Below are 243793 nucleotides of genomic sequence, written 5' to 3' on the forward strand. Positions count from 1 at the left end.
GATCGCTCTGCGATGGGGAGGGAAAGGTCTGCTGCTGGGCCTGGACAGCATTCCCAGGTTTTCTGCATTTTGGATGTGGATTCGGACCATAGACTCTTTGTTTCACTCTTATAGTTTTTTATATTGTGTTTTTTTTGCCTGATCTTTCTTGTTTTTTTTTTGTGCACAGAGAGGGATTTGGGGGTCAATGTACCTGTTGTGTTTTGTTCAGTTTTTTTGTGTGGAGAGGGAGATTTGGGGGTTAATATGCCTGTTCTGTTTTGTTCAGTTTTTTTGTGCAGGGAGGGGGATTTGGGGGTCAATGTGCATGTTCCATTTTGTTCATTAGTTTTGTGTGGGGAGGGGTATTTGGGGCTGGATATGCCTGTTCTATTTTGTTTGTATTTTTGTGCAGGAGGAGGGACTTGGGGGTTGATGTACTAGTTTCATTTTTGTTTATTTTTTGTGCTGGAAGGGGGATTTTGAGGGTTGATGATGGTGCTGCCTTTCTTTTCTTTCTTGGTTTCATGGCTACCCGGATATGAAGAATTTCAAGTTGTATACATTGATAATAAATGGACCTTTGAACCTTTTAGAAGGTTGTCATATAGTAGGTTACAAAAGCTGTTTGATAGGATGTATAGCTGGGCTGAGAAGTGGTAGAGGGATTTCAATCTGGAAAGGTGTGAAGGGAAAGCCGAATCTGAAGGCAGAATACAGGGCTAATGGCAGGATTCTTGGCAGTGTGGGGGAACAGCGGGATCTTGGGGTGGACATCCATCGATCCCTCAAAGTGGCCACGAAAGGGTAATGTAGCACTATAAAATCTTTATTAGATCGCAGTTGGAATATTGTATTGAGTTCTTGTCATCTCATTACAGGGAAGACATGGAAGTTATTCCCTTTGGAGTGAAGAAGGATGAGAGGTGATTTGATAGAGGTGTAGAAGATAATAAGAAGCACAGTTGATTGGACAGCTAGAAATTTTTCCCAGGGTGGAACTGTCTAACTATCATGGTCCGGTCTGTGAAGTCCGCATTCCGGTTCACTGTCCGGTCCATCGATCCTTATTCCAGGTTTTCCCTTGTCCTGTGTGTGCCTCAATTGAAGCACATGATTTTCATCTTGGGCTGGCTACATAAACAGCTCCTGGGTTCAGCTTCAGTTGCTGGACTGTTCCCTATCCTTCCCCTTCCTTCTGTAGCCTTTGCCTGCAACCTCTGCCTGAAATCTCGCCTGTGTCCTCAGCTGTATCGCTGTCAAGTTCTTCTGCCAGAGCAAGGCCGGAGCCTTGCTGTGTCTTTCGTTGTTTGGAACTGTCTCTTTGTGTCCTTGCCTTCGCTAGGAAGGTCCGGCCATTTGCCGCTACCTTGTGTTGGGATCTGTCTCGTTGTGTTCAGAATTCTGTATTTGAGTCCAGGCCCTGCGCCCTGCTCCTTAGGAGGGGTCTGACTCTGTGTTGAGCCTTGGCCCCAAGTCCTGTTCCCAAGGAGGGGTCCTGGCTCTGTGTTCCATGTTCCTGTTCTCCCTCGACCAAGGCTCTGCGTTCCTGTTCTCCTTTGACCAAGGCTCTGTGTTCCTGTCTGTGTTCTCGTCCTGTCCATGTGCCTCGCCCAGCCCAGGAGTATCTTGTCCTGTCCAAGCCTTGTCCAAGAACCTCGTCCTGTCCATGCCTCATCCAAGAACCTCGTCCTGTCCAAGTCAAGGATTTGTGTTCTCGTCCTGTCCATGTGCCTCGTCTTGTTCTGTAGCCACATCCTGTCCTTGCCAAGATCCTAGTCCCGAGTCCTAGCCTAGACCCGGGTTCCATGCTTCTTGTCCATGTCCTACCCTAGGCCCTGCATCCTAGTCTCATCCAGGGCCTGTGACAATGTCCAGCATCCTTTCTTCCCCACTTCCCTTGTTTTCTTGACAATCCTAGTCCTGTTCCTAGTACTTCAGTGTCTGGGTCTTGTACTTGGGTCCGCTCCTATTGCCCTCCCCCCCCCCCCATGACACTAATATGAGGGAGCCAAATTTTAAGGTGATTGAAAGAAAACACAGGTGGAGGGGATGTCAGAGGTTGTTTCCTTTTATGCAGAGAGTGGTGGGTGTGTGGAATGCTCTACCAGGGGTGGAGGTAAAGCAGATACATTAGGAAGGCTCTTAAATAGGCACATGGAGGATGAAAAATCTGGAGGGCTATGTGGGAGGGAAGAGTTAGATTTATCTTAGAGTAGGTTAAAAGGTCTGTACAATGCAGGTCAAAGTGCCTGCACTGTGGAGTCATGTTCTTTGTTCCATGTAACTAGTTTGGCAAGAGCAAAACATTTCCACTCTTGAGCACCCTAGTCAATATGTGGATATTAAAAGGCAGCGCAATTAGTTATCTGAAGGTTGACTGCACACGTAGAATTATTTGAGACTTCAAGAGAGGAAGGAAAAAGAGACTTCTAAAAGGTTTAGGAAACTCTGAGACACTTTGCCATCAATTTGGCAACATTCTTGCTTCCTAGTCACAAATGTACAGTATATGGTCCCACTCACTGCAGAACTTGAGCATGGGCACTACAAGATGATCAGAAAGAAGTTCTAAGATTAGATTGTTCTTAAGTATTTTACAAACCATGGGGTCTCAGTTACAAATTTTTCTAAAGAAACAATGTAGCAAGTATCAACTTCCACTGGTGGTGCCACAAGATTTTTGTTATTATTTTCCCAAACAGATTACAATGTAGCAAGTATCAACCTTCACTGGTGGTGCCACAAGATTTTTGTTATTATTTTCCCAAACAGATTAAGTTTAATATATAAGAGACCTCTGCCAATGTAACAATCCCCCTGTACAATCAGCTATGATTATGAGCAGTCATGTCAGAGTGAAAATAAAATCAATTAGACTTGGAGCGGGAAGTCACTCTGTTTTCGTACTGTACCTAATGGCAAGAACAGAACATCTTAGAGGATCCTGGATAACTCATTTAAAGTTAATTGCTTATGCTTGCCTGAAATAAATCTTTCAAAATGGACTTTTCATCCATACTCAGAATCAGAATCCTGTTTATTATCACAGTGTCATCCAGCACGTTGGATAATCAGTATCTCAGCACTGTGTATATTTGCATGTGACTCCTGTGTATTAGGTCATAGCAAATGCATTATATGGATACCAAAGGAACAACTAGAAATACTGGAAAGGATATATTGGGCCGATAAAAAATTTTTAAAAAGTAGTGGGTAACATGCTGAATCTGAAAGAGAAAAATTGCATAAATATTTTAACTGTGGAACGTTAAAGCTCTACAAGACCTTAGTTAGACCCCAATTGGAGTACTGTGTTCAATTCTGGTCACCTCACTTCAGGAAGGATGTGGATACTATGGAGAGAGTGCAGAGGAGATTTAAAAGTATGTTGCTTGGATTGGAGCACATGCCTTACGAGAAGAGGTTGAGTGAACTTGGCCTTTTCTCCTTGGAATGATGGAGGATGAAAGGTGACCTGATAGAGGTGTATAAGATGATGAGAGGCATTGATTTTGTGGATAGGCAGAAGCTTTTTCCCAGGGCTGAAATGGCTAACATGAGGGGGCATAGTTTTAGGGTACAAGGGGATGTCAGAGACAAATTTTCACACAGAGTGGTGGGTATGTGGAACGCACTGCCAGCAACAGTGGTAGAGGTGGATACAATAGGGTCTTTTAAGAAACTCTTAGAAAAATAGAGGGGTATGCGGTAGGGAAATTCTAGGCAGTCTCTAGAGTAGGTTACATGGTCAGCACAACATTGTGGGCCGAAGGGCCTGTAATGTGTTGTAGAGTTCTATGTTCAGATTAAAGGAATCTACGCCATATACTCTGTGGCCAGTTTATTAGGTACACCTTCTCATTAATGCAAATATCTAACCAGCCAATTGCGTGGCAGCAACTTAATGCAGAAAACTATGCATACATGGTTAAGAGGTTGAGTTGTTTTCAGACCAGACATCAGAATGGGGAAGAAATGTGATCTAAGTGATGACAGGGTCGTTTGAGTATCTCAGAAACTGATCTTTTGGGATTTTCATGCACAACCATTTTTAGAACTTACAGAGAATAACGCAAAGAACAAAAAACATCCAGAGAGCACCAGTTCTGTGGGTGAGAGGTCAGAGGAGAATGGCCAGACCATTTAAGCTGACAGGAAGGCAACAGTAACTCAAATAACTATGTGTTATAACAGTGGTACGTCAAACAGCATCTCTGAATTTAATTTAACAATGTGTTAAACCTTGAAGTGGATGGACTACAACAGCAGAAGACCACAAACATACGCTATTAGGTACATCCAGTGTATTTAACTGTAGATCTTTTATCAACTCCAAGAGAGCTATATCAAACATATATGTAGCAGAGTTACTTTTAAAACTGGGAAATTAAAATGGGGTCGTCCCTTAGTTGGTAAATTTGTCCATCTATCACTGTTATATCAGTGCCTCTGTTGTTAATATCTGGTTAAATTAACTTATTGAGCCAATTTGATAACAATTTTATTTTGCTTGATTCTAAGACTTAATATATCCTTACCTAAGAGAAATAATTAGCTTGTTGACTCCAATGGCTTCCAATCTCACAATCTCTTAAAATTATTCAGACACTGAACTACTCAAATGTGCTGATTGTATCTGGTACAGAATACAGTAGAAAGTACATTTTTTGTTCAGATAGTAGCTAAGGAAGGCACTGACTACTCATCTATCATTTGTCTACGTTATAACTGCCTTTCTTCATAAAATGCTAATGCTTACTGGTGCCTTGTCCATGTGCATTTTGCAACAAAAATCAATGTTTATGCATAAATCTGGTGGCTAGTTGTTCTTGAGAGCATGAGAGCTGATATTGTACACTTTCAAAGTCAATATGTACACATTTTCCAGCGGGATTACAAACTGGAACTTGGTTCATTTTTCTTTGCCCTAATGCAGTGGAGCTGAAATCAATTGCAGGGTCTAAGCTACTCCAGCTGAGATCAGCTCTTTCACCAAAGAATAGGCCAGGTTATTTTGCTGGTTAGTTCAATGTGACATTGGGTCATAACCTTACAAACTAGATCATCTGATGAACAATCGGTCTCCTGTATTATATTGATATGGTTGCCCTTGCTCCTCTTTTTCTAAGTTGTGTGTAGGATGTCCTATGGGTTCACAGTCCTGTTCACATCCCACTGGATTGCAACAGCATTTGACAAGTTTCCTCATTTTCCTGGAATGCAAAACTATGTGCTTCTTTTGTCTTCCCTCACCTTATAATCTTCACTAGTTTCTACCTCTTTCAGTTTTCAAAGACCTAATGACTACTCTGACCTAGAACACACAATCAAAGGAGAAGTTTTGGCCCTAGGCATTCGTTCTGTTGACAGCTGCCCACAGAGTTTTTGTTATCCTTTTGAGGTTTGCTGTCATTGGGTGTTTGATTTGGCCCTATGCCCTCTACAGGGAATTTGTGAATAGAACAAGCAATCAGAATGAATTATTCTGATTGCACAGAGACACCGAATATGAACTAGCCAATAAATTAGATTTAAAACCTATCAGATTATAAAAGTAAAAAAGAACTAAGAATGTATAACTAAAAGTAATTTTTACAAATTTTGTATTTGTGTTTGACAGTCATCATCATCACAGCAGTCACAGCAGACAGCCAGCCACTCTAGTGTTGTTTGGTTGATGTTGAGCAGGTCAGTGTCAGCTAAATCAGGTGAGAGTGAGTAGTTGCGCTGAACGTGTTCAATGTTCTGCACCCTTTCGCCACACTCACCGGATTCGCTGATCTTCAAACCCCGTTTCACCATATTGTCTCCCGTCCTTCAAGCTCTCTCTCTGTTGAGAGTGCACCACTCCCGTCTGTCAAGCAGTGCCCCGTCTGGCAACATTTCTGTGGGATCCTGCACTGTATTGTTTGATGGGGTTCTGGCTTGTTTGTTGCCAGAGGTCAATCCTGTATGTTCAGTGCAGTAGTTCTTCCACTGTGGCAAGGCTTTTCCTCGATTTTAAGCGGTTGGAAACTGGCACATGATGACATACTGGGTGCCGTGGATCCGAGTTCTGTTTGCCTTTTTCAGTTTTTGTTGAGTGTTCGTCCATCGTCGACGTCGATGAGGACCTCGACACCATTATGACGGTGTCGAAGTGAGGGAGAGTTGCGCAGCGTCAGCCTCACTCTCTCTTCCCAATTCCCATCTGGATCCAGCGGCAAGACAAGAGTCGAGACGGCTGGAGATGGGACTAGGCTCAGTGGATGACCAGGACGTCTTCTGTGTCTTGTCCTGCTGTACCACGTTCCACGACCCTTGCCGAGACCGCCTTCTTCTAGACCATTGGACCTTCCATAGGTCTCGTCCGCTCAATCCGCCGGAGTCTGCCTTCACACGCTGGGATAGACAACTCCCTATCTCACCGAGGGTTTGAGACCCGTCGGCTACCCTCACCTGGCTTAGCCAGCTTGTCGAAGCCGTTGCCGGTTTTTTTTTGCTGTAGTGTGTCTTCGGATCTCTGGGGGAGCAATGCCTGCAAGTCTGTAAATGATGTTAGTAGGTATGGGGCGCAGTGTGCCCGTGATTATTCGGCAGGCTTCGTTAAGGACCGGGTCTATTTTCTTCGCATGGGCTGATCTGCCCCACACAGGCCCACAGTAGATGCATAGCAGAGTGCTAGGGCAGTTCATCTAAGGGTGTGAGCATTAGCTCCCCATTTCGTGCCTGCTATTTTTTTCCAAGAGAGAGTAGCGAGAGTCAACTTCCCCTCGGAGATTTTGGATGTGGGTGGCAAATGATAATGTGACAGTGATAATACTTTATCATGTTAAACGTTCATTTACACCTAAAACACCAAGTCTAAAGGTTTCTGGCGTGTTTACCAATGGGTAAATAATGGAATTTTACCTGGATGTCAATGCTGAAGTACCGCTCGCACGCCACCTGGAAACGGGCAATCGGACAACTTTGCAGCTCCCACTCGGCGCATGTGCGAACTCCAGAAGTTGTCCTATTTACTCTGAAAGTGACGGAGCATTGATTAGAACTACACATCACTTAATGCAAAATTAACCCGTACGGTATTCTTTTCTATGAACATCGATCCTTTTAAATTAGGGGTAATCAAATCTGAAAAAAATACCAAGAACGCTCTACAACTTGTTCCAAGGATAACCATTATTCTTAAAGCTCCTAAACTTCTGCGAATGAGAATTTATCAAGGAGTGGAGTGGGTTGGGGGTGGGGGGTGAGGATTTATCACGCAGACACAGGAGCGTAACACGTACACTACTTTTTGAAATAAAAGTTTGAAATAAAAATACTGATGATTATTTTGAGCAGTAGTGAAACGGTGTCCGAATTATTTTCAGCCGCATGCCAACATATGTTCCAGATCTTCTACTCACGGGATAATCGAATCAAGCGTTTGTGTTTCATTTTAATGGAAATTACTTTGCGAATAAATTTGCCATTGTACTAGACATAGATTTCTTCACGCTTATTAAAACCGCGGAATTTGATGGCGGTTTTTGCTTGAGTGCTTGTAGTCACCCCGGGTTACGAACCTGCGGAGAATTAGGCTTGCATTTAGTTTCTTTCAAAAAAATTGTAATTATAATGTCGAGTTGGGGATGCGGGGCATCTCTCTGATATACTTGTCCTATGTAGCATCCGGCGTGCCACGAAACACAATTCATTCATAAATAATAGCCGAGAGGAACAAAGCGCAATACCCAACCACGCTTATGTGGGGCGCCCGCATCAGCCCGTGGTGGCAGTGACAGGCAGCGTTCGTCCGCCTGGGGAACGCTGCGCAAACTCCATTGTCCACATTGCACCCTCCCCCACCACCCAACATCTACAACCCTCCCACTCTGAGTGCGTTTGAGGGTAGTTAATGATAATCTCGCCTGGCCACCGGTCGAAGCTCTCCTGCATAGTGCACAGACGATGGAGCCGGCGACAGCTCAGCAGCCCGGCAGCTCCGGCCACCCGCTGCGGTACCGGTGAGAAGAAAGCAGCCAGTGCCGGTCCGCCATGAGCAGCCAGTCGGTCCGCCTGCCCGCACCGCGCCGCCAGTTGTCACTCAGTGCCCCGGCGCCGGGCACACACCGGCTCCAACCTCCAAACCGCTGCTCGCTGCTCCCCGCTGTCCCGACTCGCGTGGCGATCCAGGAGCCTTGATTCTTCCCTGTCGACGGGGAGGAGTGTAGACAGAGCGAGAATCGTCGCCGGCAGCAGCGGGGAGCGAGGATGGCTTCGGCTGGCTCGCTGCGGGAAGATGCCGCTCAGCTCCGCGGGCAGGAACCGGCGCCCAGTCAGTCCAGAAGTTTGCCGGCGCTGAACGGCCCTTATGATTGGTCCCTGGGAGTCGGCCAGCCCGGGTCGCCGACTGCCAGGGGCGCTAACTTGGCCGCGGTTACAGCCCGCACCCCGGGCAGCGGCAGCTGTGCAACGACGCCGGGGCGGAAGGACAGCCGGTGCCGGGTGCTCAGCGACTCCCGTTGTTTCCTGGCGTGTATGTGTTGCCTGACCTTCATCCAGTCGCTCATGGTGTCCGGCTACCTCAGCAGCGTCATCACCACCATCGAGAAGCGCTACAACCTGAAGAGCTCCGAGTCCGGTCTCCTAGTAAGCTGCTTCGATATCGGCAGCCTGCTGGTGGTGGTCTTCATCAGCTACTTCGGGGGTCGGGGTCGGAGACCCCGCTGGCTGGCCGTGGGCGGCTTCCTCATCGCCGTCGGAGCCGCTCTCTTCACTCTCCCTCACTTCATCTCTCCCGCTTACGAAATCCAGGAGCTGAACACGACCTCGTCCGGGCAGGGTTTATGCAGCGCCAGCAATGGTACCGGCGCCAGAGACTCGGGGTCCGGCTGCGCGGGCAGACACTCCTCCGGCCGACAGCACTCACTCTATGTGGCTCTTTTTGTCGGCGCCCAGCTGCTCATCGGCGTGGGCTCAACCCCCATTTACACACTGGGGCCCACATATTTGGACGACAACGTCAAATCTGAGAACGCATCCCTCTACTTGGGTAAGTGAGAATTTACAGCAGTCACCTGCCAACTTCAGCAGTAAGAGTAAACCTTTAACTTGTATTGAGGCGGATAACGTACTGGATTTTAAATGCGAACTAAACCGAAACCCAATTTCATCGCTATTCAATATCATTGAATTCTCTCTTCGTATTTTAATAGTCCAAAACTGATTTGTAATTCTCTACGACTGTAGTACAAGTTCTTTTTTGTTGTGTAAATAGCACAAGATTATTACTTTGTGGTATCTTTCTGACTGCTCTTATCAGATGTACAAAAGGGTGTATAAATAAACACTGTAATTTCATTGAATAATTTGGAAGGAATGATGTTTAAGGAATCTATTGATCATTTCACATTTGATTCAAAGATTGTTGCGTAAGACTGAATTATTTACTCAACAGCAAGCTATTGGCACTGATCTGTTAATTAACATAAATTCTGTAAGAATTCACACATAATCATGATAGCTTAGAATATAGACTGAACATAGCTTAGATTCCGATGTTTGATATTTTAACAGTATCATGAATGCCAAAACAAATTTATAGAAAAGATACTACACTGAAAATACCACCAGTCCTGTTCAATACTGTACCAGGAATATATTAAATAATTAAATAGTTGAACATTCTTCTGTTATTTAATGCTGATCATAATTGTAGTTTGAGGTACTCATTCAGCTGACAGATTCTGGTGCAAACTTGTGCTAGGAGTCTTGAATAAAAAAGAATGGTCTTGGTTATTAATTTGATATTTTGATTATCAAAAGTTACATGGTATCTGATATGTTGCAGAAATAACCTTGATAATGTTCAAAGAATAATATTGCTTCACTCATTCTTGGTAAATTCTGAAACACTGACAGAAATTTGTTTGTGAATTTGTGAAGGCTAAAATTAACCGGGTAATACAGGCCATTTGTTTAGCAGAAGTACATTTCATTAATGAGTCCTTGTTCATCTTTCAGCAGTCAAGTAATATTGAGGGGTTCCTTGGAGGAAGTTGCTTGTGAGCAGAGAAATGGTATCTCACTTCAGGAGGGAAAATTAAAGGACTATAAGATGATTTTTAATAAAATATAGAGATTGATCATTTGTAATATTAGTGTACAGACTGCAAACTATCATTTTCTCTCAATTTTAAGTCTGAAAATGTTTCATAAATCTAGATTTCAAACTCTAGAGTACTTAAAGGAATTTATGACACTGGTGAAGTGTTGCCCTTTATACCTGCTCTTAGAACTAGTGTTTCAGTAGTGATTCACCTATTGAAGCTGATAATCACACTATTTTAATACTAGTGTCTCAGGGACAGGAATGGTTACTTCAAGTGCTGGGTTTTAGATGTTTCAGAAAGGACAGGGAGGGAGGAAAAAGAGGCTGCAGAAAAGGTGGACGTCATGGAGGGATTGTCTACGGAGTCTCTGTCGGTGGAGGTTAGGAACAGGAAGGGGTCAATAACTTTACTGGGTGTTTTTTATAGGCCGCCCAATAGTAACAGGGATATCGAGGAGCAGATAGGGAAACAGATCCTGGAATGGTGTAATAATAACAGAGTTGCCGTGATGGGAGATTTTAATTTCCCAAATATCGATTGGCATCTCCCTAGAGCAAGGGGCTTAGGTGGGGTGGAGTTTGTTAGGTGTGTTCAGGAAGTTTCCTGACACAATATGTAGATAAGCCGACAAGAGGAGAGGCTGGGCTTGATTTGGTATTGGGAAATGAACCTGGTCAGGTGTCAGATCTCTCAGTGGGAGAGCATTTTGGAGATAGTGATCATAATTCTATCTCCTTTACAATAGCATTGGAGAGAGATAGGAACAGACAAGTTAGAAAAGCATTTAATTGGACTAAGGGGAATTATGAGGCTATCAGGCAGGAACTTGGAAGCACAAATTGGAAACAGATGTTCTCAGGGAAAAGTACAGAAGAAATGTGGCAAATGTTCAGGGGATATTTGTGTGGAGTTCTGCATAGGTACGTTCCAATGAGACAGGGAAGTTATGGTAGGGTACAGGAACCGTGGTGTACAAAGGCTGTAGTAAATCTAGACAAGAAGAAAAGCCTACAAAAGGTTCAGAGAGCTAGGTAATGTTAGAGATCTAGAAGATTATAAGGCTAATCAGGAAGCAGCTTAAGAAGGAAATTAGGAGAGCCAGTAGGGACCATAAGAAGGCCTTGGCAGGCAGGATTAAGGAAAACCCGAAGGCATTCTACAAGTATGTGGAGAGCAAGAGGATAAGATGTGAGAGAATAGGACCTATCAAGTGTGACAGTGGGAAAGTGTGTTTGGAACCAGAGGAAATAGCAGAGGTACTTAATGAATACTTTTACTTCAGTATTCACTGTGGAAAAGGATCTTGGTAATTGTAGTGATGACTTGCAGCAGACTGAAAGCTCAAGCATGTAGATATTAAGAAATAGGATGTGCTGGAGCTTTCGGAAAGCATCAAGTTGGATAAGTCACCGGGACTGGATGAGATGTACCCCAGGCTACTGTGGGAGGCAAGGGAGGAGATTGCTGAGCCTCTGGCAATGATCATTGCTTCAACAATGGGGCCAGGAGAGGTTCCGGAAGATTGGAGGGTTGCGGATGTTGTTCTGTTATTCAAGAAAGGGAGTAGAGATAGCCCAGGAAATGATAGACCCGTGAGTCTCACTTCAGTGGTTGGTAAGTTGATGGAGAAGATCCTGAGAGGCAGGATTTATGAACATTTAGAGAGGCAAAATATGATTAGGAATAGTCAGCATGGCTTTGTGAAAGGCAGGTCATGCCTTACGAGCCTGATTGAATTTTTTGAGGATGTGACTAAACACATTGATGAAGATAGAGCCGTTGATGTAGTGTATATGGATTTCAGCAAAGCATTTGACAAGATACCACATGCAAGGCTTATTGAGAAGTTAGGGGGTATGGGATCCAAGGGGACATTGCTTTGTGAATCCAGAACTGGCTTGCCCACAGAAGGCAAAGAGTGGTTGTGGATGGGTCATATTCTACGTGGAGGTTGATCACCAGTGGAGTGCCTCAGGGATCTGTTCTGGGACCCTTACTCTTCGTGATTTTTATAAATGACCTGGATGAGGAAGTGGAGGGATGGGTTAGTAAGTTTGCTGATGACACAAAGGTTGGAGGTGTTGCGGATAGTGTGGAGGGCTGTCAGAGGTTACAGCGGGACATTGATAGGATGCAAAATTGGGCTGAGAAGTGGCAGATGGAGTTCAACCCAGATAAGTGTGAAGTGGTTCATTTTGGTCAGTCAAATATGATGGCAGAATATAGTATTAATGGTAGGACTCTTGGCAGTGTGGAGGATCAGAGGGATCTTGGGGTCCGAGTCCACAGGACGCTCAAAGCAGCTGCGCAGGTTGACTCTGTGGTTAAGAAGGCATACAGTGTATTGGCCTTCATCAATTGTGGAATTGAATTTAGGAACCGAGAGGTAATGTTGCAGCTACATAGGACCCTGGTCAGATCCCACTTGGAGTACTGCGCTGAGTTTTGGTTGCCTCACTACAGGAAGGATGTGGAAGCCATAGAAAAAGTGCAGAGGAGATTTACAAGGACGTTGCCTGGATTGGGGAGCATGCGTTAAGAAAACAGGTTGAGTGAACTTGGCCTTTTCTCCTTGGAGTGACGGAGGATGAGAGGTGACCTGATAGAGGTGTAATATATGATGAGAAGCATTAATCGTGTGGGTAGTCAGAGGCTTTTTCCCAGGGCTGAAATGGTTGCCACAAGAGGACACAGGTTTAAGGTGCTGGGGAGTAGGTACAGAAGAGATGTCAGGGGTAAGTTTTTTTTTTACGCAGAGGGTGGTGAGTGCGTGGAATGGGCTGCTGGCAACGGTGGTGGAGGCGGATATGATAGGGTCTTTTAAGAGACTTTTGGATAGGTACATGGAGCTCAGAAAAATAGAGGGCTATAGGTAAGCCTAGTAATTTCTAAGGTAGGGATATGTTTGGCACAACTTTGTGGGCCGAAGGGCCTGTATTGTGCTGTAGGTTTTCTATGTTTCTAAATGTTATGTGTTGAAACTGCATTGGTTTTGTATTTGGGAAGGTAGATTTTACATGCTGATTGTTGTACAGTATGAAAGATTAAGTCATTGAACTGTACTTGCACTTGATGAAAAAATAGATGACATCCTCTTCTGCAGGTCAGGGAATTCCAACTGGTAGGACTTTATAATATCACAGGAAGAACATATGTTGCACTGAATTCAGTACAGAAGTTAGTATGTCTAAGATCCAATGCTATTCTGTTTGTATTTAATTTATCTAAACATTTGTGCCCACAAAACCAGGCGAGTCAACCACTGTTAATAATTGTGATATAAATCAGCGATTGTCAGTAAAGCCACAGAGAAATGACTTACTAGATAATGCAATATTTTCCTCTGTCTAAACTAGTTATTTTCTGTATTATATACAACCTGCTATGGATTTTTCTTCCTGTGACAGAAAAGGTGCCATTCCCCTTTAAACTATTAAAAAAAAATCATTATTTTCTTTCTCGTTTGTGAGGGACAGAACAGCTGTAGGTGTAAGTCTTTGTGGGACATAGATGCTTATAACAGCTGAGAAATTTCTCTAGCCTGAGCAGGCAAAGCAATACAGATGAAAAATCAGGGCTCGGAGTCCTATACTGTTGTTGGTACAAATCATACAGAACAGAGACCATCTTTTGTTTCTTGGAAAAGACTGGTTATCACTAGCACTGTACTAGTGTATAATCTGACCAACAAAAAACAATTATCAACAGTAGAATAGTTGGACAAGATGTATATGAAGAAGCAGGCATTAATGAAAATGGCTTGGATTTACATATATTTTCTTTGTAATTATAAGTAATTATGTTAGCAGCAAAACTAGGTTAATTGCCTAGATATGTATTAAATACACATTTGCTGTTACTACAAATAAATTTGCATTCCTTTTAGGGATTGCCCATATCTTTGTTTGGTTTAAAGGGAATGATTGTTTCATTACTTGATTGCTTTGAATAATTCTTTGATTTTATTGATATTTGTAAGGAAGTAGTAATTGGTGAACAGAACAGTATTCGATATTTTCTCCCGTCCTAGTTTAATAAGCTACTTTGTCTTTTGATGCATTCATTATAGCGTATGCAATATTCAGTGTATTATCAGGAACGCAGCTTCCCAGCTCTCAAAGATGGTGAAAGTAAAAAATGGGTTTTTAGCAGATTCTATCCAGTTAAATAGATCAAAATTACAATTTGTAATGATTAGTTAACATAGAAACATAGAAACATAGAAAACCTGCAGCACAATACAGGCCCTTTGGCCCACAAAGCTGTGCCAAACATGCCCTTACCTAAGAAATTACCTAGAGTTACCCATAGCTCTCTATTTTTCTGAGCTCCATATACCTGTCCAGGAGTGTCTTAAAAGACCCTATCGTATCTGCCTCCACCACCATCGCTGGCAGCCCATTCCATACACTCACCATTCTCTATGTTAAAAAAAAACTTACCCCTGACATCTCCTCTGTACCTACTTCCAAGCACCTTAAAACCGTCCCCTCTCGTGCTAGCCGTTTCAGCCCTGGGGAAAAAAAGCCTCTGACTATCCACAGGATCAATGCCTCTCATCTTCTTATGCACCTGTATCAGGTAACTGAATATAAAAATAATGTACAGTTACACATGATACCTATGGTACATGGGTCAGAATGTTGCTTACCAGAATATAAACTGTTCTGTGCTGATTTGATATATTTTCAGGGGAAAGTGTTAGCATGGACAGATTTGCAGGGGCCAGGACTTTCATTAGTTAGTAAACACTTACAAATATAAGGCATTGTAAGATATATTTCTAAATACAAGGGATGGTAAAGGTTCTGAAATCCTACAGTTGGCAATTGATGAAATGCCAAAGTTTTTATTTGATTTGATGCAAAACAATGCAATTTTCTGTATCTTTCAATGTACCTGTGACAAATAAAGGTAATCTCTGTCTTTAATCTCTCTCTAATTTTAAATCTCAGACTGATAGACCAAATGCTGTTGATGATCAAATGCTATTAAGGCATCGTGGAACAGAGCAGTATACTGGAATTAAATCATTAATCAACCATAATCATATTGAATGACTGATCAGGTTGTTCGTGTGCTCCATTGAAAATATTGGAAGCACTCCAGCAATCAAAAGTGATACTAACTTTTACTTCTTTTAAAAACTTATGAGGTGGTGAGGAAATATGTTTTGAGAATATTTCCCATGTTTTCAGGTTAAGTTCTGTTCAAACAATTATTGGAACAGAGAAGACAGGTGTGCTATTTGATATCCAGAAAGGGACTGGTGGGAAAGCAGTCTGCAAATCCTCTTTGTCTATATCCAAAACTATAGTTGGTGCTTCAATGTTCTTCAGGAATGCTAATTTAACAGCAGAAGTGCAACAATGTAAAGTTAAATGATTATTTCACAACCATCATAATGTAGAACTAAAGGAGAAAGTGGGATCTTTGTTAACGTTAATAGCCTAGAGACAGTAAAGACATAAATAACTTTCATATTTTGACTTTATCATGTTTCAGATTATATAACATGCCTCAATGGAATGTAGTTTGTAAAATCAAAAAGAAAACTAGTGACCTAGCAATTCTATCACATAATGCAGTGCTATATGACTGAACTTCATTCAGTACAAGACTGGTCACTTGTCTTTCATTAAGTTTGTGGTTTTGCTTTAGAGTCCTCAGGACATATGACTTGGCAATGAATGGAGGCACCTGCGTGTGTGGAATATCTTAACATGCAGCACATATCAGGACATCACTTGCGTGGACTCTAGGAACGAGAAGAGGTTGCATCTAATTCCACTTTAAATTTAAAAGAAGTTACTCATTCTGGCTTTCCCGTGGGAGCAGATTAAAATGGCAAAGAATGTGAAGTCACATGGTACAGAATCTCAGGAGGACAGGAAGGAAGCAATAATAGTTGTACGTATTAAGGACCCGTCTTGGTGAGATTTTTTTTATTGTATGGGTGGGCAGCTGAGAAGCAAGGATTTTAGAATGGTGTAATAAGGTCAGAGGAAGAGTAGGGCAAATAGGAGCAGGTAGCCACTGCAACGGTATGGACCGGACAAATGTTCGAAGGTGCAGCCAGGCAGGGAAGCATCCATTAGGAGTAAAGCATTACCATTAATCTCCAGGATTTCCTGGCAAGATCACCATGTCAAAGCAGCCATTCACAGTTTACAACTGAATGAGCATTCTGCAGAGAATTGTGGCAAGAGATAGAATTGTTAGATCTGTTGGATGTCATCTCCTCAATAGCTACACGTACATAGGATCACATAATACAATGCGCAGAGAAATGAGCCACTCATCCCTACCATTTTATTCCAGTATATTTGCTATATATGAGCCTCCTCCCACCTCCCTTCACCTACGTTGCTCAGCATACCCTCTACCCTTCCTTTGTTTGACATCGTTTACTGTCTTAAGGGGACGCCTTGTACTTATACTTTCTTACAAATTCAACTAGTCTCTGCATTCTCTCTACCAAAACCCTTCATAATTTCAAAGCCCTCATGTTTACCCATTGTTTCTGAAGAGAAAGATGATTGTCTGTTCACACATTTTGATATTTATACCCACATATTTCAAATGTTGTTTGCATAAACCTGTTCTGCCATCCTTCCAGTATCTCTATGTCCTTTTTATAAAAGGGCAACCAGAAGTACCTAAAAGCTCTGTCACAGGTAGAGATCACAAACTGGACAGAGGAAAGGATTGAAGGATAATCCTTAAAGGCTTTTTACAAAAAACAAAAAACATAACATTCCCATTGACTCTTGGGCCTGTCTGGCTAAATGAAGAAGAAACATCTGTGATTGTACAAGAACCTTCTGTCCTTACGTTGGGAATGTAAGTGACAGAAGGAGCTCACCACCTTATCAACTACCCTTCAGTCAGCCCAAGCAGGGAGCTTTGCAAACCTGTGGAAAAGTCTAGTGTTACAACTTTGGCCTCTTCAGAGCCAAAGAGCAGACAGGTTTTCCGAAATCTTAAGGGACTGGGCAAAAGGAAGAAGCAGTATTCCAAGGCTGCATGCAAATTTTGTGCAGCTTACCTACTTTACAATTCCATTTCTCTAAAAATAAACTTCAATGCTTTGTTTACTTTCTTTATGGCTTGCTGATCTCTGGCACATTTTAATAACCGATGCCTTTGTGCTACAGTCTTCCTGTGTTCCTCTGCACCAACTCGATTCGCATCCAGTAATGTGATCTACCCATTCTTCTTTCTAAAATGTACTGTTATCTGTACTGAACTTCGTTTGGCCATTCTGCAAGTTTATTAATGCCATTTTTTTTTTGCAGTCCTCTTCACTAGTGACTGTCTGACAGTTAACCCAAACTTGTAATTGATCTCATTTACAAATTTAGTTGATATTTTGATTTTATGTTTAAAAATTATATAATGTAAGTTCTGAACGGCAGCAGTTCCAACACTGATCCTTGAAGAGCATTACCAATCTTTATTCCTTTTAGTGCTCTTTTTTTTCTTCTTGTTTTATTTTAAGGAATATTTCTAAACTCTTAAGAAGGTAAGGTAAGAGGCCAGAGTGGGGAACAAGAGGGAAGGGGGAAGGAAAAAAAAAACAGAAGAAGAAATCAATGTTCATGCTGTTAGACTGGAGGTTATCTAGATGGAATATGAGGTGCTGCTTCTCTACCCTGAGAGTGGCCTTGTCCTGGCAGAAGAGGAGGCCATGTAACGACATGTCAGAATGGGAATAGGAATTAAAATGGTTTGTCACTGAGAAATTCCACTTTCGGCAGATGGAGCAGAGATGCTCAACAAAGCCCTCCCCCCAATTTCTGTCTGGTCTCACCAATGTAGAGAAGGCTGCATTGGGAACACTGGATACAATAGACGACCCCAAGAGATTTGTAGCTGAATTGTTGCCTCACTTGGAACTACTTTTTGGGGCCCTTAATGGAGGTGAGGGAGGAGGTGAATGAACAAGTGTAGTATTTTTGTCTCCTTCCCTTTTCATCTATTCCCAATTCTGGCCTCTTAAATCTTTTCCTCACCTCCCCTGGTGCTCCTCCTCCTTCCTGTTCTCCCATGGTCCACTCTCCAATTCTATCAGATTCCCTCTTTTCCAGCTCTTTACCTTTCCCATCCACCTGGATTCACCTATCACCTTCTAGTTTGTCCCCCTTCACCTCCCCTGACCTTTTTATTCTGGTGTTTTCTGCCTACTTTTCCAGTCTGATGAAGTGTCTCAACTGAAACGTCAATGATTTATTAATTTCTATAGATGTTGCCTAATCTCCTCCAGCATTTTTTTTTCTCTGTTGCTCTGGATTTCTGGCATCTGCAGAATCTCTTGTGTTTACACGATTTCTGTGACTAGTTGATCTGGCTTGCCTTCTAAGGAATCATCTTTTATACTTAAAATTGGAAATACAAAGTGGTTGGGAACAATACTTTTGAAAGATTGAGGATAATACTTGGTGGGTGCCTAATAAGTTATGCCAATTATGTACAGTGCACTGCAGCAAAGTATTGTAGCACCTCTTGAACATCAATAAATGTGAAGTGAATTTCGAGATCACTGATCAATAGAAGGGGCATTTGGCCAAACAGCGTTCCTTATTGGATACTGAAAATTCTCCAATATAACATCTCAATCCAAGTATCATGACTTACTGCTTTTTCCCTTCAACCAAGTTGTCGATATGTTATTACTGCCTCCACATTATGCAGAGAAATCTTGTGTGCAATACCTCTTTGAAAGCTTTTTTGAAAATTCATTGATATTTTAGTGTCTTTTTCAAAGGAAACAATCGGAATTCCAAGGCATGACTTATTTTAATATGATGACCCTGACAGAGAACTCTTGTCATAGATAGGTACATGGGACAGATATATGAAAGCTTTTAAAGAAACATGGTTAAGGGATGTGCAGGGTTGGTAGCTTAATGTTCTGGAGCCCAGATGCTACCAGTGTGATAAGGGTGGAGGTAAGAGAGAAGTGGGACTGCATTTTTGAGTAAGGTGAGCGTAATGAGAATACTTGGGATGTTCCTGAAATTGACGCTATATGGGTGAAACTTAGGGAGTGATCACTTTGAGGTTGTACTTTAGGCCCCTCAACAATCAGTGTGAATTAGAGGAATAAATATGTAGGGAGATTGCAGAAAGCTGAAATAATAATAGGGCTGTAATAGATTTAGATTATGAAGACACGCAGTCCTCTTTTATTGTCATTTAGTAATGTATGTATTAAGAAATGATACAATATTTCCTCCGGTGTGATATCACAAAACACAGGACAGACCAAGACTGAAAAAACTAACAAAACTACATAATTATAACATATAGTTACAACAGAGCAACAATACCATAACTTGATGAAGAAGTCCATGAACACTGTAAAATGTTCAAAGTCTCTCAAATGTCCCACATCTCACGCAGACGAGAGAAGGAAGAAAAACTCTCCCTGCCATACCCGACCACAGTCTGACTCTGAGTCATCTGAAAACTTCGAGCCTCCGATCAGCTCTCCGACACCAAGTACTGAGCACCATCTGTCTGAACGATTCGAACTCAGCCTCGGTCACCAAGCAGCAGGCAAAGCTGGGGATTTTGAGGCCTTCCCTCTGGAAGATTCCCAACCGCACAGTAACAACAGCAGCGAACTGGCGTTTCAGAAATTTCTCCAGATGTTCCTCTGTGCTTTCACGTCTATCTCCATCGAATCAGAATTGTCCACGGCCCCTATTTAACGGATGCGATAACATTTTTCACCGGAAGGCTGCGCACGCGTGGCGTGCTGCTCTCTCTCCTTCTGCCGTTTTAACTTCCCAGATGTCGACTGTGGGTGGCTAGGTGGAGGTACATCTCTACCAAAGCAGGTGTAAAGCGCTCCTTCCCTCCGCTAGTCTGCCGGTTACCCTTGGGCAAGGTGTACCACCTACTTAGCCAACCTGATCAAGGTCACGTGAAGGGATGGGAGCAAGTGGAAGGGCATTCAGGACATCAGCAACCACAGGACATCACCTGCCTGTGCTGGTGATGCTTCCCTCCCAGATGCGTTGAACAGCTTCTACGCTCGTTTTGAGGTGGAAAATGACGTGGTGGTGAGGAAGACCACTCCTCCTCCTCAGGTGCTGTGTCTTACTGTGGCCAGTGTGAGGAAAACTCGATGCAGGGCCAACCCATGGAAGGCTGCTGGACCAGACAATATTCCTAGCAGAGTGCTCAGAGGATGTGCAGACCAGCTGGCAGATATTCTCACTGACATCTTCAACACCTCCCTGAGCAGCGCCGTCGTTCCAACGTGCTTCAAGGCCGCCACCATCGTCCCTGTGCCGAAGAAGTCTTCAGTGTCCTGCCTCAACGGCTACTGTCCCGTTGCTCTCACATCCATAAGTGTTTCGAGAGGCTCGTCATGAGGCACATCAAGACCCTGCTGCCCCCCTCACTGGACCCCCTGCAGTCCGCGTACCGTCTCAACCCTTCAACAGACGACGCCATTGCCATCACCTTCCACCTAGCCCTAACCCACCTGAACAAAAAAGACACGGACCTTCGAATGCTGTTCATAGACTTCAGTTCAGCATTCAACACAATCATTCCTCAGCACCTGATTGGAAAGCTGAAACTGCTGGGCCTGAACACTTCCCTCTGCAACTGAATCCTAGACTTCCTGACTTGGAGACCTCAGTCAGTCCGGATTGGAAGCAGCATCTCCAACACCATCACACTGAGCACGGGAGCTCCCCAGGGCTGTATGCTCAGTCCACTGCTGTTCACTCTGCTGACCCACGACTGTGCAGCAATACACAGCTCAAACCACATCATCAAGTTCGCCGATGACATGACTGTGGTGGGTCTCATCAGCAAGAACGACGAGTCAGCGTACAGAGAGGAGGTGCAGCGGCTAACGAACTGGTGCAGAGCCAACAACCTGTCTCTGAATATGAACAAAACAAGAGACGGTTGTTGACTTCAGGAGAGCACGGAGCGACCACTCTCCGCTGAACATTGATGGCTCCTCCGTTGAGATCGTTAAGAGCACCAAATTTCTTGGTGTTCACCTGGCGGAGAATCTCACCTGGTCCCTCAGCACCAGCTCCATAGCCAAGAAAGCTCAGCAGCGTCTCTACTTTCTGCGAAGGCTGAGAAAAGTCTATCTCCCACCCCACCATCCTCACCGCATTCTACAGAGGATGTATCGAGAGCATCCTGAGCAGCTGCATCACTGCCTGGTTCGGGAATTGCACCGTCTCGGATCGCAAGACCCTGCAGCGGATATTGAGGTCAGCTGAGAAGATCATCGGGGTCTCTCTTACTGCTATTACAGACATTTACACCACACGCTGCACCTTCAAAGCTAACAGTATTGTGAAGGACCCCATGCACCCCTCACACAAACTCTTCCTCCTGCCATTCGGGCTCTCACGACCAGACTGTGCAACAGTTTCTTCCCCCAAGTCATCAGACTCCTCAATACTCAGAGTCTAGACTGACATCTACATCATTTATTATTATATTGTAATTTGTCCTCTACTGTGCCTATTGTTTTTACTGTGTACTGTACCAGCAGCTTATGGTTGAAATGACAATAAACTTGACTTGACTTGAAGTGGTGGATGGTCGTATGAGCAGCTGGTGCATATCACAAGTCCTGACACCAGGCGGACAATCTCTGACGAGTATTGATAATGGCTGGGGTCACCCATCTTGGAAAGACACTGCCCAGAAGAAGGCAATGGCAAACCACTTCTGTAGAAAAATTTGCCAAGAACAGTCATGGTTATGAGACCAAACTGGTCCATGTCATACGACATGGCACATGATAATAATGATGAATATTGAACTTGGACTGCCAGAGTTTGGATGGGATAGGATTTGTTAAATATGTCCAGGACCATTTCGTCATGTATTAGGTAGATGACTATAGTAGAGAGGGGGTAACATAACCATCTTCTTGGGAAATGAGGCAGGACAAGTGTCTGAAGTTCAGTGAGAGAGTACTTTGCTGGTAGCAGGTAAAGGGTTGTCAGTGGTATAGTGGAGAGTGAAGAAGGTTAGCTAAGATTAAAACAGGATCTAGATCAACCTGGAAAATGGGCCAAACATGGCAGATGGAATTTAATTTGGACAAGTGCAATGTGTTGCATTTTGGTAAGTTAAACCAGGGCAGGACATGCACAGTAAGTGACAGGTTCATGGAGAATGTTGTAGAACGGAGTAAACTGGAGGTAAAAGTATTTATTTCCGAAAAGTGGCAACGTGGGTAGATAGGCTGGTGAGAAAAGCGTTTGGAATGATTACCTTCATTGATCAGAGAATTGAGTATAAGATGTTACAGCTGTACAAGACATTGGTGAGATCACACTTGGAATGTTGCATATACTTCTGATTACTTAGTGATAGGAAGGATATCATTATGCTAGAAGGGGTGAAATCTATACCAGGGACTGAAGGTTGAAGGCTCAATGTCTACAAAGCCGAGTGTCCGGGGCCAAGAACTTGGTCGGAAGCCCAGAGGCAGCCTGTCCAGGGACTGAAGGCCTGCTTGTGGGTGGGTGGGTGTGAGGGTGGCAAAGGGTCTGGTATTGCTGTTGTTATTTTGTTTTATTGCTGGTATTTTTGGTGTTGTGTTTACTTGTGTTGTTCTGCTGAGGATTGTGGGCATGCTATGTTGTTACCAGGATGTGTGGCAACACTTACCGGCTGCCCCCTGTATATCCTTGGGTTGTATTGGTTGTTAAACCAAATGATGCATTTCACTGCATGTTTTGATATACATGTGATAAATAAATGAACCTGAATCTGAAAAAAGATACTCATGTTACTGGGACTTGAGTCAGAAGCAGAGACTGGGTAAGTTAGGTCATAGGTTGAAAGTTTGAGGCGAAAGATTTATAGGGGAGTGCTTTTATGGAGTAGTCTTCCAGAGGAAGCAGTAGAGCTGTGTACAGCTGCAGTGTTTTTTTAAAAAAATGTTTAATCAGGATGGGATAACTTAGAGGAACATAGGCCAAATGTAGGCAAATGGGACTAGTCAAGTAGGCAACTTGGTTTTCATGGATGAGTTGTTTCGAAGGGTCTGCATCTATGGCGTATAACTTCATGATTCCTGGACACCATCATCACTATGTGCTGTGTCATATGACGTAGACGATCATGGTCTCGTGACTACGATTGTTCTTGGCAAATTTTCCTGCAGAAGTTATTTGTCATTGCCTTCTGGCATGGTCTTTACAAGACTGGTGACCCCAGCCATTATCAATATTCTTCAGAGATTGTCTCCCTGCTGTCAGTGGTCACATAACCAGGACTTGTCATATGCACCGGCTGCTCGTACGACCATCCATCACCTGCTCCCATGGCTTCATGTGACCCTAATCAGGGGGCTCAGCAGGTGCTACACCTTGCCCAAGGGTAACCTGCAGACTAGCAGAGGGAAGCAGCGCCTTACACCTCCTTTGGCAGAGGCAGATCTCCACCCTGTCACCCCACAACTTCATGACTCCTGGACATCATTAGTTAAGGAACCATTTTGAGGAATACTGAGGTGACCATTTCCATCCAAGCAATTGTACTGCATATTGCACCATTGATAATTCCTTCAAGCCTTGTTGTTATTATTGATGTCAGCTATTGGGCTAATCATACTCCAGATTTGAACTATTAAAATATGGTAAGAAAGGGTGCAGAGGAGATTTACAAGGATATTGCCTGGATTGGAGAGCATGCCTTATGAGAATAAGTTGAATGAACTTGGCCTTTTCTCATTGGAGCGATGGAGGATGAGAGGTGACCAGATAGAGGTGTATAAGATGACGCTTCTCCATGGATTGTCACCTTGTCATGGTGGAGAAGCTTGTGTGGTCCTGTGATCCCAAGAGCAATGCCGTCGGGAGCTATGCTCCTGGTGGGGTCACCCATGGTGGTAAGGTCAAGGGTGAGATCCCTGACAAAGAACAATCCAACCAAGACCTCAACGGTGGAACAGGCGGATGAAGTTACTTCGAACTCAACGGCTGTGAAGGCGGATGAAGGCTGCAACAAATCCATCAGCTCCAATCGTCGTGGTTTCCATGCAATTGGAAGCAGTTGGTTGATTTGTGAAGTATCGTGTGCTTCTTGGAGTGCAACATCAAGTACACGTTAAACAAATACACGCACAGGCGTCTTCGCTCCTTCAGAATGAAGACCATCATCCTTGTCCTCGAGGGACAGCCATGACGACGATAAGATGATGAGAGGCATTGATCATCCCAGTGGCTTTCTCCCAGAGCTGAAGTAGCTAACAAGAGGGACATAGTTTTCAGGTGCATAGAAGTAGGTACAGGTGGGATGTCAGAAGTACGTTTTTGACACAGAGAGTGGTGGGTGTGTGGAATGCTCTGTCAGCGACAGTGGTAGGGGCAGGTACAATAAGGTCTTTTAAGAGACTCTTAGATAGGTACATGGAGCTTAGAAAAATGGAGGGGTATTCTGTAGGGAGATTCTAGGCAGTTTCTAGAGTAGGTTACATGGTCGGCACAACATTGTGGGCTGAAGAGCCTGTAATGTGCTGTAGATTTCTATGTTGTATGTAAGTATGGACAAAATGCATCCTACTTGTTTTTGGAGATAGCACACAGTTAGAGGCCCTTCCAGCCCATTGAGCCTACACTGCCCAATTACACCCATGTGACCAATCAACATACTCACCCATCCATCTTTGGGGTGTTGGTGGAAACGAGAGCACACAAAGGAAGCCCATGTGGTCACAGGGAGAATGCACATACTCCTTCTTTACAGCGGTGAGAATTGAACCCGGGACACTGGCGCTGTGTGCCACCCTTGTGTGAGGTATATCATCCAGGTTGCTTCACCTACTTTTAAGACCGTATTTTCCTGAAGTAATAATTAAATAAACATTTATTATTTGATGTTAAATATGTAAATGAATTGGTCAAGTTTTTGAACTCAGGAGTAGAGAAAAATTGAAAGTTCTGGCGTTTCTTTCTCCCTCCCCCCCCCCCCACCTTTCAAATCTACTCCTCATCTTTTTTTCTCCAGTCCTGCCGAAGGGTCTCAGCCCGAAACGTAGATTGTACTTTTTATCGTAGATCCTGCCTGGCCTGCTGAGTTCCTCCAGCAATTTGTGTGTGTTGCTCGGATTTCCAGCATCTGCAGATTTTCTCTTGTTTGTGATAGAAAATGCTCTTTCAGTTTTTTTTTGTCAAAGCTGTTCAGTTCCTTGTGATCTGTTCTTGAACATCTTTAATGGTCTGATATACTCCCCAACTCTTCTCAAAACTGCAAGATGTTTCTTGTTACGGCTATAATTGTCTATTTCAACATTTTCATTAACATTTTAGTACTCTTAACAGCAGTCATCATCTTCTCAAGCGGAGGAAAATTACAGCTTATAAAATTATAGATGTTCATTACAAGGTCAAAGATGCTTCTGTAAAGTGTACAGCTTGTGAGAGCAGGTTTAGAAGTTTTCACAGTTGGTACAGATTAATACAATGCTTGCATGCTAATTTCTGCAGGCAAATGTTTAATAATGGTCTTAAAGTGAAAAAACAATTAAAGCTACGTTCTGGCAGTTTCTAAGGAAAGGAATACGCAGTCCATGTTTCGGGCTGAGACTCTTACATAGGTGCTGCCTGACCTGCTGTGCTTCTTTTAGCATTTTGTGTGTGTTACTCTGCAGTTCCAACATCTGCAGAATCTCCTGTGTTTATGAAAAGCTAATTGAAAACTTGTGGTCTTTTCTACCCCTTTAAAAATTTATGCATAAATTTTGTAGTCAATTCCTGACTCCCAAATAAATGAACTTGGTATTAAGCGGTGATTACATGTACAGTGTGCTGGAACCTGGAATCTTTGGATTCAGCTGCGCATTCTGTGATGGCCATGTGAAAAATGTCACACTGTTTTAGACTTTTCATTAGTCCTCTAGATTGCCAGGGCCAATTTATTAGTCCTTCTCTTGCTTTTCATTTTGAACAATTTTAGTGGACTGTTCTCATTTCTATAATAGATCTGAAAATCATCCCTGTGAACAGATACCACAGAACAGTACAGCTTCGTCCCACAATGTTCGTGACATGATGCAGAATTAAACTAATTCTCTTAGGCCTGAATATGATTCATATCTCTCCATTCCTTACATGTTTATGTATCTAACAGCTTCTTAGACATCCCTACTGTATCCGCTTCCACCACTCCCCACAGCAGCCTGTTCCAGGCACCTACTATCTCTGTGCTTTTTTTAAAAAAACAAACTTGCCTCACACATTTCCTTTAAACTTTCCTCCTCTCACCTTAGACCATGATCTTCAGTTCTTGACATCTCTACCCTGGGAGGAATAATGATTCTCTCTGTCTCTTTCAAACTCAAAGACAAGCTTGTTAAATTACGCACAAACACACGTGCACAGGTGCAATGAAAAACTTGCACAACTTTGCAGCTACATTGCATTATATAAGCAGCATTCATAAGGCTGTTCTATGCCTCTCATAGTCTTATGAACCTCTATTAGATCTCCTCTCAGCCTTTGAAGCCCCAGAGAAAACAACCCAAGTTTTTTCCAGCCATTCCTTATTGCTCAGAAACTCTAATCCAGGCATTATCCAGTTAAAACACACAATCTGCTGGAGGAACTCAGTGGGTCGAGCTGCATTTGTGGGAGGAAAGGAACTGTTGATTTTTGAGTCATAAAACCAGCATCAGGACTGAGAGTGGAGCGGCAAGGTGGCCAACATAGAGAGGTGAAGGGGAGTGGCGAGAAAGGATTATGAGGTGATTGGTGGACTGAGGAGGAGTGTAAGATGACAGGCAGGTAGGGGAGGTGAATGGGGCTGGTGATGTGAGGCTGTGGCAGGTGAATGAGGGATAGGAAAGAAAAACAGCATGCTGGTGAATGTCTTCTGCACCATTTCCAAAACCCCAACATCCTTCCTGAAATTGGGGGACCAGAATTGCACGTAATACTCCCAAGTGTAGCCAAGCAAAGTTTTATATAGCCATAGTTTCCTGACTCTTATACTCAGTACCCTGACTAGTATAGCATCTGCATTCTTTACCACACCATCTACTTGTGTAGCCACTTTCAATGAGCTGAAGATTTAGACCCAATGATCCCTCTTTACATCAATGCTGTTAAGGGCCCTACCATGAAAAGTATACTTTCCCCTTTCATTAGACCTCTCAAAGTGTAACTTCTCATGCTTACTCAGATTAAACTCCATTTACTATTTCTCTGATCATACTTGTAACTTTTCAACATTCTGTTGTATCCTTTGACAGTCCTGTAAACTGTCCATGACTCGTGCAGTCTTTGTGTCAGAGCCAGAGTGATGCAACATGGAAGCAAACTCTTCAGCCCAACTCGTGTGTGCATTCTTGGTTCCACACTCGTATCACATTCTCAAGGATTTTTTTTACTCCTGGTTGTTAAGACACTTCAAGACAAAGTCAATCTTTAGTTCCACAATTCTGAAGAGTGCCTTGAAACAGAATCTCTAGGGAGATACGTAGAGTGGCATTTTTTTTTACAACCCCTACCCCCCCCCCCGACAAAGGTGGTTTGATGCAGTTCCTCAATGGTCACTTAAGTTCCACTCTGAAAAAACATACATCAATATCTGCAGTACAGTATATCCTACCAACCGATATGATTTGCGTCGGCTCCTGGATTCTGGATGATACTCCGAAATGGCCAATGGAAAGAATACAGCTCTTTAGTTTAATAAAGGCTTGTGCTCATTTTCAGAACCTGTGTGTGCCTTGTGATTGAAAGAGTGGAAGTCAGCACATTTAGTTCTTTAAATCATCAAAGTGTATTAGCAGAAAAGGCCCTCATTTGCCCAGGAAATCTACGCTACTCCTGAATAGAACAATCCCATTGGACTCATTCCCCTACTGGAGCAGAAAGGTGTGGAGTGGCACCACATTGTGGAAAACACTGCATTTCTACCAACAAATTAACATTATACACAAAGGCTTGAGCTCGCTCTCTCCTTAAGAGTCTTGCAAAGCCTGAAAGAAGATGTTCTTTCAAATCACTATAATCATTCTGAATATGAATGCTTTATTAAGATGCATTAGGTTTGTTTAGTTTACACTGATGTTGAATTGTTTAGAGCTGGGGACACTTCATGAAGTGCTGAATGCTTACACAGTTCCTTAAGCAAACATCTGTTAAATGAAATATGCAAGGTAGTAAGGCTCCTGTTAACATTTTTTTACTAGATGGCAGGGAGATTCAAGTTAATTAAAAGCAAGTAAATCAAAGTCTCCATCTTTAATTACCTTCACTAATGCTTTGGCATCTGCTGTCTGTGACACACTGTAAGTTTACTAACCTGCCAATCTACATTTTAAATCTAAGTCATCAGACAACAGAGGCTTCTGCACCCATCCCTGCTTCTGGACCTCCAGTCAGAATAACAGCCTTACAGCAGCACCCTCTGCCTGCTACGTGCAAGCCAGTTCTGAATCCCAATGATTAAGTCACCATGAACCCCATGTGCCTTAACCATCTGGATCAGCCTATCATGAGGGACCTGCCTAAATCCATGTAGACTACGTCCTCTGCCCTAGCCTCAGCAATCAGCTCTGTTACTTCCTCAAAAAAAATCAGTTAAGTTTTAAGGTGCAACCTGTCATGCACAAAGCCATGCTGACCGTCCCTTATCAGGTTATGTTTTCCAAATGTGTGTAAGTTCTACCCATGAGATTCCTCTCCAATAGCTTCTTTGCCAATATATGAACTTACTGAGCTGTAATTTTCTTGATCACCCCTACTTCCCTTCTTGAACATAGAAACGACATTGCATTATCTTATCTAAACCCCTCATAATTTTGTATACCTCTATCAAATCTCCCTCATTCTCCTATGCCCCAGGCAGTAAAGTCCCAACTTGTACAACCTTCCTCTATGACTCGGGTCCTTGAATCCTGGCAAAATCCCGGTATCTGAGAAAAGTTATTTGTCATTTGTTTGACCACCACCTCGCCACCAAATTTAGCAAATGAATATATAGCATATGCCAGAAGAATGTTAAATTGATATTAATTAAATGACACTTTTTATTGTGCACTGGACCAAACCAATTCCATGACAAGAAAATTGAGTGCAATGAATGCTCATGTCCTTTTTGGTGACATTATTCCAACAGACTTGTGTTCTCTGCTCAGTACCTATCCAGACCTGACTCATGGCTTCACCTGGTGCATTTTTATCTTCCCTTAGTATAGGGATTCCCAACCTGGGGTCCATGGACTCCGCGGTTAATGATAAGACTCCATGACATAAAAAGAGATTCGGAACACCTGCCTTAACATTATTGAGGCCCTCCGTTCGCTGGGGTTGACCATGGAGATTGCATCCTAGCTGTCTACATGATACACAAGCCAGAGCAGTGTGATATGCAGAGCAAGCTGGTGCCCATGCAGCAGACTGTCCCTCTCCAAGCAGCTGGTGAGTCCAAAGGAACAGTAGAGACCGATAACGGTTTGGCACTAGCTGTGTCGCAGGAGCTGCCAGTCAGCATTGAGCTCAATCTAAGACTGCCTTAGGGTCTCCAGCTCCAGGTTTTTCCTTGGGGAAATCTTCCTCCTGAAGCCTTCTGCACGGGTGTGCAAGGCAGCGGAAGTTTGAGATCAGAGTTTCTCTTCTAGATGAGCTGCCAACCACGGCTGACGAGTCCCATTCGCCCAAAGTGATTGTTTTTAAGGCACCCCTAACCCGCCTTTGTCCCTTATCCTGTTAGAGGAGGGGTTCTGCTGGACTTGGTAGCAAAGCCACATGTGAAGGCAAGGAACTGGACTAGGTTGTCAGAGGCTATTTGATATGCACACCATTGGAAGCATTTAATAGGAAGTGTGAGCTTATCACCACTATCTTTCTTGGCCAAGGCAACCTTAAAGGATCATCCCTTTCTCAGACTGAGGAAATCTTGCTTCCAGTCCAGAACTGTGACTGCTGAGATGGCAGATGAGATGATTATAGGACTTGTGGACTCCTCTGCAGGTGGAGCAAGAAGGCCTTGATATGTATGTGGCTGGGTGATTTGAGAAGTGGTGATCTATTATCATTGTTTTCACTGGGTTTCACATGTTCCCAATGAAGAGGTTTGACAAATGAGAATCAGATAATGAAATGGGGAGGGAAATTGACATCACATTCATCACAGTCATCAAATGCTTCTGCCGAGTATTGATAAGGCTTGAGGAATGAGTACAAGCGAAAGCCTAATTAGCTTTTTTGCGAACACATGGACTATCATTGACCTGAAGTATCAACTCTGTTTCTTTCTCTTCTGATGACTTAGACACTGGTATATTATTACATCTTGCCATCTGTTTGAGAGCAAATACTGTACATGTTTTGAGGAGAGCTGAATAACTTTGAAGGTTTTTTTAACTGGTAAAAGGAAGCAGCCTTCGTTCTTGAATAGGCCAGTAGGTATATCAGTATCAAAGGAATAGTTTTGTCCCTTGATGTGCAATAGCCTGAATGAATCTAATCAAGGAAAGAACATGAGCACGATGAGGCATTAAACTTCCTATCCTGACAATTTATGAGATGCACTGATGTGTCTGAAGCATATTGAAAGCATATTTCCCTTGGGTTTTTGACTTCTCAGGACTGGGAGTGCAGAGCTGCCAAAGTACTTATAAGTTTAAGGCAGGACTTTCATTCTGTACAAGCTCTTGTATCGCTTTGTGCAGTGAAAATTCAGTGGCTTTAAGACTGTCCTTGTTCTAGGTGCTTCTTCAAACATTTGGTCCTCAAGTTGCTCACTTGTTTTACTGGATAATTGTTGAGAAATTTGTAATCAAACCTGTCCTGTCTGACATTGAGGAGATTGGACACATTACTTGATTTACCTCATACTGACTTCAGTTTTCAGTGAAGTTATGTGTAAAGACAAAGATTTATCCGAGGCTTCAGGTTCCAGGTTAAAAGAATCTAGTTCTTGCAGTCTAAGGGAGGTAGATGATAATGAAGAAATCTCCCAAGAAAGAAACTTTTAAGTTCTTTTTTGAGCATCCATGAAGATAAGGATTCTTGCTGCCAGGACAGGCAGTCTGTCAGTGAGTCTGCTAATCAGCCACCCAACAGCTGGAATTGACCCTCTACTCGCTGTTACAACTGGAGGATCTTCAGTGAATGTCTGCCTCAACAAGGGTCCTTGTTGCATGACTGCGGGAATCCTTCTCGGGTTTTTTAAACTGTTAAGCTTTCTCACCGACACAAGAAGAGGGTCTGCTGCATTAGATAGTGTGATAATTTTGGTCCAAAAGCCACAATCATCAGGAATGGAATTTTACTCCCTTTGCTTCAGGCTGTAGACAGAAGCTACCATGAACCGGATGAAAGAAGTTTCCCTTTTCTAAATTTAGATTGAGAAACCAAAAACTATCATACTTAAAGGTGAAGAAATTTCTTCTCATCCATGACCTGAATGAGTGGCCCCATGTTTTGAGATTCTGACCCCTAGTTTTACGGACTTCCACCAGAGGAAACATGGAGAGTCGCAGAGTGATACAGCAGGGAGACAGGTTCTTGGGCCCACTGAGTTTGTGCCAACCATCAACAACCCATTTACCCTAACCTCGCATTAACCCAGAATTCCTCCCTCTCTTCTATCACCCATCTGTAGCCTATCAGCAATTTACAATGGCCAATTAACCTGAACTAATTTTTGATGTGTGAAGAATATGAAGCACCCAGAAGTAGCTCACAAGGTCATTGAGAGAACGTGTAAACTACACATAGATAGCTTCCAGGGTCAAGATTGAACCCAGGTCTCTAGTGTTGCTAGGTAGTGGAGGTACTATCTGTACCACTGCCCCACCTCTGCATCAAACCAGTCAAGCAAATAAGATTTCTGAATGATTCAGCAAGATCACCTCACAATCTTCTAACCTCATATATAACTATGTCATCCTGGAGTCAACCTGGGGAACCTTTGCTGCAAGTCCTTTATTACTGCATAACTCAAGTGTATCTGTATCACAATGGAATAAAGGGAATTACAGAGGCACGAGAGAGAAGCTCGCCTAGGTGGATTGGAGGAGGATACTGGTGGGGATGATGGCAGAGCAGAGATGGCTGAAGTTTCTGGAACTAGTTCACAAGGCGTAGGATAAATATGTCCCACAGAGGAAGGAGTTCTGAAATGACAGGGGTAGGCAACTGTGGCCAACAAAGGAAGTTAAGGACTGTATAAAAGCCAAGGAAAGGGCATATAAGGTAGCAAAAGTGAGTGGGAAGTTGGATGATTGGGAAGCTTTTAAAATCCAACAAAAGGCAACTAAAAAAGCTATAGGGAGGGAAAAGGTGAACTATGAGGGCAAATAAAATAAAGTAAGGTACCAAATTTTTTTTCAGTTATATAAGGAGTAAAAGGAAGGTGAGAGTTGATATTGGATCTCTGGAAAATGATGCTGGTGAGGTACTAATAGGGGACAAAGAAATGGCAAATGAGTTTAATAAGTACTTTGCATCTGTCTTCACTGTGGAAGACACTAGCAGTGTGCCAGAGGTCCGTGAGTGTCAGGGAACGGGAGTGAGTGCCATTGCTATTACAAAGGAAAAAGTGCTAGGCAAGCTCGAAGGTCTTAAGGTGCATAAGTCACCTGCTCCAGATGGACTACATCCTAAAGTCCTGAGAGAGGTTGTTGAAGAGATTACGGATGCATTGATCATGATCTTTCAATAATAACTTGATTCTGGCATGGTCCCGGAGGACTGGAAGATTGCAAAATGACACTCCACTCTTTAAGAAGGGAGGAAAGCAAAAGAGAGGAAATTATAGGCCAGTTAGCCTAACTGTAGCGGTTGGGAAAGTGTTGGAGTCTATAGATGAGTTTTGGAAATCTTACCTGACAAATCTGTTAGAATTCTTCAAGAAAGTGACAAGCAGGGTGGATAAATGAGAGGCAGTGGATGTCATTCATTTGGATTTTCAGAAGACCTTTGATAAGATGACAGTCATGAGGCTGCTTAACAAGATAAAATCGTATGGCGTTACAGGAAAGATACTGGCATTGTTAGTGGGTTGGCTGCCGGTGAACAGTGGTGTTTTTCAGGGGTTAGTATTGGGACCACTGCTTTTCACATTTTTTGTCAATGATTTAGATAATGGATTAAAGACTTTGTGGCATGGTTTGCGGATGATACGAGGATAGGTGGAGGGGTAGGCAGTGCTGAGAAAGCAATGCGATTGCAGCAGGACTTAGACAAACTGGAAGAATGGGCAAAAAAATGCCAGATGAAATACAGTGTTGGGAAATGCATGATAATGCATTTCGGGAACAGGAACAATAGTGCAGACTCTTATCTAAATGGGGAGAAAATTCGAACATCAGAGGTGCAGAGGGACTTGGGAGTCCTCATGCAAGACTCCCAGAAGGTTAATTTACTGCTTGAGCCTGTGATAAAGGAGGCAAATACAATGTTGGCATTTATTTCAAAGGGAATAGAATATAAAAGAAAGGAGATAATGCTAAGCCTTTAAAATACATCAATTGGGCCACACTTGGAGTATTGTAAACAGTTTTGGGCCCCATATCTCAGAAAGGATATGTTGTCATTAGAGAGAGTTCAGAGCAGGTTCACAAGGATGATTTCGTGAAATATTGACAGCTCTGGGACTATACTCACTGGAATTTAGAAGAATGAATGGGGATCATATTGAAACCTAGCGAATGTTGAACGGTCTAGATAGGGTGGATGTGGAGAGGATGTTTCCTATGGCAGAGATATCCAGAATTAGAGGGCACAGCCTCAAAATTGTGGGAGCAACCCTTTAGAGCAGAGGTAAGGAATTATTATTATTATTATTATGTGCCGTGTCGTATAACGTGGGTGATCATAGTTTCATGACCACGATTGCTTTTGGCAAATTTTTCTACAGAAGTGGTTTGCCATTGCCTTTTTCTGGGCAGTGTCTTTACAAGATGGGTGACCCCAGCCATTATCAGTACTCTTCAGGGATTGTTTGCCTGGCGTCTAATAGGACAGTGGAGCATTAAAGAATGGGAAGGAAGAGAGGAACCAGAGGGAGGTGATGGGTGGGTGAGGAGGAAAAAAGGGATGAGAGGGTAACCAGAATGAGAAATGGAAAAAGAAAGAATGAGGGAGGGGACAGAAATTACTGGAAGTCAGAGAAATCGACATTCCTGCCAGTTGAACACTTGGAGGAATCCAATTGGTCATTGGGGAAACGCATAACCTCTTTATAGACAGTAGCAGAGCTGTAGAGTCATAAAGAAGTACAGCACAGAAATAGGCCCTTTGGCCCTTCTTGTCTGTGCCAAAAGCATTTAAACTGTCTACTCTCATGAACCTGCACCAGGACCATAGCCCTCCATATCCCTACCGTCCATGTACTTCTCTTAAACATTGAAAATGAGCTTGCATGCACCACGTGCTGGCAGCTTGTTCTGAGTGAAGAGGTTTCGCCTCATTTTTCCCCTAAACTTTTGACCTTTCACCCTTAACCCATCACTCTGATTGTAGTCCCACCCAACCTCAGTGGAAAAAGTCTTCTTGCATTTGGCTTTTTATACCCCTCATAATTTTGTATACCTCTATCGAATCTCCTCACAATCTTCTACAAATATAGTCCTAACCTATTCAATTGTTCCATATAACTCAGATCCTGCAGACCCAGTAACCTCCTTGTAAATTTTATCTGTACTCTTTCTGTCTTATTTACGTCTTTCCTGTAGGTAGGTGACTAAAACTTGCATGCAATACTCCAAATTAGGTCTCACCAACTTGTACAACTTCAACATAACATCCCAACTCCTGTACTCAATACATTGATTTATGAAGGCCGAAGTGCGAGAAGCTTTATTTATGACCCTATCTACCTATGACTCCATTTTCAATGAATTATGGACCTGTATTTCCAGATCCCTTTGTTCTACCACGCTCCTTCACTGTGTAAGACCTACCTGGTTGGTCCTACTGAAATGCAACACCTCACACTGGTCTGCATTAAATTCCACCTGCTATTTTTCAACCCACTTTTCCAGCTGTTGCAGATCCCTATGCAAGCCAAGATAGCCTTCCTCACTGTCTACTGTACCTCCAATCTTGTCATCCAAAATTTGCAGATCTAGTTAACCACATTATCATCCAGATCATTGGTGTTAATGACAAGCAGCAATGAATCAATCACTGATCCCTGCGGTACACCACTAGTCACAGGTTTCCAGTCAGAGGCAACCATCTACTATCACTTTTGGGCTTTTCCCACAAAGCGAATGTCCAATCCAATTTAATAACAAATATCAAAACCAATGCCTAATCCAATTTAATAACAAATAACAAAACCAATGTCTAATCCAACTTAACAACTGTAATTACGTTATGCTAACCGCTACATTACTGTGCTGCCTTTACATTCCTCATATTGGTTGAATATTGAAGAGCAGGTGGATTGCAGGATCCTGTGAACCAGAATTCTGTGGCTCACATCATTGTGTGGTTGGAAGTTTAATGAAACGTGGACAGGAGGGTGGATCCAGGAGTGAGATAGATCAAATGGCTGAGTGGTGTTGTAGCAACAACTTTCTATTCAATGTCAGTAAGAGCAAGGAACTGATGGTGAGAGTACGACAATGTGTCTCAGTGTGGACAGGACAATGTGGAAAGATGTCTGTGGACTTTAGGAAGGTGTAGGCTGACCACACCTCACTGCGCATATACAGCTCCTCCGTGGAGAAAAGTAGGAGCGCCAAGTTTCTGAGTGTTCACAGAATGGATGATCTCACTAGGTCCCTCAGCACCACCTCCTTAGACAGAGTCAACACTTCCTGAGGAGGCTGAGGCTTCCATTCTAACCAATTTTTACAGGAGCATCATTGAGAGTGTACTGACCAGCCACATCTTGGTGTGGTATGGGAATTGCAAGGCATCTGACCTCAAGCCCCTACAAAGGATGGTGAGGACTGCTAAGAAGATCATTTGGGCCTGTCTTCCACCCACCTGAGATAGATCCTTACCAGGAACAATGCGTATGCAGGCCCTTAGCATTGTTAATGATCCCTACCATCTCTTTGACCTCCTACCAATAGGCAGGAGGTACCATAGCATTAGGACAAAGATTGTTAGGATGGGATCCAGCTTCTTCTCCTAGACTGTGAGACTTCTGAACTCCCTGCCACCACCCAGGTATCACTATGTATGAAGCTCCAGTAGTGTTATACACTTTGGTATTTAACTTGTGATGTAAGTGCATCTTATTATTTGTTAATTTATTGGTGGTAATATTACTCTTCTTGTTGTGTGAATGTTCTGAAGAGTATTGTGCACCTTGGTCCAGAGTTTTTCATGTATACAGTGGAAATGACAATAAACTTGAACTTTAACTTATCATAATTTGGATAATAGAATTGTTCTAGAGGTATGACAGTCAGCAAACATGATAGAAAGTGTAAACACGAGAAAGTTGGAAATCCAAAGTAATACAGGCAAAATGCTGGAGGAACTCAGCAGGCCAGGCAGTATTTATAGAAGTGAATAGATAGTCAAAGTTTCAGTCTGAGACCCTACTTATGGAAAGTGTAATGGAATAAATTGATGGAGCTGAAATTGGTTTAAATGCATGAAGGGAAAAGAATATTTAATCAAATAAAATGGAACTATAATAAAAAAGTTGGCATCTATCCAAAAAGGGATGGTCAGTATTGAACAGCCTTATTAAATTCTTTGAAGGGATCTCTGAAAGAGTAACTGTGGGTCGTGTTACAAGGATGTTGCCTGGACTGGAGGACCTGAGTTATAAGGAGAGATTGACTAGGTTAGGACTTCATTTCTTGGAACATAGAAGACTGAGGATAGACTTCACAAAACTATACAAAATTATGAGGATTAATGCAAGCAGGCTTTTCCACTGAGGTTGGGGTGGAATTTCAACCAGAGGTCATGGGTTAAGGATGAAAGGTGAGAAGTTTAAGGGGAACATGAGGAAAAACTTAGAGGACTGTGAGCTGCCACCACATGGTGCATTCAATCTTTAAGAGAAATCTAGATAAGTGCATAGATGGGAGGTATACGGATGGATATGGTCGATGGGATAAGGCAGTTTAAATGGTTTGGCATGGATTGAATGAGCCGAAGGGCCTGTTTTGGTGCTGTACTTTTCTATGACTCTGTGACTTTAAGTGAATTACATAATGGACATAACATACTTGAATTTCTATATTGTCTTCACTGAAGTACCATATTATAAACTGAGGAAATCAGGGCTTGAGTAGTTTGGGCAAAGCAGCTAATAGATATCAAACAGAATCTAAGCAGAAAATTTAGTTTGGATTTGGATTTCTAAATACCAGAGATTCTGCAGATACTGGAAATCTTGCTAGAGGAACTCAGCAAGTCCGAGTTCGAAGTTCAAAGTAAATTTATTATCAAAGTACATGTATGTCACCATATATAACCCTGAGATTCACTTTAATGTGGGCATACTCGATAAATATATAATAATAATAATAACCATAATAGGATCAATGAAGGACTTCACCAGCTTGTTCGTTCAACCAGTGTACAAAAGACCACAAACTGTGCAAGTACAAAAAGAAATAATAATAAATTACTGAACAATAAATATTGAGAACATAAGATGAGGAGTCTTTGCCAGTGAGTCCATGTGAGAACATTTCAGTGATGGGGCAAGTGAGTTTGAGTAAAGTTATCCCCTTTAGTTCAAGAGGGATGATAACTGTTCCCGAACCTGGTGGTGTGGGTCCTGAGGCTCCTGCACCACCTTCCTGATGACAGCAGTGAGAAGAGAGCATGGTGCTGGGTGGTGGGGCTCCCTGATGATGGGTGCTGCTTTCCTGCGGCAATGCTTCGTGAAGATGTGCTCAATGGCAGGGAGAGTTTTACCTGTGATGGAAAGGGCCATATCCATTACTTTTTGTAGAGATTTCCATTCAAGGGCAATGTCCTCTCCATTGCACGTATATAGAAGTTTGTCAAAGTATTAGATATTATGTCGAATCTTCGCAAACCCGTAAGGAAGTAGAGGCACTGTCATGCTTTCCTTGTTATTTCATTTACCTTCTGGGCCCAGGACAGGTCCTCCAAAATAATAACACTGAGGAATGTTAAGTTGCTGACCCTTTCCACCTCTATTCCTCTGATGAGGGACTGGCTCATGGACCTCTGGCTTCCTTCTCTTGAAGTCAATAATCAGCTCCATGATCTTGCTGACATTGAGTGAGGTGGTTGTTGGGGCACCAGTCAGATTTTCAATCTCCCTTCTATATGCTGATTTGTCACCACCTTTGACTCAATCTATGACAGTGGTGTCAATAGCAAGCTTAAATATGCCATTAGAGCTATGCTTAGTCACACATTCATAAGTATAAAGTGGATAGAGCGGTGGGGGGGGGTGCTAAGCACAGAGCCTTGTTATGCAGCTGTGCTGATGGAGATTGTGGAGAAGATGTTGTTGCCAATCTGAACTGACTGGGATCTGCAAGTGAGGAAATCAAGGAACCAATTGCACAAGGAGATATTGAGGCCTGGGTCTTGAAGCTTAATGATTAGTTTAGAGGGGACGATGGTATCGAATGCTGAGCAGTCGTTGATAAAGAACACCCTGATGTATGTACCTTTGCTGTCCAGATGTTTCAGGGTCGAGTGAGGAGCCAGTGACATGGCATCTGCTGTGGAGTGGATCCTCTTCTCAAGCAGGAGTTGATATATTTCATCACCACTTCTTTTTAAAAAAAACCTTCATCACTGTGGATGTAAGTGCTACTGGATGATAGGCACTGGTATAATTGAAGCCTGTTTGAAGCAGGTGAGTAAGGCAGACTGCCAAAGCAAAAGGTTAAGGATTGCCGTGAACACTCCAGCCTGTTGATGACCACATTTCTTTAGTATTTGGCTGGGTACCCCATCTGGGCCAGATGCTTTTCAAGGGTTCACCCTCCTGAAGACTGCTCACACATCGGCCTCAGAGACTGAAATCACAGGATCTCTGGGGGCTGTGGGAATTTGTGATGGTTCCTCCAAGTTCTGGTGGTCAAAGTGAGCATTTATGGAGTTGACATTTTGGGCTGAGACCCTTCATCAGTCCTGATGAAGGGTCTTGGCCTGAAACATTGACTTTATTTTAGATGCTACTTGACTTGCTGAATTCCTCCAGCACTTGTGTGAACTTGGGACTGGGGAGAAGAAAAAACATGATGTAGCAATTGCATCTGAAACGGAACAGATTATTTTGACCCAGAAAGGGTAAGGCGAAGTGTTTAATTCAACGCAGAAAAGATGATTTCAGCAGTGGGATGTCTGCCAGCTTCTTGGGATAATTCTGTTTTGTTGCTTTTGTATAACATGAGAAGCAAGGCAGAAGGAGGTTTGGAAATGCTGCTCTTTTTTCAGTCATGTATGTTCTGAGAAAAATCCACCCCCATCCCCCTCTCCACTGGTATCATGTTTATTTAATCTCTTGAGAGTTTCTTATTTCCACCAAATGGAAAAGGGCACCTGAGGGCAAATTAGAAAGGCACTGTTTGGATGATGGGGGATGGAATCTTTCAAACCCTGATGTCATAATTTAGACTGAACAGTGAACAATGAATTTGATTTTGGAAGTGTAGAGACGTGGGATCCTCTTTACTAAAGTGACCTAAGTCAGTGCATCTGGGCATGGATGAGAGGGGCATAGAGGGCTATGGTCTAGGTGCAGGTTGATGGGACTAGGCAGCTCAATGGTCTGGCACAGACTAGATAGGCTGAAGGGCCTGTTTCTGTGCCGTAGTGTTCTGTCACTCTATTCTGTCGACTGTAAAATTTGCATTATCTGGTATGTAAAGAGACACTGTTGGAGTGTTGCCAGCAATCTCTTGCAAATTTGAAACCTTTTGTTATAAATAATACACTAAAATAGAAAAGTAGATTTAACTAATGCATGCAATTCACAATGTAACCCAAATGAAGACATTTTAAAAATGCTATTGATCACAGGAGTAAATACTTATCATCAGTGTAACAGATGGTCCATTGAAAGTGTAGGGCAAAAAGCAACTTGTCTGGGGGAGGGAACTAAAACATCTTCTGGGAGCCAATGGCCAAGGCATACTGGAGGAAACTACTTAAGAGAAATAGGAATGGATTTTTTAATGAACTTTTATAAATTATTTTCTATTTTGCTATCTCCACAGTAAAGAATGTACATTAAGAGTGTCTGGATACAGGGAGAAATTCCTGATTTATTATGTATGGAGAGAAGGGTGTTTGTGGGGAGGCAGAAAGTGAGTAAGGAATCTGGCGAGATAAGGCTGAAGCTGCAGAGATCCTGTCGAACAAGCGGCAGCTCATTATCTATCATTTACCTTCCAGTTTCTTGCCCTGCAGCTGGCCGGCTGGGTGGCCTGTGACAGGCTGCAGAGTGAGCAGGAGCCACAGCCAGGGATCCTTGTGAGTGGCTCCTGAATTCTAAGAGAGTTCAAGGCTTGGATTAGGAGGTGGGGTTGTGGGAAGAATGTGGTTGTGATCACAGCATAATAAGATCTTACTGAAGAGATGTAGAGAGACAGTATAGAGAGGAGGTAGGTTGGTGATCAGTTTGGGGGTTGGATACTGACAGGAAGTCAGTAGAGTCATAGGCTCTTTTTGGAGAAGTCTCTATTATCTTTGCACAGCGTAGTGGAGCAAAATTTACCTATTCCTCTTTGCAAAATTGCTCAAGTTGCACCAGGTTAGTTGGGGAGCAGCGGTGGACAAGGATGTTCGATTGGGTTAAGCTCAGGACTCTGACTGGACCACTCAAGGACATAAGTTTTCTTCATGTGAAGCCACTTCATGGTTACTCTGGCAGCGTGCTTTGGGTTGTTGTCCTGCTGAACGATGAACTTCCCAGTTTAAGCTTTCCGGCAGAGGCTATCAGGTTTTATTTTCCAGATCTCTCCGTGTTTATCATCTTCCTATGAATCCTGACCAGATTTCCAGACCCTGTTGCTGAAAAGCATCCCCATAGTATTATGCTACCTCCACCATACTTTACAGTAGAGATGGTGTTACCTGGCTGATGCGCAGTATTAGATTTGCATCACACGTATCGCTTAGTGTTGAGGCCAAAAAGTTTCTCTTTAGTCTCATTCGACCACAAAATCTTTTTCAACATCTTTACAGTATTTTCTAAGCAAAGTCTTCATGGGCTGCAAGGATATGCCCTTTTTTTAGCCAGGGCTTCTTCCTTGCCACTCTTCCATAAATACCCTGTTTGTGCAAGGCCTTAAAGACTGTGGAGTCATGAACTTCATCTCCAGTTGCAGTCAATAACTTCTGCAAGTGCTACACCTGTCCCTACACCTCCTCTCTTGCCACCATTCAGGGCCCCTAACAGTCCTTCCAAGTGAGGCAACACTTCACTTGTGAGTCTGTTGGGATCATCTATTGCATCCGGTGCTCCCAGTGCAGCCTCCTCTACATCGGTGAAACCCGACGGAGATTGGGGGACCGCTTCGTCAAGCACCTCCACTCTGTCCGCCACAACAGACAGGATCTCCCAGTAGCCATCCACTTCAACTCTGCTTCCCACTCCCATTCAGATATGTCCATACATGGCCTCCTCTACTGCCATGATGAGGCTAAACTCAGGTTGGAGGAGCAACGCCTCATATACCATCTAGGTAGTCTCCAGCCCCTTGGTATGAACATAGAATTCTCCAACTTCCGGTAATTCCCTCCCCCTCCCTTCCTCTATCCCTATGTCATTCTGCCCCCTCCCCCAGCTGCCTACCACCTCCCTCTTGGTTCCGCCTCCTTCCACTACCCACTGTGTTTTCCCCTATTCCTTCTTCACCTTTCCTACCTATCACCTCCCTGCCTCCCTTCCCCCACCCCTTTATCTTTCCCCTTACTGGTTCTTCACCTGGAACCTACCAGCCTTCTCCTTCCCACCCTCCCCCACCTTCTTTATAGGGCCTCTGCCCCTTCCCTCTACAGTCCTGATGAAGGGTTCTGGCCCAAAACATTGACTCATCGTTTCCACAGATGCTGCCCTATCTGCTGAGTTCCTCCAGTGTGTTGTGAGTGTTGCTTTGACCCCAGCATCTGCAGAGTATTTTGTGTTTACGAATAACTTCTGCAGCTCACTCAGAGTGAGCTGACTGAGTGATGTTGGTGTCACAGTAGCAGGGTCCAGACGTCAATAATAGTCTGCTTGGGATAGGTGACGAGGTCCTGCAAAGTAAATTCAGAGAGTTAGGAGCTAACTAAAAGGACAGGAAACCCAGAGCTGTGATCTCAGAATAGCTACCCATGCCACGTACTAGAGAGGAATTTCATACAGTTTAACATGTGGGTAAGGAGTTGGTGCAGGCAGGTGGGTTTCAGACTCTCTTCCAGGGGAGGTGGGGCCTGTACAAAAGGGACGGTTTGCACTTGAACTGGATGGGGATGAATATCCTAGTGGGAAGGTTTGCTAGTGCTGCCTGGAGTGGTTTAAACTAGAGTTGTGGGGGGGGGGCAGTGGGAACCAGAGAGCCAGAACAGATAGTGGAGTGGTTGTGGAGCAAGATGTTAAGCCTAGATATGAGGTCAGCAATCAAATGGTCAAACATGGTGGGACTAATGTTCTGAACTGTGTATATTTCAAAGCAAGGAGTATGATGGGAAAAGCAGATGAGTTTAGGGCATGGATCAGCATGTGGAATTATGACATTGTAGCCATTAGTGGTTGCAGGAGGGGCATGACTGGCAGCTCAGTGTTCTGGGGTTCCGTTATTCTATTGGTATGATAGAGCAAGAGAGATTAAAGGGAGAGGGGTAACATGACCGGCCAGGGAAAATGCCACAGCAGTGCTCAGTCTGGACAGACTGGAGAGCTTGTTTAGTGAGGCTTTATAAGTCAAACTGAAGAATAAGAAAGGTATGACCATGTTAATGGGATTATACTATAGACCACCCGACAGTCTGCAGCATTTAGGCGAGCAAATTTGTGGAGAAATCGCAGACTGTTGCAAGAAACATAAGGTTGTGATAGTAGGTGATTTTAACCTTCCACATACAGTATTGACTGGGACTCCCAAAATGCAAGGCTGGATGGTAAAGACTGTGTCAAATCTGTTCATGAAAGTTTCCTTAATCAGTCCCAACTAGAGAGAGTGCAATACTAGATTTCCTATTAGGGAATGAGACAGAAGTTTGTGCAGGGGAGCAATTAGCATCTAGTGATCATAAAGCCATTAGTTTCAAGATAGTAATGGAAAAGGTTAGGACTGGTCTGCAAGTTGAGATTCTCAAGTAGAGAAAGGCCAATTTTGATGGCATCAGAAAGGATCTGGAAAGTGTGGATTAGGACAGGTTGTTTTCTGGCAAAAGGGTATTTGGTAAGTAGGAGACCTTCAAAAGTGAAATTTTGTGAGTGCAAAGTTTGTATCTCCCTGTCAGAATAAAAGGTAAGGATAACAGATTTATGGAACCTTGGTTTTTGAGTGATATTGAAGCCATGGTTGAGAAAAAGAAGGAGGTGCATTGCAAGTATGAGCAGACAGGAACAAATGAGGAACTTGAGTATAAGAAATGCAAGAGAACAGAAAAAGGAAATCAGAATGGCTAAAAGAAGACACGAGGTTGTGCAGCAGACAAGCTGAAGGAGAGTCCTAAGGGCTTATACAGATACAATGTCTTGAAAATGTATTCAGCCTCCAGAACTATTTTCACATTTTAAGGTGTCATTTTCTAAATTTAAGATGTATTGAAGTAGGATTTTTTGAGCTAATCTACATGTGCATTTCAAATCAAAAGAAAAATTACAAATCCTGTCAACAATTTACTAAAAATTAAAAAACAAAACTGTGAGGCTGAAAAACTACTCATTTCCTTAGCTGCGTGTTAAACTGTATGATGTTCCTATTTCTGACTTCATTAGCAGGTGGTGTGGCTAACAGTCCTGAGATCACAACCCTGGAGTTCTTGTCCTTTAAATTAGCACCTAACTCCCCGAGTTCACTTTGCAGGAGCTTGTCACCCACCCTATCCATGTCATTGGTACCAATGTGGGCCACAACGCCTGGCTACTCACCCTCCCTTCTAAAAATGCTGAGGACTTGATGTCCCTCAACCTGGCACTTGGGAGGCAACAAACCTTCTGGGAATCTAGTTCTTGTTCAGAGAACCTCTTTCTATTATCATAACTAATAATTTCCCCATCACTACAGCTTGCCTTTTCTTCCCCCCCCCCCCCCCCTTTCTGAGCCACAGATCCAGACTCAGTGTGAGAGATCTATTCGCTGTGGCTTCTCCCGGTAGATAGTTCTCCCCCAGTGGTATCCAAAGTGGTAGACATTATTGAGGGGAACAGCCACAGGGGTAGTCTGCACTGGCAGCCTATTCCCTTTCCTATTCCATGAGACCATAAGATATAGGAGTAGAATTAGGCTATTGGCCCATTGAGTCTGCTCCACCATGATATCATGGCTGACCCAATTTTCCTCTCAGCCCCAGTCTCCTGCCTTCTCATCATATCCCTTCGTGCCCTAACAAATAAAGAATCTATCAACCTCTGCCTTAAATATACGTAAAGACTTGGTCTCCACAGCTGCCTGTGGCAAAGAATTCCACAGATTCACACTGTCTGGCTAAAGAAAGTCTCCTGACAGTCACCCAGATATCTGCCTTCTGCAACATAGGGGTGAACACCTCCCTGCAGCTTCTATCTTTTACCTCTTCATGCTCCCATATGTGCTGAAGGTCATCCAGCCACTGCTCCAGTCCCTTAACACAGTCTCCAAGGATCTGCAGCTTGGTGCATTTCATGCAGATGTGGTTTTGAGGGAGACTGGAGATCTCTCAAGTTCCCACAACTCACACAAGGAACATGCCATTAACTAATATGTTGGAACTATGTTACCAAGGTGCCTCAGTTCTCCAGGACACCATGAAATCTGCTGCTATAAACACAACAAAATTATGTACAGTACATGATTTATTTATCTCTATGTTACTACCCAAATCATTGGGGATTTTAACAAAACCAATTTCTCCAGAATGGGAACAACATCAAATCTTGTTAACTAATGGGACTCTGCCATTTTGTGGTTCCCGGGTCACAATAAAAATTATTCCTCATCTGTTTTTATAAGTTCTGTTCATGATCGTAAAGTATCACTGAAAACTCTGCCAATAAAGCCTCTCGCAAGTTTCTGCAGTTCTTCTGTGGAGAGCATTCCGACTGGTTGCATCTCTGTCTGGTATCGAGGGGCAAATGCACAAGATCCGAAAAAGCTGTTGTAAATTCAGTGAGCTTTAACATGGGCACTAACCTCCCCACTATCAAGGACATCTTCGAAAGGCGATCCTCTTCTGATTACTATCATCAGGGAGGAGGACAGGAGCCTAAAGACACATACTCAAAGTTTAAAGGACAGTATCTTCCCCTCCATCAGATTTTGGAACGGTGAACACAGCCTCACTATTTTTACTCCCTTTTTCCACTATTTAATATTATTTTTCTTATTGTGACTTAGAGCAAATTTCATGACATGTCTCTGCTAATGAACATTATTCTGATTCTGCCTTAGTAGGGTAATTTGTTGAAGGTAGATCTTGCCCAAAGGACCATGGAAGGCACATGCCTCTTTACAGGGTGCATGTATAAAATAACAATTGCAAATCAAAACTGAGCTGCAAGCCTCCAAATTTTGATATTCTAATTTTTTACATTAGAATTACCACCCTAAGGATAAAATATCTATTTTTGATATTTCTTTTTTCAAGAGCTCTTCCAGCTTTATTGGAACTTGCTGGGGGGATCTTGTCTGAATTCAAGGCAGATTCTTGTTGGTGAAAGACAGTGTTAGTTTATTTAGTGCACATTAATCACTTCCTGGAAAGATGACATTTTGCTATTGAGTGAAATTGGCAATAATTGCAAGGATATTTTGCTAGGTTCTGCGCCCTGTTTATGTACACCTAGAGGCAGCTAATTCAATAGTTCAAGTTTTTAATAACCTGTTGTGGTCAACCTTAGCCAGCTGGTGGTGTAGTGGCATCAGCATCCTCCTTCGAGGCAAGTAGTCCTGGGTTCAAATCCGGCTAGGCTTTTGCGTGCTTTTCATCTATGCTGGGTTGAGCGTTGAGCTTGCAACTTGGCCTTGTGATAAAACAGACAAATGCTAAGGAGACAGCAAAAAGATGCCGCCTGATGCATCACAAGGCATGCTAAGGAACAAGGAGTTATGATGGTCCAACCATGTTGAAGCCGCAGCCAAATATTACGTTGCCTACTTTTCCGACTTACAATTCTTCTGGCATTCTTGATAAAATTTTAGGTTTTGATCCTTTGCAGAAGGGATTAATAGCGATAATTTATGATATAATTATGAAATTACAGCCAGATATATCTGATAAAATTAAAAATGAATGGGAAAGGGAACTTCAACTTTCCCTACCTACAGAGAAATGGGATAAAATTTTTCAATTAGTTAGTACTTCTTCTATATGTGCTAAACATACTTTAATACAATTTAAAGTAGTACACAGAGCTCATATGTCCAAAGGTAAACTAGCTCGTTTTTATTCCCATGTAAACCCTACTTGTGATAGATGTCACTCTGAAGTGGCTTCTTTAACTCATATGTTTTGGTCCTGTCCTCTTTTGGAAAAATATTGGAAAGACATTTTTGATATTATTTCAACAGTTCTATGTTTCGATTTAAAACCCCATCCTATTACGGCAATCTTTGGATTGCCAATGGTAGAACATAGATCTTTGTCTTCTTCAGCCTGTCGAATGATAGCTTTTGTTACTTTAATGGCGAGAAGATCTATTTTGTTGAACTGGAAGGAAACTAATCCTCCAACTACATTCCAATGATTTTCTCAAACCACATTAAGTTTAAATTTAGAAAAAATCAGAAGTGATATTTTTGACCCTTCAGTTAAATTTGAAGAAACTTGGAAACCTTCTATGCAACATTTTCATATGATGTAATCTGACCTTTCTGAATCTTTTTTCTAAACTTAAATTATATGATGAGAGGAGCGGAGTTAACGACGTTATTGAACGTGTCCGATACAAGCTGTTGGTCTAGCCCTGTTTTGTTTTTTTTTCTTGGGGTTTTTTTTCCTCTCTTTTTCTTTTGGGGTTTTTTTTTGTTTATATATTTTTTTCTTATTATTTCTTTTTTAATGTTTATTTTCATTATGAGTTTGGAAATCTTTTATATCTATGTTACTTAAAATTCATTTTATATATGCTGATGAGCATTTTTCCAATCTCTTTGTACTAACTTTGTTATTGAGTTTATAATTTTGAAAAATTAATAAAAAGCTTTAAAAAGAAAGAAAGAAGCCGCAGCCAAGAAAGTTAACCAACTTCCCCAGGAGGCTAAAGAAATTTGGCATGTTCCCATCAACCCCTAGTAATTTTTATCAATGCGCCATAGAAAGGATTCTTTCTGGATGCACAATGGCTTGGTAACGCATCTGCTCTGCACATGACTACAAGAAACTGCAATGAGCTGTGGGCACAACTACCACGTGGGTTTCATCCGGGTGCCCCAATTTCCTCCCACAGTTCAAAGACGTACCAGTTGGGAGGTTAATTGGTCATTGTAAATTGTCTCGTGATTAGGCTAGGATAAAATTGGGGGATTGTGGGTGGTGTAGCTGGAAGGGCCATACCTTAATAAAAATAAATAAACACGGGGACCAGTTTCCCATTTAAGGACTAAGTCTATGCTGTCTCAGTAAAGTAGCTAGCATAATCATAGACCCCAACCACCCCAGGATTCCTTTCTCCCTTTTCTCATTGGGCAAAAGATTAAAAAAAACTTGAATGCTTGTCCCACCAGGCTCAGGGACAGCTTCTATCTCATTGTTATCAGACTCTTAAATGGACCTCCTTTATGATAAGATAGATTCTTGGTCTTTGAATGTGCAGGTTATGATCTTGCACTTTATCATTTACCTTCACTACTTTTTTTTCCCCAGTAGATTTTAGTATTTATTCTCACTTAATGCATTGTACAATGATTTGATCTGTATCAGCAGTATGCAAGACAAGCTTTTCATTGTATTTTGGTTCATGGTGACAATAATATACCAATGCCATCGAATCTTAAGTTGTATTTGAACATTTTAGAACTTGTCTGGTAAGGATCCAGGCTGTAAAAATAGGGACAAGCTCTCCTCTACAATCACTCTGAGCACTGGTGCCCCACAAGGCTGTGTACTCAGCCCCCTGCTGTACTCAACATTACACCCATGATTGTGTAGCCAAGTTTCCATTGAACTCAATATATAAGTTTGCTGATGACACCACAATTGTAGGCCGTATCTCGGGTAATGATGAGTTTGAGTCCAGAGAGGAAATTAAGAACCTGGTGGCATGGTGCGAAGACAATAACCTATCCCTCAACGTCAGCAAGACGAAGGAATTGGTTGTTGGCTTCAGAAGGAGTAGCGGACTGCACAAACCCATTTACATTGGTGGTGCGCAATTGGAACAGGTCAAAAGCTTTAAGTTCCTCAGGGTCAATATCATAAATGATCTGACTTGGTCCAACCAAGCAGAGTCCACTGCCAAGAAGGCCCACCAGCGCCTTTACTTCCTGAGAAAACTAAAGAAGTTTGGCCTCTCCCCTAAAACCCTCACTAATTTTTATAGATGCACTGTAGAAAGCATTCTTCTAGGGTGCATCACAACCTGGTACGGAAGTTGTCTGTCCAAGACCGGAATAAGCTGCAGAAGATCTTGAACACAGCCCAGCACATCACACAAAACAATCTTCCGTCCTTGGACTCACTTTACACCACACGCTGTCGGAGCAGTGCTGCCAGGATAATCAAGGACACAACCCACCCAGCCAACACACTTTTCGTCCCTCTTCCCTCCAGGAGAAGGCTCAGGAGCTTGAAGACTCGTACGACCAGATTTGGGAACAGCTTCTTTCCAACTGTGATAAAACTGCTGAACGGATCCTGACCCAGATCTGGGCCGTACCCTCCAAATACCCGGAACTGCCTCTCATTTTTTTTTTTTTTTGCACTACCTTACTTGCCCTTTTCTATTTTTCATTTATGATTTATAATTTAAGTTTTTAATACTTACTATCGCTTTGTACTCCAGGGAGCGGGAAGCACAGAATCAAATATCGCTGTGATGATTGTACGTTCTAGTATCAATTGTTTGGTGACAATAAAGTATAAAGTAAGCTATAAATTTATGTCAACAGTTTAATTACTGGGCTCTTTCAAACTGTACAGATTTATCTGTCCAGTGACTTATAGTTTTAAAAGGTGCATTCAGTATTCAAGAATTGTTCAGCATTTTAGGATTTTTAGTAGATTCAATTTACAAATAGCTATATGTGTCTATATCCATTTGTCATCATACTATGATATATAATTAATCTGGATCATGGCAGCAGTCCCCAAGTTATTTCATGGATTGAAAATTGGATCTGTGTGTATGTCTATTCTCTCAGAGAAGATCATTACTGACAAATAGTTATTAGCTTAAAAAGCCTTAAATGATAGTAGCGTTCACATTACAAACGTAAGATTCTACTGATGGTAAACACAACAGATTCTGCAGATGCTGTAAGTCCAGAGCAACACACACAAAGTGCTGGAGGAACTCAGCTGGTCAGGCAGCATCAATAGAAATGAATAAATAATCAACATTTCATGCTGAGACCCTTCGTCAGGACTGGAAAGGAAAGGAGGAAGATACCAGATTTTAAAAAGTGGGCTGGGATGGGGAGGGGAAGAAACACTAGCTACAAGGTGATAGGTGAACCCAGGTGGGTGGGAAATGTAAAGGTCTGGAGAAGAAGGGAATTTAGGTTAGGGTAGGTGAGAGGACTGTGAGAGAAGGGGAAGAAGGAGAGGCATTGGGGGGGAGATGATAGGAAGATGAGGAGAAGAGATAAGAGGCCAGAGTGGGGAATAGAAGAGGAAAGGGGGAGGGAAAAAGTACTTGAAGGAGAAATCGATGTTCATGCCACCAGATTGGCGTCTCTGTGATGGAACATGAAGTGTTGCTTCTCCTTGCTGATCATGGCAAAAGAGGAGGCCATGGACTGATCTCAGAATAGGAATGGGGAATGGGGATAGGAATTTAAATGGTTAATTCCACTTTTGGCGGATGGAGTGGAGGTGCTTGACAAAGTGGTCCCCCAATTACCAGTTTTAGAATAAACAAGTCTATCTGAGAAATACAAATGAAGCCTAATTGAATGTTTGATGGCGAGTGGCTGTGCTGCTAGGTTCCCAGGGGGATTGCTGTCTGTGCCTAGCCTGCAGCTGTGGATTCCCATGTTTTTGACATTCGGATCCTGTTTGGCAGCAGCAAGAGGGGCATTGACTGATGTGATAACATCATGATTGTTTTAGTCAGTGCAACTGACCCAGCGGGATTGGGCCAGCTGTTTCTGATTTTTCTAATGCAATTCTATATATAATAAAAAGAAAGAAAATATATCAAAAGTAACCTGAGAGAAATTATATGAATTAGTGACATAATTTCTCATATATAAAAACATAGTGCTCTTTCAACTGAAAATGTGCCTACTAGCATTATAATTACTACAAAATGTATATTGAATATTACAGTGTATGATATATAAAATATGTGAACTGTAATAACTAATATTGTTTTCCTGTGAATAAAATTATGATATTTGTGCTTAATGGATGAATAAGTGGACAACTAAGTTATTTATGGGGGAAAAAAAACAGTAATTCCTAATATATTCAGTGATCCAGGAATAATATGGATTTATAACACGTAATGTGCTTGTGTACATAATGTCAACATGACTGTTGTGGAATGTTTGGATTTCAGAATTGTATGAAGTTTTAAATTGTGATCTTGTCTACTTGACCAGGTTTCTGTAAGTGATACTGAGTTCAGGTGAACTGCACTTTCTCCCGGTATCCTGGCAGCATTTTGCCTCTGCTATGCCATTAAAAGTAGATTAACTGCACACTTTGCTCAGTTTGTTGAATTAGTGTTTTATTAGTTTATCTGACAATATAAAATATGAATCTCCTGACTGTGTGAAGCCATAAATAAATGCATGTTCTAGGATGGTTAGGTCAAAAGTCTCTCAATGTGCCTGTTTTTTGTTCATTTTTTTTGTCAGAGGAGGGATTTTGGGGTTGATGTGCCTTTCCCATTTTGTTCATTTTTTTGTGCTGGAGGAGGGATTTGAGGGTTGATGTCCCTGTTCTGTTTTTGTTCATTTTTTTTGTGCAGAGAGGGGGGATTTGGGGGATGATGACTGTGCTGCCTTCCTTTTCTTTCTTGGTTTCATGTTTACCCAGAGAAGAAGGATTTCAATTAGTATACTTTAATAATAAATGAATCTTTGAACCTTTGAATCCATCAAGGGTAACTGTCACTTTTAGTGGTTGTGGGAAACTCTCAGCTAAGCGCACAAAATACTAGTGGAACATAGCAGGTCAGGCAGCATCTATGGAGAGGAATAAACTATCGACGTTTCGGGCCAAGATCCTTTTTCAGGATGTGGGAAGATGACAGAATAAAAAAGTGTGGAGAAGGGAGGGAGGATAGCTAGAAAGTGATAGCTGAAGCCAAGAGGAATGAAACTGATAGGAGATTTGAGTGGACCATAGGAGAAAGGGAAGGAGGAGGGCACACAGGGGGAGGTGAAAGGCAGGTGAGAAGAGCTAAGGGGCCAGTTTTTCCTTTAGTCCACTCTTCTCACCAATCAGATTTCTTCCTCTCCAGCCTTTTACTTTTCCTACCCCTTGGCTTCACCTATCAATATTCTTTCCCTTCTCCCTGCCCCCCACCTTTTATTCTGTCATCTTCCCTCTTCCCTCCCAGTGTTGCTTTTTGGACTTCAAGCATCTGCAGAATTTCTCCTGTCTATCAAATACTAGAGCATCAATGAAGATGAATCAACAGTTGACATTTCAGCCAAGGTTCTTCATCAAGACTGGTGGCCATTCATTTTAACTCTACTTCCCATTCCCATTCCAATATGTTGGTCCATGTCATCCTTTACTGCTGTGGTGAGTCCACTCCCAGGTTGAGGAAGCGACACTTCATATTCCATTTGGGTAGCCTCCAACCTAACAGTAAGAATATCAATTTCTCTAACTTCTGGTAATTTTGCCCCCCTTCCCATTTTCTCTTTTTATTTCATTTACCTTTCTGACTCCTGGATACTTCTGTTGACTGTAGTTGGATTTAATTAGGACATAATTTGTGGAAGATTTTGCAATTCTGTAGGAAGTTGATGGTTTGGCACTATGATAGTAATCAGATGAGAGTTATGAAAAAGGAAAGCGTAAAGGGAGCCCGTCTGCATTTGTAACAAGGAAAGCCAGAATAGAACACATTATGGTGTGCACTCTTCATTGTTCAGGCATGGTAACCTGCAGTTTGTTCCTTACAGATATTGATCTGCTGTGCACTTTTAGATTTCATTTTTGTGTTTCAGATTTCCTGCATTTGAGGCTTTTCCCCTATTTACATGACAGATGCAAGATATCACAACTCCTGAAACTGAATACCTGAGGCTGCATTTTCCTGCTTTCGTCCCTTGAGGGTAGAGTTATTTGAATCACTGGTTTTTTTAATTTTTAAAAATAATTTAAAATTTGGCCTGGTACTCTTGACAAGCACAGGCAGGAAAACTAGATAGAAATGGGATGGAACCAAAAGATAGAAAGTGAGCTTTGCTCTGTAGAAGCCCAGGATATGGTCAGACATTCAAATGCTCCTCTAAATGGAGAACAGTTTATCCAGGACTTACCAAATGTTGCCTCACTTGAGGCTCATCCAGAACTGATGCAGTCACTGTGAATTCTCACAATATGGTTTCTGTTTTTGGAAAAACAAAATTACAAGTGGTACCCATTTCTCACTACCCACTGAAGACAGCATCCTGTTTATTCTAAGCACAAACCCAGCAAACATTAACTCATTTTGCATTCAGAGATATTGGTAATGGTTTTTAGATAGCCGGTACAAGTAACTTTATCCACAGGAATATTAAGTCGATTCAAAATGCAAGTGTAAATTACATATTATCGTGCTTCAGTAGTCAAGGTATTAAGCTTATCAGCAAGATGCCTTCAAATGCCTTGCAGGATTGCATAAGATCCTGGGATTTGAGTGGCTCAGTAGGTAAGAGAATGTTCATTTCCCTTCCTATATCCAGGCTCAGATTCAATCTGGATAAGAAGATGCTAGCTCCTCTTTGATATAAGGACCCTTAATGATTTAGTGAGGGCAACATGAGCTACAGCACTGAATTATTCTTAACAATGCCACCTGCCAGTCTCATTTAAACAAGATATTAACATACCAGAGCTGAGAAAGGATGAAGCTGAGCATTACAGGCCAAGCTTTCAAAATACTACATCCATTACATTATTAGTGAGATGAAAACATGAGCATATATATAATCTGTTGTTTAATTTCCAGGAAAAGCATAACTGGAAATAAACATTTTTAAAAACACTTTTAATGACCAATATGGAGATGCACGAGACTGCAGATGCTGGAATCTAGAGGAACAAATCATCTCCAGAGGAACTTAGTGTGTTAAGCAGGATTAGTGAAAAGAATTGTCAACATTTTGTGTCAGAACCAAAGTCGCAGTTGAATTGATTGTCATATGTACAAGTTCATGCATGCAGCGAAAAGCTTAGCTGAAGGAGCAACATGGGCACAGAGCATAGGGTGACAACCTGATGCAAAGATTTGACCCAGCTGTTCCTAACCCACCCACAGATGGTGCTCAACTTGTTGATCTCCTCCAGCAGATGATTTTTTTTTGCAGTTTTGCAAGTGTATTTTGTTTAGCATGTTCAATATAGAATGACTGAAATTTGTGGTTTTCATTACTTGAAAAACATTGAGTGGAAATTGAACTAGTTTCTATCTGGAGACAGTGGAAAGTTTGTTTCTTAACCGGGTAAAATATTCAATAGAGCAACACACAGCCACTATTCCCACATACTGTACTTCAGATGCTTTTTACTTCACGCTTAACTGTAAATTTCATGTCTCTTTACACTGACCTGGGCTGTGAGAACTCTCCCAGTCCAGGAACTGAGATCATTAACCTGTAAACGTGAGGAATGTCAGGAAAAATATTTGCAGTTTTCTCTTCAGCTTGATTTGGATTTCCTATTTCGATGTCAGTTGTGTCAAATTAGTGGGACTGTTCAAGTTCAAGTTCAGTTTATTGTCATTGAGCCATAAGCATTTATACCGTCAAACGAAGCAATGTTCCTCTAGCACTGTACATATAACTCACATACAACACATATTGTAATATTACCACAACTAATTTAACAAATAATAAGGTGCATCTGTGACACAAGTTAAAAAGCAAGCAGAATTACACAACAGGTATTTAATATATAATGAGTCTAGGGTGATGGCAGGGAATTCATTAGTCTTACAGCCTGGGCGATGAAGCTGTTTCCCATCCTAACAGTATTGGCCTAACGCCATGGTACGTCCTGCCTAATAGTAGGGGGGAGGGGGTGTCAAAGTGATTGTCGGACGGATGTGAGGGATCAGTGATAATGCCATACGCCCTGCATATACAGCGCTCTGGAAAAATATCTCTAATGGGTGGAACAGTGACCCCGATAATCCTCTCAGCAGTCCTCATAATCCTTTGTAGGGTCTTGTGGTCAGGTGCCTTGTTATTTCCATACCAGATGGTGATGCAGCAGCTGCTCTGGGCACTCTCGATGTTACTCCTATAAAATGGATTAGAATGGGTTGGGGGGGGTTGGGGGAGGGTGGGAGCCCTGCTCGCCTCAGTCTTCTCAGGAAGTGAAGATGCTGCTCTGCTTTCTTGTGCAAAGAGATGGTGTTTGAGATCGTCCATCATGTGCAGTCCCAGAAACTTGGTGCTCCTAACCATTGGAGCCATTTATGTTCAGTGAGGAGTGCAGTCTGCACCGTCCTAAAGTCCGCCATCATCTCTTTGGTCTTGTCCGTATGGAGACTCGGGTTGTAGGCTCTCACCATTCTACCTCTACCTCCTCTCTGTATGCTGTCTCATCGTTGTTGCTGATGGGAACCAAACGTTGTTGCGTCATCAGCAAACTTGATGATTCAGTTCAAACTGGATCTAGCAGTGCAGTCATACTGTTAGCATCGCGAACAGCAGCAGGCCGAGCATGCAGCCCTGTGGACGGCGGCGCTGAGCATGCTAAAGCAAAGGGTGTTTCTGCTAACACTGGCTGTCAGGAAGCCCAGATCCAGTTGCAGAAGGAGGTGTTGAGGTCCAACGAGGACAGTTTACCCACCTGCTTCTGTGCGATGATCACATTAAATGTTAAGCTGAGGCATACGAGGCACCGTTTTCCAGGTGGGGCAGGATGGAGTGGAATGCAAGGCTATGGCATCGTCAGTGGACAATTCGAGTAATAAGCGAACTGGAAAGGCTCCAATGTGGCAGAAAGATAGGACTTAATGCAATCTATAACCAGCTGCTCAAAACACTTCATTGCTGTTGAGGTCAGTGCCCTTGCCAGTAGTCATTGAGGCAGGTTATTTCTTGGATGCTGGTAGCCACTATGAAGCCTGCAGGGACAGTGGATTGTTCCAGAGAAATGTTGAAGATGTTTGCACCTCAGATAACTGGACTGCACAGTCCTTCAGTGGGTATGTTATCAGCTGCTACAGCTTTACATGGTTATATCTATTCCTATGCCAATGCCCCTGGAGGCCATTCCCGTAGATTTCGACCAGGTAGATAATGTTCATTTTCTCTCTTTTACCATAGCACCAGCATTTTCTCTCTCCCCATGCTTTATTATCCCGAAATCTTTTACAATTTAAACAATTTCCATTTCAACTTGCATGGATGTTTAACGTAGGAAAACATCCTAAAGTACTTTACAGAAATATTATCAATCAAAATTTGATACCTCATGAACTGATTATGGGGCAAATGACTAAAAGCTTGGTTAAAGAGTGCCTTAAAGGAGGGGAGAGTGATTCACAGGTAGACAGATTTAGGGAAGGAATTAAAAAGCTTAAAATTCAGACAGTCGATTGCGCGGCTGCTGGTTTGTGTTTGATCAAGAGGCAGACTAGGCTCATGGGATTATAGAATTGGATCAGATAACAAAAGGAGGTGAAATCATAGAGGACACTGGGAGTAAATAAGTGTCAAAGTTTTATAGACAATGCATTGCTTAATTGGATTTGAGGAAACACAAGAGAACTAGGAAATAGCCAATCTACTTTTGAGGGAACTCAAGTAGACAGAGAGCAGAATGAGAAAGGTTGATCAGGAAGATACTGACGTGGTTAAGTCAAGATTTGGTGAAGTATTGGATGCTGATTATAACAGCAGATGAGCTGAGTCTGTGGTGGAATCTGGCAATGATATGAAAGTGGAAATAGTTGGTGTTATGATGGTAGGAATCTGGCTTTGAAGCTTATTTTTGGGTCAAGTATGTCACTTAAGGCTGTAAATAATTTGATTCAGTTCCTAGGGTAATGCCAGAAGAGTAAATTACTCGATTAGCAGCTGGATTCCCCGACCTTCGATCCAGATACGTTAAGTTTGAATCCCCCATTGGGGAATTTAAATAAAAAATGCTAATTTAATATAGAACATAGAATAGTACAGCACATTACAGGCCCTTTGGCCCACAATGTTGTGCTGACCCTCAAACCCTGCCTCCCATATAACCCCCCAACTTAAATTCCTCCATTTCACTAATATTAAACATGAAATCGTAAGATTGCCTTGAAAACACAGATTTGCTGGCATTCTTAGTGGACGTTGGGGGAAATTTGTCATCCTGACTGTTTCATAGAACACTACAACACAATACAGGCCCTTCGGCCCATGATAATGTGCTGACATTATAACCTACTCTAAGATCAATCTAACCCTTCCCTCTTACATAGCCCGTCATTTTTCTATCATCCATGTGACTGATCACGGTGACAGTAGACCCAGGAGTATGGTTGAATCTTGGCTGCCTCCTGACATTAAGAGTAATTATTGGACAGAGAATAAATGCCGGTATTGCCAGAAACTTCCACATCCTATGAAAGAATAAGTAAAGCAATAATATCAGGGAAGGAAATAGATTAATTGGCTAAGAAGCAGAGTTTGTTGTGAGGATTGAAGACAATGGCTTTAGTTCACTCATATTCAAATTGAAAAATCTTCAACTCATCTGGGAGTAAATGGTGCAATGTCTTCAGAAAAAATATATGTATCATGTTTAGTCATACATCATCTGTTATTCTCTGCTTCCTGCAGTAGCAGAAGTTCTCTTGTGTCTTTAGCCATTGTCTCACATTGAATTTATCACAATCTATTCAGTTAGTGCAATTTCCCGTTTCCTTCCAGTCTACAGTAATTGTTAAAGCTGTAAAATTATAATGATAAAATAGACACCATACACTATTTTCTCTACATAATAAGCAGTCCCTCATTTTCTTTTCAGAAGCTTTGTAGAAAATGAAATACTGGGATGATGTCTGTTCTATCAGGATCCTCTGGAAAGGAGGTAGAAAACAAGTGATGTGGCGAGTTTAGATGATCTTCCAGATGTCTTTAAACTTGTCATTAAACATTCTTTACTTGACATTAATTTTTTATTCCTGAGGCATAAGCTGAAAATACTCAGATGAGCAATGAAATATGATACCAATGTCAAAATGACAGTAAAATCCAGCTCTTGCTTGAAGAAATTCTTTGCATCAGCATCTACTGCATGGCCCTGCAACCTGATTTGTAAATCCACTAATTGTGCAGAGCATCATGCTGCTCTGCCATAACTATCATAAAATTGTGACTGTTGTGCTTGCCAGTCTGTCACATTGTACTAATAACACTATTGCTCTCTGTGCCCTGGTGCACCTTGACCAGATTATTCCAATCTCTGCCCAGTTTATTGAGACCATCCTGTTAGAAAACATACTTTATATTGGAATCGTCCACTGCGGTCTTTCCAAAGTGAGGAGACTTGAGCTAGATTTTGATGTTCAATATGAGACTTATCTAAGGTCTTAGACAAGAACTAAATGCTATCCATTGTTTTACAGTGCATAGTTCTATAAAAATAACCCAGCACTATATGCACTTCCGGATCGCAGCATTGTTCAGGAATCTTAAGAAACTTGGACACCACAGCACACATTCCCTGCTTTGCTCTTAACCCAGCACCGGTATAGGGGAAGACATACTTCAGCGGTCATTCCAGTGTGTTCATCCAGTGTGTGACTTGACGTTTCATTCTCTCTCTCAATGGCAGATCACACCATTTGTCTTGGGAATATTGTAAAGCTTACTGTACAGTTATCAATGTTATCTCATAACACAATGCAGAATGTTTTCTTGCTTGTAGAGTCCAAATGGCATTGCCCAATAGTTCTCTGTGCTATTTGTTAAAATATTTGCAAGTGCTGGCAAACTTGCACCGTCCTGATGCCAAGTTCACTTGTAGCACCTGTATGTCTGCCTTTGCATTGTTATCTACCGTGATTTGCTTGTTAGTTTATCGCTGCTCATTTGACAAGACCGTTAATAAGAACACGAATCAACCCATATAACCATTGTTGGTAGAATCTCAGATGAAGGCAAGAGGGCATACAGAGAGTGAGATATACCAACTAGTGGAGTGGTGTTGCACTCAACGTCAGTAAGATGAAAGAGCTGATTGTAGACTTCAGGAAGGGTAAGACGAAGGAACACATACCAATCCTCATAGAGCAATCAGAAGTGGAGGGACTGAGCAGCTTCAAGTTCCTGGGTATCAAGATCTCTGAGGACCTAACCTGGTCCCAACGTATCGATGCAGCTATAAAGAAGGCAAGACAGTGACTATACTTCATTAGGAGTTTGAAGAGATTTGGTATGTCAACAAAAACACTCAAGAACTTCTATAGATGTACTGTGGAGAGCATGCTGACAGGCTGCATCACTGTCTGGTATGGGAGGACTGCTGCAGAGGGTCATAAATTTAGTCAGCTCCATGTTGGGTAGGGCCTACAAAGTACCCAGGACATCTTGGGTGTGTGGTGTCTCAGAAAGGCAGTTGTCCATTATTAAGGACCTCCAGCATCCAGGACATGCCCTTTTCTCATTGTTACTATCAGGTAGGAAATACAGAAGCCTGAAGGCACACACTCGGTGATTCAGGAACAGCTTCTTCCCCTCTGCTATCCGATTCCTAAATGGACATTGAACCTGTGAACACTACCTCACTTTTAAAATATATATTATTTCTGCTTTTGCACTATTTTTAATCTATTCAATATATGTATACTATAATTGATTTTTATTTATTTTTCTTCTATATTATGTATTGTATTGAACTGCTGCTACTAAGTTAACAAATTTCAAGACACATGCCGGTGATAATGAACCTGATTCTGATTCTGATATGGTGCGATGGCCTTCATCAATGATGGGATTGAGTTCAAGAGCCACGAGATAATATTAAAGCTATATAAGACCTTAGTTAGACCCTATTTGGAGTACTGTCTTCAGTTCTGGTCACCTCACTGCAGGAAGGATGTAGAAACTATAGAGAGAGTGCTGAGGAGATCTACAAGGATGTTGCCTGGATTGGGGAGCATGCCTTAGGAGAATAGTTTGAGTGAACTTGGCCTTTTCTTCTTGGAGTGATGGAGGGTGAGAGGTGACCTGATAGAGGTGTATAAGATGATGAGAGGCAATGATACTGTGGATAGCCAGAGACTTTTTCCTGGTGTTGCAATGGCTAACACCAGGGGCATAGTTTTAAGGTGCTTGGAAGTAGGTACAGGGGGATGTCAAAGATAAGTTTTTCAGACAGAGTGGTGGGTGTGTGGAATGCACTGCTGGCAACGGTGGTAGAGACGGATACTATAGGGTCTTTTAAGAGACTCTCGGATAGGTACATGGAGCTTAGAAAAATAAAGGGATATGTGATTGGGAAATTCTAGGCAGTTTCTAGAGTAGGTCACATGGTCATCAAAACATTGTGGACCGAAAGGCCTGTAATATGCTGTCGATTTCTATGTTCTATCACACACAAACTGCTGGAGGATCTCAGCAGGTCAGGCAGCATCTATGGAAAAGTGTAAACATTCAACGTTTTGGGCTGAGACCCTTAATCAGGACCTGCGGGCATACTCATCAAATCTATAGAATAGTAACTCTACCAGGATCAATGAAAAAGCAAGAGCATAGAAGCCAACAAACTGTGCAAATACAAATATAAATAAACAGCAATAAATATCAAGAGCATAAAATAACAAAATAAAGAGCCCTTAAAGTAAGATCGTTGGTTGTGGAAGCATCTCAATAGATGAGTGTAGTGTTATCCCATTTTGTTCAAGAGCCTGATGGTTGAGGGCTAGGAACTGTTCTTGAACCTGGTGGTGCAAATGGCTGTCAGTAATTACTCTATTGGCAAGGGGGTTACTTATTCATGTCAGGATCACCGGTAACAGTTCATATTCTATGCCATGACTGAAGATTGTTGGAATTATCACCAGTCTCCCAGTCTCTTTGGTGTATTTTCAGGAGGGTTTGGGGTGGCCTACACACCTTATTCCTATGGCATGCCCTCCTGGTGTGTACTTTCTCTAGCTGCTCTACCACTGAAAGGTCCAGCTTACTTGTGTTCACTCCCATCTGTGCTGGAGAGACTGCCTTAAGATGCTGCAAGTATCTTATCTGTCTCTGTCTCTCAACTGGCCATTGTAGTTGTGGAACTTGCTGCCTTTCCCATTTACTCAGACCCCTTCCTATCTATTTCCCAATATCTTTCTACTTTGATTTATTTTGCTAAACTCCTATCTCCCAGAACCAGCATTCATTACAAAGTACAATTACTTTTACACTTTAAAACATTTATCACAACTACTGACCTATGCTGTTCCCATTTCCTTTCATTCATATGTCTGGTCCCAACAGGAGAGGTCAGATGTGAAGCAACAGGCTGCTGTTCATCATTTAAATTCCCTGTAATGACGTTGTTACCAGATGAACTTGGTTTCTTGGTCTGTCTGTGAGCGTGAGAAGAAGATGAGTTACACTCTTTCACCAACTGTGGTCTATCCACTTGGGAGCAAACCCTATCTTTTTAGGAAGCTCCCTTACCTTGGTCACCAGTTGTGGGAGGATTACTTTCTCCTCCTCTGGCTGTCTCTCATCAGTGGTAGGTTGCTGTTTTGCTTGGCCCCTGCACACTTTAACCTAGTTACAATGGTCCTGTATATCTCCACATGGCACATTAAATTGACTTCAGTAGTTTTTTTTTTCAGTCCAGTTTCTCTGATCTCCTGAAGTGCTGCCCTTTTTACCCTGAGTTCTTCCTGTTCCTTCCCTTTCAGCTCCCTATTTTCCCCTGTCTGGTGTATCTTTAATTACAGCTTCCTCTGCTTCTGACACCTCTTCTCTGTGTTTAGTCCCTATGCTGGGACCTCCTGATGTGATTCACACACGTTGTCTCATCTCCTGTTCCTGCTAAGAACTGCTGTCTCTGTGGATCATACACGTTCACTGCCCCTGCCTCATCCATATAAACTGTCCCTTTCGTGATTCTGTGATAGTACTCTCCTTGCTTTGCCTGTCTGTCCCCAGGACAGCGTTCTCATTGTTTGGACATACCCACAACTCCACCGGGAGTTGCACTTCCTCTATCTGGAGTACCTGAGGCTCACTTCTTTTCTGCTCTCATTTGTTTTGCTCCTACAACGTGTGGTAATGTGAATCACCTCTCCAGTTGTGGTGAAGGGTATGTCTGCTATTGACACTGATGATCATCTGGCCACTCGCATTTCACATTGCTGGCCCCCTAATAAAATTCTTCTGTACCTCTGTGGGTGACCAGTAATGGCATTTGTCTGACCTGGCTGCTGTCCTCATTAGCTCTATGTCCAGGTCAGCAATTAAATTGGACAGCAAGGATACTACTATGGTTTTTCGATGCAACACACAAAGCATCCTACATGGAAGGTGACTGCTCTGCACGTGACTGCAAGAAACTGCAGAAAGTTATGGCCATAGCTCAGCACATCCTGGAAATCAGCATCCCCTTGGTCTACTTAACACTGTAGCAGTAAAGCAGCCAGCATTATCAAAGAACCCACCCATCCCAAGCATTATGTATTGCATTGTACTGCTGCTGTTAAGTTAACAAATTTCACGACACATGCTGGTGTTAATAAACCTGATTCTGATTTGTCTTCCTACCTTTCATATCTAGCTTTGATTTATAAAGAAACTTATAAATCAAATCTGGAAGTATTCATAAAAGGAGGGGGTGGAGGGAGTAGGGGCTGGTGTGCGCCACTGGGTTGTTGTGGTTGGCTGAAGTTTTCAGTGGGTGTGGAGGGGTTCAGACTATATAAAAACAGAAGTTAGCAAAAATAAAGAGAAGGTTTTTGGGAAACTAAAAGGTCTGAAGGTCGTTAAGTCACCTGGACCAGAAGGTGGACAAACCAGGGTTCTGAAAGAGGGTCTGAAGGTATATAAATCACCAAGACCAGATTGTGTACATACCAGGGTTCTGAGCTGGCTGAAGAGATTATGGAGGTATTAGTAATGATCTTTCAAGAACCACTAGATTCTGGAATGGTTCCAGAAGACTATAAAATTACAAATGTCACTCTACTCTTCAAGAAGAGAGAGAGGCAGAAAAAAGGAAACTAAAGGCCAGTGGAGTTAGTCTGATCTCAGTGGTTGGGAAGATGTTGGAGTCGATTACTAAGGGTGAGGTGTCAGAGTACTTGGAGGCACATGATAAAATAGGCTGTAGTCTAGCAAGGTTTCGTCAACAGAATATCTTGCCTGACACATCTTTTAGAATTATTTGAAGAAATAGCAAGCAGGATAGAGAAAGGAGAATCGGTTGATATAGTGTACTTGGATTTACTGAAGGCCTTTGATAAGGAGCCACACATGAGGCTGCTTAACAAGCTACGAACCCATGATATTACAGGAGGAAAAGAGTGGGAATGAATGGAGCCTTTTCCCGTTGGCTGCCGGCGACTAGTGGTGTTCCAAAGGGGTCTGTGTTGGGATTGATTCTTTTTATGTTATATGTCAATGATTTAGATGATAGAATTGATGGCTTTGTTGCAAAGTTTGCAGATGATATGAAGACAGGTGGTGGGGCAGGTAGCTTTGAGGAAGTAGAGAGGCTACTCTCTACTTAGGCAGATTAGGAGAATGGGCAAAGAAATGGCAGATGAAGTACAGTTATGGGAAGTGTATGGCCATGCACTTTGGTAGAACAAATGAAAGGGTCGACTATTTTCTAAATGAAGAGAAAATACAAAAAACTGAGGTGCAAAAGGACTTGGGAATCCTTGTGCAGGATTCCCTAATGGTTAATTCGCTGGTTGAGTCTGCGATGTTAGCATTCATTTCAAGAGGACTACAATATAAAGGCAAGAATGTAATATTGAGACTTCATAAAGCACTGTTAAGACCTCACCTGGAGTATTGTGAGAAGTTTTGGGCTCCTTATCTCAGAAAGGATTTGCTGAAACTGGAAAGGTTTCAAAGGAGGTTCACAAAAATGATTCCAGGATTGCATGACATGTCATATGAAGAGCGCTTCATGGCTCTGGGCCTCTATTCACTAGAATTCAGAAGAATGAGGGGTGATCTCATTGAAACTTATCAAATGGTGAAAGGCCTTGATAGAGTGGATGTGGAGAGGATGTTTCCTGTGGTGGGAGAGTCTAAGACCAGAGGACACAGCCTCAGGATAGAGAGGTGTCCTTTTCAGATGGAGATGAGGAGGAATTTCTTTAGCCAGAGAGTGGTAAATCTGTGGAATTCTTTGCCACAGGCTGCTGTGGAGGCCAACCCTGCTGATTAACCATACAATATATTTATCCAGTTATGTTATATGGCTCAGAATGTTGGACAATATCTAGTAACATGAGGAAACGAATTGAAGCAGCAGAGATGTGGTTTTTGAGGAGGATGCAAAGAATATCATGGACAAAATGAATATCTAATGAGGATGTCATGAACAGAGCAAACACAAAAAGACAAATAATGTATGAGATCATGAAAAGGCAATGTAACTTCATTGGACATGTGATTAGGAAAGAGGAGTTAGAATGCACGGTAATTATGGGAAAGATTGAAGGGAAGAAAGCAAGAGGAAGGCAAAGACAAATGATGGTGGAGACAGCAGCCAGAGGACTGGAAATGAACACCAATGAATTGATCCACTTGACCCGAAACAGGAGTATGTGGGCCATGGCAGTCAAAGCTCAAACTGGGCATGGCACCTGATGATGATGATGATGATGATGATGATATTTATTCCTTAAGTTTGTTATAGCCTGTGGTGGTAATGGGGACAAGCTCCCACTACCCATTAAATGCCCACAAATAGTGTGCACCTCAAATAGCCTCTGATAACCAAGTCCAACTCCTGGCCTTCATGTGTGGCTTAGCTCCTAAGCCCAGTGGAACTGTTTCTACAGACAGCGGAAGGGGCAAAGACGGGTTACTGGCGCCTTAAAACTAGTCGCCTTCGGGCAGATCGGTCTTGTCAGCCATGGTTGTCAGCTCATCAAGGAGAAGGAAAACTCTGATCTCAAATCTCCACTGCCTTGCAGCTATACCCACTCATGAGGAAGGCTTCGGGAGTGAACCCCAAGTGAAGTATCCAAAGCTGGAGTCCTTAAGGCAGTCTTACACTGAGTTCAATGTTGAGTGGCAACTCCTGTGATGCTGCTGGTACCAAACTGTATCCGTCTTTGCCATTCCTTTGGGTTCATCAGATGTGCGGAGAGGGGAGCTTGCTACATGGGTAACAGCTTGCTCTTCATATCGTTCTGCCCAGGCTTGTGTATCTAGACAGCTAGGATGCAATGTCCATGGTCAAATCTGACCGACAGAGGCCTCAGATAGTCATATTTATTCAGAAAGGTTTCAGATTTAGTCACCAGTCCATGCTGACTTTTGCCACCTTCTGTTAGATTGACAGTGAGGTATTTGCTGTTCATCTGGATAGAATTAATAAATGAAAGAGCATCAACTACATCTTCTCTTGATCACTGTTAAGATCATAAGACATTGGAGCAGAACTAGGCCATTCAGCCCATTGAGTCTGCTCCATCATTCCCAGATCCCACTCAACCCTATACACTTGCCTTCTTGCCATAACCTTTGATGCCCTGACCAGTCAGTAAACTATCAATTGTTGCTTTAAATATACCCACGGTCTTGGCCTCCACAGCTATCTGTGGCAGAGCATTTCATAGATTCACTACTCTCTGGCTAAAAAAAAATTCCTCCTTACCTCTAAAGGGGCATCCCTCAATTTTGAGGCTGTGCCCTACAGTTCCGGACACCCCAACACAGGAAGCATCCTTTCCGCATCCACTTTATCTAGTCCTTTCTACGTTCGTTAGTTTTCAATGCAATCCCCCTGTATTCTTCTAAATTCCAGTAAATACAGGCTCAAAGCTGCCAAACGCTCCTCATATGTTAATCTCTTCATTCCCGAATCATCCTCGTGAACCTCCTCTGCAGTCTATCCAATGACTATACATCCTTTCTGAGATATGAGGTCCAAAACTGTGGACAATACTCCAAGTATGGCCCCACTACTGTCTCTTATAAAGTTTCAGCATCATCTCCTTGTTTTATATTCTATTCCCCTTTAAATAAATGTCACCATTGCATTTGTCTTCTTTACCACAGACTTGACCTATAAATTAACCTTCTGGGAGTCTTGCACAAGGACTACTAAGTCCCTCTGAACCTCTGATGTTGGAATTTTCTCCCCATTTAGATAATAGTCTGCACTATTGTCCCGTTTACCAGAATGCATTATCATACATTTCCCAACAATGTATTCTATCTGCCACTTTTTTGCCCATTCTTCCAATTTGTCTAAGTTCTTCTGCAATCGCATTGTTTCCTCTGCACTACCTACCCCTCCACCTATCTTCATATCATCTGCAAACTTTGCCACAAAGCCATCAATTCCATTATCAAAATCATTGACAAACAATGTGAAAGGTAGTGGTCCCAATACTGACTCGTGAGGAACACCACTATTCACCGACAGCCAACCTGAAAAGGCCCACTTGCTCCCTCCTGCCTGTCAGCTGTTCCTCTATCCATGCCAGTATCTTTCTTGTAATGCCATAGGATTTTATCTTGTTAAGCAGCACCTTATCAAATGCCTTCTGAAAATCCAAGTAAGTAACACTCACTGCCTCTCCTTTGTCCACCGTGCTTGTTATTTCCTTGAAGAACTCTAACAGATTTGTGAGGCAAGATTTCCCTTTACAGAAACATGCTGACTTTGATTTACTTTATCATTAGTCTCCAAGTACAGTCAGCCCTCCTTATCTGCGAGGGATTGGTTCCGGGACCCCTCGTGGATACCAAACAACGCAGATGCTCAAGTCCCTTATTCAACCTGTCTCAATGCGGTTTACCTTAGGACCCAGTGGAATCCCGGACCTTATTTAACCTGTCGGAGTGCGGTGGGCATTAGGACCCGGCAGTGGAGCTCTGAATCCGCAGTGTTTCTGTTCATGAAAATAATCACGATCGCGGTTTAAAATAAAGTGGAAATAATAAAGCGATCAGAAAGAGGTGAACTGCCATCGGTCATTGGAAAAGCGTTAGGCTATGGTCGGTCAACAATTTACGGTCGGAACAATTTTAAAGGATAAAATGAGAAAGGCCCTGCCTGACTAAAGCTACAATTATTACTAAGCAATGCAGTGGTTTAATTATTGGGTTTTGGGGTTTTGTGTTTTTGATCCTCCACATCAACCAGGCAGGGATAGACAGCGCGCTCGAGAGCGATCTGTCACTGGATCAAACTCGGGAATGATCTGTCACTGGATTGAACTCAGGAACTTCCGTTCCCGAGCCCGGCACTGAAACATACATTTCTTAAGTATTTTATATGCACAGAAAGGTAAAATATATACTATATACTGAGACAAACGTTTGACTAACTGACGCTAAGTAATACTGGATGTACCTGTTCTGACTTACTTAGTAAGAGAACTTCCGTTTTTTTCGATTCCCGATCCATGATAACCCACGCACATCCCCCCGTATACTTTAAATCATCTCTAGATTACTTATAATACCTAATACAATGTAAATGCTATGTAAAATAGTTGTTATATTGCATTATTTAGGGACACTGAGGCTGTCTACAAGAAGGGTCAGAGCCGTCTCTATTTCCTGAGGAGACTGAGGTCCTTTAACATCTGCCAGACGATGCTGAGGATGTTCTATGAGTCTGTGGTGGCCAGTGCGATCATGTTTGTTGTGAGCTGGGGCAGCAGGCTGAGGGTAGCAGACACCAACAGAGTCAACAAACTCATTCATAAGGCCAGTGATGTTGTGGGGATGGAACTGGACCCTCTGACAGTGGTGTCTGAAAAGAGGATGCTGTCCAAGTTGCATGCCATCTTGGACAATGTCTCCCATCCACTACATAATGTACTGGTTGGACACAGGAGTACATTCAGCTAGAGACTCATTCCACCGAGATGCAACACAGAGGGTCATAGGAAGTCATTCCTGCCTGTGGCCATCAAACTTTACAACTTCTCCCTTGGCGGGTCAGACACCCTGAGCCAATAGGCTGGTCCTGGACTTATTTCCTGGCATAATTTACATATTGCTATTTAACTATTTATGGTTTTATTACTATTTAATTATTTATGTTGCAACTGTAACGAAAACCAATTTCCCCCGGGATCAATAAAGTATGACTATGAATAATGACAAGAAAAAAAAGTCTGTATATGCTTGAACAGCAAGTGCTGGAAGAGCACTTCTGGGTTTTCTCGATTCGCGGTTGGTTGAATTCGCGCATGCGGAACTTGCGGATAAGGAGGGCCGACTGTACCCTGAAACCTCATCCTTAATAATAGACTCCAATACTTCCCTAACCAATGAGATTAGGCTAACTGGCCTGTAATTTCTTTTCTTTTGCCTTCTTAAAGAGTAGAGTGACATTTGCAATTTTCCAGTCCTCCAGAACCATGCCAGAATCAAGTGATTCTTGAAAGATCAAAGCCAATGCATCTGCAATCTCCTCAGCAACCTCTCTCAAGACTCTGGGATATAGTCCTTCTGGTCCAGACGATTTAAGACCTTTCAGTTTGCATAGGCCTTTTTCTTTTGTAATAGCAATGTCCTGCTCTCTGATACTCACGGACCTCTGACATACTGCTGGTGTCCTCCACAGTAAAGACAGATGGAAAATACCCATTAAGTTCATCTGCTGTTTCCTTGTCCCCCATTACTACTTCACCAGCATCATTTTCCAGTGGTCCAATATCAACTCTCACCTCCCTTTTACTCTTTATATAACTGAAAGAGCTTTCAGTATCCTGCTTTATATTATCGGCTTGTTTTCCCTCATATTTCATCTTTATAGCTTTTTTAGTTGCCTCTTGTTGGATTTTAAAAACTTCCCAATCATCCAACATCCCACTACTTTTACGACCTTAAATGCCCTTTGCTTGGCTTTTATGCAGTCCTTAACTTCCTTTGTCAGTCATGGTTGCCTACAGTTGCCATTTGAGAACTACTTCTTCTGTGGGACATATCTATCCTTCGCCTTGTGAACTATTCCTGAAACGTCAGTCACCTCTTCTCTGCCGTCTTCCCTGCCAGTATCCTCCTTCAACCCCCCTGGGCAAGCTCCTCTCTCATGCCTCTAACCTTGTGGGATTGTGCACATGCAAACCTTGAATGAAACATTGGGCTTAGTTTCCAAGCCTTTATATATATTTAAGGCAGAGGTTGATAGATTCTTGATGGGTCAGGGCATGAAAGGATACGAGGAAAAGGCAGTAGATTGGGGCTGAGAGGAAAATTGGATGAGCCATAATGAAATGGTGAGGAGACTCGATGGGCTAAATGGCCTAATTCTGCTCCTATATCTTATGGTCTTATGGTTTATATTTTTTCTGATATTCTATATGGGCTTGTAGTCATGTATGTGTGTGGACTAGGCATCAAGCCGTGGTGTTTCTGGGATGGGAGGTTGTCGGGCGCAGTTGAGTGGGCACCCATGCTGGAGGACACGAGTTCTAATGTAGTTGACTGTGGATTAATGGTGCGAGTTTTGACTCTTTTACTGCGTGATATTTGTGATACTCTTTGTGCTTTCTATCTTTTGTGTGCTTTGTGCTGTACGTGACTGTTCGTACTGTGTTTTGCACCTTGACCCTGTAGAAATGCTGATTTGTTTGGCTCTATTCATGAGTGTTCTTGTATGATTGAATGACAATTAAACTTGAATTGAATTGAAATTTGATTGTGTTAGACTCTAGTTCTTCATCTCAGCTACAAATATTTAATACAGACAGTAGAGACCTTAAGTCTGATCCTTGTAGTATACTAGTGAAAAGCTTTTCCACCCGAAAAGGACTCACTTAAAGGATCATCAGCTAATTTCCTACCCATGCTTATATATTATCACCAACTTCATAAACATCTATCTCAAATAAAACCTTTTGTGCAGTACTTTATCAAATATATTTTGAAAATCTAGCACTTTCTGTGCTTGTGTCCTGTAATCAACCCTGCCAATCACATCTGCAAAGATTTGTGAACTAGTGTTTTACTTAATAAAGATATATTGGCACCTAATCATCTTATGAAATTCCAAGTGCTCCATTAAGACGTTCTTAATACATGTTGAGTACCCCTTTTCCAAAATGCTCGGGGCTGGAGTGTTTCAGATTTTGGATTGATTTTTTTTTGGATTTTGGAATACAGTTTGGGATTGCCATAATTTCCAGCTCTGAATTTATGTGCTGGTTCATCACACATACATACTGATGCAGCTATTCAGTGTGTTAGATTTATATCAGCAATGATCTTCCAAGTTAAAGTAAAATTTATTATCAGAGTACATAAAACTCGTGTGGCACATGGCCAAGTGGTTAGGGCGTTGGACTAGTGATCTGAAGGTCGTGGGTTCGAGCCTCGGTTGAGGCAGCGTGTGTGTCCTTGAGCAAGCCACTTAACTACACAATGCTCCAGTCTACCCAGCTGAGAATGGGTACCGGCAAAAAATGCTGGGGGTTAACCTCACGATAGACTGGCGTCCTATCCGGGGGGGGGAGAGCCTCGTACTCTCAGTTGCTTCACGCCACGGAAACTGGCACCGGCCTGATGGGCCGCAAGGCTCGTCACAGACTAAAGGCTCGTGAGATTTTTCCTGCGGGCATACTCAGAAAATCTATATAGAGTAGTAAATAAACAGGAAAGAACAAAAACAAATCAGCCATAATTAAATAGCAATAACGAGAGCATGAAGTAACAAGATGAAGAGTCCGTGAAGTGATTTAATTGGTTGTAGGAACATCTCAATAGATGAGTGTAGTTATTGCCTTTTGTTCGAGAGCCTGATGGTTGAGGGGTAGTAACTGTTGTTGAACCTGGTGGTGAGTGTCTGGAGGCTCCTGTACCTTCTACCGGATGGCAGCAGCGAGGAAAGACCATGGCCTGGGTGGTCAGGATCTTCGATGATGGATGCTACTTTCTTATGACAGTGTTTCATGTAGAGGTGCTCAATGGTTGGGAGGGCTTTATCTGATCTTGGCAAACTCATCAATGAATTTTTTTTATGCTGCTTCGTGATCAGCAGACGCTTTATTGCCACGAATCTTTAAAAAAATTAAAATTAAAAAATGCCTTTTCTTAAATTTCTGCAACTAATCTGATGAATACTCACAATTACCTTCAATTTTCAGTTCATTGTGATAGATCTTTCCTTGTTTCATGATCAGCATTTTAAGTAGCATGTGATCACTCTCCGATGCTGATTGCTCTTTCAATATATGACCAAGATCTTCATTTTTCGCTTTATGCAATGTTTTTGTTTTTCATTATCTTCTGTTCATTACATATATGCGATTACTTCTCAGAACTGTCCGTGTTGCACAGACACCTGTGCATCATCTGGGAACCTTCCCACCCCCTTGTGGAATTTTCCTTTCGTGGTGTTTTGTCAGCGCTAAAAAAATTTGGGATTTCGGTTCTTGGAATTTCAGTTAAGGGCTACTCAACCTGTAATATATTCTGGCAGTTGGTGGCAGCCTAATTGGTCTTTCGTTCCCTATTTTTTCTATACCTGCTGCTGAGATTGAGTAATAAAATGATCTATGTTTTAGAATATTTGCTATACCCAGAGGAATAATTTGTATACTGTATTTAATTTAACATTTAAATATTAATTAAAGTATCTAATTTGCATATTTCATGATTGGAATAGCCAAGGCCAAATTTATCTTTTGCTGCAATCTTATCTCAGAATATTAAGCCTATTTTCTTTGTTTTATATCAAGGCTGCCTAATTCAGTTTATAGTAGATGTGTTCTTAAAGGAGAATGGCATTTTTATTGAAGAGTTATTTTAATGAAGTATTAATTTTTATTTTAGCTTCTCTTGCATCATTGAATAGCCATGGCTTCCAATGCATTCAGCAATTACTGCGTGAGTGATCAAGGGAGGCTGGCAGATGGTACTTATTTAAAGTAGACTGAATCCTCTGTTTGAAATTGTATTGTGCCTGTGTAGTCACAGAGCTGCCTGTTGTGCTGTAGTTGAAACAAGCAGTCCCAACACTAGCTCAACAATGGAGATCCAGATGAATCAAGCTGTTGATTCTCATGAGTTCTATAAGCCTAATGCATAGCTTTTTGAGGCTCCAAATTAAGACACTGGCTGTTCATGCTGAGACACTCAGTTAGTAGCTCAGGTATTTATTTAAGTCTGACATGGCAATCAATTACAAATTGGAAACTTTTAAGGCGTTATCTTTAATGACCACAAAATATGCAAATTATTGTCTTCAATATTAAATGCAAAGCATTTAATTTAATGTGAAGTTTTATTGTATTGCTTTTATATGTTCTTGAATGCAGTTTAATTATTTTTCTTTTTTATTCAGATTCCTTTCTGTGTATAATTGCCATTTAAAGGATAAACTTCAGGCTAATCGATTCTGCAATCCTTAGCGGATTAATTCCTGAGGCTGCAATTTTCTGTCTGAGAAACACAACCACCTAAGTATTTTGAAAGTGACAGTGATATCTGAAGATGAAAATTTATGCAAAAGCCCTCCAGTAAAATTAAAAGGCTTAATTTTTATTAATTCTTGGTGATTTCGGTCAAACCCATAGCTGATAACAGAATGTGATACAAACCTTACAATCGAGACTCCAGATTAGCTATTTTAAGTTTGGTGTCAATTATGATATTCAAAGGTTCAAAGTGTCATTTATTATCTAAATATACAACTCTGAAATTCTTCTTCTCCAGTTAGTCATGAAACCAAGAAAGAAAACAACAACGTTATCATCAACCCCCAAATCCACCTCTCCCACAAAAAAAAAACAAGCAAAATGGAACAGGCACATTGACCCCCAAATCCACCTCCCCCACACAAAAAAAGCACAAAGTTCAGGTGAAAAGCACAGAAAATAAAAAAACTATAAGATTGAGGAAAGAGTTCATAGTCCAAGTCCATATTCATATCCATGACCAAAATGCAGAGAAGCCAGGGTAACATTCTCCAAGCATAGTGGCAGGCCACGCAGCAGAGCGATCCCACCAGCGATCAGAAGGCGGTCTCCCCTCCCTGGCACAGAGCGATCCCACCAACGTTCAGAAGGCAGTCTCCCCTCTCTGGTAGCAGAGCGATCCCACCAGCGATCAGAAAGCAGTCTCCCCTCTCTGGTAGCAGAGCGATCCCACCAATGATCAGAAGGCAGTCTCCCCTCTCTGGTAGCAGAGCAATCCCACCAGTGATCAGAAGGCAGTCTCCCCTCTCTGGCACAGAGCGATCCCACCAGCGATCAAAAGACAGGCAGCCAGCATTCAACCTCTGCATTCACCTTGCTGTTTCAATCTCCCTCATCACTTTAATCAACGCACAATGAAAGCTTTAATCAGTAAAATGGTGTCAAGCATCAGCTTGCGCCCTGTCCTGCAGTCTCCTCACCACAAGGCTCACTGCCTCGGCCTCCTGGAATCCTCTCAGAGACTGCAGAGCACTGGAGAACAATCTCCAAACTGCAGATCACAGGCTCCAGCAATATTGGATCAAATATGGTCACAGTGATTTGTCTATAAATATTAACAACAGAACAATAATGGACAGGAAATGTAGGCCATTGAGAAGACAACACTTCCATTTTAAAATACTATGATGAGGCAGGAGACTTGCTATAAAAATGGAGCCATTTGTAATAGTGAATTTATGTGGTCTGCACATCTGGTGTAACAATTTTATGTCCTCCATCAGATCTGAACTTTTTGATGGCTCACTTCACACGGCAGAGAAAAACTTTGTGATTGTGGATTAGACACCTGTTGTAGCAACAGCAGATTTTTTCGTTTTCAATGACTGTAAATTCCTAATTACTCTGATACATTCCTGTCGGACAGTAAGGGTTCACTACTAAGCAATTTGAAGCTTTTGATTCTCTCCTTTAAAAATTATAAAATTGATTTGGAGGAATCTTTTCACAAATTGGAGTTATATTTTGAGGTATGTACACGAGGCTCAGTAAGTAAAAATATCTATTTCTGCAAAGTCAGCTGGAAGAAGATGACTTAACCTTGTGATATCATCCTTTCCTGCCTGGTGTTACAGGATGATGCCTATAATTTTACACCTCATTATGTTAGAGCTTCTTAGAGAAGGTATTAGCTTACAGTCAATGCTCAAGGGCTTAGGGACATCGGGAATGATGCCAGCCATTGAAAGATGAAATGGCATTGCTGGGGATATAAATGAATGAAGGAAAGGAATGGGTAGAAACATCAAATTACCAACATAGGAGATGGAGTGGGCTGTGGAGCACCTTAAAACCATTTTCTACTTTATTAGTTCATGGAAAAAAAGATTGCAATTGCTGGAAGCCTGAGCTGAAAACAGAAAATGCTGTAATCACACAGCAGATCAGGTAGCATCTATAGAAAGAGAAACAGATTCAATCATTCAGCTTGAAGTACCTTCGTGCAAAGCATTCTTTGACTTGAAGTATTAACTCTGTTTCTCTTTCACAGATGTTGCCTGATCTGCTGAGTCTTATCTTTATTTTCAGATTTTACAAGATTGGAATTAATCTATGTGTTAACAGCATCAACTTTGATTAAAATTCATTTAGAGGATGTGGAAATTATGATTGCAGCATCAAGATTCAGATTTATTGATCACATTGACATTGAAACATTAAGTGAAATGTATCATTTGTGTTAAAAACCAGTACATCGAAGGCTGTGCTGGGGGCAGCCCGCAAGTGTTGCTGCCCATCATTGTCAGCAGAACATCAGCCAGGCAGCAACAGCAAAGTAAGCTCCTTTCCTCACTTCCGTCCACCCACTCACAGAGACAGTTAGTCCTTCAACCCCAGTATAGACCGAGCCTCCAGCATTCATTGGATTCACAAACTCACAGACGTGAGCCTCAGTAGACTCACAGACTTTCATTTATTGCCCATCTCTTGAACAGGACAGATGTTACCTTCTTGAACTATCACTGTCAGGGGTGGCGAACCTTTTTGAGGAGGTGTGTCCAAATAGTCGACAATCTTCTAAAAATACTCCTGCATGCCAGGATAATTCACAGCAGGTGCTGAATTAGTAACAACAATTACAGGCATTTTTAAGGAAAAAGGGTGAGCCCTGTTGCTTATGTATGTTTATTCATTGTTTTAATATTAATAAAATATAGCAGAGACATATTGAAATAAATGAAGCATCTTAGAAAACTTGTTAAATGATTAATATTAATCTATTAAAAAGACAACTAATAATAACATCATTTCTAAATAGTATTGTTAGAAATGAGGGGTGACTCTGCATGATGTGAGTCAACACAATTTTGCACGTGCTACTGGTTTGCCACTCCTGATTACCGTCCTTAAGAGCAGGAATTTGGTAGTGAGATCTAGGTTTTGAAAACGAACAGTGATTTCCTAGTTAGTGTGATAAGTAGTTTTGAATGTGATGTATAGGTGACGTTGTCTTCATTTACCATTTTCTACATCTTCTGGTGGTAGAGTTGGTAAATTTGGGTAGTTTGAGCAAGTCTTACGAGTTTCAGCAATGTATTTTGCAAATGGTATATCCTGCAGTCCTGTTCACTGGTGGAGCCGAGTGAATATTTGGGGTTGTGAATGGGGAGTCATTCAAGTGGGATACTTTTCCTGGGACAGTGTACAAATTGTTGAGTGTTTCTGGAGACCATTCTTTGATGTAATTGGAAGGTAATCCATCACATCCTTAATTATTGCCTTGGTTGTAGGTCTTTAAGAGTTAAATTAGTCTCTGCGGAACTTCTCATTGATTCAGAATCAGGTTCATTATCACTGGCATGTGACATGAAATTTGTTAACTTTGTAGCAGCAGTTCAATGCAATACCATATACCCATATAACAACTGGGATATGGTCCGTGTGCAGGTCAGTGGGACTAGGCAGAAAATGATTCGGCACAGCCAAGAAGGGCCAAAAGGCCTGTTTCTGTGCTGTAGTTTTTCTATGGTTTCTAATTACAGCACCGAAACAGGCCATCTCAGCCCTTCTAGTTCGTGCCGGACTTTTACTCTCACCTAGTCCCACCGATCTGCACTCAGCCCATAACCCTCCATTCCTTTCCTGTCCATATAGCTATCCAATTTAACTATAAATGACAACATCGAACCCGCCTCAACCACTTCTGCTGGAAGCCCGTTCCACACAGCTACCACTCTCTGAGATTATGATACATAATCTAGCAGAGAAAAAACAATAATAATAAATAACATTAAAAAAATTAATAATAAAGAAGCAAGTGTTGATTGTCAGTCAATCCAGTCCTATGGAGGAATCTTCACTATAATCACTGCCACAGCTCAAGCGAGAATGCCATCAATGTGAGTTTCTCTGCTGGACTTCCCTCTTGACAACATTAGGGAATATCAGTGGAAAGTGGACTCACAGTGTTATAAGCATCCGGTGACATCTTAGTTTCCTTCCTGCCCAGCCTTCCTGAGGTTGCTGATTTTCCTGGGGTTTCATGGATCATATCACTGACAGAATCACAGAATTGGTACAGCACGAAAGGAGGCCATTGGCCTGTGAGTATATGTAAGAATGATATAGATCGCCCCACACCCAGCCTGCAAGTTCTTTCCTTTCACATATTTAACCACACTGATGAAGTGGACACAAACCAAATCATCATTCCAAACATTTGAAATGAAAGTCCTCACCTGAGTGCTTTGAAGATGTTGTGAATTATCTTATCTTTCAGCTCACTGGAATCATGTACTCCTCTACATTTGCCCTTTATATACTTATAGATATAAGCTGCAGTTCACAAAGTGTCAAAGTATCAGTCGGCTTGTGATTGTGAGTGGCAAATCAAATGATAAGTCCCATCTTCATTGTTTTCTTGATGCACACAATGAGGCCTTTTCTGAAAGACACCCACTGAGGATCTTTATCACCCTCCCTTCTATTGCCAAGTTCTCCAAGTGTTGTGATATCTGGTTTCTCAGTACCAAATTTAAAAAGATCGGAAACAAAAGCCCATCTACTCACCCTAACCCTAACCCTGCCGGACAAGTGGGCTCTTAGAGATTCTTAAATTGGTCATATTTAAAATGTTCTACTCAATTTAGTTCTACTCAAAGCAGATTTACATATTTTATAATTAATCCAATAGATGCAGCACATGTTGTGAAGATTAAAATTTCCCACACAGCAATATTAATAAAGACCTGAATTCTTACTTTTTCTTCAGTTTGACCTGAACATTTTATGTTCTATCTCTAATTAATGTTCTTTGATTGCTACTTCCAATAACACCAGAGCAAACAGCTAGTTTAATAGCAATAAATGATCTGCTGGAGGAATTTAACAGATCGAGCAGCGTCTGTGAAAGGTAAGGAGTTGTCAGCATTTTGGGCTGAAACCTCGCATACCATTAATACTGATCAAATCATTGCAGATGGTACATACTTTAAGTTTCTTTTTAACTTTCTGATCAATGGAAGAGAGAATGTATGGGGTGAGTTGGGTCTTCGATTATGCTGGCTTCTTAACCGAGGCAGTGAGAAGTACAGACATGAATCCAAAGAGAGGAGGCTGGTTCCCTTGACGTGCTGAGCTGGTTAACAGTGTTGCCTGATTCAGAGAACAAAGACAAATTCATGTTTGGTCTCCCCCGTTGTAATTTTTGCAGAATTCACAAGATCCCCTTTAAGCCATGTTAGAGGAGATTCATCTCAAAAGGGGAATTTACCAGTTAAGAGCTCCGTTTGGGTTAATAAAACAGCTATTCCAGCCTTTTGTCATTGTTATTAGTTTGGCATCCCAACATCAGATTAGTTGAAATAAGTCACTTGTGAACTTGAACTGAATACTTTCCAAGTGTGGGATACAAATTTGTTACTGTCTTTTGTACTTGCGCATTCTTTATCAGCTCTGAATGCAGTCACACTTAAAGCAATGGTGCCAGAAGCGTGAGGACATTCCTCCTGGTTTTTCTGGTTACCCCAACTTTATCTAGTGTAATGCAAGGTCAGAGCAGTTTGTAATCCAGAGTCACTGCTCTTTTCCATGTTGTCTTTGAATATTATCTTACATAAGAGATTACTTCAAAGAAGTGAAAAGCACACTTCTGAAATAGAACACAAGTACCAAATGTACTCGGAGAAGAGAACAAAGCCTATTTGTAAATTGAGACAATAAGTAGTTTGTTTCAGACACATAAATCAATTATTGAGTGGACTTGCTAAGCAATGTGCCCGGGATTGTTGTTGTTCAGTTGGTGAAGATTATGCTTGTGAAGAGAGTGGTGATACTCTGCCAGCCTGTCCTTAACCTTGCATAGTTATCTCAACATAACTAGATAACATGAGTATTAACTGTACCTACTACAGAAACAGTAAATACTAGGTACACTTAGTTATAGAGTTGCTATTTTGTGTTGAGCTCTTAATCAGAAATTTTAAAAGTGGATAAGCTACCATGTGTTAAATTGAATAGAAGGGACGGCAGAGCGAGTAAATGGAATATCTATTATGAGAGGACATCAGAAACCAGTTGTGTAGAATGCCTTATCATCAGATTGGGTAGCTGAATTACAGAACACCTTCATTCAATTGGCAAGGGCAATACTGGGTTTCTAGTCGTTATCACATTAAATGCTAAACATTTTCATTCCGATTCCCATTCCCATTCCCATTCTGACTTCTTGTTCGTGGTCTCCTCTTGTGCCAAGATGGGGCCACCCTCAGGGTGGAGGAGCAGCACCTTATATTCCGCCTGGGTAGCCTTCAAACTGATGGTCTGAATATCGATTTCTTATTCTGATAAACAATTAAACTCCCCCCCCCCCCATCTTTCTCTATGTCCTATTCTGACGTTTTACCTCTCTCCCTTGCCTATGACGTTTTACCTTTCTCCCCTACCTATTTCCTACTCTGATGTTTTACCTCTCTCACCTGCCTATAACCTCCTCCGGGTCCCTCCCTCCTTCCCTTCCTCCTATGGTCCACTCTTCTCTCCTATCAGATTCCTTTTTCTCCAGCCATTGACCTTTCCCATCCACCTGACTTCACCTATCACCTTCCAGTTAGCCTCCTTCCCCTTCCCCCAACTTTTTATTCTGCCATCTTCCCTATTCCTGCTCAGACCTGAAGAAGGGCCTCGGCTCGAAATGTCAACTCCTTATTCATTTCCATAGATGCAGCCTGACCTGCTGAGTTCCTCCAGCATTTTGCATGTGTTACATTAATTCCCTTACTGCTCTCCCTCTGGGAACTCTGTCTCCAGCATCTTGCATTGCTCCAGAGATGCCCAATGTAAACTTGAGACAAAGCACCTCATCTTTCATTGCAGACCTGGAGGTCTTAATGTTAACGGTTTCAGGTAAGTTTTTCCCCTTTCCCTCTCCATGGATGTGGTTGTACCTTTGTGCTTCAATTAGTTTTTTATTCTTTTCTGGCACCAACTGCTGGTTTTAAAAATAATTGTTGTCTTGCTAGCCTTGGTTTGTGCTCTGTCACAGATATTCCCTACATTTTTGCCTGGTCTGCAACTTGAAAGTCTTGTTCGTTCAGTTTTTTAGTTCTTGTGGAGGGTTCTTGACATCTGTCCTCACAGATACTGCCTGACCTGCTAATTGCTGCCAGTATTTTCTCCTTCCACTTTGATTTTCCAGAAGTTGCAGTCTTTTGGTCCAACTATAAGGACAAATTGATAAGAGTCGATGTTATCAATGTTCCATGTTGAAAGAAGTCTGAGATTGAGCAATTATTATCCCAGATCATTATTCAAAGAAGAGCAGTGAAATGAACTCTAATCTCCTGGCCATCATTTATCTCATGACCAACATCTCTAAAATAGACTCTTAAGTCATCATCTCATTGTCATTTCAGGAGCATGCTCAGAGTAAGTTAGCTGATGTGAAGACTGTGAAAAATGGTTTATAAATTTAATTTTTTTCTTATGATTACTCGTACATTAATTAGAATTTGCTCTACGCTTTTCTGGAAAGAAGAAAGATGGATTTTACGTCATGGTATTTAGGTTATGCTGGAATCTTGGCCAAAGTACTGATATAATTCTCAGCTGGGTTTTGTTCTGAACAGCTTCATTGTGTCCTCTTCCACTTGAGATACAGATGTTGCTGATGCTTCTGCTACAGCTGGGCTGTTTGGTGAAAAATACTTGAGAATCAACTACAAACCTTTTTCCAAATTGGTTCTAACCACTGATGTCAAGGCGGTGTTTAATTTTTAATTTGATGGATTTAATTTTGTCCTCTGTGCTTCTACATCAAACCATCGTTGGTTACCTTTGTCATTTGCCGCTTCGCACTTGTTCCCTTGTGCTTGATGTGGCTTTGCAGCTGTTTATATTTCCTGAAGTCTGGGTAAATTATTGAATTTATCTTTCCTGTGATTTTTCAAAGATAGTCCTCGGCTTATGTTTATAGGATGTGTGAAAATTTGAGAAGAACATGTTAGGTGGTTTCAAAAATACATAAAGCATTTCTGTTAGTTGGATTTATTTCTTCTCTACCATTATTGTTAAGAGAATGTAAATTGGAAGAAGTAGAACATTATTCACATAAACAGAAACAAAAATTTTTGCAAAGCGGGTCTGATTAATTGAAAATCGTGTCTTAGCGTTTTATGCATTTTTGATGGAAAATGTTGGAATGCTTCTTATTTCAAACCCATTTCAGCATAAAAAATGAATCAGATTCAGCTTTATTGATACTGACATAAATCATGAAATTTGTTACTTTTTGACAGCACTACAGTGCAGGCATGACAAGTTAAAATAAAAATTACAATAAATTACATAAGTTACAATAAAAATAACGAGTGCAGAAGTGGTGTAGTGAGGTAGGGTTCATGGACCATGGCAGAAGAGAAGAAGCTGTTCCTAAATCGTTGAGATTGAGTCTTCAGGCTCCGTCACCTCCTCCCTAATGAGAAGAGGGCATGACCTAGGTGGTGAGGGTACTTAGTGATGGATGCCACTTTCTTGAGACACCGCCTTTGGAAGGTGTTGTTGATAGTGGGGAGGCCTGTGCTGATGATGGAGCTGACTGAATCTACAATCCTCTGAAGCCTCTTATGATCCAGTGCGTTGGTGCCTCCCTGTCAGACAATGATGCAACCAGTCCGAGTGCTCTTTAGATTTGAAATTTGTAGAAATTTGCTCAAGTCTTTCATGACATACCAAATCTTCCCAAACTCCAAGTGAAGTATAGCTGCTGGCATGCCTTCATCAAGGTAGCATCAATATGAAGGGCCTAGGATACGTCCTCTGAGATGTTGACACCAAGGAAATTGAAGCTGCTAACTTCCCCTTCCTAAAGTCCACAACTGATTCCATGGTCTTGCTGATGTTGAGTGTGAGGTTATTGTTGCAACACCACTTGACCAGCTGATCTATCTCACTGCTATACGCCTCCTCTGAGGTTCTCCAAACAGCAGTGGTGTTATCGGTCAATTTATAGATGCGTTTGGGTGGTGTCTAGCCACACGGTCATGAGTGTAGAGGAGGTAGAGCAGTGGGCTTAAGGCATGGCTGTGTTGCTTCTTTCAGGAGGAAGAGATTTTAATACTAATCTGTACTGACTCCGATCTCCTGATGAGGAAGTCGAGGATTCAGTTGCAGAGGGAGGTATAAAGGTCCAGGTTTTTATGCTTGTTGATTGGTTCTGAGGGGATGTTGCTGTTGAATGCCAAGCTGTAATTGATAAACAACAGCATGACATGATGTATTGCTGTTGTTCAGGTGGTCCAAAGCCCAGAGGAGAGTCTGTGAGATGGCATCTGCTGTAGACCTATTTTCCTAGTAGGCAAAATGCAGTGGATTCAGGTCCTTGCTGAGGCAATAGTTAAGTCTGCCTATCACCAACCTCTCAAAGCAATTCATCATAGTAAATCTGAGTGTGATTGGGTGATAGTCATTGAAGTAGCTCACCCTCCTCTTCTTGGGCACCGGTAAGACTGATGCCCTTTTGAAGCTATTTGAGAGGGAGAAGGGAAACTCGGAAGTGTCAGTATTACAGTTGAACAAAGGGGACTATGGTGCTATGAGGGAGGAGCTGGCCAAAGTTCAATGGAACAATACCCTAGCAGGGATGACAGTGGAACAGCAATGGCAAGTGTTTCTGGGAATAATGCGGAAGGTGCAGGATCAGTTCGTTCCAAAGAGGAAGAAAGATCCTAAGGGGAGTAAGAGGAGGCCGGGGCTGACAAGGGAAGTAATGGACAGTATAAAAATAAAAGAGAAGTATAACATAGAAAAGACGAATGGGAAGCCGGAGGATTGGGAAATTTTTTAGAGAGCAACAGAAGGTAACTAAGAAGGCAATACACAGAGAAAAAATGAGGTACGAAGGTAAACCAGCCAAGAATATAAAGGAGGATAGTAAAAGCTTCTTTAGGTATGTGAAAAGGAAAAAAAAAGTTAAGACCAAAATTGGGCCCTTGAAGACAGAAAGGGGTGAATTTATTATGGGAAACAAGGAAATGGCAGACGAGTTGAGCAGGTACTGTGGATCTGTCTTCACTAGGGAAGACACAAACAATCTTCCAGATGTAATAGTGGCCAAAGGACCTAGGGTAATGGATGAACTGGTGTTGGATAGACTGTTGGGTCTGAAGGCTGATAAGTCCCCGGGACCTGATGGTCTGCATCCCAGTGTACTTAAGGAGGTGACTTTAGAAATCGTGGACGCATTGGTAATCATTTTCCAATGTTCTATAGATTCAGGATCAGTTCCTGTGGATTGGAGGGTGGCTAATGTTGTCCCTCTCTTCAAGAAGGGAGGAAGAGAGAAAACAGGGAATTATAGACCGGTTAGCCTGACGTCGGTGCTGGGAAAGATGCTGGAGTCAATTATAAAAGATGAAATTACGACACACCTGGATAGCAGTAACAGGATCGGTCCAAGTCAGCATGGATTTAGGAAGGGGAAATCGTGCTTGACTAATCTTCTGGAATTTTTTGAGGATGTAACTATGAAAATGGACAAGGGAGAGCCAGTGGATGTAGTGTACCTGGACTTTCAGAAAGCCTTTGCTAAAGTCCCACATAGGAGATTAGTGGGCAAAATTAGGGCACAATGGTATTGGGGGCAGAGTACTGACATGGATTGAAAATTGGCTGGCTGACAGAAAACAAAGAGTAGCGATTAACGGGTCCCTTTCAGAATGGCAGGCGGTGACCAGTGGGGTACCACAGGGTTCGGTGCTGGGACTGCAGCTGTTTACAATATATATTAATGATTTAGATGAGGGAATTAAAAGTAACATTAGCAAATTTGCCGATGACACAAAGCTGGGTGGCAGTGTGAAATGTGAGGAGGATGTTATGAGAATGCAGGGTGACTTGGACAGGCTGGGTGAGTGGGCAGATGCATGGCAGATGCAGTTTAATGTGGATAAGTGTGAGGTTATCCACTTTGGTGGTAAGAACAGGAAGGCAGATTATTATCTAAATGGAGTCAAGTTAGGAAAAGGGGAAGTACAATGAGATCTAGGTGTTCTTGTACATCAGTCACTGAAACCAAGCATGCAAGTACAGCAGGCAGTGAAGAAAGCTAATGGCATGCTGGCCTTCGTAACAAGGGGAATTGAGTATAAGAGCAGAGAGGTCCTTCTGCAGCTGTACAGGGCCCTGGTGAGACCACACCTGGAGTACTGTGTGCAGTTTTGGTCCCCAAATTTGAGGAAGGACATTCTTGCTATTGAGGGAGTGCAGCGTAGGTTCACGAGGTTAATTCCCGGGATGGCGGGACTGTCATATGTCGAAAGATTGGAGCGACTGGGCTTGTATACTCTGGAATTTAGAAGGCTGAGTGGGGATCGTATTGAAACATATAAGATTATTAAGGGATTGGACACGCTGCAGGCAGGAAGCATGTTCCTGCTGATGGGTGGGTCCAGAACCAGAGGCCACAGTTTAAGAATAAGGAGTAGGCCATTTAGAATGGAGTTGAGGAAAAACTTTTTCACCCAGAGAGTGGTGGATATATAGAATGCTCTGCCCCAGAAGGCTGTGGAGGCCAAGTCTCTGGATGCTTTCAAGAAAGAGATGGATAGAGCTCTTAAAGATAGCGGAATCAAAGGTTATGGGGATAAGGCTGGATACTGATTGTGGATGATCAGCCATGATCACAGTGAATGGCAGTGCTGGCTCGAAGGGCCGAATGGCCTACTTTTGCACCTATTGTCTGTTGTCTATTGCTAGTGGGAACTTCCGACTGCAGGAATGAAAGGTTGAAGATGTCCTTGAGTATTCCAGCCAGCTGGTTGGCACAGGTTTTCAGTACCCTGCCAGTGGGTGTGATTAAATGCAACTTAAGGTTAGCTATGGTTGTTACAACAAATAATCTTTAATCAGATCTTGACCAATTAGAAAAATGGGCTGCAAAATGGCAGATGGAATTTAATGCAGACAAGTATGAGTGTTGCACTTTGCAAGATAAACCAGGGTAATACTTACACAGTGAATGGTAGGTCTCTGAGGTCTGTCATAGAACAAAGGGACTTGGAAATACAGATCCATAAGTCCTTGAAAGTGGAATCACAGGAGACAGGGTCATAAAGAGAGCTTTTGGCACTTTGGCCATCATAAGTCAGGACACAGAGTACAGGAGTTGGAATGTTATATCAAAGTTTTATAAGACATGTATGAGGTCAAATTTAAAGTATTGTGTGCAATTCTGGCTGTCTACCCACAGGAAAAGTACTAACAAATTTTAAAGAGTGCAGAGAAAATTTACGAGGAGGTTGCCATGACTTAAAGACCTGAGTTATAGGGAAAGATTGAATAGGCTTGTCCATTGCTCCCCGGAGGGCATGAAAATGAGGGGAGATTTTATAGAGAGATACAAATTTATGAGAGGTAAGGTCAATGCATGCAGGCTTTTTCCCTTCAGGTAAAATAGAATAGTATAGAACTTTCTTGCCATTGCTCAAGACAATAGTCCCAGCAAGTCAGGTATTTCAGATATTTATAATGCATGCTGTACAACAATTAAAAAAAAATTCCTATATTTACATGCAATAAGTGACTTTGATAGTCCATAACACTCAAAGGCCATTGGCCGGGAACTAGCGTTATTCAGCTGCATAACAGCCCTCCGGAAGAAGCTGTTTTTCAGTTTTACTTCTTGGCTAAGATGTTTCTGTATCTCCTACCAGATGGCAGAAGATTGAACAGACAGTGTGCGGGATGGGTGGGTCATTAATGAAGTTACAAGCATGCCGTAGGCATTCAAGAGTTATAGATCGTCTCCAGGTCTGGTAGTTGAATCCCAGTGATGTGCTGAGCCATTCTAATCATCCGTTGGAGTGCTTTGCGTCTTGCTGCAGCTACAGTTCTACACTGTCATTCCGTATGTCAGTATGCTCTCCATCGCATATTGATACAAGTTGGCCATCAAATTTTGAGGCAGATTAGCTCTCCTTAAACACCTCAGGTGATATAGTCTCAGAAAGGCAGTGTCCATTATTAAGGACCTCCAGCACCCAGGGCATGCCCTTTTCTCACTATTACCATCAGGTAGGAGATACAGAAGCCTGAAGGCACAGACTCAGCAATTCAGGAACAGCTTCTTCCCCTCTGGCATCTGATTCCAAGGACATTGAAGCTTTGGACACCACCTCACTTTTTAAAAAATTTTGCACATTTTAAAAAATATATTCAATATCTCTGATTGATTTACTTGTTTATTTATTATTATGTTTTATTTTTATTATTATTAGTTCTCTCTCTCTGCAAGATTATGTATTGCATTGAACTGCTGCTGTTAAGTTAACAAATTTCACGTCACATGCCAGTGATAGTAAACCTGATTCTGACTCTGATTCTCTTGTGCTTTCCCGACTAGTGAGGTTGTGTTGAAAGACTAAGAGAGCTGGTGATGTTCATCCCCAAAAACTTGACACTGGAGACTCTTTCCATTACCCCACCACTTATAGTGGGGCTTCTTCAGGACCTCTGCCTTCCTGAAGTCGACTGTCATTTATTTTGTTGTCTTGATGTTGAGTGATAGGTTGTGGTTCCTGCACCAATTGGACAGTTTCTGCACCTCCCTTCTATGTGCAGATTCATTATAGTTTGTGATTAGGCCAATCACAGTTATGTGTTTTGGAAATTTGATGATTGAGTTTGTAGCATGAGCAGGAGTGCAGTCATATGTGAAGAGAGAATAGAGAAGTGGAGAGTGGAGAGAGAACTTCTCTCAGAGGGTGATGTGAGTGTGGACTGAACCAACTGTGGAAGTGGTCAATTGTAACATTTAAGAGAAGTTTTGATAGGTTTATGGATGGGAGCAATTTGAAGTGATATGGTCTGGGTGCAGGTAGATGGGACTAGGAGGCAAATCAGGTTGGCATGGACTAGATGGGTCAAAGGGCCTGTTTCTTTGCTGTAGATGGAACTCTTATGATTCAAAGAAGTACTTGCTACCATGCTAAAGTGAAATTTTCAGTTTCTTTATATTCATTGAATATTCAAATCTAAATCAAATATCACCCCAATTTCAAACTACGCTGAACCCACAGAACCCCTGTATATGACATCAACATTGTTGTACATTTTTTTGTGCAACTGCACAAGAAAATTAGAACAGTAAAGGGTTCATGAGCTCATAATCTAGTTCATTCAAAGTTCAGTTTATTAATCTGACATGAGCTTCTCTTCCATATTAACTGATGATAATCTCCTTTGCTGAAAGTTATGTTGCTTTCTTTTCAGTCTAAAGTAAAAAAATACAAGTATTAAATATTAGACAAGTTTTAAATATTACAGTCTGTTTCAGTATAATACTCATTTAGTCCTATCATAGAAGTGGCAATTAATCTTAAGTACATCATACATATTAACTGATAAAAAGATAAAGCTTCTTATAAATGTGCCTTCTGACTTGTGGAATAATTACCTTTAGTCCTGTATTTATTTAAGATTAATTGTACATTAGTCATCAACTCATTCCTATTTCTGGGTTTTCAGATTAATAGATCATATTTACCCTTCGTTATTTCCTCCTGCAAAATTAAGATTAATGGCTATAGAAATCAACCCAGCCAAAATTTTTTCTAAATCCCTTTGTTTTGGCTCAGCTTAAAAAAAAAATGCAGGGTAGATGGGAGCCTACACTCTGTCAGTATGATGTTTGTACAATGTGGTATGCTAGCCAGTGGTGTAGTGGCATCAGCTCTGGACTTTGAGGTGAAAACAGCCAAGTTCAAATCTGGCTCGTTCCTTACACGCTTTCCATCCGCATCAACATGCTACAGAAATGGCAAAAACACTGCCCAATGCACCACAAGGTGCAAAAGGTTCAGCGATCTGCAGCATCAGATTTTAAAAAATATAAATAATTAGTCATGTGTTTGCAGAATTTGGTCAATAAGGAGGCTCAAGACAGCTTGATCTTGACATTATGCAGTTTCATATTGTATATTTTGTTCACTAATAATTGATCGTAAATGCTGACTTACATAATTTGTCCGTCTGATCATTGCTTCCCACTGCCCAGAATATTGGAAATAATATCCCCAGATTTCCTCTTGTACACTATTTAGAGTGATTGAATAAAAGACAGAGGTTGTTTGACCAACCATGTCCATGCTAGTTGAAAATTAAATTAGTCTCATTTCCAAGTGTTCAGATATTGGGCCCCCAAATGCTGATCCAGTTTCTTTTTAAAAACAATCTGGGCTTTTTCCCCCACCCCCATCACCCTTTTAGGCTGTAAATTCTACCTTTCACCCAAGTGAAATAATTTTATTCTCTGACATTCCTCCAACCTTTATACTTTACTTTATTGTCACCAAACATTTGATACTGGAGTGTATAATCATCACAGCGATATTTGATTCTGTGCTTCGCGCTCCCTGGAGTACAAATCGATAGTAAATATTAAAAATTTAAATTATAAACCATAAATAGAAAACAGAAAAGAGGAAGTAAGGTAGTGCAAAAAAAACCGAGAGGCAGGTCCGGGTATTTGGAGGGTACGGCCCAGATCCGGGTCAGAATCCATTCAGCAGTCTTATCACAGTTGGAAAGAAGCTGTTCTCAAATCTGGCCGTACAAGTCTTCAAGCTCCTGAGACTTCTCCCGGAGGGAAGAGGGACGAAAAGTGCATTGTCTGGGTGGGTCGTGTCCTTGATTATCCTGGCAGCACTGCTCCGACAGCGTGCAGTGTAAAGTGAGTCCAAGGACAGAAGATTGGTTTGTGTGATGTGCTGCACCGTGTTCACGACCTTCCGCAGCTTCTTCCAGTCTTGCACAGGACAACTTCCATACCAGGTTGTGATGCACCCTAGAAGAATGCTTTCTACGGTGCATCTATAAAAATTAGTGAGGTTTTAGGGGACAGGCCAAATTTCTTTAGCTTTCTTAAGAAGTAAAGGCGCTGGTAGGCCTTCTTGGCAGTGGACTCTGCTTGGTTGGACCGAGTCAGGTCATTTGTGATATTGACCCCAGGAACTTAAAGCTTTTGACCTGTTCCACTTGTGCACCACCAATGTAAATTGGGTCGTGCGGTCCACTACTCCTTCTGAAGTCAACAACCAATTCCTTCGTCTTGCTGATGTTGAGGGATAGGTTATTGTCTTCGCACCATGCCACCAGGTTCTTAATTTCCTCTCTGTACTCAAACTCATCATTACCTGAGATACGGCCTACAATTGTGGTGTCATCAGCAAACTTGTATATTGAGTTTGATGGAAACTTGGCTACACAATCATGGGTGTACAGTGAGTACAGCAGGGGGCTGAGTACACAGCCTTGTGGGGTACTGGTGCTCAGAGTGATTGTAGAGGAGAGCTTGTCCCCTATTTTTACAGCTTGGGTCCTGTCTGTGAAGAAGTTGAAGATCCAGCTGCAGATCTGAGTGCTAAGGCCCAGGTTCTGGAGCTTAGGAATCAGTTTATTTGGAATAATGGTATTAAAGGCAGAGTTGTAGTCAATGAAAAGGAGCCTTACATATGCGTCTTTATCCTCCAAGTGTTCTAAGGAGGAATGTAGGGCCAGAGAGATGGCATCTGCCGTTGACCTGTTGCTCCAGTAACCTTCCCAGTTAAGTCAATTTTATGCAGTTGGTTTGTGAAATAGGTCCTTTTTGTTTACCTTAATCCCTCAAAATACAATTCAGTAATATTCCCCTTCAGTCTGTTTTATTCTGAAGAGAAAGGTTCCAGTACAGATAGTCTCTTCTCATAATTATAGGTCTCTAGTCCCGACAACGCCAAGGTCAACATCCTTCATTGTTCTTATTACATCCTTCCTGTGGTGTAGTAACTGGAATTTACACACTGTTCTAGCTGTGACCCAAATAAAGTTCTGTAGTTTGACCTCCATATTTCTGAAATCTTGGCTTATCCCATAAAGACAATCACCCCATTTAATTTCTTAATCACCTTATCTACCTGTCCTGCTAATTGAAACACATCACCAATGAGATGACTTAGTATATTTTTCACAATTGAACGTGTTGCATCCATGTAATGGATTGAAACCCTGACACAGCTATTATACAGTGGCATGGAAACGTCTGGGCACCCCGGTCAAAATTTCTGTTACTGGGAATAGTTAAGTGAGTAGAAGATGAACTGATCTCCAAAAGTCATAAAGTTAAAGACGAAACATTCTTTTCAACATTTTAAGCAAGATTATTGTATTATTTTTGTTTTGTAGAATTTTAGAGTGGAAAAAAAGGAAAGGAGCACCATGCAAAAGTTTGGGCACCCCAAGAGATTTGAGCTGTCAGATAACTTTTACCAAGGTCTCAGACCTTAATTAGCTTGTTAGGGCTGTGGCTTCTTCACAATCATTGTTAGGAAAGGCCAGGTGATGCAAATTTCAAGGCTTTATAAATACCCTGACTCCTCAAACCTTGTCCCAACAATCAGCAGCCTTGGACTCCTCTAAGCAGCTGCCTAGCACTCTGAAAATTAAAATAAATGATGCCCACAAAGCAGGAAAAGGCTATAAGAAGATAGCAAAGTATTTTCAGGTAGCTGTTTCCTCAGTTCGTAATGTAATTAAGAAATGACAGTTAATAGGAACGGTGGAGGTCAAGTTGAGGTCTGGAAGACCAAGAAAATTTTCCGAGAGAACTAATTGTAGGATTGCTAGAAAGGCAAATCAAAACCCCCGTTTGACTGCAAAAGACTTTCAGGAAGATTTAGCAGACTCTGGAGTGGTGGTGCACTGTTCTACTGTGCAGCGATACCTGCACAAATATGACCTTCATGGAAGAGTCATCAGAAGAAAACCTTTTCTGCGTCCTCACCACAAAATTCAGAGTCAGAAGTTTTCAAAGGAACATCTAAACAAGCCTGATGCATTTTGGAAACAAGTCCTTTGGACTGATGAAGTTAAAATAGAACTTTTTGGCTGCAACCAGCAAAGGTATGTTTGGAGAAAAAAGGGTGCAGAATTTCATGAAAAGAACCCCTCTCCAACTGTTAAGCATGGGGGTGGATCGATCATGCTTGGGCTTGTGTTGCAGCCAGTGGCACTGGGAACATTTCACTGGTAGAGGGAAGAATGAATTCAATTAAATATCAGCAAATTCTGGAAGCAAACATCATACCATCTGTAAAAAAAAAGCTGAAGATGAAAAGAGGATGGCTTCTACAACAGGATAATGTTCCTAAACACACCTCAAAATCCACAATGAGCTACCTCAAGAGGCGCAAGCTGAAGGTTTTGCCATGGCCCTCACAGTCTCCCGACCTAAACATCATCGAGAATCTGTGGATAGACCTCAAAAGAGCAGTGCATGCAAGATGGCCCAAGAATCTTATGGAACTAGAAGACCTTTGCAAGGAAGAATGGGCGAAAATCCCCCAAACAAGAATTGAAAGATTCTTAGCTGGCTACAGAAAATGTTTCCAAGCTGTGATATTTGCCAAAGGGGGTGTTACTAAGTACTGTCCATGAAGGGTGCCCAGACCTTTGCTTCGCGCCCTTTTCCTTTTTTGTTATTTTGAAACTGTAAAAGATGGAAATTAAAAAATAATTTTGCTTAAAATATTAAAGAAATGTGTCATCTTTAACTTTATGCCTTTTGGAAATCAGGTTATCTGCTACTCGCTTAGCTATTCACAGTAACAGAAATTTTGACCAGGGGTGCCCAAACTTTTGCATGTCCCTGTACATCCAATTGTGTCTCAAAAATCACACAGAATTATCTTTTTTTCCTCTCGTGTAGGGTTCTGGATCACTGGTCTTGAATGCCATGGATTCTGTGAATTTCCTGATTTATCCAGGACCTTCTTGCCCGTAATATTTCTATATCTGTTTATACCTATTCTTCAATCATTACTCTACAAGCTGATGGAATGTTTTCATTTCACACTTGTCAGCTTTCAGAACAGAGTAAATAAAGTAAATTAGTGTATAATGTCAAGTTGTGATTAACAGGGTTGAGGCTACATGGCTTATTCTTTACAGGAACATATAGCTGCTCAGAGAGCCTAGAGCAGATTTATATCCTTACCCAAAAAGCACAGTCAGAGTTCATGGTCAGAGTTTGACACCACTGAAGGTGAGGTGCTGGAATTTAGAGTTTGGGCAGGTAATCAACATAAAATGATAACTCTCCTAAATATATATTCCTTTCATCATTCTGGAACATTACCTTCTAAGAAGTATCTATGTGATTGAAGTCTGATTTAAAAGCAAGAGTTGGGTCGGCTGGTGGCGCAACGACATCGGCGCCAGACCCGGGAGCGAAGGTTCCCGGGTTCCAAACTAGTTGGGTCCACTCTCAAGTGCACTTTCCATCTGTGCTGGGTTGAGTGGCGAGATCACAACTCGATCTTGTAAAATAAAGGGAAAATACTGTGAAAATGTCTGTGTGAGGAGTAGCGTGTCACAGTCTCTCTCTCTCTCTCGCTCCGCGCTTTGCAAAAGCCATGAAAAAGACATCATCATGGACACACGCATGGACATGCAGACGTACACGCACAGACTCGCACGCATGCAGGCACAGGCCAAAAAAAAATTTAGAAGCAAGAGTCATTGAACAGAATGCTAAAATCCAAAGGAAAAATCAATAGACCATCAATGAGAGTGCAATAATGGCTCATCACACAACTTCCTGGGCTATACCAGACAGGGCATATTTAGAAAAAAACTGATGCATTAAAGTATTTTATAAGTGCACAAGTACATAACTTGGTTTCCACAGCTTATGTAGTTTACAGTAATACTAACCTATTTATAGAGAACTTTTCATGCAGCCTATATAGTTCAATGTAAATAGACTACAGCTCAGCATTCAATATCATCATCCCCTCAAAACTAATCAATAAACTTCAAGACCTGGGCCTCCATACATCCTTGTGCAATTGGATTCTCGATTTCCTTACATGTAGACCCCAGTCAGCTTGGATTGGCCTCCTCACCAGTCCCTACCTGCACAGGCTGTGTGCTGAGGCACCTGCTCTACTCACCTTACACTAATTACTGTGTGGCTAAGCACGGCTCCAATGCCCTATTCAAGTTTGCTGACGACACCACTGTCGTAGGCCAAATCAAAGGTGGTGATGAATCAGCATATAAGAGGGAGAATGAAAATCTCACTGAGTGGTGCCACAACAACAATCTCTCACTCAATGTCAGCAAGACAACAGAGCCGATTATTGAATTCAAGAGGAGGAAGCCAGAGGTCCAGTTCTCATTGGAGGATCAGAGGTGGAGAGGGTCAGCAACTCAGTGTCATCATTTTGAAGGTCCTGTCCTGGGCCTAGCATGTAAGGGAAATTATGAAGAAAGCATGGCAGTGCCTCTACTTCCTCAGATGTTTGCGAAGATTCGGTATTACATCTAAAACTTCGACAAACTTCTGTAGGTGTGTGGTGGAGAGTGTATTGGCTGGTAGCATCACAGCCTGGTATGGAAACCCCAATGCCCTTGAATGGAAAATCCTATAAAAAGTAGTAGATTTTGCCCAGTCCATCACAGGTAAGGCCGTCCCCACCATTGAGCACATCCACACGAAGTGTTGTTGCAGGAAAGCAAGGATCAATAAATAGGCTTTGAAGTGGTGTTTAGAAGTGTCAATTAAGTTTATAGTTTTAGGTATTGGATTCCACAACTTAGGAGTGTAATTCAAAAAAGCTGTCCTGCCAATTATCTTTTGAGGGAGATGGCTTAAATTTAAGAGACCGGCGGCAGGGGACATAAGATATAGGAGCAGAATTAGGTCATTTGTCCCATCGAGTCTGCTCCACCGTTTCAACATGGCTGATCCAATTTTCCTCTCAGTCCCAATCTCCTGCCTTCTCTCTGTATCCCTGACCAATCAAGAATCTGTCAACCTCTGCCTTAAATGTACATAAAGACTTGGCCTCTACAGCTGCCTGTGGCAATGATTCACCACTCTCTGGCTAAAGAAATTGCTCCTCATCTCATAAGGCTCTTTTATTTGTATGTCAAAAAGGATCTAGTCCTTTCCTGGTGTACATGACGAATAAAATCTTCCCGGGCCTCCAGCCGGGTACAGATATCGATTATTATCGATGTTTTGATAACAAGCTCCAGCATCTTCCTAATCCCTGATGTATCTGGCGGAGTCTGTCATTGAAGCATCAGTTATAATCAATATCTGTACCTGGCTGAAATCCCGAAAGGAATTCATTCGTCTTGATAAGCCTTCAACGTAGATGTCACTTATTTGAAATATTGTAATTGTGCATATTGTCTTTCACTTAGTCTGTCATACGTGACTTCTGCCTTCAATGAAATATTGTATGAAGTGTGATGCTTTGTGAAGCTGTAGAAGTTAATTGTGGTTTATTATTGGGAGTTTAAGGTTAGCTATGTTCAAGAGTTAGAAAGTGGCATCTTGGAACGTTCTGCGCAAAAATCAACAGAAACATCCAGGTGACATCTACTGTATAGGGATGAGTCTGTGAGAACCAAAATGCCAATAGGGTATAGATGTATAGGGTGAAGGTATAGCTTGGTAAATGATGTGGTCACTGAAGAAGTTTGCCTGACTACAGACGTTGGCAGTCATCAAATTGCACATGCTATTTTTGTCTCCTTCAAGGCACACAAGGTTTGACCTTCATCTAGCTGCAATTACAATGCCAGCTGGAGACAAAGTCCACACACATACAACAGAACAATCGCTTGCATTTACTCAAATAAATTCACTCTTACCAGAAATTTCATTGTTTAGTCCTGGAAAGGTATAGTGGGGCTAGTCTTTGGGAATGTGAAGTCATTAATAAATTCTCTAGGTGTTTATGCAGTGAGTTGTTCTGCAATGCTTGGCTTCAGTACATATCAGTTCTGCGGGTTTTGTAGAACAAGGAATGTGTATGGTTATTTCCCTTTGTAGAATAGGAATGGACGTGTGGAGACAAGATAATCACCTGGCAAGCTATCTGCATTGAACTGGAATATTGCTGCCTCGGCATTAAGCTTCACGAAAAAATGTCAATAATTACGGACGTTTATCTGCATTTGCTTTGAGCATGAATTAAACCTTACACATGTTACCTGAAGCCCAGTGTTATCCTGCCACATGGATGTTCTACATATTAGTGCAAGCAGAGCATCTATAAGTTCAGGTGAGCCAAGGAGAGTTGTCAACCTTAACAGAAGATGTGAGTAAAAGAACATTGTGAATTGTTTGGAACAACATAGGAAGCAGGAGTAGGCGTAAATTGGGGGACCACTTCATTGAGTACCTCTGCTCAATCCACCAAAAGTGGAACTTCCTGGTGGCCAAACATTTTAATTACCATTCCCGTTCCCATTTCGACATGGCATCCTCTTCTGCATCCTCAGGGCAAAGGAGGAGCACTTTATACATAGAAACATACGTAGAAAATAGGTGCAGGAGTAGGCCATTCGGCCCTTCGAGCCTGCACCGCCATTTATTATGATCATGGCTGATCATCCAACTCAGAACCCCGCCCCAGCCTTTCCTCCATACCCCCTGACCCCCGTAGCCACAAGGGTCTGTCTGCATTGCATCCAACCTGATGGTATGAATATTGATTTCTCCTTCTGGTGAAAAAAATTCCCCTACCCCTCCCCTCTTCTTCTGTTCCCCACTTTGGCCCTTTGCCTCTTCTAACCTGCCTATCACATCTACATGGTCCCCCTCCTTGTTCCCTTTCTCCTATGATCCATTCTCCTGTCCTATCAGATTCCTTCTTCTCCAGCCCTTTGCCTTTCCTAAACACCGGGCTTCTCGTATCACTTTCTGGCGATCCTCCTTTCCTCCCCCTCCATTTTATTCTGACGCCTACCCCTTCCTTTCTAGTCCCAAAGAAGGGTCTTGGTCTGAAGCGCCAACTGTTTATTCCTCTTCATAGATGCTGCCTGACTTGCTGAGTTCCTCAAGCATTTTGTACGCATTGCTTTGGATTTCCAGCATCTGCAGAATGACACTACAGACAGACTTTGACTATTAACATTTTTGTGATTATCATCAGAATAGTATTTATTAATCTGAACTTAGACCTCTACTGTACACATTTATTAATAACGTTTTCTCAACTCAAGCATATGGCATTTCCATCAAGACAGAAATCAAATCTGAGCAATCTTACCCTGACTTTGAACTCATTCTACAGAATGTTGTTACAGTATAATCCTTTGTCACCAGAACACTTCTGTCTCTACAGCAGGGGTTCCTATCTTTTTATGCCATGGGCTCCTGTCATTAACCGTGGAGCCCAGGTTTGCTCTACAATCTTCAGTTGCCCTATAAAAGACAAGACGTCATAGTGGAAATTGTGAGAGAATGTTTGAATTTCCTGGTAGAGATGGAGGTTGGTCTTCCCAAAGCTAGGTAGTTGATAGCCACAGGATACTATATCTAATGGTCTGGCTAGGTTTTAAAGGGAAATTCACGGAAACTAATTTAACCACATTTCTGTTTTGTGTCTTTAAATCAGGAAGTTTCATTCCCATCAATCAATCCTTCTATTGTGTAAAGATTGACATTTTCATTTGCATTAAACTGAATAAAGCATTTTCATTTTATTTAGTCTGATTGTCTACCTTTTTTAAATTTGGGAAGTCAATCAATTGCATTGCAGTGCTTTGATTTGCACTAATTCAAAGCCGAACGTCAATGTCTCTGCATGGAGAAATCTTGCTAATTTTAGGAGTTGAGGATTTCATTTCATGAGGGCATTTCATGAGGACTTTTCTGCTTTGACAGTATTTTCTAGTGTCATCACACAAGGCACTCTTGCCGGTTATGTTATGAGTCCACATAAGGTTAGGCATCCTAGTTTATAGATATTGTGCCAGAAAACAAACTCTGCTCTTGGCAGCAGCCTGCTCTTTCTGTGTTCTCTTAAATAATTAATTTTATTGTAGTATGAAGTGTGCACAGGTGCAGTTGTTTTGAAATCTTACATAACAATATTTGCAAAGCTTTTTCATAGATAGACAGTGGTGCCATGATGATTCATATCCCGTAAGTAGGTCACTCAGCAGTTCATGAAGGTAGTTTTGGAAATGTGACAATAATCTCCATTGTTTCATTGCACTGATATATCAGATATCATAGGGATGTTTAATGCTTTCTTGGCTGTGAAGTATTTCAGTTACGATGTTCATGATAGGTTGAAGGATGGCTCAGGGTTAAATAAACCGGAACTACTGTTTCATACCCCGTAACTGGGTTGCCAAACCAACAGAAATGGATCATTCAGTTGGAGTCTGGATTACTAGAACTAAGAAAGTTTTATTAAAGAAACAAGCAACACAGTAATCGAAAGGATAATAAATGCAACAGTTCAGCAATGATGAACACACATGTGCACAGAATTAAGATAACAGGATCAATCAAGCTCTATCGTTGTCTAGGGGTAAATGACCAATTTCAAAGTGACACAAAGTCCAGTTCAATTTAGTTCAGTTCGCAGTAATCGTTGCCATGGCGATGGACAACGTAGGGGGAGGGAGAGAGAGAACGAGAACGACTGGTCATTCAGAACGGCTTACACTCAGAGACCTGCGATATTGCTCACAAGCAGTTTTCGGGCGGGTCCTTTGTGATGTCACCTGAGGTCACCGACTGTGACCCCTCCTCCAGATGCGGTCGATCCTCTGCAGTGAACCCGGCACCCAAGTGAGGGTGGACACACACCAGGTTCCCGCTGATCGTACCTTTCCACCCTGTTTATGGCCCGGTACTTCCCACCGACTTGTGAGAGGCGCACCGCTTCCAGGGTCTCGTTACCTCGGGTGTCGTGTGTGTCCTGCCTTAGCGAACCTGTCCCTTTTTATCCCCCTGCTGGGGTATCGCCTGTCCATCACTTCAAACAGTTCAGGGTTCGAAGGGGGAGCCGCTCTACACAGCTCTCTCTCCCGTCCCTTCATTACACATCTCCAGATCGCCTGTCCATCACTTCAAACAGTTCAGGGTTCAAAGGGGGAGCCGATCTTGACAATACCCAGACTGATGGCTCCTTCATTAACACTTCCAAATGCTGCTTCATTGTGTGCCTTATCTCTCCCTCCCCTGAGAAAAGGTGGCAGACCAACTGCTGATGCCACTGTTGCTAGCCCAGGCCAGCATTTATGTGTATTCTCGTCACACTACAGAGCTGTAGATGTAGGCTAGCAAATAATGCATTTGAAGCATGAGTAGATTCTTGATTAGCAAGAGTTCGAAGTAAAACATAGCTGGTTGTGAGGGATTGTGATTTTTTTTACACACAAGTTTGTGCTGAAGTTAGCACTGCACTGCTAGAATTCAGGGTTGTCATATTATTGTCATCATTGGGTGAGGGTCTTGCAACAGAGTCATGTGACCAAAATGAATGGAAATCCAGAACAGGTTTGCAGATAAAGTCACTGAAGATAGAGCACTTACAGAAATACAGAGATTATTGAAGGGTAGTGTCTTAGAGCCCTCTTTTATAGCAGCAGTGCTGCCACACTATAACCCATGTTTTTAGCTTTTATATGTAAGCTTCTCGGTGGGAGAGCATTTTGGAGATAGTGATAACAATTGTATCTCCTTTACCATAGCATTAGAGAGAGATAGGAACAGACAAGTTAGGAAAGCGTTTAATTGGAGTAAGGGGAAGTATGAAGCCATCAGGCAGGAACTCGAAAGCATAAATTGGGAACAGATGTTCTCAGGGAAATGTACGGAAGAAGTGTGGCAAATGTTCAGGGGATATTCGCATGGAGTTCTGCATAGGTACGTTCCAATGAGACATTGAAAGGATGGTAGGGTACAGGAACTGTGGTGTACATAGGCTGTTGTAAATCTAGTCAAGAAGAAAAGAAGAGCTTATGAAAGGTTCAAAAAACTAGACAGAGATCTAGAAGATTATAAGGCTAGCAGGAAGGAGCTTAAGAAAGAAATTAGGAGAGCCAGAAGGAGCCATGAGAAGGCCTTGGTGGAGAGGATTAAGGAAAACCCCAAGGTATTCTACAAGTATGTGAAGAGCAAGAGGAGAAGACGTAAGAGAATAGGACCAATCAAGTGTGCTGTGGAAAAATGTGTATGGAACCGGAGGAGATAGCAGAGGTACTTAATGTGTACTTTGCTTCAGTATTCACTATGGAAAAAGATACTGGTGATTGTACAGATAACTTACAGCAGACTGAAAAGCTTGAGAATGTAGATATTAAGAAAGAGGATGTGCTGGTGCATTTGGAAAGTGTCAAGTTGGATTAGTCGCCAGGACCGGATGAGATGTACCCCAGGCTACTGTGGGAGACAAGGGAGGAGATTGCTGAGCCTCTGGCGATGATCTTTGCATCATCAATGGGGGTCGGGAGAGGTTCTAGAGGATTGGAAGGTTGCAGATGTTGTTCCATTATTCAAGAAAGGGAACAGAGATATCTCAGGAAATTATAGACCATTGAGTCTTACTTCAGTGGTTGGTAAGTTGATGGAGAAGATCCTGAGAGGCAGGATTTATGAAACATTTAGAGAGGCATAATATGATTAGGAATAGTCAGCATGGCTTCATGAAAGGCAGGTCGTGCGTACAATACTGATTGAATTTTTTGAGGATGTGACTAAACACATTGGTGAAGGTAGAGCAGTAGATGTAGTGTATATGGATTCCAGGAAGGCATTTGACAAGGTATCCCGTGCAAGGCTTATTGAGAAAGTAAGGAGGCATGGAATCCAAGGGGACATTGCTATGTGGATCCAGGATTGGCTTGCCCACAGAAGGCAAAGCGTGGTTGCAGACGGATCATATTCTGCATCTGTTCTGGAACCCCTAGTCTTCGTGATTTTTATAAATGACCTGGATGAGGAAGTGGAGGGATGGATTAGTAAATTTGCTGATGACACAAAGCTTGGGGGTGTCGTGGATAGTGTGGAGGGCTGTCTGAGGTTACAGCGAGACATTGATAGGATGCAAAACTGGGCTGAGAAGTGGCAGATGGAGTTCAAGCCAGATAAGTGTGTAGTGGTTCATTTTGGTAGGTCAAATTTGAGGGCAGAATATGTATTAATGGCAGTGTGGGGGATCAGAGGGATCTTGGGGTCCGAGTCCATAGGACACTCACAGCTACTGTGCAGGTTAACTCTGTGGTTAAGAAAGCATACGGTGCATTGGCTTTCATCAATCGTGGGATTGAGTTTTGAAGCCGAGAGGTAATGTTGCAGCTATATAGGACCCTGGTCAGACCCCACTTAGAGTACTGTGCTCAGTTCTGGTCGCCTCACTACAGGAAGGATGTGGAAACCATAGAAAGGGTGCAGAGGAGATTTACAAGGATGTTGCCTGGATTGGGGAGCATGCCTTATGAGAACAGGTTGAGTAAACTTGGCCTTTTCTTCCTTGGAGTGATGGAGGATGAGAGATGACCTGATAAACGTGTATAAGATGATGAGAGGCATTGATCATGTGGATGGTCAGAGGCTTTTTCCCGGGGCTGAAATAGCTAACACGAGAGGGAACAGTTTTAAGGTTCTTGCAAGTAGATACAGAGGGGATGTCAGAGGTAACTTTTTTTACGCAGAGAGTGGTGAGTGCATGGAATGGGTTGCCGGTGACGGTGGTGGAGGGGGATACGATAGGGTCTTTTCAGAGATTCCTGAACAGGTACATGGAGCTCAGAAAAATAGAGGGCTATGGGTAACCCTAGGTAATTTCTAAAGTAAGTACGTGTTCGGCATAGCATTGTGGGCCGAAGGGACTGTATTGTGCTGTAGGGTTTCTACGTTCTATTCCCTTAATCTTAAAAATAGTGTGCAAGATGTGCCAAAGATTCTGAAATTGTCACTACCTTTAATTCTTGCCATGTGTTCTGGGAGTGTTCGCCTTGCTTAGCTGAAATTATGCCCTTGCACATGATGCCTGAGCATATTTTACATCTGGGTGAGATTAAGCATGTTCCTTGAGACCACGTTGACTATCCTTTTGGATGAGTCTGAATATTCATGAGGGTATTTTTCTGGGAGCATGCTTTGGCGGGCCTTTTGATCCGCATCTGGAAAGCTGCAAAAATGGAAAGTGGTGCTTGTCATGAAGATATTTGCCATTTGATAAGACTATTTATAGAATTGACAGGTGGTATTTGTGAAGATTGATGTGCGTAGATGGAATTGTTTCAAACAGCCTTCACAGAGTTTATTGAGATCAGAATAAGCATAATTAAGCAATCAGCCTGGTATGATCAAAATTCCTTTGTTGGTCTCAGTGCAAGCTATGTTACAGAGTGTATTTGGGAGAGAAACTACATCAATTGGAAGGTTATTTGAATCATTAATAATTAATGAGCTGGAGTTGATAAAGTGCTTCTAAATGGCTAGTTGTCTCCGTGTTTATTAATATTTCTGGAATATCGCATTTCTTTAAATTTCTTTACTGTATGTTCCCATAAAATGGCCTTGATCATTTGATAGCTAGATTGTGGAGTCATCAGCAATGATTGCAAAAAATATGACCCTAGTTGGTAAGTATTCCAGTTGCACACCTAAACTATTGAGGAAAGCAAAATCTCATTTTGAGAAGATGAGTTGTGACCTCCACTAAGTTCCTAGTGGTGCCATGACTTTCCTTACAGTGGGACTCATTTGCATTGTCTGAAGTTGCCAGAGTGAGAATCTATTTCAAGTGTGTATATTTCTTAAGGCCAGATATTCATCCTTCATTATGGCATGAAAGATGCTGGGAGGTATAACTGTCTTAGAATGAATGTACCTGTGTACCTTGAGCTGACTGTGAGAAAGTCCCTATGATGTCTGTCCCCACATACTCAGAATCAGAATCGTGTTTATTATCACCGGCATGTGACGTGAAACTTATTAACTTAGCAGCAGCAGTTCAATGCAATACATAATCTAGCAGAGAGAGAAAATAATAATAAATAAAACATAATAAATAAACAAGTTGTTGCGTATGCGGCCTGGTTACACAACAATGCCATTAATAAAAACGCTGGAGACGGGAACTAAGTTTCATGGTTCTTTACTGGCAGAATCCGAACTCAGTATACACGTACAGATCAATATGTGCCTAATAGCACATGCTTAATATGCGCCTAATAGCGCATTCAACGATGTGTTACTAAAACATAAAGTAATCCCTTATTATACTGTAGGCTATACGATACACAAGTAAATCAATTATGTATATTGAATAGATTATTAAAAAAAAGTGCAAAAACAGAGACACTGTATATGAAAAAAGTGGGGTAGTGTCCAACGCTTCAAAGTCCATTTAGGAATCGGATGGCAGAGGGGAAGAAGCTGTTCTTGAATCACTGAGTCTGTGCCTTCAGGCTTCTGTATCTCCTACCTGATGGTAACAGTGAGAAAAGGGCATGCCCTGGGTGCTGGAGGTCTTTAATAATGGACGCTGCCTTTCTGAGACACCACTTCCTAAAGCTGTCCTGAGTACTTTGTAGGCTCGTGCCCAAGATGAAGTTGACTAGATTTACAACCTTCTGCAACTTCTTTTGGTCTTGTACAGTAGCCCCTCCATACCAGACAGTGATGCAGCCTGTCAGAATGCTCTCCACGGTACAACTATAGAAGTTTTTGAGCGTATTTGTTGACATGCCAAATCTCTTCAAACTCCTAATAAAGTATAGCCACTGCCTTGCCTTCTTTATGACTACATCACTATGTTGGGACCAGGTTAGATCCTCAGAGATCTTGACACCCAGGAACTTGAAGCTGCTCACTCTCTCCACTTCTGATCCCTCTGTGAGTATTGGTATGTGTTCCTTCGTCTTATCCTCCCTGAAGTCCACAATCAGCTCTTTAGTCTTACTGACGTTGAGTGCCAGGTTGTTGCTGCGGCACCATTCCACTAGTTGGCATATCTCACTCCTGTATGCCCTCTTGTCACCACTTGAGATTCTACCAACAATGGTTGTATTGTCAGCGAATTGGTAGATGACGTTTGAGCTATGCCTAGCCACACAGTCATGTGTATACAGAGTAGAACAGTGGCTAAGTGCCAAATAATATTTAAACTACTTCAGTGTTAGACAGCAAAGGTCTCCAACTTAATGGATATCTAACCACATGCTCTTGACATTCTGCATTTCCATCATTGAGACCTGTATCATTGGTGATCAGTAACTCAACCTGACCAGCCAAAACTGTTTAACTAGTAGTAGCTTGTAGTTCAGAGGCTGGGCATCCTCTTTTTTTTCTTCTGACACCACAAATACTCCTACTACCTGTGAAGTACAAGTCAGAAGTTGTGATAGAAGACAGTACTCTTCATTTGCTTCATTTAGTCCAACTACAGTCAAGAATCTTGAAGGTCATCCAGGATGAAACAACTTGTCCACCACATTAAACTCGTATTCCCTCCAGTACAGTTTGTGATGCGTACTACTACTATAAGCAATTTTGCCAACTCCTCCCACACCTGAAACCTCTACCAGCAAGAAAGGTTAAAGGCTTACATGCATGAGAATATCATAACTTCTGTGTATATACTCTTCCGAGGTACTCACTTTTGTGACTTGAAAATATGCCCGTGATCTATCACGGTCATGAGGTCGAAAGCCCAGAGCTCCCTACCCACCGGCACTGTGGGTGTAACTTCAGCCTGCAGCAGCTTATAGAAGTGGCTCACTACCACTTTTTCAAGGGTAATTCAGGGTGGGCAATAGATTCAAACCTTGAAAATGAGAATAAATTAAAAAAAAGTATTAATGAAAAAGAGAACTCTGAGAACCTCGTGGGCATATCCTTCATATGTTTACACTTCAGGGTAGCAGATCTCCATGCCTGCTCTTTGTGATCCCGTCTGCAGAAGGAAAGGTAGATGAAGTTTTCTCTCCTTTTGTGTGGAGCATCAGTGACCTCCCTAATGCAGTGGTAGGCAGCACATTGTGAGTTGCAGCAGTGGGCTGGATTGATCTTGAAGCTAGGAAATTAAATAAAACAATGCTGTTGACTGAAACTCTATGAGTATATATGAGCTTTATTTGAGATGGTGGATAATATTGGATCTCAGGAAAAACACTGCTTAACAGAAACATACAGTACCGTGCAAAAGTCTAGGTACATAGGATGCCCAAGACTTCTGCATAGTACTCTATTTGTCAATGTGGAGTGGAGAGCGAGTTGGTAACTCTAGTGAGAGCAAAGGATGTTGCGAATGGTGAGGCTGGACCACTGCGGGAGGGGTGTGGGGACAGCTGGCAGAGAATGAGTGCCGGGCCAGGGGTTGGCACATATTCAGATACACTCAGCCCCGAGACACCAGGCAATTCCAAACAATTGGTTTGCTAATCATCACAGACTGCCTCTCTGCAGCTCTTCACTCCCTTTCCTCTCCCTTCTGCTTTTCCCAACCATGATTACCCTCTCCTTGTTCCCTTTCCACTTTCAGTCCACAATAGAGACCCATATCAGAATCATCACTCACATATATCATGAACTTTCTTTTATGGCAGCGGTACAGTGCAAAGCATAAAATTACTTTTTTTGCACTTATTTAACTTGGTTATATAAATGAATACACATCATACTGTAATTCACAGATTTTATTATTATGTATTGCAATGTACTGCTGCATAACAACAAATTTCATGACTTATGCTGGTGATATTACATCTGATTCTGAAAATTACTACAGTACTGTGCAAAAGTCCTGAGCTCTACAGCTGTGTATATGTACTCAAGACTTGCACAGTACTGTAGTTTCTGAGTAATTGTTTTTCAAACAACTTTAGAAATAAACATGAATGTTTGGCACTGAATGTTGGTGCTTTTAATACTAAAGGGTCATTATGTCTGCTGTGGTTCTACTGTTTATTTCTATGTCTTATAGAAACAGGAGTCATTGATCCAAGTTGAAATCCATTGCAATTAACTTTTGCGTGCTAAAATGTCAATGCAGTTTATGGTGTGCAGGCAGACTGTAGAATAAACAAACAGGACCTTTAGAGCTGCGGATGTAGGCCAGCAAATAATGCATTTTATGCGTGAGTGGCTTCTTAATTAGCAAGAATCCCAAGTGAAACATTGCTACTTGTGAGGGACAAGTGATTGTGATTTTTTTTTCACAAGTATGTGCTGAAGTTTGCACTGCCGTGCTGGAATTAGTTGAGGATCTTGCAACAGAACCATGTGACCAAAATGAATGGAAATCCAGAATAGGTTTGCAGAGAAATACAGATAATTTTATTTCACACAAAGTTAAACAAATTTACAACTTTACTAGTAATTGTTGGACTTCTAGATCAATCCAAGATGTATGAAAAAAGTAGTTAAAGATCATAAGTAACTTTATGACTTTGAAGGTGCTGTTGAATACTTATTGTTGTATGGCCATGTTTATATTCCATACAATTTCTTTTTCCATGTTCCCTTGTCACCTTGCCATAATGTTGTATAACACAGTGGTCCCCAACCAAGTAGCAAAGCATGTGCTACTGGGCCACGAGGAAACGATATGATGTGGCGATATGAGTCAGCTGCACCTTTTCTCATTCCCTGTCACGCCCACTGTTGAGTTTGAACACACGCGAAGTCATTACGCATGTGAAGTCATTACGCATGCGTCATTCATGTCAGTGAGGGAAGGAGATCAACTCCTCGAACTTGTAAATGACGGTGGGCTGAAAGGTACCTTTGACGTAACATCTCTGCCGGCATTCTGGATCAAAGTCAAGGCTAAATATCCTGAGATAGCCACTGAAAACTGAAAGCGTTGCTTCCATTTCCAACATATCTCTGTAATGAATGCAATGAAAACTAAATTGTGGAATCGACTGGACATAAGGAACCCCCTTCGAGTATCGCTGTCTCCCATCACCCCTCGAGAGGACTGTCTTGTTGCAGGAAAACAAGCCCAGGGCTCCCAGTGATTCAGCGATATTGGTGTGTTGCAATGATTTTATATATTCATATGGGGAAAATATGTGCTGTGTGTTTAATATCCAATGTTACTTAAAATGTTATGATACTATTGACTTATATAACCATATAACAATTACAGCACGGAAACAGGCCATCTTGGCCCTTCTAGTCCGCGCCGAACGCTACTCTCACCTAGTCCCACCGACCTGCACACAGCCCATAACCCTTCATTCCTTTCCTGACCATATACCCATCCAATTTTTCTTTAAATGATAATATCAAACCTGATTCTGCCACTTCTACTGGAAGTTCGTTCAACACTTACTTCAAGCTCCCCTGTCCTCCCCTGATAATTGACTTATCACTATATTCATGAGAGGAAAATATGCGCTGTGTGTTTAATATTAAATTCGTTAGGGAAACCCTTTTAGAAACGAAATTGAGTGTATTAGCCACTTACCACCGATATTCCGGTCGTGATTAACAGCACCCCCCCGACCCCCGAACAGAATCGCCAAAAACGATTTGAAGAAAAAAAATTGGCAGGTACACGCAGGTCACATATGCGCACTGGTGCCCGCGCAAGGCTTCATGGTCATTGTAGTCTTTCTCTGGGTAAACACAACGTATTTGACTGCTACTGTTGTCTGTTGGCAACCCTACCCCCCCCCCCCCCCCCCGGGGTCGACCGGTCCGCAAGAATATTGTCAATATTAAACTGGTCTGCAGTGCAAAAAAGGTTGGGGACCCCTGTATAACATTATTCACACTTATGGAGCATCTGTGCATCTTCACTTATACAGTGAGAAATTTTGCAATCTCATTGCTCTCCATGAAAGTTCTTTCTGATTTCATTATCTGATCTAACTGACTATATCATAGACAACCCAGTTAATCTAGATTTACCCACTCATGGGAACAGTTTCTCTTGTACCCATCCTTCATAGAATTTCATTATCTTTGGCCTTTGTTGCATAAACATCCCAGAGCCTGCTCAATCTTTCCTGATAGTACCATTAAAAAAGTGATATAATCTTTGTAAATAAGTTTTCCAATATCTGCTTTTATATAAGGAGAATCCTCATGGTACATGGTACTTTGGGTCTGTTCAAAATTTGTTACAAAATTGAACCTACCCATAATTTTGTATTGTGTTCATCTATTATGAATGTCATTATATGCTTTTTCACTGTATATAATTACGTTGCTCATTTTAGTCTAAATGATATGAATACTTCTATTTTGTTTCTCAGTGAAAAGAATTCAGTTTATAAAGCCACACACATCAAAGTTGCTGGTGTACGCAGCAGGCCAGGCAGCATCTCTAGGAAGAGGTACAGTTGACATTTCAGGCCGAGACCCTTCGTCAGGACTAACTGAAGGAAGAGTTAGTAAGAGATTTGAAAGTGGGAGGGGGAGGGGGAGATCCAAAATGATAGGAGAAGACAGGAGGGGGCGGGATGGAGCCAAGAGCTGGACAGGTGATTGGCAAAGGGGATATGAGAGGATCATGGGACAGGAGATCCGGGGAGAAAGACAAGGGGGGGGGAACCCAGAGGATGGGCAAGGAGTATATTCAGAGGGACAGAGGGAGAAAAAGGAGAGTGAGAGAAAGAATGTGTGTATAAAAATAAATAACGGATGGGGTACGAGGGGGAGGTGGGGCATTAGCGGAAGTTAGAGAAGTCGATGTTCATGCCATCAGGTTGGAGGCTACCCAGACGGAGTATAAGGTGTTGTTCCTCCAACCTGAGTGTGGCTTCATCTTTACAGTAGAGGAGGCCGTGGATAGACATGTCAGAATGGGAATGGGATGTGGAATTAAAATGTGTGGCCACTGGGAGATCCTGCTTTCTCTGGCGGACAAAGCGTAGGTGTTCAGCAAAGCGGTCTCCCAGTCTGCGTCGGGTCTCGCCAATATATAGAAGGCCACATCAGGAGCACCGGACGCAGTATATCAACCCAGCCGACTCACAGGTGAAGTGTCGCCTCACCTGGAAGGACTGTTTGGGGCCCTGAATGGTGGTAAGGGAGGAAGTGTAAGGGCATGTGTAGCACTTGTTCTGCTTACAAGGATAAGTGCCAGGAAGGAGATCAGTGGGGAGGGATGGGGGGGGACGAATGGACAAGCGAGTCGCGTAGGGAGCGATCCCTGCGGAAAGCAGGGGGGGGGGGAGGGAAAGATGTGCTTAGTGGTGGGATCCCGTTGGAGGTGGAGGAAGTTACGGAGAATAATATGTTGGACCTGGAGGCTGGTGGGGTGGTAGGTGAGGACTAGGGGGACTCTATTCCTAGTGGGGAATAGCCACACTCAGATTGGAGGAACAACACCTTATATTCCGTCTGGGTAGCCTCTGACCTGATGGCATGAACATCGACTTCTCTAACTTCCGCTAATGCCCCACATCCCCCTCATACCCCATCCGTTATTTATTTTTATGCACACATTCTTTCTCTCACTCTCCTTCTTCTCCCTCTGTCCCTCTGACTATACCCCTTGCCCATCCTCTGGGTTCTCCCCCCCCCCCCGCCCGCCACTTGTCTTTCTCCCCGGACTTCCTGTCCCATGATCCTCTCATATCCCCTTTGCCAATCACCTGTCCAGCTCTTGGCTCCATCCCTCCCCCTCCTGTCTTCTCCTATCATTTTGGATCTCCCCCTCCCCCTCCCACTTTCAAATCTCTTACTAACTCTTCCTTCAGTTAGTCCTGACGAAGGGTCTCGGCCTGAAACGTCGACTGTACCTCTTCCTAGAGATGCTGCCTGGCCTGCTGCGTTCACCAGCAACTTTAATGTGTGTTGCTTGAATTTCCAGCATCTGCAGAATTCCTGTTGTTTGCAGTTTATAAAGCCCTCTGCTTAAGACAGCTCAATATATAAATTCTACCTCTTGCTGCATTTCAACCTACAATTGAATAGGTCATTGTGAAATGGGGATTTCCAAACACATTGGAAGTAGTGTTTTGTATAATGAACAGCTTTTAAAGTCCTTTTGTACATTCAGTGGCAATTCTGGGCATTTCTTTTGAAAAGATGTTGTCTGAACTGCTGAGGACAGATTTTATTTGAATGGGCACAGCAGAAACATGACAAGGTCCAGTGTCTGCTCTTTTCAAGTATTTGGAAAGGGTGAGAGGGTCCAGATATAGAATATTGTATTTAATTTATATAAGATATTAAAATAATGCAGAAAAATGAATTTGTGATTGGCTGGTAAATTTTTGGAGGTATTTGTAAGGATTATGCTGTCTGAAGTCTTCATTGTCATCATTCTGTTAGGATGTGAAAAGTGAAATTACAATCTTAAACTAATCTATTTAGTGAGAATGGTTTCATTTCGGGTTGGATTCTTCTTAAAACCATAAGACAAAGGAACAGAATTAGGACACTCAGCTCGTTGAGTCTGTTCCATCATTCCATCATGACTGATTTATTATCTCTCACTCTGTTCTCCTGCCTTCTCCCCATATCCTGATCTGCAGAGGAACTTGCAGTGGGAGGGGAAAGTTCTAGGTGACATAGTCTATATGAGTACCAACGAGGAAAGAGGTTTTGAGGGAACTTGAGCAGCTAGGGACTAAGTTAAAAAGCAGAACCAAAAAGGTAGTCAGTCTCTGGATTACTACAACCTGAGCCATGTGCAAATTGACACAGGGTCCAGAAGATTAGAGAGAGAAATGCGTGGCTCAATGATTGGTGTGGGAGAAGTGGGCTTGAATTCATGGGAAATTGGCACCAGTACTGGTGAAGGAGGGAGCTGTTCCATTGGGATGGGTTCCATCTGAACCGTGATGGGACCTGGATCCTAGTGAAATGCATAACTAGGGCTGTGGATAGGGCTTTAAACTAAATAGTAGGGGGAGGGTTCAACAGATCGGAGAATAGATAAAGTAAAAAAGAAAAGTGTGGATAAAGATAAAGGAAAATAAATATAAAATAGAGAAAAGTAAGAGTGGAGTGAAAAAAAGTCAAGTGCAAAAGAGTAAAAGGTTGCAAGATTTTAAAAGCACAGTGAGTGTAAGGGCATTTTATTTGAATGCCCGTAGTATTCGAAACAAGGTCAGTGAACTTGTGGTTCAAATCAGTACAAAGAGGTATGAATAAGTGGCCATTACAGAGATGTGATTGCAGGGTGGAGAGGATTGGGAATTAAGTATCCAAGGATATCAGGTAATACTGAAGGATAGGCAGGAAGGTAAGGGAGGCAGGGTAGTGCCCTTACTTAAAGATGAGATCAGGGTGATAGTGAGAGATGATAGAACATCTAAGGAGCAGAATGTTGAATTCATCTGAGTAGAGATTAGGAATAGTAAAGGAGAAAAAAAATCACTGCTGGGAGTTGTCTATCGGCCACCGAATAATAACATTACAGTGACACTTGCAATAAACAGAGAAACACCTGAGGCATGTAAGAATGGAACAGCAATTATCATGGTGGACTTTAACTTGCATATAGATTGAGTGAATCAAGTTAGTCAAGGCAGTCTTGAGGAGGACTTCATAGAATGCATCCATAATAGCTTTCTTGAATAGCATGTTACTGAACTTACAAGGGAATGTGCTATCTTAGATCTGGTCCTGTGCAATGAGACAGGTAAAATTAGTGACCTTGTAGTTAGGGATCCTCTTGGAAAGAGTGATCGCAGTAGGATTGAGTTTTGCATACAAATGGAGGGTGCAATAGTTTGTTCTCAAACCAGTGTATTATGTCTATACAATGGAGACCACAATGGGATGAGGGAGGATATGGCTAGTGTAGACTGGGAACACAGGTTATATGGTGGGACAGTTGAGGAACAGTGGAAGACTTTCAAAGAGATTTTTTCACGGTGCTCAACAAAGGTATATTCCAGTTAAAAGCAAGGACAATAAGGGTGGGGAGAGCCAGCCTTGGATAACTAAGGAAATAAAAGAAGGCATCAAACTAAAAGCTCATGCATACAAAGCCGCCAAGAGTAGTGGGAAACTGGAAGATTGGGAAAACTTTAAAAAGCAACAAGGTACCACTAAGCGAGCAATAAAGAAAGTGAAGATAGATTATGAAAATAAACTAGCACAAAATATAAAAATGGATAGTAAAAGTTTTTATAATGATACAAAGCAGAAAAGGGTGGCTAAAATGAATGTAGATCCTTTGGAGAATGAGAAGGGGGAATTGATATTTTTGTAATAAGGAAATGGCCAATGCTTTGAATGACTGTTTTGTGTCGGTCTTCACAGTGGAGGACACATCTAACATGCCAAAGAGATGTTATGGATGCGATGGGAGGTGAGGACCTTGTTACAATAGCTATCACTGAAGAGGTAGTGCTGAGCAAACCTGTTGGCCTAAAGATAGGTAAGTCCCCTTGTCCTGATGGTATGCGTCCCAGGATACTGATAGAAATGGCAGAAGTTATACTTGAGGTTTTGGTGATGATTTACCAAAATTCTCTGGAGTCTGGGCAGGTCCTGGTGGAATGGAAGACAGCAAATGTCATGCCGCTGTTCAAACAGAGATGTAGGCCAAAGGCAGGTAACTATAGGCCAGTTAGTTTAACATCTGTAGTTGGGAAAATGCTTGAAGCTGTCATTAAAGAAGAAATAGCGAGGCTCCTGGAAAGAAATGCATCCATCAGGCAGTGCAGCATGGATTCAGCGAAGGCGGTTCTGTTTGACAAACTTACTGAAGTTCTTTGAGGATATAACAAGTGCAGTGGATACAGGTGAACAGATGGAAGCTATTTATTTGAATTTCCAGAAGGCATTTGATAAGGTGCCACATAAAGGACTTATTCATAAGATGAGGATGCATAGAGTTGGGGGTGACGTATTAGCATGGATAGAGGATTGTTTAACAAATAGAAAGTAGAGAGTTGGGATACATGGGTGTTACCTGGTTGGCAATCAGTGGTGAGCGGTGTGCTGCAGGGGTTGGTGCTGGGCCCACCACTGTTCACTGTCAACGATCTGGAAGAGGGAACTAAGTGTAGTGTATCTAAGTTTGCTGATGATACCACCTTAACTGGAAAAGCAAATTGTGCAGAAGATAGGGAGAGTCTGCAGAGAGATATAGATAGGTTAAGTGAGTGGGCAAGGGTCTGGCAAATGGAGTACAATGTTAGTAAAAGCAAGGTCATCCACTTTGTAAGGAAAAATTAAACAGCAGATTATTATTTAAATAGTAAAAATATTGCTGCTGTGCAGAGGGACTTGGAAGTACTTGTGCATGAATCACATAAGGTTGGTTTGCAGGTGTAACAGGCTATCAAGAAGGCAAATGGGATGTTGGCCTCCATTGCTAGAAGAATTGAATTTAAGAGCAGGAGGCTATGCTGCAACTGTACAGGGTACTGGTGAGGCCGCACCTGGAGTACTGTGTTCTAGTTCTGGTCTCCTTACTTGAGGAAGGATACAATGGCTTTGGAGGAAATGCAGAGGAGGTTCACGAGGTTGAGTCCAGAGATGAAGGGGGTAAGACTATGAGGAGGGATTGAGTCGCCTGGGACTGTACTCGCTGGAATTCAGAGGAATGAGAGGAGATCTTAGAGAAATATAAAATTATGAAAGGGATAGATAGGAAAGTTGTTTCTACTGGTAGGTGAGACTAGAACTAGCGGACATAGTCTCAAGATTCAGGGGAGTAGATTTAGGACGGAGATGAGGAGGAAATACTTTTCCCAGAGAATGGTGTATCTGTGGAATTTTCTGCCCAATGAAGCATTGGAGGTTACCTCAGTAAACATATTTAAGACAAGGTTGGATATATTTTTGCTTAGTAGGGGAATTAAAGGTTATGGTGAAAAGGTAAGTAGGTGGAGATGAGTCCATGGCCAGATCAGCCATGAACTTATTGAATGGTGGAGCAGGCTTGATGGGCCAGATGGGCCAGATGGCCCACTCCTGCTAATATTTCTTATGTTCTTACAACCTTTGATGCCCTTACTAATCAAGGACCTATCAACCTCCATAACGCACTGTGACAATGAATTCCACACATTCGCCCCCTCTGGCTAAAGAGGGTGGCAGAATTACCATTTCAGGGTGATCAACTGGAGAAATGAGATAAAATCATGTTTTCTCATGTTAGAGATCTGGTGTGATGAGCGTGAGGGGTAGAGTGAACAAAGAAAATGCTGGTGCTAGGGTGGAAACCAAACAATCAAAGTGACAGAAAAGAAGAAAGAGGGAGGTTGAGAGAGGTTTTGGGAGAGAGGGAAAGAGAGGTTGAGAGAGAAAAAGAGAGCGAGACAGAGGAGAAGCACACGAGAACACAATCATGCTGGAGCTGAGAGATTCAGAGCACCACAGTTGCGAGAAATCTGAAATTAAAGAGATTGCTGTAAGCCCTCGGGAGGCATTATAGAGAAGGAAGATCTGCATTACAAGTTGGTGATCTCACATCAGAATTGGAAATTTTAGAAATGTAGTCCCGAGGTCTGAGGCTGTAACAGAAGATGAGCTGCTGTTGTTTGAACTTACATTTTCCTTTGTTGGAACATTAGAATCAGAGGCAGAAAGATCAGATTGGTAATGTGATGGAGAATTAAGGTGTCAATTAACTTGGAAGTTCAGACTTGCCAGTATGAACTTAATGGATGTGTTCTGGCAAAGGGGCACCCAACCAGCAGTTTGATCCTTGTACAGAAGAGATCTCATTGTCAGGATAGAATTTCGGTATGCTGATTAAAGTAAATACAAGTGAATCATTGCTTACCTGGAAGGAGTGATTTGGTCCCTGGATAGTATGAAGGGAAACATTAAAAGTGTAGATTTTGAATCTTCATGACACCAATGCATTTGATACATCAGTCCTGATGAAGGGTATCTGCCTGAAGTGTCGACTGTACTCTGTTGACTAGATGCTGGCTGGCCTGCTGAGGTCCTCCAGCATTTTGTGTGTGTTGCCTTCATTTCTGTCATGTGATTTCTGTTGGTCCTTGCACTATCTTAGCCATTTCCTCAGTTTGGCCCACCTCTCCTCCTTCAGCAAATGCGAGCACGCTTTTTTTCCCGGTTATGATGAAAAGCTATTGACGTGAAACATTAATTCTCTCTTACAAATGCTGCCAGATGTATTGTGTTCTCCCAGCAATCTCTGCTTTTGCTTCATATGTCTAATATTTGGTCCATAAATACCTCTTATATTGGCCAGAAAAAAAAATTGACGGAGTTCTCTGAGGGTAGTACAACGAATTCTGCCAGCTAGGTTATGTTTTAGAATTATTTGTGCTTTTGAGAAGTTAACAATGTACACAAACCTTTGAAGTCAGTAGGACAAGTTAATGGGACCTTTTTGTCAGTAACAAGCATGTATTACCATGGGTTTAGACATTCAGTACAAATATACTGTATTTATTTTGAGCCACTGGTTAGGCACCATGTGGAGCTTTGTACTTAAGGAAGATGTCAAGACGTGTCCTAGATTTTCCCTGAAGAGGAAACATCCATTCCACATCACCCTGTCAAGACCCCTCAGAATCTAAATTCTATGCCTATGTTTTTTTACCCTCACTGCTCTATAATTAACAGCTATGAACACACTCACTTAATGTTTTCTCATCCACTAACCTGCCTACCAACTGAGAGCTATCTGAAAATATAGCTATTAAAGTAAGATTATCAATGCAGATAATTCAGAGAAAAAAAACTCAATTTTTTAAAATGGATTGAGAATGCTGGAAATTTGAAATAAAATAAAATGCTGGAGATATTTAGTAGATCGGGGAGCATCTGCGGAGAAAGAAGCGTAGTTTACAGAGTCAAATAACTTTCACCAGAACCAAGCCACCTCCAATGGCATCCCACCACTAAGCACATCTTTCCCTCTCCTCTCTTTCTGCTTTCTGCAAGGATTGCTCCCTACGTGACTCCCTTGTCCATTCGTCCCCCCCCATCCCTTCCCACCGATCTCTCTCCCGGCACTTATCCTTGTAAGTGGAACAAGTGCTACACATGCCCTTACACTTCCTCCCTCACCACCATTCAGGGTCCCAGACAGTCCTTCCAGATGAGGCGACACTTCACGTGTGAGTCGGCTGGGGTGATATACTGTGTCCGGTGCTCCCGATGCGGCCTTCTATATATTGGCGAGACCCGACAAAGGCTGGGAGACCGTTTCGCTGAACACCTACACTCTGAACACCAGAGAAAGCAGGATCTCCCAGTGGCTACACATTTTAATTCCATGTCCCATCCCCATTCTGATATGTCTATCCACGCCCTCCTCTACTGTCAAGATGAAGCCACACTCAGGTTGGAGGAACAACACCTTATATTCTGTCTGGGTAGCCTCCAACCTGATGGCATGAGCATTGACTTCTCTAACTTCCGTTAATGCCCCACCTCCCCTTCGTACCCCGTCCCTTGTTTGTTTGTTTGTTTATTTATTTATTTATTTTCTCTTTTTTTCTCCCTCTGTCCCTCTTACTATGACTCCTTGCCCATCCTCTGGGCTCCCCTCTCCTTTCTTTCTCCCCAGGCCTCCCGTCCCATGATCCTCTCCCTTCTCCAGCCTCGTATCCCTTTTGCCAATGAACTTTCCAGCTCTTGGCTCCATCCCTCCCCCTCCTGTCTTCTCCTATCATTTCAGATTTCCCCCTCCCCCTCCCACTTTCAAATCTCTTACTATCTCTTCTTTCAGTTAGTCCTGACAAAGGACTCCGAAACGTCGACTGTACCTCTTCCTAGAGATGCTGCCTGGCCAGCTGCGTTCACCAGCATTTTTTGTGTGTTGTTAGAAAACAGGCATGTTTTAAATTGATAGGACAGCAGAGAAAATAACCATTAAATTGGAGCCCACAACAGATGAAGTGTGAACTGTATTGTCAGTTGAGAGAGGGTGATGAAGGTTTGTTTAACCCCTGATGAACAATGTGAAGGAGATGTAAACAGGAGGAATTGAATTGGGACAAAAGACAGGCAAAGCAACGTAACACACAAAATGTGGGAGGAACTGAGCAAGTCAGGCGGCATCTATGGAAATGACCACAATCTCCACAAAATTTAGAAACACCTCAGGGACCATGAGTTGCCCTGCGTTACCCTGCTCCATTCCCAAATAAAATGCTGGAATTGTTAGATGCTAGAAGCCATAAATAAAGGAGGATGCTTGAAATACTGGGCTGGTCAGATAATGCCTGTAACATTTTGGAAAATAAACAGAGGTAGTTTTCCAGAATTGCAAAATTGCATGGCTTTCTAAGTAATGGGACCACTGCACTGCAACTCCAGGAACATGGGTCCAATACTGACCTCCAGTGCTGTCTGTGTGAACTTTGCACCTTCTCTCTGATACCAGGTGCAATTCTCGCATTTCGTCTCACCTCCCACCTCCCAAAGACCTGTGTGTTGGTCACTTTAAACTGGCCATTGTAAATTGCCTTCAGATTGTAACTGAGTGTTCTATTTTGAGACACTTGATGGGATTTTGGTGAGAATAAAAAAAAACAGACTAGGTGCTTGATGGTCAGCATAGAGTGAACGGGCCAAAAGGCCTTGTTCCAAGCTGGATGGCTCTGTGACTCCATGGCAACGGCAAAGCTCAGTCATGAGGAGTAGCTTTAACTGATTGTGGAAACAAATAATTGCAGGTTTGGGATATTTACTTATGGGATCCAGGCCTGCTCTTTTAGCCAATACATAATAGCCCATGAGTAAATATTTATGAGCTCAATTTCAGAACCAGTTCAGTCTATCTGGAAGGCATACAATCAGCATACGAGTTTCATGATACAGGCCAGTAACTATGAAGGAAGAAGTCTGTGTTTCCAAGTTGGGATTTGGCACAACTTTGAGCAGAGCATGAAGGTGGTAGCTTTCCATTGTGCCTGCTGCCTTTCTTTTAGTTTGTAAGATTGGAGGTTTGAGACTAACATTAGGAATGGTATAAAATAGGATGGCTTGTCATCACTCCATTAACAGTGCTGGACTATTAAAACTACAATGACTCTGAAAGATCCAAAACCCTCCGTTATTGAAAGCCAACATGGAGGTTCAGAAAGTGATCGGGAAGGCAAATGGTAGGTAGGTTAGCTTTTATTATGAGAGGATATGTGTGCAGAAATAAAAGTATCTCATTATGTAGAACATAATATTGGCCTAGGCAAGACTGCACCTGAAGTATTGTGTTCAATTTTAATCTCCTCACCCAAAAAATTGCCAAACAATAAATCAGTGGGAATTTGCCAGCCTGGTTCCAAACAAAAGATGATTTCTAAATGACAGAAATGGAAAATAATACATTTTTGATTGTGTAGTTAGAATGTGCATTATTGGTTCCTTTTATTTCTGCAGTAACTACATTGAGTTCCTTTGCCTTATTTCCTATTCTTTGTCACTAAAACCTAATTCGTCCATAAATTTCATTCCCTTAGTTTCCCAAACTCCTCCTCAAATCCCAATATATTCCTCAATCCATTGCCATATACTGTAAGTTTTATCCATCATATGTCCATGCCTATGATGTAAACTACACTTGAAATTCTGTTGTGTGACACAGTATTTTTGTGTTACATGATAACTTTGTAATATAACTTTTATTGAATTTTCAAAAGGAATACATGAAAAAATAGAATCTACCCTCCCCCCCCCCCCCCCCCCCCCCCATATATAGTCCTACCTAAAAAGAAAGAAAGGAAGAAAAGAGCCGCCTGGGTGTTGGAAGGTTTCCACATGCTCCATGGGATTCAAAATAAATTTGGTATCATTATTTGTTACTTTCCCCAAGTGACCAAAGTCTCTATCGGAGCACTTAAATATGCCATCCTATCTTTTGTAAATAAGGGCGCCAAATACTCAAAAATGTTACATATTTGTCTCTTAAATTATAAGTAATTTTTTCGAGTGGAATAGAACTAGCCATTTCATTATTCCAACGATCCGTATTTAAATACGAATCAGATTTCCAAGTAACTGCTATAGTCTTCTTAGCTACTGCCAATGCAATTTTTATAAATTCTTTCTGATATTTATTCAATTTAAGTTCCAGTTTTATCCCTTCAATATCACCTAATAGAAATAATACAGGGTTATGTGGAAGTTGAGTTCCAGTAATTTGCTCCAATAAGATTCTTAAGTTTATCCAAAAGGGTTGAATTTTAACATAAGACCAAGTAGAATGTAAAAAAGTACCAATTTCTTGATTACACCGAAAACATTTATCAGATAGATTTGAATTTAATCTATTTATTTTTTGCGGTGTAATATATAATTGGTGTAAAAAATTATATTGTACTAATCTAAGTCGAACATTTATTGTATTTGTCATACTGTCAAGACAAAGTCTTGACCAATTTGTTTCATCAATATTAATATTCAGATCTGTTTCCCATTTTTGCTTTGACTTATGGGTTCCTTGATTAATTGTCTGTTCTTGAATCAAATTATACATACAAGAAATAAATTTTTTAATTTTCCCTTTTTGTATTAAAATTTCAATTTCATTAGGTTTTGGCAAAAACATTGTTTGACCCAGCTTACCTTTTAAGTAAGCCCTTAATTGAAAGTAACAAAAGAAAGTATTATTAGATATTTTATATTTATCCTTTAATTGTTCAAATGACATCAATATACCTCGTTCAAAACAATCTCCTATAAATTTAATTCCTTTTTGGTACCAATTATATAAAAGTTGATTGTCCATTGTAAAAGGAATAAGTCTGTTTTGGAACAAAGGCCTCCTTGCTAATAGAGATTTCTGTGTTTCATTATCAACATTTATCTTATTCCATAGATCAATCAAATGTGTTAATATAGGAGATTCTTTCTTTTCCCGTATCAATTTAGATTCCCATTTATATATAAAATCTTCAGGTCTATTTTCTCCTATCTTGTCTAGTTCTATTTTAATCCATGCTGGTTTTCGATCATCGAAGAAAGATGCAATAAATCTAAGTTGATTTGCTTTATAATAGTTTTTAAAGTTTGGAAGTTGTAACCCTACTAACCCAAATTTACATGTCAATTTTTCCAATGATATTCTTGACATTTTACCTTTCCAAAGAACTTTTCTCACACATTTATTTAACTCTTGAAAAAATTTCTGTGGCAATTGTATTGGTAATGTTTGAAACAAATACTGTAATCTAGGAAATATATTCATTTTTACAACATTGACTCTACCTACTAATGTTATTGGTAATATCATCCATTTGTCAAGATCTTCTTGAATTTTTTTCAATAGTGATAAATAATTAAATTTATATAAATTCTTTACATCATTATCAAGTCTTATACCTAAGTACTTTATACCATTTACCGGCCATCTAAATTGGGTTACTAATCGACATTGACTATAGTCTCCTTTAGTAAGAGGTAAAATTTCACTTTTATCCCAATTTATTTTGTAACCTGATACCTTCCCATATTCATCCAATCTAGAAGATAATTTATGTAACGAATGTTGTGGGTTTGTTAAATAGATCAAAACATCATCGGCAAAAAGATTAATTTTATATTCCTCCTGATTAACTCTAAAACCCATAATATCTGGATCAATTCTAATTAGTTCTGCTAATACAAATAAAGCAGGTGATAGTGGACAACCTTGTCTAGTTGACCTTTTTAACTGGAATGGTGTTGAAATTTGAGAGTTTGTCACTACTTTAGCTTTAGGGTTAGAATTTAAAGTTTTAATCCAATTTATAAAAGATGTTCCTAACCCATATTTTTCTAGTACTTTAAATAAAAAATCCCATTCTAATCTATCAAATGTTTTTTCTGCATCCAAAGCTACTACTATACTCTTCTCATCCCTTTTTTGTGCCAAATGAATTATACTGAGTAGCCGGGTTACATTATCTGCCAATTGTCTATTTTTAATAAATCCTGTTTGATCCATATGTATTAATTTTGGTAAATATTTAGATAATCTATTCGATAAAATTTTTGCTATTATTTTATAATCCGTATTCAATAAAGAAATAGGCCTGTATGATGTTGGTTTCATAAGGTCTCTGTCCTTTTTTGGCAATACTATTACAATTGCTGTTGAAAAAGATTCTGGAAGTTTATGTATTTTTTCTGCTTGACGTATTAGTTCCATAAAAAGAGGAAATAATAAATCTTTAAATTTTTTATAAAATTCAGGTGGAAAACCATCTTCTCCTGGAGATTTATTACTTTGGAGTGATCCTAAAGCTTCTTCAACTTCTTTTAATGTAAAAGACATATCTAATCCCTTCTGTTCTTCCAAATTCAATTTTGGAAGAGAAACTTGTGATAAAAACCTTTCTATCTCGTTAACATCATTTTGGGATTCTGATTGATATAATTCAGAAGAGAAATTTTTAAAGGTTTCATTTATTTCAAGAGGTTTATAAGATATTTTATTTGCCCTTGTTTTAATTGCATTTATTGTTTTGGAAGCTTGTTCTGTTTTCAACTGCCAGGCAAGAATTTTATATGCTCTCTCACCTAACTCATAATACCTTTGTTTAGTTCTTATAATTGCTTTTTCCATTCTATATGTCTGAAGCGTATTATATTGTAACTTCTTATTGACAAGTTGTTTTCGTTTTTCTTCCGACATATGTCTTTGAGATTCTTTTTCTAATTTTGTAATCTCTTTTTCCAATTGATCTAGTTCTGCCATATATTCTTTCTTAATTTTAGACGTATAACTTATTATCTGGCCCCTAAGATATGCTTTCATCGCATCCCATAATATAAATTTATCATCCACTGAATGAAAATTTGTATCCAAAAAAAATTGAATCTGTTTTTTCATAAAATCACAAAAATCTTGACGTTTTAATAATGTTGAATTAAATCTCCATCTATAAGCCACTTCTTCCTTATCAGCCATTATTATTGTCATTAATAAAGGGGAATGATCTGGTAATATTCTTGCTTTATATTCCATATTTTTCACTCTGTGTTGAATATGCATTGATAATAGAAACAAATCTATCCTTGGAAAAAGTTTTATGTCTATGGGAGTAGAACGAATAGTCTCTTTCTTTAGGATTCATTCTTCTCCATATATCAATCAGATTTCAATCCTTCATCAATGATAAAGTTAAATTTACTACCTTCGATTTTATAACAGCCTTGGTTGATTTATCTAAGACTGGGTCTAAGCAAAAATTAAAATTTCCTCCAATTAATATTTTTTCATGCGCATCCGCCAAATTCAGGAAAGCTTCTTGTATGAATTTTGCATCATTTTTGTTTGGTACATAAATATTCATAAAAGTCCATAGTTCAGAAAAAAGTTGACAATGTATAATCACATATCTCCCCGCAGAATCAGTTATTACATTTTGTATTCTAATTGGTAACGTTTTATTGATCAAAATTGCTACTCCCCTAGCTTTTGAATTAAATGAAGCCGCAACAACACTACCCACCCGATCTCTCTTTAGTTTCTGATGTTCTGTTTCCGTTAGGTGCGTTTCCTGTAAAAAAGCTAAATCTATCTTCATTTTTTTAATATGTGTTAAGATTCTTTTTCTTTTCACTGGTCCATTAAGCCCGTTAACATTAAAACTCAAAAAATTCAATAAATTAGTCACTATTCTTAACAAAGTTACTCCAATCTAAAACATTATTTATCTTCTCAACTCTCATAGTTCCTTGGGGAATCTCTTTAAACTTCACCATGTTGCTATGTGTCTCCCTCCCAACCTTCCAGGCAGAAAGAAAAAAGAAGATAGAAAAAAAACAAAAAAAGAAAAAACAAAATACCCCCCCACTAATGTTGTGAATGAAAGGATACACAACACTACCCCCCTCCATTTTACGGGTCGTGGCAAAAGCCACGCTTGCATACATGACTAGCGTAGCAATCGATCAGTGCTTCTTCCAGCTCCCCCGCAACAAAAAAAACATTATATATATATAGACGAAATTAGTATTACTATTCCCAACTAATATTCCTCCAGTTTTAACCTTTCTTACCCCCCTCGTATAATTAATAATATATTTATACATTCATCCAGCTTCAAAAATCCAACCATTCTTTAACCCAATCTTCATCTTCAATCTATCTCGCTCTCCTGGGTTTGTTCTTGTATCTGGTGAATATCCAGAGAATCTCGCACAAGCTGCTCTGCTTTCTGGTAGTCATCAAAAAATCTTTTTTCTCCACCAGGCAAAAAAATCTTCAAAGTTGCAGGATAACGCAGTGTAAATTGATAACCATGATCCCATAGGGTTTTTTTCACTGGGTTAAATTTCTTCCTTCTCTTCAAAAGTAGATAAAAACTTTGTTCCCTTTAATTATCAATGGCCCTTTTCTATCTTTGGCAGCTCGAGCAGCTGCCTGTAGAATCCTTTCCTTGTCTTGAAGTCTTAAGAATTTTATTAAAATCGATCGTGGATATTGGTCATCTTTTGGTTTTGGTCTTAAAGCTCTATGTGCCCGCTCAATTTCAATTGGTCGAACCTCCTCTTCCATTTGCAAAACATCCGGGATCCATCTTTGAAAAAATTCTATTGGTTTATCTCCCTCTGTACCTTCTTTAAGACCAACAATTTTAATATTATTACGTCTACTAAAATTTTCCAACATGTCCACTTTCTCCAAGAGTCGGTTTCTTTCTGAATTCCAGACAAGCAGATCATTTTCTGTTTTTTCCACTCTATCATTCATATACCCCATTGCTCTTTCCATCTTCTGAAGCTTCTTATCCATTTTGTCCTGTCTTGCCATAACTTTATCATAGCACATCTTCGTATCTCTAAGCTCTTCTCTTACTTTTCTTAATTCAGCTGTTAACTGCAATATAGCCTCTCTCATATCTCTATCATCTCCTTTACTTCCAATCGCTTCCAATTCTTCCTCCTCTTCTTCATCTGTGTTCTCTGCAGAATCCAATTCTGACTCTGAGTCATTTTCAATTGCAGTGGCTGTCGGTTCTTGTAGTTTGCGTTGTGTCGATTTGTGCATGCGCTCTTCTTTGCGCATGCGCATTTCCAGTGTCTTCTTCGAAGAAGCCGTTACCAGAGTCCGAGGCTCCATCATTGCAGTAGGCCCTTTTTTCTTCCCATCTCGCGGCTGCTTCGCAACAGCAGACTTCTTTTGTTGCGGTTTAGGAGGCATATCGTAAAGTAGTCTTACAAAGTTTATAAATAGTTTTCAGAAAATATTTACTAACTTTGTTTTGTTTAAACGGTACTTTACTGATTTGTTGCGGGAGAGCTGGATTTACACGTCTCAATCCCACGTCATCACGTGACGCCCCCTCACATGATAACTTTGGAACTAAAAACAGATTTGCACCTTCATATTCACTTAGTTGTTATTGTAATACCTCTCTTCATATGAGATGACTATGAACAGAGTCATTAGTTGTGCAGTTAATCAATATGCAAACAGGACTGAAATGGTTGTAGCAGCCTTAAATGCAGAGCAGACTCAACTGACTCCCATTAGATGGCATGTCCCCACCCCCGTCACAATTGAGGAATCTACCACTGTTGTAAACCTTAAATCCTCACATGTCTTGATGTTTAAAAATCACAGCTGAAACACTTCTCCTTTCTCACAGAGGAGTAACAGAGTTTGATGAGGTTGATCACTTTGCTGGGTGTCCTCTCCTATCACCACCTGAAGCAAAATTCCTCCCAATGTGCAACACAACTTAGTCCATAAGATATAGGAGCAGAATTATGCCACTTCGCCCCATCAAGCCGGCACCACCATTTCATCATAGTTAATCTAATTTTCCTCTCAGCCCCAATCTCCTGCTGTCACAGTGTATCCCTTCATGCTCTGACCAATCAAGAATCTATCGACCTCCACCTTAAATATACAGAAAGATAGCATCTACAGCTGCCCATGGCAAAGAATTCCACAAATTCACCACTCTCTGGCAAAAGAAATTCCTCCTCTTCTCCTTTCTAAAACACCGCCCCTCTATTCTAAGGCTGTGTTCTCTGGTCTTAGACTCTCCCACCATAGGAAACATCCTCACCATATCCACTCTATCAAGGCCTTTCACAATTTGATAGGTTTCAATGAAGTCACCCCTCATTCTTCTGAATTCCAATGAATACAGGCCCAAAGCCATCAAACATTCTTCATTTGACAAGCTATTCAATCCTGGAATCATTTTTGTGGACTTCCTTTGAACCCTCTCCAGTTTCAGCACATCTTTCCAAAGGTAAGGGGCCCAAACCTGCTCACAATAATCCAGATGAAGCCCCAGCAGTGCTTTATAAAGTTTCAACATTACATCCTTGCTTTTATATTTTAGTCGTCTTGTAATGAATGCTAACAGTATACACCAGGGAAAAGGACCTTGGCAATTATGGGGATGACTTACAGTGGATGGAAATGCTTGAGCATATAGACATTAAAAAAGAGGATATACTGGAGCTTTTGAAAACTATTAGATTAGATAAGTCACCGGGACTGGATGAGATATACCCCAGGCTACTGTAGGAAGTGAGGGAGGAGATTGCTGAGCCTCTGGTGATGATCTTTGCATCATCAATAGGGATGGGAGAAGTACCGGAGAATTGGAGGGTTGCAAATGTTGTTCCCTTGTTTAAGGAAGGGAGTAGAGATAACCCAGGAAATTATAGACCAGTGAGTCTTACTTCAGTGGTGGGCAAGTTGTTGGAGATAATCTGATTAGGGATAGTCAGCATGGCTTTGTCAAGGGCAGGTCGTGCCTTACGAGCCTGATCGAATTCTTTGAGGATGTAACAAGACAGACTGATGAAGGTAGAACAGTGGATGTAGTGTATATGGATTTCTGTAAGGCACTTGATAAGGTTCCCCATGCAAAGCTCATTCAGAAAGTGATGAGGCATGAGATCCAAGGAGACCTTGCTTTGTGGATCCAGTATTAGCTTGCCCACAGAAGGCAAAGGGTGATTGTAGATCATTTATGTTCTGCATGGGTGATGGTGACCAGTGGTGTTCTGCAGGGATATGTTCTGGGACCCCTCCTCCTTGTGATTTTTACAAATGACCTGGTTGAGGAAGTAGAAGGGTGGGTTAGTAAGTTTGCTGATGACTCAAAGGGTGGGGGGTGTTGTGGATAGACTGGAGGGTTGTCTGAAGTTACAGCGGGATATCAATAGGATGCAGAACTGGCTGAGAAGTGGCAGATGAAGATCAACCCAGTTAAGTGTGAAGTGGTTCATTTTTGGTAGGTCAAATTTGAAGACAGAATACAGATTCAAAGGTCCAATTTAATGACAGAGAAATGTATACAATATACATTCTGAAATGCTTTTTCTTCGCAAACATCCACGAAAACAGAGAAGTGCCCCAAAGAATGAACGACAGATAAACGTGAGAACCCCAAGATCTCCCCCGCGCATAAGCAGCAGCGAGCAACAATACCCCTCCCCTCACCGGCAAAAAAAAAGCAAGCATCAGCAGTGCCACCGAGCACTCAAGCGTGAGCTAGGCAATAGCAAAGACACAGACTTGTAGTTTCCCTAAAGACTTTGCATTTCATCTGGTATTCGACAAACCACAGGTTCTCTCTCTCCCTAATAAGGTAGAAGGAGGTGTCTCCATTTTCCTAGCAAGCGGGGAGACATAACAACAACTCGCTGGTTTATGATGTTAAAAGTCCGTTACATTGCTTTTTTCGAGCTCTGTGCCTGGAGATCGCAAATATCTTGGGACTTCAGGCCCACAGCAGTAGATCTTCTGACTCTCCCGATGGCACGCTGGTCTCCTGCGGTGACAATGACCCTCAATTCACCCGTCTCCAGAGCCCTAAGATCTTAGGCTTCCAAATACGAGCCGGACTCTCTGGTCAATCCCTTGGCATGCCAAACAACAGCCAGTTCTGAAACATCGAGAAAGGGTCCCATTCCCCAAGAACCGAAGTCTGTGTGTAACTCCAGGTCAGGGTCTTCAAAAGAACCCTAAAAGGGAAAAATAAAGATATTAAAGATGCAAGCAAAGGAGTCACTGTTTAGTGCCATCCTAACTCCCACCCTTCTACTTCCTCATCCAGGTCATTTATAATAGTATTAATGGTAAGACTCTTGGCAGTGTGGAGGATGAGAGGGATATTGGAGTCCATGTCCGTAGGACACTCAAAGCTGCTGCGCAGGTTGACAGTGTTGTTAAGAAGACATGTGGTGTGTTGGCCTTCATCAACCATGGGATTGAGTTCAAGAGCCGGAAGTAATGTTACAGCTATATAAGACCTTGGTCAGACCCCATTTGGAGTACTGTGTTCAGTTCTAGACACCTCACTAAAGGAAGGATGTGAATACTATGGAGAGAATGCAAAGGAGATAGAACATAGAATAGTACAACACAGTACAGGCCCTTCGGCCCACAATGTTGTGCCGACCCTCAAACCCTGCCTCCCATGTAAGCCCCCACCTGAAATTCCTCCATATACCTGTCAAATAGTCTCTTAAACTTCACTAGTGTATCTGCCTCCACCACTGACTCAGGCAGTGCATTCCACGCACCAACCTCTCTCTGAGTAAAAAACCTTCCTCTAATATCCCCCTCGAATTTCCCACCCCTTACCTTAAAGCCATGTCCTCTTGTATTGAGCAGTGGTGCCCTGGGGAAGAGGCGCTGGCTATCCACTCTATCTATTCCTCTTATTATCTTGTACACCTCTATCATGTCTCCTCTCATTCTCCTTCTCTCCAAAGAGTAAAGCTCTAGCTCCCTTAATCTCTGATCATAATGCATACTTTCTAAACCAGGCAGCATCCTGGTAAATCTCCTCTGTACCCTTTCCAATGCTTCCACATCCTTCCTATAGTGAGGTGACCAGAACTGGACACAGTACTCCAAGTGTGGCCTAACCAGAGTTTTATAGAGCTGCATCATTACATCGCGACTCTTAAACTCTATCCCTCGACTTATGAAAGCTAACAACCCATAAGCTTTCTTAACTACCCTATCCACCTGTGAGGCAACTTTCAGGGATCTGTGGACATGTACCCTGAGATCCCTCTGCTCCTCCACACTACCAAGTATCCTGCCATTTACTTTGTACTCTGCCTTGGAGTTTGTCCTTCAAAAGTGTACCACCTCACACTTCTCCGGGTTGAACTCCATCTGCCACTTCTCAGCCCACTCCTGCATCCTATCAATGTGTCTCTGCAATCTTCGACAATCCTCTACACTATCTACAACACCACCAACCTTTGTGTCGTCTGCAAACTTGCCAACCCACCCTTCTACCCCCACAACCAGGTTGTTAATAAAAATCACGAGAAGTAGAGGTCCCAGAACAGATCCTTGTGGGACTCCACTAGTCACAATCCTCCAATCTGAATGTACTCCCTCCACCATCACCCTCTGCCTTCTGCAGGCAAGCCAATTCTGAAACCACCTGGCCAAACTTCCCTGAATCCCATGCCTTCTAACTTTCTGATTAAGCCTACCATGTGGAACCTTGTCAAATGCCTTACTAAAATCCATATAGATCACATCCACTGCACTACCCTCATCTATATGCCTGGTCACCTCCTCAAAGAACTCTATCAGGCTTGTTAGACACGATCTGCCCTTCACAAAGCCATGCTGACTGTCCCTGATCAGACCATGATTCTCTAAATGCCCATAGATCCTATCTCTAAGAATCTTTTCCAACAGCTTTCCCACCACAGACGTAAGGCTCACTGGTCTATAATTACCCGGACTATCCCTACTACCTTTTTTGAACAAGGGGACAACATCCGCCTCCCTCCAATCCTCCGGTACCATTCCTGTGGACAACAAGTACATAAAGATCCTAGCCAGAGGCTCAGCAATCTCTTCTCTCACCTTGTGGAGCAGCCTGGGGAATATTCCGTCAGGACCCGGGGACTTATCTGTCCTAATGTATATTAACAACTCTAACACCTCCCCTCCCTTAATATCAACATGCTCCAGAGCATCAACCTCACTCATATTGTCCTCACCATCATCAAGTTCCCTCTCATTGGTGAATACCAAAGAGAAGTATTCATTGAGGACCTCGCTCACTTCCACAGCCTCCAGGCACATCTTTCCACCTTTATCTCTAATCAGTCCTACCTTCACTCCTGTCATCCTTTTTTTCTTCACATAATTGAAGAATGCCTTGGGGTTTTCCTTTACCCTACTCACCAAGACCTTCTCCTGCCCCCTTCTTGCTCCTCTCAGCCCCTTCTTAAGCTCCTTTCTTGCTTCTCTATATTCCACAATAGACCCATCTGATCCTTGCTTCCTAAACCTCATGTATGCTGCCTTCTTCCACCTGACTAGATTTTCCACCTCACGTATCACCCTAGGTTCCTTCACCCTACCATTCTTTATCTTCCTCACCGGGACAAGTTTATCCCTAACATCCTGCAAGAGATCTCTAAACATCGACCTCATGTCCATAGTACATTTCCCTGCAAAAACATCATCCCAATTCACACCCGCAAGTTCTAGCCTTATAGCCTCATAATATGCCTTTCCCCAATTAAAAATTTTCCTGTCCTCTTTGATTCTTTCCTTTTCCAGGGTAATGCTAAAGGCCAGGGAGCGGTGGTCACTGTCCCCCAGATGCTCACCCACTGAGAAATCTGTGACCTGACCTGGTTCATTACCTAGTACTAGATGTAGTATGGCATTCCCCCTGGTTGGCCTGTCCACATACTGTGACAGGAATCCATCCTGGACACACTTAACAAACTGTGCCCCATCTAAACTCTTGGAATGAATCAGGTGCCAATCAATATTAGGGAAGTTAAAGTCACCCATGATAACAACCCTGTTATTTTCGCACCTTTCCAAAATCTGCCTCCCAATCTGCTCCTCTGTATCTCTGCGACTACCAGGGGGTCTATAGAATACCTCCAGTAGAGTAACTGCTCCCTTCCTGTTCCTGACTTCCAGCCATATTGACTCAAAAGAGGATCTTGCTACATCACCCACCCTTTCTGTAGCTGTAATAGTATCCCTGACCAGTAATGCCACCCCTCCTCCCCTTTTTCCGCCCTCTCTATCCCTCTTAAAGCACTGAAATCCAGGAATATTGAGAATCCATTCCTGCCCTGGTGCCAGCCAAGTCTCTGCAATGGCCACTACATCAAAATTCCATGTATGTATCCAAGCTCTCAGTTCATCACCTTTGTTCCTGATGCTTCTTGCATTGAGGTACAAACATTTCAGCCCTTCTACCTTACTGCCTTTACACCGTTTATTCTGCTTCTCTTTCCTCAAAGCCTCTCTGTATGTTAGATCTGGCTTTACTCCATGCACTTCTTTCACTGCTCTATTTCTCTGGGTCCCATCCCCCTCGCAAATTAGTTTAAACCCTCCCGAACCATGCTAGCAAACCTACCTGCAAGGATATTGCTCCCCCTCGAGTTCAGGTGCAACCCATCCAATCTATACAGGTCCCACCTTCCCCAGAAGAGATCCCAATGATCTAAAAATCTAAAACCCTGCTCCCTGCACCAACTCCTCAGCCACGCATTCAACTGCCATCTCCTCCAGTTCTTACCATCACTGTCACGTAGCACTGGCAGCAATCCTGGGAACGCCACCCTTGAGGTCCTGTTCTTCAGCCTTCTGCCTAGTTCCCGAAACTCACACTTCAGGACCTCATCCCTCTTTCTGCCTATGTTGTTGGTCCCAACATGTATCACGACTTCCGGTTGCTTTCCCTCTCGTACCAGGATGTCGTGCACCCAATCAGAGACATCCCGGACCCTGGCACCCGGGAGGCAACAAACCATGCAGGTGTCCTTGTCACGTCCACAAAATCTCCTGTCTGCTCCCCTGACTATAGAGTCTCCAATGACGACAGCTCTCCTCTTCTCCGTCCCACCCTTCTGTACCATAGGGTCAGATTCCGTGCCGGAGGCCCTGCCACCGTGGCTCACACCTGGTTGGTCGTCCCCGCCAACAGTATCCAGGATGGTAAACTTATTATTCAGGGGAATGGCTACAGGGGTGCTCTACACTACCTGTCTGCTCACCTTCGCTTCCCCCCCTCTCACTGTCACCCAACGACCTGCTTCCGACAGCCTAGGTGTGACTACCTCCCTGTAGCTCTCATCTATGACTGCCTCATTCTCCCTTATGAGTCGAAGGTCATCCAGCTGCTGCTCCAGATTCCTTACACGGTCTTCCAGATCGCCCAGCCGTATGCACTTCTGGCAGATGTGACTCTGCGGGAGAGGGAGGTTCCCCCAAGACTGCTACATCTCACATGAGAGGCACATCACCGTCTCAGGAGACATTGTAAAAACTAACTGCAAGCTAGCTTGTCCTCCGCCTCTTCTTGTCGAAGCCTCCCAAGTCAAAGCCTCAAAGCTCCACTCCTTCACTGGCCCACTCACGCACTGGCCATATGGGTCCTAGCTATGCCTGCCTTTTTGTTGGCTTTGTGGAACAATCTATGTTCCGTGCCTATTCTGGTATCTGTCCCCCACTTTTCCTTCGCTACAGCGATGACTGCATTGGCGCTGCTTCCTGCACGCATGCTGAGCTCGTTGACTTTATTAACTTTGCCTCCAACTTTCACCCTGCCCTCAAGTTTACCTGGTCCATTTCCGACAGCTCCCTCCCCTTTCTAGATCTTTCTGTCTCTGTCTCTGGAGACAGCTTATCCACTGATGTCTACTATAAGCCTACTGACTCTCACAGCTATCTGGACTATTCCTCTTCTCACCCTGTCTCTTGCAAAACTGCCATCCCCTTCTAGCAATTCCTCTGTCTCCGCCGCATCTGCTCTCAGGATGAGGCTTTTCATTCCAGTACGAGGGAGATGTCCTCCTTTTTTAAAGAAAGGGACTTCCCTTCCTCCACTATCAACTCTGCTCTCAAACGCATCTCCCCCATTTCATGTACATCTGCTCTCACTCCATCCTCCCGCCACCCCACTAGGAATAGGGTTCCTCTGGTCCTCACCTACCACCCTGCCAGCCTCCGGGTAAAACATATTATTCTCCATAACTTCCGCCACCTCCAATGGGATCCCACCACTAAGCACATCTTTCCCTCCCCCCCCTCTGCTTTCCACAGGGATCACTCCCTACGCGACTCCCTTGTCCATTCGTCCCCCCCATCCCTCCCCACTGATCTCCTTCCTGGCACTTATCCTTGTAAGCAGAACAAGTGCTACACATGCCCTTACACTTCCTCACTTACCACATTCAGGGCCCCAGACAGTCCTTCCAGGTGAGGCGACACTTCACCTGTGAGTCGACTGAGGTGATATACTGCGTCCGGTGCTCCCGATGTGGCCTTCTATATATTGGCGAGACCCGACGCAGACTGGGAGACCGCTTTGCTGAACATCTACGCTCTGTCCGCCAGAGAAAGCAGGATCTTTCCAGTGGCCACACATTTTAATTCCACATCCCATTCCCATTCTGACATGTCTATCCACAGCCTCCTCTACTGTAAAGATGGAGAGCGTGCCTTACGAGAATTGGTTGAGTGAACTTGGTCTTTTCTGCTTGGAGCGACGGAGGATGAGAGGTGACCTGATAGAAGTGTATAAGATGATGAGGGGCATTGATTACGTGGATAACCAGAGGCTTTTTTCCCAGCTGAAATGGCTAATATGAGGGGGCATAGTTTTAAGGTGCTCGGCAGTAGGTACAGGGGGGATGTCAGGGATAAGTTTTTCACACAGAGAATGGTAGATGCATGGAATGGGCTGCTGGTGACGGCGGTGGAGGCGGATACAATAGGGTCTGTAGCTTAGAAAAATAGAGGGCTATGTGGTAGGGTAGTTCTAGGCAGTTTCTAGAGTGGAGTACATGTTGGGCATGATATCGTGGACCAAAGGGCCTGTAATGTGCTGTAGATATCTATATTTTATGTCAACATTGAATTTGCCTTCCTCACCACAGAATCAGTGATATCAAAGTATGTTTGTGTCACCGTATGATTCATTTTCTTGTGGACCTTCATAACATATAGAAAGGAACACAATAGAATCAATGAAAGACCACACATAACAGGACAGACATACAACCACCAATGTGCAAAGGATAACAATCTGCAAAATACAAAAAGGAAAAAAAAAGAAAAAAATTAACAATAAATATTAAGAATATGAACTAAAGAGTTCTTCAAAGTGAATCCATAGGTTGAAGGAATAGTTCAGTGTTGAGGTGAGTGATGTGGTTCAAGAGCCTGATGCTTGAGAGGTAATAACTGTTCCTGAATTTGGTTTTGCCTGCCCTGAGGCTCCTGTATCTCCTTCCTGATGGCAGCACGAGAAGAGACCATGGCCTGAATGGTGGCGGTCCTTGCTGCTGCTGCTTTCATAGTGATGTGCTCCATAGTGATGGTAAGAATTGCAGGAGATGGCAGTTGAATGCATGGCTGAGGAGCTGGTGCAGGGAGCAGGGTTTTAGATTTTTGAATCATTGGGATCTCTTCTGGGGAAGGTGGGACCTGTACAGATTGGATGGGTTGCACCTGAACTCGAGGAGGAGCAATATCCTTGCAGGTAGGTTTGCTAGCATGGTTCGGGAGGGTTTAAACTAATTTGCAAGGGGGATGGGACGCGGAGCGATAGAGCAGTGAAAGAAGTGCATGGAGTAAAGCCAGATCTAACATATAGAGAGGGTTTGAGGAAAGAGAAGCAGAATAAACGGTCTAAAGACAGTAAGGTAGAAGGGCTAAAGTGAGTGTACTTCAATTCAAGAAGCATCAGAAACAAAGGTGATGAACTGAGAGCTTGGATACATACATGGAAGCATGATGTAGTGGCCATTACAGCGACTTGGCTGGCACCGGGGCAGGAATGGATTCTCAATATTCCTGGATTTCAGTGCTTTAAAAGGAATAGAGAGGGGGAGAAAAGGGGAGGTGGGGTGGCATTACTGGTCAGGGATACTATTACAGCTACAGAAAGGGTGGGTAATGCAGCAGGATCCTCTTTTGAGGCAGTATAGGTGGAAGTCAAGAACAGGAAGGGAGCAGTTACTCTATTGGGAGTATTCTATAGGCCCCCTGGTAGCAGCAGAGATACCGAAGAGCAGATTGGGAGGTAGATTTTGGAAAGGTGCGAAAATAACAGGGTTGTTATCATGGGTGACTTTAACTTCCCTAATATTGATTGGCACCTGAGTTGTTCCAAGGGTTTAGATGGGGCAGAGTCTGTTAGTGTGTCCAGGACAGACTCCTGTCACAGTATGTTGACAGGCCGACTAGGGGGAATGCCATACTAGATCTAGTATTAGGTAATGAACTGGATCAGGTCACAGATCTCTCAGTGGGTGAGCATCTGGGGGACAGTGACCACCGCTCCCTGGCCTTTAGCATTATCATTGAAAAGGATAGAATCAGAGAGGACAGGAAAATTTTTAATTGGGAAAGGGTAAATTATGAGGCTATAAGGCTAGAGCTTGCGGGTGTGAATTGGGATGATGTTTTTGCAGGGAAATGTACTATGGACATGTGGTCGATGTTTAGAGACCTCTTGTAGGGTGTTAGGGATAAATTTGTCCCAATGAGGAAGATAAAGAATGGTAGAGTGAAGGAACCATGGGTGACAAGTGAGGTGGAAAATCTAGTCAGGTGGAAGAAGGCAGCATACATGAGTTTTAGGAAGCAAGGATCAGATGGGTCTATTGAGGAATATAGGGTAGCAAGTAAGAAGTTTAAGAAGGGGCTGAGAAGAGCAAGAAGAGGGCATGAGAAGGCCTTGGTGAGTAGGGTAAAGGAAAACCCCAAGGCATTCTTCAATTATGTGAAGAACAAAAGGATGACAGGAGTGAAGGTAGGACCGATTAGAGATAAAGGTGGGAAGATGTGCCTGGAGGCTGTGGAAGTGAGCGAGGTCCTCAATGAATACTTCTCTTCGGTATTCACCAATGAGAGGGAACTTGATGACAATGAGGACAATATGAGTGAGGTTGATGTTCTGGAGCATGTTGATATTAAGGGAGAGGAGGTGTTGGAGTTATTAAAATAAATTAGGACAGATAAGTCCCTGGGGCCTGACGGAATATTCCCCAGGCTGCTCCACGAGGCGAGGGAAGAGATTGCTGAGTTTCTGGCTAGGATCTTTATGTCCTTGTTACTGGAGGATTGGAGAGAGGCGAATATTGTCCCCTTGTTCAAAAAAAGTAGTAGGGATAGTCCGGGTAATTATAGACCAGTGAGCCTTACGTCTGTGGTGGGAAAGCTGTTGGAAAAGATTCTTAGAGATAGGATCTATGGGCATTTAGAGAATCATGGTCTGATCAGGGACAGTCAGCATGGCTTTGTGAAGGGCAGATTGTGTCTAACAAGCCTGATAGAATTCTTTGAGGAGATGACCAGGCATATAGATGAGGGTAGTGCAGTGGATGTGATCTATATGGATTTTAGTAAGGCATTTGACAAGGTTCCACACAGTAGGCTTATTCAGAAAGTCAGAAGACATGGGATCCAGGGAAGTTTGGCCAGGTGGATTCAGAATTGGCTTGCCTGCAGAAGGCAGAGGGTCGTGGTGGAGGGAATACATTCGTATTGGAGGGTTGTGACTAGTGGTGTCCCACAAGGATCTGTTCTGGGACCTCTACTTTTCATGATTTTTATTAACAACCTGGATGTGGGGCTAGAACGGTGGGTTGGCCAGTTTGCAGATGACACAAACGTTGGTGGTGCTGTAGATAGTGTAGAGGATTGTCGAAGATTGCAGAGAGACATTGATAGGATGCAGAAGTGGGCTGAGAAGTGGCAGATGGAGTTCAACCCGGTGAAGTGTGAGGTGGTACACTTTGGAAGGACAAACTTCAAGGCAGAGTACAAAGTAAATGGCAGGATACTTGGTAGTGTGGAGGAGCAGAGGGATCTGGGAATACATGTCCCTGAAAGTTGCCTCACAGGTGGATAGGGTAGTTAAGAAAGCTTATGGGGTGTTAGCTTTCATAAGTCGAGGGATAGAGTTTAAGAGTCACGATGTAATGATGCAGCTCTATAAAACTCTGGTTAGGCCACACTTGGAGTATTGTGTCCAGTTCTGGTCCCCTCACTATAGGAAGGATGTGGAAGCATTGGAAAGGGTACTGAGGAGTTTTATCAGGATGCTGCCTGGTTTAGAGAGTATGGATTATGATCAGAGATTAAGGGAACTAGGGTTTTACTCTTTGGAGAGAAGGAGGATGAGAGGAGACATGATAGAGGTGTACAAGATAATAAGAGGAATAGATAGAGTGGATAGCCAGCGCCTCTTCCCCAGGGCACCACTGCTCAATACAAGAGGACATGGCTTTAAGGTAAGGGACTGGGAAGTTCAAGGAGGATATTAGAGGAAGGTTGTTTACTCAGAGAGTGGTTGGTGCGTAGAATACACTGCCTGAGTCAATGGTGGAGGCAGATACACTAGTGAAATTTAAGAGACTACTAGAGAAGTATATGGGTGAATTTAAGGTGGGGGGTTATATGGGAGGCAGGGTTTGAGGGTCGGCAGAACAATGTGGGCCGAAGGGCCTGTACTGTGCTGTGCTATTCTATGTTCTATGTTCTGTATAGATGTGTTCTGTGATGGGGAGGGCTTTACCAGCGATTGTCTTACTTTATGTAGTTCATTAGTTTATGTAGTTCATTACTTTATGTACTTCATTCAAGGGCATTGGTGTTTCCATAGCTAGCTGTGAGGCAGCCTGTCAACACACTCTCAATTGTGTATCTATAGAAGTTTGCCAAAGTTTTAGATGACATGACGAATCTTCACAAACTTCTAAGAAAGTAAAGGTGTTATCTTGCTTTCTTTGTAACGGCCCTTACATGCTGGGCCTGGTAGGACATATCCTTTGAAAGTATAACGCTGAAGAATTTAAAGCTGCTTAACCTCTCCACCTCTAACTCCCCAGTGAGGACTCCAGTTTCCTCTTTCTGTACTCAATAATCAGCTCTTTGATCTCGCTGACACTCAGCGAAATTTTCCTTATCCTTCCTCAATGCTGATTCATCACCACCTTTGATTTGGCCAATAACAGTGGTGTCATCAGCAAACTTAAATATGTAGCTAAGCAGAATGAAAATCAGAATCAGATTTATTATGGCTGCTGTATGTCAGCAAATTTGTTTTTCTGCAGCAGCAATACATAGCAAGATTACTGTAAATTACAGAAAAAGGTGAGTAGCACAAAAGAGAAATAGCGAGGCAGTATTCATAGGTTCATGGATCATTCAGAAATGATTACGCTGATAATGATAAATGATAAACACTGCTGTGTGACTCTAAGTCTGATAGAAGAAGAGAAGAAGTTGTTCCTAAAATGTCCAAGATGTTGAATGTGAGTCTGCTGTGTGGTTTCTTATTACTGTGTCGGAAGTCAAGGGCAAGCCCTGTGTGCCAGACATGCAAAGAAAGATTGCTTCCTGACATTAACAAGCTAAGCTGGTGCAGATGGTGCAGAAATGTTTTGATGTATGTTTGCTAGTCCAGAAGAATTTATGGAGATTATGTTTTACTGTTCTAGAGGTGGTGAAGTTTGGCTCATTGTATAACCAGCTTGTGAGCTTAAAAGATTCAAAAGGTTATCTGTCTCAATGCCAGGAACCTCCTTTTTTTGATTTACTTCGGCACTGCTAATGAACATTCCTATGACTTCTTTGAACTAGAGGAAGAATTTTAGCTTCAATTACAGGCCAGGTGAGAGTTGACATAACAACCTTTCAGAGTGCAAACTTGAGGCCGGGATCTAATTTGGCTTGGTCTTGCAAAGAAAGGCCTGTTTTAATGGGTAATTCAAACCACTCACACAGGGATTAAAGATGCCAAAAATAATTTCCTTTATGCTGGTAACATTGGTACAGACATAAACAGCTGTGGACATTATTGCTGTTATCCTAGACACACTTGCTCAGAGAGTGACATGGTTTCCAGGAGGGCAGACACTATCATTCATGTTCACATAGCCTAGTGGCTTGGAAGGTACAACTGGCAAAATTCAATTATCTGCGTTAAATCATGGACTTTGGTGCTGCCTGTGTAAAAGTTTGCATGTTGTCCCTGTAACTGTGGCACAAATTTCCTCCAGGTATTCTGGTTTCCTCCTATGCCCCACAGTTATAGACTGATAGTTACTTTATTGGTCCCAAAGGAAACACAGTGTCACGGTGGCATTTCAAGTGCATAGATATACAAATATTAGAAGAGAAGTAAGAAACAATTAAAAAAAAGTCACCGTAGAAATAATATGTACAAGATTACAAGTCAAAGATCACAAGATCTATAAGATTTCCAGGTTCACACTGGTAGTGCAGTTTAGAAGATTACTTGGCCAATATAATTGTGGGTGAATGAGGTAGCAGTTATAGAATAGGGATGAATTGCTGGGAACATCTGTAAAAGGGTACGGGGTAGCAGCATGGTAGTGTAGCGGTTAACGTAACGCTTTACAGTGCCAGTGACCCTGGTTCAATTCCTGCCGCTGTATGTAAGGAGCTTGTTATGTTCTTCCTGTGATTTTGTGGGTTGCCGCAGGGTGCTCCGGTTTCCTCCTACTCTCCAAAGATATATGGGCTAGTAGATTAATTGGCCACATGGGTGTGATTGGGCAGCATGGCCTTGTTGTGCTGGAAGGGTAAAAGTACCATGCTGTATCTCTAAATAATAAAACAAAATCAAGTCACTGTAGGATTAATTAAATGGATGCTTCATTCACAAACGTGTTTGGCCAAAAGGCCTGTTTCCATGCTGTATGTCTCTATGACTCTCCTGTGTCTGCACTTTTGGTGGTGTTCAGGGCTTCCTTCATCAAGTCAGTAGCTTTCTCTTGGTTTTCACTACTGTCAGTCATGCAAGTCCCGGGTGGGGAGTCAGAAACACCGTGGCACTCAGATGTAGAAGGATTCTTCATTGCCGTTTCTATAACCACTTTATTTTACCACTCAGGGTTGTCAGCTCTAAGCTGAACCTGCGAACCTGGAGGACCGGTGGACAACTCTTAATTTGGCCTCTAACCTTTGACCAGTTTGGCATGGATGACCTGACCATAAAATCCTACCTCCAGCCAACATAGCTCTCCAGGTCATTGAGACACGCAAGCCTCCAAACAACGATAAGGGTTGCAGTCCTCTTGGAGGACTTTTGAGTGTAACTACAATGATTTTGAGGACCAAAGTTTTCTAGGAGGTGTCAACAGGAATTTACCATGTTTTTGCAGTAGGCACCAATATCAGGTACTAGACTGCACAACGAAGAAAAGGTCTTTCAATTGTTCTATGTTCCTCCCTAGATTACTGTCTTATTGAGAGCAGGCGCCTTGGTGTGAATGGGCCAATACAACACATTTAATAACATATGGAACATATTGTGTGTATGTGGATTCTGTACAAATTTTCATAAATAAATAGAGGCAAATATTGCAGTATGAGGAAAATGTGACGGGAGTGGCAGAGAAATGAGCTGTCTCGAGGTGCTGAGTGACTGGTGTGATGAGCTAAATCTACTTCAGTACGGTGGGATTTTATGAAAGGAAAGCAGCTCTCAAAATTGCACCAGTATATAAATATATAGTTTCTATATAATAACTCTTCTGTTAGCAATGTTTAAATTAGTTATAACTTTTAATAGCTTTTCTTTAGGGAGGTATCATTTACACTTAAAGTATTTGATACTACTTATGCCCAAAACATGTTGAAAAAATATTTAGTAGCTGATGAACTTCCAATATTCTGTTGGAAAATTTAACAGTCCATTTGCACACAGCAAGGTCTCACAAAGCTCCTGTGAGATGATGATTCTGTAGTCTTTTCCAATGTTGTTAAACATTAAATGCATAATTTGATAGTTGGAAAACTTCCCACTCTTATTTCTGCATCAGTGCTATGAAATCTCTTCAACTACCTGGGGGAGTCCTGCAGTACGTAACACTTTTCATATGAACCAGTGGATAGGTTTTTCCAACGTTAGTGGGGATAAAACAACTTGCCTGGAGCCTCTACACTGAGTCTCAGCGAAATTCCAGAAAATTGTCGACAAAATATTTATTTGGGAACAACAATGGTAAATGAAAACAATTGAAGACAGCTATCAGTTCTGCTTAAAGGCACACAACATGATATAAGTTTAATTAGTGAAATAGATTGAGTGCTCTTAGTAGCCTTGACATGAAATACTGCAAATCCAAACTGGTCCAGATGACCAGGTGAAGGGTTTCAACCTGAAGTATTGACTATCTATTTCCCTCCACAAATGGTGCCTGATCTACTGAGTTCCTCCAGTGCTTGTGTGTTGCTCCAGATTTCAGCATCTGCAGTCTCTTCAAACTGGTTGTCTTATACCCACCAATGTTGGAGGCTGTGCCTACTGTACCATCTGAAAAGTGGCATCTCCACTACTGCAGCACTCCTTCAGCACATCTAATTTATGAGACTTGGACTGCTAACCATCAGACCCAAATGCAGTGGTTACCACTGAACCTAGATGTCACTGTTGTAAGGTACTATTAGTACCCAGATTAATTTGGGGTTTATATTTTCTATTTTGAATTGATGCATATATTGTTCCTAGTAACTTATTTAATACATTATCTCTTCTTTCCAGCAATTATGTATGTTATGGGAGCATTGGGTCCTGCAGCAGGATATCTTCTTGGTGGTGTCTTGATTGGCTTCTATGTAGATCCCAGGGCCACAATTCAGATTGACCAGACTGACCCACGCTTCATTGGAAATTGGTAAGAAGTAGCAGTAGCCTTTTATTTTCCTGTCTTTGCATACCACAGGAATCCATATCTTACAGTGAATGAATGTAATTGATGCCTAAATAGAACAAGTTAAAAGAAGCATTAGTTTTAACTCCATAAGGTTATTTGTTGTAAACTTGAAGGCCCCTGAATAACAAAACTGTAAAAGCATTGATTCAAAAAGGAAGATAAGTTCTGAGAAAATAAGAAAATGTTTAGAAAGGTCAAGGAATATGTTTCAATTTGACACCGCAGGATATCCTATATTATAAACACAAGAGATACTGCGGATGCTGGAAATCCAGAGCAACGCACACAAAATGCTGGAGGAACTCAGCAGGTCAGGCAGCATCTATGGAAATGAATAAACAGTTGACATTTTGGGCCGAGACCCTTCTTCAGGATGTGAAAGCAAGGGGGAAGATCAGAATAAAAAGGTCGGGGGGGGGAGGGATGGAGGATTAACTAGGAGGTGATAGATGAAGCCAGGTGGGTTGGAAAAGTAAAGGGGTGGAGAAGAAGGATGGGGGAGGGAAAAACATTACTGGAAGGAGAAATTGATGTTCATGCCATCCGGTTGGAGGCTACCTAGAATATGAGGTGTTGCTCCTCCACCCTGAGCATAGCCTCATCATGCCAAAAGAGGAGGCCATGGACTGACATGTGGAAATGGGAATGGGAATATGAATTAAAATGGTTGGCAACCAGGAAGTTCCGCTTCTGGCAGATGGAGTGAAGGTGCTAGACAAAGCAGCCCCTCAATTTACTTCGGGTCTCACCAATGTAGAGGAGGCCGCCGGGAGCACAGGATACAACAGACTACCCCAACAGATTCACAGGTGAAGTATTGCCTCATCTGGAAGGACTGTTTGGGGCCCTAAATGGAGGTAAGGGAGGAGGTAGGTGGACATTTGTAGCAGTTCTGTTGCTTGCAGGGATATGTGCCAGGATTATGTGAAAGCGGAGAGTCGTGGGAGGTAAGGATGTGTTTGGTGGTAGGATCCTATTGAGGATGGTGGAAGGTGCAGAGAATGATGTGTTGAATGTGAAGTCTTATGGGGGTGGTAGGTGAGGAGGAGACAGTACTAAGGTGACAGGAAAATGGGGTGAGCGCGGATACCCAGGAAATGCAGGAGACGCGGGTGAGGATAGCATCAGTGGTGGAGGAAGGGAAACCCCATTCTATAAAAAATAGGACATCTCTGGTGTCCTGGAAAAGGAAAGCCTCATCCTGGGAGCAGATGTGTTGGAGACGAAGGAACTGAGAAAAGAGCATAGTATTTTATGATTATACCATTTTGACAGACAAGAGTAGGGCTCTGTGATGTTTTTCAATATTCCCTTACCACATTGAAGGAGACCACTTGATCTATCCATGGTCTATCAATCTCACCCCTCTCTCCGACTTACTTCTGTGCTATCTGTTCTCTCTCACATGCCCATCAAATCCACTCTAATATTCTTGCCACCCAATTCAGGGTTACAATGTTGATGAAGGCTCTCGGCTCAAAACATCAACGGTTTACTCTTTTCCGTAGACGTCCCCCCACAGCGAGTCGCCCCGGGCCTAGATTTCACTGCCAGAGAAGCCCTTCTCCAACTCTCCAAATCAGCTCAGCACTTACAGCGATCTAGTTTTGCCCGACTCTCGACACCCTGCCTTTCCAGTCTAAATCTGGCCCGACATTTAAATTGTCCAAACAGCATTTTATACCTCAGATTAGGACCCAGGTGTCGCCATGGCAAATCGCTTCAGACCTAGAACATGGTGCTCAGTGATTCACTTCGGACCTGGATTTTGCTGCCGAAGAAGCTGTTCTCCACCTCTCTAAATTGGCTTGGTGCTTAGGGCAATTCACCCTCGCACCAGTGTAAGTTGGACGGGCATTGGATCTCCTGTGCCTCGACCTCTCCCCTCCAAGTCATTCACTCCAACTCCAAGTGCGTCGATTTTGCAGCTCACCAGCAGGGCACATCTGTCGAATTCACTTTACCCGCACTCGCCTCTTCAGTGTTTGTCTTGATAGTCTACCACAACTTCCTTCAAAAAAAGTGTTACTAATAATGTTTTCAATTGAATTCCTTTCTTTCGAACCACAAGTAAGCTGTTGCATGTCTTCAGTAGTGCCATCAGTAGCGCCATCTTAAATCGAAAGGGTAGATATCTGGATAGATAATCGAGATATCAAAGATTTATCATTATGTGGAATATAATTTTAGAAAGGGTAACAGAGATAAAAGGATCAGACACTCCTTAAGAACTGGTTTGATGCTATGCTGAATGAGTTTAGTTGAGCAAAACAGTGCTCACCTGAGATTATCTCTCATTCATCCAGTTATGGAGTTTCCTCATTACTAAAAACACTTCTGCCATTTGTGTTTTGTGCCTTGTCATTCCCCCTTTCGATTCAGATGGGATGCATTACTTCCCTGGGGCAAACAGAAAGATGTGAAGCAGGAAATCAGTGCCCGATGTGGCCTTCTATATATTGGCGAGACCCGACGCAGACTGGGAGATCGTTTCGCTGAACACCTACGCTCTATTCGCCAGAGAAAGCAGGATCTCCCAGCGGCCACACATTTTAATTCCATGTCCCATTCCCATTCTGATATGTCTATCCACGGCCTCCTCTACTGCAAAGATGAAGCCACACTCAGGTTGGAGGGACAACACCTTATATTCCGTCTGGGTAGCCTCCAACCTGATGGCATGAACATTGACTTCTCAAACTTCTGCTAATGCCCTACCTCCCCCTTGTACCCCATCCGTTATTTATTTATATACACACATTCTTTTTCTCTCTCTCCTTTTTCTCCCTCTCACTATACCCCTTGCCCATCCTCTGGGTTTTTTCCCCCCTCCCCCTTTTCTTTCTCCCTGGGCCATGATCCTCTCATATCCCTTTTGCCCATCACCTGTCCAGCTCTTGGCTCCATCCCTCCCCCTCCTGTCTTCTCCTATCATTTGGATCTCCCCCTCCCCCTCCCACTTCCAAATCTCTTACTAGCTGTTCTTTCAGTTAGCCCTGACGAAGAGTCTCGGCCCGAAACGTTGACTGTACCTCTTCCTAGAGATGCTGCCTAGCCTGCTGCGTTCACCAGCAACTTTGATGTGTGTCGCTTGAATTTCCAGCATCTGCAGAATTACTCGTGTCTGAGAAATCAGTGCACTGGCCTCCAGCACACAGATTACTGGCTGTAAGTGAGGCTGAGAGAGGAAAGTGACTGAGGCGATTTCCTTCGCCGCCAGGATACAGAGAGAAAAAAATCAGTACCTTTCTAGGCCCCTCAGTAGTGGCTCCCTGTGGTAACACTCCTTTCTTAATCTCAACCATGAATTAAGATTGAGATGCTGCACAGCAGTAAAACTGTTCTCATTGTCAAGATTACCATCACTGCTTGAGATGCATATTAAAAGGGAACACTTCATCCTTGGGCAGGTCTCTCGTCATCTGTTTAAAAGAGCAGCATACTGTATGTTAATAACCCTTGGGGAGACAGTGGATTTATTAAGGGCAAGGCACTGTGGTCATCTATATGATGTTTGCTGTAATGGAAAATGTTAGCATTTTCCCTCAAGTTCCTGTTTTTTTTTGAGGCAATTATGTATGTAAGGAATTTCTGCCTGGAAGTTCATTGCCAGGAGCACTTTCTGTACAGATTAATAACATTAGAAAGTTGTATCTGAAATTAATTCTGTTAGCTTCAGTGGAACATAATTTAGAACTTTTGGTTTGGTATTGGGAAATGAACCTGGTTAGGTGTCAGATCTCTCAGTGGGAGAGCATTTTGGAGATAGTGATCATAATTCTATCTCCTCTAGGAACAGACAAGTTAGAAATGCGTTTAATTGGAGTAAGGGGAATTATAAGGCTATCAAGCAGGAAATTGGAGGCTTAAATTGGGAACAGATGTTCTCAGGGAAAAGTATGGAAGAAATGTGGCAAATGTTCAGGAGATATTTGTGTGGAGTTCTGCATAGGTACGTTCCAATGAGACAGGGAAATTATGGTAGGGTACAGGAACCGTGGTGTACAAAGGCTGTAATAAATCTAGTCAAGAAGAAAAGAAAAGTTTACAAAAGGTTCAGAGAGCGAGGTAATGTTAGAGATCTAGAAGATTATAAGGCTACTAGGAAGGAGCTTAAGAAGCAAATTAGGAGAGCCAGTAGGGACCATAAGAAGGCCTTGGCGGGCAGGATTAAGGAAAACCCCAAGGCATTCTACAAGTATGTGGAGAGCAAGAGGATAAGACGTGAAAGAATAGGACCTATCAAATGTGAGAGTGGGAAAGTGTGTATGGAACCAGAGGAAATAGCAGAGGTACTTAATGTGTACTTAATGAATACTTTAGTTCAGTATTCAATATGGAAAAGGATCTTAGTGACTGTAGTAATGTCTTGCAGCGGACTGAAAAGCTTGAGCATGTAGATATTAAGAAATAGGATGTGCTGGAGGTTTTGGAAAGCATCAAGTTGGGTAAGTCGCCGAGACCGGAGGAAATGTACCCCAGGCTACTGTGGGAGGTGAGGAAGGAGATTGCTGAGCCTCTGGTGATGAACTTTGCATCATCAATGGGGATGGGAGAGGTTCCGGAAGATTGGAGGGTTGCGGATGTTGTTCCTTTATTCAAGAAAGGGAGTAGAGATAGCCCAGGAAATTATAAACCAGTGAATCTTATCTCAGTGGTTGGTAAGTTGATGGAGAAGATCCTGAGAGGCAGAATTTATGTACATTTGGAGAGGTATAATATGATTAGGAGTAATCAGCATGGCTTTGTCAAGGGCAGGTCTGATTGAATTTTTTGAGGATGTGACTAAACACGTTGATGAAGGAAGAGCAGTAGATATAGTGTATATGGATTTCAGCAAGGCTTTTGATAAGGTACCCCATGCAAGGCTTATTGAGAAAGTAAGGAGGCATGGGATCCAAGGGGACATTGCTTTGTGGATCCAGAACTGTCTTGCCCAGAGAAGGCAAAGAGTGGTTGTAGATGGGTCATATTCTGCATGGAGGTCAGTCACCAGTGGAGTGCCTCAGGGATCTACTCTGGGACCCTTACTCTTCGTGATTTTTATAAATGACCTGGATGAGGAAGTGGAGGGATGGGTTAGTAAGTTTGCTGATGACACAAAGGTTAGAGGTGTTGTGGATAGTGTGGAGGGCTGTCAGAGGTTACAGTGGGACATTAATAGGATGCAAATCTGGGCTGAGAAGTGGCAGATGGAGTTCAAGCCAGATAAGTGTGAAGTGGTTCATTTTGGTAGGTCAAATACGATGGCAGAATATAGTATTAATGGTAAGACTCTTGGCAGTGTGGAGGATCAGAGGGATCTTGGGGTCTGAGTCCATAGGACACTCAAAGCAGCTGCACAGGTTAACTCTGTGGTTAAGAAGGCGTACGGTTTATTGGCCTTCATCAATCGTGGAATTGAATTTAGGAGCCGAGAGGTAATGTTGCAGCTATATAGGTCCCTGGTCAGACCCCACTTGGAGTACTCTGCTCATTTCTGGTCGCCTCACTACAGGAAGGATGTGGAAGCCATAAAAAGGGTGCAGAGGAGATTTACAAGGATGTTGCCTGGATTGGGGAGCATGCCTTATGAGAATAGGTTGAGTGAACTTGACCTTTTCTCCTTGGAGCGAAGGAGGATGAGAGGTGATCTGATAAAAGTGTATAAGATGATGAGAGGCATTGATCGTGTGGATAGTCAGAGGCTTTTTCCCAGGGCTGAAGAAGTTGCCACAGTAGGACACAGGTTTAAGGTGCTGGGGAGCAGGTACAGAGGAGATGTCAGGGGTAAGTGTTTTACCCAGAGAGTGGTGTGTGCGTGGAATGGGCTGCCAGCAATGGTGGTGGAGGCAGACACGATAGGGTCTTTTAAGAGGCTTTTAGATAGGTACATGGAGCTTAGAAAAATAGAGGGCTATAGGTAAGCCTAGCAATTTCTAAGGTAGGGAGAGGTTCAGAACAACTTTGTGGGCTAAAGAGCCTGTATTGTGCTGTAGATTTTCCATGTTTTCTGTGTTCAGAAGGTAATTGCAATGTGCTGATCCAAAAGTTGGTGTTCTTGAATTTGAATGGCTATGGAAATAATTTGAGTGGAATTACAATACAGAGGTGTACAGACTGATATGTTCTTTCTGTCTTATATTTAGTAGTCTTAACTTTTGATCCAATCAAAGGCAATCAAATATCAGTTTCCTTTTGGGAGGGAGAAACATCTTGACTCATCAAGTGTTGAAACTGTCTATTACAATCATTCAACACACACAAAATGCTGGAGGAACTCAGCAGGTCTAGCAGCATCTATGGAAAAGAGTAAACAGTTGACGTTTTGGGCTGAGACCCTTCTTCAGAACTGAACCATATTTATACAGAATTCTCTGTGGCAAACTCCTGTCAGGGACACTTAACTAGATCCCCAATATTCTCAGTGGCTTTCTTGCACAAAACCATGCTTTTGCTCCAGCCCCCTCTGGAAATGCTCTCCTTGCTCTCTCCCATCATTGTGCCCTGTAAATGCTAGTACCAGTCTCCTATATTGTGATATATGCAAAGATTGAATGAGCTGTCCTCAGCTGTGACAACTTGCAGCATAGCGTGGGAAACACTGCGTTGAGACCAACAATATTATTTCTACTAAGACGTTATACAGAGAACTCCCAACAATGTTGTTCTGTGAACCTCCCATTTGGAATTCTCCCTCTTTATGCAATTTTCAAAAACAGCATTATGCTGACCTACAATAACTATATTCAAAGGGAATCATAAAATTTCTAGATATTCCAGCTGTAGATTATGTTCCATTTTGCAGCAATTGAGGGTGATCCAGGACAATTGAATATTTCCTCCATTGATAATAATGACACTGATTGCCAAACAACTTCCCAGTCCAATTCATTTGTGTGGAATAGGGTTGCATTGTTTTGTGTTCCTGAGATTGCCTCCACCCCTCCCCCTACAGGTCAATAGGGAATTACTCTGAGTAACATTGAAATCCATAAATAGACAGTACTTTATGCAATTAAATCCTTTCTTATCTGTATTGAGTTATAATAAATGATTTCCAAAATCTGCTGTGTCCATGCTTTACCGGAAGATCATGCCCACCAATGATTCCATTGACAGCTCCCAGCACCTGCAGATTCCATGTCAGCATGGTCTAAACCTTTACCTGCCTACTGTACTGTAGCAATGCAGAACACCAAGGAAGTGAGATGTGGGCACACATTCACTTTGAGATGTGCCCCTGTGGCTTTCCAAAGCCTACTGAACCAGAAGGCCAGATACACCTCATATCTGGCAAGCTCGCTTTCCACTGCAGCTCCTTTCAAGCAAGTGGGTTTCCTACTTTCATTGAAAAGGCAAACATTGCTTATTTCACTATATATTTATGCTTTTGTTAATGATAATTTATTGTTTTCAACTTCTTAAAAGTTAATTTTAAAGCAATCTTAATGTTTGATTTTCAGAGGCAAATAGACATAACATCTGTTTAACATGAGCATAACAGAGGTCTCAACAGGGACCCGCCTGGATGTAAAAGGCTAAATTAGTTACAGGGTTAGAATGTTGTGGTAGGGCTGAGAGGAGCGTGCGTGAGAGGTTAGATTGAACGTGATCAGCTCCGTAATGTTTTTTTTTAACCCAGCATTCTAAACGAGGTTATGCTTCATATATTTAAGCTAAATTGTTTTCTTACTGTTATATTTTTCATAAAATTCGAGATTCAACGTGGCATACAATGTTTCTTCTTAGGCAGTCCTTCAGGTTAAGAATATACAATTTGATTTGTGTCCCACAGCAAAACAAATTCTCTGATGATGTTGCTTGGCCTGTTGAGTATCTCTCACATTTTCTGTTTTTATTTTTCCAGCATCGGCTTTACCGATCTCAAGTTCTCTTCACGTATTTTGTCAAGTTGTCTTGTTCTTTCCGAAACTTCACAGGTGGAGTGGATTTTTGCTATGTGCGGTTACTATGCTCCTTGTTATAGTGCCAATGTTCACTTTCCCTCAAAAACTTCCACCTCGACAGAAGAGGAAGAAGAAAATGGTTTCAAATAATTTGAATAGTGATAATGAGATGATGAAAGGGAAAGCTGAGAACAAAGAACACAAAAGAAGCACTGTGACTTCCTCCATGGGTTTTGGAAAGGATATTAAAGGTGGGTAAAATTGATATGCCATTTTTGTGAAATTATCAAAGTATAGTTGAATTCATTTGTTTAATTCTGATCAATCCTTCACAGTCATGATTTTATTAAGCACAACAATGCAAGGTGATGCACGTTTACGTGATTAAGGCATAGAAATTCATTGTATCTTAAAACAGTTTTAAAAGAACAGTCTTTTGTTAGTTTTTTGAGCAACTCTAAGTTGATAGTGACACTAAAAGATGGTGTTGTCAAGCCCCTTCATGCAATACCACAGTTTATTCAGAAAGGCAAGTATAATTGGTCAAAAACCTGGCTGAGATACACAGCTGGGCTTCTGAGGCTACATCCACACTACACCGGATAATTTTGAAAACGCCGATTTCGAGTAAAAACAACAGGCGTCCACACTAAGCGTTTTTCAAAATATCTCCGTCCACATTAGACGGATATTTGGGCAAATCTCCTCCTACTGGGCACGCGCAGGACACACAGAAAACAAGCGAAGAGGAAACGATATACTTCGTGCGCGTTTGTCCAGTTACAGAGTAGAAAAACTTTAAAAGAATTGCTCTTGGCTCTCGCGCAGGAGGACTTAAAACTTAAAAAAAACAAATACTGGAGCATATGGAGGCAACCGACGGAGTTCACGGACAGTATGACCCAGCTGACGATGAACATTGAAAAACTGACTAACTCTGTTACATTAATAAAGCACCTTGTTAAATGTATAAAACGTCTGCATCAGCGTTATCTTGTATTTCCATACAATGTTACATTAGGCTGTTACACATCTATTGACAGAGAAGTGCTTGCATAAATAGGTAAACCACCTTCATACAAGCAAGGACAGAAAACAGGGCAAAGTGAGTATTCTTATTTATTCAGTAAGCTATGGGTCAACTGGCTTCAGTCTCGTCCGTCTGTTCTGAAATTGTTAGGTGGTGGCGTTCAAGAAAACAACGAACATCTGTTCCGGCACGTCATGACAGCGTTTTTAAATAGTCAAAAAAAGCTCACTTTACAATTTAACTCTCTCACGCCGTTCACACTGACTGCGCGTTATAACAGCTTGCGCAGTACCAAGCAGAAGCAGAAAAAAGCATTGTTGTTGTGGTGTTGTCATGACAGCGTTTTAAAATCTCTCCGGTTACCCCGTACACACTATGCCGGATATTAAGCGTTTTCAAATTTATTCACTCTAGAGAGTGTTTTCGAAAATCTCCGTTTTTGGGGGCTGAAAACGCCGGCTCAGTGTGGACGGGAAGGCAAAACGAAGAGAAAAGGCTTCGTTTTCAAAATTATCCGGCGTAGTGTGGACGTACCCTGAGCCAGTGCTTAAAGTTGCAAGCTCATAACACCCCCAGCACACTTTCAACTACTTGATAGTGTTGCTTAATTTAATTGTGGGTGCATCAGTGATTCCTGCAGACAGGAAAGTTCATCCTAGATTGACTAATGGGGACCTTGTGAAGCTACTAAATCACGTTATCCATGCAAGAGACGTTGTTTGTTTAAAAGGGTGAGGTTCACTAAGTCTTCAATTGCTGACACTGCATTTAAAAAGAATGAGGGGTGGCTTTCTGAGCTACAAGTAGAAGCTGGTTATACTTTGGCACTATTCACCTACATTGAGCAAGAGTACTTCTCTGTGATTTCTATTACAACCATGTCTTCTTGTGCAGAAGTCCTTTGCATGAATGGCCAGTCTGCCTGCTTCTGCTGATGGAGAGCTGAATGGAATCTGACTGTTATAAATTAGATGTCAGTGACCTCTCAAAAGCAACAATAAACTTTAATATGTGGTGTGTGTCAGCAGCTGTTGGCCGCATGATCCTGAATCTAAGTTGAGAATGACTTTCCATTGTGAGATTGGGTGTGTGAGTTTATACTTAAGGCTTTCCCAGGTCAAGGTCAGGAGTGACAATCATCATGTGGACGCATAACCTGAATAGTCATTGCAGCCCCAAGAAATGTTGATCAGGGTATGTCTCCCTGTGAAATGTAGACAGAGTAGCTAGTATGTGCTGTCTCTCGTCTCCCGGCCACGAATATTCTTGAGTCCTGATGAAGGGTTTCTGCCTGAAGTAGTGACTGTTTACTCTTTTCCACAGAGGCTGCCTGGCCTGCTGAGTTTCTCCTGCATTTTTCTGAGTGATACTTTTGGTGCCTGGGAGTATTCTTTTCATGTACACATCAGATCTAGAAAAGTGTATGTTGTAACTCAGTTTTGGGTACAACAAAGTGTTTGAAGATACAGTGTAAATAAGGTGTGAGTGTGTAGAGCGTGTGCAGTAGCCTGGCTATTGGAGGTCCGATCTTCTGCCTTGTGAACAGTAGCCATTTTTACCCAGACCACTGAGGAGAATGAATTGAGAGCATTGCATTTGCTGGTGTCATTTGGAGTGATGCGGGCAAGGAAAAAGTGTTAGGAACAAGAGAGAAATCTCAGAAAAATGAGCATATGAACGGTGTTAATGAAAGGTGTTAAGACACCGAGAGAAATGTACAGAGTTGTTCATAGTTCTTTCAACTTTCCAATTCCACTTTTCTCAATACTGTGCATATTTATTTCTAGACTAAGTATTTTAGTTTTCTTTCTCTGACGTAATAGGCAGTGCAAAAATACCTCACATTGAATGAAGTATTTTGCACCTGTGACAGGCATAATGCTATACTGGTATAGATAGAAAGACAAAGATGGTCTAGTCACCTTTGTTGTGAATGCTCATTACATTGCAAAGGAAGGCTATTAATATATTGGTATTGCATCTGTCTAATTCTTTACCCAGCAGTGGTGAAGAAGGGAAGGAGAAAATGGGTGGTATAATAATATGCTCTTAAATTCTGTTTGGGCTTCCTTGCTTTTAAAATGTATAAGTGGACCACAGCATTTTGTTTTGCATGTCTGATAGTTCACGTAGAGTCATAGAACACTACAGCCACAGAAACTGACCGATCCAGTCCATGCCAAACCATTGATCAGCCTAGATCCATTGACCTGCACCCGGACTATAGCCCTTCCCTCCCCCCCATCCAAATTTCTCTTAAATATTGAAATTGAACCACGTCTACCACTTGCGCTGGCAGCTCGTTCAACACTTTCACCACCCTCTGAGTGAAGACATTTCCCTCATGTTAACCTTAAACATTTCACCTTTCACCCTTAACCCATGATCACTAGTTGTATTCTCACCCAACTTCAGTGGAAAAAGCATGTTTGCAATTACCCTATCTATACTCTCATAATTTTGTATATTTCTATCAAATCTCCCCTCAATCTTCCTAACCTAAACCTATAACTCAGATCCTCAAGTCCCAGCAAAAACTTTGTAAATTTTCACTGCGCTCTTTCTATCTTATTTACATCCTTCCTGTAGGTAGATGACAAAACTGCACACAATACTCCATCGCTAATATCTTATACGATTTCAATATAATGGGGCAGAGTTTGTTAAGTGTGTCCAGGACGGATTCCTGTCACAGTATGTGGACAGGCTGACCAGGGGGAATGCCATACTAGATCTAGTACTAGGTAACTAACCAGGTCAGGTCACAGATCTCTCAGTGGGTGAGCATCTGGGGGACAGTGACCACTGCTCCCTGGCCTTTAGCATTATCATGGAAAAGGATAGAATCAGAGAGGACAGGAAAATTTTTAATTGGGGAAGGACAAATTATGAGGCTATAAGGCTAGAACTTGCGGGTGTGAATTGGGATGATGTTTTTGCAGGAAAGTGTACTATGGACATGTGGTCGATGTTTAGAGATCTCTTGCAGGATGTTAGGGATAAATTTGTCCCGGTGAGGAAGATAAAGAATGGTAAGATGAAGGAACCATGGGTGACAAGTGAGGAGGAAAATCTAGTCAGGTGGAAGAAGGCAGCATACATGAGGTTTAGGAAGCAAGGATCAGATGGGTCTATTGAGGAATATAGGGAAGCAAGAAAGGAGCTTAAGAAGGGGCTGAGAAGAGCAAGAAGAGGGCATGAGAAGGCCTTGGCGAGTAGGGTAAAGGAAAACCCCAAGGCATTCTTCAATTATGTGAAGAACAAAAGGATGACAGGAGTGAAGGTAGGACCGATTAGAGATAAAGGTGGGAAGATGTGCCTGGAGGCTGTGGAAGTGAGCGAGGTCCTCAATGAATACTTCTCTTCAGTATTCACCAATGAGAGGGAACTTGATAACGGTAAGGACAATATGAGTGAGGTTGATGTTCTGGAGCATGTTGATATTAAGGGAGAGGAGGTGTTGGAGTTGTTAAAATACATTAGGATGGATAAGTCCTCGGGGCCTGACGGAATATTCCCCAGGCTGCTCCACGAGGCGAGAGAAGAGATTGTTGAGCCTCTGGCTAGGATCTTCATGTCCTCGTTGTCCACTGGAATGGTACCGGAGGATTGGAGGGAGGTGAATGTTGTCCCCTTGTTCAAAAAAGGTAGTAGGGATAGTCCGGGTAATTATAGACCAGTGAGCCTTATGTCTGTGGTGGGAAAGCTGTTGGAAAAGATTCTTAGAGATAGGATCTCTGGGCATTTAGAGAATCATGGTCTGATCAGGGACAGTCAGCATGGCTTTGCGAAGGGCAGATCATGTCTAACAAGCCTGATAGAGTTCTTTGAGGAGGTGATCAGGCATATAGATGAGGGTAGTGCAGTGGATGTGATCTACATGGATTTTAGTAAGGCATTTGACAGGGTTCCATATGATAGGCTTATTCAGAAAGTCAGAAGGCATGAGATCCAGGGAAGTTTGGCCAGGTGGATTCAGAATTGGCTTGCCTGCAAAAGGCAGAGAGTTGTGGTGGAGGGAGTACATTCAGATTGGAGGATTGTGACTAGTGGTGTCCCACAAGGATCTGTTCTGGGACCTCTACTTTTCGTGATTTTTATTAACGACCTGGATGTGGGGGTAGAAGGGTGGGTTGGCAAGTTTGCAGACGACACAAAGGTTGGTGGTGTTATAGATAGTGTAGAGGATTGTCGAAGGTTGCAGAGAGACATTGATAGGATGCAGAAGTGGGCTGAGAAGTGGCAGATGGAGTTCAACCCGGAGAAGTGTGAGGTGGTACATTTTGGAAGGACAAACTCCAGGCAGAGTACAAAGTAAATGGTAGGATACTTGGTAATGTGGAGGAGCAGAGGGATCTGGGGGTACATGTCCACAGATCCCTGAAAGTTGCCTCACAGGTAGATAGGGTAGTTAAGAAAGCTTATGGGGTGTTAGCTTTCATAAGTCGAGGGACAACAATGGACCCAGCACCAGTCCCTGCAGCACACCACTAGTCACAAACTTCCAGTCAGACAGGCAACCATCTGCTTTCTACCAGTCACTGGCTTCTCTCGTGAAGACAATGTTGAATCCAATTTACTACCTCATCTTGACTGAATCTTCTTGACCAACCTACCATGTGGGACCTTGTCAAATGCCTTGGTAAAGTCCATGTAGACAACATCCACTGCCTTGCCTTCAACAACTTTCCTGGTAACTTCCTCAAAAAGCTCTATATGATTGTTTAGGCACAAACTACCATGCTGACTACCCCTAATCAGTCCCTGTCTATCCAAATACTTACATATACTGTCCCTTAGAGTACCATCTGATAACCTTCCCACTGCTGATGTCAGGCTCCCCGGCCTATAATTATCTGGCTTATTCTAGAGCCTTTCTTAACCAACATAACAACATCAGCTATCCATCCCCCAGCCCTATGGCTCTTCACCCATGGCCAATGATGTTTTAAATGTCTCTGCTGAGTCCCCTGCAATTTCTTTACTATTCCCCCACAGGAGCTGAGCGAGCACCTTGTCAGGCCCTAGGAGTTTATCCACCCTAATTTGTGTCAAGGCAGCGAACACCCCCTCTGTAATCTGTATAGGGCCTGTGGCCTCACTGCTGCTTTGCCTCACTTCTGTAGACTCAGTGTCTACCTCCTGAATAAATACTGATGCAAAAAATCCAGTTAATATCTGCCCTCATCTCTTTTGGCTCTATGCATCGTTTACCACTCTGATATTCCAGCGGACCAGTTTTGTCCCTTGCTATCCTTTTGCTCTTAGTATAATGTATATGTAGAAGCCTTTAGGATTTTCTTCACCTAGTCTGCTAGAGCAAAAACATGCCTTCTTTTAGCCCTTATGACTTCTTCTTAAGTGGTCTCTTGCATTTTTTTATACTCCTCAGGTACCTTATTTGTTCCTACATGCCTATCCCTGCTATGCATTTCCGTTTTTTTAACAAGGGACTCAATCTCTCTTGAAAACCAAGGTTCCATAAATCTATTATCTTTGCCCTTTATTCTGACAGGGACATATAAACTCAGTTCTCTCAAAATTTCACTTTTGAAGGCCTCCCACTTACCAAGTACACCTTTGCTAGAGAACAGCCTGTCCCAATCCACACTTAGCAGATCTTTCCTGATAGCATCAAAATTGACCTTTCTCTAACTTAGAATCTCATCCCAAGGACCAGACTGATCCTTTTGCATGCCTTTACCTTAAAACTAATGGCATTAAGATCACTTGATGCAACCTGTTCCCCTACACAAACTTCTGCCCTGTCTCATTCCCTAATTGGAGATCTAGTATCACACTCTGTCATTGGGACTTCTATGTACTGATTAAGGGAACAACCCTGAACAAATTTGACACACTCTTTCCCATCCAGCCCTTTTACAGTTGGGATTCCCAGTCAATATGTGGAAAGTTAAAATCACCTACTATCAGAACCTTATATTTCTTGCAACAGTCTGCAATCTCTCCATAAATTTGCTCCTCTGAATCCCACGGACTGTTGGGTGGTCTATAATATAATCCCATTAACGTGGTCATATATTTCTTATTTCTCTGTTCCATCCATAAAGCCTCGCTAGACAAGCTGTCAAGTTTAGCCTGTCTGAGCACTGCCGAGACATTTTCCCTGATTAGTAATGTCACCTCTCCCCCTTTAATCCCTCACATTCTGTCTCACCTAAAACAATGGAACCCCGGAACACTGAGCTGCCAGTCCTGTCACTCCTCCATCCGAGTCTCACTAATGGCTACAATGTCAAAATTCCACATACTGATCCATGCCCTAAGATCATTCACCTTTCCTACAATACTCTTTGTATTGAAGTATTTGTGGCTCAGAACATTAGTTGCACCATACTCACCTTCTGATTCCTGACTTTATATGTAGGCTTAACAACATCCGTCTTCACAATCAATCCACTAATAGTTCTAGTTCTCTAGTTCTCATCCTTCTGCAACTCTAGTTTAAACACCAACCCCTCCCCTCTTCCTGCAGCACTAGTAAACCTTCCCGCTAGGATATTAGTTCCCTTCCAGTTCGTGCAAACTATCCCTTCTGTACAGGTCCCATCTGTCCTGGAAGAGACCCAATGATTCAAAAATCTGTAGTTCTCCCTCCTGAAACATCTCCTTACCCACATGTTAAACTGTATGATTTTCCTATTTCTAGTCTTTAGCACATGGCATGGTAAAAATCCTGAGATCACAACCCTGGAGGTCCTGTTCTTTATCTTAGCAACTAACTGCCTGAATTTGCTTTGCAGGACCTCCTCACCCAACCTAACCATGTCATTGGTGCCAACGTGGAGCATGACTTCTGGCTGCTCACCTTCCCACTTCAGAATGCTGTGGGCTCGACCTGAGATGTCCCTGACCCTGAAGCATACTATTCAGGAATATCATTCTCATTCACAGAACTTCCTTTTTGTTCCCCTAACTGTTGTATTCCTTATCACTACTGCTCATCTTCTTCCCCCTTCCCTGCTGAGCCACAGAGCCAGACTCAGTGCCAGAGACCTGATTGCTGTGAGGTCATTCACCACCCCCACCCCCACCCCCCCAAACTGTATCCAAAACAGTACCCACATCTCCACAATTCTACTGTTAGAAAACCAGGTAACTAAAGCCTCTCTTATGAAGGAAGTTATGAAAACGTCTCAGATTAGTAAATGTTCAATGTACTTTTTGGGCAAATATGCTCTGACACCCCCCCCCCCCCCCAAAGGATGTATTTGTCTTTCTTTGTTTCCATGTTATACTTGTTGCTACGGCTCCAAAATTTTATTTCTTCTTGTCTCCTGGTCTTATTTTCTTTTTTAAGCATTGCAAATCCCTCTCCAGACCCTCTAACGTCTTCCTCATTTTCTTTCCTTTGTACTGCTTTAAATACTTGATTTCTTTCTCACTCTCTTTAATACACAACTCTGTTTCTTCTGACTTTCCTGTGTTGTGTGTTCATTTGAATCTATCCATCGATCCCATATTCCCACTTTTTCCTTGCGAAGCGGTCTCTCTCCCATCCCATCGACTATCACCCAATCTCCCTGCCACCCATCTACATTAGGGGCAATTTACAGTAGCCAATTTACCAAGCAGCTCAGCTTTGAGGTGTGGGAAGAAACAAGGCAAGCCCAGGGAAAACTCGCATGGAGAGAATATGCAGATTCGATCCAAGTCCAGGATCAGCTGAAGCTGGGTTGCTGTAGTACTAACAGGTATACCACTGTGTCACGCTAACTGTAAGCTTATAGAATTTCCTTGCTCTAGATTTTTAAAAAATTGACTGCACAATTCCACTGCCTAGAAATTGGACACACTTGCGTGATTCAGCTCAGACAAGCTGTCCAGTGCATGATTTAAGTTTATGTTCAAAGTAGGAATTAGTCCATGAATTTATGTGCAGCATCATTTGCAGCCTGTTGATGACACCATTGATGTTCATTGTAGATTCAGCTGCATAAATTGGGCTTTAGGGATGCAACGTAATCCTTTCATTGTTCATTCAAAGTTCAGCTCTCACTATGTTGCGCTACTCTGCATTTGCTTTCCTGGTTTAAAAGGAGGTAATTGATAATGGGACTCTTGACAGCACACCTTCAAAATCTACTGATGGCTGCTCAAACATCATAAAAGGTCTCTGAATTCTGTTGCAGCTCAGAGTGAATGCTCTTTTTCCCCATCATTTAATTGTTTACATACTCATGCAAAGAATGCCTGACTGGGCACATCATGGGACCTGTCAAAGTGGTGAGGATTGACAAGTGTGGTGGACTGGGAATCATAGGTCAGGATACACCCCCTCCCATTAAAACACATCTTTTCTAGAAGTGTTCAGAAGCACTGCAGCTTATGTAAACTTGTCAAATAAAGAATTGCTTCACAGGGGCGGGTTTTCTAAGTATGCATTTATGGAGTTATGAGGAGAAAATAAGCTGAAGAAGCCATTCAGCCCTTGTGTTACTCTTTGCAGGTGCACATGCATTGTTAAATATACGACGGTGAATGTTTCCTCACCTTATTTTCTGAGAAACCTCTGAGTGATGGGGTTTGTGAAATGATGTGGAGCTCACTCAAGGCAGGCTGGTGAAAAGAAGCCTCTTTCTCTAAGGAGGCCCACTTTGCCTTTATACTGGCAGCCTTCCTCTCTTGCACTGCAAGGAGATTAATGGTGTGGATGTTCATTGAGGAAAATTCCCACGAACCAAGATTGCAATGGCTTGATGCAGTGGCTGTATTACCAGTTGAATGGCATTTATTTAAAAGAGCATTAACCTCTTGGAAAAAGAAACACTTGTTCTTGCTTGTTCTTTAAAAATAATCCTTGTTTCTGACATTGAGCTCTTTGGATTTAAGCTCAAGATTGATGGCTGCTAGAAAACAAAGTAGCCACAGCAGTAGTGAAGTCATGCATTTTACAACAATTTGATCAGGTTGGCATTTAATGGGTATGGAGACTCTTTGAATTATTTATATTTTACATTCAACATCATACACAAATAAGATATCTTTCTAGACATTTCTCTTGAGGATCGTGTTGATTGATTGCACAAAAGGACCATTTCAGGTGGACACAGCTGTTATTAGCAGGTGGTGTCATAAGCTGCCAGAAAATTGATCTGCTCAGTACATTGTGTCACTTCCCTGCACAATCCATCACTTAACACCAGATCTCTTACAATGGAGTCTGCCTGGGTGGCCCCTCAGCCAAACAGAGTTCCAACAGATGGGGCACATTCCATCTCGTCCAACAATCTTCCTCATGTTTTGCTGTGTCTGCCCTGAGTTCTTGCCTTCGATAGCTATAAGATCCAGGAGCATAATTAGGCTATTTGGCCCATCGAGTCTGTTCTGCAATTCCATTATGACTGATTTATTAACCCTCACAACCTTATTCTACTGCCTTCTTCCCATAACCTTTGGTGCCTGGATTAATCAAAAACCTATCAACCTCTGCCTTATATAATACCCAATGACTTGGCCTGCACAGCCATTAGTGGCAAAGAATTCCACATGTTCACCACTCCCTGGCTGAAGAAAATGTTCCTCATCTCTGTTCTAAGTGGACATCACTCAATTCTGAGGCTGTGCCCTCTGGTCCAGGCTCTCCTACTACAAGAGGCATTCTATCCAGACCTTTCAATAATCAATAGGTTTCAATGAGAAACCCCTCATTCTTCTACACTCCACCGAGTAAAGGTCCAGAGCCATCAAACACTCCTCATATGTTAACCCTTTCATTTTTGGGATCATTTTTGTGAACCACCTCTGAACCCTCTCCAATGGCACTACATCCTTTCTTAGACAAGGGACCAAAAAATGCTCACAATCAAGTGTGGGCTAACCAATGCCTTATAAAGCCTCAACATAGTATTCTCCAAATGAATGCTAATGTGTTTGCCTCCCTACCACCCACTTAACCTTTGGGGAAACCTACATGAGGACTGCCAAGTATGTACCTCTGTACATCTGAGCTTTGAATTTTCTCTCCATTTGCAAAATAGTCCATGTCTTTATTCCTTCTGCCAAAGTGAGTGACCAGTTCCCTACATTATAATGCATGTCCCTAAATTATATTCCATCTGCCACTTTTTTCCCCATTCCCTCGTGGTCTTTAGGAACCATGGCAGAATCTAGTGATTCTTGAAAGATCATTACTAATGTCTCCACAATCTCTTTAGTTAACTCTTTCAGAGCCCTGCAATGTGGTCCATCTGGTCCAGGTGACTTATCTACCTTCAGACTTTTCAGATTCCCAAGCAACGACATTCACTTCTGCCCCTTGACACTCCCATATTTCTGGCATTCTTCTAGTGCCTTCCATAGTGAACACTGTCATAAAATACTTATTAAGTTCTTCTGTCATTTCTTTGTTCCCTTTGCTACTGCTCCAGTGTAATTTACTAGCGGTCTGATATCCAATCTTATCTCTCTGTTATTCCTCATATTTCTGAAAAAAATGTTGTATTCTCTTTTACATTGTTGATTAGCTTACCTTTGTATTTCATATTTTCTCTCTTTAGGGTTTTTCTAGTTCTCTTCTGCTGGTTTTTAAAAGATTCCCAATTCTCTACTTTCCCACTAATTTTTGCTATATTATATGCACTTTCTTTTGCTTTCATGGCTGTCTTTGAGTTCCCTTGTCAGCCACAGTTGCCTCATTCTCCCTTTAGAATACTTCTTCATCTTTTGAATGTTTTTATATTGTGCCTTCCAACTTCCCCCAGAAACACCAGCTGCTCTGCCGTCATCCCTGCTGTCCGGTGCTCCTGATGTGGCCTTCTATATATTGGCGAGACCCGATGCAGACTGGGAGATCGTTTTGCTGAACACCTATGCTCTGTCCGCCAGAAAAAGCAGGATCTCCCAGTGGCCACACATTTTAATTCCATATCCCATTCCCATTCTGATATGTCTAGCCACGGCCTCCTCTACTGTAAAGATGAAGCCACACTCAGGTTGGAGGAACAACACCTTATATTCCGTCTGGGTAGCCTCCAACCTGATGGCATGAACATTGACTTCTCAAACTTCTGCTAATGCCCCACCTCCCCCTCGTACCCCATCCGTAATTTATTTATATACACACATTCTTTCTCTCTCTCTCCATTTTCTCCCTCTGTCCCTCTGACTATACCCCTTGCCCATCCTCTGGGTTCCCCCCCTCCCCCTTTTCCTTCTCCCTGGGCCTCCTGACCCATGATCCTCTCATATCCCTTTTGCCAATCACCTGTCCAGCTCTTGGCTCCACCCCTCCCCCTCCTGTCTTCTCCTATCATTTTGGATCTCCCCGTCCCCCACCCACTTTCAAATCCCTTACTAGCTCTTCCTTCAGTTAGTCCTGACGAAGGGTCTCGGCCTGAAACGTCGACCTTACCTCTTCCTAGAGATGCTCCCTGGCCTGCTGCATTCACCAGCAACTTTGATGTGTGTTGCCTCATCCCTGCTAGTTTCCCTTTCAGTCAACTTTGGCCAAATCCTCTCTCATGCCTCTGCGATTCCCTTTACTCCACTATAATAATGATACATCTGACTTTATCTTCTCCCTCTCAGACTGAAGGGTGAATTTTATCATATTATGATCACTACCTCCTAAGGGTTCCTTTACTTTAAGCTTCCTAATCGAATCTGGATCATTACGTGATACCCAATCCAGAATTGCCTTTCCACTGGTGTGTTCAACACAAGCTGCTCCAAAAAGCCATCTCATAGGCATTCTGCAACTTCCCTCTCTGGCTTCTGTTTGGAGGACTGGATATTCAATAGACTTTCAATAGGTACATTTAACGTGAAAGCAGTGTATACAATATACATCCTGAAATTCTTTTTCATCGCAAAAATCCTTCGTAAAAATTCCCATCAGGGTCTTTTTACCCTTGCAGTTTGTTAAACTGTCCACAAAGATTCTGCATTTTCTGGACCTATGTCACCTCTTTCCAAGGATTTTATTTTATTTTTTTTTACCAACAGAGCCACCCCACCCCCACTGCCAATGTCACCATCCTTTTGTTACATTGGCTTAATGCATGGTAGGTTATATCAAACCATTCTTAGGGTTTCTTGGGGAAGCTACCAGGAAAGTTGATGAAGGCAAGGCAGTGGTTGTTGCCTACATGGACTCTAGTAAGGCATTTGACAAGTTACTGCATGGGAGGTTGGTCAAGAATGTTCAGTTGCTCAGTATTCCAGATGAGGTAGTAAAATGGATTAGACATTGGCCTTGTGGTACAAGCCAGAGAGTGGTAGTAGATGGTTGCTTCTCTGACTAGAGGCCTGTGACTAGTGGAGTGCTGCAGGGATCGATGCTGGTCTATTGTTGTTTGCCATCTATACCAGTGATCTGGATGATAATGTGGATAACTGGATCAGCAAATTTGTGGATGACACCAAGAATAGGGTTCTAGTGGACTGCAAGGAAAGCTGTCATGGCTTACTGTGGGATCTAGACCTGCTGGAAAAATGGGCTGAAAAAGACAGATGAAATTTAATGCAGGCAAGTGTGAGGTGTTGCACTTTGGTGCAACCAACCAGGGTAGGTCTTATAAAGTGAACGGTGGGACACTGAGGAGTGTGGTAGAACAAAGGGATCAGGGAGGATGGGTCCCTAATCATTGAAAGTGCCATCACAGGTAAATAGGGTCATAAAGAAAGCTTTTGGCACACTGGCCTTCATAGATCAAAGTACTGAGTACTGGAGATGGGACGTTAAGTTGAAGTTGTATAAGACATTGATGAGGCCTAATGTGGAGTATTGCATGCAGGTTTGGTCGCTTACCTACAGGAAAGATGTAAGTAAGGTTGAAAGAGTGCAGACAAAATCTACAGGGATGTTGCCAGGTCTGGAGGACCTGCGTTATAAGGAAAGATTTAATAGGATAGGACTTTATCCCTCGGAATGTCGAAGATTGAGAGGAGATTTGGTAGAGTTATACAAACTAATGGGAGATATAAATAGGGTAAATGCAAGCAGGCTTTTTCTGCTGAGGTCGGGTTGGACTACAACTAGATATCGTGGGTTAAGGGTGAAAGGTGAAAAGTTTAAGCGGGACGAGGGAAATCTTCTTCACTCAGAAGGTCATGAGAGTTCTGAATGAGCTGCCAGTGCAAGTGGTGCATGCATGCAAACTCTATTTCAACGTTTAGGAGAAGTTTGGATAGGTACATGCATGGTAGGGATATGGAGGTCTATGGTCTTGGTGCAGGTAGCTGGGAGTAAACCGTTTAAATGATTTGGCATAGACTAGATGGGAAGATAGGCCTGTTTCTTTACTGTATTTTGTATGACTCTATGACAATGTGTGTTCTTGGGTGTTAAGCTCCCAACCATGATCTACTTTCAGCCATGACTCAGAGATGCCCACATCATACCTGCCAATCTGTAACTGCACTACAAGATCACTTATCTTATTCCGTATACTGCGTGCATTCAGATATAACACTTTCAGTCCTGTATCCATCACCCTTTTTGATTTTGTCCCCCTTTGACATTGTAACTGTAACTGCAATTTTGCCCTATCATTAGCCTGACCTTGCTCGCAGTCTCACTACACAATGCCTCTGTTTATATGCCAACTGCTACATCCTCGGCACTTTCACTTCAGTTCTCTTTCCTTTGCCAAATTAGATTAAACCACCTGCCCATAAGGATATTGGTTCCCCTCTGTTTAGGTGTAATCTGTCCCTTTTGTACAGGTCATACCTTCCCCAGAAGAGATCCCAATAATCCAGATATCTGAACCCTTGCCCCCTGCGCAGTTCCTTGACCACACACTTATCTGCCAAATGCTCCTATTCTTACATTTGCTGGTGCGTGGCACAGACAGAAATCCAGAGATTACTGCCCTGGTGGTTCTGCTTTTCAGCTTTCTACCTAGCTCCCTAAGATCTCTCCTCAGGACTGCTTCACCTTTTCTACCTATGTCATTGGTGCTAATCTGTACCAAGGGTTATGGCTGCTTCTCCTCCCGCTTAGAATGCCATGGACCTGATCCAAGAAATCCCTGACCCTGCCACTGGGGAGGCAACGTACCATCCGGGTGTCCCTATCACATCCAAGGAATCTTGTCTCTATTTCTCTAAGTATGGAATCTCCTATCACTACCGTACCCCTCTTCTGAGCACAGCACCAGACAGTGCCAGAGACCCGGCCACTGTGGCTTCCCCCAGTAGGGTGTCCACCTCAACAGTATCAAAAAAGGCATACTTATTACTGAGGGGAGTAGCCACTGAGGTACTCTGTACTGGCTGTCCATTTCCATTCCTTCTCCTGACAATCACCCAGCTATCTCCTGCAACCCAGGGGTGACACCCTCCCTATAGTTTCTATCTATCACATCCTCAGTCTCCTGTATGAGCTGAATATCGTCAAGTTGCAGCTTCAGTTCCTTAGCATGTCTTTTGAGGAGCGGCAGCTTGGTGCACCTGGTACAGATGTAGTTATCTGGGAGGCTGTAGGTCTCCTAGAATTCCCACATCTCATACAAAGATCATCACACTGCCCCAGGACTCATTCTCACTGCTTTAACTATGTCCTAATAGATGAGGAATGAAGAATATAAAGAAGAAGAAACTTACCAGACACTTACCTCTCCTAAGCCTGATAAGCCAAAGCCAAAGCTTCCCCACTCTAACACTGGCACACTCCAACAATGGCCAGGCCATAACCTCTGCAATATATTTTTATTCGCTCTTGTTACTGAATCCTGTTCACTGATTTGCCACAGTTCAAACTTCATCTTGAATCTTCATCACAAATAGCATAGCACAAAATGCTGGAGGAATTCAGTGGGTCAAGTAGCATTTATGGAAGGAAATGGACAATTGTTATTTTTGGTCAGAAACCTTTAGCAGGACCAATTCATGTTTTGCTTCTGATTTCCAGCATCTGCAGTCTTTCTTGTTTTTGTTTCCATTTCAGATATGTTGCTACTGCATTTTTTCACCTTTCTGTAACTTTTGGGGATTGTTGTTGTTTGTAAATTCGAATAAACCATTGTTTCTTTCTACTACTTAAAGTATTTATTTGCAAATAATGCTTAAGGTTAATTAAAATTTATAAAAATGTATGTACTTAACATTTTATAGAAAACATACCCCCCAATGCCCTCTCAGATATATCAGTCACTCCAGTTTTTGTTTTTTCCATAAGACAAAGGAGCAGAAGTCGGCTATTCGGCCCATCGCATCTGCTCCGCCATTTTATCATGAGCTGATCCATTCTTCCATTTAGTCCCACTCCCCCGCCTTCTCACCAAAACATTGTTTTCACATGTTGTGTTCCAAGCTCTGTTCAGCAATGGAAAATCACTATTATATCTATAAACATATTTAGCCTTGTTAAGTTTTAACAATTTGGAGATTTTTTTTAGCTGGGCATTGTTCCTTCTTACCCTAGTTCATGTGAATTTTCCTCTTCCTACTTTTAATGAAACTTTGGTGACTAATCACATCATATTTAAAATATTATTTTGGCATTATATTGCTTCATTAGAGAGTACAGTACCGAATTGAAATATAGGTATTTAGTCTAGGAAAATCCGCACTTGCTGGCTTTTTTGCAAGAAAGCAGTAAACTGGGGCTTGTGGTCTAAGTTAGGGAGTCATGTCCTGGGTCCTGTTTATTTTGCAGAGGTTTCCTGAAATTCATATTGTCAACGTTGACCATCACAAAATAGCTCACCGAATCTCAACATCCAGATCTAAATTGTGAAAAACTTTCAAATTTCTTAAGTAAGCAAGCAGGGTCAAAGATTTTTGGAAGTGAAGATAGTTTATTATATATTGAACTAAAGCTGATATATTTTGATTTCTGGAAAATCAAAATGCATACAATATACTACCTGAAATTCTTACTCTTCGCAACATCCACGAAACAGAAAAAAACCTCAAAGAATAAATGTCAGAAAGCATTGGAATCCCAAGGCAAAAAGAATGTGGACAGATGCCAGCAGCAGAGGGCAATAAATTTGTTTCTCCGCTGCTTATGTATATCAGTATAGAGCTGTCAACACCTCTCATGGCCCACAGAGGAAATTTGTGCAGCATGAGAACAGGTGGCTGGGCACTGACCCTGCCTTGGAGGTGGGAATGAGGAAGAATGAGTTGTAATCAACAGCAGCCTGAGCTGGAATATAATTACATTGGAATTTGATCAAAGAATGAGTATGTAAATCCTTCACTTTATGTTAGATGCATCAATACCTGTTCAATAGACATAAAATGAGCACATTTGTGTTCGGAAACACTGAACTGTGAGATCAAACCTACTTCCCTTTGAATCCCATGTTATAAGTGGAAATGTATTTGCATGGGATGGTTTTCTCTCAACTGTAATGCCAATGGTACCACAGCTGCTTATCATCTTCCAATCTTCAGTTAAGTCAATTAGTCAATTTCCACTAAACCTGTTTCAGACATCTTTACAATAAATGGTATGGGAAAATAATTGTTAAAAAGCAAAATAAATCCAGTTGTGCTTAAAAATAATATCACATTGCAAATTAATTGGAAAAGATGTAGCTCAGGCGATTGATGGTTTGGTTCAGTTGTTCTCCGATCTTGGCAATTTACTTGCCAACATTTCCACTGTAATGTGAGACATCATCAGTGCACAGTTAACATACATCATGAAATGTGAATTGAAAATAAATAAAAGACAAAATGTATTGTTTCTTTTGCATTTGTGTTTATTTCTTACATATTTTCCATAAGATAATTCCATCATGAAGTAGGTTAAAAGGTTGGCACAACATCGGGAACAGATGTTCTATGTTTTAAGAGCAAATTTTACTGTGTATCTCAGAATTTTTAGGTAGTAATTTGTGAATGCCATAAAGATGAATTTCCATAACCTAGCCATAATGCTAGGTATGTTGTATACTCAGCAGTGTTGCTATCAGTGTTACCAGTATTGCTTTGTGGTAATAAAGGAGTGTATTTGATAGGAACCACAAAAGACTGCAAAATTGTTCAGTTTCTGCAAATAACTGCATCAATCTATAGCCACTTTACTTGTTTAAATATCAGATATGAGCTGGATTTTCCTTTTAATATGATGAGCTGTAATGCTACATTTCCACAGTTTGCCCATCTTGTGCCACAAGAGGCTATGGTGTTTCTCACCTGATAGATACATTGATTACTTCACCGATGATGTTTTGGCTCTGAAGATATAATAGTCACAAAATTTTTGAGCTCTAGTAAATTTTTAACCAAAGCCATTGTCTCATGTTGCTTGCCCGCAAATCATCTATCAGTTCTATAATTTCTAAGCTTATGCTGGTACCATTGTATCTTCTGTTGAGATTACTTGTCTGGGCTCACCATTCCATTGTTCTTACCATCTGCTATTGACCACAGTATAGTTGCACACTAGTGCACATCCACATCACTACCTTTATTAAGTATCTGTTTCATTTCAAACGTTATTCATCACTGTTATATTTGACCCAAGGAAGGATCTCTGATCTCAAACATTGACTTGTGCTTCTCTTTAAATACAGTATGATCTGGCATTTCTATCTTCTACCTCAGCAATTTAATCATCAGATTCAAAGGGCATTACATAATGTCAAGTTCCAAATGTAGTCAGTAAGCCAACTTCAAATAGAAAATGTAAAGAAAACTACACAAATGGAAAATAAATTTTAATTGCTCAAAACAATGTGCTGAAAGCTGATCACTTAAGGATGGATAAGGCCGTGAAGGATTAGGTGTGGAATTACTGGCTAAAACCTGAAAGTAAAGTCATTGGATCAGACTCAGAGATTTTGGATTGACTAAGCAATAAATTATGAGATACGGGTTTTAAATTTCAAAGTTACTTAGTAGGCAGGTGTCCTGTTCAGTAATCCATTACTTTAAGGCCTGGAGAGTCAGTGCAGAATTGGCATTTATAGAATGCAGCAGATGTTTGGATGGATGACCAGAGAACAAAGGAATTTAACACGCATCCTGGAGTTATCAAGGAGTGTAACCTGGAGAAGCAGAGACGTGCATTTCCCTGGCTGTGGGAAGAAGAATTCAGTGCCCTTCGCCAGGCGAGAGAGCTGAGGAGTGAACTTCAAGAGAGCGCTGACCAGGCCTTGGGATGGAGAACTGCAATTTATATAATGACCTAAGCCAAGTCAGGAAAAGTAAGTATATCTTTTGATGGACCTGCATCCTTTGTTTTAAGCCTTATATCCTCCCACTCTTGTCTTGCTGAACATCTGCTTGGCACCTCTTCTCATAGCCAATCAATTTTTATCTGCCCCAGTCTTTGCTATCAACGCAACAACGTCTATCCATTCATTCATTTAATGCTGTCTCCTACTCCATTCCCATGTGAGCTGATGTGTTTGTCTCATTATCACTCTCACCAAATATATGCGGAGATCTGAACTTCAGTTATTGGTTCTTTTTGCCACCAGCAGGCAAAGAGTGGTGAGGGGGGTGCCTCAACAAGATGTGGGAATCACAGTACAGAGGTGTCAGCACGGGAAATCAGACCTTCTTGGTCAGTGATACAGAAGCTGGGAACTTTCAGGTAGATGGTGACTGTATTACAAGTAAATCTGACACATCTTTGCTGACTTTATTTCATCAGTGACTGAACTGTGAGAATGCCAAGAATAGTGAGTGTCAGATTGTGACTTTGCCACAACTGAATCATATCCCTTTTGTCTTCTAGGACCTTCATGCATATGGCAAGCTTTGCTGGACATGTACAAGGACAGTTCCTCGGAGGATTAAATTCCTTCAGAAGATTCACTGTAGCAGCACACAGCTGCGCCCCAGTACAGGTACTCACATTTCAGTGGGTGCAGTTAGAGAGCTGACTAGGATTTCACCTGGAGGTGCACTAGCAAATGACAGAGACAGGAACCCTTGTGGAAAGTCTGTGTCAGGGGCACAATCCTCTCCAGGCCCAGCTCAGCTGGGCACATAATCTCCACTTTGATGACTGGGGTAGATGAGTGTTGAAGTGCAACAACAACTTTAAGAGGTTCCGACAGATACTCCACTCCCATACTCCATATTCCACAAAGACAAAGAAGATGTTGGTGTGAAACAAGTAATTACAAGAATATCTGCTTTGAAAAAAAGTGGGCAGCCACTTAACACTCAAATAAGGGCACACAAGTCATGATCACAATGTGCAGATTTTGAGCAGAGGCTTTTCCGTGCACCATTATTATCGTCAATGCTATGATTTTAATAAGAAAATGTGTTGTTCATCAAAACATCCATATTTTGTGTTAGAAACTGCAGCTGTTGTCTCTGATCATTTGACCTTAATCGCAGAGTAATTCTTTCCAATTTAGCTTAATTTAGGGAATTAAGCAATGTTTAGGGAAATTTTTGCACAGATTCTATTAAATATAATCTGTAGTCCAGTTTCTTTTTTGCACATTTGTAATGTAGAATAGATTTGCTAAGAACAATAACTGTCCCAATCTCCATTATACTTGGTTATAGTCCTTTCAGGAAGTTTAGAAAAAATAATCTGGATTGCTAGGCTCAAGGGCACAAGACAGAAAACTTTAAGACATGTTTTATATGGTGTTTTTGATAAACAAAAAACCTGCCTTCTGTACTCTACTGGCTCTCCAATGCCTGAAGAGGCAACCCGTAGTGATAAGGCGTTTATTGGTTTGAGGAACAAGCAGGCGATTCTGTGGATGAGAACGACATTCCTGGATGGTATGTTGCCTCCCTGGTGCCAAGGTCAGGGACATCTCAGACTGAGTCCACAGCATTCTTTAAGTAGCGGGGTGAGCAGCCAGTCGTAGTCTATGTCAGTACCAATGTAGTTGGTTGGAAGGGTAACAGTGTCCTTCAAACTGGGTTAATGGAGTTAGGTGCTAAGTTAAAGGGGAGGACCTCCAGGTTTGTGATCTCAGGATTGCTTCCCATACTATGTGCTAGTGAGGCCAAAAATAGGAAGATCACACAGTTTAACACATGGCTGAGGAGATGGTGCAGGAGTAAGGCTTCAGATGTTTGGATTATTGGGCTCTCTTCCAGGGAAGGTAGGACCTGTGCAGAAGGGCTAGCTTGCAATTGAACTCGAGGGGCACTAATATCCTTGCTGGAAGGTTCGTTAGTGCTGCATGCTGGGGTTGGGGACGGGTTTAAATTGGAGTTGCAGGAAGATGAAAACCAGAACGCTAGAGCAGATAGTTGAGTAGTTGTGGGGAAAGAGTCGGAATCAAATGGTTAAGCATGGTGGGACTAATGTTTTGAGCTGCGTGTATCTCAGTGCAAGGAGTATTATAGGAAAGGCGGATGAGTTTAGAGCATGGATCAATACATGGAATTATGACATTGTAGCGATTAGTGAGACTTGGTTGCAGGAGTGGCAGGATTGGCAACTCAGTGTTCTGGAGTTCCATTGTTTCAGATGTGATAGAGCAGGAGGGTTTAAAGGAGGAGAGGTGGCATTACTGGTCAGGGAAAATGTCATAGCAGTACTCAGATTGGGTAACTGGAGAATTCATCTACTTGATGCTATACAGGTGGAACTGACAAATAAGAAAGGGATAACCACGTTAATGAGATTATATTATAGACCACCCAACAATCTGCGTGATTTAAGAGGAACAAATTTGTGGAGAGATCACAGAATGTTGCAAGAAATAAGGTTGTGATAATAGGTGATTTTAACTTTCCACATGTTGACTGGGATTTGCCTACTGTAAAAGGGCTGGATGGGAAAGAGATCGTCAAACATGTGCAGGAACGATTCCTTGATCAATACACGGAGGATCCACCTGGAGAGACCACGATATCTGATCTCCTAGCAGGGAATGAGACAAGGCAGGTGACAGAAGTTTGTGTAGGGGAACACTTTGCATCTAGTGATCATAATGCCATTAGTTTTGAGGTGATTATAGAAAAGGTCTGGTCCTTGGGTTGAGATTCTCAATTGGAGAAAGGCCTACTTTGATGGTGTCAGAAAGGATCTGAAATACGTGGATCAATACAGGTTGTGTTCTGGCAAGAATGTACTTGGTAAGTAGGAGGCCAAAAGTGAAATTTTGAGAATACAGAGTTTGTATGTTTTTGTCAAAATAAAAGGCAAGGATAACAGGTTTAGAGAACCTTAGGTTTTGAGAGATATTGAGGCCTTGGTTAAGAAAAAGAAGGAGATGCTTTGCTGGTACAGGCAGTAAGAGCAAATAAGGAGTATAGAAAATGTAAGAGAACACTTGAGAAGGAAATCAGGAGGGCTAAAAGGCTAAAAGAAGGCTTGAGGTTGCTCCAGCAGACAAAGTGAAGGAGGATCCCAATAGCCTCTACAGATACTAAGATACTAAGATACTAAGAGCAAAAGATTGCAACAGAAAAAATTGGTCCTCTGAAAGATCTGTGCATGGAGCTGAAAGAGATGCAGAGATCTTAAAAGAATTTTTTGCATCTGTATGTACTCGGGAAACAGACACAGAGCCTATAGAAGCGAGTAGTAGTCATAGTAGTCATAGTCATACTTTATTGATCCCAGGGGGAGATTGGTTTTCGTTACAGTTGCACCATAAATAATAAATAGTAATAGAACCATAAATAGTTAAATAGTAATATGTAAATTATGCCAGTAAATTATGAAATAAGTCCAGGACCAGCCTATTGGCTCAGGGTGTCTGACCCTCCAAGGGAGGAGTTGTAAAGTTTGATGGCCACAGGCAGGAATGACTTCCTATGACGCTCTGTGCTGCATCTCGGAGGAATGAGTCTCGGCTGAATGTACTCCTGTGCCCACCCAGTACATTATGTAGTGGATGGGAGGCATTGTCCAAGATGGCATGCAACTTAGACAGCATCCTCCTTTCAGACACCACCGTGAGAGAGTCCAGTTCCATCCCCACAACATCACTGGCCTTACAAATAAGTTTGTTGATTCTGTTGGTGTCTGCTACCCTCAGCCTGCTGCCCTAGCACACAACAGCAAACATGATCGCACTGGCCACCACAGACTCGTAGAACATCCTCAGCATCGTCCGGCAGATGTTAAAGGACCTCAGTCTCCTCAGGAAATAGAGACGGCTCTGACCCTTCCTGTAGACAGCCTCAGTGTTCTTTGACCAGTCCAGTTTATTGTCAATACGTATTCCCAGGTATTTGTAATCCTCTGCCATGTCCACACTGACCCCCTGGATGGAAACAGGGGTCACCGGTACCTTAGCTCTCCTCAGGAGTGAAAGTAGCAGTGAGATTATAGACCGTATGTGGATTACAGAGGAGGAAGTGTATGCTATCTTGAGGCAAGTTAGTGTGGATAAATCCCTATGGCCTGACAAGGTTTTCCCTCAGACCCTGTGCAGAAATTGCAGGGACCCTATCAGAGATACTTAAAACATCCTTAGCCGTGTATGACGATGGGAGGATAGCGGATGTCTTTCTGCTGGTTAAGAAAGGCTCTAAGAATAAGCCAGGAAATTATAGACCAGTGGCCTGACATCAGTAGTGGGTAAGTTATTGGAGGGTATTCTAGGGGACCGGATATATGAGTATTTGGATAGACAGGGACTGATTTAGGGATAGTCAGCATGGCTTTGTGCACGGTAGTTTGTGTCTAACCAATCTTACAGAGTATTTTGAGGAGGTGAGCTGGAAAGCTGATGAACACAAAACAGTGAATGTTGCCAACATGGACTTTAGGCAAGCCATTTGACAAGATCCCACATGGGAGGTTGGTCAAATAAGTTCTATTGCTTGGCATTCAAGATGAGGTAATAAATTGGATGAAACATTGGTTTTGCAGGAGAAGCCAGAGACTGGAAGTTGATGGCTGCCTAACTGACTGGAGGCCTGTGACTAGAGGTTTGCTACAGGGATCAGAGCTGGTTCCATTGTTATTGGTCATCAATATCAATGATCTAGATGATAATACAGGTTTCCCCTGCCATCCGAAGGTAGAGCGTTCCAATGAAATGGTTCGTAAGCCGGAATGTCGTAAAGTGAAGAAACAATTACCATTTATTAATACGGGAAAATCTTTTGAGCGTTTCCAGACCCAAAAAATAACCTACCAAATCATGTCAAATAACACATAAAACCTAAAATAACAGTAACATATAGTAAAAGCAGGAATGATATGATAAATACACAGCCTATATAAAGTAGAAATACTTTTCTGCAATCATTGAAGCACTGTCTAGCTCAGCGAAAATCTCACGCATGCACTCGGCAGAAGCACTCTCTCCAGTAACCTTTAAGCTATGAGGCTGCCAAATCATACTAAATAACAAATCATTCTAAATAACACAAAAATACACAACCAATATAAAGTAGAAATAATGTATGTACAGTGTAGTTTCACTTATGGGAATCGGGATGGTGTGTTAAGCTGAGTTGTCGGAAGTTGGGGTGGCGGGAAGTGTTTTCTTATCAACGCCTTTAAGTGCCCTCGGATTTTCTGAATGGTACACTAGTAGAGGCTTAAGGACAGCATCACCAGTAGCGTTAATAATAGGCAGTAGGGTAAACCTGTCCTTCGATGCCTTGTGTCCCTTAACCTGCTTTTCTTCTTTCGAAATAAATGTCTTACTTGGCAATTTTTTCCAATAAATTGCAGTTTCATCACAGTTAAACACTTGCTTGTACGAATAACCACCTTCTGTAATTATTTTCTTCAGTTCTGCTGGGAACTTTTTGGCAGCTTCAGTATCAGCCAAAGCGCTCTCTCCGGTAAACGTTAAACTATGAAGCTGCCCTCGCCTCAGAAACTGATCAAACCACCCATGACTACCTTTAAATTCCACTTTCGCAACACTTTCATCACCATTGGCCAGTGCTTTCTGTTTCTGCTTATTAAAAAGACTGACTGATTTCTCCTTCAGTATAAGATAAATTAAAGGAACACCACATTTTGTACACCCATCAATCCACTCAAGCAATAGACTTTCCATTTTATCTGTTACTGGATGCCGACTAAGAGAGACCACTTTGCTACGAGCAGAACCAACAGTAACATCGGCAGCTTTGAAGATTTTTTCTGTCTGCGTATAAATAGTGCGAATGGTGGATGCAGGCAAGTTCAACGAGCGGACAATGTCCTTACTTGGTTCACCACGATCAAAACACTTAATTATGTCTAGTTTTACGCTAGTGTAACACCCTTACAAGCTCTTTTAGGCTTTTTCGATACCTTAGAACTCATCTTGCTAACGGGTGCACAAAATAAGTCGAGATAAAGCACATGTTTAAGCAATGGCAGCTAGAATGCAGTTCCGGGGGAGGGGCTTGGCTGCTTGGGGCGCACGCTGCCTTTTTTCATAACAGTGAGAACACCTTCTGTTAGTGAAAACAGGGTACTAATGTAGGTCTTTCGTAACAGTGAGGTTTTGTAAAGTGAACGTTCGAAAAGCAGGGGACACCTGTATAGTAAACTGGATCAGCAAATTTGCTGAATAGACAGCACAGATGGCTATCAAAGCTTGCAGTGGAATCTGGACCTGCTGGAAAAGTGGGCTGAATAATGGCAGATGGAATTTAATGCAGACAAGTGTGAATTATTGCACTTTCAGATAACAAATCAGGATAGGATTTGCATGGCGAGCGGCAGGGTTCTGTGGAGTGTGGTTGAACAGTGGCATTTGGGAATACAGATGCATAATTCCTTGAAATCCTTGAATTCGGGCAGGTGGGGTTTGTCAGCCTTGGATGGCAGCCTGCCTAGGAGAAGGAAAACTGATTTTAAACCTCCGCTGCTTTGTGGCCATACCCACACATGGGAAAGGCTTCAGGAGTAAACTCCGAGGAAGAAATCTGGATCCAGGGTCCCTAAGGCAGTTTGATGTTGTTTACAACTTCACTCTGGCAACCTCTGCAATGACACTGGTGCCAAACTGTATTGGTTCTTGCCCTTCCCTTGGACAACATCAGTGACGTGGAGAGGGGGAGCCCGCTGAATGGGCAGCAGCCGGTTCTTCAAATCTTCCTGCCCAGGCTTGTGCCCTGGAGAGGACACAATCCACCAGAGGTGCAAACCTATGACAGCTGCCTACAATTCCTTGAAAGTGGTGTCACGGATAACTAGAGTATTAAAGAAAGCTTTTGGCACATTTGCCTTCATAAATCAAAAGTACTGAGTACAGGATGTTACGTTGAAGTTGTATAAGATGTTGGTGAGGCCTAATTGAGAGTTTTGTCATCTACAGTTCTTACAGGAGAGATGTCAATTAGATTGAAAGAATGCAGAGAACATTTACAGTGATGTTGCCAGAACTTGAGGTCATGAGTCATAGGGAAAGGTTGAAGAGATTAGGACTTTATTCCTTAGAGAGTAGGAGAATGAAGAGAGATTTGATAGAGGTATACGAAATTATGAAGGGTATAGATCGAGTAAATACAAGTGAGCTTTTTTCCACTGAGTCTAGAACAAGAGGTCATGGGTTAAGGGCAAAGGTGAAATGTTTAAGGGGAACATGAGGAGGTCAGTGACAGTGTGGAACAAGCTGCCAGCATATGTGTTGGATGCGGGTTTGACTTCACATTTCAAGAGAAATGTGAATAGGTGCATGGATGGGAAGGGTATGGAGGGCTATGGTCTGGGTGCAGGTCGATGGGACTAGTCAGATTAATAGTTTGGCATGCACTAGATGGGCTGAAGGGCCTATTTCTGTGCTGTAGTGTTCTATGACTCTATGATTCTGTATATTTAAAAAAAAATTCTGTTCACTAAATAAATGTGGTTGGACAGATACCCAGTGAGTTTATGTGATTAGCACACTTTGAACAGATTAATCAAATTGTACAATTATTCCTCTTAAATACCTCAGGTTGTTGTTTACAGCTAAATCATTTTTTTTAAAAGAATGTATCTAAATACTGCTCAATTGTACAGGTTCATGACAAATTTTGTGCTGGCTGGTGACAAATGAAATTGTGTGAGAACATGCTTTTCAAACCAAGAATAATTTGAAGTGCTATTTGTACCTGTTTTACCCAATGCCACCAGTCTGCAGCTGCACTAATATTCTGCACCCAATGCAAAGCCACAAGGTGGTGATGAGCTGGCAGCGAGACACGGAAGCTTTATTGGGCATGGCATTACTACATCTTCTCAGTTGTCTGGAGCTCTCCAGATTGCACATTCTCACTAATAGGTCATGTTTACTTGTGTGCATTTGAGGGATCAAGCAACGTTTCTGTTGAGTCCACTTCCAGTATTTCCGTCTGCCTTGTATTGCATTAATAAGTTGCTGATTTTCTCCTCCTTTGTAGGCCTGAATCCACATCAAGGCTGGCACTATGGCAGAGCTAGAAGAGTCACTGCCACACAGTGCCAGAGACCCACGATCAATCCTGACCTTCAGTGTTTCTTGTAGAGAGTCTACATGTTCCTCCTATGGCCCCCCCAGGGCTTCCTCTGAGTGTTCCTGTGTCCTCCCCCATCCTATGGTTGTGTAGTTTGTTAGGTTAACTAGCCCCTCTGCCTCTAGTGAGGAGGTGAGAGATAGAAGTTGGCAGTGGGTGGGGGGGGGATTTAATTTGATTGGAATGTGGGGAAGAAAAGAAAAAATACATTAATATAGGATTTGTGTAAATGGGTGCTTAATCGTTTCTGCAGACTCAGTGGACTGAAGGATCTGCTTCATCTCTCTATAATTCTATGTGTCTAACCTATATTTCCATTTGGTGTCCAGATTGTTGTTCATTTGACCCCATATAAAGAAGATGCTCTCCCATGTTTTCAATATTATTACCTCTTTTGAATCTGATTTTAAAAAGACATCAGTTCAGTTTTGAAATCAGTTATTTTTAATAATATTTTTGTTCTGATAGTACCTCCTGCCTCCCAATATGCTTCCTGAAACAGTATGTTAAGTTACATACTCGTGAATTGACTTATCAAGATTACTCATTGTTTGAATGTTAATTCACCAGATTTTCTTGCTAAACTGCACATAATAAGCATACAATAAGTATCCTATAGCATACAAATCCATAAACATACAGTAGAATCTATGAAGAGAAAGTGTAAAAAAATTTGACAGAACAAGCTAATTTGTGAATAGTTTAGTGACTTGTCTTGGGCTTGGTAGTGGACATTTTGTGGATTCATTTTGGCCCTGTGCATAAGATTGTATTTTAACCTTTAGCTGTGGATCAAACAATGGCCTCAGTTGATGAACTTTGATGGTCTTTTCCCAAAAAGGTTGACAACGTTTATCATTCTGCCAGTTAAGTCTCCAGTTTGGTTTAAGACACAAAGTTGAGTTGATAGTTGAGCAAGACTGTAATGTCTGAAAGGAGATTGAGACAGGTTCAGTGAGCGAAAAAAAAAAGGCAACTAATGTGGAAAATGCAAAGATATAGAAAAGCAGAATATTATTTAAATAGTGTAAGACTAATGAATGCTGTTCAGGGAGATCAAGAGTTGTAACACAAGGAACACAGGAAACCATTATGCAACAAGTCATTGGGAAGAAAAAAGGAATGCTTGCCTCTGTTGGATGAGTGAGAGAGTATAACAGTGGGGGAGTCCTATAATAACTGTTCTTTCGTACTGTATGCAGACTTATCATCCTTATTTAAGGAAGGACATACTTGCCTTTGATCTTTTAAAAGATTAAAAGTTATTTAATCATTCAGATGAAAGAAACTGGAAGATCTTTAATCTTTAAGTTGTGCTTATTTTTTGAGTTCTTGTCATTCTTCTTGGTTAACTTTATTAATTCTATGCCAGCGCTGTTCTGACGATGAGTTAAGATGAGGTAAGTGGTCAGGATGTGCCGGACCTTGCAGTTTGCTGGCAGGATGCTCACAAATGCATCAACTTTCACCGCATGCTCCTGACAGTGCCCTGGCCTGCTGTAGCTGTCCTTCAAGGGACAACAGATCACAAACTGTGAGGGGTTCCTCCTTAATTAAACAGTATTTGAGGTATGTGGACCAATTATCAGAACGAAAAATTACCTGCCACAGTCCAACAAGCTATTCATCATCATCAAAACTTTAGTTAGATCAGCATAATGTCTACTTTGCTAAACTCTTTAACAACTTAAGTATCTGATGCTATGAATAATCTTTGGTTGTATATACTGTAACGGTTCTTTAGGGATAATAATTCTTTGTGTGATTTGAGGACAGCAGCAACGTGTTATTTGACGTATTAGATCTATACCTACTGAAGTTGTCGAACAACTAAACAATATCATCAGTGTTTAGGAGGGCAAACATTTTTACTATTGTCTTGGTTCCTTCAATTGTTTCAGTGTGATGCGAAGAGGAAGCTCAAACAGAGGGTCTGCCCCACAGAGACAATGCTGTTGTCCTGTGACTGTTCCAGCAGACTGGTGATGTTTTAAAAGCATTACCATCTTGTGGTCTTCATTCACACACCTCTCAGCTTCAGACCCAGTTCGGCCTCACCACCTAACCATAGGAAACAGGGGTGAGGTGAGCCAGGGACGCGCACTGCGATGGATAGACTGCTTTTCCTCACTGCAAGGAGTTGTGGTTTGACTGCTGCGCAAACCACAAAACTACTTTGCCATTGTCTCTAAGATGCCTTGTGCAACCCTGCAGATCTTTAGCAAAGCCCAGTATTTTTTTGAAGCACTTTTCCTTTTAACATGCGTGCTTAACATGTTCTTAAGAAATAACTTTATTTCAAAATGTTTTACTTGTTTTGTCTTACTTATATGTCAACTACTGTGTGTCCTACCTCACAGCAAATATTAATACCGTTCCACAATTTGGTCAGTATTTCTAAGTTGGATTAGAAAGGGAAACGGTGTCTGAGCTATATGGTTAAATCACAATGAAGGAAATAGATAGAGGTTCTTTGGTAAACGAGCAAAGGCATTGCCATTTAGCAGTCCTGGCAGCTATGGTAGCTGTAAATCAGCTGACAGCAATCTTGCCCCTCAGAAGGTAAAATACTCATTTCAGAACTGAGAGCACAGAACTTTCAGCTGTCTCTTCAGTCTAGCAGCTGAGAAGTGGTGTAGTATTAGAGATGCATTTGTGTTTGATAATTCATTTTGGAAACAGTGCAGACTATTATCTAAATGGGGAGAAAGTTCAAACATCAGAGGTGCAGAGGGACCTCCTCGTGCAAGTCTCCCAGAAGGTTAATTTACAGGTTGAGTCTGTGGTAAAGAAGGGGAATGTTGGCATTTATTTCAAGGGGAATAGAATATAAAAACAAGGAGATAATGCTGAACCTTTTCAGAAATTAGTCAGACCACACTTGGAGTATTGTCAACAGTTTTGGGCCCCATATCTCAGAAAGGATATGTTGTCATTGGAGCGAGTCCAGAGGAGGTTCACGAGGATGATTCTGGGAATGAAGGAGTTGACATATGAGGAGCGTTTGACAGTACTCACTGCAATTTAGAAGAATGCCGGGGGTGGGGGCGGGGTGGTATCTCATTGAAACCTATCAAATGTTGAAGGACGAGATAGGGTGGATGTGGAGAGGATGTTTCCTGTGGTGGGGGTATCCAGAACTAGAGGGCGCAGCCTCACAATTGAGGGACAACCTTTTAGAACTGAGGTAAGGAGGAATTTTTTAGCCAGAAAATAGTGAATCTGTGGAATGCTGTGCCACAGAGTGTGTATGTGTGTATATTTAAGGCGGAAGTTGATTGTTTCCTGATCGGTCAGGACATCAAAGAATATGGTAAGAAGCAGGTGTATGGGGTTGAGTGGGATCCAGGATGATCCATGAGGGAATAGCGGAGCAGACCCGATGGGCTGAATGGCCTAATTCTGCTCCTGTGTCTTATGGTCTATGCGCTGTCTTTCACATGAGGTGTTTAAATGAGCATGAGTGCACTCATGTTAATGTTCAGAAGATCAGGTAGTCAAATGTATGTCTATCAACATCACAAAAATAGATTATCCAATTATTGCAAGATCTTCTTTTGTACAAATTGGCTGCAATATTTCCTTCAAAAGTACCATTGATCATGAGGAGCTTTGGGCTAAACTGTGCTCTTGAAAGTTACTGGGTGAATATGGCTTTCTTTTTTTTAAACATGTACCTGCCCACCTTAATGTTCAGTCTCTGCAATCTGTCATGTACAGGATGGAAGGCAGCAGACTGCAAAAGGTACCTCCTAAGCCTGTAATCTCTATCACTTTGAGGGACAAGTAGAGAGGTTCGAAGAAAGTTCAAAGTAAAAATTATTATCAGGATACATACATGTCACCACATACAACCCTTTTACTTGAGGGCTTCACCTCCAACATATTCCAAGTCACACATCATCCTTCGATACTTTCTTCACCTAATAGGACATTGGGACCAGATTTACAAGACAAAGTTCAATGGTTCATTCTAGCACCTCCTCATGGTGATTAGGGATGCGCAATAATTGCTATCGTTGTCGGCAGAATCTGCATCTGTGAAAGAACATATAAGACAAAAATATCTTTGCTTCTAACAGTGAGAGAAGTGAATGACATCCATCTGACAAAGGTACAAGTCATTTCACATTTCCATTCTGTTATTATTTCAGAGCATGCCTTCGGCAGAACTCTGCCCACTATGACTCCTTGTTACATTAGGAAAATAATAAACAGTATCTGTAAGGTGATATATTAAAAAGAAATGGATAATACAGCCATGCAGCTACTCGTGTTGCTATTGTATTCAGTGATCTGGGTTTGATTCTGACCTGCCGTGCTGTCTGTGAGAAGTTTGCATGATCTTTCTGTGATGGTGTGGATTTCCTCTTTCCACATCGCGAAGACATGCTGAAAGGTTGATTAGCTACTTTAAATTGCCTCTGGTACGGGTGAACGGTGGGAGAAGTGGTGAAGAGTCAGTAGGCACGAGAGAGAGTTGGCTGCTAGGTGATAAATGGAAGAATGGAATGGATGTGTGTGTGCTGAGAGTCAGTGTGGCTGAATGGTCTGCTGGATTGCAAGGAAAGACATGAAATAGAGTGCCCTATCTCTTTAATCTGGAATTTACATTTCACAGATTGTACTAATTTTGAGGTATTAAACCCCACTCTTCTTTACTGCAATCAAATAATAATTGGATTATTTTGTGTTTGGACTTTGATATTGCATTGTACAGGTGCTTATTTGCCTTTGGAACGTTATATTGCTGGGAGGAAAGTAGGGTTTGGACAACAGGAAAACCTGGAAGGGCTGAGACTGCTGAGACCTTACTGCCTTTCATGGCAGGGCCCCACCACTATATTTTAGATCAGTTTCCCAGCTGACAGCCGGGTTAATTTGCATAGTTAAGACAAAAAGCTAATAACAGTAATGTCGGAGGACAGAGAGAGATCAGCAACTGCAACATCGAAAAGAAGGCATCATAACCAAAGGATGGGAGAGAGTGGTTGGAAGTGTGTAGTCATAACCATCTGGAAGCTGTAGAAATGGGAATGTGCAGGATGGGTTAGGTTAGTTTGACAATTTAACCATATTCCTGAGACGCGATCTCCCAGTGTCTGGGTGAGGGGGAGATAATAAAAAAGCATTTTTTTTTTGCTCAAAAAACAACACACTACAGAAACTGGAAATCTGAAGTAACAACGGAACATATGTCAGGCAAGACAGCATCAGTGAACAGAGATCAACAGGTCTAAGGCCATTGAACTGAAACATTTAACTCCTATTCTCTCTGCCGGACCTACTGGGCTTCTGTGCTTATATCTGGTTTTGGCCAATCAAATGCTGTTGCTTATCTTTGATTGATTCAAAAGCATCTTTGAGCCATTCATTTATTACCTCTGTTTGAAAAACATTAAAAAATATGAGGGAAGGGCTCTGTAGGGCAAGCACCAGTTCTCTTAACAGGCCCGACATTCCTTACAGCTCGTGTATGCCGCATTATATCATATGCATGATACATAAAATTTACATTTGAATTTTTTTGGCTTTTATGTATGAAGGTGAGCGTATACATTTTGAAAATTAATTTAAGAGTTCCAGGTCCAAAGAAAGCTGCTAAAATGCCAGGAATTTGATTTATATCATCACCAATGTTCCAAAGGCCTATAAGACATTTGTGGTTAATTGTTAATATTGAGCAATGTCTATTTAACTTAATGGATGATATGTCCAGTTGATAGCCTTTTAACTTGCACTAGAAGTTACATTTTTCAGCTCATGACAAATAACTTTCCTGGGACTATTTCAACTACAATCAATGAAAAGGTATATGCTGAATGTTTGGGCTTCAAACTACCCTCCATTTATTTTCACTATATGCCCAGCTTCAAATGTTGCCTTAGCAACCACACTGTCATCCGTAAATAGTAAACTTGCTTACATTGTTCAGTTAGAAACGTTGATGCACGGCTATGGCAATAATACACATAAAATTATATCTGGTGACACACTTTGCAAAAAAAATGAAAAGGTGCTACGCCGTCAGCTAACCGGCTATGTCAAAGGTGGAAGCAGAGTAAATCAAAGAGAAAGCGTCGTTCCACTAGGCCAAATGGACTCCCTTTCCAAGTCATAACATTTTGGTGATTCAATGGCACTCTTTAGCTTTACTAAGCACTTAAGATTTGCCTTAATTTATATCAATAATGGAAAACACACTTACAATGTGCATGCTGTATAGGCCTAGTTGATGGGTTTGAGTTCCCTCCTCACTTTATCTTCTTGAGCCTGTCTGATAGTTGTTTTATTCAAGAAGGTACATGTGTGCAAAGGCTGTTGTTTAATTGGTTTGAACAAGGTAGTAATTGGAAAGGAGTTCAGTGGAATTCTATGGTAAAGTACCAATGTTCCATTTGTTTTGAGAATAGATCTCACTTTGCCTTGCTTACATTTTCTGTTTGTTTTACAAATGCACATGGCCACCATTTCCAGTGAGCGAATGGACCTCTTTACATTATCTGCAAAGCTTCTCAGTGTCTGAGTGCTTCCCTCCATTGTGTTTCATTCATGGTGAAAGTGTTTCTCTTGTCATTTTTATAGACATTCCCAAAGCTGCTGTCAGGATCTTGAGCAACATGACATTCCTGTTTGTGAGCTTGTCATACACTGCAGAAAGTGCCATCGTCACCGCTTTTATTACCTTCATACCCAAGTTCATTGAATCTCAGTTTGGCATCCCAGCATCTAATGCAAGCATTTACACTGGTAAGATGAGCACATTCCCACATATTTTGGGTACTGAAGTTATTTAAAGCAACAAAAATGTGTGTTGTGCCATAGAATGGATGCAATCGTTTTAAGGATTTTACCTCTCCATGGATCAGTTTGAAAAAGGTGAATTATGAATCCATGCCTCATGTTTATTGTATGAGACAGATTGTCCTGTTCTCCTTGTTAGATGTATTTGAATGCTAAGTGCATGTAGGTAAAAACTCTGAAATAATTAGCAAAGACACCTTGGATAGTTGTCATTTATGTTGATTTTACATTTTTCATAATACGCTATATGAACCTCAGTTGTATTGTGCCAAGAACAAACAAATGAAGTGTTGGAAATAAAAAGAACAAAAAATATCGGAAACACCCAGCAGCCTTTGTGGAGTTAGCATCTCAGGTTGATAAGTTTTAATCAGAACTAGAAAAATGTAGAGATCAAATGAGTTCTAAATTGCAGAGAAGGAGGAGTGTGGAGAGATTAAAGGGAATCTGTGACAGAATAAAAGACCCGGTAAAACCAAGTGACGCAAGAGATGGTCGTGCCACTTGCAGGGAGTGATGAGGGATTGCTAATCACTTGTCATTTGTTGAGAGAGGATGCTATTCAATGGCAGCTTTAATACCATTTGTGTTACTCAATCTCTCTGGGCCTTCATCATTTCAAAGGCTTCTTCCTGTTCTCTGGAACAAAATGTGCTTGATTTCTAATATTTCTAGTTCTGATGGATGGTTTTTTACCAGAAGTTAAATCTTTTTTGTTCTCCAGACAGGCTGCCTGACCTACTCAGTGCTTCCATCATTTTCTGCATTTATTCTACATCTCCAGCATTGTTAAATGAAATATTAATTATCACAGAAGTTTTGGTAAAATTTCAAATTCAAATCTTGTGACAAATCCCAATCCTTATTCATTTAAAGACAATACATTTTGAAATGTTTCTAGCTTTGATGGTAATTTAGTTGAAGTAAAACTGATGATGGTGCAAACCAACTATCACCAGTGCACCAAATATCATTGTAGTGCTCAGTAAGGGCAGACTGGGGAGCTCATCTAGGGAGGCTTTGTGAGTAGAACTAAGAAAGGCACGACCACGTTAATGGGATTATGTTATGTTATAGACCACCCCACAGTCTGAAGGATTTAGTTTGTAGAGAGATTGCAGACTGTTGCAAGAAACATAAGGTTGACTGGGGCTCCCACATATTGACTGGGACTCCCATACCGTAAAAAGGGCTGAAAGGGAAAGAGTTTGTCAAATGTGTTCAGGAAAGCTTCCTTATTCAGTCATAACAAGAGAGCGTGTGATACTGGATCTCCTATTAGGGAATAAGATGGAACAGGTGACAGACGTTTGTATTGGGGAACACTTTCCATCTGGTCTGGTCCTCGGGATAATATTCTAAATTGGAGAAAGGCCAATTTTGATGGTATTGTAAAGGATCTGGCAAGTGTGGATTGGGACAGGTTGTTTACTGGCAAAGGTATACTTGGTAAGTGGAAGGCCTTTAAAAGTGAAATTGTGAGAGTACAGTTTGTATGTCAGAATAAAAGACAAGGATAACAGGTTTAGGGAATCTTGTTGGAGAGATATTGAGGCCCTGGTCAAGAAAAAGAAAGAGGTGCATAGGTGGTATAGACAGGTAGGAACCAATGAGGTACTTGAGTATAAGAAATGCAAGAGAGCACTTAAGAAGGAAATTAGGATGGCTAAAATAAGGCATCAGATTGCTCTAGAAGACTAGGTGAAGGAGAATCCTAAGAGCTTCTACATATACATTATATTAAGAACAAAAACTCAGCAAGGGACAAAATGGAAAAAACAGAGTGGTAATCTATGCATGGAGCTGAAAGAAATGGGGGAGATCTAAAATGGATTTTTTTGCATCTGTATCTACCCAGGAGACGGACACAGAGCCTATAGAAGTGTGGCAAAGCAGCAGCAAAGATATGGACCCCATACAGATTATAGAGGAGGAGGTGTTCACTGTCTTGAGGCAAATTTTCGGTGGATAAATCCCCAGAGCCTGACAAGATGTTCCCTCAGACCCTGTGGGAGGCTAGTACAGAAATTGCAGGGGACCTACCAGAGATATTTAAAACATCCCTCAGCGCAGGTGAGGTGCCAAATGATTGGAGGATAGCTAATATTGTTACATCGATTAAGAAAGGCTCTACAAACAAACCAGAAAATCATAGGCCAGTGAGCCTGACATCATTAGTGGGAAAGTTATTGGAAAGTATTCTAAGGAATTGGATGTATAAGTATTTGGATAGAACTGATTAAGCATAGTCAACATGGATTTATGTATGATAAATTGTGTCTAACCAATCTTATAGAGTTTTTTGAGGAGGTTACCAGGAAAGTTGATGAAGGCAGGACAGTGAAAGTTGTAAACATGACCTTCAGCAAGATCCTTGCAAGCTCCTGCATGGGAGGTTGGTCGAGAAGGTTCAGTTCGCTTGCCCTTCAAGATAAGGTAGTAAATTGAATTAGATGTTGGCTTTGTGGTTGACGCCGGAGAGTGGTAGTAGACTGAAAGCTTGTGACTAGTGGTGTGCTGCAGGTATTGGTGTTGGGTCTGTTGTTTGTCATTTATATCAATGATGGGGATGATTGCTGTAGTAAACTGGATCAGCATATTTGCGGATAACACCAAGTTAGGGGGTGTAATGGACGGCAAGGAAGACTATCAAAGCTTGCACTGGGGTCTGGTCTGGCTGGGAAAATGGACTGAAAAGTAGCACAGACCCTGTGGGAGGCTAATGTTGCACTTTGGGAGGGCAAACCAGGGTAGGTCTTACACGGTGAGAGCTATGGCACTAAGGAGTGTGATAGAACAAAGGGATCTGGGAAAACAGGTCCTCAATTCATTGAAAGAGATGTCACAGGTAGATAGGGTCATAAAGAAAGCTTTTGGCACATTGGCCTTCATAAATCAATGTATTGAGTACTGGATGTTATGTAGAAGTTATATAAGACATTGGTGAGGCCTAATTTGGAGTTTTGTGTCCAATTTTGGTCACCTGCTTGCAGAAGAGATGCAACTAAGATTGAAAGAGTGCAGGGAGAATTTACAAAGATGTTGCTGAGACTTGAGGATGAGTTATAGGGTGAGTATGAATAGGTTAGGTCTTTGTTCCCTAGAACTTAGAAGATTGAGGGGAGATATGATAGAGGTGTACAAAATTATGATGGGTATAGGTAGTGCAAGCAGAGAAATTTGGATAGGTACTTGGATGGGAACAGGCTATGGTTTAAGTGCAGGTCAATGGGATTAGGCAAATTAATGGTTCGGCATGGAGTAGATAGGCCAAAGGGCTTGTCTCTTTGCTGTAGTGTTCTATGACTCCTTGACTATATCAGCAGTAAAATAATGTAAAATATGCTTAATGTACATTAGGAAGGAGCCGCTATATTCCAGCTTGCATTGCATTAGTATGATTTGCTCATCATCTTTTGTTTTTGCCATGAGATTTATCTGAACCTGTGCGTATAAGTATACAGTATGTGAAGCTATTTCTAATCTGATTGAGGATGCTAACCATATTTATGATTTTCAGAGATATTTTTAGAGGGAGTTAGATATGGCCCTTGTGGCTAAAGGGATCAGGGGAGGGAGTTAGATATGGCCCTTGTGGCTAAAGGGATCGGGGGTATGGAGGGAAGGCTGGTACAGGGTACTGAGTTGGATGATCAGCCATGATCATACTGAATGGCGGTGCAGGCTCGAAGGGCCGAATGGCCTACTCCTGCACCTATTTTCTATGTTTCTATGTTTATCACTAATTCCTTTCCTTTAGTGAAGGAATTTACTGAAGGCTTTGGTGAATACTGGGCCTCGGTGAGGACGGTGAGTAGCAATGAGGCAAAGCTTTCCCAAGTCGACTAGTTTATTAAAAGGAGCAGTAGCGTCAGTCCGTGAAGATGCATGCTCCTCCTGTCAGATGTGGGAGATCAAGGAGCCAGATAACTATGTTAGCAGGTCATGTGCTCAGCTGCTGCTTCTTTCAGACGATATGAACCAGAAGAAGTTGCAGTGGGATTCTCTGAGGAAAATACAGGAGACAGAAAGTTTCATAGACTGGAGTTTTAGTAAGGAGGCCACACCAAACGTTCAGCCAGCTACCAGGCAGGTTGTGCAGGATTCTCCTGTGGCTTGCATGCAATGTTCACTCTAACCTGTAATCACCAATGTGTGCAAAAATCTTGTGCTGTGCAATTTTTTTGCCCAGTGACAACAACATGTGCGCACTGAATTTTTAGGTGGAAGTAAACCTGAAGCTATTCTAAGGATAATAAACTGCACCAGTTTTTTGTTCATTGTTTAAAAGAAATAAAATAATACACATCAACGAGTCTTATTTCTCATTGCGACAATACATGTGGGCCGCACCAGTTTCTGTATTGTACGTAAATATTTCTCGTAGCTGGACATTCTTGACCTCATGAGCTTTTGGTGTTGCAGTTTCATTAAGCCATTCTGCTTTAAATGAACGTGCAGATCTTTTGTGCTTCATGCCTTTTGCTTCTTTGGAATTCCACAGAGTGAATCAGTAATTTCTTCAATAGAAACAGTATTAATAAGCCAGTTCTAAAATCAGCAGACAAATCTGTTGCAAACTCCACGTTGTCAACACCGTCTGCATCAGAAACCGGAAAAGGAAATGTGATTGTGAAATATACTCAACAAGCCAACGAGGTAAAGGGTGACAACCTTTTGCGCACAGTCTAAATTCCTTTGTGTGCAGGTAGCAGAAGATGTGTGTGCAGCATACATGCACACCTGACAGGGAACATTGTTTGCTTGCTGCCCTCCACCCCTCTGTCTGGCACTGCTCTATCACAGGGGTCCCCAACCTTTCTCGCACTGCGGACCGGTTTAATATTGACAATATTCTTGCGGACCGGCTGACCGGGGGGGGGGGTTGCCAACGGACAAGAGGAGCAGTCAAATACATTGAGTTTACCCCGAGTAAGACTACAATGACCATGGAGCCTTGCACGGGCACCAGTGCGCGTGTGTGACCTACCGATTTCGCCCAACCCCCCCCCACAAATCGTTTTCGGCGATTCTGTTCGGGTGGGGGGGGTGATGTTAATCACCACCGGAATATAGGTGATAAGTGGCTGATACACTCAATTTCGTTTCCAAAAGGGTTTATCTAACAAATTTAATATTAAAAACACAGCGCATATTTTCCACGCATGAATATAGTGATGTCAATTATCAGGGGAGGACAGGGCAGCTTCAAGTAAGTGTTGAACAAACTTCCAGTAGAAGTGGCAGAAGCAGGTTCGATATTATCATTTAAAGAAAAATTGGATAGGTGTATGGACAGGAAAGGAATGAAGGGTTATGGGCTGAGTGCAGGTCGGTGGGACTAGGTGAGAGTAGCGCTCGGCACGGACTAGAAGGGCAGAGATGGCCTGTTTCCGTGCTGTAATTATTATACGGTTATATAAGTAAGTCAATAGCATCATAACATTTTAAGTAACGTTTGGATATTAAACACACAGCACATATTTTCTCCGTATGAACATATAAAATCATTGCAACACACCAATATCGCTGAATCAGTGGGAGCCCTGGGCTTGTTTCCCTGCAACAAGATGGTCCTATCAAGGGGTGATGGGGGACAGTGATACTCGAAGGGGGTTCCTTATGTCCAGTCTATTCCGCAATTTAATTTTCGTTGCATTCAATGCAGAAAACTCCGCTTCGCAGAAAAATGTTGGAAATGAAAGCAACGTTTTCAGTGTTTTCGTGGCTATCTCAGGATATTTAGCCTTGACTTTGATCCAGAATGCCGGCAGAGATGTTATGTCAAACATACTTCTCAGCCGGCCATCATTTGCAAGCTCGAGGAGTTGATCTTCTTCCCGCGCTGACATGGATGACGCGTGCGTAATGACCTCACGTGTGTTCAAGCTCAATAGTGCATGACAGAGAATGAGAAAAGGTGCAGCTGAGTAATATCACCAAATCATATCGTTTCCTCGCGGCCTGGTAACACATGCTTTGCGGCCCGGTGGTTGGGGACCGCTGCTCTATCAGATCCTGATATTTGGCCTTCTTCCACTCAAATCTTCCACAATTTGGTCTTCCCAAGGCACTGTCAGTTCCACATGACCACATTCTTCGAGGTTTCTGAGAGAATGATCATTTTGGTCTCTGATGATAATATAATGAAGTCAGGGAATTTTAATTGCTTGCCAAGATCAAGTTTCAGCTGCCAGTCAGATGCTATGGTGAGCCAACCGGCTGGTGATCTTGGCTGAGGCAGTGGTTGGTCTCCAGCTTTTTGGGTTGGCAGTGGAGGAGATACATTGACATATGCACCAAAATGTTAGATGTCACAGTAATTTGCTGATCACACATTGAATTTGGTGAGGAAAATGGCAGAAAATCACCTGATAGATGCAGAATCTTCAAAACTAACAGTGTAATCACAAGAAATTAAGACATAGGAGCAGAATTAGGCCATTTGGCCCAGTGACTCTGCTCTGCCATCTCATCATAGCTGATCCTTTATTCCTCTCAGCCCCAATCTCCTATCTTCTCCCTGTATTCCTTCATGCCTTGACTAATCAAATATCAATCAAACACTCCCTTCAATATTTGTAAAGACTTATTCTCCACAGCTGCCTGTGGCAACGAATTCTACAGATTCACCACCCTCTGGCTAAAGAAATACCTCATCATCTCTGTTCTAAAAGAATGCCCCTCTATTCTGAGGCTGTGTCCTCTGGTCTTAGTCTCTCCCACTATAGGCAACATCCTTTCCACACCCACTTTAGCAAGACCTTTCACCATTTCATAGGTTTCAATTAGTTCACCTCTCATTCTTCTAAATTCTAGGTGAATACAGGCCTAGAGCCATCAAACACTCTTCATATGACAAGTCATTCAATTGTGGAATCATTTTTGTGAATCCCCTTTAAACCCTCTCCAGTTTTAGCACATTCTTTCCAAGATAAAGGGCCCAAAGCTGCTCACAGTACTCTAAGTGAAGCCCCACCAGTGCTTTATAAAAGGTTAACATTACATCCTTGTTTTTATATTCTAGTCCTCTCGAAATGAATGCCAACATTGCATTTACCTTTCTTACCACAGACTCAACCTGCAAATTAACCTTTAGGGAATCCTGCTCAACTACCCCCAAGTCTCTTTGTGCCTCAGGTTTTTGAATTTTCTCTCCATTTAGAAAATAGTCTACCCTTTTATTTCTTCTACCCAAGTGCATGATCATACATTTCCCAACACTGTATTCCATCTGCCACTTCTTTGCCCATTCTCCTAATCTGTCTAAGTCCCTCTGTAGCCTCTCTATTTCTTCAAAACTACCTGCCCCTCCAATCTACCTTTGTACCGTCTGCAAACTTTGCAAAAAAAACCCATCAATTCCATCATCCAAGTCATTGACATGTAACGTAAAAAGAAGCGGTCCCAACACAGATCGCTGTGGTCACTACAAACAGCCAATCAGAAAAGGTTCCCTTTTTTTCTCACTCTTTGCCTCCTGCCAATCAGCCACTGCTTTAACCATGCTAGAATCTTTCTTGTAATACCTTGGGCTCTTAACTTGTTAAGCAACCTCATGTGGGGCACATGGTCAAAGGCCTTCTGAAAATCCAAATACACAGCATACACTGATTCTCCTTTGCCTATCCTGTGGTTATTTCCTCAAATAATTCCAACAGATTTGTCAGTCAAGATTTTCCCTTGAGAAAACCATGCTGATTATGACCTATTTTATCATGTGCCTCCAAGTACCCCAAAATCACTTCCTTAACAATTGATTCTAACATCTTCCCAACCACTGAGGTCAGACTACTTGGCCTATAAATTCCTTTCTTCTGCCTCTCTCTCTTCTTGAAGAGTGGAGTGCATTTGAAATTTTACAGTCTTCCGGAACCACTCCAGAACCATTCTAGTGATTCTTGAAAGATCATTATAAATGCCTCCACAATCTATTCAGCCACCTCAGAACCCTGGTATGTACATAATCTGGTCCTGGTGAATTATATACCTTCCAACCTGTTAGCTTCCCAAGAACTATCTCCCTATTAATGACAACTTCAGACAATTCTGACCCCTGACAGTCTGGAACTTCCACCATACTGCTAGTGTCTTCCACAGTGAAGACTCATGCAAAATACTCATTCAGTTCCTCTGCCATTTCCTTGTCCCCCATCGCTACCTCTCTAGCATTGTTTTCCAACAGTCTGATATCTACTCTTACCTCTCCTTTACTCTTTATATATCTGAAGAAACTTCTGGTATCCTCTTTAATATTACTGTCTAGTGTTGGCGTGTGGCCAAGTGGTTAAGGCATTCGTCTAGTGATCTGAAGGTCGCTAGTTTGAGCCTTGGCTGAGGCAGCATGTGTGTCCTTGAGCAAGGCACTTAACCACACATTGCTCTGCGACAACACCGGTGCCAAGCTGTATGGGTCCTAATGCCCTTCCCTTGGACAACATCGGTGGCATGGAGAGGGGAGACTTGCAGCATGGGCAGCTGCTGGTCTTCCATACAACCTTGCCCAGGCCTGCGCCCTGAAAACCTTCCAAGGCGCAAATCCATGGTCTCACGAGACTAACAGATGCCTATATATAAATTACTGTCTAGCTTACTTTCATATTCCATCTTTTCCTTCTTAATTACTTTTTAGTTGCCTTTTGTTGTTTTTTTAAAGCTTCCCAATTCTCTGTCTTCCCACTAATGTTTGCTCTATTATATGCCCGCTCTTTGGTTTTTATGTTGGCTTGTCAGCCATGGTTGTGTCATCTTGCCTTTAGAATACTTATTCCTCTTTGGGATGTATATATCCTGTGCCTTCCGAATTGCTGCCAGAAATTTCAGCCATTGCTGCTCCAGTTCCTTAATATGTTGTCACAGGAGCTGCAGCTCGCTGCACCTGGTACAGATGTGTTTATCCAAGAGACTGGAGATCTCCCAGAATTCCCATATCCCACACACTTTGCAAAACACTGCCCCTGAAGCCATCTCATTACACTACTATGCCCTAACAGATGTGGAATGAAGAAAAAGGATCTGGTGCTTTCCCGGCGTATATGATGAATAAACTCTTCCCGGGTTTTCAGCTGGGTACAGGTGCCAATTATAACCAATGTTTCGGTGATAGACTCTGCCTTCTTCGGGGATAATGCCTGGGCAAGTCTAGTCTAGTGGTGTTTGTATTCCTGTATTCCGCCCCTCCTGATTGGTTTGGTTTCCATGATTTCAGGAAGGATCGCCAAGATCCTGAAGAAACACTGGATTAATACCATCCACAAACCCATAAGGAAGCTTAAATCGGGTCAAAGATGACCAGGGACTCAGATCAGCTGGCATTTACAGGATTCCCTGTGAATGTGAAGCTGCGTTGTCAGCCAAACAGGACACATGGTGTAAACCCGGATCAAGGTGTACAGGAGGTGCATCCGTTTGGGTTACCCGGAAAAATCGGTGGAGGCAGAATACTGCATTCGCAATGGCCTTAGGATTGATTTTGATGGACTGGAGGAAAAGAATTTTAACAAAAAGGAAGGTCTCACTTTAAGTAAAGACTGAAATTAAATTGTAGACAAGGTGGGAGAGCGGAAACCAGATTGGATGAAGACTAACCAATCAGGAGCGATGGAATACAGGGGTATTAATGCCACCAGACTAGATGTCATCCAGTCTAGCCCAGGCATCATCACTGAAGAAGATGGCAGAGTTTGTCATCGAAATGTTGGTTATAATTGATACCTGTACCCAGCTGGAAGCCCAAGAAGAGCTTATTTGAGGAATGACGAAATAAGAACAAGGGGAAAGTTGGCAGATACTTTACATCACCCAAGCTTGATGTCACCCAAGCCTGACGAGCCAAAGCCACTCTAAAAACTGGCATGCTCACAAGAATGGCCACTCAAAAAAATGGCCGCTCCACTTGCACCTGTATTACTTTTATTCACCCCTTTCAATGAATCCCTTTGTGTTGATTGGTCCCCACACAATTCAGAAAAAATGCTGCAAAGCTGTGCCTTTTAAATTTTGATCGTGGACCTAATTGAAAAGGCAGCTCTTTTTATGCATTCCCTCTCTGTTGATTGGTCACCACACAACTTATTAATGTAAGGAACCTTCAACCACTCATTTAAGTTATTTGACTTTCTGGATGAGGAACTTCACTTGCTTATCTGCGAAGCTACCGTGATAACGCAGTGAGCTGGGTGAGCTTTGCCAGCTGGTTACTCTGTCAGCAAACTGATTCAACCCCACAATGTATGTAATTCACTTTTATTTCTCAGTTTTTGGGGGGAAAGTTAGAATGTATAACGAAAGTTATTTTAAAAAAATAATACAAGAATTATGGGGAGAAAATGGTTTCCTTCTATGCTTAAGAATTTAGAGATTGCCATGAAAGGCACCTCAGAGTGGCACTGAAAGAAGATTGTACCAGATTTGTATGGGACATTGCCTCTATGCACAAGACCCTGAATGAACAAATCAGGTTGGAATCACGTTGTTATGGACAAGGATAGAGAGAATCAGGATTGACATAAGAACGTTAGAAACATTGGTGATTGGGGCGGGGTTGGGCAGTAGCCTGAGATCTGGGACATCAGTACCCATTGCATCATATTACATAAGCCATGAGGGATGCAGGAAGACTAAGTAATCAACTGTTAGTGAAGTATATGGGTTGCACTGAGATGCGAACAGTGGCTCCAAGAAGGTTGGCAGCGAGGAAGTGTGAGTATGGGGGGAGAAAATACCAAGGAAACCCTTTAAAATAAGAATCTTTCTGCAAAATGATGGGCACTTTGGAATTACTGGCTGAAGACGAGCTCAAATTGTGTCCCCAACAAATATTGAAGCAGACACCAATTCTCGGTTAAAGTGTGCTTTAGTGAGAGTGAGCTTAAATGCACAAAATGACATCCCTGCTCATACGCACACGTTCTTCGCATAGGTGTGACAGACTAACATGAAATACGAGGATTTAGGGAATTTGAGGATCTGCTACCACTTTTGAATGAGAATGTTTCTCCCTCCAGTTTGCTCATTTACCCTGGCTACTTCTACGTTAGTATAAAACTAACATGCACCATTCAAAAATTTTGTGAATGAATTTCTAGTCAGCTTTTTTGAGGGAGTCATAGAAAAACAAAACTTGAGATCTGCAGAGTTGCAAAATATCCAGCTCCAGTTTAAAATGATGCCGATAATGTTCAGGCTAAATAGTATTAGTATATGATGAATTTCATTATGTGAAAGATAACTAAATCAGAAACAATCATCAACTTATCTTTCTTTACCCAGCTAAATGTATATAAAGAATAGGTGGGAAGTAGACCCAGTTGTTTCTGTCATTTCTGATTGTTGGATTTTGTTATAGGCACATTATACATACACTTTTTTTTCCACATTGCAGCTTTGACTGTAATTCACATTATTTTAAGACAAGGTTGGATAGATTTTTGCATAGTAGGAGAATTGAGGGTTATGGGGAAAAGGTAGGTAGGTGGAGATGAGTCCATGGCCAGATCAGCCATAATCTTATTGAATGGCGGAACAGGCTCAACGGGCCAGATGGCCTACTCCTGCTTCTGTTTCTTATGTTCTATTCAATTGGCTGTAAAACATTTTGGCACATTCACAAGTTGTGAAAAAGGTTCCTTCTGTTAACCCTGTCTTGATGTAATTGCACAGTTCAGTCACGTTAGCTTCACCTGGTAACTTCAGAACCTCCAAATGAATTGTTACTGGTATATATAATTTCAGGTTTAAAATGAGAAGTTCTCTTCTCATCTTTTTTTTTGTTATTCCAATTTACCCTGGCTACTTCTACAATAACATTTATGAAAGCTTGTTGGTCAGAATGATATGCTATAGCACATGGAATTTTTAGACCACACAACACAGGAGCAGAATTAGGCCATTCAATCCATTGAGTCTGCTCTGCCATTCCATCATGGCTGATTTATTATCTCTCTCAACCCCATTTTCATGCCTTCTCCCCGCAATCTTTGATGCTCTGATTAATCAATAACCTATCAACCACTGCTTAAGTATGCCCAATGACTTGGCCAGGACAGCTGTCTGTGGCAATAAATTCCATAGATTCACCACCCTGTGGCTAAAGAATTTTCCTTTATCTTTGTTTTAAGTATGAGCATTTCTGGGTTCCTTATCTAAGAAAAGATGTGCTAGCGTTGGAGAGGGTGGTGGATCTGTGGAATTCATTACCACAGATGGCTGTGCAGGCCAATTCATTTGGCATATTTAAGACAGTTGTTGATAGGTTCTTGATTCTGAAGCTGTGTCCTCTGGTCCTAGTCACCTACTATAGGAAACATCCTCTCCACTTTCACATTATCCAGGCCTTTCAATATTTGATAGGTTGCAATGCGATCTCCCCTCATTCTTCTGAACTCCAGTGAGTACAGGCCCAGATCTATCAAACTCTCCTCATGTATTAAGCCTTTCATTCCTGGGATAATTCTCATGAACCTCCTCTGGACCCTCTCCAATGTTAGCATCTCTTTTCTTAGATAAGGGACACAAAACTGCTGACCATATACCAAGTGCAGTCTGACCATTGACTTATAAAGCCTTAGTATTACATCCTTGCTTTTGTATTCTGGTCCTGTCGAAATGAATGCTAACATTGCATTTGCTGTCCTTACCACCAACTCATCTTGCAAGTTAACCTTGAGGGAATCCTGCACGAGGACTCCCAAGTCTCTCTGCACCTCTGATTTTGATTTTTCTCCCCATCTAGAAAATAGTCCATGTCTTTATTCCTTCCGCCAAAGTGCATGACCATGCACTTCCCTATGTTCCCCATATTCAATCTGCAACTTCTTTGCCCATTTCCTCAATATATCTAACTCCCTCTGCAGAGACCCTGCTTCTTCAACACTACCTGCCCCTTCAACCTATCATCACAAACCTGGACACTAAAGCCATCAATTCCTTCCTTTAAATCATTAACATGTGTTGTGAAAAGAAATGGTCCCAACACCAACTCCTGTGGCACGCCACTAAATTGACAGCCAACTGGAAAAGGCCCACTTTATTCCCACCCTTTGCCTTCTGCTCATCAGCTAATTTTCTACCCATGCTAGTACTTTTCTTGTAAAAACATGGGCTCTTGTTATGCAGCCTCATGTGCCTTCTGAATATCTAAATAAAAAACATCCGCTGACCCTCTCTGTCCATTTCCTCAAAAAGCTCCAAAAGATTTGTCAGGCAAGATTTTGCCTTTACAAAATCATACTGGCTTTGGCCTATTTTATCATGTGCTTCCAAGTATCCCAAAACCTGTTCCTTAATAATAACTCCAACATCTTCCCGACCAGTAAAGTCAGGCTAACCAGCCTATTATTTCCTTTCTTCTGCTTCCCTCTCTTTTCAAGAGTGGAGTGAAATTTACCATTTTTCTGTCCTCAGGATTAATTCCAGAATCTAGTGATTCTTGAAAGAGATTGCCTCCACAATCTCTTCAGTCACCACTTTTAGAACCCTGGGGTGTAGCTCATCTGGTCCAAGTGACTTATACACGTGGAGGATTTTTAGCTTCCCAAATACATTCTCCACATAATAGCAACAACACTCACTTCTGCCCCCGACACTCACTTCTGCCCCCTGACACTCATACATCTAACATTCCACTAGTGTCTTCCACAGTGAAGACTGATGCAAAATACTGGTAAAGGAAGCCATTGAAATAAAGCTAGAGGAAAAGAACTTTAACAAAGATGAAGGTCTCACTCTAAGTAAGAACTGGAATTTGATTGTAAACAAGGTGGGAGACTGAAAACCTGATTGGGTGAAGACTAACCAATCAGGAGGGACAGACAATGGGGTTATAAATACCACCGGTCTAGACTTGCCCAGACATCATCCCTGAAGAAGATGGCAGAGTTTGTCATTAAAATGTCCGTTATAATCACAATCTGTACCCCTGGTAGCCCGAGAAGAGTTTATTCATCATATACACTGGGAAAGCTTTAGATTCTTTTTCTCCTTTCCATTACCAGTAACCATATTTCTGAGGCCTACCTGGGGGGCATCTCAGAATATTTTAACAATAAAGAAATGATACATAAATGCAACTTGATAGTAGGGCAAACCAGATCTGTCACTGATGTATTTGGTAATAAAGTTATAAATTTCCTAATACTTTTCAATTGTGAAAATTTAAAGGAAAATACAGATTAATATTTCAGTCAAAAGATTAGCTCTATTGGAAAAATATGACAGCATTTCACAAATAATGGCATCAGCAATAAGTTAAGCCTGGAATCTTTTTTGAAAGGCAGGTAAATTTAAAATTCTCAGTGGTATGTTGTAGAAAATAGAACAAATTATTGCCCTTGAAGATTATGGAATTCAAAAGCTTACTGATTTAATCAATGACATTTATGAGACTGGAATAATACCAGAAGAGATGAAAAAAATCAGTATTTATCACTCTTCCTAAGAAACCTGGAGCAATAGAATGTGAATTACATAGGACCATAAGTTTAATGAGTCATATCACCAAGATACTTCTAAGAATTTTGATGACAAGAGCTAGAAGTAAGATACAAGCTGAAATAGGTAAAGAACAATGTGGTTTTATGAAAGACAAAGGTACAAGAAATGCAATATTGATGTTAAGGATACTATCAGAATGAGCTATTCAAGTGCAAAAAGATTTGTTTGTTTTATCAACTACACAAAAGCATTTGATAAAGTGAAGCACAATAAGTTATTTGAAATATTACAGAAAACTCTAAATCTAGATTCAAAAGACCTCCGCCTAATCAGAAATCTGTACTGGGAACGAACTGCCGCTGTAAGAATAGATGGAGAAGTGAGTCACTTTAGGAAAATCAAGAGAGGTGTTAGACAAGGGTGTGTTTTCTCCCCTGATTTGTTTAATGTGTACAGTGAAACAATATTACAAAAAATAAGAGACATCTTGGGAATCAAAGTTGGCGGTGAAAACATCAATAATTTCAGATATGCAGATGACACTGTGTTAATTGCAAGTACGGAGGAAGAACTACAAAACTTAATTGATATAATTGTTGAAGACATAAAACGGGGAAGACATAAAACAAGTACAGAACTTTTGCTACTAAGGAAGCTGGGTGACATCAGATGGCAGATGCGACATGGACATCAAAAGAAGAATAGACTTTTGCCTTTTCATTCTCGTAAAGGCAAAAGACACCTTTACGAGAATGAAGAGTATGCTGACCAATACTAAACTAGGCATGACAACTCGCCTCAGAGTACTGAAATGTTACGTTTATCCAGTTATATGGCTCAGAATGTTGGACAATATCTAGTAACATGAGGAAATGAATTGTAGCAGCAGAGATGTGGTTTTTGAGGAGGATGCAAAGAATATCATGGATGAAACGAATATCTAATGAGGGTGTCGTGTACAGAGCAAACACAAAAAGAGAAATAATGTGTGAGATCATGAAAAGGCAACGTAACTTCATTGGACATGTGATTGGGAAAGAGGAGTTAGAATGGATGGTAATTATGGGGAAGATTGAAGGAAAGAAAGCAAGAGGAAGACAAAGACAAATGATGATGGAGACAGCAGCCAGAGAACTGGAAATGAATACCAATGAATTGATCCACTTGACCCGAAACAGGAGTGTGTGGGCCATGGCAGTCAAAGCTCAAACTGGGCATGGCACCCGATGATGATGATGATATTGTAGAAACCTTTAAGGTGAACAGTGTATTGTTAGTTTGAAAATGTTCAGAAGCTCCATTTCTAATGAATAAATGTATTTATCTTGTCTGTTAGTTAAACTAAATTATGTTTCTGTGAGGAAATGTGTAAGTTAAAACGATCTACAGAATTATTTAGAGAATTACAGTAAGAACAAGGAACTGTTAAAGAGGGGTGTTAATTACAAAACAGGATCTCGTCCATCCTGTGAATACACCGTTTAGGTAATGAGGTTAGGTAGTTTATAAGTGCTTTATATGAACTTAAAAGAGTATCTGTGAAGCTGTTAAACTTGCTTCACTCATACACTACACTTTAGAAATGATACGTAGTTCTCTATATGTGAATAATTTATAAATTGGTGCTCTGATTTAATTGCAGGTGTGGTCATTGTTCCCAGTGCTGGTGTTGGCATTATCCTTGGGGGCTACATTATTAAAAAGCTCAAGCTTGGTGCACGAGAATCAGCTAAGCTTGCTATGATCTGCAGTGGGGTTTCTTTGCTGTGCTTCTCCACACTCTTTATTGTTGGCTGTGAAAGCATTAATCTCGGAGGCATTAATATACCCTACACCACAGGGTAAGAAATATCTTACTTTACATTTTGGACTTTTTGTGATTGCCAAGTTCTGTCTGTAATAATGTTTGCGAGTAAAATTGGTAAAAAAAAAAGAGAATGCTAACAGTAAATTGGCAGCTGTTTGTTTATTGGTCCTGGTATCCTTTATGTCAGTTTTAAAGTGAAAAAATAATTGGGCACAGTGGAAAATAAGAATCATTTGTGGTTTCAAACAACTAGCAAAATCTATTTCCTTCTCATTGACCAAAACAAGTCACATAGTTCTGGTTATGCAGCAGGAAGTACGTGAAGTGTTCTGGTAATATTGATGGATTCAAGTGAAACTGCAGTTGTGGTCAATTTGTATTAAAAACAGATATGTGCCAGTGATATTAAAACTGATTCTGGTGTGATTCAGAGTAGTGTACAAGGTTTTCCGTCGTGGTTCGTTCATAATCATTGGATTAAAGATAAGAACATCAGGCTAATTAAGTGGCATCAGCTGATGGTGGACATCAAACTTGATAAATGTTTAATCCCTCATTAAAGTTCAAAGTACATTTATTATCTAAGTATGGATATATTATACAACCTAACAGGCAGTCATGAAACAAAGAAACCCCCAAATATCCATTTAAAAAAAGACTGTCGAACACCCAATGTGCAGAGAGAAAACAAGCACATCATGCAGACAGGGTGCTTCAGTCACAACCAAACACAGAGTTCAGTCAAATTGGTACACTCTGGTGCCTGGACCTCGCTGCCTTGATACGGCCTTCAGCACGGCGTTAAAACGATCGGACCTCTTGGTGATGGGTTCGAGGCTCGCCCTGCCTCCGTTCTGCCACATTGAGTTGCCTTCATGTCCAAAGGAAAGTTACAGGCTATTACTTACCATGATCATTTGCCAGGAAAAATGTGATTAACAATGTACTTAGTTGCTATCCTTGTTTCGTTAGCCACCAGCCAGAAGTCGCTGAGGGTCACCAGTGCCATCTTGAACCAGAAGTTGATTTCCAGCCCCTTTTCCTTAAAAAAAATAGAAGCTATTTACTGGCTTGATCTATTTATAAATATGGACAGATATAAACAAAGGTTTACTTCCTGTTATGGGACATATAGGGCAACTTAATTCTTAAATATCTTTATAAACAGCAAGGTTAACGACCCACAAATGACCCTGATATTTTCCACTTTCTAGTATCAGAATTGGAATCAGATTTACTATCACTGGCCTAAGTTGTTGAAGTGAAGTTTTATGGCAGTGAAACAGTTCAAGACATAAAAATTACTATGCTATAATAAGTAAATAAATAGTGATAAAGGGAACAATGAGTTATTGCTCATGGACTGTTAGAAATCTGATGGTGACTGTGGAAAAAGCTATTCCTAAAATGTTGAGTGTGGGTTTTTAGGCTCTTGTACCTCCTTTCCATTGTTAGTAATGAGAAAAGGGCATGCCCTTATGGTGCGAAGCCTTAATGATGGACGCTGCCTTCATGAGGCACTGTCTCTTACAGATGTCTTGGAGACATACCTTTTCCAGCTTGGATTTCAGAGCTATTCAAAACTATTTACCGCCAATACTCTGTGCTCAGCAAAGCACTCTAGCTCCTTGTCAAATAGTGAAGACCAGAAGGTCAGGATCATTGTAAGAAGCTATTTTAATACATGCCAAGAAGCATGCGTGTAGGCAGAATACACTTAAGAGGGGAATCGGAAGGGCATAGAGAGGGAATGGGATAAATCTGGCAAACATGTTTAAAGAAAATCCCAAGAGGTCCTGTTGCTATACTAAAGTAAGAGGGGACCTAGGAGAGAATAGGTCCCCTTAGAGAAGAACAGGGACACCTACGTTATATCTCGAGCCACAGGAAATGACTGAGATTTTAAAAAAAATTATCCTCTGAGTTTACTGAGCAGAAAATCATGGTTGCTCAAGAGATAATGGAAACAAGTGGAGATGTCTTGGAAAACATTTGTATTACAGGTGGAGGTACTTGTAACTTTACAGTGCATTAAGGCAGATAAATCACCAGAGCCTGACCAAATGGACTTTATGAATAGAGGCTACAGAAGGAATTTTGTAGGCCTTTGCTAATGTCGTTTCATTGCTTAAGAAGGGTAGCAAGGACAAGCCAGAGAACTCCAGGCACACCAGTCAAACACCAGTGATGGAAAATGCTAGAGGACATTCTGAGGAACAGGTTATACCAGCATTTGAGAGTGTGATGAGCAGGATTTAACATGGCTTTGTCTGTAAAGTCATGCTTGATGAATCCTTTAGAGTTCTTTGAAGAAGAAACCAGAAGGATATATGAGGGCAGGGTGGTGAACTTTTTTCTATTTAGAACTTAGCTAGACCTTCAATAATGTCCTGCTGGCCTGGAAGGTTAGGTCCCATAGGATCCAGGGAAAGCTTGTTGGGTGCATTCAGCATTGGCTTGGAGGTAGGAAGCAGAGGGTGGTGGTTGAAGATTATTTCTTAGAATGATGACCATTGGTATACTGCAGGGATTGGTGTTAAGACCCTTGTTAGTCATTATTTATATAAATGATTTGAAAGCGACTATTTATTTGGATAAATATATATTTAGCCACATTCCCTGGTCACTGCCACAATCACTCTCTGATAAAAAGGATTCAAACTCTGAGAATTAACCATCTCCCAGTGGCCAGCCAACTTAATTCCCCTTCCCATTCCCACACTGATGCATTGGTCCTCAGCCTCTCCACTGTTCATTTGATGCTAGATGCAGATTAGAGGAACAATACCTCAACATTCTCCAACCTTACGGCATAAACAATGATTCCACTAATTTCCACTAACCACTGTCCCTTTCCGCCCACTGGTACCCTTCCCTACCTCCTTGTCTTTATTACCTCCTATCAGAATGCATTTTCTTCAGGCCTTTTTCACTTTCACCTATTGGCTCCCAATCTCATGCAGCATTCCCACACTCCTTCCTCCCTCAACTGCAAATCATGCCTTTCAGCTGGATCCAACTGCACCCATCAGCAGCTCTCTATTCCTTTCCCCACACCTATCTCCCCTGAATATTTTCAGTCCTGATGAAGGATTTCAACCTGAATTTTCAACTGTGGATTGCTGCCTGACCTGCTAAGTTCCTTCGGTTCCTTTGTGTCTTGTTCCGAGAAGCCCGTGCCTTAGCTTTTTCTTTATTGTTAAGGGTTATTAAAAATTTAGTATTGATCAGTGACTCTGCTAGAGGAGTAATCTTTCCTTATTCACTTTCAGATCTGCTCATAAATTTAAATACTAAATCGCCATGGTGGTGTGAAAGCCGAAAGAAACCTCACATTAGTAGTATGGGGAAAACTTGAAAAATGTAAATTATTGGAATATACTTAGCTGAAAATTACTTTATTCTTTCCCTAATTTAGAGTCATAGTTATATAATACTACTGCTCAGAAAGAAGGCCCTTCAGCCCATCCAGTCAATGTTGACCTATACCTGGCCCATATCAATCCAAACTTTTCTTAAATGTTGAAATTTGATCTCATATCCGCCACTTCCATTGGTAGCTCGTTCTACACTCATATCACCCTCTGAACGAGAAGTTCCCCCTCAGATTCCCCTTGAATATTTCACCTTTCTCCCTAAAACTATGACCTCTAGTCTCTGCCAACCTGAGGGGAAAAGTCTGCAAGCATTCATCAGTATTTATTGATTATTGAGCTATCTTCCAGCAACCCTCATGTAGATTCACTTGGAGATCAGTCATGTCTGCCTAAACCTTTCCAGCCTCACTGGAAAAGAATAATTGTTGATTGTTTTAAAGCAGTGTTTAAGAATGATGATTAGGCAAGCTCGGGGGTCTATGGTAGAAGAATTAAGGCAGAAGCTGCTCTTTTTGTTTCCTTTCCAGCCCTTCACTTACAATGACGCACAGAAATCTAACCGGCGACTGCAACGTTAACTGTGGATGCAGAATCCATGATTATGAACCTGTCTGTGGATCAGATGGGATAACATACTTCAGTCCTTGTCTGGCTGGTTGCTCGGTCCTCGTCAACGAAAGCACAAGGGTGAGTACCGAGTTTGTTAGTTTTTCTCCTGAAGCAATGAAAGACTAAGATTTACACACACAAAATGCTGGAGGAACTCAGTACTCAGGCAGCAGCCATGGGGAGGGATAAACAGTCGACAGTTCAAGCTGAGATCCTTCATCAGGACTGGAAAGGAAGGGTGAAGGTACCAGAGTAAGAAGGTGTGTGTGTGGTGCAGAGGAGTGAAAGCTAGGATGTGCTAGGTGAAGCCAGGAGGGTGGGGGAGAGGATGAAGTAAGAAGCTGGGAGGGTATTGGTGGAAATGGTGAAGGGCTGGAGAAGAAAGAATCTGACTGGAGAGGAGAGTAGACCATGGGAGAAAGGGAAGGAGGATGGGTACCAAGGGGAAATGATAGGCAGTTGAGGAGAAGAGGTAAAGCGGGGGCCAAGTGGGAAATTCACCGAGGGAAGGGGGAGGGGGAAAGTTACCGGAAGTGGGAGAAATTGATGTTCATGCCATCAGGTTGGAGGATACCTAGATGGAATATGAGGGGTTGCTCCTCCAACCTATGAGTGGCCTCATTGTGGCAGAAGAGGAGACCAGGGACTGACCTTTCAGAATGGGAATGGGGATTGGAATAAAACTTTACTTCTGGGAAATCCTGCTTTTTGCAAATGAAGCGAAGGTACTCAACAAATCAGTCCCCAGTCTACATTGGGTCTCACCATTGTGGAGGAGCTACATCGGGAGCATTGGATATGGTAGGTGACCTCAACAGATTCACAGGTGAAGTATTGCCTCACCTGGAAGGACTGTCTGGGGTCCTGAATGGAGATGAGCGAGGAGGTGAATGGATGACTATAGTACTTCTTATGCTTACAGGGATAAGTGCCAGGAGGGAGATTAGTGAAGAGGGATGAATGGACAAGGGTATCATGGAGGGAACGACCTTTGTGGAAAGCAGAGAGTGGCGGAGGTAAATATGTGTTTGGTTGTAGGGTACCATTGAAGAAAGAGGATGTTGCAGAGGCTGATGAGGTGGTATGTAGGTGAGGACGAGTGGAACTTCATTCTTGTTAAGGTAGTGGGAAGATAGGGTGAACGTGGATGTCTGGGAAATGGAGGACATGTGCGTGAGGGTAGAGGAAGGGAAACCCAGTTTTCTGAAGAAGAAGGACATCTCTAATGTCTTGGAAAGGACAGCATCATCCCGGGAATTGATGCAGTGTAGATGAAGGAACTGAGAAAAGTGAATGGCATTTTTACAGGAGACAGGATGGGAAGACTTATAGTCAAGATAGCTGTGGGAATTGGTAAGGTTAATAACAGGTATTGATAGATGGTTTGTTTCCAGACATGGAGATGGAGAGATCAAGAAAGCGGAGAGAGGTGTCAGAAACGGACCAAGTGAATTTAAGGGCTGGGTGGAGGTTGGGGAGAAAGTTGATGAAATTGATGAGCTCAGCGTGCATGCATGAAGCAGCACCAATGCAGTCACCAGTGTAGTGCAGAAAGAGTTGGAAGCATTACCAGGGAAGGGTTGGAACATGGACTGTTCCATGTAGTTAATGAAAAGGCAGTCAAAGCTGGGAACCATGCGGGTGTGCATGGCTACATCTTGAGTCTGGAGAAAGTGAGATACTGGAACAGGAATTGTTGAGTGTGAGGACTGTTACCATCAGATGCAGGAGTGTGACGGTGGAAGGGAATTGGTTGGGTCTGTTGTCAAGAGAGAGTTTTAAGGCCTTCTTGATGGAAGATAGAAGTGTATAGGGACTGGGCATCCATGGTGAAAATGAGGCAATCAGGGCCAAAGAATGGAAAGTTGAGGAGATTGAGAGCATGTGAAGTGTCACATATGTAGCTGGGAAGGGAGACAGAAAAAAGGAGGATAAAATGGAATCAAGGTAAGCAGACACGTTCAATGGGGGAAAAGCAGGCAGAAACAATGGGCCTACCTGGACAATCAGGTTTGTGGATCTTGGGTAGGAGATACAGTGGGTTGAATGGCCTGTTGCTGTTCTATGAGATAGAGATGAGTAGTATGGGGTAAGGAAACTGTGAAGTTGGTGGCAGTGGATGAAAGATTTCTGGAGTTGATGAGGTTTCGAAGGTTCAAAGGCCCAATTTAATGTCAGAGAAATATATACAATATACATCCTGAAATGCTTTTTCTTCACAAAACATCCACGAAAACAGAGAAGTGCCTCAAAGAACGAACGACAGTTAAACGTGAGAACCCCAAAGTCCCCCCTCCAGCTCCCCCTTCCCGCTCATAAGCAGCAGCGAGCAACAATCCCCCCTCCCCCCACTGGCAAAACAAAAAGCACACCCGCTACTGAGCATAAGCATGAGCTAAGTGATAGCAAAGACACAGACCTTGCAATTACCCCAAAGACAATTGCAATTCATCTGGCATTCAGCAGCCCACAGGTTCTCTCTCTCCCTGGTTTGTGATGATGGCAGAGGCCATATCTTGATGGTCCTGAGTGGGGTCCTTTTCAAAGGGTAAGTAAGAGGAGATGTCTGAGAGTTGCCACTTGACCTCATTAAGGTAGAGGTCAGTTCGCCGGACTACAACAGCACCCCCTTTGTCTGTGGGTGTGATGCTGAGGATGGGATTGCTGCAGAGAGAGTGCAGTGCGGTGCGTTCAGAAGGGATACGGTTTGCAGAGAAGAGAGTGCTGAAGTTGAGCTGGGTTGATGTCTCATCGCAATTTTAGATGAAAGGATCCAGAATAGGCAGAAAACCAGAGTGGGTTATCCAAGAAGAGGAGAAGCTTGCTAAAGAAGTGCGCTCAGAGATGGTGGTGATGGAGTAAGAACTCGGCATTGTGGCAGGCATGAAAATAACTGAGGTGCAGGTGAAGGGGAACATGCTGTTGCTGAGGACAGAACATTCAGGTCGGGGGGGTGGTGATGGTGAAAACATGGCAGGGATTAGAGCTGGGATCAAAGGAGGGAAGGGAGTTGGAAGCATCAAGGGAGATGGGAGAGTTGGGATCTTCAGGAAAGGTAGGGTGGGAGAATCCAAGAGGATATGGGGAAGCCCTGAGAGACCTAGGGTTAGGGGGAGGGAAGGAGGGCCCAGAGACCCAGTAGCAGTGAGAAATGAATTGGCCTGGTGTTGGAGCTGGAGGCCAGGTAATTGGTGGTTTGATGGCACCAGTGGTCATGGGACCAGAAATGGCAATGGTAGGATACCCAGTCTGGAGCTATCTGGAATCCTTGGAGCCAGAATTGGCGACAGTGGTATCCATGGTCTGGAGACATGGAATCTTAATCTGGGAAGACTAAGATTCCCATATGAGCAGCAGACCCATGCATTTAAGAAAAACAGTTAGGGTAATGTTGACCTGTTGCATTTTCAATTGAGCAATGATAAAAATGATTATCACTGAGATTCTTCTGCTCATTGGCATCAGCTGATTGAATTCCCATTTTGCCAAATGTCAATGAAACAATGAAGTTCTATGTTCTGAATCATGCTCCCCTTATTAAATTTAAAAAATATTAAGACAATTTATTGGTCAAATCTGTTCGTAAATGTGGATAGAAATAAACGTAATCTTGCTACAAAATTTAGTGCAAATAAACAAGTATCAATGATTCACAGACACTTGATGCCTCATTATATTTTCTATTTTTGCTCTAAGTAATGGTGGGCTGTGAAGGATCGCTGCAGATTTCAGGCAATTGTATACACGAAACATCCTCTCCACATCCACTCTATGGTACCCCAGTTGCCCCAAAATAAAGCCGCTTCACCTTAAAGACATTACAGTTACAGAGTGTCAGTACATCACCCATCCAGAGCAAACCCTAAGCCTTGTCTGATTCCCCAAAGGCCATATATCAGTGAACAGTAATGATCTTTCAAGAATCAATAGAGTCTGGAATAGATCCATAGGACTAGAAAATAACAAATTTCACTCCATTCTTGAAGAAAGGAGGGAGGCGAAGAAAGAAAATTGTGGGCCAGTTAGCCTGATCCCAATGGTTGGGAAGATATTGAAGTCCATTATAAAGGGTGAGGTTTCAAAATACTTGGTGTCCCATCATAAAGTAGGCCAATCTCTGCACGGTTTATTTAAGGTGGAATCTTGCCTAACATATCTGTTAGAATTCTTTGAGGAAGTAACAGGCTGGATAGACAAAGGAGAGTCTGTTGATGTTGTTTACATGGATTTTCAGAAGGCGTTTGACCAGGTGTCACAGATGAGGCTGATTAACAAGATAAGAACCCACGGTGCTACAGAAAAGATACTGGCTTGATACTAACATGACTAAAATAATCAGAAGATCGAAGAGCTAAATAACTGCAAACGTATGGCATTCCAGCACTGCAGGATCCAACACTGGGTGACTGGCTGGAGGCAGAGTTGGAATAAAGGGGGCCTTTTCTGGTTGGCTGCTAGTGACCTGTGGTATTCAGCAGGGGTTGGTAATGGGACTTCTTCTTTTCACATTTTATGGCAATAATTTGAATGTTTGCAGACTCTACAAAGATGTGTGGAGAGACAGGTAGTGTTGAGGAAGCACGAAGTCTGCAAAAGGATTTCGACAGGTTGGAAGAATGGGCAAAGAAGAGGCAGATGGAATATAGTCCAGGGAAGTGTACAGTCGTGCACCTTGGTAGAAGGAATAAAGGTGTAGATAATTTTCTATGCAGGGAGAAAATTCAAAAGTTAGAGGTGCAAAGGAACTTGTGAGACCTTGTGCAGGATTCCCTAAAGTTTGACTTACAAGTTGAGCTGGTGGTAAGGAAGGCAGATACAATGTTAACATTCATTTCAAAGGCACTAGAATATAACAGCAAAGGTGTAATGCTGTGGCTTTATAAGGCATTGAGTAGACCGTGTTTGGAGTATTATGAGCAATTTTGGGCACCTTTCTTAAGAAAAGATGTGCTGGCAATGGAGAGGGTCTAGAGGAGGTTCACAGGAATAATAACAGAAATGAAAGGGTTAATGTATGAGGAGCATTTGATGGCTCTAGGCCTGTACTCGCTACAGCTTAAAAGAATGAGATGTGATCTAATCAAAATCTGTCAAATATTGAAAAGCCTAGGTAGATTGGATATGGAAAAGATGTTTTGTATAGTGGATGAGTCTAGGACCAGGGAGGACAGCCTCAGGATAGACGAATGTCCATTTAGAACAGAGATGAGGAAGAATTTATTTAGCCAGTGGGTGGTGAATCTGTGTAATTCATTGCCATGGACAGCTGTGGAAGTCAAGTCATTGAGTAATTGAAAGCAAAATTTGATAGGTTCTTGATTAGTCAGGGTGTCAAAGGTTATGGGGAGAAGGCAGGAGAATGGGATTGAGAGGGATAATAAATCAGCCATGGTGGAATGGTGAAGCAGTCTCAATGGGCTAAATGGCCTAAATTTACTACTATGTCTTGTGGTTTTATGGTCTCAATAGATATGCTGTCTGGTCACCATGCTATAGGAATTATGAGATTAACATAAACAAGAGACCCAGCACAGATCCCTTTGTCACACATTTGGTCACAAGCCTTCAATCTGAAAAACAGCTTTTCACTACCACCGTCTGAGTCGTACCTCAATCCAATTTCCTATCCATTTGTCTAGCTCCAGCCCAGCTGATCATGAGGGACCTTGTCAAAGTCCATGATAAACCTGTTGGTTTTATAGAGGTTGTGGTAAAGTATTATAATTTATAGTTCAAGTAGGAATGTGTGAGCATCTAATAAAATCTGAATCTGATGAGAGTCAGCATGTCCAACAAGCAATTTTGATTTTTAGAAGTACCATTTTTGTGGATTTCTAGGATGCCTTCATTGAATTCCACATGACAGCTGTTGACTAAAAAAAAATCTCATAGAAAATGCAGTTGATCAGCAGTTTTATTAAGCAGCAAAAAAAATCCTTTTTCCAATTGAAAAGTCAATGCTAGTATCCTACGAAGATCTGTGCTGGGACTTTAGCTCTTTGGTATATTTATTCAAACGTTGAATAAAAGACTTGGTGATATATTATTTATAAACGTTGATGACAATAATGGTGATCAAACTGAATGGCAGAATAGCTGGATGGATAGAATGACTTACTTCTGTTTAATGTGTTTAAATCACTAATGGACACCTTGAAGATGTCTACTTTCAGATCTTGGAACTAATAATTCCCTAGTGAGGTATTGTTTTAATAATTGGCTGTCAAATCTATGTATCTGTTGTGAAAGAGTTATCTTTTTCAGTACAAACTGTCATTAGATGATAGGACAGAGAACAGTAAAGCATGGGAACAAGCTCTTTGGCGCACACCCTTGTGTGAAACCAGCTAAAAAGTAAATCAGAAAACCCCGAAAACTAATTCGTCCTACCTACGCAATGTCCATATCCCTCCATCTTCTTCATAGTCATGTGCCTATCTAAATGTCTCTTAAAATCTTCTAATGTATTTGCTTCTACCACTTTACCAGGCAGCGCATTCAAGGCATCCACCACTCTCTGAGTAAAAAAAAACGTACCCCTCATATCCCCTTTGGACCTACCCCCTCTCACCTTCAATGCATGTCCTCTGGTATTAGACATTTCTACCTTGGGGGAGAAAAGATATCAATGCCTGCCATTATCTTATAAACCCCTATCAGATCTCCCATCAGCATCCACAGATCTAAAGAAAACAATCAAAGTTTGTCCAGCCTTTCATGATAGTATGTGACCGCAAAACCAGGCAGCATCTTGGTAAACCTCTTCTGCACCCTCTCCAAAGCTTCAACATCCTTCCTATAGTGGGGTGACCAGAAATGTCTGCAATGCTCCTGATTTGGCCTAACCAGAGTTCTATATAGTTGTAACATAATCTCTTGACTTTTGAACTCAATGCCTTGACTAACAAGAGCAAGTGTTCCATAAGCCTTCTTAACCATCATGTTGACCTATGTAGCCCCTTCCATGGAACTATGAACTTGAATCCCAAGATCTCTTTTGCCCTTAACAGTGTATACCCTACCAAGGTGCAACACCTCACATTTATCTGGGTTAAACGCCATCTGCTATTTCTCTGCCCATTTCCACAACTGTTCAATATTGTGATGTATTTTAAAATCTGTTGACATTGCAAGCTAGAAATCTGAAGGACACTAGTTTTAGCTCATAGATCCAGTGTACAAGAAAAGTAACTACTAACTTAAGTAATGAAATGGGGAATAACTGATATCATAATGTAAATTATATTATATTGGTTAATAGCTATTCTCTATTTCTATAGCACTTGCGAATATGCTGTTATGGAGAATAGCTATTAACTGATATAATATAGAAGTGATTTTCCTTTGATAGTGGCTGTTTGGTTTTACAGTAAAAATGACAAACGCTGTTATTATTTCCTTCAAGTATGGAGTGTGGCGGTTTTGTAGGACAGGAATTAGATTCTATCTTACCATTATTCCTTCACACATTAACTAACTCAGACTTTTTGCAGTGACTAAAGCAAGCTTTAGTTAATTTTTGGCCGTACCTCTTTCTGAAGAACAATAATGCCTTTTTTTCCCCCACAGATGAGGAACTATACTGACTGTGCCTGTGTTCAAAGTCGGCAAGTGATAACCCCGCCTACAGCAGGGCAAAGGAATCAGCTCCGTTTGGTCATTGTGAAAACGTATCTGAATGAGAATGGATATGCAGTGTCTGGCAAGTGTGAGCGGACATGCAATACCCTGATCCCTTTTCTAGTATTTCTCTTCATCGTCACGTTAATTACAGCTTGTGCACAGCCATCAGTAATCATAGTGACACTCAGGTAAGAGCTCTCCGTTGCTAAAACTCTTGTTAATGATGCTTTGACTTTGCTGGTGTAACGTCACTGGAAGTGGTAAGGAAACTTCATGCTAATGTTGTGAAGTGGTGGGGCTCATGGGAGAGACAGAAGTGAAGAAGTGTTTTAGTCCTTAAATCCCAGCCATCATGGTGTGGGGTCCTCTTGAAGGAACAGGCCATCTTACTCTCCCCATCACTGTGTCTTTGTATGCAAGGCTGACATATCAATGCATGCTGTATGATGGCTAATTTTTGAATAGTAACTAAGCTAACCACAACAATGTTCATGTTTTTTAAAACATGTCCTTAAAACTATTTTATGAACTTCTTTAACAGTGTTGTTGGTTCCTTTCCGAATGGTACCGTATTAATTATAACCAAACAGTGTTTTACAAAATAAATATGGAAGCAAAGACATACTTGTAGATATTTCAATCAACCAGTCTCAAAAGCCATTTATACTGTTTTAACTTATTCCTCTATCAGCAGAGCCCACAGTGAATTTCATAAGAATCAGATGTGATGGACATACCTTTCTAGATGATGATGTCAAGGACAGAAATAAAATGTTGAATTATTTAGAACATAGAACATAGAGATCTACAGCACATTACAGGCCTACAATGTTGTGCTGACCATGTAACCTACTCTAGAAACTGCCTAGAATTTTCCTACTGCATAGCCCTCTATTTTTTTATGCTCAGTGTACCTATCTAAGAATCTTTTAAAAGACCCTATTGTATCCACATCTACCACCATCACTGGCAGTGTATTCCATGCACCCATTACTCTCTGTTGGAAAAAACTTACCCCTGATATCCCCTCTGTACCTACTTCCAAATACCTTAAAACTATGGACCTCCATGTTAACCACTTCAGCCCTGGGTAAAAGCCTCTGGCTATCCACACAATCAATGCTTCTCAACATCTTCTACACCTCCATCAGGTCACCTCTCATCCTCTATCACTCCAAGGAGAAAAGGCCAAGTTTGCTCAACTTATTCTCATAAGGCACACTCTCCAATCCAGCCAACATCTTTGTAAATCTCCTCTGCACATTTTCTATAGTCTCCACATCCTGGTGACCAGAACTGAACACAATACTCCAGCTGGAGTCTAACTGAGGTCTTCTAGAGCTGTAACAGTACCTCATGGCTCTTGAATTCAATCCCATGGTTGATGAAGGCCAACACATCATATGCCTTCTTAACAACACTGCCAACCTGTGCAGAGCTTTGAGTGTACTATGGACAAGGACCCCAACGTCGCTCTGATCCGCCAAGAGTCTTACATTAATATTATATTTCATCTTCAAACTTGACCTACCAAAATGAACTACTTCACACTTAACTGGGTTGAACTCCATCTACCACTTCTTAGCCCAGTTCTGCATCCTATCGATGTCCCATTGTAAACACTGACAACACTCCAAACTATCCACAACACCCTCAACTTTTGTGTCATCAGCAAATTTACTAACGTAGCCTTCTACTTCTTCATCCACGTCATTTATAAAAATTACAAAGAGGAGGTGTCGCAGAACAGATCCCTGCAGAACATCATTTTTCCCCGACCTCCATGCAGAATACAAACCATCTATAGTCACCTTTTAAAACTCAAACAACAGGAATTCTGCAGATGCTGGAAATTTAAGCAACACACATCAAAGTTGCTGGTGAACGCAGCAGGCCAGGCAGCATCTCTAGGAAGAGGTACAGTCGACGTTTCAGGCTGAGACCCTTCATCAGTCCTGACAAAGGGTCTTGGCCTGAAACGTCAACTGTACCTCTTCCTAGAAATGCTGCCTGGCCTGCTGCGTTCACCAGCAACTTTGATGTGTGTTGCTATAGTCACCTTTTGCCTTCTATGGGCAAGCCAGTTCTGGTTCCACAAATCAAGGTCTCCTTGGATCCCATGCCTCATCAGTTTCTGAATGAGCCTTGCATGGGGAACTTTATCAAATGCCTTACTGAAATCCATATACACAAAATCCACTGTTCTACCTTCATCAGTGTGTTTTGTTACATTCTTAAAGAATTCAATCAGGCTCGTAAGGCACAACCTGCCCTTGGCAAAGCCATGCAGACTATCCCTAATCAGATTATATCTGTCCAAATGCTCATAAATCCTGCCTCTCAGGATCTTCTCCAACATCTTGCCCACCACTGAAGTCTATATTTTCCTGGGTTATCTCCACTCCCTTTCTTGAACAGGGGAACGACGTTTGCAACCTTCCAATCCGCCGGTACTTCTCCCATCCCTATTGTTGATGCAAAGATCATCACCAGAGGCACAGCAATCTCCTCCCTCACTTCCCACAGTAGCCTGGGGTTTATCTCATTTGGACCTGGTGACTTAGCTAATTTACTGCTTTTCAAAAGCTCCATCTCATCCTCTTTCTATGGAAGTATTCATTAAGTACCTCTTCTACCTCCTCCTCCGACCCCTTGTGCATGCTTCCACTATTGCTCCTGATTGGTCCTATTCACACACGGCTCATCCTCTTGCCTCTTCACATACTTGTAGAATGCCTTGGGATTTTCCTTAATCCTGCTCACCAAGGCCTTCTCATGGCTCCTTTAGCTCCTTCAGTCTTAAGCTTCTTCCTGGCAACCTAGTAATTTTTTAGAGCTCTAACAGTACCTAGTTTCTTGAATCTTTCGTAAGCTTTCCTTTTCTTCTTAACTAGATTTTCTATATCCTTTGTACCAATAGTTCTTTACCCTACCATCCTTTCCCTACCTCAATGCCTACGCAGAATGCCATGCAAATGTTCCCTGAACATTTACCTCATTTCTGCCATGCATTTCCCTGAGAACATCTGCTCCCAATTTATGTTCCCAAGTTCCTGCCTAATAGCATCATATTCCCGCCACCCTAATTAAATGTTTTCCAAAATTGTCTGCTCCTATCCCTCCCAGCGCTATGGTAAAGGAGATAGAGTTGCGATCATTACCTCCAAAATTCTGTCTCCCACTGAGAGACCTGACACCCGATCAGGTTCATTTCCCAACACCAGATCAAGTACAGCCTCTCCTTTGGTTGGCTTATCTACATACTGTGTCAGGAAACCTTCCTGAACACACCCAACAAACTCCACCCCATCCAAAATCCTTGCTCTAAGTAGATGACAGTCAATATTAGGAAAGTTAAAATCACACATCACAACCACCCTATTATTATTGCACTGTTTCAGAATCTGCCTCCCTATCTGCTCCTCGATATCCCTGTTACTATTGGGGGGGGGGGGCAGTCTATAAAAAACATCCAGTAGAGTTATTGCCACTTTCCTGTTTCTGACTTCCACCCACAATGACTCAGTAGACCATTCCTCCATGTCTTCCTCCTTTTGTGCAGCCGTGATACTATCCCCAATTAGAAATGCCATGCACCCAATTCTTTTGCCTCTCTCCCTGTCCTTTTTGAAACATCTAAAGCCTAGCACACTCAACAGCCCTGAAGACATCCAAGCCATGACGTCACAGTTCCATGCTCTAAATTCACCCACCTTGTTTATCATACTCCTTGCATTAAAATGGACATGTCTCAAACCATCTGGCTGAATGCATCTTTGCTCTATCATCTGTCTATCCTTCCTCACAAACTTCCTCTCTACTTGTGTGCCAACCCCTCCATCTTCTGCCTCTTCACTTCAGTTCCCACCTCCCCTACAAATCTAGTTTAAATCCTCCCCAATAGTATTAGCAAACCTCCCTCACAGGATATTGGTTCCCCTCCAGTTGAGGTACAACCCGTCCCACTTGTACAGGTCACTCCTTCCCCAGAAAAGGTTCCAATGATCCAAGAACTTGAAACTATGCCTCCTCAGCCACTATCTTCTTGTTCTGACTTTCCCTAGCTTGTTGCACCACAAATAATCCGGAGATTACCACCTTGGAGGTCGTGCTCTTCAATCTCCTTCCTAACTCCCTAAGCTTACTGTGTAAAACTTCTACCCCTCTCCTGCCTAGGTCATTGGTACCATGTCTTCTGGCTGCTTACCTTCCCCTTCAAGAATATTCTGTAACCACTCAGAGACATCCTGGACCCTAGCACCCGGGAGGCAACACACTATCCTGGCATCTCCTTTGCTGCCACAGAATCTCCTATCTGTCTCCTATGACTATTACTCTGCCTGACTTCACCCTATCCTTCTGAGACTCATAACGGACCACAGTGCTATTGGTCTGGCTGCTGCTGCCTTGCGCAGACTGGTCATCCCTCTCAGCAGTATCCAAAGGGGTATACCTGCTGCTGAGGGGAATAGCCACAGGGGGACCCTCCACTGACTTCTTTCTCCCTTACCTCTTTCGGTGTTCACCCATCTACTCCCCGAATTCTGTACTCTGTGTGTAACCACCTGCTCAATTGTCCTGCCTCCCGGATGATCCTAAATTCATCCAACTCCAGCTCAAGCTCCTTAATGCGGTCTTTCAGGAGCTGGAGTTGGCTGCACTTTCTGCAGGTGTAGTCATCTGGGAGACCATTGGGTTCCATGAATTCCCACATCCTACAGGAGGAGTATTCCACTGCCACATCTGCCATCCTGCCTGCACTGTGCAATGGACAACGAAGACCAAATCAGCAATAGTGAAAGCCAAAACCTACTCTTCTTACCTGTTTCTTCGGCCTCAGTCTCCTCTCGTCGAAGCCTCTAAGTTCCCACGTTGACTCTAGCCCCCACAATGGCCAATCCGCTAGATCTTATCTGTCTTATGGTTTAAAAAAAAAGCCCCACACAAGGAGAAAGAACTCACTGCGTTTGGTGGTACGCCACCTGCCTTCTGCTGCCGCTGATCCCTATTTTGTGCAGTATTCCCAGTATCTAGCTAATATGTCCAAATGAAAATTAAGAAAATATCTTCAGACAGTGGAAGTTTGAATAAAAAACAGAAAACTGGAAGAACTCAGGTCAGGCAGTGTTGTTGAAAGAGAGATATTCTGCATTTCAGGTCTGAGATCCTTATCAGAACTCAGAGGGTCTTGGCCCAAAACATTGACTGTTTATACCCCTTCACAAATTCTGCCTGACTTACTGAGTTCCTCCAGCGGTTTGTATGTGTGAATAGAGATCCCTATTCCCGATCCAAAATGTTGGTCCATGGTCTCCTCTTTGACCATGATGAGGCCATTCTCAGGGTGGAGGAACAACAACTCATATTCTGTCTAGGTAGTCTCCAATGTGGTGGCACGAACATCTACTTCTCCTTTTGGTAATTTTGTTTTTCTTTTCCCCTCCCCCTTCCCTCTTCTATTCCCAACTCTTCTCTCCTCATCGGCCTGTTATCTTCCCCTGGTGCCCCTCCTTCCCTTTCACCATGGTCCACTCTCCTCTCCTATCAGATTACTTCTTTTCAAGTCCTTGACCTTTCCCAGCCTGCTGGCTTCACCTGTCACCTTCTAACTAGTCCTTCCTCTAACCCCCCACCCCCCCACCATCTTTTTTTTCTGGTGCCTTCCCTATCCTTTCAGTCCTGATGAAGGGTCTGAGCCTGAAACGTCAATTGTTCATTCATTTCGCTGGATTGTGCATGACCTGCTGAGTTCCTCCAGCATTTTGTGTGTGTTATTTTGTTCTATACAACTACAAACACTTGCAAGATCGACAGTCCAGCCAGCATCTGCTAGAAAAGAAACATTATGATTGCATATACATGATCACACTACCAAGGTCAAAAGGAATGCTTGGGTACATTATGTGGTATGATTTTTCATGATTTAATGGAACAAATTAAATTAAATACTTTTCTATTTTAGGTCCGTAGAAGATCAGGAGAGACCTTTTGCGCTGGGTATGCAATTTGTTCTCCTACGAACTCTTGGTAAGCAACTAAGTTATGTGGACTGGTAGTTACATACATTTTAAAATCCAGTAGATAATTATGTTTTATAATATTTATCATTTCCACTGGAGCAAGGCACAGGGCAATAATTCCTCAATGGGTCTTTAATTTTTGGTTTTATTAAATATGTTAATTCAAACTCTGGGCAAGTGATTCGAGATGAAAAGTTGAAAATCTACTGTAAAATCCCATGGCACCATTTTGAAGAGGAACAACAGAGCAGTGGAATTGGACAGTGAAATATTTTTATGATGCCCTTCCTAGAACCTGGATGGCCCAGATTGTGTTCATAGAACATAGAACATAGAAAACCTACAGCACAATACAGGCCCGTCAGCCCACAAAGCTGTGCGGAACATGTCCTTACCGTAGAACTACTAGGCTTACCCATAGCCCTCTATTTTTCTAAGCTCCATGTATCCATCCAGGACCCTATCATTTCCACTTCCACCACGGCCGCCGGCAGCCCATTCCACACACTCACCACTCACTGTGTAAAAAAACTTACCCCTGACACCTCCTCTGTACCTACTTCTAAGCACCTTAAAACTATGCCCTCACTTGCTTGCCATTTCAGCCCTCTGACCAACCACACGATCAATGCCTCTCATCGTTTTCTACACCTCTATCAGGTCACCTCTCATCCTCTGTCGGTCCAAGGAGAAAAGGCTGAGTTCACTCAACCTATTCTCATAAGGTATGCTCCCCAATCCAGGCAACATCCTTGTAAATCTCCTCTGCACCCTTTCTATGGCTTCCACATCCTTCCTGTAATGAGGCGACCAGAACTGAGCACAGTACTCCAAGTGGGGTCTGACCAGGATCCTATATAGCTGCAACATTACCTCTCAGCTCCTAAATTCACTTCCACGATTGATGAAGGCCAATACGCCGTATGCCTTCTTAAACTCTTAAACTCAATCCCACGATTGATGAAGGCCAATGCACCGTATGCCTTCTTAACCACAGAGTTAACCTGCAGCAGCTTTGAGTGTCCTATAGACTCGAACCCCAAGATCTCTCTGATCCTCCACACTGCTAAGAGTCTTACCATTAAAACTATATTCTGCCATCATATTTGATCTACCAAAATGAACCACCTCACACTTATCTGTGTTGAACTCCATCTGCCACTTCTCAGCCCAGTTTTGCATCCTATCGACGTCCTGCTGTAACCTCTGACAGCTTTCCACATTATCCAGAACACCCCCGATCTTTGTGTCATCAGCAAATTTACTAACCCATCCCTCTATTTCCTCATCCAGGTCATTTATAAAAATCACAAAGAGTAGGGGTCCCAGAACAGATCCCTGAGGCACACCACTGGTCACCGACCTCCATGCAGAATATGACTGGTCTACAACATCTCTTTGCCTTCTGTGGGCAAGCCAGTTCTGGATCCACAAAGCAATGTCCTCTTGGATCCCATGCCTCCTTACTTTCTCAATAAGCCTTTTATGGGGTACCTTATCAAATGCCTTGCTAAAATCCTTATACATTACATCTATAGCTCTACCTTCATCGATGTGTTCAATCTAATAAATTAATTTTCAGGTGTAGCCTCTGTTTTGCCTGTAGCTTTCAGTCTGCATGACTGCATAAACTGTTAAACTGACACTGGTGGAAGGATGACAATTGTCCTGAACACTGGGATACCGACCCCCACCCCACCACACCCTGTTTGACTCTTTACAACACTGCCATGGGATCTTTAGTAGTCTTAGTTGTTTGCTCCCGAATGATAACCCACATCTGGAGGGCAGGGAGCGAAATGTTTGGCTAGATTGTACACCTTTCACACTCTTTTTCATTCAGATTTTTTTTGGAAGTGTGTGATTAATTTCTCACACAGAATTTCTCACTCTACCTTCCATTCAGGTGATGCTGAAGACCAAGTGGCTATTTATCGTAGAATCATAAAAATCTACAGCACATTACGGGCCCTTCAACCTACAATGTTGTGCCGGCTATGTAACCTATTCGAGAAACTGTCTAGAATTACCCTACCGCGTAGCCCTCTATTTTCCAAGCTCCATGTACCTGTCTAAAGAGTCTCTTAAAAGACCTTATTGTATCCGCTTCCACCACCGCCACTGGCAGTGCATTCCATATACCCACCACTCTCTGTGTAAAAAACTTACCTCTGATATCCCCCTTGTACCTACTTCCAAGCATCTTAAAACTATGGTCCCTCGTGTTAGCCATTTCAGCCCTGGGAAAAAGCCTCTGGCTATCCACATGATCAATGCAATTTATGTTGACTGATAAACCTGCTTCTAAACTTACAAACAGTTTTTTGATTACTTATATTTGGTTAAGTGAAGGAACTAGAGAAGCTAGGATTGTTCTGCTTTGAGCAAAGAAGTTTAAGGGGTTAAGTGAAAACTGCAGATAAAGCCAAAATAAAAATTGAAAAGACTGAAAATATTCAGCAGGTTGAGCAGCATTTTGTGGATCAAGTTGATGGTCTTTATTGCTTAAGATATGTTAGAGGTGTTCAAAATGTGGCAGAGTTTTAATGGAGTTAATTAGAGAAAAATGCTTCCTGCTGGCAGAAGGGTTTAGACTTATTGTCATTGTGGCAGAGCCAGAGGTGATGTGGGGAAAGGCATTTTCATCCCAGACGCTCTGACAATGTGACATGCAATGCTTCATACTGCAGAGGCAGCAGACTTTGCAACACACTCAAAATGCTGGAGGAACTCAGCAGGCCAGGCAATATCTACTGAAAAAAGGGCAGTTGATGTTTTGGGCCGAACCCCTTCGGCAGGACTGCTGCAATACTTTTAAAAGTGGATATGGTTAAGTATTTTAAAAATAAGAAGAAATGGAATTCTGTGGAGAAACTGCAAGGATTCAGAAATTTTATGGTATAAATCAGACATGAGTTTGGGCATTACAATAGTGCCATCCTCTGACAAGCAAATGAAACTGCATCAAAATTACTGATTTTTTTTACACTAGTCACTGGCAAGACCAGCTTTCATTGCTCATCCCGAGTTGCTCTTGAGAAGATGGTAAATAAATGTTTTATTGAATCGCTGTAGTCAATGTGTGCAGTCAGTGCTATGTTAGATATGGATCTTCAGGACTTTGACTCAGCCAGAATAAAGGAATGTGTGTCCAAAGTGTGATTATGTGTGCCTTGACTAAAAATTGAGGATGATGATGCTTCCTGTATTGTTGCTGTTGTCCTTGAAGACGATGGAGGTTGTGTATTTGGGAGTATGTGTTGAAGACCATTGGAGTTACTATATGCTACCTTGTCAATGGTTCACCCTGCAGCAGTAGTGGAGGGGTGATTCCACTCAACACATGCTGCATATAATGGTAATGCCCATTCAAATTTGTGCAAACAAAAATTACAAGATGGTTTACACACAGATTAAAGTACTAAAATGAAGGTCATATGGTTTTCAATGGGAGTATCACAGAATCTTCCAGCTGATCTGTCTTTGCCACCATAAGACTGTGAAGGAACTTGCTCCATTGAAATCACAGTACATCAGGATAGAAGTCTGGAGGGAAATCATAGGGGAGAAGTGAGAAGGGAAACCTTTTATATATCTGAACCAACACACACAAAATCCTGGAGGAACCCAGCAGATCAGGCAGCATCTATGGAAAATAGAAAACAGTCAATGTTTTGGGCTGAGACCCTTCTTCAGGAAGGAGTCCTGAAGAAAGGTCTCAATCGGAAACATCAGCTGTTTAAATTTTTGCGCAGTTTACGAAATAAAGTAGAAGAACTTGCAGCGCAGTTGCAGGCTGGCATGTATGAAGCTGTGGGCATCACTGGATCATGGCTGGGAGAAGATTATAGCTGGGAGCTTAATGCCCAACACATTGTATCAAAGGACAGGCAGATAGGCAGAGGGGGTGGCATGGCTTTGTCGGTTAAAAAAGAATGAAATCATATCATCAGAAAGAGCAACACACATCAAAGTTGCTGGTGAACGCAGCAGGCCAGGCAGCATCTGTAGGAAGAGGTGCAGTCGATGTTTCAGGCCGAGACCCTTCGTCAGGACTAACCTTTCATCAGAAAGAGGTTGGAAGGTATTGAGTCGTTGTGGGTAGAGCTAAGGAACTGCAAGGGTAAAAAGACCCTGATGAGAGTTGTATACAGACCCCCCAAACAGTAGTAAAGATGTTGCCTACAAATTATAAAGGGAGATAGAAAATGCATGTCAAAAGGACAATTAACGATATTCATGGGGAAGTTCAGTATGCAGGTAGGTTGGGGAAATCAGGTTGGTGTTGAATCCCAAGAGGGAGAATTTTCAGAATGCTTATGAGATGATTTTTCAGAGCAACTCGTGTTTGAGCCCACTTGGGGATTAGCTGGTCTCGATCGGGTGTTGTGCAATGAACCGGAATTGATTAAGAGAGCTTAAGGTAAAAGAACCCTGAAGGGAAAGTGATCATAATAAGTTTCAATTAACACTGAAATTTGAGAAGGAGAAGTCAAAGTCATATGTATCAGTATTACAGTGGAGTAAAGGGAATTATAGAGGCATGAGAGAGGAGTAAGATTGGAAAATTGCAAATACCATTCCATTGTTCAAGAAAGAAGAGAGCTGAAGAAAGGGAACTATAGGCTAGTTAGCCTGACCTCAGTGGATGGGGAAAATGTTGGAATCAGTTGTTAAGGATGTGGTTTTGGGGTACTTGGAGGCAGAGGATAAAGTAGGCTGTAGTCAACATGGTTTCCTCAAGGGAAAATCTTGCCTGACAAATCTGCTGGAATTCGTTGAAAAAATACCAAGCAGGACGGACAAAGGAGAATCAGTTGATGTTGTGTTCTTGGATTTTCAGAAGGCCTTTGACAAGGTGCCACACATGAGGCCGCATAACAGGTTACGAGCACTTGGCATTACAGGAAAGTTTCTAGCATGGATAAAGCAGTGGTTGATTAGCAGGAGGCAAGGAATGAAAATAAAGGGAGCCTTTTCTGGGATGGCTGCCAGTGACTTGTGGTATTGTACAGGGGTCTGTGTTGGGCCTGCTTCTTTTTAGGTTATAGTTCCATGAGTTGGATGATGGAATTGGTGGCTTTGTTGCAGTTTGCAGATGATATGAAGATAGGTAGAATGGCAGGTAGTTTTGTCAAAGAAGCGAGGCTACAGAAGGACTTTGACAGATTAGGAGAATGGGCAAAGAAGTGGCAGATGGAATAGTGTTAGGATGTGTATGGTCATGCACTTTGGTAGATTCCAGGATCGAACTGCTTGTTGTATGAAGAGTATTTGATGGCTCTCGGCCTGTATTCGCTAGAATTCAGAAGAATGAGGGGCAATCTAATTGAAACCTATTGAATGGTGAAAGGCCTTGATAGAGTGGATACGGAGAGGATATGGTAAGAGAGTGTAAGACAAGAAGACACAGCCTCAGAATAGAGAGGCATCCTTTTAGAACGGAAATGCGGAAGAATTTCCTTAGCCAGAAAGTGCTGAATCTGTGGAATTTGTTGCCACAGATAGGTATGGAGTCCAAGTCTTTATGTGTATTTAATATTCTTGATCGGTCAGGGCATGAAAGAATATGGAGGGAAGGTAGGAGACTGGGGTTGAGAAGGAAAATGGATCAGCTGTGATGAAATTGCAGAGCGGACTCTGTGGGTTAAGTGGCCTAATTCTGCTCCTACATATTATGATCTTATGGTTTACATTTTTCCATAGATGCTGCCTGACCTACTGAGTTCATCCAGTATTTTCTGTGTGTTGCTTCAAATTTCCAGCAGCTGCAAACTTTCTCTTGTTTGCAATTTACTTTTGCATATCCGTCTTGCATACCTCCCAGAGAATTGTCTGCCGTAGTGAATCCGATGCTGCATTGATTTTAGCCAGCTCCTCTCTCATGCCTCTGTAATTCCCTTTACTCCATTGTAATACTGATACATCTGAATTTAGCTTCTCCCTCTCAAACTGCAGGGTGAATTCCATGATATTATGTTCACTTTCTTAAGTGTTCCTTTACCTTAAGCTCCCTATTCAAACCTGGTTTATGACACAACACCCAATCTAAAATTCCCTGGTGGGCTCAATCACAGGCTGCTCTAAAAAGACATCTCATAGGCATCCTGCAATTCCCTCTTTTGGGAGACACAGGGATGATGGCAGAATAGCAATGGCTGGAGTTTCTGGGTGCAATTCAGGAGGAGCAAGACTGACACACCCCAAACAAGAAGTGTTTCAAAGGGAGGATGAGGCAACTGTGGCTGATAAGGGAAGTCAAAGACAGCATAAAAGCAAAAGAGAGGATATATAATAGAGCAACATTTAGTGGGAAATTAGAGGATTGGGAAACTTTTAAAAACCAACAGAATGAACAAAAAAAGCCATAGATTTAATAGAGGTATGCAAAATTATGAGGGCTATACATAGGGTAAATAAAAGCTAGCATTTTCCACTGAGGTTGGGTGGGACCACAACCAGGGGTCATGGGTTAAGTTTGAAAGGTGGAAAGTAAGGGGAACAAGAGGGGAAACTTCTTCACTCAGAGGCTCATGGGAGTGTGCATCGAGCTGCTAGCACAAGTGGTGCATGCAAGCTCGATTTCAGTGTTTAAGAGAAATTTGGTTAGGTACATGGATGGTAGGGGTATGGAGTACTGTGGTCCTGGTGCAGGTTGATGGGAGTTGGCAGTTTAAATAGTTTTGCATGGAGTAGATTGGGCAAAGACGTTGTTACTGTGCTGTACTTTTCTATGAATCTAGGACTCTCTGAGGTAAAATAAATTCTGGTATCGGGGCAATGACTCTCTTCACCTCCTCAGTATAGCTGTTTTGGATCAAGACTAAAGAGGTCCAATATAGATTTGTCCTGGTACAGCAAAAAAAAGTTGTTTTCGGTAAATTCCGTGTTCACTAAAATTCTAGTGTTCCTCATTTGAGAACACTTTTTTTGATCAGGAAAACATGAATCCAGTTCCTATTGAGGTCCAGTTGAACCCAACCTTCCACTGCCATCGAACAGTTTGTAGTATTAGACCATAAGACAAAGGAGCAGAAGTCAGCCATTCGCCCCATTGAGTCTGCTCTGCCATTTGATTATGAGCTGATCCATTCCCCCACTTAGTTCCACTCCCCCACCTTCTCAAGGAAACATAAACCAAAAGCGAATTAAAAAGTCTACAGCAATGCTTAGAGAAGAAAAAATTGCAGATTGTGACCAGCACTCCTCCCTTAACCAAATATTACCAAAAAAATGATTGAGACATGTACTACTCACTAGCTCAACTGACATAGGCACATCAAAACAATTCTCTGAGTGGAGTATTTTGAGATGCTTTTATAGAGGCACTAATTAATGTAATTACAGAGTGGAAGAATTATTCTGAGCTTGCAGACAGCAGTTGCTTTACTGACGCCACAGCTATTTATAAGGTTTTAGTGACATTCCATTACTGTTCCAGCAGAAGTGAATGTGTCTTCCTGCTCTGCAATGTTAAATTTACACTTGATTGGCCAATCTAAGATTGAAAATGTACACACGAAAAGGGAGGCTTGGAATCTTTCAGAATCAGGTTTATTATCACCGGCATGTGACATGAAATTTGTTAATTTAGCAGCAGCAGTTCAACACAATACATAATCTAGCAGAGAGAGAGAAGAAAATAATAATAATAATAATAGTGTCCGTTATATGTAGAGAAGTCATGTTTTGAGGAATTCTTTCAACATGCTTAATCAAAGAGTTTAGAAAATACACGCTCTAAGCTAATTCTGATCTGACATCCCCTTCTTAAAAATTTTTGAAAAGATTGAGTTAATATCACATTAATAAGCTATCGGCAGTGAAAAATTACTCAGCATTCCATAAAGCTGGGTATCAATTGTCTTGGAAACATGGAAGATAGTGTGACAGCATGCAGTTACTGAACAGCAGGATTAGGGTTTTCCAGTTTAGGAGAGCTGCATAGATTACAGTGAAAGTCTCCCCTTCAAATTAACATTTTAATTGTTCCTGTGTGCAGGTGGTTTAGTGAACCTGTAACGCTTCACTTACATAGCTGTTGCTTATTTGGAGCCAACAAAACATCTCAGGATAGATTGCAAACAGCTTTATACCACTTCTAACCATTATGTTTTTCTATTGCCTTTTTAATATTGACATCAAATGAGTGTTTTCTTAAAAAATAAGTTTTACACTGCACCTGAGTTTCTTCATTTGACCATAACCATTTTGTTGCTTCCAGCTTACATTCCAACACCAATTTACTTCGGGGCTGTGATTGACACAACTTGCATGCTTTGGCAACAGGAATGTGGCGTTGTCGGCTCCTGCTGGGAATACGATGTGACCTCCTTCAGATTTGTCTACTTCGGGCTGGCAGCAGGCCTCAAGTTTGCCGGCTTTGTTTTTATCTCTTTTGCCTGGCACTCAATCAAACAGAAAGAAACCCATCTGCAAAGGTGGCGACGGAGAGCTTCACCCATAAGCACTGTCAGTGAACTGCTCAGTAACCCAGGGACTCGCCACAACTATGCACAGACTCGATCATGTCCTTCCTTTCAAATAAGAGCCGAACACAATGAACACCTACCACAGTCTGGAAAAGTTCAGCATGTAGCATAGATATCATCTGATATCCCATGAAAAAGTAATATACACGGTTAAGAACACTGAACAAAGTGATAATAGACACAGGTGAATTCACATATACTGTATGTTGTCTGAGGGATTTAGTTGTCAAAAAATTACTGATGGTTGTTCTTACGTTTAATTCTTCGACAAAGCACCATTTGGAAAGTTTCTCCAGGTCAAACAACAAAACCTGTGCCTTTTTAATTTAAAAAGTGACATCCACTGACTAAAGGAAATGGATTATCACATCAACTATGGCACACTGGAGGGCTGGTTACCTCAATGTGATTTGAACTCACGGATAACTTGTGTCATTTTTAATCTTATGGAGTGATGATTTGCACTCAAGTCAATTCAAGGATAATCTCTGAAAGAATAAGAAACAGAACAAACTTCCATAATGTTTTTAAAAATAAATTCTATTTTGATCTGTTCTAGATTGTTAGAAACTAATAAGTACTCCAAGATACAAAGTGGGTGAATTCTTCACTTGGTAATTTTGACATAAAGTTGAGGTCTGTTCCCCATTATAGGATCTGCAAGCCTATGACCACTACAGTGACTTCCTTCAGAAACAAACAGCCAGCAAGTTTAAAATCTGTCCCCATATCCTTGAACTGGGTCTAATGCTTTATGTGTAAATGGACGTCTTTTAACATACTGTAATCATTAATAATCTTTGTGCAACTTACAGTACTGTACAAATGTCTTAGGCACCCTAGATTTTTTAAATACGGTTTCAGATGGTATGGTCTCCACAGAGCCGTGATCTCAACACCATCAATACCTGGAGAGACAGAAGCAAGCAAGACAGTCGAAGTCTGCTGAAGAACTGTAGCAAGAGAATTGAAGCAGGTTTAAAGGGAAAGGCTGGTCACACCAGATATTGATTTGATTTAGTTTTTTACTGTTTACTGCTCCTTATAGTAATTTTTTTGATATTTAGAAACTTTACTCATTTCATTTTTTGAAGTATTTTTGCTTTACAAAGTTTTCTTTCATGTGCCTAAGACTTTTGCTCAGTACTGTATTACAAGATAGTAAATTCCAGCAGTTTGTAAAAGTATGTTAAAAACATTGCAAAGGTTTGAAAAATGGATCAGGTTTTGACTGATGGGTTGAGTTCTTCCAGCTTTTTCTGTTCCTGTAATGTGTAATATTGATGTGCCTGGACCATGTGCCTTTGCCACAGATGGGGGCAACAAATTCCTGAAGTTCTAGCGCTTACCAGTAGGTGGCAATAATGACCTGGTTTAAAGAAGCACCACTGATGCTCAGAACACAGAGTCAAAGGTCCAATACTGTTAATGTGACAAGCAGTTGGTATTGCTGGCACCCGCTGTTGGAAATGGGTGTGAAAAGAACATGCAGGTCCTTCAGGAATAAATAAAAACAAAGTTTGTTGAAAACAGGAGATTTACCATATCTATAATGGAGAAAGATAAATCAATTTTCAGTTGCAGTCTTACAGATTCTGAAATGCTAACTTCTCTCTTTTAGATCCTGACAGATCTGCTTTGTGTTTTGAGCATCTTTCTGTGTTTTGTATCAGTGGATACATGTGGGATCAAAGGATATTAGCTGGTTATTTTGCATGGGACGATGAAAAGGATGGTAGCTGTAAAAGTAAATGGAAATGACTGTACAAAGTTAAGCTGTTGCTAGTCAACCGTACCTTAGTCATAAAAATAATCCCAGTGTTGATCCTGTGTGCTGAATGTTGCTGTTCCAAAGCCATGGGAGCAGGACCCAGGAAACCCAGCTGTTTCTGCAGCATATTTATTAGTTGCTCTGTAATCATGCTACCACTTTAACCTTACATTTCAGCTTTATTTTCCATCAATTAAATTGAGCAGGTAGCTTCAATTTCAGGTCACAGGTTAAATGGACATTTCAGACAAAACCTTTGAAGGTTTACGGAGTCGGCTGCACAGAGAAAAGGAGCGTGCAGAGCTCAGGACGCTCCATTCTGAGGGCAGAAGGGCACACAGGAGCATGATAACTCCCACTGCTGGGAAGAAGCAGGCCGTCAGCAAGAGCAGGCAGGAATAGAGCTAGTCTTAGGAGTGAGTAGCGGTGGCATGGTTTCCTGCTGCCGGACCCTAGGTGAAAGAGAGTTTAGTGCCTTCGTATGATTAGGAAAAGTGTGCACTGTGTTTCATGTGTATTACCATAATTCCATAAATCTACTCCTATTCCTCTTGCCCTTGCCCCGCATATTCACATGTGGGGACAGCCATCATCTGCATTTCCCCACATCCCCTCTATACAGCCAGACACCTTTATGCAATGTCTCATCTTCACACCAAATAAATTTTCATGCATTTATGTCTTCTCCTTCCCTCGTCACTAAAGACAGTGTGGTGCAGTAGGGAGAGGGGGGAACTCAGAGTTTCTCACCTCTTATGTCTGCAGGATTGGTCAATGAAGATAGCAGATGTGTTCCCTCCATTGCCTGATGCCAGTTTTGAATTTTATCCAGCCATGTAGCATGCAATTTGAACCAGCAATGTCTCATCACTGGGAGAGAAGTGGCTACTTTTGTAGAATATGCAAACAGTTGGAGGGAGGTTCAGGGTGAGTTAGACTTTGTTTATGACATGGAGCTTGGGGGAGGTTTAGAGTGACTGGGGTGGAAATGGTGTGAGGGAATGAGATAAATCCATTGTTTCTTGATCCTGCAGCTGGTGCAGTAAATATTTTTCAAAGGCTTTCACATATTATAATATTAAGCTTCATGTTAAATCAAGACAATATAGTTAAAACAGGGACAGAACATTTGGCAACAGTTTTGAGCATTGAGAACAGATTCATTGACCAACATCTGACTCTCCTCCATTATAGGTGGACATGAGTAGGGAGGCTTTTACATTTTAAGACTTTTAGCATTGCCTTTGTCCCCTTTCTACTTACTTTTGGGAATAAAAAAAAATCTCTTCAGAACCTTCTACAGTGGAACCTGCTTCCACGAGGCTGAAATTAGGACTGAGGATAGAGATGGTGTCGAAGCCTTTGAAGGTTGACCGAATCTATTTACATGGAGTACTCTGAAGTAGTGTATGAGGTGACCAGCCCACTAGTGACTGACTATATATGTCCAAAAATTGGACGTGGAGCTAGCTTGCTGGTATATTCAAACACAGCACTCATTGACTCCATGAAAATACAGGGCCTCTCACTAACCAAACAACTGTGTGGCTGCAGTGTGCCGACTGTACAATCAGATGTTCAAGGCCATGGGCATTTGCCCAGCCCAAAACAGACACATAAACATCATGCCTGTTGAAAAAGGAAGCACACTGTGCCTCATTTAACTTTGGTTGGTTTAGCCGCCATCGTCAGCCTCTTCGTTAAAAGGGTGCATAACCATCTCTTATAGGTATGTTTTGGTCACCTTCCTCAGTGTCAGTAGCCTAAGTGTTCCTCTCAGGAGGGGTTAAGGGTGACGATAGCTGATTGAGGGGTAATAGTTTTGTGGCAGAGTTGGGGCAGTGCCCATCTTGCTGCCTACCTTGCTCAATGGGAAGGTTAATCTGAATTCTGTTTCCCAAACTCGACGCTCAACAACAATTTCTTGAAGTTGTACAGTGTCTCTTACCTTGTTTTGCCTCTCTCTGTAAAAGCCCATTCATATAGGTGTCATGCATTTCAAAGTGTTTTGGGAGGCCTTAAATTAACTCATCCCAATAAAAGATCAGATGTTGATTCTTATTGTGTCCATTCTACACCTATCATCCCAGATTTTTTTTAATTTTTTTTCATTGAGTTCCCCCATGTGAAGGGAATAAAGACTGAGTGGTCTCGAGTGCTACTTGCAATAAATTTACCAGGATGTTTCTCTACCGATCATGAACAGATGAAGTGTTTGCTCAGATAAACTAGATTATGCCTTGAGATTTCATAAAATGTTTGCTAATATTTTTGTCGCCTTTGGTAATTTTTGTTAGAGTAAATGAGCACAGAAACAAGCTCATCTGCCTATCCAAATCAGTACCGAGCATTAACCTTGCAACTAGAAATCCTCAGGAAGCTCAAAAGGGGATCATTTTCAGGGGACTCTTTACCCCTGGCACTCTAAAAACGAAGTCAAAAATCGTGAAATCATCTACCAACATAGCCTTCCAAAGGTGATCCAGTAGAGTTGACACTTCTGTAACTCCACAGTGTCCTGACCAACAAATCCATTACTCTCATTAACACCAGTTCTGCCCCACCCCCCCCTCCCAGATCCCACCACACATTTACAGTTTACAGTTGCCAGTTAACCCACCAAACTGCACCTCTCTGGGATGTGGCTGGAAATCCCCACAGCTACAGGAAACATGTGGAAACTCCACACCGACAATATCCAAGGTCAGGTTTGAATCCAGGTCTCTGTCACTGCAAAGAAGCATCCCTACTAGCAGTGCCACAGTGCCACACCATAGTGTGGCTTAGTGTGATGCACCGAAATATAAGTCATTTTATACCGTCATAAAATATTTGTATACGAGAGAGAAAGCTTTGCCACAAATTTTATTATGAAGTCTGTTTCCTCAAATATAAAAATGTGAGATCATATTTTCAGGCCCCACTATATATTATAATTTTACATCATAGGATAATAAATAGGAATTGCTAGTGCTGGAAATTCACCTTTATTATATTAACAAATGAAAACTTAATATGAGTCACTTAAAGTCATTTGTTCTGTAGATGAACACAGGCGTTAAGGTATTATTCTTAATTTTTTTTTGCTTCTGTAAGAATGCCACAGGGGCACAGTAAGCATTCATCAGCTACATTTGCCAAGGCAACTTCTAGATTGAGACCAGAGTAAGCAGGGATTTTCTTCTTCAGTTATACCGAGTGCATGGCATATTCAAGACGCATATCAAACCTGCACACAGCAAGGCATCCTTCAACGCTGTTGAAAGGAAATGCTGAAGTGAAATGTAGTGGTCTTCACAAATAAGAATGAAAATTAATGCCAAATATCTGCAAAAAACTGGAACATTTGGTCTCATTTTCAGCTATCTCATTGAAGTACTGCCTATTGTAAACATATTTAAGTACTTTGCTATGTTTTGTTACTTATCAAGTGACTTGATTTTTAACTTGAATAAGATCAAATAGAATTTGAAAAGAACTCACATTGCACTTAAGAGCTGAGAAAACAGTTGGTTTGGAACATGTGATATATTTCCAAAGTGTGTGTTTTTATAACTGCAACCTTATTTTTGTTATAGCTGAAGCAGGAAAAACTAAAAAAAACTTGAATTTTGATGTTCAGTTTTTCCTGCTTACTTACTACTGTTTCAGGTATATGCACAGGTGTTCCATCTTAGCAGTCACTTTATCGCACAAACTCACTCAACTTCTTTGATGTACTCCACAAAATGGTATTTAAATTGTACTCTTACATTAGCTCAAATTCTAAAAGTTGAAGATACTTTTCATATTTGTGTAGTTTAGATCTCACAGGTAATTCGTGTAGAAATTAGATCTAATTCAATTGTGTCATGAAGAGCACAGTAATGCACATCTGCCTGCAATAAACAATTTAGCTTAAATTCTACACTGATTGCAAATGTATCCTGACATAGAGTTTTTTCCTGTTAACAGCACCGACATTCAGTACAGTGGCATTGGGGCATCGTGCTGTTTTCAGAAACTGCTTCAATTAGAATTAACAATGGAGCCATATTTCAGAGCAAAATATTCAATGCATTGAGGACAAAGTATTGAGGACAACTTTCTACTATATGACTATAGTATTGCAGTTTTTATACTCTGAACTCATATTACTATGATCCTTCTATTTTGATTTTCCTTTCTCTCTGATCTTTACAAAGCTGGATTCATGTGTGCGTGCGTGTGTGTGTGTGTGTGTGTGTATACCTGTTTAGCCTGATACTCAGGGCAATATATTTATGGATATTTATCTTACATTTTACTCTCATGAGATATCATATCTTGTTATTCATTTTATACAAATACTGTATTTCAAAAGCAAACAAAACGCAATGGCATAATATACATAATTGCAAATCGTAATGCTGTTGTATTTTTACTGTGTGTAAGATTACTAACTTGAAATTCTCATTGTGTTACTGGCATGCATTTATTCATATTTACGGAGTGGAAGGTTGCATTTTGATAAAACACGGAATTTGGTGCAATTATTTTTTGGTGTCAGGTTCTGAATTGAAAGATCAAGGGGTTGGAACTGTGGAGCAAGGGCAGCCGATGGCAACTGATCTGATAATAGTTATCCTGTACTATACATGGTCCTTTGGTATTCTGAGGCATATTTGCAGTTGTGATTTATAGGAAAACAGTGTGAGAAGAAAGGTGAGTTATAATTTACAGGAAGAATCCTTGGCATATGGCCAGGGGCTGCATTATATACGTAGGATTAACTCTGCTAGCAAGTGTACCATAGATGGCTTTCTGGTCACATATTTGTTCTTGCCAGTTTTTTTTTCTCTGATGACATTATGTTTATCCTTATACCCAGAAGGCAATGTCTCTTTGCCAAGATTTGATGAGTGCTTACTCCTCTCAGGTACCTCCTCGGATGAATGAGTGTTGACAGGGAACGATAGCAGGTTGCTCAACCAGCAGGGGCTTTGTGACTGAGCCCAACCCACCCTGACACATTAACTCTTCCACCGGGGACAACAACCACTAGGATTTACGTCTCTCAGCCCAGACACTGTAGTATCATTACTGCTGGCTAAAATCAGCTACTTGAGCACATACATCAGGCCTTAGGAATTATATGAATTAAAAACATGATTCACTGAGTGCAGGTAAATTAAACGCTTGTATAATTTTCAGAATGGGCATTTTTATTAGATCTGTTACCTCTAAAAGCAGGAGCAACCTCCTCCTTGAATAGGTGGGAACTTTCACTGGGACGGGGAGTTGACTTGTATTTTTTAAAAAAGTGTTTATAAGCTTATTGCATCAATTGTACTGGATGTATATGTGGTGTGATTGTGATAAGCAAAGAGGCAAGAAGTTACTGGTTATTTTAAATCTTTTTAATTTTGGAATATACTGTAGTCAATATTTGAGTTTTCTAAATGATTGGTCATTTTTTATTTATTTCAAATGTAGTATTAATAACAGTATTGTAAAGCCTTTAATTGCTTCATTTTATCAGGAATATCAGTAATCATTATATTTGTTAACAACTGTTTACAGTAAATGCTTGATTCCTTGTCAATAATAAAAAGTTTGTGCAGATGGCTTAATATTGCTCCATGTTTAATTGGATCAAATGGAAATAAACTGTAGAAAACTTGGGAAGATTTTATGGTGTATTTTATGTATGATAAACATACCGTGTGCTTTGAGTCTGAATGTTACATTTGGATACCAGGCTTGTTCTACATTCCAACATCTGGAGGCTCATGTCATGACTTCATAGAAAGGCAGCTGATTTTTCCATGGTCCTCTGGTTAATATTTAACCTTCAGCTATAGTCTGAGGAGCCTTGTCTTGAGAAAAGAGCTCACAGGGCTCTCTAGTGAAGACTGAATTTAACAGCCTCCGGGTCGAACATATAATTCTCCGTAACTTCCACCACCTCCAATGGGATCCCACCACTAAGCACATCTTTCCCTCCCCCCCCCCCCGCTTTCCGCAGGGATCGCTCCCTACGCGACTCCCTTGTCCATTCGTCCCCCCCATCCCTCCCCACTGATCTCCCTCCTGGCACTTATCCTTGTAAACGGAACAAGTGCTACACATGCCCTTACACTTCCTTCCTCACCACCATTCAGGGCCCCAGACAGTCCCTCCAGGTGAGGCAACACTTCACCTGTGAGTCAGCTGGTAAGATATACTGCGTCCGGTGCTCCCGATGTGGCCTTCTATACATTGGCGAGACCCGACGCAGACTGGGAGATCATTTCACTGAACACCTACGCTCTGTCCGCCAGAGAAAGCAAGATCTCCCAGTGGCCACACATTTTAATTCCACGTCCCATTCCCATTCTGATATGTCTATCCACAGCCTCCTCTACTATAAAGATGAAGGCACACTCAGGTTGGAGGAACAACACCTTATATTCCGTCTGGGTAGCCTCCAACCTGATGGCATGAACATTGACTTCTCAAACTTCCGCTAATGCCCCACCTCCCCCTCGTACCCTATCCGTTATTTATTTATATACACACATTCTTTTTCTCTCTCTTCTTTTTCTCCCTCTGTCCCTCTCACTATACCCCTTGCCCATCCTCTGGGTTCCCCCCCTCCTTTTCTTTCTCCCTAGGCCTCCTGTCCCATGATCCTTTCATATCCCTTTTGCCAATCAACTGTCCAGCTCTTGGCTCCATCCCTCCCTCTCCTGTCTTCTCCTATCATTTCAGATATTCCCCTCCCCCTCCCACTTCCAAATCTCTTACTAGCTCTTCTTTCAGTTAGTCCTGACGAAAGGTCTCGGCCCGAAACGTCAACTGTACCTCTTCCTAAAGATGCTGCCTGGCCTGCTGCATTCACCAGCAACTTTTATGTGTGTTGCTTGAAATTCCAGCATCTGCAGATTTCCTCATGTTTGCCATTTCAATGGGTGTTGCTAAGCATGAAAGCAAATGGTCTGATCGAACAATCAGATTGAACAGTTCTCACAAATCAGGACGTATGAAATAAATACCATGGTATATACATGGAATTATGGGAGAGACAAATATTAACAAACTTTAATTATTTCAGAGATGATTGATTTTTAACTGATTTTGCTGGATCACATTCTAAAGTTGCAAATTTTTATTCAGCAGATGACTGAGCACTGTGAGAATCTCAAGCATAACTACAGGGCAGAATAGTTTCAATGGAATTTACAGTGAGAAATGTGTACAAAAATATATTAAGCTCATATTAAATCACTTACTTTCTGTTGACTTCAAATTCAAACATCATATTAGTTCACCGAGGATTGAAGCAAGACGCAGCATGAACAGATTTCTGCAACAACTGTGCATGTGCAGATATGGTAGGCTGCTGTCAGTTTTATACTAGTATGAACTTCAGTACTGATGATCATCCTCCAATCATGCAAAGTTAACACTTTCAATTATGTATGATCTGCAGAGGACACTGATATTGGCTTGGTTCTTCTGCCAATGAACTTGAAGGATCTTGAGGAGGCAATGTAAATAATTATACTTATCCTAAAGATCCACCATTAAAGTTGACAAAACTTGAGGACTCTTTAATCTGACAGACTATTACTAACATGCAGCCTTATCTGCTGGGAGATAAAACCAGCATTATTTTCCACTTCCGTACATGAAACTTCTCATTAAATTTAACTTATAACTCAACTCAGAAGGTGATGAAAGCGTGGAATGGACTGCCAATGGAAGTTATGGATGTGGGTTTAATTTTAACTTTTAAGAGAAATTTGGATAGGTATATGGATGGGAAGGGTATGGAAGGCTATGGTCCAGATGCAGGTAAATGAGAATAGGCAGAATAATGGTTTGCATGAACTAGATAGTCCAAAGGGTTTATTTCTGTGCTGTAGTGCTCTAATGACTCTGACTCAACTCTCATTAGGTTTTTCATTGTGCAAGCTTCGAGACTGACCCAACAACTCTCGTAATAGCATATTATCTTGAGAAAGGACAATAGCAGTGTGTGTGTCAGTGTGTTGTACAGCAGCAGCAAGTTGGTAGAGAACTTTTTGTTTTGTAGATCTTGCAGGTGTAATGCAGGCAGGCAGGAATGAAGGATACTAGACAGCATGTCTAAGATCACTATAAGATATAGGAGCAGAATTAGGCCATTTGGCCCATCAAGTCTGCTCCACCAGTTCATCGTGGATAGCCAATTCAATTTTCCTCTCAGCACCAATCTCCTGCCTTCTCCCCGTATCCCTTCATGCCATCAAGAATCTGTCAACTGCCTTAAATATACATAAAGACTTAGCCTCCACAGCTGGCTGTGGCAAAGAATTCCACAGACTCACTGCTCTCTGGCTAAAGAAATTCCTCATCTCCATTCTAAAAGGGTGTCCCTCTATGCTGAGGCTGTGTCCTCTGGTCTTCGAATCTCCCACCATAGGAAACATCCTCTACAAGTCCATCTATTCTATCAAGGCGTTTCACCATTTGATAGGTTTCATTTAGGTCACCCATAATGCTTCCGAATTCCAGCAAATACAGGCCCAGAGCCATCAGATGTTCTTCGTATGACAAGCTAATCAATCCTGGAATCATTTTCATGAACCTCCTTTGAACCCTCCCCAGTGTCAGCACATCCTTTCTAAGTTAAGAGGCCCAAACTGCTCACAATACTTCAAATGAGGCCTCACCAGTGCTTTTTCAAGTTTCCACATTGCATCCTTGCTTTTATATTCTAGTCCTCTTGAAATTAATGCTAAAATGGCATTTGCCTTCCTCTCCACAGACAACCTGCAAATTAACCTTTAGGGAATCCTACACAAGGACTCCCAAGTTCATTTGCACCTCAGTTTTTTGTACTTTCTCTCCATTTGGAAAATAGCAAGCCCTTTCATTTCTTCTACCAAAGTCATTCTCCTTCCTCAAAACTACCTGCCCGTCCATCTATCTTTATATCATCTTCAAACTCTGCAACAATTTCCATCATCCAAATCATCGACACATAATGTAAAAAGAACCGTTCCCAACAGAAACCCCTATGGAACACCACTAGTCACTGGCAGCCAGCCACAAAAGGCTCCCTTTATTCCCACACTTTGCCTCCTGCCAACCAGCCACTGCATTATCCATGCTGAAATCTTTCCTGTAATACTGTGGTTTTTTTTAACTTGTTAAGCAGCCTCATGTGTGGCACCTTGTCAAAGGCCTTCTTAAAATCCAAGTACACAACATCAACTGATTCATCTTTGTGCATCCTGCTTGTTATATCTTCAAAGAATTTCAGCAGATTTGAGAGGCAAGATTTTCCTTTGAGGAAACCATGCTGACTACAGCCTATTTTCTCATGTGTTCCAACTACCTTGACATTTCCTCATTAATAATCGACTTCAACATCTTCCCAACCACTGAGGTCAGACTAACTGGCCTATAGTTTCCTTTCTTCTGCCTCCCTTCTTGAAGAGTGCAGTGACATTTGCAATTTTCCAGCCTTCTGGAACCATTCCAGAATCTATTGATTCTAGAAAGATCATTACTAATGCCTCCACGATCTCTTCAGCCACCTCTTTCGGAGCTCCTGGGGTGTACACCATTTGGTTCCGGTATCTTATCAGACCTTTCAGTTTCCCAAGAACCTTCTCTTTAGTTATGGTAACTTCACACACTTCATGCACCCTAACACCTGGAACTTCCATCATACTGCTAGTGTCTTCCACAGTGAAGACGGGTGTAAAATACTTATTCAGTTTCACCCGCCATTTCCTTGTCCCCCACTACTACCTCTCTGGTATCATTTTCCAGCAGTCTGATATCCACTCTCCCCTCTCATTTACACTTCATGTACCTGAGGAAGCTTTTGGTATCTTTAATACTATTGGCTAGCTTAATTTTGTATTCCATCTTTACCTTAATTACTTTAGTTGCCTACTCTTGGCTTTAAGAAGCTTCCCAATCCCATTAAACTTTGCTCTATTATATGCCCTCTCTTTGACTTCTTTTGTTAGCCAGTTTTATCATCTTTCCGTAGAATACTTCCTTCTATTTGGGATGTAAACATCCTCTGCCTTCCGAATTGCTTCCAGAAATTCCAGCCATTGCTGCTCTGCCGTCATCCCTACCAGTGTTCTTTTCAAATCAATTCTGGCCAAATCCTCTCTCATCGCAACATAGAAAAACCTACAGCACAATACAATGACCACCACTCCCTGGCCTTTAGCATTATCATGGAAAAGGATAGAATCAGAGAGGACAGGAAATTTTTTAATTGGGGAAGGGCAAATTATGAGGCTGTAAGGCTAGAACTTGAGGGTTTGAATTGGGATGATGTTTTTGCAAGGAATTGTACTATGGACATGTGGTCAATGTTTAGGGATCTCTTGCAGGATGTTAGGGATAAATTTGTCCCGGTGAGGAAGATAAAGATGGTAGGGTGAAGGAACCATGGGTGGCAAGTGAGGTGGAAAATCTAGTCAGGTGGAAGAAGGCAGCATACATCAGGTTTAGGAAGCAAGGATCAGATGGGTCTATTGAGGAATATAGGGTAGCAAGAAAGGAGCTTAAGAAGGGGCTGAGGAGAGCAAGAAGGGGGCATGAGAAGGCCTTGGTGAGTAGGGTAAAGGAAAACCCCAAGGCATTCTTCAATTATGTGAAGAACAAAAGGATGACAGGAGTGAAGGTAGGATCGATTAGAGATAAAGGTGGGAAGATGTGCCTGGAGGCTGTGGAAGTGAGCGAGGCCCTCAATGAATACTTCTCTTTGGTATTCACTAATGAGAGGGAACTTGGTGATGGTGAGGACAATATGATTGAGGTTGATGTTCTGGAGCATGTTGATATTAAGGGAGAGGAGGTGTTGGAGTTGCTAAAATACATTAGGACAAGTAAGTCCCTGGGTCCTGACGGAATATTCCCCAGGCTGCTCCACAAGGTGAGGGAAGAGATTGCTGAGCCTCTAGCTAGGATCTTTATGTTCTCGTTGTCCACGGGAATGGTACTGGAGGATTGGAGGGAGGCGAATGTCCCCTTGTTCAAAAAAGGTAGTAGGGATAGTCTGGGTTATTACAGACAAGTGAGCCTTACGTCTGTGGTGGGAAAGCTGTTGGAAAAGATTCTTAGAAATAGGATCTGTGGGCAGTTAGAGAAGAGTGGTCTGATCAAGGACAGTCAGCATGGCTTTGTGAAGGGCAGATCGTGTCTAACAAGCCTGATAGAGTTCTTTGAGGAGGTGACCAGGCATATAGATGAGGTTAGTGCAGTGGAGGTGATCGACATGGATTTTAGTAAGGCATTTGACAAGGTTCCATATGGAAGGCTTATTCTGAAAGTCAGAAGGCATGGGATCCAGGGAAGTTTGGCCAGGTGGATTCAGAATTGGCTTGCCTGCAGAAAGCAAAGGGTCATGGTGGAGGGAGTACATTCAGATTGGAAGGTTGTGACTAGTGGTGTCCCACAAGGATCGGTTCTGGGATATCTACTTTCCGTGATTTTTATTAACAACCTGAACGTGGGGTTAGAAGGGCGGGTTGGCAAGTTTGCAGACGACACAAAGGTTGGTGGTGTTGTGGATAGTGTAGAGGATTGTTGAAGATTGCGAAGAGACATTGATAGGATGCAGAAGTGGGCTGAGAAGTGGCAGATGGAGTTCAACCCGGTGAAGTGTGACATGGTACACTTTGGAAGGACAAACTCCAAGGCAGAGTACAAAGTAAATGGCAGGATACTTGGTAGTGTGGAGGAGCAGAGAGATCTGGGGGTACATGTCCACAGATCCCTGAAAGTTGCCTCACAGGTAGATAGGGTAGATAAGAAAGTTTATGGGGTGTTAGCCTTCATAAGTCGAGGGATAGAGTTTAAGAGTCACGAGGTAATGATGCAGCTCTATAAAAATTTGGTTAGGCCGCACTTGGAGTATTGTGTCCAGTTCTGGTCGCCTCACTATAGGGAGGATGTGGAAGCATTAGAAAGGGTACAGAGGTGATTTACCAGGATGCTGCCTGGTTTAGAAAGTATGGATTATGATCAGAGATTAAGGGAGCTAGGGCTTTACTCTTTGGAGAGAAGGAGGATGAGAGGAGACATGATAGAGGCGTACAAGATAATAAGAGGAATAGATAGAGTGGATAGCCAGTGCCTCTTCCCCAGGGCACCACTGCTCAATACAAGAGGACATGGTTTTCAGGTAAGGGGTGGGAAGTTCAAGGGGGATATTAGAGGAAGGTTTTTTACTCAGAGAGTGGTTGGTGCGTGGAATGCACTGCCTGAGTCAGTGGTGGACGCAGATACACTAATGAAATTTAAGAGACTACTGGACAGGTATATGGAGGAATTTAAGGTGGGGTAGTTATATGGGAGGCAGGGTTTAAGGGTCAGAACAACATTGTGAGCCGAAGGGCCTGTAATGTGCTGTACTATTCTATATTCTATGTATGTTAATACAGGCCCTTCAGCTCACAATGCTGTGCCGAGCATGTACTTACTTTAGAAATTACCTAGGGTTACCCATAGCCCTCTATTTTTCTAAGCTCCATGTAGCAGGAGTCTCTTAAAAGACCCTATCGTATCTGCCTCCGCCAGTCGCAAGCAGCCCATCCCATGCACTCACCACTGTCTGCATAAAAAAACTTAATCCTGACATCTCCTCTGTACCTACTTCGAAGCACTTTAAAACTGTGCCATTTCAGCCCTGGGTAAAAGCCTCTGACTATCCACACGATCAATGCTTCTCATCATCTTAAACACCTCTATCGGGTCACCTCTCATCCTCCGTTGCTCTGCGGAGAAAAAGTCAAGTTCAGTCAACCTTTTCTCATAAGGCATGCCCGTCAATCCAGGTAACATCTCTGTAAATCTCCTCTGCACCCTTTCTATAGTTTCCACATCCTTCCTGTAGTGAGGTGACTAGAATTGAGCACAGTACTCCAAGGGGGGTCTAACCAACGTCCTATATAGCTGTAACATTATCTCTTGGCTCTGATCTCAATCCCACGGTTAATGAAGGCCAATGCACCATATATGCCTTCTTAACCACACAGTCAACCTGCGCAGCAGCTTTGAGTGTCCGATGGACACCGACCCCACGATCTCTCTGATTCTCCACACAGTCAAGAGTCTTACCATTCATACTATATTCTGCCATCATATTTGACCTACCAAAATGAACCATCACACAGTTATCTGAGTTGAACTCCATCTGCCACTTCTCAGCTCAGTTTTGCATCCTATCGATGTCCTGCTGTAACCTCTGACGGCCCTCCACATTATCCACAACACCCCCAACCTTTGTATCATCAGCAAACTTACTAACTCATCCCTCCACTTCCTCATCCAGGTCACTTATAAAAATCACGAAGAGAAGGGGTCTGAGAACATATCCCTGAGGCACACCACTGGTCATGCCTCTATAATTCCCTTTACTCCACTGTAATACTAATGTATCTGACTTTAGCTTCTCCTTCTCAAATTTCAGGGTGAATTCAATCATATATTGGTCACTTTCCCCTAATAGTCTTTTTATCTTAAGCTCTCTGCTCAATTCTGGTCCATTGCACAACACCCAATCCAGAATAGCTGACCCTCTAATGTGCTCAACCATGAGCTGCTCTAAAAAGCCATCTCATAGGCACTCAAGAAATTCCCCCTCCTGAAATCCAGAGCCAACCTGATTTTCCCAATCTACCTGCATATTGAAATCCTGCATGACTATTGTAACATTGCCCTTTTGGCATGCATTTTCTATCTCCTTTTGTAACTTGTAGGCCCCATCCTTATTACTGTTTGGGGTCTGTATACAACTCCCATCAGGATCTTTTACCCTTGCAGTTCCTTAGCTCTATCCACAATGATTCAACACCTTCTGATCCTATGCCACCTCTTTCTAATGATTTGATTTCAATTTTTACCAACCGGAGCAAAGCTGCCTCTTCTCCTTTCCTCTCTGATCTTTCGCTACAATGTGTATCCTTGGACATTAAGCTCTCATTATAATCTTCTTTCAGCCATGATTCAGTGATGCCTACCATATCATACCTGCCAAACTGCAACTGTGCTACAAGTTCATCTACCTTATTCCATATACTGTGTGCATTCAAATACACCCTCAGTCCTGTATTCACCCTTTTCAGTTTTGTCTGTCCTTTACTTTGACTGCAATTTTGCCCTATCAACAGCCTCTCTTTTCTCCACAGTGCCTCTGTTTGTAAACCAGCTACCTCATCCCGACCACTACAAAACCTCCTGTCCATTCCCCTAACTAAGAAATTCCTTATCACCACAATGTGCCTCTTCCCGTGCACCCCCCTTCCCTTCTGAGTCACAGGGGCAGACTCGGTGTCAGAGGCTCGACCACTGTGACTTTGCTCTGTGAGATCAAGCCCCCAATAGTATCCAAAGTGATATATCTGTTGTTGAGGGGATGACCACAAGGGTACTCTGCACTGGCTCATTAACTTCTTTCCCCTTCCCGGCTGTCACCCAGTTTCTTGTGCCCTGCAGCTTGGGTGTAACTCTTTTTCTATATGTCCTATCTATCACCCCTTCAGCATCGCAAATGATCCGGAGTTCATCCAGGTCCAGCTCCAACTCTTCAATGCTGTCTGTTGGAAGCTGCAGCTGGGCACACTTCTCGCAGCTGTAGTTGTCAGGGACACTGGAGGTCTCTCTGCCTTCCTACATCCCACAAGAAAAGCATTCCACTAGCCTGCCTGTCATCTCTACTGTCCTAGCCAAGCCCATATAAAGAACAGAACAAAGAACCTTGAGCTTTACTTTCCTTTGCTTTCTCTGACCGAAGCCTCGAAGAGCTAAAGCCTCAAGGTCACCACTCTGACTATGTCCACTCAGAAGGTGGCCGCTGCACTTGCCTTCACCTTCCTTTAATTTGTTCTTGTTAATCAGTCTTGGCTTGTCCTGTGTTTTGTGATATCACACCAGAGGAAATATTGTATCATTTCTTAATGCATGCATTACTAAATGACAATAAAAGAGGACTACATGTCTTCATAATCTAATCAATCCCAAACGCCGATTGGTTGCTGGCCAAAACTCCTTTTAGCTGAGGATGAAACTGCACGGGTTAACTCTTAATATTGTCAAAATCAATCATTGTGCAAATGGCTCTGATCTGACTTTGTTTCATATTTTAATGCACTTGTACAAATGTTTTAATTTTAGATGTTGTACGGAAAATAATGAGTACTTGTGAGCAAATGCAGCCATGAATTGAATGAGTGTCTTAAGTGATGTCAATACATTTTAAATATGGTTCATTTTCTAATGAAAAGGAGTTCGTAAATCCATTTGCATGCATTTGATAGTGTAATGATCGCATAAAAAATGTTCCTACATTTGCTGCAAATTTTATGCCGGCAATTTTAATTTTGGGCAATATAAGCGATATTGAATTAGGCTTCTGTTATTATTGAATTAGGTGTGGGTTATGCACCTTGGCTGATTTTAAGAGAGCGATATGATTATTTAGAAAATTGTTCCATCACTGAAAGTCAAGATGGTTTTAAGGTTACTTATTCACAAATTTACCAGTACAAGGTAAGAGCTCATAGCATTTATGGCAGTGGTTCCTAACCTTGAGTCCACGGACCCCTTGCTTAATGTTTGGGAACCCCTGATTTAGGGCAATATATCAGCATGAATAGAGAATAGAAAATAGAGTCTGGATCAGTGTCATTTTCAGGTTGTCAAGGTCTAACTAGTCATGAAAATCAGTGCTGAGGCCTCAAGCACTTACTATCAATGCGAAGAAATTAGATGAAGTGGACGAGTATATTGTCATCAATATAAAGTCAGAGGAAAGAAACAAGTTACGACAAGGACACAAAGAATACAATGGGATACCGATAGGCTAAATGAATGGGTAAGCACTTGGCAGATGGACAATAATACGGGGAAATGTGAGCTTATCCATTTTGGAAGGAAGGATAGAAAATTGGAATATTATTTAAATAGATGAGAACCAACAGAACATTGCTGTAGAAGATAGGTGTGTCCTTGCACAGTTAGCACAGACCATTAGACTAAAGATAGAGCAGGAATTAAATGAAATGTTGGCCTTTATTACGAAGACAATGATGTATAAAGGCAGCTGCATTAAGTCACACTACAACTGTACAGGGTATTAGTGAAACCACATCTAGGGTACTGTATAGTTTTAATTTGCCTGTTAAAGTGGCTTGTGTTTGATTGAAGCCAGCGTGGGAAGCCTCAGAAGGAAGAAGGATGTTTTTATGAGGAATGATTGAGCATCATGAGAGCCCAGAAGGAGAGGTATTGTTATTAGAACACACTAAATTTTGAGGGTGATTGACAAGAATGGATGCTGTGAGAATGCTTCCCCCTCATGGGGAATCTAAAACTACGGTCATAGTTGTAAACTGTAAGGCCACCACTTAAGACAGATTTGAAGAGGAATTTCTTCAGATTCTTGAGCATTTGATGGCTCTGGGCCTGTATTCAGAAAAATGAGGGGTGACCTCATTGAAACCTATTGAATGGTGAAAGGGCTTGATTGAGTGGATGTCGAGAGGATGTTTCCTATGGTGGGAAATTCTAAGACCTGAGGACATAGCCTCAGAGTAGGGGGCATCCTTTTACGACGGAGATGAGGAGGAATTTTTTTAGCCAGAACGTGGTGAATCTGTGGAATTCTTTGCACAGGCAGCTGTGGAGACCAAGTCTTTATGAATAATTAAGGCAGAGTTTGGTAAATTTTTAACTGGTCAGGGCATGAAGCGATACGGGGAGAAGGCAAGAGATTGGGGCTGAGAGAGAAAATAGGTCAGGCATGACAAAATGGTGGAGCAGACTCAATGGCCCAAATGGCCTAATTCTGCTCCTATATCTTATGGCTTTAAATAGTTGTGGAGACTAAGCCACTGAATATGTTCAAGGTCGATAGTGAAGTTCAGGAGTGTGAGGGACAAACAGGAAAGTGGTCACTTTATGTATGATCTTCTTGAATGATGGTGAGGGCTTCAGAGATCATAAGGTCGACTCCTGATTTTATTCTTGTTTTTCATTTAAATTGACGGAAGAAAGAAATTGAACAGGGCGCACAATGGCAACCAGTTTAATATTGCACCTTTTACATGACCAAAACAGAGGCACAAGGGAATTGCAACACAAATCAGAGCACTTTGGATATAGTGATCATAATTCTACCTCCTTTGCAATAGCATTGGAGAGAGACAGGAACAGACAAGTTAGAAAAGCATTTAATTGGAGTAAGGGGAATTATGAGGCTATCAGGCAGGAAATTGGAAGCTTAAATTGGGAACAGATGTTCTCAGGGAAAAGTATGGAAGAAATGTGGCAAATGTTCAGGGGATATTTGTGTGGAGTTCTGCATAGGTACGTTCCAATGAGACAGGGAAGTTATGGTAGGGTACAGGAACCGTGGTGTACAAAGGCTGTAATAAATCTAGTCAAGAAGAAAGCTTACGAAAGGTTCAGACAGCTAGGTAATGTTAGAGATCTATTAGATTATAAACTAATAGGAAGGAGCTTAAGAAGGAAATTAGGAGAGCCAGAAGGGGCCATGAGAAGGCCTTGGCGGGCAGGATTAAGGAAAATCCCAAGGCATTCTACAAGTATGTGGAGAGCAAGAGGATAAAACTTGAAAAAATAGGACCTATCAATTGTGGCAGTGGGAAAGTATGTATGGAACCGGAGGAAACAGCAGAGGTACTTAATGAGTACTTTACTTCAGTATTCACTATGGAAAAGGATCTTGGTGATTGTAGTGGACTTGCAGCAGACTGAAAAGCTTGAGCATGTAGATATTAAGAAAGAGGATGTGCTAGAGATATTGGAAGGCATCAAGTTGGATAAGTCGCCGGGACCGGATGAGATGTACCCCAGGCTACTGTGGGAGGCGAGAGGGGATATTGCTGAGCCTCTGGCGATGATCTTTGCATCATCAATGGGGACAGGAGAAGTTCCGGAGGATTGGAGGGTTGCAGATGTTGTTCCTTTATTCAAGAAAGGGAGTAGAGATAGCCCAGGAAATTATAGACCAGTGAGTCTTACCTCAGTGGTTGGTAAGTTGATGGAGAAGACCCTGAGAGGCAGGATTTATGAACATTTGGAGAGGTATATGATTAGGAATAGTCAGCGTGGCATTGTCAAGGGCAGGTCATGCCTTACGAGCCTGATTGAATTTTTTGAGGATGTGACTAAACACATTGATGAAGGTAGAGCAGTAGATGTAGTGTATATGGATTTCAGCAAGGCTTTTGATAAGGTACCCCATGCAAGGCTTATTGAGAAAGTAAGGGGGCATAGGATCCAAGGGGACATTGCTTTGTGGATCCAGAACTGGCTTGCCCACAGAAGGCAAAGAGTGGTTGTAGATGGGTCATATTCTGCATGGAGGTCAGTGACCTGGAGTGCCTCAGGGATCTAATTTGGGACCCTTACTCTTCATGATTTTTATAAATGACCTGGATGAGGAAGTGGAGGGATGGGTTAGTAAGTTTTCTGATGACACAAAGATTGGAGGTGTTGTGGATAGTGTGGAGGGCTGTCAGAGGTTACAGCGGGACATTGATAGGATGCAAAACTGGGCTGAGAAGTGGCAGATGGAGTTCAACCCAGATAAGTGTGAAGTGGTTCATTTTGGTAGGTCAAATATGATGGCAGAATATAGTATTAATGTTAAGACTCTTGGCAGTGTGGAGGATCAGAGTGATCTTGGGGTCTGAGTCCATAGGACTCTTAAAGCAGCTGCGCAGGTTGACTCAGTGGTTAAGAAAGTGTATGGTGTATTGGCCTTCATCAATCATGGAATTGAATTTAGGAGCTGAGAGGTAATGTTGTAGCTATATAGAAACATAGAAAATAGGTGCAGGAGTAGGCCATTCGGCCCTTCGAGCCTGCACCGCCATTTATTATGATCATGGCTGATCATCCAACTCAGAACCCTGCACCAGCCTTCCCTCCATACCCCCTGATCCCCGTAGCCACAAAGGCCATATCTAACTCCCTCTTAAATATAGCCAATGAACTGGCCTCAACTGTTTCCTGTGGCAGAGAATTCCACAGATTCACCACTCTCTGTGTGAAGAAGTTTTTCCTAATCTCGGTCCTAAAAGGCTTCCCCTCTATCCTCAAACTGTGGCCCCTCGTTCTGGACTTCCTCAACATTGGGAACAATCTTCCTGCATCTAGCCTGTCCAATCCCTTTAGGATTTTATACGTTTCAATCAGATCCCCCCTCAATCTTCTAAATTCCAACGAGTACAAGCCCAGTTCATCCAGTCTTTCTTCATATGAAAGTCCTGCCA

At 42.0% G+C, this 243793-nt stretch overlaps 1 protein-coding gene across 1 annotated transcript; it reads left to right on the forward strand.

Annotated features, from left to right (window-relative positions):
• Window positions 1-7888: 7888 nt before the first annotated feature.
• On the forward strand, window positions 7889-223335 carry slco5a1 (solute carrier organic anion transporter family member 5A1). Its single transcript, XM_072253965.1, has 9 exons — window positions 7889-9001; window positions 138213-138345; window positions 146307-146524; window positions 180184-180348; window positions 196478-196676; window positions 200547-200706; window positions 208198-208439; window positions 214214-214278; window positions 222496-223335. The coding sequence occupies exons 1-9, from the start codon at window positions 8221-8223 to the stop codon at window positions 222873-222875; spliced, it is 2343 nt and encodes a 780-aa protein (XP_072110066.1). The 5' UTR covers window positions 7889-8220; the 3' UTR covers window positions 222876-223335.
• The last annotated feature ends 20458 nt before the right edge of the window (window positions 223336-243793 follow it).

This window comes from Mobula birostris, chromosome 1, assembly GCF_030028105.1.
Source record: "Mobula birostris isolate sMobBir1 chromosome 1, sMobBir1.hap1, whole genome shotgun sequence".
NCBI classification, from domain to species: Eukaryota; Metazoa; Chordata; class Chondrichthyes; order Myliobatiformes; family Myliobatidae; genus Mobula; species Mobula birostris.

Excerpts from the sequence above, each read along its gene's own strand:
- slco5a1 (XM_072253965.1), top strand. The coding sequence starts at position 8,221 with ATGGCTTCGGCTGGCTCGCTGCGGGAAGATGCCGCTCAGCTCCGCGGG. Across the intron at positions 138,346-146,306 it reads CCACGCTTCATTGGAAATTG|GTGGAGTGGATTTTTGCTAT; the intron begins GTAAGAAGTAGC and ends GAAACTTCACAG. Across the intron at positions 146,525-180,183 it reads TTTTGGAAAGGATATTAAAG|ACATTCCCAAAGCTGCTGTC; the intron begins GTGGGTAAAATT and ends TCATTTTTATAG.